Below are 243,793 nucleotides of genomic sequence, written 5' to 3' on the forward strand. Positions count from 1 at the left end.
ACCATCAGAGTAGATGATGTTCACATAATAGATTGCAATGGGTTGAATAGTAGCCTCCCAAAAAGTTATGTTCTCTAATCCTTGAAACTTGTGAATGTTAAGTCTACTTGGAAACAGGCTCTTCGCAGATGCAATTAAGTTAAAAGATCTTGAGAAGATCATCCCGGATTATCCAGGTGGACCATAAAGTCAATGACAGGTATCTTCCTAAGAGAAAGACAGAGGAAGATCTGAGACAGGAGACACAAAGAAGAAGAAGAGGTAATCTGACCATAGAAGCAGAGATTGAATTGATGCAGCCACATTCCCCTCAAATGGCAACAGCTGCTGGAGCTGGAAGAGGCAAGGAATAGATTCTCCCCTAGAGACTCCAGAGAGAATGCAACCCTGCTGATGCTTTGATTTTACATTTCTAGCTTCCAGAATTGTGAGATAATATATTTCTGTTGTTAAAAAGCCACCCTTTTGTGGTAATTTGTTACAGCAGCCACAGAAAACTAATACATAGATCAAAGGAACCAAAAATCTTTGAAGGACTAGAAAATTCAAATAACACAATTATCAAGCTTGTTTTGATGAATACGAGCAGAACATTATACCCAATAACTATAGAATAGACATTCCTTTCAAGAAAATGTGAAACGTGTACAAAAATTTAACATACTGGGTCATAAAGCAAGTCTCTCTACGTGTCTAAGGATTGGTATCATAGTAACCACATTCTCTGACCACCATGTAGTTAAGTTAGAAATCGACAAACAAAAGACAGCTAGTAGACCCCCATATTCCTACTCTTCCAATCAATTCATGCATCAGGAAATCATAATGGAAATAAAACATTTAGAACTGAAGAGATTGGTGCTACCATAATAAAATAACTTCCATCCCAGTAAGACCCTACTCCAGGGGTTTTGACCCAGCATACTGGTGAAAGCTGAACCCTTCACGTGTACACTGCCCAAATCATCAATATGAGACATTCGTTTTTCTTATAATTGGTTAAATACACTATTATACTGGAAGGGTTCCAAATGATTCACCCTAAGGTGTGCCTTTGTTATATGGTTTATTTTGAGCTAAAGGCAACAGATTCTATAGGCTCAAGAAAAACTTCTGCCTCCCTTAACTACCTAGAAGAATTTAAATTAGGGGCCTTGCCCATAATATGAGTTAATAATCCAAAATAACTTTTTATGACCTGTCTATAGGAGAGGGCAAATTAGTAATTACTGAGCATCTGCTCTTTTTATCATTCTGTGCATGACCTTCCTCCCCTCTGAAGCCCCAAGGCATCTCGGCTCATCCTTAACTTAGAATGCGACATATCTCACTTTAACTTTCTGTCCCTGAACCTCTCATGTATGTGGGGTCTCTGACTCTCTTACGCATATGTATGTAATTAAATTTGGTTATTTTCTCTTATTAATCTGCCTCATGTCTATTTAATTGTTAGACCAGCTGAAAGAACATTGAAGGATAAAGGAAAGTTTCTTCCTCCCCGACAATGGGAAAATCTAATGATGATTGGGCCAAAACAGTCACAGGGTGAGACTTGCCATAAATAAGAAGAAACATCACATACTGAAAGGAAAAGCAAATGAACATATTAATAACTGGTTGATTTTACAACATTATGAGACCGTATTATATTACACTTAAAAGCATAACATATTTTAACAGTTATTACTTAAAATCTTTGATGATTAGTTCTGGTATGTGGATATGTGGAATAACATTACCATCAATCATTGACTCAACAACACTGAACAGTTATAACACAGTTTAATAATTACTATAAACTTCCATAGTCACAGATATTAATCTGTTTGACTTTTTGGTTTGTTTTCAATTTCCCACTAGAGTGAGTTTCACTAAATCAGAATACATAGACATGTAAAACATATGTATAAGTTTGTAAACATAAGGAAAAGTCTAGTTCAAAATCTTAATAGCAGGTATCTAGGGGTAATGGGATTTTGAGTGTTTTTAATAATTCTTTTTGGTATATTTCAATGTTTTCTATGTTCTCTACAACAAGCGTGTATTAGTTTTACAATTGGAAAAAAAAACTCAAACCTTAAAATTTTAAAAATAAACACAAACAACATTAAGAAGGTATAAATTGGGATCCTAAATGTTAAAATGTTTGTCTTGGCTTCCAGAAATAAATATTTCAAGCAAAAATTGCATTGAAATCAAGGCTATTCATTGGCTAACAGACTAATAAGGTTGAAGTTCAGTCAGGGCTCCAGCTCTGTTCTCTGCCATGTTCTTTGTCCATCTCATTTGCAGACATTATCCTCTAGCTGCCCACAAAATGGCTGCCAGAGCCCTGGGCCTCGTATAGATGACAATGTCAAGATGAATAGAGGCCCATTACTTCTGGTAGCTCTTTATCATGAGCAAGTAAGTTCTTTCCCAGAAGCTCTCAGGGTGGTTTCTCTCAATGTCTCATGGGCCCATTTCTGGACCATATGGCATTGAATCCTGTGTTCCAGAGCCATTTATTAAACAGGGTTTGGATTTATCCATAGAAAATAAGGCCCACCCCTGGAATTCAGAGTGGGATCGGCTTCTGCTTAAGTACATTGGTTGAGAAGGAAAGGGGTGGACACAAGAACAAAAACTGGGGTCAAGTTGGGAAGTTTAAATGGGTGCTGGATAGGCAATAACGTCCACCATAGACCCAAGTATCTAATTCCCCAGAACCCATCCATTGCATACCCTCACCTCAACCTCTCCACTCCCTCGCTTTCATAAACCCCTCCCTAATCAATATATTCATGCAAAATTGTGTGTCGTACTGATTAAAATCAAGAGAGACATAACTTGTGTTTAATGTCACCTATCTCACAGAATATTTCATTGCAATTGTTCAGTATTTTGAATAAATACTAACTTAAATCTACTTTAAGTCTTATTTCATATCGACAGTCTTTTTTTCTTTTGTCAACTCTTAAAACATAGCCTGCACTGTGAGATATATTTTTCCCTAAGAAAAAGTGAAGTTTATTACTGCTAATTTTTCATCTTTTTACATAATTCTCACATTGTTTGTAAAGGATGAAATTGCTCAGAGGCAAGCAAGAAGAGGAAAGATAAAAAGTATATGAAAAAAATCTAAAAACTACATGCCTCTTCTAGGTAGTCAAGTAAGAACTAACTGCATCAGAGAAGATTGTGATAGACATATAGATAATTTATTTTCATTGTTATTTCATTTTAAATTTATGATTAATTTCATAAAGTTATTAGCATTGAAAACTTAAAAACATAACTTTGATATTAGAGTAAAGAAGAATGAATACTTTTTTAATCCCTAGGAGATTATAATGGTACCAATACAGCATTTGACAAAAAAAAATGGCTTGTGAATGCATAACACAATTGAAAGTCTAAACACAAAGCCATTGGAATTATCTTGATTTGAAGGTAAGTGGATTAGAGACATGTAAATAACTCAAGCCTCAATAGTTGAAAACTGAGATTACTGCTTACAGTGAAGATATGTAGCCATTTGAGGGATTATTCTCTATTTAGAATTTCTTTCCATGTTGGATTGTGTTCCTTACTTTTACATCTTAGCATCTGAATCCTAAATTCCAACCTACCAAGGGGAACAGAGATAAGGATGCAGATTTTCTCTGTAAACCTGATGAATTTAGTTGCCAATGGAGGCTGTAGAAAGACAGCTTTTCCTGCCGGCACCTTGGGGCAGGCATATCCCTTTCACTCAGTCATTTGCTGATATTTGTGTTTAAGCACTGTGCTGGGGCTATAAGAGTAAACAGATGAAAAAGGTCTTCTGACCTTCATGGAGTTTCCACTCCACTGAGGTGCCAAGTATTAAGCTAGTAACCACACGAGCCAAACCATGACAAGGACTATGGAGAAAAATACTAGGCTCTCTGTGAAGGCATAACAGAGGAAATTATTTTACTTAGATGATCAAGGAGAAACTTTCTGAAAAAGTATATTTCTGCTAAGATGAAAGGATGGGTAGAAGTTAGTCGACAAGTTAGAGAGAGAACATTCCAGGCAGAAGAAATAACATGACAAAAGACATTTGACATCATCGAGGAACTGAAAGAAAGATAATGAGACTGGAGTGGAATGAAGGAGAGGAAAAGGGATATGGCCTATGGAAGAAAGATGGGAAACAGCCAGGTTATGCATGTCCTTCTAAGACCTGCTGAGGATTTTTTGTTTCTGTTTGAACAGAAAATAAGGTAAGGAAGAGGTGATGAACATTTTATAAAGAAAGATGTGAAGTACATTTTATAAGGGCAACTAACTGCTCAAAGGGGAGTTAGGTTTAGGAAAGGAAAGAGTAAAAGAGAGACCAATAAGAGAGTTATGGCAGTATTTCAGTCGAGAGATGATGCTGGCTTGCATAGGGGGATTCTGGTAGGCATAGAATGAAGAGGCAGATGGCAAGGGTTTTGGGGTTTTTTGTTTGGTTGGTTTTGGGTTTTCTTGAGTTAGGATGAATAGAACTTGTATTAAATTATGAAGGTGAGGGAAAGAAAAGTTTAAAGGATGAGTCAGCTGCTCTGATATAGACCTGGATCACGTTCATCCAAAGCTGATGCAATGGAAGGAGAGGTGGGTAAGTGATGGAAATGGTGAATCAGCCAGGGACTCTAAGCTGGATAGGAAAATAAAGACAGATGGGACAGATGGCTATAGAGAAGGTTGAGTTGTTTATGGATGAGAAGTCTCCATGCGGTTGAAGAGCTACTGCAAGGATGGCTGTCCCTAATCAAGAAACCAGCAGAATAAGTCATAACTAAAAGGTAGAATGTTTGAATTAACAATTCAGTATTGCTTTTCTACTCCTCATGTCCTCGAAATAACAAGAAAATGCTTCTGGATGCCTTAAAGGTTTCTGGGTAGTGTCTGCCACCTACACACAAGACAGTGACATATCAGAGTGCAGGGAGAATTTAAACAAGAGAAGCACTTAACTGAAAGAGAAGACAAATTAACTTCTAAAATCCTTTCCACGGGCATTCATGCAACAGATTCGTGCATAACAAGGCCTCGTTTCCCAGTTGTGTCAAGTATCCATTTACATGCTCTAACTCATGATCTTGGAGCTACTCTTTGTGTTAAAGCAATCTGATTTAACTTAAACGAGATAGATGAAATGTACTTGAAGAGTAGTGAAACAATAGGAGACCCCCAGATATAAGTAAACTATAGTGTTTAGTGGAAAATGAAATTAGTTTTATATTTGCACTATCCACAACAACTTGGTACACTGCTGCTTACAAAAGAAAACCATATAGAGTTAAGTTTGTCTATTTCACTTTTTTAAAACATTAATTTTTTAATTTTTAAAGAAAATTTTTAAGAAAAAACATGTTTGTATGACTGAAGAAGATTCATAAAACAATTCCAAAAACTAATTTCTATGGAGACTATTTTTGGCCAGTATTGATCAAAATGTAATCTGGAGAAAGATTTAACTAATTAAAAACATGCTACTATTGTCGATTTTCTAATTATATCTCAGCATTGAAAGAATTTTAAAGGAAAATACTTTAAAATACTGTATGACATAGAAGAAAGCATAGGAATTAAACTCATGGAGTTTGGACTTAAAGAGGATTTCATGAATTTGACCTCAAAGGCAAGCAAAGTAAAAGCAAGAAATAAATGAATGGGACTATATCAAACTAAAAAGCTTCTGCACAGCAAAAGAAACCATCAGCAAGGTAGAGGGTCATCAGAATGGGAAAATATATTGACAAGCAATGCCTCCAATAAGGGCCTAATATCCAAATTATACAAAAGACTTATACAATTCAATAACAACAACAACAATAAACAATCCAATGAAAAAATGGGAAGAGGACCTGAACAGACACTTCTCCCAAGAAGCCACACAAATGACCAACAAACATATGAAAGGATGCTCAACATCACTAGCTATTAGGGAAATGCAAATCAAAACCACAATGAGATACCATCTTGCACCTGTTAGAATAGCTATTATCAAGAGGACAAGTAATAACCAGTGTTGGATACAACGTGGAGAAAAAGGAACCCTCATACACTGCTGGTGGGACTGCAAATTGGTGCAGCCACTATGGAAAACAATATAGAGGTTCCTCGAAAACCTAAGAATTGATCTATCATATGATCCAGCAATCCCTCTACTGGATTTGACCCCCAAATACTTGAAAACATATCCAAAAAGTTATTTGCACTCCGATGATGATAGCAGCATTATTCATGGTGGCCAAGACATGGAAGCAACAGAAGTGTCCTACGATAGGTAATTGGAAAAAGAAGATGCGGTACATATGTACAATGGAATATTACTCAGCCATAAGAAGAGATGAAATACTGCCATTTGCGACAACGGGGACAGACCTCGAGATAATCATGCTAAGCGAAATAAGCCAGACAGGAAAAGTTGAAAACCACATGATATCATTTATATGTGGGATATAAAACTGAAAGCGACAAACGAACATGACAAACGAACAGAGACTAATGGACATGGACAATAGACTAGTGGATACCAGAGTTTGGAGGCGAGAGGGGAGGCAGATAGGGTAAAAGGGTGACAGAAAGAAATCTAACTATGGGTGCTCGCAATATGTATATGACTTACTGTTGAATTGTACACTTGAAACTTACTGGATTTCATTAACAAATATCACCACAATAAATAAATAAATAAAATACTGTATGAATCTTGATAGTACTTTTAAGAGACAGTGAAATTCATGATATTGGTGATAGCAATTTATATAATGAAATAAAGTATACTATTTTCTATGACAATAATTGATTATATACAACCTAACCCTATCAAAATGCTATCTATTATACATGAGACATTAAACTCATGTCAGATTATGATTGCGTGAACATGATACATTAAAATCATGGTTCATTTCCAATCTATATATTGCTTTAAGAATTTAATTGGCAATATCAGTTGCTTCAACCTCAGCCAAACGTAATGTTTCTATTTTGAAATTAATTGAAAAACGTCCTAAGAACTACCATGTCCCCAGAAGTTTCTCTAATTAGTCATTACTCTCCAAAGAACACAAATTATGTGACTATCTTGATTATAACAACATAATTAGTAATATACTTAAATGGATCCAAGAACATTAACTTATGGACTAAATGTAATTTATAAATTATGTATGACTTCATTACTTATCCTAATAATAAGCTCATGGAAAGAGCACTCGGACATACACAAAAACAGTTTAATTCAGTCATCTTTTAGATTTTACCATAACTTTACATATATATATATATATATATATATTATATATATATATAGTCATCATATAAAGGTTTATTTATCAAGGGAAGAGAAGAGGATACGTGTTAATAGTTTGTTAGCTGGATGTATAATATTTAAATAATACTTGGACATACAGATGAACCTCCATTTGTACTCTTGCTGCAAATATGAGAATTGGGCCTGGTGAGGAGACTGGAGACATAAGAGTTCAGAGGACTGAAGGACCATTCATGTAGATGTTGAAGTTTCCCTCGTGTGAATAAGAGCCGGACTGACATAATGATAGATGTGATCCAGAAACTAACGTGACGGGTGGCAATGACCAGGAGATGGTCACTGTGAGACAGTGGGGTGGAAAAATCCACAGGCGTGAGCCTCAGTGGAGCCCAAGGGGGAAGGGGAGGAATGGAAATTAACCAGGAGGACACCGCCACCTTCCTGTAGGAAGTATACAGGGTATAAAAATACGTGTCTCCTTGAGGGTCACAGGGAAGCTGTGCTCAGGGGAAGAGCTAAGTCTGGGTTAAGGCGAAGACTTGAGAGGAATATTTGAAGAAAAACACATAAAAGAATGTGCTGGTCACAGAGCCCTCTGGAACACAGTGAAAAGGACTGCGAAGGAAGGAAGAAATGAAGGCTTGTGTGGGGGGAGAAGGTCACGGAGAAGCTCGACAATAAGAATTCAGTTTATTAAAAGTGATTGTTTCCACGCTGAATGACGCCACCGCACTGACAGGTCCTGGGCATCCAGTCCCAATGGAGTCTTAGGGGAAGGGGACACCTGGACCTAACACAGCTGTGGCCTGGAAATGAAGCCCTTCCTGGGAATGAAATTTAAGGCTGGCCCTCTGCCATCAGCCAGCACTGGCAGGGGCCATGGGCATATCCGTGGTTGGCAGCAGTGAGCACAAAACACCTGGTTCTTCGTGGCCAGTTAAGCCAGGCAGTTCTCACTGGCATCCCAGGAGGTGGGAGCAAGCCGCCTCCTGACCTGAGGGCAGCACTCTGGGTGGATTAGCCCTGGGCAGAGGCCGTGGCCTTTTAAAGACCATGCTGATCATCTGGTGGGAGTTGGTAGCTATCTCGCCACGTTTAAGAAGGGGCAGAAACCAGCTCCACGTTTCACACACAATTGTCATTTTCATACCAATTTTCATATCCAGAGCTGCCGCCTCTCGTGCTATAAACCTTAACATTTCCAGCTCTGGCACAGCCGGCAGGTCGATTTGGGCAGCTTCCTTTCACTGTCTGGTCAACAGTATATGTTGATGAAAATTGCATGTCTTTGCCTTATTGTTTTGTAAAAATGAGTAGAAAATGGAAAACTGGATGAACTGATACCAGTGATTGCAAAAAGTTAATCCCATTTAGACACAGATGGAAACCATTAAAGGCGCAGCAAACAGAATCTCTGATCTCTATCGGCCATTCACTGGACTTTAGCCAGTTACTTATGTGTTCAGTTGCAAAATAAAAGAACAAAATTAAGTTCAAAAGGCAGCGAAATACCATCAATGACTGTCGGAAAAAAACGATTGGGATCGAGGATTTTATAATATTTTTAGCTTTCTGAGAATGGAACAGCCCTTTATAACTATGTGGATCCATTGTTCGACTTCCACACCGTCGTCTCAGCGTTTCGAGGCGCATGTCTTACAAGGAGGTGGAGGCCGGCTGAGCAGGGATTCCAAATGGAAACCTCTCTCCTGGAGCACAATGTCTCCAAGGTGACAGGAGAGGAATCCGGCAGAGAAGGCAACTAACAGTTGCTGTGCATACACTGTGTGCTACGCCCATACCGGAGGCTTTTTTCCTCTGGACTCAAAACTACCCTCAAAACCAATCGTAAAAAGGGTCTTAGCTAGCTTTTCCAAGTGGCCAGCATACCATGAATAATAATAATAATAATAATAATAGCAATAATAAGGCTACAATAATAATGATTAAAATAGCATGCATTCATTGCATGGTAACTGTGCTCGACGCATGCTATGCATTTTCTATGGCTGACCTCATTTAATCCTCACAAGAACCCTACAAGTTAGAGTTTTACAGATGAGCCCGCTGAAGCTAAAAGAGCTTAAAAGAAATTCCCAAGGTCAGGGATAGGAAGAACTGCACTGGGAGCACAGGAAGTCCGACCCCGTGTCCACGTGTCCACACCCTATGTCCACACACTACGTCCACACATCATGGTCCAGAAGTGGGTCACACATAGCAACAAAGAAAAACAGTAGTTTAAGGTAGCTGGCCAGCAAGAGGATGGTCACTTCTGGAGGCAGCCTGGTACAGCAGAACAGTAGAGCTTGGGTCAAATACCCATCTCAGAGGACTGTTGGGAGCATTACTTGACATGCTGAGGCCCAATCACCATTCTCTCTTTCCAAGGCAGATTTCTCAATAATCTCCAGAGACAACAGGGGCGGCTTGGTCACTCCCACAGCATTTGCATTTCTCATCTTCCAGTCAGCTTGCCTCCTTCACCATGTCCTACAAGGTCCTCTCTTTTTCATTCTTTCCCCCTGCTTAACTGTGCCTTATACTCCCAACACCACCTACAATGCTAAAGCTTAGCCCTCAGGAATAGAGAGGTGGCAGATATCTGATGGAGAGTTAAGGAGCAGTTATTTGCAGCTGGATTCCTTCGGTCATGATATTGCAGCTCTGGGCTAGGTTCAGCCAGATATGCCTCAGGTGTGTCCATACTGGCTCTAGGCATAGACCATTGGTAGCCCAACCTACAGCCACTCCCTGTCCCCAAAGCCTCTACTAATTTGCTGGCAGGTTTCGGGCAACCATGGGCTTTAGGAAAGACTCTACAGGATGAACCTTGATTTCCCCAAGCCAGTGGTGATTCCTTAGGAACAGTGGTTGCCTTAGGAATGGGCCTGGTCAAGGAGTCATGAGAAGTCCACTAGCAACTCCAGGGATGCGAGGAAGAAATGTCCACTTCTGGGGACATAGGAAAGCTTGAGGTTGCAGCGACCATCATACGACCACTTAGTGACAAGCAAGAGGGCAGAGGCCGACATGCTGAAGTTGGTAGAGCAAGAAGATGAAATGAGCCTGGGTCCTCAAGAAAGTTTTAGAAGTAGATTAACCAACCTTGGAACTCCTTACCTCCATATTTCTTATTGTGCGAGACTTGAAGTCCTTTTGAGGCTCCATCTGACCTTTTTCAGTCATATCCACTGTATATCACGTGCAGCTGGAAGCACCCTGATACAACAGCCCAGGAGCATCTGGTGGTCCTGGTCCACAACGGGATTGTACCAGGTCCAAATCTGCACCACACTGGGGGTGTCCTGGGAGTCTCAGTTACTAAGGCTCCAGACCTGTGGGCAAAATGAAAGTGACTAAGAAGAAAGTTATATCATGAACTAACCCTGGGGCCAGAAAAAGTGTCAAAGCACTCTGCAATCAAACCTAATTGAAGACAACAGCTATTTAATCTAAATTTACAATATAATCAGCCTTCTGGTTAGCTAATTATAATTAAATTAGATTGGCAGTGTATTTCATAAATGCTGATTAAAAGCACCAAAAGAGAAGGCTGCATTGTGAAACTGCTGTGTCTGTTCACTCCTTGTGAGGGCCGAGGGCGAAAGGCAGCTCCCTGGACTCTAAATGTGAAGACCCAGGTTTTAGTCCTGCCTCTGCTCAAACTGGCTGTGTGACTTTAGGCAAGCCATTTAGCCCTTCTGAGTCTCTCTGCCTTTCTGTCTGTAGGAATCCAATCAAATACGAAGCAACATCATTGATTCATTTTGCCCCTTCTTGAACAACACGTAACTAAAATCATATACAATGCGTGTTTTGTGGATCTACTTAGAAAACTGCTACAATTTTAGAGTGTTTTATTGCCCCCAAAATGAGCCCTAGCTACAAAAGATTTTGACCGTTTAAGAATTAAACAACCCTTGGGGCCCTGGGATCGTACAGGCAGGAAGTTGGCTTGTGCAAGCTGTACAGCCTCTAAGTAGGTACAGCCTCTTCCCAACATTCAATTTACATGCATCCCAGGAGATGCCGCTTGACAGTCAAGGAGAAATCTCCAAGGGCGTGGAGTCAAGGCCCTAAAGAACCGTGGGCAGGGACCTCCTCCCGGAAGTCAGAGTGGGGTCTATGAAGAAACGCTCTGCCCGTGGTCCCACTGCCTCAGTGCCTGCCCAGCAGAAGCTCACAACTGCCAGGAGCCAGGGGCCGCTCTCTCTGCCATTCTTCCCCTTCCCGAATACAAGTTTCTGTTCTGCTCATGCTGTTTCTGCTCTACCTCTGCGTACTGAGTATGGAACTGGGGGGATTTAGATAACTTTTCCTTTGAGTTTATATGCCACCAAAATACGAGCGGCCATAGGCAAACTTGAGAGAGGACAGCACGTCCTCGGCTTTGAGCTGGACGCAATGACCCGAGAGGTCTTTGGGTTATCTCTGGGGGCAGAGAGGAAGAAAGGTGCACACGGATATCTGGCCTGTCACCAAGGATTCATGACCCCCTTCGGGAGTGTGGAGTCGTCACTACGGAGCAGCAGCTGCCCTACCAGGGGCCACACTTCCCAGACCACCTGCATTTTTTTAAAATTGAGGTGAAATTCACATAACACAAAATTAATGTTCTAAAGTGTACCATTCAGTGGCATTTCGTACATTCACAATGTTGTGCGGCCACCTCCTAGAACAAATCCCAAAACATATTCATTACCCTAAAGAAAATTCTGTACTTATTCATCAATTTCTCCCCATTCCCCACTTTCCCGGGCCTCTGGCAACCACCAATCTGTTTTCTGTCCCTACAGATGTACCTATGATGGATATTTCTTATGAAAGGAATCGCTCGTATGTGGCCTTTTATGCTTGGCTTCTTTCACTCAGTGTAATGTTTTCCACGTTCATTCGTGTTGTTAACCTATAACAGTTCTTCATTCCTTTTTTATGACTGAATAATATTCTGTTACATGGATATACCACAACTTGTTTATTCATTTTTCTGTTGATGACCATTGAGCCGTTTCCACTTTTTTGGCTATTGGGGATAATGTTTTGATGAACATTCGTGTGTAAGCATTTATTTGAACATATGCTTTCCATTCTTTTGGGTATATATCACTAGGAGTGGAAGTACTGGGTCATACAGTAATTCCATGTTTAACTTTTTGGGGAACCACTGCCTTGTTTTCCACAGCATCAGCCCCCGTGCATTTTAGGGATTAAAACTCATTCTCACCAACAGCAAGTGAGCGGAAGGAACCTGTGTCACTCCGGGCAGACATGCTTCCCACAATCTCTGCCCACTTGTGGCCGAGCATGGGGAATTCAGAGGTTGTATGGGAGAAGGACCCACAAGATGGTTTCTGGATGAAGGCTGCTTGACCAGGGACACCCACACACCGTGATGTGAATAAGAAATAAACTTCTGCTGTGTGAAGCCGCTAAGGTTTCAGGGCTTATCTGTCACAGCGGCTGGCAGTATCTTAACGAAAACGTCGCTCAAGTTCCGTCTTTCATTTCCAGCCTCCCGGTAGAGTTCAGCCTGCATGATGCACCCTACATCTCCACTGGCCTATATCAAAAGCCAGACTCATCCTTTCTATTCTAGACAGGTCTATGGTGACTGCGGGGATCAGAAACCACCCAAACTAACTGAAGCAAAATAAGTGTCCATTACAAGGCTACTGAGGTCTCATGGACTTTGGAGAGAGAAAACGGAGTACATCCAAGTTCGTGCAAACAGTCGGAGACGCAGCAGAAGGGGCGGGAGACGAGGGTCCCCGGTAGTGCCAGTCAATGGGGGCATCACGAAGATGCAAGCAGAGAACTCTTTCTATTTCATTTTTTCCCGAGCTACTGTTTTTAGGTATAATGGACATGAAATCTCCAGTTTTGCTACGTATTTGATACTTGTTTCGGGGCAAACTCTGGCCCCAGGCTCCATTTATCTTTCAATTTCCATGCGGAGCCAAAGCAAGTCCTATCTCCACCTCCCCATCCAGAGCCCATGGGGCGTCTGGTCTCTGCTTCTCTGCGGTGGCTGTGCCGAGCTCTGCACCACGGACCGCCGGACCGCCGTCGTCTGCTCGCCTCTCCTCTCCCGGGCTTGGCTTCCCACGGGAGATGGTGCAGCCCTCATTCCTGCATATCCAGACCTCGCTGGCTTCCTCGTTGCCTCTGAAATACGAGGTTGCACATGGTCCGCCCCCATCTGCCACCTGGAAACATCGCTTGTGTGGCTGGCTCTCGTTTTAGTGAGTGTTTACCTCATCTCTGCAGGGAGAAGGCGGGGCCCCCGTTTCATGCCTGGGTCAGAACCTGGCTCTCCCACCTACCATTCTGTCATCTCAAGCAAGTGATTTAATATCCTTGAACCTCAGCTTCCTCATCTACCAAATGGGTAGAATAATAGTATCTACCTCAGTGATTTTGCAAATGTTTAAAGATAATGCAAGCAAAGTGCCTAGTAGGGTTCCCAATATACAGTAAAAGCTCTCAATTCTCACTCTCCTAACTCCCACCTCATGCCAGCAGGTGCTTGATGAGTAGCAGATGTGATCAGTGTGTTTAGTCTCGTTCTCAGAGTTTCAGAGGCTCAGGATCAGATGAGAGGCTTTGGGAAATCTTCCTGATCCCTCCCCTATGCAACTGGATCAGAATCCCAGGATCGTGCATGGGAATCTCAGATTCTAATAATCGGTGGGCTTTGACACCCTCGGGGAGACCCCACCAAGCTGGTAGGCCACCTCCAGGAGGGAAAAAGGAGAAAATGCCAAACTAGGGCAAAAGCAGTCATCCCCCCACAGTCGCGAGAGTCCCCCCTCTCTCGCTGAAGCCCTTGTTCAGGAGCCCCTCCAGCGATCGGCAGCTGCCTCCTCCCATCTCCTTCTCGGTCCTTCGTAGCCCTCTTCACTACCAGACTCTGGAGCGTGTTCATTTGTCTCCGTCTGTCTCCCCCACTCCTTGATACCCCTGGCAGTGCCCAGCACATAGTAGGTGGTAAGTACATCTGGTGAATAAAAGTATGAACCAGCCTCTGTTGAATCTCCCTTTCCTATTTCTTAACAAGATCTTGGGCAGATTCCAGAACTTTTGGATATCTTTCCTTATTAAAACTCAGCCCAGTCCGGTTTAGAGCTCTAATCTTTCATCTGATTCCAAGGTCACCTCTTCCCCCTGACAGTCAGGCTTGCGGCTCTGGGGACTTGAGTGGGAAAGGGCAGTCTGCTTCCCACCTCCTTCTCCCACCTGCAGCTGAAAGCGAAGGGGAGCTGGGTCTGCCTTTGAGAAAACCCTTCCCTTCCCCAGCTTGTCAGTGGTTGGGGGCTGGGGGTCAGCAATTCAGAGGAGAGGGCAGAGGTCTCTGGGTGTAGCTGGTGCATGGCAGTCCTCCCTGTTTGCCTAGTTAATCCTTACTGAGGGCTACTTCCAGGCGATAGTGCCTTGTGGGTGCAGGCATGAGCTCCCCTGGCTCCACAGGGGCCTCCACTCCGTTTCCCTGAGTGTGTGATCTGGTTCTACTCTAACACACATCTAAGATGCCTCTGCTAGAAGTTCAGTTCACAGCTTCTTGCTGCTGGGGACCTTTTGCCTGGGGGCAGCTGCCTCCCACCTTGTCCCCTGGACACCTGAGAAACCCACGCACATGGGTATTCGGGGCACACGTGGGTAGATAGGTACCTGCCTTAGCCCTGCCACTTCTCCCTAGCCTTCTTCTCCCCAGCTCAGTGAGGCTCCTCTGGAGATCAGCATGTCCAGGACCTGGGCACTACCTGATCGGAATGGAGTGCCAGGCTCCCTGTCCTGCAGGCACCCCAATCCCTCTCTACAGGTTTCTTTTGCAACCTTTCCCCATCACTGGGCTGGGCGGCACAATGCGGGGAGCCGCACAAAGCAGCAGCCCCCCCACTCTCACACATCCATGTGGGGGAAGAAGAGAAATTGGCCCCTTCCAGTCCACCCTCACACGGTACAGTGACACCCTGTCCTCATCAGCCTCAGGCCCAGAGGGCAAGTTCTACATTACAGCCTGTCCAACAACCAAGCGCTTTGTGATCTTCTGATCAAAGCTTCCAGGACTGGAGGCTCTGCCAAGTGCAATGAGCCCACGGACCTTGTGAAAGCCAGGCTCCTAACAGGGCAATAAAAATAACATTATTAATTCCTCCCTCCCCAGCTTCCTTCTTTACTTCTCCAGGGGCTGGAGGAAAGAGGCCCTTGAGAAGGGGGCAGCATCTTCCCTTCTCCAGGTGGCTAGAAGGCCGACCTGATGGGCATGATGGCTGAAGTAGGCTGTACATGATAAAGATGCCAGAGCAACAGGTCAGGAGTCTGTGTTCCCGACGATCACAGAACTGCCTTTCCAACCCTGGGCTATTTGCCTCTGGTTCATTTACATGAGAGAGAAACATACCTTATCTTGTTCAACCAACCTTTTCAAGCCTTTGGCTTCTCACAGCCAAACTGTATGCTGAATAGTCTGGCTCTAAAGCTTGAGGCCTCGGCTTTTTTGGAAAAATTATTTTCTTGAGATAATCAATATTGAAAGATGAGTAGAAGGGAAAGAAATGACTTCGGCATGATGATTCGATATTCATGAAACGTGCTTGTGTACTACTTAAAGATCTCTCCAACCACGGGTGGTGCCCGTCTCATGCGTCAGAGAAACCTCAGAGGTGCCAACCTCAGTAGAACCCAGGGAAGAATTGGGTTTCTAAGATCCACGAGCTGTGCAGCCTTGAGCAAGCTACCCAACACTCCTGAACTTTAGTTTCCTGTTTTGTTAAATAAGGATAATGATGTCTGTCTTCAGAAGTTCACCTAACAAATTTTCATTGTGCTTCTTCTACTGTCTGCATGACATATGCCGGAGATGTCATGGAGAAGAAGACGGACAAGGCCTCAACCTTCGCGGGGCTTGAAGTCCAGTGATGGAGAGATGATGAAGAAAGCAAATAAACAAGCAAACAAAAGAATCACAGTAAACAGTTTACCATAACGGAGAATAACAGAGTGTGGGAGCACTGAGAACTGGGGGACCATCCCCTCTGAGTCCTGAAAGAATAACCCTATGTAAAGCTCTGAGCACACTCACCTCACCGGAAGCTGCCGTACCTGCTCCCCTCAGAAGGGAGGGAGCCTGTCATTAGTGAAGCCCAAGTGCCCCCTACGCCCCCCAAAGCAATTTGTGCACAGCTCCTACCAAGGTAATCCAATCTGCGCGCTTCCTGTCCATTTGACGATGGATGGAGGAGGATGGACAGACAGAAAGCCTCACACCAGCTGCCATCAGGGAAAGTTATTGGCTGCAGACCCTGTCTGGCACAGACCCTCCATGGAGCTGGCTTTGTCCCTTTACATAACGGGCACCACCTGGGTCCCAGGAAAGGCAATTGGCATCAATTAGTTCTCATTGAGCCCAGGCTGGCGTGGTATCCTGGCTCCCCTCCCAGGTAGTGGCGTTGAAAGCCACCAGCTCCTGAGCTGTGTGTCTTTTACTCCTAATGACCTTCATTGGTGACCTCTTCCCAGTCAGGAAGGGCCTACCAGGCCCACAGCTGCCACCATCATGAGAAACCCATTCTCAGAGCTAAGTGACCAGACCCCATCTACCACTATGTGCCTGGAGGGGCCAAATACATGCACTGAGGACAAGGCGAGCAACAGAGGGACTCTGCAAAGTCCATTTCTGGCTTATGTCTTTCAGCTTTCATTCAGTATAGAAACATAAGCAGTCTAGAATTGGCGGTATTGCATAGTACCTAAGTGGGTCTCATGAAGGCAGACATATCGAAGAGATGAAATCCCTCCTTAGCTGTTTGCAATTGCCTGGCCTTTGGCAAGATACATAACCTCCTTAAGCCTTGGCTACCCCATCTTTATGGACTCAGTAATCATGTACCTACCTCAGATTTGGGGAAAGGAGCAAATAAAATGTAAACACGTTTAGGAAATGTTCAATGTATGTTTGCTATGACTCATCTTCTTCACTCAACAAATGTCTTTGAGCATCTAATGTATGTGTGGCCCTGTTCTAGGCTCTTTAAAGGCAAAGACAAAAACAAAGCTGAAAGGACTTCCAAAAGTCATCTTATCTGGTGGCCATCCGTTTTTTCGAACTGCAACACATCTAAACTGAGCACGAGACCCTATAATCTACCTACCCCACTGTAGCCATGTAACAAACTACCCTGAAACTTAGTGACTTTTAGCGATGAACATTTCTACTTTCTCATGACTCTATATGTTGTCTGGGCAATTCTTCTCTTCTGGCCAGCCTGCCCAGAGCTGGTGGGCCAGGTTGGCCCCATGTGCAGGTCCCAGGCCTTGGCTGGATGTCTATAGCTACTCTCCATGGTCTCTCAACCTCTAAGAGGCTATAGTGGGCTTGTTCATTAGGTACCAGAAGGTCCTACAGTAAGAGAAGGCAAGTTGCAACTCACAAGCTCTTTCCAAGCCTCTGCCTGTGACACACTAGCTAGTGTTCCATTGGCCAAAGCAAGTCACAAGGCCAAGGCCAGAGTGTGAATGGGAAGGGATCACCGAAGGTCATGGAACAAGGGATGCAGGAACAAATGCCACAGTCAGCCTGCTGAGCCATTCCCACTTTCCGGAGGACAAAGAATTTGATAACAAAGAACTAGAGAAGGAATATATGTAAACCACATATGATGTACTTCGGCGGTCTCCAAATGTTTTCGATCACATAATATCCCTGTGTGAGTCAGCTCAGACTGCCATAACAGAATGTCACAGACCAGGGGGCTTAAACAACAGAAATTTATAGTCCTGGATGCAGGAAGTCCAAGATTGGGGTGCCAGCATGATTGGGTTCTAGTGAGAGCTCTCCTCCCGGCTCTCAGATGGCCACCTTCCCTGTGTGGGCTCACATGGCCTTTCCTGTGTGTGTGCACAGGGAGAGAGGGAGACAGGCAGACAGGAAGGCAGACAGAAAGACAGATGGAGAACTCACTCTCTCTCTCTCCCTAAAAGCCCTAATTCCAAATACAGTCACAGTGGGGTTAGGGCTTCAACATAAATTTGTTAGGAGGCTCTGGGCACAAATCAGTCCACTGCAATTCCTAATTTTTAAAAAATTTTGTGTTGTCAATATATGCATATATATGTATACATTATATACATGTCCCATTAAATAGAAATTTTAAGTACATGGGTTAAAAGTAATAAATATTTAAATGTTAATTTGATATTTCTTTACTAGTCATAACTAATATTCCAAGGCACAGTATACACAAAGAGTGAGTTTCATTGTTAATGACAGTGGATGTAAATCCATTTTTCAAGAGACCTTAATAATTTTAATTTGGGGGAGCAACGGGACTGACTTCTTGTCAGAGCTCATTTTTACCTCATAATGTGCCAAAACAGAGTTCACACTAGCCACGTCAGCTCAGCTCATTTCTTGTGTTTTACTGGGACTTGCACTATTAGTGTTATTATCTTTAATTCTTAATCTCCCCACTGTAATCTACTGAAACCATTTTTCCATTTTGTAAGGACTGTAAAACTACATTGTGTGATTTGTAAATCTACTAACCAAGCGCACATGGACCATACTACCTCAGATTCCCCTGAGAGTTCATGCGTAGGTGATGCTACCACCATTGGCCCTCACGCTGTAGAGCCCTTGAGGGCCCCCCTGGGCCATGAGTGACATAGGACCCTCTGACGCACCCCTGACGGAAGCCACTCGTGCCGAATCTGCCCATCCGAATCGTAAAAGACTAGGAAAGTATAATTGCTTTCTTATATTTTTGGCCCTAAAGTTCCACTATTTTCCTCACAGCCTAGTAGTCTGTTAGGCCACCCACTTAGAGAGCACTGGTTTGCTTTGTCAAAGACAAATATGAGGTTTTGCATGTGAGGTTAAAATTTTAAACAATCCTTATGTCCAACGTCAGTAACAGCTGAACAGCTCATGTGACGTGTCCGGAGAGGGGGTTTGGTCTCACATAAAATTGGGACTGCGTGGGATCGCGGGCCTTCTGCCTGTAAGGAACTAAGAAAGGCTTCATATTTGCAGCAGTGCGCGGCCCTCCAGGAGCACACGGGCCCCTCTCCACTCCCTCCCCAGACCATGCACTGGGCTTTAGGACTCCTGCTCTATGTTGTATCAGTTCCCTGCAGCTGTCATAACAGATTACCACAAACTTGGTGGCTCAAAACAACAGAAATTTATCCTCTCATAGTTCTGGAGGCTAGAAGTCCCAAATCAAGGTGTCGGCAGGACCACGCTCCCTTTGAAGGTTCTACGGGAGGATCCTTCCTCGACTAGTTTCTGGTGTTGTCTGTATTACCTGGCTTGTGTTCCTCTGCAACGTGTTTACATTGCCCTTCCCTCCACGGGTCTGTCTTCTCTGCGTGGCCTTTATCCAGACATTTGTCATTGGATTAAGGGCCTATTCAAATAACTCAGGATGATGTCCTCATTTCAAAACTCTTCTACATCTGCAAAGACCCCATTTCCAAATAAGTTCATGTTCGTAGATTTAAGGGTCACCATTCTACCCACTGCACACATCCTCTGCACAATTTTAACGGGTGAAATGGGGCCCAGAAGGAGACTCAGGGCTATGGTGTGAAGTAGCTTGTCTTTTCTTCTCGCATGGCCGTGCCGGGCTTCTCTGAACACCATGAGTCACCACAGAAGGCTTCTTCCTGCAAAGAAGCACTTCCTCATTGCCTTTCGCAATCAACTCATGTTTTCTAATGTGAAGGAAATAGGTCTAAGACTCAAAAAAGCAATTTCCTGCCTTTTAAGGACCATTAATTTTCCTCCCTCCTGTCTTTCCACTATCTTTCCATGTATTTTTTCTCCTCTAGGACTCATCCAAACATTCTCTAGATAACTAGCAGCCTGGTTTCTGATCTCAGGGGAAGGAAGAGACCATCTGGGGTTTTACCGGCAGGCACAATGGCACAAAGCAGGGCCAGCCCCACAGGTAGAGAGTTCTTGCCTAGAAGGGAAGAATGGACCGTGGAGATTTCTTCCTGGCCTCACAGCCAAACCACTTTCAAGTTTAACTGGGTATTTGCTGTCCTTTCAGGGCTGTAGTATTTAGCAAATAAGAACATAGAATGCCCAATTGAATTTGTATTTTGGAAAGAATGAGCAGTTTTTAAGTATATGTATGTCCCATGCATATCTTAAAATCTACTCGAAATGCAAAACAGTATTTGAAACATGCTCACATTTTTTAATTATTCACTGTTTATCCGAAATTCAAATTTAACCGAGTACCCTGCATTGTATCTGTGAACCCTACCTATGAGCTTCCCTCTCTTCCTTTTTCCTTCCTTCTGAAAAGCCTTTGTGATGAGCCTACTCTCTGCACAGTCCTATAATAAAAAGGTACGAATAAAACATAACGCTTCCCCTCAAGGTCGTCACAGCACGGGGGAGCGGACGACCGGGTAACAAACGCCGTTCGCACAACGCGATCCCTCCCACCCTGGGGAATGTTCATACAACTTGTCTGAGGAACACGCAGGAAGAAACCATCTTGAGCAGGGCAGAGCTGGATGGTGAAGGAAAAGGGTTTGGGGGAAGCACGGAGGTGGGGGGCTCTTGAGCGCCACCTCCATGGACGAAGCAATGGAAAGGGGTTCGGGCTGGGGACAGCGTGCAGGAAGGCAGGGCGCGAGGAAGACACGCGCTGCTTTGGGGGTGGAGAAGTTCTGCTGCGGCCAGGTTGGTGGCGCAGGAGCTGTGTGTGTCCATACGGGTGGTGGCGGCGCTGACGGCTGGAGGGAAGGCCCAAAAGCTGGTTTGGCGTCGAGTGTGAAGGGCCCTGTACACTCTGCAGAGGAGGTGGGGCTTTCTTCGATGGGTCTTGGGAGACTCAATATACAAATGGATAATGCCAGACCAAAGAGGACAGTAAAACCGCCCATAGGCTCTGGCAGCAACCTGCCCGAGAAGCCAAACCACGGCCTCTGCAGCAATCTGGCCACAAAGGTCAACGTCAGCTTCCCTATTTTCTGCCCCTGCTTCCAGTTCAGGACCAAGCACATAAAATCCACTTCTAATCACGGGCCTCCAGCTCCCCACCAAGCACCTCCAACCAGGACACACCTGGGAGTCCTCCTTTGGCTTCCTGTGAACTTCCTCACTCCTCTGCCTGCCTCTGAGTTTTGGCTCTGAAGAAATATCTTATTTGTTCTCATTCGGGTGGCCTTTATTTATTCCCTCAGTACAGACTGTATATATTGCTTTTCAAGAAAAGGAGGGGCCACTGGGGGTAGTTAGGCCCGTGGAAACTGATACCTGATTATATGGTGCTAATATAGCCACAAACGGCAGGAGCATCCTGAGTGAGAAACGACTGCTTTGTGAGACCCTTTGCAATGAGCATGCACATGCGCGCGCGCACACACACACACACGCACACACGCGCGCGCACAAGCAATTTTTAATGTTTATATTTACCCGAGCATCCCCGAATTCTTACATACTCTAAAGAAAGACTCTGAATCTTTAAAGTACAGTTTAAAAACAAGAACATTACGTCGTCGAAGTTGCCCTTATCTTTTCGGTTTAATATTTCTTTTTCCCTCGGGGCAGACTGCATCACTGACTTCAACCTGTCCCTCCCGCCTGTATCCACACCCTCAGCCATGTGACTCTGCGGCACCGCTCACCAAATGGGTGGGGCCCCTATTGTTGAATTTGGCCATGTGACCTGCTTTGGCCAATGGGATATTAGTAGATGGGACTCAAGACTTGAAACAGGCTACTCGCTGGGGCTTTAGGCTCTTGTGCATTGTGCTCTCCACACGGACATGCTCATTCTATCCTGCTCGTCACAGGAGGATGAGAGTGGGGTGCAGCTGAGCCACCCCCAGCCAAGCACAATCTAAATTAGACAACCCCCAGCTGACCCATAGACAGAGAGTTAAATAAATAGTTATTTTCTGATGCCTCTGGGATTCCATTTGTTACAGAGTACTGCAAAAGAAACTTATGAGATGATGTGTCATTTTTTTTTTATGCCAATGGACTTTTGGAACTGCCGCCATCATCTTGAGAGTCTGAGAGGAGTGATGAGGACAAACCAACCTTCTGAGACCAGAGCGAGAAGAGCTCGTGTCCCACATGTCATTGAGGAGCCATCCTACAGAGAGGCTTTGAGTTGCCTAATTCAGGGCTACTTGTGATGTGTCCTCATCATTTAGGCCAAGGGTCCCTAACCCCTGGGCTGTGGACAACGGGTACTGGTCCTTGACCTGCGAGGAACCGGGCCGCACAGTAGGAGGTGAGCGGCAGGTGAGCAAGTGAAGCTTCACCTGTATCTGCAGCTGCTCCCCGGCGCCAGCATCACCGCCTCAGCTCCACCTCAGATCATCAGGCATTAGATGCTCATAGGAGCACCGGTCCCTGGTGCCAAAGAGGTTGGAGACGGCTGGTTTAGGCCACATTTTCTCAGTTTCTGTTCCTTATAGCTACATTCTTCTTGATGCAGATACTTCCTCAGAAGAAGAAAATTCAAGTTAAGGAAACTGATATGTTGATTTCCTTTTCTTCACTCTGTTTTCATCATTGGGGCAAGGCCTCTAACAAAATAAAAACGGGCTTAAGAATGTTAGCTCCCATGGATGCCTCCCAGGTCTGATATTGGCTACAATGTGGCTTCAGTACCAGGTCTGCCTCCCTGATGTCTTGCACAGTGACGTGAGGACGCTTTGCAGACAACATCAGAACCTGGCCCGACTGGTAAATGTAGGAATAACTTCAGCAAGCATCAGGTTCCTTAGTGGTGCCCACTCCTTCCGGAGAGAGGCTCCCAGGGTCTACTACCCTGATGTGACCAGGGCCAAATGGGCCTTTTGTAGGCAGTGGCAGCTAAGTTATAAAAAGCAAGCTCAATGCACCAGAAAGATCTTTCTCCAGCAGGAGCATGTGATACATTTGCTCAGTTGATACATTTCACTTTGGTCTAGGTAGCATCTTCAGAAAACACATTAAATTGTCATTAGATTAGTTAATTTTAATTAAATGAAATAAGCTAGATTTTATTTTAAATTATTTTATTTTTTATTTTAAATTGTGCTGATAATTTAGGTAATTTGACACTTCTACCCCACCCCCTTCCTCCCTCGCTGTGCTCAGCTGAAACCAGCTCATTCATACCAACGCATCATTCACTTTGTTTAAACAAAATTTCAGGCCACTCTCTGGACTTGCCAAAATTTCTCCTGAGCCGGGGCCACTGTGTTTGTGCTCACTCTCTCGCTTTCTCTCTCTTGCTTCCTCTCTCTGTCTCTCTCTGTCTCTCTGTCTCTCCGTCTCTCTGTCTCTCTCTCTCTCTCCTGGACTCCCACTCACTGCCTGGAGGATGAGGCAAACTCCTCATCACCCAGCAAAGCAAAATCCGAGTATCCATCCCTCTCCAAAGCCTTGCCTGGGTCCCTGAGGCAACGCTGCACCAGAGGTGGCTGAAGTCAGACCCCCTGGACCAGGATCCGGCTCTGTCTCTCATCAGCTAGGTGACGTCAGCAGAGGAGCCAGCTTTCCTGAGCCAAGTCTCAGCTTTCTCGCACGGAGAATATGCATGCTCACAGTTGCCCCGGCTCAGGCTTGGGCGAGAATGAGAATCACTCACGTGAGAGGCCCTGGCACCGAGTAAGGGCTCAATGCTTTCGGGCTCTCGTTCCTGGAAACCTCCCTGCAGAATCACAACTGCTTTATAGCCAGAAAGGGCTTCTGAATGGCTCCCCTCGACCTGCATACAAACGAATCACCTGGGAACCCTGTCAAAACGCAGGTTCCTGTGACTTTCGTGTGTTTCTTCCAAGTTCTACAGTGTTGCAGATGCTGCTGGCCCCAGAAGGAAGCCTTAAACAGCAAGACTGTGCGAGACGCTGAGCTCCTGCTTGCTCTACAGATGCCGGGGAGGGGGGTGAGGGGAGCAGGCCTGGGGTCGGGGTGTTCCCAGCTCAAGGAGATTCACAGGACACGGGCCTCCGGGCAGAGTTTAAGGAGAGATTCGCTTTTTAAAGCAATCCTTGTCTGAAACCACCATGTGAAGTTTATGCATTGTGAATCCATTTTCCCGCCCAAGAGCCAATGGTTTCCTGAGTGAAGGAAGCTTTATTCCTCACTCTGATGGGGGTGGGAGTGAGATGGGCATTGTCAAGAGCAAAGGCACTGGGCTGAAGTGCGTGCTGTTCAAACGGGGGGCGGGGGGGACACAGAAACACGTTACCTCAGGGCATAAAACATGGCTCGGAAGGAACGGCCACGGGTTTTTACTCTTCTCGTTATAGCCTAAAAAAAGTCAAAGTTTTCAGGAAATGGGGAGAGGGTGCGGGAATAGTACATTGCTTTTCCAACATACGACAATTGCCAGGTTTCCAACACTGGGGAAATAAACAGGACTCACTCCTCTTGGGGCTGGTGCGACTCCACTGTGTGGCTGGCTGAGATGGATCCCGTAGCTTTCCTAAGTATAGGCCAGAGTTATTCCTTAAGGGGACGAGTCCATCGCATGCCGCCATTTACAGCGCCGCCCCAATGCCAGCGCACTGACCGCCACTGTGTGTCCTACTTCTTTTCTCTCACACCTGACCTTCTCTCCCCTTTGACTCATCCAAAGCTCAGCCCATGATCCTCGGCACAGCTAGAAAGGAACCAGCTAAAGAAGACTACAGCGCCCGTATTCACGGGAAGTGCTAGGATCTACTGTACCCTGAATGACTCAGTCCTAAGGTCTGATACTTGATCTTCCATGTTCCATGAGTCTGGCCGACAAGGGCTCTCCATCAGCTGCTGGGAGGAAGAAGAAATGGAAACAACCTGCCAGGTGTCACTTACGGCCAGAAGGCTACAAAAGCCCAGCGGTACAAGCACCTGAGAAAAACAGATCAATTCTTCGGCATTATAACAACCACTATTGCAGCAATTCTCTTCATTGTCCATCAAAGCTCAACCAGCAAACTCCCCCAGGTCTCTGTGCTCTTTGCTGGAAGTAAAGAGACAAATAAGACAGACAGCCTTTGTCCTCAGAAAGTTGATAATCTAGTAGAAGGAAAAAGAAATGATACAACGAACTAGGACACAAGGTGAAGAATGCCTCCGGCTCTACAAAGGGCAGGAAAATTGCTAAAGCAGGGACGCCCGGACTTAGAGGCAGAGGGTCGCCCTCTGGGCAATTTTTCACACTTCATTTCACGGTCTTGCATTCTCAGCTTTCCTAGGGATGTCTCACATAGGAGATAAGTCATCTAGCTTAAGCAGTAAATGCACGGGGAACACTTAATCTTCCATGTATCTAGCTAGCCCTCTGCTTTTATAATTATGAAATGTGTATAGAAGTAGAGCAAAAAAGACTTACATATCATAGGTAGTTTTCCATTCCAAACAGCACTGTACAGTCAGTCAGGGTGTGCACCATACAAGGGGGTAAGTGGAGGCTAAAATCCACCTGTGTATTCTGGTCCAGAGTTGTATATATCAAAAAAAAAAAAAAAAAAGTGAAGTCCTTTTTTCTGCTTTGTACAAGAGAGCATATTGGCTAGTTAGTGGCCCTGATCCTGAGAGGTTAAAAAATATTTTAAAATCCCAATCAAAATACTTACAGCATTCTCTTTTCCTTTACCATTGCGTCTACAGCAGACCCACTTAAATTCAATGCACATGCAACTGAGACCAAAGATTGGCCACTCTGGGCAATGAGTTTCATCTCTGAAGCACCCAAGAACTATGCTGGTGGCGATCCCTGCTGTTAGCACTATCTCTCTTATTTTTTTCCCTTTCCATTCATTTTTTTAAAAAGAACGTGGGCAAAATGCAATCAAATTTTCAAATAGTTACACATGCACTGTCGAACAAAAATGGCGACCGCTAACAATGAACTGTTTGGCTTACAGGCAGCATCCTCTTCGGGCAGCCCAAATGATTTTTTTCAGTAGTGGCACGTGACAGTCTAAATTTGTTCTAAAAGGCACATTAGGGGTGTCACTGTATACTATCCTTACCTGGTCATACAGTAAGGACTGCTTCTAATACTTGTATTAAACATCAGGTGGATAGACTCCTGCTTAACGCTAAGAATTCTTGCACCCTCCCCCACCCCCAGGTACAACCCCTAACACTTCAGCCCCTTCCCTGCCTTCTCAGGTGGCCTCCTGTGTCCAGCTCCTATACTTCCCACTTCTCCGTGCCTCTTCAACATAGTCTAGAGTTCCAAACTAGACTGGGTCATCAGTCTGACTAAATCAGTTCCAGTCCATCCATTCAATAGACTACTCTGCAGTGAGTAGAAAAAAGAAGGCAGGTCTATAAGGGCTGAGGGCAAAAGACTTCAAAGACTATAAGGCACTACACATTGTCAGCTGAGTCCAACAACCCATCCACTGAACACCTACTATGTGCTGATACTATGCCAGGCCTAAGGAAAGAGCAAATAGAAATGCAATTTTGTCCCTGCCCCTGGCCCCAAGAACAAGATAAACAAAAATATTCCAACGACTGCAGATGAGAAGGAAGTACTGAGAGAGGCGGAAGCAGCATGGTTGGGAACAAAGGGAGAGAGTCTCTGTGGCTAGAGGGACTGGGTAGGCTTCCTGGAGGAGGTGGGAATTAATCTGGGGCAGTCCAAAGGGGCCGTTCCCAACCAGGAAAACAGCTTGAGCGGAGATGGAGGAGCAAATGAAAAACAGGCTTGTGTGTGGAGAGAGGAGAAGCTGGCACCCAGAATGCCGGGGTGGAGGGGCGGGTGGAGGGAGAGGTGGACAGGAGAGCCAGGAGGCTGGAGCTGGCAGTGGAGACAGAGCTGGGCCTGAGAGGGCTGAGTGCCGGGTGGAGAAGTCCGCTCAATTCTGTGGACACTGAAAGGTTTCGAGTCAGCGTGAAAGTCTCAGAGCGTGTCTGAGACTCGTGCTGGTGACTATCTAGTTTGTAAAGGTCAGTGTCACCTCCCAAAGACATCAAAGTGCCTGTGGAGTTGGTGCTGGCATGAAAGGCGGGGAAGAGCTTGGTGACAAAGTCGTCAACGCTGGCTTTACGGAGGATGCAGCCGGACGGCAGGGCGGGACACCGGAGAATGTGGTCTGCTGGGGTCTGACGTGGCCTTTGTCTCAAAGAATCGGCTCCCTGCTCACCTTGAGCCTGGATGAGAATTTCCACCTCCCTGGCCTGGACCCTCTGTGCCTGTCCACTGGGAATTCATTGTTCTAGATGACTCGGCTCGGCTGCCCCAGAACCAACTCCAGAATTGGCCCTCTGGTCATCCTGTGACAGGTAAACGTGGAAAAGGCAGTCCAGGACCTCAGGCAGAAACGTTAAGAGGCGCGCGAAAGACCTTCGGCATCGCTCGCTTAAAAAACAACAAGAAGAAGAAGCAGACTTCCTGTTGCTTGCTGAAGAGGAAGTTTTCTGGAACTTTCATTCTTTCCGGCCCCAGTGCTGGCTCCTCTCTCCCCCAGGAACTTGCAACTTCGCTCCTGGGTGAAAGTGTCCCTGTGCACAGTTGGCACCAGCCACATCCAGCGTGTCACTAGCTGATGCCAGCCAACCTTCTCTCCCCGTTTCCAGCCCCAAGAGGAATGCAGAGATTAATTAGAGAGAAGCTGTCTGCAAGAAGGCAGCCACATTAGGAGTCTCCTGAGGGCCGAGCCCTGTCTAATTCAGCCGTTTGTCCCATAAATACTCGTTGAGTGTGCCAGAAGCTCTTCTGGGTAACAGGGCAGCGTGGATGTGGCACGGGCCCTGGGGCAGGACTGCCCGGCTTCCTCTCTCAGCTCCACGGCTTACAAGCTGTGTGACCTTGGGCCAGTTACCTAGCCTCTCTGAGTCTTAGAGATAATAATATTACCTACTTCGTAGTGGTTTGAGGATTAAACGATATATATAAGAACTGGTGCACGTGGAACCCCTTGGCAATATATATAAATTTCCAAGAACAAGGAACGAGAAGCTATGCCCACACCAAACTTGTACACAAAAGTTCATAACAGCCAAAAAGTAGAAACAACCCAAATGTTCATCAGCCGATGAGTAGATAAATAAAACGTGATACAGCCATGCAACAAAAGGTTATTCAGCAATATAAAGGAATGGAGAACTGACAAATGCCACAGTAAGGAGGAGCCTTGAGAGTGTTGTTACGTGAAAGAAGCCAGTCACGAAGAACCGCATGTTGTATAATTTCATTGATATGAAATATCCAGAACTGGGAAATCTATAGAGAGGGAAAGCAAATCAGTAGTTGGCTGGGCTGGGGAAGGGGCATGCGGGAGCGACTGCTAATGGGCACAGTACGGTTTTCCTTTCAGAGAAACGAAAATGTTCTAAAAATGTGATGATGGTCATACAAATCCGTGACTATGCTAAAATGTATTGACTTGTACACTTTGAATGGAATGGCATGTAAATCGTATCTCAATAAAGCTGTTTCTAAAATGTCAGAACAATGCCTGGTATTATTCGGTGCTGGAAAAATAGGAAGAAAGACGACGAGCAGACTCTCTGCTTCCGGGAGCTTGTGTTCGGAGACCTCGCCCTGCCTCCCACACCGCCTGGCACCGCGCCGGTACCGGCCTGACGTTCACCGTCGCCTGCTAGGCTGTACGCCTCTACGCAGCCCACCTGTGTCACTCTGTGTGAAGGGGGGGCTGGTGACGTCGGGCCGGGGCCGTCTGCCCGTCCATTCCTGTCTCTTAACACAGCTCGCCCACTCATGGCCCACGCGGCCGAACTACCGGTTTTGCTTCTGCGTTTTCTCAACTGTTGACCTGGCTTTGCCTCAGGCTCTCTGAAGTCCTGGACCCCCTCACTGTTCATCTCCGCTCTTAGACTTGACATTGCATTTGCTTCTCTGGTGTGGACCTTCGGCTCTCGGAACAGGTCCTGGGCTCCCACCCTGGAGAAGGGACAGTGCCGGTGGAATGGGGCCATCTCGTGCTCAGGTCATTGCCAAGGGGTTCCACGTGCACCAGTTCTTAGAACTCAGAATTCACCGGCGGGACTCCGAGTGCAGAGGCAAGTGAAGAAGAGACCGTATTCCCCGGGAGTCACACCCAGGTGCACATGACTGGGTGGCAAAGCTGCATTTCCAGAGAGGCTCCGGGGAGCTGGCGAGGCAGGACGATCTCCCAGGACAGCGAGGCGCTGCTTCCGGCCCCATCCAACCCGGCTTTGCATGCAGGATGACCAACGTGTCCCAGCTTGCCGGGGACATCCTCAGCTTGGAAACTCCAGGTCCCACCTCCCGGGAAGCGCATTGGTCCCAGGCAAATGGAAACGCTTTGTCACTCTGGTTCCGTGGCTCAGGGGGTGGGGAGATCTCCCACCAGTGTCCCACGGGAACCACAGGAACCACTGTCCCCTCTTCCCCCCCGGCCTCCTCCTCTGTTTACAGATGGGGCGGAAACCATCCGATTAAAGACAGAAGGCAAGAGCCGGGCCGTGGGTCACAATCACCCGGGACTGGGGGGCCGCCCCTTACAGCCATGGGGCTGCGGGACAGCCCACGGTGCCCATGCCACCAGCCCAGTAGTCCTGACAGGGAGAGGACGCTGGCTTCAGGAACGAGGTGAAGAGGGAAAGGCAAGGAGGCCGGGGTGGCAACTGCGTTCTGAGGAGGGCCTGGGCGCACGTGTCCAACCTCGCCAGGGCCCCGGCCAGCTCCCAGCCCGTCTGCAGCTGCCACCTGTGCCCTTGTGGCCCCTGGTCTGTGCCTCTACGTCACACACTTGCCTGGGTGACAGTAGCCATCTACCTCCCTGCACGGGAGGCCAGAGGCTGGAAAGAAGCTGGTAGAACGGAAGAGGCAGCCATAGCTGCGGACAGGGGCCATCGCGGCCATCACGGCCATCACTGCCGACCCCCAGCACTGTGGGTTTGGGAATCACAGACATCACACGCGGGAGCTAGACAGCAACGAGCCACCAAGGAGTGGCCTCTTCCATCTCTCCCTGTGGCTGTTGATGCGGCCAGTCTCTCCACTTGAGAGAGCCAGGTCGCAGAGTGTGAATTCACGTGGGCCAGAACCACAGGACCAGTACCCAGGAGGTGATCAGGGTTCCAGGTGCCAGGGAGCAGAGAGGCCACCTCTGGGGCTCGCGGTCTACTGCTGGGTGGGGTCTCTGTGGTCACTCGGGTCAGGCAGGAGGAAGGGGAGCCTTCCTAGCTCCTGAAGGGTCCTGCGGCCTCTGTCACTTCCCTCTCGGTCCCTCTCACCTCCCTATGGTCCAGCGGGAGAGGCTGGACACACTGGGTGCAGCTGACTGGCCCCGTGGGCCTGGGAGGGAGCCCCTCTCATTGGTGCTCCCAACATGAGGGTGGGGTGGGGCGCAAACACCAGACGTCGGGTCCAGGCAGTGTGCCAGAGACAAGAGGAGGGCCTGGTTCTCACTGCGAGTGAGAGGGAGGGAAAGGTGAAGAGACGGGGCCTCAAAACAGGGGTGACGAGAGTCGGGGACCCAGAAGATCCGAGCGCAGATGGGGGGCGGGGCACGGAGGGAGGCAGGCGGCTCTGACTAGATCGCTAGTGTGTACGGCGCCCTCAGCTTAGCCAACAGCACCGCACACACCGAGGAGGGGCTTCTTTGAGGTTCTCGGAACTTTTCTTTACTAATTAACTAGTCATCGACACTATAGTATAAAGTCTCACAATCAGGTTACCAGGTCCTTTTCCTCCGAAGCTATAGGTGTCACCAACCCTAAGTGTTTTTGGAGAGCAGGTCTTTGGGGCCTAGGGACTCTGGGTGGTATGTTAGAGACGGAGAGCTCTGGGCAGCCAGGACATGTGGTGGGAGAGATGGGGTGCTGAGGGGTGCCATCTTCACCTCCTCTCATCCGATTGTCCCTCCCTGCTCCCCAAAGCTGGGATGCCCGTGCCCACCTGCACGCCCAGCACTTCCTGGCCCTGAGACCACCCTGATGAGGATGAAGTATCTCGGCAGCCTGAGTAATGCCAGCGCCCAGGGCTGGGGTGGAGTCCTGCTGTCCACGGGCCTGCGGCTATACGGCCAGGTTACCCTAACGAGTCAGAACCCTCGTGTGGACCCCCGGTTGGCCCAGCATGGAGGACTAGGTTCCTGCCTCAGTTTCCCTGCCCAGCACTTCGCTGCTCCACAAACCCCGAGCCCAGCTCTGATTCCCATCTGCTTAGTTGGGGACCTAATACTCTGTTTGAGTTTTTCCAACCCCTTCCCTAGAGTCTGGAGCTTGCTTTCCAGGTCGCCTAGAGCTTGCTGTTGGAGCCTGGGCAGAAGGCCATTTGTTGGCACACCTGCCCCATTCCCCTGGGTCCTAGAGCCTTCTCCCTTTCTGCGAGCCTGTCAGCCAGTATGGCTATGGCTCCAGTTGGTCTCACACTTGAGCTTGTCTTTCTTTCCCTTCTCTTTCCATATTCATTCAATTGGCTGGAAGGTGTGGTCCAGTGGCTGAACACATGGTCATGGCCTTACTGAGGGCAGAGGAGCCAAAGAGAACAGAGGCAAGGCATGCCCCATGACCCTAGGGAGGCAGGCGCCGCCGCTCAGAGGCGCCAGGGCAGGAAGAGGGGGTGGGAAGGGCGACTGGGAAGAGGCTCCATGCAAATACAAACACGAATAGGAAACAAAAAGCTCTCCATGTCGGTTAAGTGTCCAAGCTACGGAGTGAGACCGTCCAAGTTCAAATAACCTGTGGGATCTTCAGATAAGGAACAGAAACAAGCATGCATTCTTCCCCTCCCTGGGGCCAGGCCCTGTACTGGACCTTGATACACCACACCTCACTCTACCCACCCAGCAGCCGAAAAAAGGGAGCATGCTTGTTAGCCCAACGAAACAATAACCCAGCCTCAGTCACTGGCCATGAGCTGTTCCTGAGCATTTGGTGTAGGGACACGCAAGGCCCAGAAGGAAAACCAGATCAGGACCGGCACAAGGACCCAGGCCCATCGGCGTGGAGAGGTGTCGTCCTTTTCTAAGGCTGAGGGGTTGTGAGCATCTGAAGAACACTGCGCTTTCTTCCTCCAGGACAGAGCGGCGAAGGGCAGCTGCTTCCGGGTACGAAGCATCCATCAATCCATCATCGTTTGCCATCAGTGGGGAGGCCAAACACTGAGCTCAGAGTCAGGTTAGAGATGCCACGTCTTTATTCTCTAAATGCAGCCCATTCACCGCTGGTCACAATAACCAGTGGGGTGGGGTTCTGGAATGATCCGCTTGGCTCTCTACAAATGGCCGTTTGCCATGGCAACGTGCACTGCAGAGACTCCGAGTCTGCTCAGACAGGAATCGGCTCTGGCTCTGCGGGGACAGTCCAGGCCTCCCTCCCCTCACTGTGTGGGAGCAGGCTACTCAGGCCACGTGTGGGGGTGGGGCAGGGCGAGTCCCAGCGCTCCCCCATTTCCCTTCTTAGTGGGAGCTCACATCTCCCTGTTTTCTTTCTCCAAGAAGTTCGGATCAAGGACCGATGGATGTGAAAAGAAAACACAGCAGAGCCTTTCTGAGAATTCGCCTGCCACAAAGAGTCTTTCTCCATCCCGCCCCCACCAGCGGTTACTACAAAGATAAAAACAGACACAGCCCTGCCCCCCAGAGCCCTGGGGAGACCCGGCTGTGATGGCAGCTCCTCTGAGTGCAGCCCCAAAGAGCAGGCGCAGGGCAGGGCGAGGTGGAGTCCTGGGAAGCTAAGGGGGTGGGTTCTTGTTTCTCCGCAGTTCTCCCCATCTCGTAAGGGCCAAGCCCATTCTTCCGATGCTTCAGGCCAAAGCTTGGACCCGCACCCTTCTCTGTCCCTCACACCTCATTTCTGTCAGTAATTCCTCTGGACTCTAACCTTCAAAATACGGTCCATCCTACCATCCCTGCTGCCTCTTAACTGACTGCCCTGTGTCCCCTCCCTTCAAACCCCTTCCTACAACCCAGACCTGTTCACGGAGCAACAAGATCAAGCCACTGAGTTTAAATGAGACTTTGTCCTCCTCTGCCCCGAACTCGCCAGAGCTCCTCCTCTTACTCGGAGGCGAAGTCACCTCCTCGGCTTCCGAGGCCCAGTGTGGTCCTGGTCCCTGCTTCCGCTAGACTCCTACCACCACCGGCTCCTCACCCCTCAGTCATCCTACCCTCTTCCTGTCCCCTCCTCAGATGTCCCCTCCTCTGACAGGTCTTCCCCAAAACACAAAGGACAGCCCTCAGCAGTCGGTGCCCTCCAGAGGTGGCTCACCTGCCTCCCCCGAGGTCACGCCTCCTCCCCCACCAAAACTGTGGGGGCATAAAGACCTGGCCCTCTCACCCCAAACTGGAACAGCCGTCGAGGGCCACCCCGCCTCAGAACGTGCCGTGGGATCCGCGAAGGCCTCTCTTGAGCCGGCGTCGCAGCTCGGGGGCTCCCTCCACCCGATGCTCCCTCCTCCCCCTGCCCCGGGCAGGCCCACAGCAAATCGCCTGACGAGCCCACGGGCAGCACTAGGCCGCGTGGAACTGCTTCAACGTCCCTCCGTGTGGGACTCTTTCACGACACTGACTCCTTCACCGGCCACATACCTTTGGGCACATTGTACAAATGGGTTTCCCCACCTGTACAATAGGGTGATGAGAGTATCTTCCTCAACATTTCTTCAAGCCCGCCCCCCGCATCCCAGCCCCAGGCCTCCCCACGCGCTGCATTCCCGACCTCGCCCCCGCTCTGATCCCCCCCCCCCGAATCTCTGTGGCTGGTTCTTTGTGCTCACATGGTCCCTGCCCAACCATAGGGGCGCAGATGCCACCCCGGCCCTGAGCGGGCAGCAGTTTGCACTGGTGTTTTGGAAACACAAAGGGTAGATGAATCCACAACACAGGTTGCAAATGAAATCTTGGATGCGCCCACTCGCGAAAGAACTCAGTCCCATCGCCAGCTCCCACCAGGCTGCACGGGTTTCTCTTTTGTTCCTGGCTGCTCCCAAACTTCAAAAAGATCTCCTCGTTTTATTGTGCGAAGCCGCTCAGCTGTCTCCAGAGCCCCTGTGCGGGGCCGCCGCGGCACGTTCTCATTAAGCACCCCGTGTGCCGTGGTTTCCCTCCTCCCTCGGTGGTGACACACGTCCGCTTCCTCCCGCAGGTGGTCTGAATGCCACGCCCTCCCCCCCAGAAAGGCGGACATCCTAGAGTCGGCTTGAAACTTTTTATAATGATATTTTTTTCCTTTAGGTGGAGCCGTGTTCAGCCCTGTTCTCTCATGTGGTCTTGTCTACCTGCTCCTCTAGCCCAGCGGGGTTGGAGGCGGGTCTGGAAGGAGGACATGCTGGCCCAGGTGGGGCCTGGACTTGTTTCTGAGCCGGCCTCTCTAGCACAGTGCTTAAGACCATCCAGGGACGATAGTCACAGCCCCGATGAGTTAGGTCAACTGTTTCACCTGAACAGCCCAGTACATGGCTTGGGGGGTACAGGATGGACCGCAGAGTTCCCAGCCGTGTGACATTCCCGATCCTTCACTCCAGGATACAGAAAGGATTGGGTCTGCACGAGGCCACACGGCAGCCACCCTCCCGGAACACCGTGGCCCAGCCCTGCGGATCACACACACCTACCGGCACCTTGCCTCGCTTTTTCCTTTGAAATAGGTTAAGTGCCCAGCTGGCAAGTCCCTGGGGAGTGACGAGGGGAGGAATGGAAGGGCGGCCGGCGAGAGGTCAGGAATAAAAGCTGACTGGCCCAAGCAAAGACAGGCCACACGTGGCAGCCTCCCCATGGCCACGGTCAGGCCGCCTTCTGTTCGGCAGGCCTCCTCCTGCTGCTCGGGGTCCTGGCTTCCCCGGGAGCTTTTCACCCTCCGTTAGCCACCATCTGGCGGTGCCATTGAGAGCCTGGAGGGTGGCCAGGAGCTGGCACAGGCTAAGCATGGAGATTTGCTGGCCTGTGTGCTAGGCCTGGCTCTGGGGACCTCAGCTCTCTCCTGATTCGATGACAGGGGAGGGTGCCAGCTGCACCGAGAGTGGCCTCCCAGGGCCCACAGATGGGCAGCCGAGGGAGGAAGCCACGTGGCAGGCCAGTGCTGTTAAACGCAGCTCATTAGGGTTTATCGGTAAGATGCTGCTTGGCTGGCAAGAACACACCTGCCCCCCACAGGAGCGGCCGCCAGAAGTACCAGTGGCCCTGGGAACACTCTTGGGGTACGGGCCTTGCTTTTGGAGCCTGGCTCCCTTTCTCAGACCTCAGAGCCCTCTCTGTGCTTGAGGGGCCTCTGGGAAAATCTAGAGGGCGTGTCGGCCACTGAACCCGAGGCCCTGCATCCCACCCTCCCCAGGGCCAAGACGCAGGTGAGGCCAAGTCATTCCACTGGCGGGCAGCTGTCCCCAAAGCTGGATTCTGAAAACAGACCGCACTAGGGGCGAACTTTGTAAAGGCCTAAAGAGTAAGTAGTTTAGGCTCCACGGGTTGAGGATATTGTGTAGGTGTTTGTATAAATACTTAAAATTTAATGACTTAAAATGTAAAATAAATAAATAAATATATATATGTGTGTGTGTGTGTGTGTATATATATATACATATATATATATATATATATTCTTAATTCACAGGCCGCACAAATTAACAGGCGGTGGGCCAGATTTGGGGGATCTCTGGACTAGAGGCCCCTAGGCAAGAAGCCAACTGAAGAGGCCGCCTACAGCTCTCCTCCAAGGCGGGGCTCTCAAATGTGGAACCCACGCAGGCCGGGAGGTGGCCAAGCCTGCATGGCCCCTGCGCACACCTTCCTCTGTCATGACACCTTTCCTAGGGTGGACTAGAGCTTCCCATGTGTGTCAATCTCGCCGCTGGCCTGCTACCTGTGACATGCTGAGATTTCTCTCCCCATTTAGACCCCATTTGGTCCCACAGACCTCCGAGCTGCAATGTGGCCATCCTGACACCTAACGGCCCTTACTTGCAATGTTGCTCCCTACTCTATAGATGGCTGAGGTCCCGAGCTCTGCTCAGGCTGACCACGGCCCTGATGCCCCCTTTTCCCGTGTCATGTGCCGGGCTGAGCTTGTCTCTCCAACACTCTCTCCCTTAGTTGATTCTCTCCCTGCAAACTCCTCAGTCCACCAGGCAAACACTCTTCGGGTGGGCACCTGTGCCAAGCCCAGCCACATCTGAATCCACAGAGGTACATGCTGAGACCCTCGCCTAGTACACTGTATCACCAACCCCACCCCATCTTACAGGAAAAACTAGCAGGCAGTAGCCTACATGGAACACCTGGCTTGGGTTAGACACCTGGCCCCAGGACCTTGGAGCCTGTCACTCAGCCTTGCTCCACCCCACCTTCCCACCTGTGAAATTCAGTGAGCACTGTACCCAGCTTGGGTGCCCGTAAAGCAGGCACTGCGCGCGGCTTGCAGCATGTACAGCACGGCACGTTTATCATCGTCCTTAGCTGCTTAGCGGATCTGCGCCTGAAACTGAAGCCTGGAAACGGGAGGATCAGCCGTGGAGACGATGGTGGAGAAACCACCACGGGAGGCAGGCTGCGGCCGCTCCGAGCTGCCGGGGACGGGCGACCAGTGAGGCTGGCGTGAGGACAACCTCACCTCTTTCCTCAGGGCAGCGCACAAAGCCGGGGGACCATCGGACCACCTGTCACGAGATGAGACATCGAGACTGAGGACCGTATCCAGTGTCCTCACGACCTCCTCCACCTCTGATGGGGACACACTTTCCTGAGGCTTCCCACCGACCTATCTTTGGCCGGGATGGCAATCGGCACTGGCTACAAGTGACACCTGAGTCGAGCTGGCTTAAATGACACAGGTTTACATTCTGCCTCCTGAGAAGCCTGGAGGTGGGATGCTCCAGCGTGCGTTCCCAGCCCCGTGATGTCGGCGGCATCCTCCGCGGGCCTGTTGTGCTGGCCTTCTCTCCCGCGCTGCAGGACGGCTGGCTCAGGCATCGCTCCCCAAACAGCTGCATCCCCTCGGTTGGGGGAAGGGGCCACTTATCTAAATCCAGTCCCCAGGAGACTTTCCTCAAGTCCCATTGGCCAGAACTGGGTCATGTGCCCAGCCCAAAGGTAGTAGTGGTTGGCAAAGGGGAGAGAGCTGGGCTGCCGGCAGACTCCCCGTTGAGTACACAGCACCCCATACCTGAGCATGGTGGGGGTTCTGCTGGAAGAAAGATGGTGGGAGTGAGCGTTCAGTTGGAAACCCACCAAGCTGCCAGGCCTCGTTGGAAGTTTTGTGTTTTTTTGGTTTTTTTTTAGCTTCTGCATTATTTTTAACTAGAAATATTATACTGTCAAAACCAGTGAGTCACCGTGCCCTTCTGACTGAAGCCTGGTGGATTATTAGCACTTCCGTCCAAATTCCCAGGAAGACACAGATGCCTGGAAAGGGGTAAGGCAAGGAAACGTTAGGCTGCCCTTGGAAGGGTGTGGTGTCCTCACGCCAGGAGCTGGGGCACTGGGTTAACGGAGAGGGGCTGGGCTGGGGGCACGTGTGTAGGGACATGGTAATTAATGGCTTCTATTCGTTTGCAATATGAAAGGCACTCCACTAACGCACGGGAGAAACAGTTCATAGAACATTAAGGGAAAAAAACAGTTTGAATTGTCCAGGTACTTCCGGGGCAGCCTCAACAGGGGAGGGGAGCCTTCTCTTGTCCCCTACTGGTTACTGAAATAGTTCAAAAAGCATGGGAACATCTGGCCAGGGACAGGTTAGTAGCATTCTAACACTAGATGAGCCAACGGCTCGGCCTTGGTATCCTCGTTTGTAAGATCGGCAGTCGGCATCGAAGGTCAAGGTCCTTGCCACTCTGATCCCGTGCGGCTTCCACCGAGAGCCACGAGTGACGAAATGATGAACAGGACCCAGAGGCCTGAAACCCGCAGCTCCCCAGACGCTGGGAATGTCCCATAATGACAGAAATGGTGCCGTGGTGGTGATGGTGGTGATGACGGTGACGTGTAGCATGCCGAGCGCTGGCTGTGAGCCCCTGCCTCGTCCTCTCGTGTCACCTCGTTTCATTTCCTCAAAAGAATCTATGGGACACGTTTATTACCCCCATGGAACAAATGAGGAAACTGAGGCTTAGGGAGTCTCCTGCCTATGTTCACCTATGATGGACAGAATTGTACCTCTAAAATGCCTGTGTTCGTGTCCTGACCCCCGGTGTGAGTACACGGGGACACAGGACCTTTAAAGAGGTAACTCAGCTTAAACGAGGTCACGAAGAGTGAGGCCCTAATCGGACATGCCCGGTGTCCCCGTAGGAAGAGGAAGAGCCATCAGGGATGCCCTTCCGCAGAGGAGAGGCCATGTGTGGACTGTGAGAAGGTGGGCGTCTGCAAGCCAAAGAGGGGAGCCTCAGGAGAAACTAAACCCGCTGACACCTCGACCTTGGATGTCCAGCCTCCAGAACTGGGAGAGAATAAATAAAACACCAAGCCTTCCAGGCTTGGTATTGTGTTATGGCCACCTGAGCTAGACAACATATCACCCAATGGCAAAGCCAACCTGGGAACCAGAGCCATGATCTTCGGGCAGGCGGCAAACACCCTGACAGCTGGGTCTGTGTGTGCAAAGCACGCAGATGGCCGGGTCCACCCGCTCCCTCCTTACACTACACGATGAAAGACAGTCCATTCGGAACTCGCCAAGACCCATATTTGGGCTGGGAATGGTCCCAGGGAAATATGGGCCAGAGTTCAGTAGGTGGCCAGAACCATCTGGGTTATATGCAGAGCGAGGTCATGCCTAAAATGGCTATGGGCACCAAAGAGATTTTGGTCAAAGATGTTAAACGGTATCACCATCTGCTTCCCAGGGAACAGTCTTGAAAGCTGCCCAAATCAAACAGACCTGGTTGTAAATCCTGCTCTCCCCAGGTATGGGTCCTTGGGCCAGTCACTTCACCCTCTGAGCCTTAGTTTCCCCACGTGTCACACGGAGATGATTATTCCGACCGCTGCAGTGCTGTGAGGATGAAGAAGTTAACGCCTGGGAAACTGCTTCACAGATGGTCTTAATTCAGTAACATCTACCCCGAGGGGCCACCTGAAATCCCCTCAGCTTCATCAAAGCAAAACCCGCTGTTACAAGTTCCCTGGCGGCAGCCGCCAGGCCTCTCGGAAAGGAGCTGGGCATAAATTATAGATCACAGCCCATCATCGGACCGGATCAGCCGCTTTTCTGGTTCTTGCCTCCCTGGGGGAGGGGTTCCAGGCTGCTCACGGCCCCGGGACCTCTGCTATCCCCACGGTGCCTACCTCTTGCCCCTAGCATTCCTTCTCCCCAAAGACTAAATGCTCCTTGGGCTGAGGTTGAGGCGACTCAGAAGGACTCCCCTAAAGCTGCCCTCCCATCACCTCTAAGTCTTGGAGCTGGCCACTGCCCAAGTCCCAACCCCAGCCCCAGTGAGCACACCCACTCCTCCTGCATCCCCCAGGAAAGGCTCCATCTCAGGGGGCCCCAGAAGAGGGGCAGCATGCCCTGGGGGAATTTCGTGTTTAAGATTGGGAGGCTACACAAAGCTGAAGTGAAAGCATCCCCGTGTCCATTGGCGGGGTCCACCTGCCTGACGGACTCAGCGAGAGTCCCCTGCTCCTGTGGCCTCCCACCCTCCCCGTCACCACTCACACACATTTCACACACTTGCGGCACTGGGCTTTTCTCTGCCTTCCCCAATCCCTCCCCAAGGAAACCCCAGGCAAGGCAGGCTGAGCAAACAGCCCACGGGTAGGTGACATCCAGGTCCAAGGGATTCTCTCCCTGGGAGATCATTCTCCTGTTGGAAGAGTACAGGCCCTGGAGCCAGACAGATGGACTCCAAACAAGCAAGCTCCGCCTGGTGACTTCGAACGAGTTACTCTCTCCCTAAGCTCCATCGTCCACGTCCCTAAGCTCCATCATCCACGTCGGTAAAAACGGAGACAGCGATAATACTCACGTCACTGGGGTTGTTGTGGGGATTAAAGGAGATAATGCATAAAACAAGGAGCACAGGGCTGGGTAGGGAGCAAGCTCGAAACGGGTTAGTGAGCAATGAAGCAAAGCAGGGGATGAAGCCAAACAAGCAAAGGCCCAAAAGGCAGGGGGCTGGGAGTGAGGGCTCCTCCAAGCCTGCGGCCTGGCACCTTGCTCCCCTCGCTGATAACACGGGCAGGAAAAACTGACACATGGAAAAAGCCCTGAACGCCCGACGCTGGCATTAGTCTTCACGAAAAGGCAGGAAGATGCAGGGTCCAGCCTGCAGAGGGCGCAGTTGCTGGTTTGGCTCCACTTCCTCGATTCATTCTCATTCTCATCTGCAATGCTCAGGCTCCCCAGTGGGTTCCTCCATGCCATCTCCATCACAGAGCTGTGCGGGGACCAGATGGGATACGGAAGAGGGAAGGCTTTGTGAATTCCGGTGGACCAGACCGCTCAAAAGATGCTGCTCACGATCAGGATGGTTATTATTAAGACCTGTGCGTCTTTCTCTACATTTCCCACCCCAGCTCACTCCTAACAAGCTGAAGACTCTCTCCAGGTATTTAAAGTCTCTATTGCACACGCTCAGTTGCCACTCGATTCTCTGGCTTCATATTTTTGTATTTGAGAAAAAAGAAAGCAAAATTATCCAAAACTTGCGTTGGTAATAAAGTACTCTGTAGCAAGACCCATTCACTTCACCTCTATTTTAATTTTTTAAACGGAGACCACAAATTACCAACCACTGCCTTCAGTGAATTCAATTGTGAGGAAAATTAGGAAACAGCTCGGATTTTAATCAATATTTGCCTTGGCCATGAGAAAAAAAAAAAGGTTCCTTCTTTGGCCTGTCTCTAATCAAGAGTGTTAATTATCTTGGTTACATGCTAGCAAATTAATTACGAACTAATGAAGTTAAGGAGGTCATTTGTTAAGGAAAACTGATTCCATATTGTTAGCTCTGGGGGATTAAATGAAAAACCACTGTCATGAAAACAGCTTTAGAAATTAGACTTGATACTTGATTTATGAGGTTGCCAGGCTAAAAGGATGAACAGCAGCATCCCACGGGGGGCCTGCAGGACTCCGGCTCGCAGACACCATCGGGCCTCACGAAGATCGGAAGGCAGGATGCTCGGGCTTGGTCAGGAGCTGGTTATCAAAGTCAGAGCAGACGAGCTCACGGGCTGAGTGACCGACTTCCGTGCCCTCCCGTCCTCAAGCCAGGCCTGCTACGCAGGAAAAAGCACCAGAACGAGCTTCTGGTGTGAAAGCGCATTCAGGGCCTTCACAGCTGCGCTAAGTGACACAGAAATTGCTAGTCGCCTACCGACGTCCATTCTCCCTTTCTTCCTTAAACACAGAACCCTTGTTTAATTCGAGGTGGCAATGTGCCCAGGTAGAGAACGGCATTTCCCAGCCTCCCCTGAGCCTGCGTGACTAAATTCTAGTCAATGAAATGAGAGCTGAGGTTGCTGAGTGTGATTTCTGAAGAGACTTCCAGCCATGCCACACTGAACATTCCTGATCTTGGGAGCTAAGCAGGGTCGGGCCTGGTTAGTACTTGGATGGGAGTCCACCTAGGAAGACCAGGTGCTGTAGGTGTTTAAAAAAAAAAAAAAAAAAAAGATTTCTGAAGAGAAAGTTGGAGAGCGCATTTTCGTCCCTTCCCTCTTCCTCTTCTCCCTGCCTGGAATGCAGATGTGACGACTGGAGCTCCCACGGTCTCGGAGCTGAGGCGAGTTTGAGGTTGGAAGCCCCTCACTGACAATGACAAAGCAGAAGAGCGGCAGGAACTGGGCCCCTGACGCCTCCCCCTGGACCTCCACGTAAGAGGGAAAACAAACACCTAGGTGACGTGCCTGCGCCACCTCAGACACTGCGGGAGGCGGTCTCTTTGCTCAGAATTTAACAGCACTTCTGACTCAGGCAGCGAGAGACATGGCTGCTTCAGCAGTAGGGTGGGTAGCCCCACAGGGTTGATTCTCCTGCAGTTTGTCAGGCTGGAAGAAGAAACAACTATTTATGAGGGGGAAACCCCCTGTGGGGGGGCAGGGCAGACATCTGGCCAAGACGACTCCTCCCAACACATTCTGGGCACACTGACCCTGCCCTCCCTCCTCTCACTGGCTTAGAACATTCTAGTTCCCCTGAGGTTCAAGCCCATTGTGCCTAGTGCTCAGACGGACAGGACCCACGAAGCCTTGAGTTTGGGTGGGAGTTTAGCTCTCTGGGCCCCCACCTCCCGTACCTATCATCCTGTCCCACTCCGCTGAGAAGGTCTCCCTCTGAGGCCACTGACCAGTGAGGTGACCTCTTTCTAAGGCCCAGAAGTCTGTCCGTCTGCCTCTTAGAGAGTCGGGCCAAGAATGGCTGCTGTCAGGACACCCTCTACCCACCATAGTGCTGGGGACCTGGGGGGCACCAAGTCCCCATCTCCCAGGTAACAGCCACGCATGACAGGGAAGGCCGAGCAGAGGCCAGAGTGGAGCCTGGGAGCTCAGGCCCGGAGCCCTTCGGGCCTCTCACCAACCCCACCGCCACGCACTCGGATTCCTAGGCAGAGTTTCTAATCCCTCGGAACCTCAGTTCGCCCTCTCTAAAACGAGAATAGCAGTGCCTTGTAACATCGTTGTGGGGCTTAAATATCCCCCTGCAGCTCCATTTCCTCTTTTCTGAAGGGGATAAGAATGTCTCTCCTCCTAGATTTGCAGCGAGGATAAAATTAGCTAACATGAGGAGGCTTGCAGCAACAGCTTACACCATCTCTCGTGGTTTAGGGAGTGGACGAGGCTCAGCAGGGCAGTTCTCTCTTGGAGTCTCATGTCCTCACAGTCAGGTATCAGCTAGAGCTGCGGCCACCTGAAGGCCTGGCTGAGCCAGGTGTTGAAATAGCCGGCCGGCTGGTGAGGGTGGGGCTGCTTTAGACAAGTGGTCAGGGAGGGCTTTTCTGAAGAGGTGACATTTTCACTGAGGTCTAAATGGTGAGGGGACAGCCATGCCAATGCCTGGGGGAAACCTGTCTCCAGGTGAGGAAACAGTGATTATGAAGGCCGTGATTCCAGAAGGATCTCTGCTGGAAGATCTACGTCCCCTGGGCAGGTAAACCAAACTGGCGAGTGAATGAGGCAGCTGACGCTCTCTGCCTTGCGAGGGAGCTCTGCAGAACGGAAAGCCAGCCTCGCACGAGGCTCGGGAAAACGGGACTTGGGCCTGGATCCCCCTGAATCGGGAAAGCCGCCTCATGGCTTAGTCCGGGCCCTCTAACTGAATGAGGCCATTTCCCCATTCTTCAAGCGTTGTTATCTCCAGCACCGACAAGTCAGTGACAGCTTACTCCAGCATAAATGGCGCCCTCCCGCAGACAGAATGCAAGGTAACAAGCCGCCTTTCGTGAAGCCAGCCCAGCAGGTGCCACAAATACCCCTCTCTTTTTGACTTGAACAGCTGCACTAATGTGAGTTTACCCATCAGATTAAAAATAATTTGCTAAATATCACGGTTAAGTTATTTCTAAGTGGCTTCAGTTACTATGATAAGATGCAGGGCTGGGTTCACAGTGAGGTGCGTCTAGATGGCAAAGCAGGTATCTGAAGCAGAACTCCAGGTAAATCAGACCTGTATTCATGTTTAAATTAGGTGGTACTGCACCCTGCGTTATTCATCTATTTGTCCACAATTCTCTGCTTTATTTCAGTATACATACATGACTGAAGATTGGAAAGGACCATCAGTCAAATTTCATTTCTTTTCAACAAAGACTGGCGATGAAGCTGTCCTGTGCTAGGCACTGAGTTGAGCTTTGCAAGGAAATCATAGTTTAAGTTAGACCCAGTCCCCGCCCTCAGGTAGCTCACAGCCTGATGAGAAGGGAAACACAGATGTATAAACAACTAAGTCTTAAGAAAAAGTAGAACACAATACGATAGAGGGAGATTTGATATAGGACAAGCACGCAGAGAAAGAATGAATTGATTCTGCTGGGAGGAGAGGGAATGTGGCTAGGCTTATAGAAGATGTACTTACGGAATTAGGTCTTCACCTGAAGGTTTGTGTTTGTTTATAATAGAAAGTCAGGAAGCCATGTGCAAAGGTATAGTGTCCCAAAGATCCAAACTTCAGAGCCAGGGCCGTGCATGTACCCAAGGAGAAATTCTGACTCAAGCATTCAGGTTGGTTCTCCACCCTGAATGCACATTAGAATCCCCTGGGGAGCTTCTGAACCACCGCCTGAGCCACACTCTGCAAAGATCCTGACCTAACTGGTTAGGGGTGGGAGGGGCGTCCAGGGTAGAGCTTGAAGAGCTGCCCAGGTACTTCCAACGTGCAGCCAGGTTGCCTCCTCTTCACTTCTGGAGAGAAACAAAGCTACACAACACCAGTGGTTCTCAAAGTGGAGTTGCCAGACCAGAGTCACCTGGGAACGTGTTAGAAATGCAAATTCTCCAGGCCCACCCCAGACCTGCTGAACCAGAAACTCCTGGGACCAAGGAGCCTGTGCTTTAACAGGCCCTCCAGGTGACACAGATGCAGTGAGAAAGATGACTTTTTCTGCCATAGGTGTATCCTGACATCTCTCTCCAATCCTGCAACAATATGCATTGCCATTGATTGTGTACTTCCTGTATACCTGGTGACTCAATCATGGATCTACACATATGGAGGAATTATGAGGAATTGGCTCCTGCGACATGGAAGCTGAGAAGTGCCCACAATCTGTAAGGAAAGCCGGTGGTGTAATTCGGTCTGAGACCAAAGCCCTAAGAACCAAGGGAGCCAGTGTTGTAAATGCCAGTCCATAGGCTGGAGAAGACCCCTGCCCCGGCTCAGCAGCCAGGCAGAAGAAAGAGGGAATTCTCATTTCTTCTGCCTTTCGCTCTATTCAGGCCCTCAGTAGATGACTGTATAATGCCCACCCGCATTGGGGAGGGCCATCTGCTTTCTGACGCTACCAATTTAAATGCTAATTTCATCCAGAAATACCCTCACAGGCGCACCCAGAAATAATGTTTAGCCAAATATCTGGGCACCTCCTGACCCAGTCAATTCACACTACAATTAATCACCACACCGGTCCATATACGAACAAACTTTATTGAAAACTTTTCGGGTAGGTCGTATGAGTACCCCATTGTCTAGATGACGATTTTGAGGCTCAAAACTTCTAAACTTGCCAAAATCAAACAGCTAATACAGTGCAGTTCCAGATCCAAAGCCAGGTCTGACTTAACATCTGTGTTAGTTCATTTTTCCCTGGCATCCAGCTGCAGTATGGCTTATAAATACTGTGCAGGTGCAGATACTGGTTGGAGGAGTCTGGGAACCCCACGCCTGGAGTTAGGAAAAAAATCCCATCTGTGCCTGGAGCTTTCTCTTTATAGAAAGAGCATAATTGCCTAGGAAGGGGTTGCTGGCCTACAACCTGGTTAAGCCTCTCCCAGCTCTTTGAACTTTAGGGTACTACCCTCTCCTGGGGCCGATCTGTGTGAGTTGCAAAGTAAGGGCCTCAAAGGAAATAAACAAGAAATAAACGGCCCCTTTAACAGCCCTGTTTTCACCATTAGGACCGTCATCTCAGAGGTCTCTGTCCTACTGACAAGGAATCTGGAAGCTTTTTGAGAAATAGTCTCCTAGAAATGCGAGGCAAAGCGTCCAAAGGTAAGTATGGAGGTGACCTGTCCAGCTGTTTCATGACCTGTCTCTGGCATGGCTGAGCTGGAGGCCCGGGGAGTGGAGCAGGCAATGCTGCAGTGCCTCCCAGCGAGGCTGAGCCAGTCCTGCAGAAAAAAAACCACAGCCAGCTCTTCTCCTCACTACTATCCACTTCCTCTTCCCTCCCCTCCCCTCCCCCAGCGGCCTTCCTGGCTCCTTCTCCCAGAGTTCAGCCCACTGGCCTCGAGCCACGCCAGCACCTGGCAGGTGAAAGAAGGCAGGATGAGTCAAGGCTTCCTGGAAAACCATGGTCTAGACAAATTCCCAGAGGGCAGAGGCCAGTCCAACTGGCTTCTCCAGGAGCCTTCTCCAGGGTGGGGTGAGCTGTACAGGCACATGAACTGCCTCTGGAAGAGAGGTGGACCTACAGGCTCACCCTGGCTATGGGAACTGGTTTTAGGCTGTGCCTCCTCTCAGTCCAGCTCAGTTCTGTGCTTCCAGGGACCAGAATTGGGCTCAGGAGATCAAGGCCCAGGAACTGGTTTCTAACTTAATGCATGTGAAGCTGTAATGCCCACAGAAAGTCAGCTGAGATCTCACTAACAATAGATTCTGACTCAGCAGCTCTAGGATGGGGCCAAGCCTCTGCATTACTAACAAGTTCCTGGTGATGCCGATGGTTCTGGCCCCTGAGTTACTACTTGTGTCCAATCAGAATATCAGAGACCAATACATCTGCATGAGTAATGATTTACAATACCACCGGACATGATGTAATAATGGACAGTGATCCTGAGACACAGAAAATAAGACCTACAAATGCCTTAGCTTGCTGCTTACAGAAAGTATCCAAACGTGGTGCAGGAAAGGGAAACCTAAGAGCAGCCCAGTGGACTTTCTGAGTTGAAGAGAAGGAGCTGAGAGCTCAGGGGAGACTCACGCGACTAGATGTTGAAGAACGGAGTGCTGGAAATGAGAGATCTGCACAGAGAAAAATCCAGGGACCTGCAGAGGATCCCCTTTGAGGATTTAGCAGAGACTGACCAGTACATGCATATGAGGAAACTACCCACGGTCATGGAGAGCCAGGCATATTCCCACCGGCCAGGCAGGAATACTTTATGTATGCACCTTGACTATTCAGAAAGGTCTTGCCTAGGAAGTGTAGCATAATTAATCCCATCCAGCACTGCTCTGGCCCTGCCTACCAAATCTTAAGAGCAAGACTAAAAAAATAATCAAACTATAATTTAACTGCATCCTAGATAAAAAGCTCAAGAATTCAGAAATATCCAGCACTCAACAAGGTAAAGTCACAATATCTGACATCCAATCAAAGATTACTAGACTTACAACAAAGCAGAAGAACATGACTATAATGAGGGGGTGGGGGGAATGAATCAACCGAAATCAATACAGAACTGCCACAAATGTTCGAATTAGCATATGGGGACAATAAAACAATTATTATAATAGTATTCTATATGTTTAAAAGTTATGTAGAAACATGGAAGATATTTTTTTAAAGACCCAAATCAAACCTCTGGAGATAAACACTACAATGTCTCATATGAAAAAAAGCAATACTAGATAGGGTTTACAGATCAGATTTTGCAAAAGAAAGGATTAGTGACCTTGAAGACATAGCAATAGAAATTATCCAAAATGAAACAAAGAGGAGAAAAAAATATTTTTTAAAAAAATTAAAAGAGCTTCAGTAAGCTCTCAGACAACTTCAGGCAGCATAATATATGTGTAATTGGAGTCCCAGAAGGAAGTGGTTCAGATGACGACTCATATCGGAAAACATTCCTCAGCCAGTTTCTGTGGCTCCTCCCAGCCATGCAAATAACTTGAAGTACACATGTGGCTTCTGACAACAGGTTCTTAGGGGCAGCCACCTTTTGAGACAGGTCATGTTATACACCCACCTCACAGATTAGGAAACTAGCCCACACGAAGACCAGCTAGTTCATCTCTTGTTTCACTTGGCCTTAGTTCCACTCAGAACCCAAATTATCTCAAACCTGTGCTTCACACCTGTGCACCCCAAACTAATCTACACATGAGCAAACTTTTTCTGTAAAGGGCTTGGTAGTGAACATCTCAGGCTCTGCGGTCCACACAGCCTGTTGCAGTGGCTTAACTCTGCCATGACAGCACAAAAGCAGCCTGAGATGTGTAAATGAGCGAGTGTGGCTGTGTTCCGATAAAGCTTTATAGACACCGAAATTTGAATTTCATGCGTTTTATGTCGCAAAATATTTTTCTTCTTTAGATTTTGTTCCAACCATTTACAAATATAAAAAACCATTCTTAGTTCACACGCTGTATAAAAACAAAGGTCATGTTAGATTTGGCCCACAGGCCATAGTTTGCACACCCCTGCACTAATCCATCCACGTATCAGACAAGCAACTCTCCATAGCAAGGAGCTGGGGCGTCTGGGCCCCGTTTGGCTGTTTTGGTCCCAGACTCATCACTTCACTCCGCCCCACCCCTGCCCCAGATTTCCTCTTTGTTTGTCCCTGGGCCAGCCCAGCCTGGTCTCTTTGACTCCCAGATTTGCACTCAGCTCTTGGATCAGAGTCAGCACTATCCATTCCACTACCCCTGCCTTAATGAGCCCACTTTCCAGAGACCAGACGTTTCAATGGCACACTACTTGGAAATTCAAGGTAGGGACACATATCTATTTTCAAAGAAAATCATATCCTCTCAGCCAGTTTGCAACCCACAGCCTTAGGTGAGGAAGCATCCCCAGCTCTGGGTAAAACTGTTGTCAGAATCAAATGGAGCAGAAGTCACATTGGTTCCATGCTTTCCGCAAACAGCCCCTTCTGCATTTTATCCTGAAGTTCTCCCTGTGACACTGAATTCTTTTTAAGCTACCAGCCCGTTCAGTAATCTCCATCCCCTGGGGTCAAGTTCAAAGAGAATTCCAATGTGATTAAGTAAACATATGCACGTTGTAGATCTATGTGCTACTGTGCTATTCTTTGTGATGTTGGCTTTGGGGGTAGGGAATGATAACAGCTCCTGTGTGCTCAGTTTATTTCCTAAGAAATTAACCCATTAGTTCTCACTGTGGATGAAAGCACTTCTTGGGACATTCGAAATTCAAAATGAACCGCATTCATGGCTCTCAGCTGAAGAAGGAGGGGGAGAATGATCAGGAGGAGATGATTTCAACAAGAAAGGACCAGTAAAGAGCCGATAAATCTCCGCTGTTTGTGGATGGATGTGGTGCGTGGAGAGGAACAGCAGTGAGTCAGGTATTTCAGTCCATCACAACTGAGAAATTGAACTGTAAACCGTACCTGGAGCGGTGGGCTGGAAATGCCCCATGCAGAGAGTTAATGGAAACGCGGAGAGCTTTTCTCTTTTAACAAAGTACTTGAGCGATTATCTCGGAACACCCACTGTGCGGGGGACCAGCGGGCTGCTGGGTTACCAAGGCAGTTAGAGGCAAAATAAATTCCTTGACAGCCTTGGCCAGCAGAGATGCTCTCATCCTGATTTGCCACCAGCAACAAACGATGTTTGGGACCCAAATCCCTTCCCAGTCACCCCTTCTGCATCCCAGGGTACAAAGGCCCTTTAGGAAAATGATTGGCAAACAGATTCAGGTCACAGCTCTATTCCTACATATGATTCTATTGATTTCTTACAGTCACCCTGCAAGGAGGTTTTAGCATCACGCCTTGTACATATGAGAATCCCATTTTACAATGGAGACCACTGAGGCTCATGGAGATTATCAAGGTAGAGCAAGGGCTGGAAATCAAGTCAGCTAACTCCAAATCCTGTGCTCTTTTCAGGATGCCATCCACAGTGATAGGACCCTGGGTATCCTGAAATACCTCATGCTTCAGCCCTCACATCAAACCCAAGCAAACTTTGAAGTCAAGTCAGGACTCAGTGGGGATGGGGAAGTGGATGGCCCTGGCCTTGAACAAGAAAAAAGAGAAAATGAGGAAGGGGGCACGTACACGAACCTGGAGCCCCGCTCAGATCTGAGAGAGAGCAGACCTGCACGGGCATTTCTGAGAAACCCGGGGGCAGGGGCGAAGGAGTATCCACTCGACCTGTATTTGCACATGGTCAAGTTGCATCTTGAGAGAGCCCGTCCCATGGGAAAGGGCACCTAGGTGGAAGCCACTGGCTCAGTAGACGGATTTGCTGGAGGAGAGAGAACCTCTGACTTCCGGTGTGGGATTTGTTGTTTGCATTGTTAATCCCTCAGCCAGCTCCATCCATTCGTGATGAAATTCGACAGAGAAGAGCTGGTAAGAGAAAAGTAAGATGTGTGTGTGTGTGTGTGTGTGTGTGTGCGCGCGCGCGCGCGCGCTCGAGTCAGGTTCTGAGGCGGCAGCCTGTGCCAAGTCCCACTGTCCTCTCTTAGTACTCAGGTGGCCTGTGTAAGTTATGTGACTTACCTGGGTGTGTTGTAAAGAAAATGAATGATTTTGATTTTCTAATTTCATCATTCTTGTATGCTTAGCATGGGAGGAAGGAAACACATACGTAAAATAGAAGAAATCTGGTAAAAATCCTGTAGTTAAATTTTAATAAGGAGTATTAATAAGTATTCATAATGCATTTTATCTTTAACAAAATAACTGGTTCCAAGATTTATTCACTGAAAAGGCCTAGAGACAACCACCAACCCAAGAGAAATAAACATCCCTCACACCCAGATAGTGCTTTTGAAATATAATTTCCTACAGAAAGGAACTAGGGCTACTTGGAGAAATGATTGGTTCCAGGACGGGTGTAGGAAACATACAAGATGAGACAAGCCAGGAGCCTATCAAAGACGCAGGGTCGTGACAAAGGACTCAGGGGCCAGAAGCTCCCATTGGCCAAAGTTCGGAAAATCTGAACGTCGATAAGGGCAATAACTGCCATGGATCGAAACACTCCGAATATACTTACATCCATGAGGTGCACAAAAGTACTAAAACCAACTGACTATCTATCATTGGAAGATGCTGCAGGACCCATTCATGACTTTGAAAACTGATCAAAGTAAAGCAAAGGAATCGAGCGTTTAACCTGTCTTTCCTGAAAGGACTGTACTATTGACGGACCGGAGCTGACAGAGGGAAGCGTCTCATTACTGAGATATGCCAGCTAATAAAGAACAATGACAGAATTAGAATCAGAATCATTTTGCATTCCTTAATACAGTAGTGGACCTAAACATTGATCCCTACGACTGCTAATATCACAGACACAAAGACAGAGAACCAGACACTATGCGCCTTCTGGTTGAAGAACACAATGCCACCTATGAAGTAGTATTAACCCCTCAAAAAGGACTTGAGTCTGATCTAGCTTCTAGATTCAACTACCAATTTATAGGAAATACAGCAGAGGGACATGTTAAAGGACACCAAGGGGATGCAATCAATAAAACCCAGACTGGGGAAGCCACGTAGGGCGAGCAGCCTGATTTCTTGCATGAATAAGTTAGAAATTACAGGATATGAGAAACTTGAGAGACAAATTGACCAATCATAGTATACAGACTTTTTGTAGATCCCAATTCAGATAAACAAAATGTTTAAAAATTACGACAATTGAAATTTTGAACACGGACTTGATATTTGATGATATTAAGGAAGCATTAATTTCTTTTAGGGGTGATAATTCTATTATGTATGTTGTTTACAAATAGAGCCATCTGACACATCCTAATCTCAGGTGCATTTTGAAATATTTATGACTCCATAGTTAAACTTTGGATAGTGTTGGCCACTGGAAGGCCTCAGGGACTGGGTTTCAGTGGGGGTGATGGTGCCTGGCCAATATTGGGGTACCCAGGAGATTCCTGGTCAAAGATGGCAGATGCCTAGTAGAACTCTGGGTAGTCCATGGCGCCACCTGGTGGAAGAGAGTTTGATCCCTAGCAGGTTCTACATACTTCACAGGAACTTCCTAAAATGCCTGGGTAGTATCTTATTTACAGCTGGGATACGACCAAGTGAATTAGGATTATTACTTGTGACATGATTCTTCTCTGCTGAGGCTGGTAAGGGCTGCAGAAAGTCAGGCGACTTACTACTTACAGAAAGATAATTTCTTGCACAAACCTGGAAGGATTTTTCCTAGATACTCAAGTTTCTTGGCAGTTTCCCAAGAGAAGAAAGAACCCAAAGGCTTCTTCTATTCAAGATCATTTAGACCCTAGTATATCTGGATTTAAATACACAGCCCCTTCCTTTTCCTTAGCAAAATTTTCTTAAACCAATAGTGCTCACGCTCTGGAAGGCATCGACTTACTTGTTAAAAATATAAGTTCTGGGATCATCCACCACCCCAGACTTTTGTGGGTGAGTCTAGGAGGAGCAGGGCCATTGATCAGAAAAGGCTGTCCTCTGCTTTAAAACAAGAAAGATAAAAGAGAGAGACCTCTCCCTCCCCTTCCCATTGTCTCCAACTCAGGTCATTCAAGGCTGCTGTGTTTCTGTCCTGTAAAGCAGATGCTCACTGTGTTTTGATGGTGCTGGAGCCTCACAGAGTGGCCCAAATGACAGGCGCATGGTCAAAGCCAGCTGACGGCCATGACCCTTTCCCACTGTCCTCACCAGCTAATTCCAGGATTTCCAAACTACCCGGCTGCTTGCTTGATCATCCTGTCGATCCAAGAAGAAGGTGGGGGATTGGGGGCTCCTGGCATAAAGGTGACTTGGGGCGGGGAGGCCTGGTCACTGAGGATGAAGCAGGCCCCTTCTGTGTGCCTCAGACCCTGTGCAGGAAACACCAGCGCTAGTGAAGACCTGGCCTCTGCCCCAAAGGGGCTCACAGCCTAACCCTCTCCACTCCATGTCCTCTTCTGCTTCCACCCTTCACTCCATCTTCACCTGGCCTGCTCTGGACCAGGCCCTCCTGTCTCCCCTAGACCATCTCAATAATCTCCATTCTGCCATCGCCCCCACTGAAGGCCAAGCCCTGAGGTCTTCCAGTGGTCAACACTATCTAGGGTTCAACTCTAGAGTCATTGTACATAATTCAGTATGCAACTGAAATAAGAATGCATCAGATAAGAACTCTCCTTGTCAAAAACATATTTGTAATAGAATTATCACCCCCTAAAAGATACTCAAATCATTAGTCATTGGAGAAATGCAAATCAAAACCACAATGAAATACCAATTCACACCTTCTGGGATGGCTATAATGAGTAAGACAAATAATAAGTGTTCATGAGATATAGAAAAATTGGAACCCTTATACATTGCTGCTGGAAATGTAAAATGATACAGCCACTTTGGCAAATAGTCTGGCAGTTCCTCAAAAAGTTAAATATAGAAATACCATATAACTCAGCAATTCCAGTCCTCGGTATATACACAAGAGAAAGGAGAACACGTTCACACAAAAATTTGTGCACATTCAGAGCAGCATTATTCCTAACTGCCAAAAAGTAGAAACAATGTAAATGTCCATCAACCGATGAATGGAAAAGTAAAATGTGGTATATCCATAAAATGAAATATTATCCAGGCATACAAAGAAACGCAGTGTTGGCTCCTGCTACAACATGGACGAAGCTAGAGAACATTATGCTAAGTAAAATAATACAAAGGGCCACACACAGAACACGACTCCATTTATATGAAATGTCCAGAACGGTCAGACCCACGGAGATAGAACAGGTCGGTGGTTGTCTGGGGTGGGGGTGGGTGACCAGAATGGGTACAGAGTTCCTTTTAGGGGCGATAAAAATGTTCTGGGATTTAATAGTGGGGATGATGGCAAAGCCTGTGAAGATAATAAAAAACACTGAACTGAGTACTTTGAAAGGGTGTAGGTGAATTACATCTCAAAAACAAAACAAAACAGAAACAGCTAACAAAAGGCCACCCAAGAGTCTAACCCAAGCAATCAGGCTCTCATGCCCTGCTCCCACACCACGCACATCCGCCCCAGCCTGAAGCAGCCAGTCTCTCACGACGGGCATGTCATCACTCACAGCTACTGCTGGGGAAGGGACACCTGTCATTTTTCTACCATGTGACTCCGGGGACGGAGTCTCGGACTAGGGAGGCCTGCGGAGCTGAGCCCTCAGAGACGTGCTGAAAGGGAGCGAGGGAGAGCTGCAGACAGAGAGTAGGAGGCATCGGGAGGACGCAGCAAGGATATAAAGGCCAAGGTGGACGGAGGAGAGTGGAAAGGCTGCTGTCCTTCCTTCTCAGTGGCTCTGCCAACTCTGCAAGCTGTACTCAAAGTCCTCCTCTCGAATCCCCATGGGTCCCCTGGGTATCTTTACAGTGACTGCCTGCCCTTCACCTGAGCTCATTGAGGTCTGTTCTTCGCACTGAAAAGAACCTGATGATGCCCAGCAGGCATCTGTAGACCAAAGTTGGGTAGACCAGCTCCCCCATTTCCTGGCCTGAGGGACTGGTTCTTTGGTAAGCATCCCTAATGAAGAAAACAGATCTCAAAAGGGCAGAGGGCATCCGCCCGAAATTCTCTGTGAACTCCTAGACCCATTTTAGATACCGGCCTCAGAAGCTCTTAGATTTGCCCAGCAAAGAGAAGGTCCTGCTCGTGTGGCAATATGCGAGGTGCAGGTTTCCACGGCACGGGCCAGTTACCATTTTGGTGCCTTTCTTTATTTCTCTTTGTCTTTTGACTTATTTGATACGATTTAGCTGCAATCCTCAAGCGAGCCCAATCTATATAGGATAAAAATTGGTGTGGGATAGTAAAGGTAATCAGATCAGATATCTTATCTGGGGTGACCTTGAACTTATCAGTATTCTTCAAAGTAAGAAAAAGACATTTCACATCTCACTTTTAATGAGGGGGAAAAAAAATCGGTTACTGGAAATATTTACCTTTCATCTACTGTGCTGAGAGATGGGGAGATTTGTCGGCTTTGATCTCCACTTGTTTAATTACTGGGAAATGTGTGATTGAGCCGGCGGGATCATGAAGTTTCACTCTTGCTGTAAAAGATGGCAGCAGGGGACCCAGCAGCCTGGCCTTTCATTTTCCCAGATCAAAGCTGAGCCAGAACCAAGATGGAAAAAGTACTGTGATGAGATGTGCCCGAAGATCCAGGTGGCAGGGTCCTGACTAAAGGTCACTGGACCAACATTTTCCATCGGGTCTCCCTTTCTTCCCTCCCAACCGAAGGGAAGGACGGGGCATAGTCCAAGGCCCCGTGTGGCCTGCCAAGTGCCTGCCCACCCTCTACTGCACGTCAGACCCACCTCAAGGCGAGTCCAGGACTCCCACACACCCACAGCCTTAGCGCTGCCCACTGTTCTCAAGGTGCTCCTTGCACCCGATTCTACGTGTTTGGACCTCCCAGCCACAACCTCAGGCTGCCCTTTTTCTGAGCCTCACCTGCACAGCCAAGTGGGTGGACACTACCCCAAGGATAGACCAGGAGTTGGAAAATGAGACAAAAACTGGCCTTCTCCAAGGACACGCTGCCTAAGACATGGAAGCTGGGATTTGGCCTCTGGACATGCAGGAGCTGATGGTAACCATGGGAACGAGGGTGGGCAACATCTGGGGGAGGGCACTGTCAGTCGTGATTGATAGCATCTATCCCTCCTTCGCGTAGGGGCAACTCCATGACGATCCTCTCTGAAATGAGGGTGTTGAATTAAACGTTCTTTAAGGGCCCTTCCCATTTTACCGTCATCTGTCTTTATCATGTTATTTATGGAGCCACTTCTGTAACCAGAAGTGCTAGCTCGTGAGGACGCATGAGATGAGGACAATCATGATGATGACGATGATGATGGCCACTAACATTTCCTGAGCGCCATGTGCCAGAGGCTGTACAAAGATCGACCCGTTTACCTTATCACAGATACTTTTGGGATCAGTACCATTATCATCCCCGTTTCACAGATGAGGAAACTGAGGCCAGAAAGATTAAGTAACTTACTAAAACTCATACAGCTATAAGGTAACAGAGCAAGATGTCCGGATAGTAAACTTCCCTTACGTCCCAATCGAGGAGATAAAACTAATCCATGTAAAACAACATGAGAGGAAAATGTGATTAGGATTAAATGCAAACATGGCCCACTGCCTGACTTTGTAGGTTGTTTTACTGGAACACGGCCACACCCATTTGGTACATATTGTTTACGTCTGCTTTCACGCTGCAGTGACATAGCTGAGTAGTTGTGACAGAGACCGCGTGGTCCACAAAGCCTGAAATGGTCACCATCTGAGCCTTTAAAACTTGCTGAATCCCTCTTTTATGGGACCAACTGGCTGGATTTGCCCGGTGCTGAGGGAGTTCCTGAGATGTGGGACTTCATTTTAAACCAGTAAAATCCTAGGCAAACTGAGACAAGTTGGTCACTCTACCTGCTTTAGAGATAGATGCTCAGAGGAAAGCAGGATCCATGGGAGTCACAAAGGTGACAGGTGTGAGCCTTGAAAAATGTGCAGGATTTGAATATAGGGCGGGTGGGACATGGGTAGGGTAGAGAGGGGAAGAACACCTGAGATCGGAATGATCAGCGGGAGCCGAGAAGACGACAGCATGAGATGTCTGTGGGAAAGTGAGGAGACAGGTGGGCTCTCTTGAGCAGAGAGTGCCTGTTGGGAAGGAGAAGTAAAGTCCATGGACCAGAATCTCCACAAAAGATATGCCCATTCATCATCGGTGGTGGAGTCAACTGGTCCCATCTGCGGACGGTTTGTAAACATGCACCGAAATGTGACATGTGCATGTGTTTTAACTGCCTATGGGAGAATGATTACATCAATGGCCCAAATCTACAGCCGCCCTATATCCAAGCCTTTTGAAACATGACTTTGTGGCTCTTCCCATCTTTACTTTTCGCTCATGCGTTCGGCCATGTGATTTGCTTTGGCTGATGGGAAGTCGGTAGACTTGAAACATGCAAAAGCCCTTGCATATCTCTGCTCTGTCTCTTGTCCTTTTGTTTGCACCCTGAGAACATGTCTGGCCCATGTGCAAAGCTGAACCACCCCGGCTATTCCAGCCAAGGCCATCTGAGCTCACGCAACCCACGGTCAGCCCATGGACGAGTGAGTGCTCCCAGCCAAGCCCAGAAGAATAGCCCGGCCAAGCGCCACCTAAACTGCCAACCCAAAGACTCACCAGCTAAAGAAATGCTTATTGTCTTAACCAGCTAAGTTTCCGGTTGTTTGTTACACAGCATCTTATGCAAATAGATAACTGACACCACCTAATAAATTTCCAGGACTTTATCCTATGGAGCTAATCAAACAAACATGCAAAGAAGTGCAAACAAGGCTACCCCTGACAGTGCTGTTTACGATTGCTTTTAAAATTACTCTTGTAGAATGATCCGAATGCTCGATAATGGGGGATTGGTTTAAAAAATAATTAAGTCCATATAATGGAATGCCATTAGCCATGAGAAAAGTAATGCATATCAATATTTAATGACATGGAAAGAGGTCTACTTCATATTAAACGAAGAAAATGGAAAAACAGCTTTTAAGGAATATTTTATTATTTTTGTCAAATCTGAGAGACAGACAGGTAGAAACAGACATGCGTCAACATCAAAATATGAAGTGATTATCTTGGAATGATTGGATATTTTACTTCTTTATCTTATTCTGTATCTTATTCTGAATTTTAAAATGTCAATGTATTATCTTTACAGACAAAAAAAAAAATGGAAATGTCACCAAGAGGAAATGTCTATATATAAAAGCATGGCCTTCCAGTCCTTAGGAGACCACCACCTTCTCCCACAGCTTTCCTGCTACCAACTTCTAAAATGGAACCCGATTCACCTTGAGGCTGCCCTCCTCACTAGCCCAGGGGCACGGAATCCACGCTGCGGCAGTTGGTGGGGTACGGGATGGGGAGGGGGCGCGGGGGTGGCAGGGACAAAGTCTCAGGGAGGCCTTCTCGGGAGATGCCAAGAAAAAGATTTCCCTTCCTAACCATTTGCAAACGGAACAAGGAAATAACCCATGAAACCAACTCCAACCATGTTTTTAAAAAATCTTTCCATCCAAGTCATAATATTTTTGAAGTAAGATTTACTTTACAATATTTTAATAACTGCAGCATTGCAAGTGGAAGTCCTTTGTAGCTGGTCTCAGGGGCCTTCCTGGGACATTGCACTTAATGAGGTTTATAATTCAATATAACTACATCTGCATCTTTAATTACGCCTAACATTTAATCTTCATTGCTCCACTTGAATTGGAGGAGCTTAAATTAGGCCTGCTGTAGTTTAATCTGATAATAAACATCCATGACATTTAGAGCAAAAATGTACTCATTTCATTAGAGTGGCCGACACATTTACCATTTGCCTGAACTGAACAAATATTCTCAACAGTCCTTCCAAGTGTAACAGAGAACACTGTTTTAAACAGTCCCCCCGTTGACTCCATGAAGAGTAGAGCTGATGAAGTCACCAGAGGTTAATAGTCCAACATCACTGTTCTTCAAGGGAGGGCACGGAGGCCAGAGAGGTTAAGTCACTCGTCCAAAGTCACACAGCTGGTCAGAAGGTAGAGGATATTGCAAGACACAAGCCCCGGATTCTTGAATTCCTGCCCAGTGGTCTATTTTTCATTCCTCTATCGCCACCAAGTAGCTAAAGTAGGACATCATTTTTTGTTAGCCGTGCATCTCTCTGGGGTACCACCATCTCTCTTTCTCTTTATTTTTTTTTATAGAATCCAGACAAGATGTCATTCAAGTCCCTATACTGAGCCCAGCTCCAAACTCAGAGCAATAACAAATAAAATATAAAAAGAAAAATTTAAAGACACACCCTCTTAGGAACAGGGTAAATATCTGCATGGACCAAGACCCGAGAAAATGAAACATTAAATGGGCTGAAGCTTGGGGCCATTTGGCTGCAGATCTGAAAGGAGGCAGGGGAGATCGTTATGGCTGAAAAATTCGGGAATAACAGAGTTAGACAATCACAGTTTGGTGAGCGTAACAGTAATAATTGACTCAGGCAAGAATCATTAATAAATGTGAAAACTTGTGCATAAACATTTGAGGATGAAGAAGATATTTACATAGTCTCAAAGAGTTACCCACAAAATGCTAAGCACTTACAAAGGAGAATATAGTAACAGGGAAAGTGCAGAAGCCCACGAGAAGCTCATCTGCAGACCACCTGCCCTCTGCTACTGCGCTCTCCTGGACCGCCACCTCCCAGGAAGCAGGGGTCGGTCTCTTTACTTATCTGGAGGGAATCGGTCGAGAGACAAACGTTCCTGACACTTCACATGTGCGTCTTAAAAGGGCTTCTGCACTCAATTTATTTGACCCTCACAATCTGAAAATTAAGTAAAATGTTTTTCCTCCCAATTTTAAAAATGCAAAAACAAAGGCTCAGAGGGGTAAAGGCATTTACCTAAAGTCACACATCTAACAAGTGGTTGAACCCAGGTCTGGTTCCAACGATAAGATGCTGTAGCAGACAGGGTGGTCGACCCACGGAAATCCATCCCTCTCCCATTGTGTGGCCACCATTCAGTTTTGGGGACTGAGCCCGCCTCCAAGGGGTCCTGCTTAGTCCATGGGAATCCTGGAATCCCATCTCCCTTCTTTAGTGGTGGGCTGGGCTGATCAGCACGGGCCACTCCCCAGGGTGTGGGCACTCGTTCTAGCCAGTGAGACAGGTAAGAAGTCTGCCAGGGGCTCCCTAGGAAACACTTCCTTACTTTTAAGAGCAAGACAAGGAAGTAAGGTCTCTCTCTTCCTAAAATAAATGAGGAAGAAAGAAGCCTCATTTGCTATTGGTAGCAAACCTACGAAGATGGAAACCGGCCCAAAACGAAGCTGACGCTGGATGGCAGGGGAGAGGGGCAGAAAGGGCGTGGCTTCTGTGGTCACCTCACGAAGGGCAGCACCGCACAACCCCGAAGCCACACTGACTTGGCTCGTCAGTTCACTGGGGTCTAAACACCCCTGTTGGATGCAGGCCTCTCGTCCCCCAAAGTGGCCAGGCAGCAGGGAGCCCAAAAGCCTGTGTGCCCCCTTGAGCTCCAAGGTAATCGTGATACATGCGCCCACCCCCTCCTCCCCGCCATCCTCAAAAAGCTGTTTGCCAACTTCATCGCATCACATCTCTTGAGCTTTATGAGCTTCACAGGGACGGCTACTCTACTGTGCTGGGTCGGCCTTCCAAGAAGCAGCCCTAGGGCCGAGGCAGGATAAAGATGAGTCTGCTCCCAGTACCCACCTCCCCTCTCCCCTCCCTCGCAAAGGGCAGCTTTCCTCGGAATCCATGCACATGCAATTTCTCTCTAACTGCACCAGCCGGTTCCAATCCTGTTGCTTGCTGTTTCTACTTATTCACTTGGAATCAGAGCCGCTGGGAAGTCAAAATTAGCCTCATTCTACCAGCATGAAAAAGAAATGCAGAAGCAGTCCTTTGGCTTCACGGAAGCAAGAATCTGGGATTTTTCTCCCCTTCCTGTGAACACCAGGGCTCAGAGTTACGCGGGTCTATTATTATACAGTCGTTTGGAAATTCTGTGAGTTGGAAGCAGCAATGTCATCGACTTCCTATGAAGAAGAGGCAGCGGGAGAAGTCTTCCCGAGGAGGGACACAGGGGCAGCCATCTGGTTGGAAGTCACCACATTTACATAAGTTGCCTCTTCACTTGAGGTGGCCAGGAGCAATCTGCAGGGGAGGGGATGCGAACAGCCCTGAGCCATGCTTGACACCAGGTATTAATCATTTCTCATTTCCTGTGTTTCGATGTTTTGACATCTTGGGATCTTGCTGATCCTAGAGAGACTGCCCCTCCCAGGGCTAGCCAATTCCTAAAGACAGCAAACAGCCTTGGAGCACGCCAATCGCATGCAAACCAACGAATCCGAAGCCCATACACACAACCACCTCCTTTATCTAACTCTCACACACCAGCCAACATCTCCCTCACCCTAAATCACCCCAGGACCAGGTCCCAGACAACTAGAGACCACCCTTACGGCCCAGAGCCCACTGACGTTATTTAAACATCCAACCCTACATTTGCTCAAACTTGCCCGCTGTGCCTCAGCCATTCCTTCCCCTGGAAACCACAATCAGGGGTCTGGCCATGCTCTCCTCTTGCTCCTTCTGACCCACTGGGAGCTCCCCCTGCGTGCCCCTCCTCTGGGGAACTGCGAGTAATAAACTTTTTTTTCAAGGCAGCTGTCTCATGTCTGTCGTCTTACCATATCTGATGAAAACAGATTAGATGGGGAAAGAAAGCCTGTGCTATCTTAGCTAATGTCTACCATACTGTTCCTGCAAAGTGGGACCTATTAGCTCCATGCTGTGCGTGAGGAAAGTGAAGGTCAGAGGGTTGAGCAACTCGAGGATGTTGGTTGACAGGGAATATTGATCACGAGCTAAGCGTGCTGCAGGAGACGTCTTTTTATAGCGTTATAAGAAATTTTAAAGATATTGTTATGTGGCGGGAGAGATGGGGAGTCATCATCGAAATTAAAATGTTTTATTTCGGGAGAGAAACGTAGTAGACTTAGTGGAAATGAAATATGTTACATGAGTCTATTCGGAGGCGATATTGGGGAAAAGTAATGAAATAGCAAAGTGGAACCAGCCAGCCGCACTGCATCAAATCTCCTGGGCTTTTCGTCCATATTCCTACACCTCGAGTGGAGGTGAGTCAAGTTGGAATTCAGCCAGTGGTGCAGAGGGCCCAACTGAGATGGAATTCATCAGCCCCTCTGTAGGGCACTCCAGTTACAAAACAGGAACCTCCCCCCACCCCAGCATGTTAGTGATATAATGAAGAAAGCCACATGTAAGAAGTAGGCAATAATTAGGGAAAGAGATACTCGTAGTCTTACTTCCTGCTACTCCAAGTCTGCTCTGTGGACCAGCGAGAACTTGTTAGAAATGCAGAGTAGAGCCCCATCCCAGACTCACTGAATCAAAATCTGCATATGAACAAGATCCCTGGATGATTCACATGCATGTCACAGTTTGGAAAGCTCTGGCCTTCATCGGTCCACACTGGGGGATGGGGGAAGCTGGGAAAATGATTAGGATGTGGGTGAAGGATGAACTCGGACGGAGATGGACTCAAGCTGTAAATTAAAGGGCTTGTATTGAGCCTGCAGGCTTGGTGCCTCTTGGATACTACGGAGCTGATATAGCTCCCATTCTTCAGTCAGAGTTAGCTTATCAGGATACTGCCAATTCGGCCTGAATAATTCTTTGTTGACTGGGGCTGTCTTGTGCAGTATAGAATGTTTAGCAGCATTCCTAACTGCTACCCACTTGATGCCAAAGTGTTCTCCAATCCCTCCCCTAATCCCGCCCCTTGTTGTGACAACCAAAATTGTCACCAGGCATTGCCAAATATTCCTGGGCAAGCAGGGGGGGGGAGTATGTAACCCTCCATTGAGAGACACTGGGTTAGATAAAGCATTTTTTTATGAATTCACGTTGCTTTATCTGTCCTACCTGGGACCATCAGTAATAACAGGAAACCCCAGGAGATAACAGAGTTTGCTTTTGCGGTCAGGAGTGAATTTGCTGCTGCAACTACATTCCCTCTCTCTGCTGCCACCAGGGAGAGGAACGCCTCCGAAGGGATGGAAGGAAAATCAACAAGAATTTGGGAAGAAGCCAGGATAAAGTCAGTCTGTCTGGCTTCTAAGCCCGTGCTATTTCATCGCATCATGCCACCTCCACTCAGGGAGGGCAGAAAGTGCTCTGGACCACGAGCTACAAGACGTAGGTCTAATGCCAGCTCAGTCCCCACTGGCTTTATGCCTCTGGATGAGTCACTTCCCCTCCATGGGCCTCAGTTTCCTCTTCTGGGTTGGCTAAAGGATTCGCCCTCCATTTCAGTCATTTAATGAAGGTTCTAGAAATGACAAAAGTCATATTCATCAACTTCATAATGATAAATTCCCATTTGGGAAATGTAGATACCAACTATTTGAGTTTGCTGTCGACCCATCGCTAGGCTGAGACGAGATAAGTCCCCAACAGGACCAAGAAGTCCAGATGGGAAGTCCCACCAGTAAATAACTTGATCCAAAGGAGAAAACAAGCAGTAAGAGCAAGTCACAATCAGGTATATGTTGCCGTCATCTGAAGACAGGAAATGTGGATGGACAGTTACCCGAGATCCTTCCAGACTGGATGTTCTGTGACTCTAAGGCTGTTGAACCACCCCTCCTTAGGGAACACTCAGTAACAAAGCCATCCCCAGTCCTAGGGTTCTCTTCGGATTATTTGCTGGAACCTAGCAAAAACTGGGTTTCTTCCAGGCCTGCTTCGGCACAGGGCCGCATTGGAAAAAAAAAAAAAAAAAAAAAGAAAAAACAAATCCAACTCCCAAAAGCTTTGAAAAGAAACATAGGTCTATACGGAAAGACTCTTAAGGAAGTAGCAGAAGGGAAATTACATCACGTGACACACAGCAAGGCTGCCTAGAAATAATTTACATTCTCTTCGGCACATCTCCTAGCCTCCCTCTGCTACAGCCGACACAGCCTTAGCGCTAGTTTTCTTTGCTTCCTGCCCCCTCCAAAACTAGCTCGTCTTCATAGAGCCTCCTGGCTTGCTCCCAGCTCTGCCGTTCCCCTCCCCCCCTGCCTGCCCCGAATCGCCTCCTGAAATCCCAGTAGCCAGTTCTGTTCTCTAGAAACAAGAGTGGCTGCACGAATCAAAATGAAAAGTATCAGTGGCTTAAACACTCAAGGTGTTAGTTTCCCATAGCAAATTTTGGCAGTCGGCCGGCCAGCGCAAGAATAGCAATTCTCTCATAACTTCCAGTCTGCCCAGTGCCGCAGCTGGGGTGGTCTCTATTGCCAGGTCTAAGACGACTTTGGTAGTACCAGTCACAATGTGTGTTCCCAGCCCCAGAAAAGAGAAAACGGAATGAGAAGGGCCCACGCCCACCCTTTAAGGACACTTTCCAGTTGTGCTGCTGTTTAGGATATAGAAGGATGTAAAAGACTTGATCCTGTAGGAACAAAAAGAAAAATTTGGGCAAAAAAAATTTAAAACCATACTTTTCTATGGGTCTAGCAAAGAGTGAAGGTTGCAAGAAAGTCGTGATGCCTGAATTACAGAAAGAAAAGAGCTTTTCATAGGTGGGCAGAGAGCCAAGGCAGTGTCCCTACCTGAGAAAGGGCGGGGAGCTGGTCTGGGTACATGTGGCATGCCCTGAGGGGAGAGATTTTCCAGGAATGAGGAGGAACCAGCCCTAGTCATCTGTGTAGCAGTCAGGCTCAATCAGAGAAACAGAACTAACTACCCTCAGTACAGAATCAGGGATTTTTCTCATGGGTTTGACCTTACACAATACGGGGAGCTGGTGGAACAGTCCCCACAAGCTGTTGCCTCAGTGACTAGCATTAAGCCCGAAATCACTGGAGGTCAGCCAGACTGGCAGTCGGAAAGGAGAACTGAATGTGGAAGAAGGCGAGGACAAACTGGAGTCACAGGATGAACTAGAGCCCATGGGGACAGACTAGAATCCACGTTTGTCACTCGCACTTTTCAAACTTAATGCTGTGGATGATCTACAGGAAAAGCTAACACCTTTCACCTCCAAGGTGCACATGAAGTTGACCAACAACTCAGAGAAACTGAAGATCTCATGAGATGGTTATTTTCAGATGACCTAGTTATTTATATTAAAACACCTAAGAAGCATTTAAAAGATACTAAAATTAACAAGTGGATTTTGCAACATCACAGGATACAAGGACAATATATAAAAATGAGTTAAATTTCTATGTACTAGCTACAAATAACTGTCAAGTAAAATTTTTAAAAAGAGTGATACAATAGCATTTTAAAAGTACTTAGGGGCAAATTTAACAAAAGACATCTGTAATTTCTACATTGAAAATTACAAACATTGCTGAGAGGAATTAAAGAAGACCTAAAAAAGTGAAATGATATACCATGTTCATGGATTATAAAGATTAGATATTGTTTGAATATCAATTCTTCCCAAAGTCAAAACAATCATGTTAAAAATTCCCCCACCCTCTTTTTTTTTTTTTTTTTGTAGAAATTGAAAACTGACTCTAAAATTTATAGAGAAATAAATACGAAGGACCTACACTAGCCAAAACAATTTGGGGGGAAAAATTTTTGGAAATTTCACACTACTTGATACCAAAACTTACCATAAAGCCACAGTAATCAAGTTAGTGTAGTATTTGCCTAAACACAAAGATATCAGTGGAACAGAACAGAGAGTCCAGAACTGGATCCAAATCCATGCTGACAACTTATTTTTAACAAGACACTACGGCAATTCAATGTGTGTGTGGCGGCGGGCGGCAGGGAATCTTTTCAACAAATTATGCTGGTACAGCTAGACATCTGTGCTGAGAGGAAAAAATTAATCCTGACCTCTACCTTATCTCGTACACAAAGTTCAATAAAGCTTCTAAGAGAAATCGTTTGATAATAGCTTCACAAAGTTGAGGTAGGCTAAGGTATTAAAGAGCACACAAAAAGTGTAGACCATTAAAAAGGATATTGATCGCTTCCATTTTATCAAAATCAAAACGTCTTCTCTTTTGAAAAACACTGTTAAGCAAGCTATAGACTGAAGAAAATAATGAAAAAAATATATATATCTGATAAAGAACTTGTATCCAGAATACATAAATAATTTTTCCAACTCGATAAAAAGAGAACCCAATAAAAAATGAAGTAGCAAAGATTTAAAGAGCCATTTCATAAAATACGATATATGGATGGCAAATAAGTCCGTGAAAATATGCTGGACATTATTAGTCACAGGAAAATGCAAATTAAAGCTACAACATGTGCAGTAAAGTTGTTCAAATTAAAATGATTGGCAATACCAAATGTTGGCAAGAACATGGAACAATAGAACTCTCACACGACAGTGGTGGTAAAATAAAATGGTACAGTCACTTTGGGAAAAAGTACAGTAGTTTCTTACAAAGTTAAGCATGTAACCTAGTAATTCAATCCTAGTTTTCGCACAAGAAATGAAAACATATATCCACATAAAGACTTATACACAAATATTCATAGACATTTTATCGAAACAGCCCAAAACTGAGAATCAACCCACCATCCTCTAACTAGTGAATGTATAAACGAATTGTGGCATGTCCATTCGATGGAATGTTACCCAGCTATAAAAAGAAAACTACATTGATGTATGCAATTACATGGATAAAACTCAAAAACAACAGACTGAGAAAAAAAAAATCAGACACAAAAGGGTAAAAATGTATGATTCCATTCATTTAAAGTTTTACAAAAGGGGAAACTAATCTACAATGGCAAAATCACACCAGTGGCTGCCCATGATGGGGAAGGCGAAGACTGGCTGCAAAGAGGCACTTAGAGAACTCGGTGAGATGGTGGAAACATTCCACCGCTTTCTTGTGGTGGCTATAGAGGTACGTGCATTTGCGAAAACTATGAACTCTACACTAGAAATGGATGCATCTTGTTATATGTAAATTATACCTCAATAAATTAGGTTTTTTAAAAAATACGAGCAGTACAATTTTTAAATAGGCAAAACACTTGAATAGATATCTCACGAAAGAATACATATGAATAGGTGATAAGCATGTGAAAAGGTGTTGAAAATCATTAGTCAACAGAGAAATGCAAATGAAAACCACAGTGAGATACCAATTAACCCCAATTAAAACGGCTAAAATTAAAAATATGGATAATATCAAATGTCAGTGAAAACATGAAGCAACTGAAACTCTCCTCCATTGTTGGTAGAAGTGTAAAATAGGATAACCATTTTGGAAAACTCCGGCGATTTCTTATAAACATACCCCTACCCACTGACACCGCAATCCTATTTCTAAGACAAATGGAAACATATGTGCACAGAAGGACTTGTACAAGAATGTTTATAACAGTCTCAATCTAATAGTTCAAAATCAGAAACCTCTCAAATGTCCATCAACAGGAGAACGGGCAGGTAAAACATGATACATCTATATGACAGAACACTACTCAGCGATAAAAGGGGATGAACAATTGATATAAGTAACAGCGTGGGTTGAATCTCAAACATTGTGTGAGTGAAGGAAGCAAGATATGAAAGGATACATTCTCTATAACTGCATTCACACGAAGTTCAAGAACAGTGGGCTCCAGATGGGGAGCTTGTCTAAGCTGAGGCATGGAGAGAGGATTAATTGGAAAAGTGGACGTAGGAATTTTCATGGGTATTAAAAATGTTCTTTATCTTGATTGGAGTGTCCGATTTCATTGAACGATATCGTTAAGATCCGTATGTAAATTATACTTCAATTTTTTTTTAACAATGAAAGAAAAAGAGAAAAGGAGGTTGAACACACCACTTCAATTTGGACCTCAATGACAAGAGTGTAGTCACATGTCCACACTTAACTGTAAGAGAGACTAGGAAAGGCAGTCTTTATCCTAAGTAGTTTTGTGCTCAGTTAAAATTGGGGGTACTTTTACTGTAGAAGAAAGCAGACCCTTGCTTTAGAGGGATAATTAATGGTCTCTGCCATTGGCCAAGCAAGCAAATACTCATTTTATTTTATTTTTTGAGGGAAATGGGCTCGTGGAAGATTTCAAATGCTTATAATTTAACAGTTCTTCTAATTTATGCTGTCATGCTAGTTTCTATGATTTTTTAATATTCCTTTTCCCTACTGTAATCAGGCAAGGCCACTCTCCCTGCAGTGACCATAACCTTGAGTACCTGCCAAGGGTACACAGCGACAAATGAAAGGGGGATGAAGGAAGGAAGGGTAGCAGGGCTGGGAGAGAAAATGAAACAGCCTTGAACGTGTGAATGAAAACCTGCACAGCGGACGTGGCATGTGTGACATTTGCCACCTCCTAGTGGGAAGAAACCACCTCCTTTGTGTTTAAAGCTTGGCTTGCCTTTCCTTCTGGGGCCGCCCGGGAGTTCACTGGTGTCAGCCTGTAATGAGAGACGCGGCCAGATTCCCAGGCCCTGAAAGTCCTCGGTCTCTTCCTGGGCAATGCTGGGGATGTCCGCCACACACACAAGGAAGATGGTCCTCTCAATAGATAGTCCAGTGTTGATGCTGCGAACGGGCTGGAATATTCCTGCTGCGAACCTCATTCCATAAACAGGAACTGGAGAACACTCCATTTCCCATGGGAACCGTGCACGACTGATTTCCTTACTGCATGTAATCTCATACCAGTGCTTTCCGTTAGATAATAAACGTTTATTGAGCTCTTACTTTGCCTGGCTCTGAGCTCAAAGCTGGGAATACAGAGAAAACACAGGACTGTGGCCTGAGCTGGGCGTCAACTACTATTCCCTGTCCACCCTCTGGATTGAGCCCCTTTGACACTGATGTCGGCCAGAACCTTGCCTAAGACACCCCATAACAAGCACTCTGAGGACGAGCCCTGCTCTATGTCCCCAGCCTCCTCTCTATCCCCTCCCCTCTTCCCCTGCCCATGCTACCAGGATTTCAGCCTGTTCCTGCCTGAGCCAGACACAACCTCTTTCCCAACATAGCAGATGAGAGATGAGCAGGGTCTGCTTGATGAAATTGGTTCATGGGCTGCCTCCAAGATCTGGCTGCAAGGAAAATGAACTGGAAATTGCATGGTCATTATCTGTGCAGACAACCCTCTCTTGCCCATCTTTTCAACATAATAAATTGCATGGAGAGCTCAGCTGTCATGAAAGCTTTTGAATTCCGGCCCTACCATCTTTCAGGACATCCTTAGAGGTTATCTCAGCAAGGCAGGTGGAAGAGAAAAGAGAAAAGCTTAACCCTATAAGAATAATTATGATGTATTATTAGCAACTGATGGCAATCTAATGCAGGATTTTCAATATAGACACTGCTGGCTGTAATTTTTCTCTGTCATATGCACATACAAAAAAAGGCTACATTCAATGACTCCAAGTTCAGGGCAGTTTCTCAAACTAAATTTAGTTCCTTAGAAGCAATGTCTTAATACAGTGTGTTTTAATAAAATAGAGACACGGTTTGAATGTTGGAAACACTTTTCAGGGTAGATGAAAATGTTATGATTAGGATGTTTATAAGATAAGACCACTAGCTGGCATTAGCGTTGAGTCTATGTGGCCGTGCTAACTGCACTGTGTGCAGGAAACAGAGTGGCTCTCAAAATGGCAGAACCTCATGTGCCGTAGGATCTAATCACACCTAGTGTAGCGAGGCAGACAGTCTAATTAGTTTCTCTATCCTCATCTGCTCGCACAATGCTGGGCGTGAGCAGAGGTTTGCTAAATGACTGCTGGCTGGCTAGCTGGCTGAAGAGATGCATGCATGGATGGATACGCAAGTCCAGTTTATTTTAATGTGTTACGATACCAGTCTTGTTACTAAGAGGATGAAAATGATGTGATTGCCTGGAACGCGTTTGACTTCATTGAAAAGTGTCAATACCGGTGTCTGTAAATTAGTCTTTTGTGCCTCTCTCTCCTAGTTAGATTTGGAACATACCGAAAAGTAATAAGAATAAACTACAATAGGTATTAATTGGCCTTGGCTTGAGCCAAAGTAGACCCTGGAGTAAGGGCTGAGGTGCAGGTGGTTTACTTGAAATGCAAGTGAGGAAGTGGGGAAAATGTACAGAATAGGGAGAAAAATAAAGGGCGCAATGAAGAGTGGGTTCCACTGAGCGTGAGTGGGGCTCGGTCTCACTGGGGACCCTCTGAGAAGCCACGTGGCACGTGCCCCGGAATCCTCCCCCAGGGACAGCGAGCTGGGCACTTGCCTGGCAAATCCCACCCCCCACTGGCTGAAAGTCTCCCAGGACGTGAACGCTCTGCACTTAGCAGAACGAATGAGGAATGGTAAAAGCCCTCAATCAGGGAACAAGGTGGGCCCAGGCACTTCAGGGGGCGGAGCTGGGAACCGTGCCTCAGCCGCATTGGGTGAGCCCAGGTGCTCTGGGGATGAAGCTTCGGCAGCGTCCCCTGTAGCATTTTACCTGGAAGGGATTTCACACCCGGAATTAGATCCTCACGTTACAGGAAGGGCTGGAGGAGCCATTCAAGGCTGGCCTCCAGGAATGACTCCCACACAAACAGAACTGACCCACCAAGGGACCTTTGCCCTGTGAGGTCACCGCTGCTGTTGCTGTTGCCTCCACCACGACCTCCCCACAACCAGGAGGCTATAGCATGGGCTTTGCAACACATCTGCAGAAATCCTCACACTTCCACGACCTCCTCATTAGAAAACAGCCTAACGGGGCAAAAAGGAGGCCTCTGCCACACTTGTCGTGGAAACGAGTTTGGGGAAGCCAGCGGGCTGTGTGTCACGTGCTCTCCAACGACTCACCCTCCCAGCCTGGGCTTTTGACACCACCTGAAGCCCGTCCCGGATGGGGAGCACACCTGCGGCCCCTGCACTGCCCACCTGTGGAAGCTGGTACCAATGAGGACACCAGGCTGCCCGCTTCGCACTGCAGCCACACAAGCCTACTCTGTTTCTCAAGGGTCAAGTTCTCCCCAGCCACAGGGCCTTTGCACATGCTCTTCCCCTTGCTAGAATGGTCTCCCCATCTCTCTCAACTCTCTCTTCTAGTTAATGTTATCCTTTGAATTGCAGCTGAAACACCACCTCCTCCAGGGAGCCTTCCCTCACTCCCAAACTAGATAAACTTCCCCAATTAGAGACTCACTTAGCACTATAGCTCTTGGGAATTATTAGCTGATGTCAGGCTCCTTTGGTCAGCCATACTCTGTGACGATGTGCCTATGAATCTCTTTTTCACCTCGGCTTGCAGGTCTAGACTGAATTTGGTCCAGGCTGACCCTCAGACTGTCTCGGCCCCATAGCCACAGCCCCAGTCCTTGTTCTCAAAGATGCACTGAAGCTGACAATGACCTTCGTGGTATTTCCTTCATCCACACGCTTAAATACCCTAACATCATAATTTTTGTTTCTGTAAAACAAGGTAGACCAAAATTCCGGTTCTGGCTCTACACCCGAAGCAAGTTACTTTCCTCTCTGAGACTCGGTTTTCTCATCTTTAAGCAGGAATAATAAATACCGACCTTGGAGAGCTGTTGTAAGAACTAAGCAAATAATGCAGGTGAGAGCGCCAGCCAGTGCCTCCTACCCAAGGGCATGTCACGGCCATCGCCATGAACCCTTTGGGAGCACTTCAGGACTCTGTTAGGTAGCCCGTAACACCAGGGTTTTTTGGTTGAAGATGTCATTTCTAACTCTTCCTCCGGAGGATGGAGATGATTTTTAAGAAGAAGGAGCTGGGGATCCTCATAGGCTGTTTTCTGCGCACGTGGCTCTAACAGGCTGCATGGCGCCCACTGGGATGGCAGAGTACACTGACTCGCCCTTTTAGAAATCAATGCAGAGATGCTTATCAAAAGCCAGAGGAACATCTTCACTGATTGGCCCAGTAATTCCACTCCTGGACTACATGCTCAGGGAGTATTAAATCAAAGCAAAAGTTTTCATCATGAAGATGTTCGTTTCAGTAGCCCAAGACTGGAACACCCCTCGATTACCAAGAAGTGGAGGTAATCAGCACACTGAGACTTTGCAGCCGTTAAACGAACCACTGTGAAGTTGCTATAGAAACGTGGCAAACGTTTCTGATAGGATGTGAAGAGAAAAGGCCATGTTTGACATGAGGTCAGCCCCATAACACACACACGCACACAAAAGGAAAGAGTTGTCTTGGAGAGAAAGTGAAGGGATTTTTTAGATGTCCTTTTATGCTGTGTTTACAGGTCTAAATGACCGGCCCTCTGCACACCTTCTGCCTAATGACTAAAGAAACCCTCATCCCAACTACCAGAAACGAAGGACCCCGTCCTCCCCAGGACGGTGTCAATGTGCTGAAGTCCACGCCTCAGGCAGGACTCTCGGGGGACAGGCAAGGCACATCATGTTGGAGAGACTAACTATTTCCTGGGGGAAATTGGTCCTCTTCCAGACTAGAATGAGAGGGGACATTTAAAGGGCCGTAAATCATGACGTGGACAAGCTAGTTCCTCCCACTCTGATGGCCCAGAAGTGAAGGAGGCCCGCTTTGGGTACCACGGAAGGAAGGCAGAAGCAGCCAGAAATGTGCCACCTGAGCATTTTAGGGGCGAGTCGCCGAGAGCTACCTGCAACTTCACACGGCATTTACCGTGGACTTACTGCGTTTGATTTGAGTTTCTCCCCCAGTTCTTGAACAAGAAGCTGACTCAGGGCTGTTTGTGCTACACAAACACCCAGAGACAAGCATCAGCCATGACATTCATAAACACAGAAACATCCTCAAACTTAGAACATGGGAACTCATGGGTGTTCAGCACCGAGGAGCTTCAATTAACCAGACTTCTAAGACTCGTCCCCTGCGCTTTTAGATTAGGAGGCGAGCACCATGAAATCTAAATGTATTCACATCCAGGGGAGGCCAGGACACGTTTACCTGCATCTCCTAACGCTTATGCCCTTAAACATACAACAAAAAATAAACGTCAACATTCGGAACAGTGCTTCGTTGGCCTTGCGACCTCCTCAGCATCGCGTCCTGGCAGCTGAATGGAAGACGGCCAGACCCGATGGCAAGAGAAAGCCTGAGTGGGCAAAGGGTCATTCTCGGGGACATCTAAGAACAAGAAGCTGGCGCACAGCAACCAGAAGGCCTGTGGTGCCGAGCGTGGGATGCTTAGTTCTGAAGCAATGGACGTGCGGGGTGGAGAGGGTCATAAGAAACAAGGCCGGGGCATCGTCTCCGGGGACACAGGCATGATGGCAGGGGGCAGACCGCAGCGGGGCAGATGCTGGGGCAGACGGGGCCCCAGTTCCAAAACCGCGAACGGTGCGGATTCAGCAGATACCAATTTAGTTCTGTCCCTCTCGGGCCTGAGAAGGCCCCTCACGATATGGGGCCTGACAGTTCTGGGCCGCGTTCTCCAGTCCCGATTTCAAATACGCCCCATTGCCAGGCCGTGCTGTCCGGAACAAACAGTCATTGTCTTCGTTGGGGCTCCCCCAGAAGCGGACCCTGAGATAAGACCACGCAGTGCATTTGGGGGGTAAAGGACAGGACGCAGGCGGAGTGAGACAGAGAAGGCAGATCCCTAACCCAGCACGCGGAGCTTTGGGAGGCCAGCTACCTCTGCAGGGAACGGGAGCTTAACCCCCCGGGCAACCTCTGGGAGCCGGTGGAGACACAAACCCCAGAGTCAGCCCGCCCAAAGGCTGAGAGAGCCGGAGTACGGACACGCCTGCCAGTCACTGGTTGAAGGCCCCACAGGCGTGTGTGTGGGGGGGGGGGCGGTGTTCCTTCCCCGGCCTTCCCAGCAAGAACGGTATGAGCCAGAGGCACGAAACGCTCTCGGGTGCCAAAGGCCGGACGTCGGGTCTTCTTGCACTAACGTGATGAGGGTGAGGGGACATGGGTGGGTCACGGTGTCACCACGGGTCGTGTGATTCAGTGATGCCAACTGATAAGCGGCCCTTCCAAAGGTTCATCCAGCCCCATCGATGGATCCCCCGTGATGGAGGACCCATTACCCACCTCCCACGGCAGCCCAGCTCTCCTGTTCCCCGGGCGCTCTCTGGGATAGGGAGGTCTCCGCTTGGGGAACTGCCATTAGGAACCCTACTGATCTTAGTATGGCCCTCTAAGTCATGTAGAGCCACGGGAAGCCTCTCCCCTTCGGGAATTCAAGCTGTCCATGACGGAATTCTTAACTCAGGCAACACAGCAAAGCAAGCAAATGCACTTCAGGAAGAATTCTATAAAGGGCTGTTCAAACCAGAGAAAGATTTTAGTTGATTAATACCGAAGTCCAAGTCATCAGTTGGGTGTCTGCTCCCAGCCCCGGTGGTGAATGAGACTTCCAGTGTGGGGGCAGTCGTCATGACCAGGTGGGCCAAGGGCTGCATGTACTCATCATACAATATGAGGCTTAAATTCAATATCAAGATGAAAGTCAAACAGAGCCTCCCTGGGAGACGAGGAGCTCAGCTTTCACAAGCCTGGAGTGGAGAATATTGCCTTTAGCAAATAGTATTTCTAATTTGATCTTGCAAAGAGGAAAGCAATGATATGTCAGGAGAATATGTGTGTGTACACTTCCAGATGTATTTTTTATCATGGCCACATTCTTTAGGATCTCGGTCATCAATTATTTGTGACAGCCAGTCAATTGTTTATCTTTCAAGAATATTACTACTTGGTCCCCTTTATATATCTTCCCTGTATTATCGTGGGGACAGGATCATCTATTTTCTCCTCCCTTCCAAGCCCTGACGTCACTTACTGCCCAGCGTCCTGGCGTAATGCCCTGGAATGACAGGCTTTCTGAGGCTGGAAACGAAGTGGCTTTGTGCTCCCCTGTCACTAAGGGGATGCACAACAGGGCACCCAAGTGGGCATTTAATTCAGCCGAATGTCAGGGCCCAGCTAGCGGAAATTCACCTGTGTGTGTTGAAACAGGTGTTCCCAGGAGATGCCCAGAGAAAGTGGAACAACGGGAAGCAAAAACATACCTCATCCCCGCTCGGAAAATAGAAGCGAGTTTCTGCCGTGAAAACCATTTTTGCTTAAAACACCAGCCTGAAATAATTGCATATTTGTTGGCAATTGACAGTTGAGTTTTTCCATGAAATTTTGCTCTCTTTTGACAGTAGCAAATAAGTACATAGAAAAATGCACTTTCTTGGGGCTTTTAAGGACAAAAAAAAAAAAAATTACAGTAGGAAAATTGCACCAAAGAGCACAGCAATATTTCCACACTTTGCTGAACTTAAGAGGAGAAAATGGTCATTAAAGGTAACAGGGTCATTAAAGGCAATAGGGTTGTTATAAAAACAGTGGTTCTATTTCCAGGTTTTTCACTTGCCAAGAGCGTGGGTACGCAGTCACAGACCGTGGGAGAATGCCAAACTTGCGTTTCTATAATGTGCCTTGCAAACAATTGCATTTATTCTTAATGGGGCCTTGCTGCATTTTTACATTATGCAGCATGTAATTAGCTATTAAAGGACTAAGGAATAAACGGCTCAGATTTGTTGGGCTCGATGCCTGATGAATGATTTCATGCTGTTCTTTTAAATCAATGTTGGGTTGACTGTAATTTAGTGGTGGATTTGAGGGGTTTTTGAGGGGGGAGGGTCTAAAGATCTCCCAGTTTTGGAACCCGAAATGACAATGCAATGATAACTTAATTATAAACCTTTTAACCAACCCACAGTCTCTAAGACAGTTCTGGGCAGCACAAGTTGAATTCAATCTCTGTAAATAGCATTTCAGACTCTCAGGTCTTCCGCTCACCAAAACAAAACAAAATAATAACAACAACAAAACTGCACACATACACAAGGCTTCCTTTTTCTGTAATTTTAGGGGATTTTTTTTTTGGCGGGGGAGCCTGACTTATCAATCAACTGGCATGAATTTATGAAACTCCTATCGTTATGTCCAGAATGCTGAATGCCGGGGTACAAAGCAATTCGTGGAAACCTTACCCTGCATTTCATTCTTGCTACACTTTTCTCACTGTCCCCGACTCCCCCCAAGCAGCAAGGTGGCCAGGGCCTGAATACACCCTCGGCTCAAAGGCAGCTTGTGTACCCAGGGCCTGAAATACAGGTTGCTTGCAGAAACTCTCTGTCCTGGCTTCTGTGGGAGCATCAGCTCATGAAGCGGCTGATCGTAGATGATGCGGGAGGTGAGGAGAGAGAGCTGAGTCTCTTTGAAGAAAGGGGACTAGAACAGCCCAAATCAGGACAGACGTCTTCACCAGCCCAGCAGGATGGGGGCATGCAGGCGTTGGGGCATTTCTTACACGCCCGAGTTTGTGGGGGTAGCAGTCACACCCACCAGTTATTGGTCCTGACTGATAGCCTGGGGGCCTTAGCCTTCTCCAGTCATCCTACTAAGGGCCAAGGCTGAAACTACAGTGACCATGACAGCGGTGACCCCAGGCCGCCAGCCAGCATGGCCTGGAATAACAACCTGCAAGCCTGCCAGAGACAGGAGCTGGGGCAGGGCCATCCCCGGGCCCCAAGTTCCCCCTTGCCCACCTCCCCTCTTCCCATGACTGCAGGTAACGCCCAGGCCTGTATGTCTACTCTAAGATCTTCCTGGTTTCCTCACTCCCTCCAAGCGAGCCCCACCCCCAACACTGAGTCTTTGACCAGGACCCCATTTTCATGCTCAGAGCCACAGACAGAGATCCTGCCCTCAACACAGATCTACTAATTCTCACTTGACTCCACCCACAGCACCACCTGCCGCCCGGGCCCCCTCTCCAAGTGCTTCGACAGCTCGGGCTGGAGTCCTGACGGGCAGCCCGCCCCAACAGTCAGGTTAGTCCCCTGCACCATCTCCTTGCCCTTGCCCTGCTTCCCGCTCACTGCCATGGGTCCCACAATGCCTTGCAACACAAAATCTGACAATGGGAGGGATCGAGCTTGGCTACCACCTTGCAGTGGGGTGGGAATGATAGCAATCACAGTGAGAACGAAACATAAGTTAACATCTCCACAAATCGTTATAGCACCAAACAATTACAGAAAAATGCAGTGCCAACCAGCATGGGGCACACTCAAGGCAAGAGGGCGCTCTCTGGGCTGGGAGCGGAGGGGAGAGCTGAGTGGGCATGGGTAGGTGGCGGATCCAGAAACCCAGAGGAGGAGGCCACCGTGGTTTTCATCTTCTGAAATCTGTGCTTTGAATACGGCACGCCCTGCGCAGGAGGCAGGGGAAGGCAGCCAACTGTTACTCGGGTGCTGCTGACGCGAGCGACGGAGGCACAATCTCTTCAAAAGCAATTTGTCAGAATATTTCGAAAGCCGTAAGAACCTTCTACCCTTTGATCCAATCGTCTTACTTCTAGAAACATATCTGTAAGGAGCGCATTCAGAAGCACAATAAAGGAAAATAAATGACAGCCGGTGAGCGCCTACGTGCTCTATGCCGGATGCTAGTCGAAGCACCGTTAGACTGTATGTGTTTTCTCGTTTAATTCTCTAACCCCATAGGATGGATGCCATTTTTATGCCCATTTCACAGATGATAAAACTGAGGCACTACGAGTTTGACAGCTTTCTATCTAGCAATAGAGCCAGGGTCCGAATCTAGAGCCAGTCTTCTTAATTACTACTCTACACCGCCTCCCAACGACCAAAAAAATCTATGCAGCATTACCTGTAATGCTGGAACAAAGGAAACACATCTCGTGCCCAGCAACACGGGACGCCAGGCAATAGACTCCTAGGCAGGTGGAGGCAAGCAGCTGGTTTTAGCGACGACTGTGTAGCAACGTGGGGGAATGTGGAAGGCGGCGGGGAGGAAAGGCTGTCTGGGCTGCGTCCAGAGGAATCGGTAAGAATGACCCAGTTTGGTTAGAGAAATACTCAGCTCCAAGCAGAGGAACTCAGGCAGAGAAAGGAGCCTGGCATAGCCTTGGAATGGCTGAGCTGTAGGGACCAAAGGGGAGCAGCTGGAGACGCAGCGGAAGCAGAGAGCAGAGGCCAGCGGCCTAAAACCACAATGAGGCAGCTGCGTCTCCAAGCAAGAGATGGTGGGAGGGACCCCAGAGCCTCTTGGGCAGTACAACCAACAGCGCTTGGTGGTGAGTTACGTGCTCAAGCCGGGGTGTCTCTGTGAGTTGATGGGCTGTTCCCAGAGAGAACTAAGATGAGAGGAGGGGAGGGGAAGCCTTGTTGAAGAACCTGAACTTCTCTGAAGACCTGGCTTGTGTGACTACAGATACGTACATTGAGAGCCCTGAGAGCTTGCATATTTTGCTTTCGCATACATTTGTATATTTGTATATGCAATAGTTAAACTTTGCCATTTGCAGTCTTTGAGACAATACTTGTTGAGAGAGCCTAGATGAGGTGTGACATCGGAAAGGTTGAAATATGGCCCAAGCAAGAGTTAAAGGAGAAAAACAGACCCTAGGATGGCCAGGGAAGGTATAAATGGCAGATCATTTGAGTCACTTGGCAATTCCAGGGACGAGCCCCTATGTTACCCCTGGAACTACCTGCCCTCCCTCCACTCTTGCAGAGCAGTTTGGGATTGACCCAGAAATTCCGAGTGGCCAAAGCCCTTCTAAGGGCCATGGTGGATACAGATCAGCCCATTAATGTCTGCTAGGATCCAGCTCCTCTCCCCAGAAGTGACCCTTGCCATAGTCCCAGCAATAATGGCATCTGAAATGGTGACTTTGCTCTGCCATGTCCCAAGGTCAGCACCATGCCCCAGCTGGAATGTCATGGGCCGCAGGGCCATCACAGTCTACCTGATGACTTGGTCCTGCCCCCACACAGAAACCCTCCTTCCTTGGGCAGCTGGGGACTGGTCCTGAGCTAATCCAGGTTCCTGTCTGAGACCCAAGCTGCTCCAGACTCTATTGCCTAGAAGTCTTTGGGAAGAAAATGGACATTGTTCCCCTTCCCCAGATCGTCAGGATGAGAAGCCAGCACCACAGCCCAAGCTCCCGGAGCCCTAGCCTTCACTGGAGTCCCCTAAGCTTCCTCAAGATGTTGGAGCTAGATGGGGCTTGGGGACCACCTGGCCCAAACCCCTCCCTTTACTTCAGGGAAAACTGAAGAGAAGAAGAGAAGGGACTTGACCATCAACACAGTGGGAACTAGAACCTGAGTTTCCTGGCACTTAAGCCAGTGCTGAAGTACATTCCTCACTCCCAGAACTTCCCCCAGCTACTCCAAATGTTCTGGTAAGGATGGCTTCCTTTAATGTCCCCAGATGACTACTGTACATCCAGGTGTGGACTCTTTGTCTCGAGAACCAGCCATCTTGTCCCCAGTTACATTGACTTATTTAATACATCTTTATTGAGCATCTATTGCATATCGGGCCTCTTCTGGGCTCTAGAAATATAGAGATGAAGACACGGCCCTGCCTTTGAAGAGCTGAGGATCTAGTTACCATTTCTTCTTAGAAACATCACTGTTGCTTCAATTCATTCTGTCAACAGACGCCTACTGGTGCCAGGCACTGTGCTTGTGCCCAAGAGCTAGTGACCAGGGGCTCGGGGAATGACAGAGGTCTTACCCACTTTCCCCACTGTGCGCTTCTGGGTCCTCCCTTCCCCTTCTGGACCCAGAGTACCGACATGTGATCTAAGAGGCTGCATCAGAATGTCGCCGAGTCTTATAGACGCCTCTCTTTTCCCACTTCTTTCTGCCCCTGGGCTTTCAACCCAGACAAACCTGACAGGTCTGCATTAAAGGGGCGCCGACCCGGTGCCCACTTACCAGGCCCGACAGAAGGGGCTGGTGACATGTGGCTTTTGCATCTGGTGGAGGAAGAAGCCCTTTCTCTTTCACTCCTTCACCACTGAGCAGCAGACATAAAGGAGTCAGAACCTAAGCAAAAAGCACATGAACGGCCCCTTCTTTCTGGCCTGAGGGGCGCCCCGAACACAGTGCCACCCACATAACTCCAGGGAGCACCGTTCACATTGGCTGGACACAAATACTGCCTCCTCCCCACCCGAGAGTGGGGCCGTGCTCGGTGGCGCGGCTGGACTGGGCCGTCCCTGCAATCGCAGGGCACGCCTTGGCGTTTCTGACTCTGGAGGAGCCCGCACAGGGACAGCCAAACGGTGCAGCAGGTGGTGCGCGTGGCAGGAGCTGGCGCTTCAGGGAGCGGAGCGCACAGTTCAGAGCCAGCCATTTGAGTCCTGTCCAGGCTGTCTCGGCCACTAATGAAGACAATGCTGGGAAGAGAGTTTGCAGAACTGGCTGAGGATGAAGGGGAAAAAATCAGTTCAGACAGCTCGCTTTTGATTTAATTGTTCCATTTCGCAAATCCATCTGGCTGCAGGGAGGTTGGACTGTGTGTCTGGGCCCAGCCCAGGCCGGGGATGCAGTGCTCCCCAGATTGAATTATCACATCCCCAGGCACTCGAGGCAGTGGCTCTGAGCTGGAGCTTAGGGTGGGGAGCAAATGACAGCTCCAGAGTCCCGCCATGTCCCCTGCGTCACCGCCTCCCAGCCCACATGGAAAATCTTCACAGTTAATTTAATGACAATCTGTAGCCCAGAGCCCCAGAGCCAGAATGAGGCTGAGTGTCTGACTCGCCACCAATTTCAATTAGCCAGAGCTGTTAAAGGGGACAGGAGGGAAGAGGGGAGAGAAGGCGATTGTGGGGAATGGGGGCCTGTCTGAGTCGCCCCTTCCTGGCGACTCACCGGGACTCCGCCGCACAAGGCCTTTCTCACCAAAACGGGGCAAAAAAGTAATGCCCCTCTGCTTTTTGCCTAGGATCGCTGTCCAAATAAATGAGGACACACGCACCCACCGCACACACCGTGCACACACACACGCACACACCCTCGGTTTGGTTGCTGTTTTATCCCGGAGAGGGGCTGTTGGCAAGAGCACTTGACCAGGAGACAGGAGGCCGGAAGTCAGCATTGGATCTGCCATTTTTAGCTATTTGTTATTGGATGAACCACCTCCCTTCTCTGGGCCTCGTTCTGAAGGGATTGGACTAAATCAGTGGTTTTCAAACATTTTCTTCAAACGCAACTTTCCATGGAACCCCGGCAGATACCAGAGACAAACACGCGGCCTCTCCTGATTGAAGGCGAACGAGCTTCAGAGCTGGCGCCTCCTCCCCAGCCCCGTGAGCCACCTCAGAGACCCAAGACTTCGCAGAGGACTCATGTGGAAAACACCGAGCCAGATCACCTACCGCTGAATAATGGCACCCCCAGAGATGCCTGTGCCCTGCTCCCCAGAACCTGTGAATCTGTTACCTTACATGGCAAAGGGACTTTGCGAATGTGATTAAGCGTCTGGAGATGGGGCGATTCATCCAGGTGGGCCCGATGCCGTCACACAGAATCGTAGAAGGAGGCAGAAGGGCGAGGAAAGAGAAGGCGACGTGATGGCGGACGCTGAGCGAGGCCTGGAAATGCCGTCCTGCCCACTTTGAAGATGGCGGCTGGGGCCCGAGCCAGGGAATGCAGCCGTGTCTAGAAGCTACAAACAGCAAGGAAACGGACTCTCCCCGAGGACCTCCGCACAGAGCGCAGCCCTGCCAACACCTGGCGTTAGGACTTCTGACCTCCGGGGCTGTACGAGAATGCGTCTGTGCTGCTTAAGCCTCTAAGTTTGTGGCAAGTCGTTCCAGCAGCCATAAGAAACTATCGCACAGTCGTCTCCCCTTAGCCACGGTTTCGCTTCCCATGGTTTTTTCGGTTACCTGCGGTCGACCGGTTTGAAAATCGTAAACAGAAAATTCCAGAAATAAACAATTCATAAGCTTTAAATGGCATGCCATTCTGAGCACCTCATTTCGTCTCACCACACAGGCACCGTCTCATCTCACATCATCACAAGAAGGATGAGTACCGTACAGTAAGATATTTTGAGAGAGAATAGCTTTCCTTACAGTATACTGTTATTGGTGTACTTTATTACTCGTTAATCTCTTACTGTGCCTAATTTATAAATTAAATTTGATCATAGTCATGCCATGTATATATAGGAAAAAACATGATATTAGAAGGTTCAGTACTATCTTTGGTTTCTGGTACCCACTGGGGTCTTGGAACAAATCCCCCAGGAATAAAGGGGGGCTACTACATTCACATTCTATAATCCTCTAGGAGAGAGAGAAACTGGAGAGAATTTCCCTCTTCCTCAGCCCGGAACCTCTCTCTCTGGCCAATCAATAGGAAATTTGCATCAGAACCATCTGATCAGGGCCACACCCCTCCACACACACACACCACACGCCACCACAGGAGCCACCACAGGAGCAGCCAGTGAGGCCGACTCCTGCTGCAAGCCAGGCCTAGGAAGAGCCCAGGGCTGCTCAGCTCCCAGCAGCAGCTTGACTCTGGGAGGAAACGTCCCCTCCCCTCACTGGTCCCTGAGACATAAGAGCTTTAACCCCCTCCCCCAGGGTTTAGTCCTCATTTACTGTTTTATGGGTTCTCTCGCTCTCTCTTCTCTTCCCTCGAATCCTTATTTGAGGGATGGTGCAGGTAGTCGGAAAGGAGAACTTTCAATCTTGTTCAGGGATTAATTCGGGGACATGAATATTCATGAGTCCATTCCCCACTTCCTGCAAATCTACTGGTCATGGGATATTTCCTGGCCAGGCAAACCTAGGCTGTCCTTTGTGCCCTTCCTGTCAGGCCCACATGGATCCCAGTGGCCATTTTGACAGCTGGAAGCCCATAGCATGCATTCAACCTCCGGGATGACATGGCAGGGGACTCCTGGGTCACACCAGGCCACCCATTGTACAGAGGGACAGCAGCACAGGCACTGGCATCCACCAACTCCAAGGAGGCAGGACAGGCCATGGAACCCAGAGGGCCTAATGACTAGAGGCCAAGGAGCTGCAGGGCCAGGGGCTGGCGGGCAGATGGCCTTGACCAGGGAAAGGACGGAGAGCGAGTGCAGGCCTGGTGGCGGTTTTAAACACACAGGGCAAGACCACCTTCGGATCATCAGGTAGGTAAACAACACACCTGTCACTCCTATTCTTTGGGCTTCTTGCAGGGGAACTGCATTTTATACATTGCTCTCCAGCCAGTGGCGCAGCAACCCGCACATGGAAGGGGGAGGGACGGGGGAGGGGGTGGGAGGAGGAAGGCGGGAGACTGGCTCGCACCCGCCCCGCCCCCTCCCCCCACCCCCCGCCCCCCAGTGTGAAGCTCTGACCTCAGCAAAGGAGGGAAGCATCCATGAGCTGACAGTGAAGCCCCGTCTCTGCTACTTAGAATATACTTTAGAATTCTGCTTAGGGACTACTCAAGAACTTGAAACTGCTGTCTAAGGCCCTACCCCATATGCCGTTGTTCAGGCCCTCACTTGTCAGCCTGCCATTTGGGGGAGGCCGTAAAACCATCTCTGCCCATGTCTGTCCCCATGAATCAGGGAGTAGGCTGGTGGCGAGTTACTGGGTGCACGATACCACCGGTACCATCGCAAACCTGACACAGAGGCCCCCGATCGCACCCAGCTGATACCCACTCTGTGCCAGCGAAAGGCATTTTACAGTGTCTCATTAAAACTGGGAGAAGGATTAAGAGGCCCCTCTCTTGATTAATGACTTTCTCCGCCTGAGAAATATAATCCTATCCTACAACCCCAAATAACTAGAAACAAAAAAATGTCTGCCGAGAGGTCACTCAGGGCACAGGCTGCACGAGGCCCCCAAGTCTTCTTTCTTTACCTATGTTATTCGGCTTAAAGGCACAAGACATCTGATCCCCAAACCAGACCTGTTCTGCTGTCGGTACCAGAGGCAACAGAAGAGAATTTCCCAGGCTTTTCTCAGACACTAAAGAGTTTATACTTTTAGAGTTGGAGAGGATGTGGAAAAAAAGGAAGCCTCATACACTGCTGGTGGGACTGCGAATTGGTACAGCCACTGTGGAAAACAGTATGGAGGTTCCTCAAGGAACTAAGAATTGATCTACCATGTGATTCAGCAATCCCTCTACTGGGTATTTACCCCCAAAAACTTGAGAACCCATTCCGAAAAGATATTTGCACACCGATGTTCACAGCAGCATTATTCACAGTGGCCAGGACGTGGAAGCAACCGAAGTACCCTACGATAGATGACTGGCTAAAGAAGCTGTGGTACATATATACAATGGAATATTACTCAGCCCTAAGAAGAGATGAAATACTGCCATTTGCAACAATATGGATGGACCTCGAGATAATCATGCTAAGCAAAATAAGCCAGACAGAAAAAGTTGAAAACCACATATCACTTATGTGTGGGATATAAACCTAAAAGCAACAAATGAACAGGACAAACAGAGACTCATGGACATGAACAAAGGATCCTTGACTATTCAAACGGCGAGCAACTTTTAGTCAAACCCTTTAACCTGGCAGGTGAAGAAAGTGATGCCCAGATAGGTGAGAGGACTTACCAAGAATTAGTGCCTGGTGAGGGCTGCCTTCCTGGTTCATGAGCACCCATCTTCTCACTGTGTCCTCACATGGCAGAAAGGGCAAGAGAGCCCCTGAGGTCTCTTTTATAAGGGCACTAATCCCATTCAGGAGGGCCCCACCCTCATGATCTAGTCACCCACCTACCAAAGGTGCCATCCCTTTGGGGGTTAGGATTTAACATATGAATTTGAAAGGACACAAGCATTCACTCTATAACGCATACTCACACACACATTTGAACCAACATTTACCGAGCATCACCTCTATGGAAGGCATTGTGGGGAATCCAAACAGAGAAGATGCTCATTCCATATCTGTTCCATCCCTCGACCCCCTTCTACTGCACAGAGGCTGAAAACTCACACACCAGCTTTCCTAAATGGCCCTGCAGCTAGGGTTCTGGGCGCGAGGCAGGTGCAGTAGTCACTCGCACTTTGCACAAGACCTGGATTGAAAACTAAGTGGATGGCGAGAGCGGCTGACTTTGATTCGGGAAGGAATAACGTGGAGAGAAAGAGGTGCCGCGTGTCCGTTTTGCTGACAGATCCTGGCAGAGATGGGACAGTTCCAGAGCCGGGAGCTGGGGCAGGCAGCGTCCTCATTCAGCGGCTTTCTAACCATGGAGAGGCAGCAGCTCCCTTAGTGGCCCGGTTTGACAGTGCGGCTTTGGCAGTCGTTCCTGGAGTGTAGCCTCCAATCTGTCTCTTCAGCCATCCCGACCATTTGGTGGGCTAGCTGGGTCTCCTAATCAGTCATTCCCACCTAAACCACCCAGGGTAAATTTTGTTTGTAGTTAGAACCCTAATCGGTAACATGGACACCTGAGTTATTTAAAATATAAATCAGGGATCAGACTGCCTTTCTGACAAGTAGTTCAAGTTAGACATGATCGACCATATACGTGGGAATTGTATGAAATGTGTACCCAGAGATTTAACACCTTCAGGAAGCAGAAGGGTGCTAGTGTGTGTTCATGTAAGACAGGTCATGTGATCACATTCGTTTCAATGATTTCTCAAAGAGAATTTCAAAATGGTTAGAGTCACACCTGAGCTTAAACAAAATAACTGAGACTTAATGAACTGGAATTAGGTCAGAGTCCACAGAGACGTCGATTCGAAGCTGAGTCACCAGGAAGAGCAGTCATTTCCTGGAGGCAGGAAGGAGTGGGCCCCAGTGCCATAGAACCAGATTGTTCATCTGATGCCCGAGCTTTCCAGTCTCCCTTCTTCTGCTATTTAAATCCACACCTAGGACTTGTGACTCATCACAACATCCCATTCCCCTGGGTATGCTGGTCCAGAGGAGGCCATGATCCCCGGGTTGGACCAATAAGTCTCCCGCTAAGACTTACCAGTTTGGAGCTGAAGGTCCTGGAGCTGGAAGAACCCAGGTGAATCTGCCGGTGGCCGCCCACCCTGAAACATGGAGAAACGGGCCTGTTTTCAGCCGGAGCGAATACGCCAAGCATGAGACGAGACAGGGACGTACAGGGGAGAGAGCAAGTTGCAGCTGTTTTCAGTATAATTTCAGCCCAGAACCTGATTGCTGTAGCTCTTACCAACTCCACAAGCTGTCACGCGGATGAGAGCCATAAACCCCTTCTCATCTAGGCTGGTTAGAGCTAAGTTTCTTCGACCCAGAGAATTCCAAAAACATCATGAAAATGAGGCGTCCAGCACCATCAAACACTATTTTCCCCAGAAGATGGAAAGAAAAGGGGTGCATTCAGCCTGCCGCGGCTCCCTTCGGAGACGAGCCCGCGCCTCTGCTTCCCCGAGAGCCACACCTGCCTCGGCGACATCCTGGCACCCCGAACCCTACTCCAAGTTTATGCATTGCCACGAAAGCGCCCGCTTTTCCACGATGCTCTTTCCCATATGCCAAAAGCCAGGCCCTGACAATGCCTTCGAAGAGGTGTCGGCACCCCACCTTGACGGACCTTTCCATCTCCTACAAAGCCTCGGTGGGGGGTGTTTCGAAGAATGTTATCTATGACCCCCTATGCTTAGTAACCACTGAGGCAAAGTGACTTGCTCTGAACAACACAAGACGAGAAATTTGAACTTCCCGGGAAACTAAGAAGGAAGGCGGGACGCTGGGTATGGGAAGGGGTGAAGTGGGAATTGCGGGGGGCGGGGAGGGGGGAGGCAAGGAGGTCTCTGTAGAGAAGAGATTATGGTTAACGAGGATTTTTTAAGTAAAGGACCATGCATTGTGCACTGTGATCCCTTCCTAGGCCCATAGATCTTCAGTAAAAAAGGCCAAAAAGTGCTTGGTTGGCTCATATTTCTCATGGAAACCAGTGAAGGGACGAATCTACATTAATGGGAGGACCCAGGCTGGGGCCGAAACAGAGTCAGGTCCCCTGGACAAGGAGACCCTGATATCAGGTTTCATTTCTACAGGATTGAATCCAATAAATCTTAATACAGCCTAGAAGGTTATGGTACTTCTACTTAATAGAATATTACAGTTACTTAAAGTGATAAAACTAAATACAGGGGGAAATGTATGAGATAGTACATTTGAAAAAAAAAGAACTTTGATTTGCATGTTCATTATGAATATAGCTCCAAAAATACAGACACAAAGACAGAAAGGTGAAGAACAAAAATAAAACGCATTGTATAGGGTACGGTTATTATGGTGGTTTTTTATTCTTTTCTAAAAATTCCTTCTAATGTCATTTTAAAATCCAGACCATCAAAAGAGACTTGAAATTTTTGATGTGGGCATTTGGGGAGCACCGAATATGCGCGAGGCTCTGTGAGGTGCGTTTTCAAGGAGTCTGCAGCGTAACGACTAGGGGAGAAAACGAGCCCCTTCGGGGGCCACAGAGGTGAAAACATAACCAACCGGCAGACTGAAGAAGGCACGGTGGAGGAACGAACTCGAAAACTTTGAACACCACTTCTGAGGACAATGGAAGTCACCGAAGGTGTAGAGAAGAGGTACTCCGTGATCGGAAATACCATGGCATCACGTGCAGAGAGAGGGCCTGGAAAGAAAAAGGCTATCACAGACCCGGATGAGGAGGCTTGGCCTAGGACAGTGCCAGCATTAAAAAGAGAAATACGCGTGAGTGTAGGTTATAGAATAGCCTGAAGGGGAGATGAACCCCAAGAGGGCAGCTTGAGCAGGGAGAGACAGAGAGCCAACGTTTGCATAAAGACGGCAGGTCTGTTAGTTTGCGCGGGCTGCCATAACAAAACACAATAGGCTAGGTGGCTCAAACAACAGAGAGTGATTTTCCCACAGTTCTAGAGGCTGAGAAAAAGGTCCGCCAGAGTTCAGTCTACGGTGAGAGCTCTTCCTGGCTAGCAGATGGCCACCTTTTTAATATGTCCTCATATAGCCTTTCCTTGGTGTGTGCATGTGGAAACAGAGGACTCTTCTTATATGGATACTAATCCCATCATGGGGTCTCACTCTCATCTAAACTTACTCACCTCCCGAAAGCCCCACCTCCAAATGCTATCCTATCGGGGGTTAGAGCTTCAATGTACGAACTGGGGAGCAGGGAGAGACACAATTCATTGCAGCCAGGCAGTCCAGCCATTCTTCGGTTGATAGGTGAGAGGGTGAAGAAGAAACATATTGTGTGTGTGTCAGATGGTATTGGTCAGAAGAGAAATTTATTGCATTAAAGGATAAAAGTCAATCAAGATTAGTGAGTAAAAATAGAATGCATTAAGTCACAGAATTCAGGGGAAAGCATCGAGGTCATCGAAACACTGTGGGAAAGGAGATTAGATAAGAAGAGGAAGATAGCAAAATGTTCTAATTCTTGAAATCACAACAGTGAGTTTAAACCAGAATGTAGGTGGAATTCGAGCATGTAAAACAGATTTGAACTTCGGCTTCCAGCCAAGGCGGAAGAAGAGAGACCAGACTTACCCTCCTGTCTGAAACAATTTAAAAAACTGGACAGAATGTTTGAAAAAAAATATTTTTTTTTTCAAGAAACTAAACACTAGGCAATGAAAGACAGAGATTCTAGAGAGTCAGGAAAGAGACCAGGTGACCCCACAGTGGCCCTGCTTGCTGCCTTTCCAAAGTGTAAGACTAAGAAGGAGAATCTGGGAAGCACTCAGGAGAAGCCCTGAGTTGGAGACAGAACTGAGCGTCCAGGGGGACACAGCAGCAATGGTTCACAGGACAAAGTGCATAAGAGGAGAGAGCGTCACAGAGAGGAGACCCCCGGATACCTGCAGGAGGTCCCCAAGGAGCATTCAGCAAAGGACTAATGAGCACAGAGTGTGAGGAAACCACCCAAGACTGAGGACTGGACAATCCTCCAGGACCAGAGGGAACAGTACACAGCTCTCAGCAGGACCAGGAATAGTGCCTGTCCCACCAGACCAGGAAACCTCACAATTCATAGGGCAAGTGCCTTCATTCGGTCATGGAAATAATTATCCCAAACCAAGCAGAGCTCTGGTCCCGCCTAACAAATCTTAAAAGCAAGACTCAAAAAGATCGACTCTTTCCAAGTAATATCACTGCAACATAGAACGATGCTCAATAATATTTATAGGAAAACAAAACATCCAGCACCTGAAAGGTAAAAGTCAAATGCCCAGAATCTAACAAAAAATTACCAGGCATGCAAAAAAGCAGAAAAATAACAGCTGTGGTGAGTGAAAAAGTCATTCAGTTATCACTTACTCAGAACTGACAATGGGTATAAGACTTATCAAACATGAACACTAAGACAGTATTAAACTATTTCATGTTTTTAGAAGTTAAGTAGAGATTTGAAAGATATAAAAAGACCCAAATCAAGAGATTAAAACTATAATTTAAACTATAATTTAAGATTAAAAATAGGATTAATGGCAAACTAAACATCACACAGAAGAAAAGATTTGTAAACTTGAAGACATAGCAATAAAAACTATCCAAAATGAAAAATAGAAAAAATAAATTTTTAAATTAAAATTAATTTTTAAAGCATTGATGAGTTGTGGGACAACTCAGAACAACCTAATATAACTGTGACTGAGTCCCCAAAGGAGAACAGAAAGGAGGGTAAGCACCACAGAAAAAAATATTTGAAAGAAGCATAGCCGAATTTTTTCCAACTTTAATGAAAACCATAAACCCACAAATCCAAGATGCTCACCTCATCTAAACACAAGACATATGAAGAAAACAATCCCAAGACACATTGTAGTCAAGTTATTCAAAATCAATTATTTAAAAAAAAAAAATCTTAAAGGTAACCAGAATTTTAAAAAGACACATTATATACACAAGAAAAAAGAGATGGATGATGACAGATATTGTCCTCAGAAACAATTTCTCCTCAGCAAGCAAGAAGAGAGTGGAATCACATCTTTAAAGTACAGTGAGAAAAATCTTCAACCTAGAACTCTGTTCCCTTTGTACTGGTTTCGTATTGCTGCAGTTTCCATGGATCAGGTTGGCTATATTCACACTGGGTAAAGTACATTTAAGACCAAAGGATATTACCAGGAATGAAAAATATCATTTCATAGTGATAAATGAATTAATTCATCAGGACAATATAACAATGCTAAATGTTTTTGCCCCCAATAACAAAGTTTTGAAATATATAAAGAAAAAAAAAAAGATCGAACTTAAAGGAGAAATAGAGAAATCTGCAAATATAGTTAGATATGTCAATACCTCCCCCCCTCAATAACTGATAGAACCAGTAGGCAGAAAATCAGTTGAATACAATCAACTAGACCTGATACTTATAGGAGACTTCACAGCAGTAGAACACACATTCTTTTTATGTTCACACAGAACATTTACCAAGATTCTGACCCATAAGACAAAACTCAATACATTTAAAATTCAGGTCACAAAAAGTATATTCTCCTTCCGCAACAGAACTTAGTTAGAAATCACTAACAGAAAGATCTCTGGAAAGTCTTCAAATGTTTGGAGACTAAATGACACGTTTCTAAATAACTCATAAGTCAAAGAAAATACCATAAGGAAACAAAGTACTTGAAGTGAATTAAAATGAAAGACGACATGTAAAAATTTGTTAGGTACCACTAAAGCAGTGCACAGGGGGGAATTTAAAGCACTAAATGCCTATATTATAAAAAAAAAAAAAAAAGTCGCAAATCAATGACCTCACCTTCCACCTTAACAAACTAGATAAATAGCAAATTAAACCTAGTAAGTAGAAGGAAAATAAGAAAGATCAGAATTCACTGAAAGAATAGAAAACCAGAAAAATTTAAAGAAATCCAAAGCGAATTGTTAAAGAACATTAATGAAATTGATAAATCTGAGTTAGACTGCTCAGGGGGGCGGAAAAGAGCAGCCACTGTAGAAGGCAAATGACATACGCATTTGACACTAACACAGCATTCATTCCGGCCCTATTTTTTGGGCTGTAGAATGGGTTCTATAATTTTCTTACAAACTTCTACACTCATCGCTGAAAATCAGAACTTCTCACATCCTGGGGAGGGATTTCTCAGGACACTAGATCTCAGTGCTAAAAGTGGGACAGTCGCAGGCAAACACACAGGGTTGGTTGGTCACCCTAAATCTGCCACCTCACCCTAGACCTAGCTGCAAGGCAGACATAGTGGTGGCCAGGCCACGTCCAGCACGGCCCCCATTCTCAAGTGGTCACCAAAAGGGCAGCAGGAAGCCTTCGTCCAGCACGCCCCAGCACGGGCTATGTAATATCTGCTTCCTTCAGAGTCTTCACTGAATTTCATCTGACCGTTTCCTGCAAAAGTATGGGAGCTGGATACCAGGCAGACCATTTGCGGCAATTTATAATTAATTTATGCTGCTCGAAACTTCCCACCAAGTCAGTATCATTCTTCACCCAGTTAAAGAAAGGATTGATTTTTAAGGACACTTTTGATCATTAAAAGTATAATTAAGACTTCCTCCCTATGACCCTTCTCAGGCACGGAGCGATGAGTCTTCCCGCGGCAGAATGCCTTGGTTTCCCCAGCAAATGCGCTTGCTGCAGTCTTGTGTCAACTTAGCGTCTCTCTTCAGATGAAATAATTGTGTCCCTGCTCTGGACTTCATTCATGAGATCGCTTACTTCACATATGGCAGGCTTTCTATTGACTCGCTCATTTATCGAGGGGCCATATGGTACACACAGAGCAAAGCACCGATGCGTTAGGCTGAAACGCAGCAGGAACAGGAGAAAAGCCAACACGGTCTGACATCAGTCAGGTCACCAGCTGACATTTAATTGGCTGTCTACTACGTGCCACCAGGCTGGGAAGTCAAGAGATGAGCAAGAGGCACAGACCCTACCCTTAAAGCAGAGTTTTTTAACCTCAGCACTATTGACCTTCAAGGCCAAATAATTCTTAAGTCGTGGGGATTGTCCTGTGCATTGTAAGATGTTTGGCAGTCTCTATGACCTCTACCCGCTAGATACCAGTAGCACTACTCCCCTACTCCCAGTGTGACAACCAAGCAAAGCTTCAGACATGGCCAAATGCCCCTGGGAGGCAGAGTTGGCCCAGGCTGAAAACCTTAAGGTGTCTGCAATCTAGAAGAGCAACTGAGACAAGTATATATTCATGATAAAGACCATCATGGGACAGTAATGGCAGGAATATGGTGGTTGTAAACTTCAGTGCCGTTGGGGGCCAGGGATGGAAATGCCAAGAAGGCGGTGAGGACCAGAGGACAACCCTGCACAAAGGCTCCAGCCAGTGCTCAGCTCCAGCCAAGTGGTACCAGATATTCTGACGTGGGTTCTGAAATCAGAACTTCCATGTGAAATCTCTCCATTTTTTGATGTTCTCAACCAGTTTGAAAATATTTTAAATACAATGTAAACTCAAAAAGGAGACAAAAAGATCAAGGGACTTATTCAGCCAGACGCCCTTCTGTGAGGAGTCCCAGCACTACCTCTAGCTCACCTCTCCCTCTTGGCGTCAGGGTCCGTTTCTGGAAAGATGGAGCCCATACCATTGTTCTTAATTCTAGATGCCCATTGAAATCACCCGGGGATATTAAAAAGCCCATCAGTGCACAGACCCCACCCAGGCCAGTTAAACCAGACTCTCAGAGGGTGGGGTCCAGGTGTCTATGTTCATAAAGCCCTCTCCAAGTGATCTAACATTCGGCTAGGCTGGAGAACCACACATGTAGAAGGAAATATACATGTGTCAAGGCCCACCTCCAGGTAGTATGTTGACTAAGGTCTGGGACTCCAGACTCCGATCATCTGGATTCAAATCCTGTTCCACCACAGCGAGCTATGGGGTCTAGGAGAAAATCAACCTGAGCCTGAGAGTCTCATCTGCTAAATGGAAATCATAACACTACTGACTTTATCAGGTTGATGTAAAAAGTCTGAATCTCTAGAGGTGAGGCCCAGGCATTAGTGTTTTTTTATTTTTCCAGATGTTTCTAAATAGCAACCAGGCTTGAGAAGCAATAATTAGGTTTTGCCAGCTCCAACATTCTGTGAATTTTCCTTCGTGTGAAATGAAGGAAATGAGTACTAGATATCACTAAGTCTGGGACTGAGATGCCCCACTGGGATCCCTTAAGAAGGATTGGAGATAAAGGGCCAGATGCTGGCTGAATGGGACATAAACTCCAAAGGAACACAATATAACCTCCTCCACATAATCATTAGCTGCTAGGAAGAAGTGCCTTGAAGATCATTCAGAAAGGATTTGGCTTGCAAGGGCTGCCTACTGCTAACATGAAGGGTCTCCCACTAAAAAACACTCAAAAGCCCCTAACACCAAACGCCAAGTATCATCGAGCATCCGATCCAGTGTCATGCTGCTAACATTTCCATTATTCCCCTGAACTTCTATAACGAGGCAGCTAACTATGGGGCTTCCATTTGGGACACACACATTTATCATTTGATTAGGAAAGATTATCTATTTTTAGATAAAACATATATCCCCTAACAGGGATAGACAGTTATAAATAACTTGGGAAACTCTAGCCGATGCCTAAAACATCGTGATTTAGGCTGAAAGAAAAAGGCTTTCTGATCATTGTCCTTTTGTGTTCCTCACCACATTTTTCATGTTTACTTGCTGTCACCCCAGATAAGCGATCACCTTGGCTATATCCCATTTCTTCACAAGCGAAGGTGGGAGGAAGGATTGTCACAATCAAATAGGAAGGATCAAGGCTCCAGGAAGGAGAGGCCGGGGTCTGGGGCCTTCGCCCTGCAATCACCTCACCTCCAATCTATGTAGGACAGCCATGGGAGGAGCCACAGAAATGGCTCCAAGTTAGGCCTCTACTCAAGCTGTCGGATAGAGGACTGGCTTGAAAGAATCCAAGCCTCTCCTTGCACACTGACAGGGAGGCCTGGTCCTTCCCTGAGGGTCCTTCCTTCCCCGACCCTTAAAGCAGCTCAGGTGGATTTCGAGACAACAGTAAAGACACTCCCAGTGACTATAGCTAGAAATTTTTGAGCAAAAAAACAAACAATGTAGTATTGGATTAGAACCTAAAGCATAAAATAAATAACCAGAAGAACTTCCACTTCCAAAAAGATAGAATAAAACTACTTTTCCCTAATTCTTCCACTGTGTACAATAAAACCCCCAAACATTATATGTGAAACACACATAAGCGAACTGAAAGGTAAAGTGAAGAAGACAGACCAGCTAGGGACCTCTGCATCCCAGAAATGGCATTATGAGTTCCCTGAGTTTTCTTTTTGCTTCATACATCTCATACATGGAGTGGAGGAAGCCAACATCCCAGAAATGCCAACATACGCAGACAAAAAAAGATAAAAATAAAAAACCCCACCTGACAACAACAAAAGCCTGCTCCATCTAGCCAAAGGGGCAGGAAGGAACCAGCCTAGCAAAGTAGAACACTTTTGGGCAATAACCACTCTACTCCAGTCGACAGCACAGTAAAAACTGTGGTCTCACCTCTACGCATGCCAGCAAAGGCCAAGTGGGAAGCCTAGATCTCCATCCTCTCGAGGCTGTAACAAGGTGTCCCGATAGCCCTACCCAAGTGGTGTCAGAGAAGACCAAGTAACGGGGACAAGCCTTGTATCCCATCCCTGCATGGTGGTAATGAGGCTCCTCCCCAACCCCTGTACTGTCAGTGGGAGCCCAAACTCCTAACTAGCAGTAACAAGGAGCCCTCAGATGTCACCTCAGATGTCAACAAATACCAACTAGGAAACCTGGACTGCTACCTCCACCTGGCAGTAACAACACAGTACTGCAACTCCCCCTACTGAAGTGGTGTCTGAGGAATCCAGCTAGAACAAAAGGTTTAAATAAAGTCTCATAACATAACATAAACATGCCTAAGTTTTAATCAAAAACCACTCATCATACCAAAGCCCAGGAAGAGTTCAAACTAAATAAAATAAAGAGAGTCAACAGATATCAACGCCAAGACAACAGGAATGTTAAAATTAAGTGACAAAGAGTTAAAAGCAGCCATGATAAAAATGCATCAACAAGCAATTACCAATGGACCTGACGCAAATGAAAAGATAGAAAGCCTCGTCAAAGAAATAGGACATATGAAGAAGAATCAGAAGTTTTGGAACTGAATAATACATTAACTGAAATAAAAGTTCAGTGGAGGCTCAATAGCCAAGTGGGAGACAGAGGAAAGAATCAGTAATCTGGATGACAGAACAATACAAATCATCCAGTCTGAATAACAAAGAAAAAAGACTTTTTTGTTGTTTTTGTTTTTAATCAATGTATTTGTTTGTTTCTCTCTGTCCATAACATAGTGCTAATAAGGTTCTGGAACAGTATTACTGCTTAAAAAAAAAAAAAGGAACAGAGTCTCAGGGACCTATATAGTGCTACATGGGAGAGCTAATGTTCATGTCATTCTTGTTCTATAGGAGAGGGCAAATGGCAAGAGATAGAAACCTATCAATTTGAGATGAATAAACACCAAATAGAACAAACCCAAAGAAATCCACATGAAAGCACATTGTAATTAATCTTCTAAAACTAAAGACATAGAAAAAAATCTTAAAAGCAGCCAGAGGAAAATGTCACCTTACCTTTAGGGGAAAACAGGATAAAAGTGAATTTCTCATCAGAAACCATGAAACAATATTTTTCAGATGGTGAAAAAGAGAACTGTTAACCTAGAATCCCATACCCAGCAAAAATAGCCTTCAGGAATGAGGCGGAAATAAGATACACTTCTAAATATGTCATAGGTAAAAGAGGGAGTTTCAAGAGAAATCAAAAAATATATTGAACTGAATGAAAATGAAAAGGAACTATATCCAGAGCTAACGCAGTTTTGAGATGGAAATTTATAGTATCAAATGCATATATGAGAAGATGAAAAGTCTCAGATCAATAATCTAAACTCTTACCTCAAGAACTTAGACAAAAACAGCAAAATAAACCCAAAACAAGCAGAAGGAAAAAAATTATGAAGATAGAGATAAATGAAACCAAAAGAAGAAAAGCAATAGCAAAAATCAACAAAATGAAGAGCAGTTTCTTTGAAAAGATCAATAAAACTGACAAACCACTAACTATATTGACAAAGAGACAAAAAGAAAAGACACAAATTATCAATATCAGAAATGACAGAGAGGATATTACTCAGACCCTGCGGACATCGAAAGGATAAAAGGGGAGTAATGCAAACAACACTACGCAAATAAATGTGACCACTTAGAAGAAGTAGGCTATTTCCTCAAAAAAAACATAGACGATCACAATTCATCAATAAGAAAGAGATCATTTGAATCAACCTCTACCTATTAAGGAAATTTAATTTATAATTTAAAACCCCCTCGAAAAGAGGAAGGAAGGAAGGAAGGAAGGAAGGAAGGAAGGAAGGAAGGAAGGAAGGAAGGAAGGAAGGAAGGAGAGAGAGAAAGGAGAGAGAGAAAGAAGAGAAGAGAAGAGAAGAGGAAAGAGAAAAGAGAAGAGAAAAAGAGCCACAGCAATTCCTAGATCCAGATGATTTCACTGGTGAATTCTACAAAATGTTTAAATTTAACACTTAATTTACACAATCTCCCCCAAGAAAATGAAGTGAACAGCTCCCAGTTTACTTTATGAAGCTATTATTACCTCAATACCAAAACCATATAAAGGCAATAGAAAAAGAAAAAACTACAGACCAATATTCCTCATGAATATAGACATGAAAATCTGTAACAAAATGAATTCAGCAATATATAAGAATTCCACTCTAAGACCAAGTGATATTTATTACATGGATGAAAAGCTGGTTCAATATTGAAAAATCACCCTATATTTCACCCTATTAACAAGCTAAAAAAGAACAATCACATGATCATCTCAACTGATGTAAAAAATCATTTTCAAAATTCAAATCATATTCATGTTAAAAGTTCTCTGCAAAATAGGATAGAAAAATTTGACAAAGAGCATCCACAAAAAGCTACAGCTAACCTTATATTTAACAGTGAAAGACTGATGTTTTTTCTCTAAAACTGGGAATGAGGAGGGTATTTACTCTTATCTCTCTTATTCAACATAGTACTAGATGTTCTAGCCGGGGCAATAAAGCAAGAAAAGAAAATTCATACAACAGGACGGTAAAAAATAAAACGGTCTCTATTTACAGATGGCATGATTATTTCCATAGAAAATATAAAGGGATCCACAAAAACTCCTAGAACTAATAACTGATTTTAACAAGGTTTTGGATATGAGATAAACACACAAAAATCAATTGTATTTCTGGATACTACCAATGAACATGCAGACACTGAAATAAAAACTACAGTATCATTTTAAATTGCTCCAAAAATGTAAAATACTTAGGGATAAATCTACTGTCATGTTCAAAACTACAATCCATAATGAACCAAGGGTAAAAAGAATATCTAATTTTTAAATGGGAAAAGACGTGAATGGACATTTCACCAAAGAGCATATACAATGGCAAATAATCACCTGAAAAAATGTTTGACATCCTTAGCCATGACAGTAATATAAACTAAAACCACAGTGAGACATCACTACAAACCTATCGAATGGCTAAAATAAAAAATAATGACAATACCGAATGCAGACAAGATCCAGAGAAACTGGATCACTCATCCTTTGCTGATGAGAATGTAAAATGGTAGAGGCACTCTGGAAAACACGTTTACAGTTTTTTAAAAATCTAAGTATGCCATTACCATATGACCCAACAATTGTACTACTGGGCATCTATCCCAGAGAAATTAAGGCTTACGTCCACACCTAAACCTATACATAAATGTTTACAGCAGCTTTGTTGATAATACCTAAGAAGTAGAAATAACCCAAGTGTCCTTTATTGTACGGTTGAACAAACTATGGTACCTGCTGTGGAATACTACTTAGTAATAAAAAGGAACAAACTATTAACAAAAACAATATGGATGAATCTTCAGAGAATTATTCTGAGTGAAAAAAAAGAAACCCAACCCCCAAAGTTTAAATACTATAATAGTTCCATTTATATAACATTCTTAAAATGACAAATATATAGAGAGAAATACAGAACAAAATAGTGGTTACTAAGGGTCAAGGAGGAGGTCGGGGTAGGAAGGTGACTGTAAAAGGGCAACGTGAGAGATCCCTGTGGTGATAGGAATATTTTGTCTTGCCTGTATCAATGTTAATATTCTGGTTCTGACGTTGTACTAGTTTGTTGTTGTTGTTGTCGTTGCAAGATGTCACCATTGGGAGAAACTGCATAAAGGGTAGGGGAGATCACTCTGGATTCGTTCTTAAAACGGCATGTGAATCTACACTTATCTCAAAATTAAAATTTTAATTAAAAAAAAAATCACAGGAGGTCTTTGAACTTTCCAAACAGGCTCAGAAAACAGGAGTCTTCATCTGATGCCGTCCTTGTACAGATGGCATGGAGTTGGCTCTGCGAAGAGGTGTCAATACCTTCACTCCACGACAAAGGGAAATGGTCATTCCTGCACTATCTGCTTCAAAATATTGCAATAGATTTTGATGATTCTGGGCTGGATGAGAACATTCGACAGCAGCAATGTTTCAGTTTTTAAATTTTCCTCTGAGGCACAAAGCAGCTGAACAATTTCTAGGGCATACGGCTTCACCAGGGCCTCTTATCCAACAATGCGGCAAGCAAGATGACCGACTCAAGGCAATACTCTTGTGGTAGGGAAAATCCAATTTGGGGAAAGTTCCAACTTTTTCCAACTGAGCCTTTACTCAGACAAAAGAGGCAGCCCACGTACTTTCAGGACATAAGGGACCACTTCAGCTTTGCTGGCTACATTCTTCCGTAGGCAAGAATTTTGCCATCGGAGATGCATTCCAACTTTTGTGTCACATCATGTTGGAGGTGACAAGTAAAATTTAAGAGATAGAAATATTGTGATATACTCTTTGCGATATTTTACAGCGTAAGCTGGCATCAAGGGATAAATATACAGATGTTCATAACCACAGTGACACCTCACGTTCTCAATTCACATCCAAGAAAACTATTTTAGATATAGCATGTGAAGGATGACAATTATAAAATACCAAATGTTCACTGCTCGACCTGCTACCTTTTACTTATTTAGTATGAAAGGGTAATTTAATAAGAATATAATTTGTATAAAAAAGACACCTCTTGTTCGTGGACCAGGTTTATTACTGTTAAGATGCCAATACCCTCCCAAAGTTATTTACAGTTTCAATACCATCTCTATCTTAGTCCCAGCTGGCTTCTTTGCAGAAATTGACAAGCTTATCCTAAAACTCATGGAATCCAGAAGAACCAAAAGAATCTTAAAAAATGAGAACAATATTGAAGGTGTCACACTTCCTGATTTTAAAAAACTTACTACAAATCTACATTAATCAAGACTGTGCTATGGCATAAGGACAGACATTTAGATCAATGGAATAGAATCGAGAGTTGAGAAAGAAAGCCTTTTGTTTACGGTCAATTGATTTTTGACAAGGTACCAAGACCATTCAATGGGGAAAGAATAGAGTCTTCAATTAATGGTGCTAGGACAACTGGATATTCACACACACAAGAGTGGAATTCGATTCCTACCTCACACCATGTCCAAAAATTAACTCAAAATGGATCAAAGAGCTAAACTTTAACATAAGAGCTAAAACTATAAAACTCTTAGAAGAAACATGGGCACAAGGCTTTATGACTTCAGATCAGTAATGATTTTGTGAGTACGATACCAAAAGCACAAGCAACAAAAGGATATATATATTAGACTTTATCAAAGTCAAAAATGATGTGCTTCAAAGCATAACATCAAGAAAAGTAGAAGACGATCCACAGAATAGAAGAAAATATTTACAAATTATATATCTGATAAGGGACTTATGTCCAGAATATATTTAAAAAAAATTTTTACAACTCAATAATAAAATGATAATTGACCTGATTAATAATTTATAAAAAGATAATCGACATTTCTCCAAAGACAAACAAATGGCCAAAAATCTCACAGAAAAAAAATGCTCAACATCATCAGACATCAGGGAAATGCGAATAATAACTACAATCCGCTTCCACTTCATACCCACCGCTCGGCAATGTGACTCCCAGTTACACATTCAAGAAAAATTAAAAACATGCGTCCACGCACAAATTTATTATTAGTGTTTATAGCAGCGTTATTCATAATAGCCCAAAAGTGGCAACTACACCAATATCCATCAACTGACGAATGGATAAAATAAAATGTGGTATGTGGTATATCCACAGAGTAGAACACACTGGCAATAAAAAAAAAAAAAAAAAAAATGAAGTACTGATGAAAGCTACATTATTGATGAAACTTGAAAACATTACGCTAAGTGAAAGAAGATTGTCCCAAAAGACCACAGAGTGGATGATTTCAATAACACGAAATGTCCAGAATAAGCACCTCTATGGAGACAGAAAGGTTAGTGGTTGCTTAAGGCTCGGGGGATTACGAGGAAATGGAGGGTGACTGCTAATGGGTAGGGGTCTCTTTTCGTGGTGACAAAAATGTTCTGAAGATGATTGTGACTATGGCTGCACAACTCAGGATAACCTAAAAACCATTGGATTACATAATTTAAATGGGTGAATTGTATGATGTGTGTCAATAAAGCTGTTATACATGTATAATTTGAACCAAATAAATCCATGAGTCCACACTAACATAAATAAATGATTAAACAGATATATAAATAGGGGAAAATATACAAATCTTTAGGGCAAAAGAATTCCAAATAATTTATGTAACTACTTTGTCCTCAGGAAGAATGTTTCCACAATCAAACGACCACTACCATCACAAAAGTAGAGGCAAGGATAATTTTTTTAAAACCTGTATTTTTTCTCAATCCTAGAGAAAGGGAGGTGAGTCAGCTTTCAGTAAAGTCTTTTGGCATTGTATATCAAGAAATTTTCAAATGTCAGCCCATGTAAACCAGTAATTTCACTTCTAGGAATCAAGCCTGAGGAAATCATCCAAAATGAGGTCAAAGCTCAGGAAATGTTCCTTATTGTAATAATGGAAAATTGCTAATAACTTCGATACCCATCAGGGGAATGACTAAGTAAATTATGGTACATATAATTACAGCCATATGATAGACTCTCATGTCAATGTTAAAAATATTCGTGAATAGTTCTTCACGACATGACGTGAGAAAAAGCAGACTATAAAATCAAAGTTAAGATATGACCTCAAAATTGGAAAGGGGAACATTTACATACAGTTCTGATAATGGTTATTTCTAGGAAGCAAGATTAGTGCTCATTGATGGACCTTCTCTTTTTGAAAATTGTCAATATGTTTTAGATTTTCATCAATGAGCACGTATGGAATTTTTAATTAAAAAAAAGAGTGTCTTGTCTGAAGTAAAGGGATGTGGCAGCAGACTGTTAGTTACCTCGCTATATCCTCCTAGCACTCTCTTCTTCCTGCTTAAGAAAGGCCTGATATTCAGGTGGGCACAAGGACACCCGGGTAAAAGAATCATTCCCCTGCCTCTCTTGCAGCTAAGGGAGTCATGTGACTGAACTGCCAAGAGATGCAAGCAGAGAAATTGCAAAATATGACTTATAGGTAAAGTCTAAGGCTTAAAGTCTGATGCATTTTGTCTGGGTCCTCGAGCCTGGGTGGGAGGGGGGTCTATTGGGTAGAGTCAGCTGATGGGGTTTAGTGGCAGAGAGATGAGAAGACTAAGTGACAGCTTGAGGACCAGTCGACCCCTCAGCCCCAGGCTCCAGGGAGCCTCATCTGTGCTCAAGCACTTCAGGAGGTGATGCTAGAAGCTACTCTGAATATTAGCTTTGGTCCTCGAAGACCTGGAAACAGAGAGAAACGAGAGCCTACTTAGGGAGGATGAACCCCTGTCCTGGCTCTCCCCAGCCCCTCCCATTCAGGCGATTGGCAGGTGGCCTGCAGGAATCTCTTACTAGTTGCCTTAAAGGTTACATCTCTCAGGTTCAATGCCTAGTGTCTTTCCTTCTATACCTAAAGCCTTTTGATCAGCTGGTCATTTCACAGCCAAAGTCATAGGACTGTGCAGCCAGACAGTTCTATGCAGGTTTAGAGCCTTCCTAAAACCTGTAAGAATATATAGCATTTGATGGGGGACCACATTCATCAAAAATCATGGTGTGTTTTCCAGAGCTGTATTTCATGCAATGCTAGTTCCAAAAAAGGGATGAGGGGGCGGGGTCAGTTTACCTATGGCAAAATATATTTGGAAAATACTTCATACTCTAACCTCATTTAGGAAATTCATACTACATGTGAACATATTAAAGGCTCTGAAAAGTCCTGCAATAATCTTTTATACTTGAGTATTTTTCCAAATTATTCAACCAGGAGTGCTTTTTTCATAGAGTGTTTCCTATTAACTTCTTTAGAACACATACAATTGGAAATGCTATACTAGATGCTCAAAAAATACGTTATTTTGCTCCCTAATTATGTAAATTTCATCTGTTGGAATGACCACTGATGTTTGTCACTATTACTACTTCTGGAATTACTACTTCATGATCTTGGCGTGAATTTCCCTTTGACTGAAAAATGCAGTTTATTGCCTTGCAGGGCCGAGAACCTATCTTAAAACATTCTTTTCCGATTTCATCAGTGTGGTTTGGAGACTATTATTTGCATCGGAACTCTTCTCCTATTTCGGCTGCAAGTGATATAAAGTTCAAACGAGTACATATACGTCATTTATTCACCATGCACTTACATCTCTACTGCAAGCCAGGACTGTGCTTGACCCTTTACACACAGTGTTCCAAGTTTTCACAACACTGAAAGCAACTGTTAGTATACCCATTTCAGTGTGAAACTGAGGCTAACACTGAGTTATTGACCCAAGATCGCATAGGGATCAGAGAGGGAGCTGCCTGGTTTGCCTGAGCTGGGAGCCTGCACGCTCCCTCACGTCCTGTGTCACAGGGCTCTCAATTATCACCTGACCTGCATTTTTGACGCTGCATGGATTTCAATTTGGTGTCCCTAATTGGAATCAAATACTTCTGACTCTGGAAATAGATACTATTAACCAATGGCTCATGCATAGAATAAATGAGCGTGTCATAAAGAGACACTGAGTAGGAGACGGGAGAGCAAAACGCAGATTCAAGCCTCACAGAGGCCTTGTGACCGCTCCCCCTGAACTGAAGCAGGGCCAGGGCAGGTAAAAAACCGAGCAGGGCGCCCAAGCGCCTGGAGAGGACACGCGCAAGAAAAGAGCCAGCTTCACCTGTACCCCGGCCTGCTGCAGGCCCGCTGGGGCCGGCTGGTTGTTCAAGAGAAGGCAGAAATCTATATTTTTGTAAATCTACCAAGTTTTAATCTTAGTGGTTGTAGTGTGTCAAATAGTGTCCTCCAAAAATTCATGCCCACCTGGAAACTCAGAAAGTCACCTTATCTGCAAATAGGGTCTTTGCTAATATTCATAACCTAAGAATTGAGATGAGCTCATACTGAGTTGGGGTAGATGCCAAATCCAGTGAGAGTACCCTTATGAGACAAATTTTTCTAGTGTTAACTAATATCATTTAATACACGGTCATTTCTAAGATCAGCTGAGAAGCCCCCTCTTCCAAGAAGGCTTCCCAGACTCCCTGGGTGAAATTCATCTCTTCTCCTCCTCACGTAACTGTGGCACTCTGTTTCTGCCTCTGCTCCAGCTCTGGGTCCCGTCTGCTCATTCTAGAGTGACATCTATACCTCACTCTCTCCCACTAGCCAAGGTCGGTCCCTAGGAAACTGACCATCATCTGGCTTTGGGTCCCCTGGAGCATCTGATCCAAGGCAAAGCATGCTGAATTCCCCCTCGTGGAAGTGAACGTGGGTGTGTCGGGATTGTGAATCTGATACAGTAGTCGAGTGATGCACCTGCTGCCAATTACCAGACTTCTGTGAGCTACGCTGAGTGGGTGGGGTTTATAACCTCCAGGGCCACAGTTCACAAATCCCACCCTTAGGGCCCAGAATGAACGCTGCCCGCCACAGAGGAGCTCAGGTTCTTCCTCTCTGGCTCAACTCCAAAAAATGACTAGGGACCAGCTCCAAAAACAACTGGGGACAACTTTCTCCTTCCCCAGGAATAGAGGTCCGAACCCTCCTTCAGTGGAAACACCCGCAGCAGCTCTACCCCCATGGAGTGGTTGTGCCGAGTGGGTGTTTGATCATTTCCAAGTGGGTGACTTTTTTGAACTTGACTTTGCTGGTGCCTCCAGCAAATTAGAGCCACAATTACACTGCGTCTTAACAGGATTAGTCATGCACACACATTCTGTGCCCTTACTCCTCATTCCCCTATTAAAGGAGGCACAGCCTGAGGCAGACAGAAGAGGTCAAAGAATTATCTCCCCGTCCTCTCAGGTTCAAAGTCACAGATTTAATACAGGAGACCCAGTTAAGTTTCTATTTCAGCATAAGTATATCTCATGCAATTCGGGGGACATACTTATGCTAAAAAAAAAAAAAACTATTTAAATGTAACTGAGCATCCTGCATTTTTATTGGTAAGTATGGCAATGCTACCCACGCAGAATCCTAAAATGCTAACGCCCAGGACCCCTGAGGTGCTTCCGGGGAGGGTCCTTATAAGTGACACAAGGAAGATCAGAGACGCCACAATATGGAATCGTTTTGGCTATTTGAGGTTTACAAACGAAAGTCCAAATATGCGGCATAAAAAGCCGGATCAGACACTCAAAGCAATTTACACGAAATATTTTTCAAGGGTATAATTGCTTGGATAAAACCCATTAGCATTAATTCTGTCCTTGGCATAATGACACATCCTCTCTCCTTACTCGCTCTTTCCAGAGGAAGTACTTGACCACTTCCGCCAAGTCACCTGCCCGAATGCCCCCGTATTCCAATTGTGTGACGGTTATTGATTTCCGATAAATGACACAGCTCTCTCTTCTGGGCTATTATCTCTTTGTTTTCAAACCTTACTTAATTGTTTGATGATTTCTGATTTTTTTTTTTTTCCTTTCCAGAGAAATAAATGCAAAGTGTTTATTCTCCGAAGGCCATAAACAGAGCTTGCGGGTCTGGTTTCTATGACAACCCCACTTGATACAGCAAACCTAGATTATCTCTAATGACAGACGTGAAGTTTAAATTGCACATTCTGAACAAACAGTGCTCTGCTGACCTTTTATTGAAAAATGGAATACCAGGTGATTAGCATAATGTGCTATATAAAAGGGGAAACCGTGTATTCGTGGGCATTACGCACCGGCAATTAGCCACGCCGCTGGTCTTTTAAAAACTGCTTGCGAGGACAGAGAGCTTGGGAAATTAAGATTTGCCATCTATCATTTTCAAATTCAGTAAAGTCTGCAGCAGTAATTGTACTAAACAGTTTTCAAATAACACACGCTACTGTTTCTCTTACTTATTCAATTGGGTCTTTTAGCAGAGGAGTAAGAGCGGAGAGGAAAATTTCACCCATTGTACCAAAAAGAAAAAAGAAAAAAATTGTTGGCCCCAACGGCTATTCTGAAACCATCTCTGCCTCTCAATCCTCTAACGTATTTCCTGGAGGAAGCCTGGGGGGTTGCGCATCCTAGTGGCAACCGCCTGCCTGGAAGCTGCTCGTCAGCAGTATGGTAACGCGGGGGTCCTGGGTCGGTTCCCCAGACGTGGGCTCTAACCGCCCATTGATAACTGGGACCAAGTTCTGCGCTTGAATCGACTGTCATATGAAGGGCTGGAGAGTCTGGGCTCCGGCTCAAACCCTGGCCTTGCCTCCTTATGACCTTGGGCAAGCTACCTAGTCTCTCCAAGACTTGGTTTCCTTTCCGCACAGTGGGAATGGTACACAAGGGGAATTGGGTCCCGGTCATAGGACCCACTTCTTAGGATCGTCGTGAGGACTGAAGAAAACAGTACGCACTAGCTGGCGTGGCCGGCCCTCGATGACCAATAGCCGCCTTCATTGCTCAGGGCTCAGGTGCTGTCTTCCAGCTCCACGGGACTGTGCTCACAACAGGACTTCTCCAGAGAGCGCTCTGGTCTCTAACGAGACACTGTGGAATAACGGAAACGAGATTCACTTATTCCGACCCCACATTGCCCATGTAGGGATACAGCGCCGAACACGGGGCAGACAGAAGCTGGCCCTGACACTCCTAGCTGTGTGACTTTGGGCTCGCCATTCCATCTCTAAGAAGAACCGATATTTGTGTCACTGGATCCCCGTAGCAACCCTGGGCGAAGGGGCTCATTCTCATCACCCCCACTTCACGAATATGAAAACTGAGGCTCAGAGGGAAGAAAAGGCGGCTCCGTGGGCATCGCTGGAGCGTGTCGTTGCCCTTTGAGCTGTCGGGGTGCTCTCACCTCACCCCCCGCCTTCCAAGATAGGTATTAAAGAGACTCACGTGTCCTCAGCCACCCCTGCAGGCGGGTGCTACCTGTGGGCCCCATGACCAGTGAGCCTGCATCTTGCCAGATTGTGGCCATCACCCTCTCGGCCTTGTTGACCCATGTTCGTGGGGCTCCCACGGGCTTAGGAAAAATCTATCGCCTCCTCTCTCCACTCTGACCTCCTCGCCGCTGCCCACAAGCCACTCGGGGGCTTTTCCTTCACCCTGCCCCTTGCACTCGTGTTCAAATGCCAACTCCCGGAGCGAGCACTCTCCGGGTGCCAGCGAGCCATGTGTCCCTAGCCCTCGCTATGTTCTGGCCTCAGATGGCACAGGGGTTCCCCCAATCAGGGCTCTCTGTCGTCCCAGGTCCCCGAGCAGCACTGCTGGAGCCCCAAGTCTCACAAGGGTTCTCCAAAGCAGCTCCTTCTGTTCCTGCTTCTGGAGGGGTTCAAGCCGGTTCTTGAGCCAAGAATGGGGAGAGACCGACACGACCCTACCTCCCCAGTGCCCCTCTCGGCTGCAGGCACGCTGCGTCCAAATCTCGTTCGCCCTCCTTGGGCCAAACAGAAATACCCTTCACACGTATATTTAATTCCCTGCCTGCCCAATGTCCTCGAGTCCAGACAGTCCCTGAGATGCAAGGCAAGATGGCTGCATGCTCTTTATCTCCATTTCTCAGGGGAGACACCAGGCTCAGGAGGCCAGGTGGCTTGCCCCAGGTCACACCAAGCTAATAAAGGGTGCAGCTGAGGCCCGAACTTCGCGGGGCTGACGCCAAACCCAAATCCAATGTCTTCCCCGCCTGTCCCTCGATGCCAGTAAGAGCTAACGTGCCCGAATTCCGTAAGAGCACAGGAATTGTACAAACCTCGAATTTTTCCAGGTCATCAACTGCAGTTATTTTTATAGGCACAGGGTCTTACTTGTTCCAACAATTGATTATCTTTCAGAACATAACTGCAAACGGGACCCGGATGAGTGAATCTGAAAAATGTTTCACTTCCAGCGAGAGCAGCGACCAGTCAGCAGAGACCCTGGCAAACGGGCTGTTGCAAATGGCTCCTTTGGTTGGGCCAGGGCCAGTCCCGCGGGCCCTGATCCCTCTCCCCACTCAGCCAGCCCCCCATTCACATCACTGGGAGAACCCCACCTCCACCTCCAAGTTTTGGTAGAGACATCCATCTCCCCACAGCAAGCAAGAGGCCGCCAGTGCAGTCCTGGGTAACTCAGTTATCTCCAGCATCTTCACGCAAACTCTCCTCCCTGCCCCGGAGAAAACCCTCTTCATCCTGAGAAAACGCCAGCTTTCTCCAGGAGGCGAGAGCAGACTGAATCTGGCTTTGGCCCGTCTTCCCGATTAGAATCCAGACAGGAGCAACTAGAGACCCTCACGGGCTGCATCTGAAACTCGGCAATTCTAGGAAACGGCGAACAAGACGGCTTTGAAATCCGGAGCCCACGAGAAGAAGCCACTGCTGACCCTCCTAGAGACTGGCGAAGGACAAAGAACCAGTGTCCTCCCCAGCATTTAGCCCCAGATGTAAGTGGAGGCCTGGCCTAGGAGGGCACAGAGGGTGTGCGCTCTCCCTTCCTGGACACGACTCGTCCTCAATGCCCGCATTCCCAGTGGAGTATGGGAAGGAGAAAATACTATCGAGAAATCTGGCAGAAAACACCTGACCCAAGTAAGTGGCCACCGGTGAACAGCAGCAGTGACAAGCCACGTTGGTCTCCTGTACCTTCTGATATAACGCACGGATACCAGACGCACTGAGAAGCCTTCGCCTCTGCGACCGCCCCAAACCCATCGTCTCGGTCCACGCGTGAGAAAACAGCAGGTAACCCCAAATGCGGGGACAATCTCTAAGACACGTGACCTGGTGCTGCCTCTCTTCAAGAGTCCAGGTAGTAAAAGACGGGGAAAGGTGCAGAAAACTGTCACGGACTGGAGGAGACACATGGTCACAAACGTACCACGACACGGGATGACTGGCTGAGAGCGATGGAGAATCCTGGATTCAGTCCCAGGACAGAAACAGACACGGGTGGGGAGAACTGCAGGAGGGCCGAATAAAGTCTGGGGGTTGGTTAACAGTGACTCGGCGACGTCAATTTCTTGGTTTCGATAAATCACCAAGGGGTATGTAAAGTGTCAACACAAAACCAAATGCGGGCATGCGGGAAAGCTGCAAATCTTAGGTAAACCTAAAATTATTTCAGAATAGAAAGTTTTAAAACAAACTCCTATTTAAAAAAAAAAAAAAAGTGCCTTCTCCTCACAGTGCCTTGGGGGGGGGGGGCACCCACCGTCCTCCCCCGCCTTCCGCCCTTGGCTCTCCGCCATCCTCTCCCTTGTTCTGTTCCCTTCTGTCCCTGTCAGTCCAACCTGCCCACCCCATCCCTTCTTCTACAGAGAACAGGACGCGTCTTCTGGGGGACAGACAGGGGCCCCCAATCTTAGGAAGCTGAGCCCATCCCCCCGGGTCGCACCTCTGCCTGGACGCAGGAATTGGTTCAGACCTCTGGTCCTTTTCCATGACAGCCCGGCCTGGGACGTCTCCTAAAATCACCAGAGGAGAGGCAGAGTCTTTCTACTGGGGTTGCTAAGCTAGCGAGATGGAAACCTGGAGCTGGGGCAAGAGGCGTGAGCACACACACGCGTGCACACACGCACACACGCCCGCGCACACTCATACACACATTTTATTTGCTGTCTTCCATGGCAAATGTTCTCTTGGTTTTTTCCAATTTTCTGCTATCCGGCAGTTGGCGATTAACCTTGCTAAATACCTTTGGTTTGGTGGGGGAATGATCTGGCTTCTTTAAAAATCAGCCAGATTTCCAAACGCTGAGTCATTCGCCCCAGAGAGCAGTGCCTGGGGAAGAAGTAGGTCAGCCTGGGGCAGAGCCTCCCCACCCCTCCCCCAGGATGACAAGCACCCACCAGATAAGGACGGCTCACCAGGGACCCGGGCGCCTCTCAGTACTCTGTGTCGGTTCGCTCATTTAAGCCCCAAGATGACCCTACGAGGATGAACCATGATTCTCTCCATCTCCCAGATAAGAAACCGAGGCACGTGGAGGAAACCCGGCGACCACACTGCTGGCCGGAAACGAGGGACCGATAATCCCGGACACTGCAGCAAGAGACCCGAGTGAACCGGCGCTCATTCATTTATTCATCAAACATTCAGGGAGCAGTTCCCGCCCTCGAGATGCTCGGATTGGTGGAGCACAGGGACAAGTTAGAGCCCCGTTTCTAACAGTGGGTGGTCAACAGTCTCCTGGGAGGAAGCCCAGGAGCACCTGGAGAGGCACCCGACCTGGACTTTGGTGGTGGTCAGGGAGAGCTTCCTGCAGGAAGTGGTCACTGAGTTAGGTCCTGAGAACAAGTAGGGGTTGGCCAGGGAGAAAGGCCTTCCAGCCCAGGGAAGCACTTGTGCTGGCAACTTAGAGGCCAGAAAACAGCAGGGCCCTTGAGGGAGCCTGGGGCGGGGTGGGGCAGCAAGAGACCAAAGCCGGCTACAACCAGGGAAGCTCCCTGACCCAGAGCCACACGTCAAGTCAAAAAGTCTAGAGCAAATCCTGACGCCACCTATTTCTAGCTGCGTGGCCTTGGGCAAGTTAAACAGCCTCTCTGGGCCTCGCTTCCATGTCTAGAACAGGCAGAAAGGACCGCATTTTCCACACAGGGCTGCTGTGGTGGTGAAATGAGGAAGCGCTAAGCGGCACCATCGCCGTATTCGGGCAGGAGTCAGGGCCGCAGAGCGAAGCACACGGCCCCACCCGGACCTGCAGACGGGGTCCAGGGAAGCTCGGACGGGCCCGGGGCTTCCACAGAGGACAGTAAGGAGCCTTCAAGCCAATGAGACCCCAGGAAAACCTACCCGACCCTCCCATCACTGATCCAAACCTCCGGGTCGCCTCCTCCTTCCCAAGATAAGGCTCTGCCAAGAAATACAACTGAAATTTTTATTTCTCCCAGTTCTCAAAAGAAACACAGGGCACAGCACAAGGGGAAACCTAGAGCTCGTTTCTTTTTCTCCCCACGATGAAACCAGCCTGGCCCGGGAAAAACGCCGCAACACCTGCCCCTTCATCAGGACGGGTCCGGCCCTGGGCAAGACGGGGGTGCACGTGAAGTCCCTCCAGCTACGGGGACATCGTCTTGCACTGAGAGTAGGCTGAGGGCAGAGGGAGCTGTGACAAGAGCCATCCTCTCCCCGAGCGTTGACATTTTGAAGGGTCGCAGGTGCTAAGGCCCACACAACTACCCAGACAGCTCGGGCCGCCTGCACCTGGACCATTTTCACGGAGGTTCACGGAAACCCTCCGTGGGGACTTTCCAGATGGACAGCAGCGAGCATCCCAGGCCGGTGCCTGGACCCTTTAGAACAGGCCCCCGGAGCTGACTGCCTGCCGCCCTGGGTCCGATGTGGGGCAACAGCGCCTTGAGCCCTGATCCCCGCGTTCTCTCGGCCTTCCACCTCAGGGAAGTGCCAGCCACCGCAGGTACCGCTCTGATTTACAGAACACTAGTGCTTCGGTTTCTGCACACCCATCCTCTGAACGGTGAGACGTGAAAGGTGAGAAACGGTCCGCGAAGGACACAAGGACCTGGCCCCCAAGCCCCCCTCGCTCTGGCCTCTGATGCCCAAACGCCGACTTGTTCCTGTCCCGAGGTTATCGCCCCATTGTGTAATCAAGCCAGGCCCCTGGATGCTTGCCTCATTTGCCCCGAGTCTCACATCTGTCCTCTCCTGTCTGCCACAGGGTCCCCTCGCTGGGGCCCCAAGCGCCCTCTCCCCTGGTCCAGCACAGCAGCCTCCTCTTCGATTGGCCGTATTGTTGAGATGGATTCCTATAAAGCGAGGGACACTTGCTGCCCCAGCTCACGCCTCACGCCGGCATACAAGGCCATCCGCGCCAGGGACCCAGCCCCGTTACTGTCACTCCCCTGTCTCCTCATGTTTACTGGCCATTGACCAGGTGCCACAAATGGTGCCAAGGCCTTTAGTTAGATGACCCAATGTTATCCTCAAAGCCACCTAATGAAGCAAATACTGCTTTATTCCCATTTTCTTGATGAGGAAATAGAGGTCAAAGGGGTCAAAACACAAGTACGAGGTTATATATCTGGTTAGGGCCGAGTGGCTACAGCCAGGAGTCCCTGTGGCCACCGAAACCCTCTGTTAACTCTAGCACTTTCTCCGAGCTAATGGAGTATTTCCTGCTCATTCTAGATTTATCCTCCCTTCCTTTTTGCCTTGTCCCATCATGATCCCCCTTCTGTCTGTCTGTCTGTCTGTCTCTAAAAATGCACTGAGGAAAGACCATGTTAGGATACGACGAGAAGTTGTCCATCTGCAAGTCAGGAAGAGAGGTCTCACCAGAAACCAACCTGACGGCACCCTGACCTTGTACTTCCAGCCCCCAGAACTGTGAGAAGATGAATGTCCGTTGTTGAAGCCATCCAGTCTGGGGTAGTCTGTCATGGCTGCCCAAGCCGACGAACACAGCACGCAAACCAGGTACCAAAGGACACCTTGATCACCTGCTTACGCTGTTCCCACCCCGGGAACGCAGAATGGCGTGCAAACCAATGAGCAATAAACAAGAGTATTCACGAACGGTAGGGCCCTGAAAACACGAAGGGCCAAAAGCTTCTTAGAAGAGTTGGCCCTTTGGAAAAAAAAAAAAAAACAGGCAGCAGAAAGGAAACTATGCCAAGGACACTCACTCTTTTAGAGAAAGTCGTCCCCTTGTTCAACTTAGTGGGCAAGAATCTGGGCCCTGGTCTCGGAAACACCTGTGTTTGATTTCCTAGCCTCCTTATGCCTCAGTTTCCTCATCTGCAAAGTGGGGATGTTAACACTGACCGCAGCAAAATTGCGATGTCAGGATTATTTGGAATAATACAGGAGAAAATTAAAAAGTGTTAAATTACACAATCGGCAGTCATCAATCTCCACACCCCATCCCCCAAAGAATCATTTCTTCACCCGACCTGGGGATGCCGATACAAGGCAACCAACCACGAAGGACACGGCAGTAGAAAGGAAATTTGCGTCTCATTTAAATGGGGCGGGGGGGCGGGAAGAGGAGTCGGCAGGTTTTCAGGGAGAACTTGGTGTTGAGAATGGAGTGCGAGGCAGAGTTTTAGGGAAAGCCACCCTGTGAAACACACTGCAGAGCAGAGTTGTGGAGAAAAGAAGTGTTTCTAAAGAAATTCGCGGTACCACACTGAGAACACTCTTCTTGCCTTTAATGCTCCTCGGGGGATGGAGTCGGTTCTGAACTACCTTTAATCACTTCTGAGATGCCACACTATATTCTTTGAAAGCATCTCCCCACAGAGACGGGGACACATGGGACCCTGTAACCACTAGCTCCACACGCAGGAGGCACCCCGAGCTCAGGGTCTGACCGAGTAAATGCTAAATCGATCATCTTTCTTCTGCCCATTTCTATTAACCGCAATCTCTCGGACTGTTTGATTGGAGGTGGGAGATCCTCAAATACCGGCCTCAAAGCCCTAGTCCCTCGCCTCCTCTCCCACGTAAAAACCCAGCTCGGCTCGTGCCTGGCACTTTCCCTTAAGTGTCCACGTACCTGGGGTTCAGCTGTCTGCTGAAAAAGACGCCTCCTGGCCACTTTTAAGATGGGAAATTGGAGGTGGAGGGAGGCCGGCTCGACGGCCCTCAGACGGCTGGGCAGGCTGACTGCGGAGACCCAACTCCTGAGCGACATGGATCTGCTGCTCCCATCGCCTGCGCTCATGTGTCCCTCGGGGGCGTCCTCTCTGCCACCCATTTGCCAGGTCCCGGGGAGAATGTGGAGCGGAATCCATCACAGGCCCGCCCTGTGTAGAGGTCAGTGGGCAAGGCAGGCGTTAATCAACCACACAGATGGCGTAAAATGCACCTGTGTAAGGGTCTGGCCGGTACAAAGCCTGTTCGATGGGGGCGGGGCTGGTCTGGGGGTCAGGGGGGGCTTCTAAGGGGCTGAGGGGAGTTAACAGGGGGCGAGGAAGCGATAGGAAGAGGAAGATCAGACCGCGTGTCGGGAGGGCGGCGGGAGTTCCAAACGCCTGGAAACACCAAAAAGAATACTTACTGGAAGATTCCATTTATACACAGTTCCAGAAAATGCAAACTGTACTGACAGTGGCCGCCCAGGCTGGGACGTGGGGCAGCGGGGAGCGGTTACCGAGGGCGACTGGTCTGCTCGCTACCTCGATACCGGTGATGGCTGCACGGGCGTGTACATATGTCAAAACTCTTCAAAAGTGTAAAGTAAAACATAGGGAAGATAGCCGGTAATGTAGTAACAAATATGTCTGATGCCGGGTGGGTGCTGGAGTCAGGGGGATCACTTTGTAACTATGTCAATGTCGAACCACTATGCTGTACGCCTGAAGCTCCTCTAAAATAACACCCAATGTGTTATTTTTGCCCCGACTATAATTGAAAAATCGAAAAGGGCGGGGGGCAGGGGGAAGGGCATAACAGGTTCAGATTTCCAGGCGTCACACCCGTCGGTCCTGGCGATGTGGTGTGAGCACAGGGCACAGTCGGCAACACTGTGACAGTGGCGTGCAGTGTCGGGTGGCTGCCGGGCGTATCACGGCGACCACTTCCTCAGGGATGTAAGTGTTGGAGAACCATAGCGTATGCCTGACACCGATACGATAGTGTATATTAGCTAGATTTTGACAAAAATCTTTTTAAAATTCATCAAACTGTACATTTTGCATGCAGCTTCTTGTGCATACATCATACCCCAATGGAGCTTTTAAGAAATGAAAATGCAGAAGGTCAGGGTGGCTGCAGCAAAGAGGGGTGGGGGGAAGGCTGGAGGCCCAGGAGGGCCAGCTCAGCCAGGCTTTATGAACCGCCGAGGACCAGGCCTCTATTTACAGACGGTGTCTTAGACTCCCAGGGCGGCCATAACCAAGCACCCCACACGAGGAGGCTTAAACAACAGAATGTGTTCTCTCTCAGACCTGGAAGCTGGAAGTCCAAGACCATGGTACCAGCAGGTTTGCTGCCTTCGGGGGCTGTGAGGGAGCACCTGCCCCACGCCTCCTCCCTGCCTCTGCTGGGCTAGCAATCCCTGGCGTTGCCTGGCTCGTGGAAGCATCACCCCAGTCTCCGCCTCCACCTCCACATGGCCTTCTCTCTGGGTGTGTGTCCATGTCCACATGTCTGCTTTTGTAAGGACCCCCCGTCGCATTACATCAGGGGCCCACCCTACTCCAGCGTGACCTCATTCCATCCACAACGAGCATATTTCCAAATTAGGACTTGAACATCTAAACTCGTGGGGGCCGCGATTTCACCCACGATAGGCAGTTTTTAGGAATAAAGAATCAGAGACGGAGAGAAGGCCTGAGAGGCAAGCCGGGAAGCCTGACTTAGAATTATGCTCTATCACTCTGCTTAAAAGCCCGGCAGCCATGACCTCTCAGAGCCTCTATTTCCTCCTCTGAAAAACAGAGTATCATCCGGGCTTCCTCTTACCACCAAGACCATCCAAGGATCAAAGGAGAGGATCAGTGGAAGTGTGCTGAGGGCAGGCCCTGTCTGCAATGGCCGAGCCTCTGCAGAGCGCTCCGTCCTACCCAAAAGCTTATGAAGTTGCTCCTGTATGCTCTCTCGTCATGCCCACACACAGGTGGCCCAGAGAGGAGGTAAAGTCACGGCCCACACTTCCCCAGTTAGGGAGGAAGACCTGCCTACGTGCACTGCCACATAAATATGACAAAGAGCACCTTGGACCATGGGACTGCAGACTTCAGAGCAGCCGCCTCTGCCTGGAATAGTCAGGGAGGGCTCCCGAGAGGAGGCATCCAACAGTACCTGAACCAGGACCCCAAAGGGAAACTGCCATGGCTCAAGCCCCAAAGAAGTCCACGGCCTACTCTCCAGAACCTATGACTATGTCACCTTATGCAGCCATAGGAGTTACAGGTATGAATAAGGTTAAGGACCTTGAGATGGGGAGACTATTCTGGGTTATCCGGATGGGCCCAATCTAATCACAAGTCCTTAAAGGCAGAAGAGGAGACAGAGTGGGTCGGAGATGTGAGAAAGAGAGAAGAGGCAGGAGAGGAACAACGTGCAAGAGACCCACCTCAGTGGCTTTGGAGATGGAGGGCACGAGGTGGCCTCAGAAGCTGGAAAAGGCAAGGAAACAGGTTCTCCCCCAGAGCTTTTAGAAGGAAAGCAGACCTGTCCGCACCCTGATGTTAGCTCACTGAAAGGCATGTCAAACTTCTGGACCCACAGCGCTGTAAGGTAACAAACGAGCGTGGTGTTAAGCCACTAGGGTTGTGGCGGTGTGTACGGCAGCACCAGAAAGCTAGCATGTGAGACTGTGCACGACGGTCCCGACAGGCGCCAGGCCCGGGCAGGGCTTAAGGCAGCGAAACGAGTGTGAGGTTTACGTCAGAGGTGCTGACCTTGGTCCCTACCCTCCAACTTAGGGGACCTTCGACAAGGCCAAAGTTCCTAGCCAAGTCTCCCCCAGGGAGGGAGGAGCTCACCATGACCACGCTGAGGTCATGAGGTCACCAGCCTGGGGCTGGAACGGGAGCTAAGGGACCCCCTGATGACAGCGAAGCTGGGCTCACACACCAGAACCTGAAGGGGAGAGGGTTATCTGCGGTCCCACAGGAAGTGAGAGGCCAGAGCCGGGATGAGAACCCGAGTCAGGGGCCCGCTGGGGGCGCTGCAGCCCCACAGGAGGGCCCACAGCTTGGCTCACAGCTTGGCTTTCTGAGCGAGGTGTCTGCCTAAGCGTGGAACTCAGACCCCACAAAGACTCCGCATCCTGTGCTCACACCCTCTGGAGGGCTGACTCAGAGGCACCTCACGACCCTGCTGGGCATCCCCCAGTGGGCCGCCCCCATCCCAAGGAAGCCTCACGCAGCTGCCGTACAGCACTGAGACAATCGCCAAGGCTGCCGGCCAAGCCGTCACCCAGGTCAGGCTCCAGAAGCTCGTTCTACACAAGGATTCGTTTCTCCCCTCTGGCCAGGAGGGAAGAAGCAGGACCAGCCGAGGACATGGACCTCGGACCTCTAGACAGGCCGCAAGCTCCAAGATGGGACCGGAGGGAAAGGACGAACATTGCTGAGAGCCCAGAGACCCAGCGTCCTACCTAAAGGAATCTGTCAGGTCTCGGCAAACTCACTGAGCGCTCCATATGCGTCCACTGGCGGGTCCTCCCCACGCCGTTGCTGACGAGGCTGCCCAGCCTCGGCTCTCAGCGTGTGTTCATTTGTCCTTGGAAGGCTGTAAAAAACAAGAGGCAGCTGTTGGCCAGTAAGGGGAGGTGGAGTTTGCACAGACAGTCAAGGGTTATTAAACGCGGCGTCGTTTCCAGCATCAGAGGGGCCACACCAGGAGGGGCGAAGGCGCCGGGGGGCGTGGCTGGGGGAGCCATCGTTTGGGCACTGGAGAACCCGAGGACGGCTCCAATGGCTTCTGCCTTCTTTTCTCCCAGGGCTGGGATATGACCATGTGAAGGCCCATTAGCGACAGTCCCAGAAAAGGGCTCTTTCAAGGTCAGGGACGTGCGAGAGCAGAGGAGCAGCCGGAGCGGTTGCTCCGGCGTGGGGCTGCTCGGGCGCTCTGCGCTAGAGAAAGGGTGAACGCCGTCAGGAATAAGGCTGCACAGCAAGCCCGGGGACGGCGCGCTTTCTGGTTAAACAGGGGCAGTGTGATGGAGCAAACGGACCTTAACGCCAATGAAAACGCAGGCTCGTGAGATCCACGAAAGCTCAGATGTCTTACTGGGCCGCCCCGCCCCGCCCCGCGGCTCAGCTTCCAGTTGGGCTCGTTCAGTGGAAGGCCCGGCAAGAGGCTGGGGTGTGGGGGGGATAGGGAGGGCGGACTGAGTCAGCCACAGGTGAGCAGGGCCTCGTTCCTTGCCCTCTGGCCAACGGTTTTATCCACTCTGGCTCCAGGCTCTGGTACCACTCCCTGCCCTTGACCCTTCCCGCAGGGGTTGTAAGCACTCCATCCCAGGGGGATTTCTTTCATCCACACCCTCCCCTTTGGGAGTAGTCCCTGAGCCCTCTCTCCTCAGGGATCCCACTTAGGGGTCCCCTCTGTCCCCTGCCAGGACCTACATGATTTCCCCATGTTCTCCAGAAATTCCCCTGGACTCCAGCCTCCTTCCCTGAGCCACCACGAGCACAGTTGTGCTCTGGACGCTGGTCCGCTTTGCCAAGCCAGGTGCAGACCACAGGGCAGGCGCTGGAGGGCACGCACCGTACACGTCCGCTTGTAGCCTGCTAAGCAGTTGTCAGGCTGAGCTGGCCACGCCTTCAGCCGAACCCCCTTATGCCTTCCAGGTTCGGGGAACCAAAGCTCAGTGATCAAGATGACAAGGGGGCCTGGAAAAGAGAATCCAAGCGTGAGTGACCAGAGGCAAGGCCAAAGGGTGGCATCCCCAAGTCCTCCTCCCCACTGTCTACCCTTTCCTGTCCCCTTTAGCCAGCAGCCTTCACGGAGGTGAGAGGTGCAGGTCTTCACAAGCTCGGGATTCTTGCTTCCCGGAAGAAAACACATCCAGTCAGCACACATCTGTCGAAAGGTTCTCTGGGCCGCACTGAAATCAGGCGTCAGAGCCGGAAACAAGTAGGACCTAGACCTCGGCCAGACTTCTGGCCTCAACCCTCCAATCCTCCACAAACCCATCACTGCGAACACGGGAGGGCATCAGAGTCGGCCCGACCTGGTCACGTCTTGGCTTTACCACTCCGTAGGTGAGGGTTTCCCCAAACCAGACCGTGATGCATGGGCTGGGTGCAAGGAGTTTGTCTGGGACGTGATCCCAGGTAGCGCAGGCTCCTGGAAGTGGAGAGGTGTGGCAGGGAAGGGAGGAAGACCGAGAAGAGGTGCGTTCATGAGCGTCGACCACCGTGGGTGGCTGGGACTCGATCCGCAGCAAGTCCCGGGGACACCGGGCAGAGCTCCCTGCAGTGGGCCCATGGAGGGCGTGGGAGCTGAGCACATATCTACCAACCTCCTTCCCCTGCTGGCCGGGGATGTGGGGAATGCTCTGGGGTGTCACTCCCTGGCACACGCCCCTCGGCCAGAGAACACACTCAGGAAGAGGGGCGGGAAGTCACCCGTGCTCAGGACCTGTCTGCAGAGGTGGGCTGAAGAGCACACCCTCAGTCACCGCTCTGCCTCCCTGAGCCTCACAGGGCACTGGGCACGACAAGACTGCCGGGAAGGCTGAGCAGCCGAGAGCGGCAGGTGCTGTCTCGGCACGGTGCCTGGCACTCAGAGGCGGCTCTGTACAGACAGCCTCGTCGGTCTAGAACAACAGCGGCGCCATATGCACAAGGTGCCAGAGGGCTCGGCGTCCAACAGAGGGATTGTGACTTAGAGCCTGGGAGACTCCCAGAGGAGGAGGGTAGTTAAAGAGCAGGTAAAGCATCCGATTCGATAACCCAACACTTCTTTCATGGAATTGCTGACACTTTACCTCTGGAGGGGACCTCAGAGGGAACCCAGAGATCAGTCCTTTCAGAGGAAGCTCGCCAGGGCCCAGGGAGGCGAGGGACTCCTGGTGTGAGGCTCATGGTCCCCCTCCGAGCCTTGAAGCCTTGCCTCCTCCAAACCACCCGCCTCCTGCAGATGGCCACTGTGGTCTGGGCACCATTAGGACACGTGCCAGTTCTTGAAGAACCAGCTGCCTGGGGCTGCCATCCAATTCTCTCAACATGCAAGAGCCTCACAAAAATACCCACTTGCAACTGTGATGAAGCCAAGTGTCAAAACCCAGGAGAGGAAATGTCATATCAATCCCGGGCTCACGGTCCCTGAAATCTGCCACCTGAGTCTCATTCTTTTGATCTAAATCCCTTTCATTCTGTAAACATTTACTGAGGCTTCTAGGAGCCAGGCATTGAGGACCTGAGTCCAGAGTGGGGACAAAGCCAAGTCGGTGATAATTCCATAGAAGTATGCCTGAGAAGAGTTCAGTGCTCTGGGATTGCAGATAAAGGAGCAATTATGTGTGCCTAGGGGATAGAAGAGTTGGGCATTAAAGGATGCTTAGGAGTTTGCCAGGCAAAAGAAAATAAGTTTGGGGACGGACACTCCAGGTGGAAAAAAAAACAGCATGAACATAGATGGGAGGCTTGAAACGCCCATGCCCAGGTGGAGGAGGATAGCCAGGGCGGGCCAGGCAGAAGTGGGCGGAAAGAGCATCCGCAGGTGTCGCCATGGCAGCGCCAGTTGTCTGCGGCCGGCATCTGTCCTGACCGGTCAGTGTCTGTGCTTGTGCCAGTCGTTGAAGAATTCGACTCTCACACCTATTTGGACAAGGGCTGGAGCAGCAAACTGTCGGGGGATTGGTAGGATCAGGTTGGCTTTTCCAGAAACATCCCACTTTGAGCAGAGGCAGGACAGGCCTGAAGGCCCCGGAGGGATGCGGGCAAGAGCCAGTCCTCAGCTCGTAGGGCCTTATCTGCTCTTCCTCTACCTGCTGGGAAGTCTGGAGATTCCGCACACACAGCTATAATAAAAACCTGACCCCCACACTGCTCAGTGAATTAGAACCTCAGAACTTGAACTCTGGAAGGTCCCTCAGAGACCACTCAGTTCACGCCCCTTGTTTCACAGACGAGCTACCAGAGACGAAATTAAAACTAATAACCCATTCGATCACTCGGCCACCACTGGAGTGCCCCTCTGTGCCAGGCACTGCACTGGGCCTTAAGGACAGAACGGAGAATAAAGCAGCCACGGCCTCGGCCCCTGTGGCATTCACATGCCAGTAAACAAAATAATTCAGGTCGTGGGAGGTTTTACGAGGGAAATAAACACAGCCGTGTGATGCCGGGGTTGGCAATCTACGGCCCACGGGCCAAACCCCGCCCTTAGACTCTTTCTGTCTACCAGCAAGCTAAGAATCATCTTACATTTGTAAAGGGTTATAAAAAAAAAAAAAAAAAAAAAGCAAAAGAATACGCAGCGGAGACCCTACAGCCCCCACAGCCCAAGACGTTTGCTATCTGGCCCTGTATAGCAAAAGTTTGCCAACGCCCACCAAGCGTTAGTGGGAGGGGGCTCTCTACACCGGCAAGGTCTGCCTCCCTGCCTTGCAACGCAGCCTCTTTCTGCTCCCCCAAGAGCCGCCTCCACTTAGGGAGGATAAAACTCTGAAATGGTTCGTGGAAAGTTCACCGGAGCTGGCAACCTGCCTGTAGCTAAGAGTCCGGATTTCCGGACACCCCCTTCCCCACCTGCCGTCTGGGGTCTTACTCAAGTAACTTGGTTCTCAGCCTGGCCACAGTTGTGCGCGGCCCCTCCCCAGCAGGCAGACAGGAGCCACTCAGACAACAGATTCTCCCATGGACCCTTGACCCCTTTGCTCACCTCCAGCTGCTGCCTGAACTACTTAGCCAAAAATAGATGCACGTGATGTCAACTGTAATTGAAAACTTTAAAAAAATTTTTTTTTTTTTTTTTTTACATAGAACCACATAGATCCCTATTTCAAGACATCTCCCTGGAGATCCAATACCCAGAAGCTTTGACTTCTTTTACTTCAGTCAAATGCATTTATCAGCGAACGGCTCAGGGTTCAACTTTACAGATCCTGGCATTTATGTCCGAAATAAAACTGAATGTATAACTCTAGCCTTCAGGGAAAGGAAGTCCCAGGACATATTCCAGAAGCAACTGTGAATGGAAACCCACCCGAAGAAGGATGACATAAATCCCTAAGCTTGCCACTCTGCACAACGGTGGTACATTCCATCGCATTTCTGTGCAGAATGGGAACCAATGAGTCAATTAAAAAAACACTTGTCCCATCAGTGTTCAGCACAGAGCCTTTCCTCTCACATGACCCACCACCCTGCTAGTTTCCAGAAGACCATTTTGTTCGCAGCAAAGTCTGTGCCTCATGGAAAAGATATTACACCGGAACAGTTAACTTTGCAATTGTTAACTAGCCAGCCGCTTACTAAAGTTGAGGTAACTCTCACGTCCATACAAAGTGATACCATAAATGTTTACTATGTCATAGGGAACACACTGATGAAAGACAATGGACTAAACACGGTCTCCCGTGATCCCTCCTTGACTCCCATTAAAACCATAGTCAAGGGATATTGTAAAGGACTCAATTCATAAGAACGAAACGAATGAAAAGCAGCAAGAACAAAATTTCAGGAGCTGGAAAGCAGATGGATAAGTTGTAACTGATGGAGTAGAACCCAGAAAGCTGAGTGGAGAAAGCCGAGACTCAACCTGATTACACTAAGGGACCTGCCACCGGGAACCAGCAGCACCAGCCCCGGCAGCTGGGCTGAAGGAGGTTTGCGGCTCGATGATTCGCTGAAGGTCTACCTAAGTTGTATTTAGACCTTGCTTACCCCCCACTCCCCACAGACGCCCAGATGCCCCTTCTGCCCCAGCAAAGACTAGAAGCTGAGTCTCTGGAAAAAGTAAAACTGGATCTCTGCACTGGGGGACACCAAGGAACTCTGGGGAGGGAGGACTGACAACGGGAAGTTAAATCAAAGCTTACGTATTAGACATGGAGACCCACAGTCCTCTTCCCCCGCTCAGATCTCAGAACGCTGGCAAAGAAGCAGGAGATTGGAAAATTCTTCATGGGGGTGTCTGACCAAGTCAAAAGAGCTCCAGGTGCCAACATATTTGTTTTGTCCTCGAAGGACAAATGACAGACAGGTAAAAATGGCTTTCCTGCTTTTCTGTCAGGAATACTTGATCTAGAATTGACATCTGTCAGAGGAAACACAATTTCCTGCTTTATTTCTCACCATTTCGGTTTTAGATGGGGAAACAGTACGCTGTGTTTGACATGCACGACTACAAGTTTACAGATGCTACTCATGTTGCTGTTGTTTCTCAAGGCGGCTGGACTAGATGGCCCTGCAGCAGGGCCCTGAACTTTACCTGCAATTAGAATCACTTGGGAAGCTTAGAAAACATACCAACCCCAGAGCCCCACCCCCCAGAGCTCCTGATGTAATTAATCGGGAAGGGGTCAGGCATGCTAGTTGTAAGAGATCCCCGGGTGATTCTAATGTGCAGCAAAAGCTGAAAAATCACTGAAATGAAAAACACTGAAAAAGCGGAGCCTGCAGTTGACAAGCCCATTCATTCCATCAGAGCAGCCAATGTAGTATCTACTTTTAAGTATGACTACATGGGCAAGAGTCACCAGATATCTGAGGAAAACGTCTAACAGGAAAGAGAGACCAAAATAATCAAGTATATAAAGGAAGTTGGAGGAAATAGACAATGTAGGAAGAGAAAATCTTTGGGAGAAGGAGAGAATCATTAATTTCTCGGATCTCAGATTATCAAAGAAATTAGCAAGAATCTTAAATCCATGAAATTAGAACAAAATTATATTTAAAAATGGAACGCCCAGAGCCAATTATAATTTTATGACAGCGGAAACAAAAACCTCAATAACGGCTTGGAAGAGAAAGATGAGGGCCTCTCCCAACCATAGAGCAAATGCAAAGAAAGAAAAACGGAAAGTTAGGGTTGGCTTCAAGAGGTCCAACATCAAAATAATAGGCATCCCAGAAAGAGAAATAATTCATCAAAGAAATAATTCAAGATGAAGGCCCCAAATTTCCCGATCGAAAGGCCTCCTAAGTAACAAAAAGTAGATGAAAACAAACCCACATGAAAGCATGTGATCAGCAAATTTCAGAGAGAAGATTCCACAAGTTTCAACAGAAAAGAGGGAAAAATGTCTACGTACAAAGGATCAAAAATTATGATGGTTTTGAGTTTCTCTCTAGTAGATGCTAGAAGACAGTGGAACAACTCAAAATTCTGAAGGAATAGCGTTTTCAATCTAGAACCCTATTACCTAGCTAAACTGTCAATTAACTAAGACTAGAATAGGCATTTTCAGACTTCAAAGAATCAAAAATGTTCTCTCACGTGCCCTTTTTCAGAACGTTAGTGGAGGAGATGTACCACCAAAATGAGTTAGAGGAAGACATGGGACCCAGGAAGCAAGGGGTCCGTCCACCACCGGCGAGGGACAAAGAAAAAACCTGGAAAGATGCTGAAGGGAGATCCGAGCATCACCATCGTGCAGCTGGTCTAGAGAGCGACGAGGCTGTGGCTAAATACCTAAGGCTGAAAAGTATGCAGAAAGGTGAACGTAGAGCTTGCCCCGTCTCCCCCGTGGCGAGGGTGTGAATGTGCGCCCTCAGCCCCAGGTGTCAATGAAAAACACCTGCTTTTCAGGGGCATGTAGAAGGGACGGCAGCAGTGGAAGAACGGCATGCTGACATCCAGCCACGTGGCCTCAGCACTGTCCTTGACCCTCCTTCTGCCTGGGGGTGCTGGAGCTAGGCAGCATCCTGTCATGAATTCCTCTCCTAGCTAGAGTATGTTCTCAGGTGTTTTTTTTGTTTTTTGTAACTAAGCATGCGATAGACTGTGACCAAATATCTAAGGCGGAATTCATAAGTATACGGAAAATTAAGCAAACAAAAGAGGCCATTATTAATTCTAAGGAAAACGACAAAATAAAATGTGTAAGAACAGAACGTAATTATGGTGCACGACATGAATTAGCTGAGAACAATATTCGTTTGACCTTAACGTAAACATTGAAGCCTCACATAAAGCTATAAATACATCAGGAGAAGGGATAGAGCGCATGTGTGTGTCAGGGTGGGAGGTGTACTTAGTTTTCTATTGCTGTTGTAACAAATTACCACCGACACAGTAGCTTAAACCAACACAAACTTATTTTTCTTACCATTCTGAAGGTCAGACGTCTGAAATGGGTCTCACTGGGCTAAAATCGAGGTGTACACAGGGCTGCATTCCTTGTGGATGCTCTAGGAGAGAATCCATTGCCTCGCTCATTCCAGATGTTGGCAGAAAGGTAGGGACAAAGTCCCGTTCCCTCGCTGGCTGTCAGCAGAAGGCTCTTCCTGCTCCTGGAGGCTGCATATTCCTTGACTCAGGCCCCTTCCTCCATCCACAAAGCCAGCAACAGAGGCCTCCTCTTTATCACGTCTCTGACCCACTCAGGTGTTGAGACGAGCCCGCTCAAATAGTCCAAGATAATCTCCCCGTTTAAGGTTCTTAATCACATCTCCAAAGTCTATTTTTCCACATAAGGTAACATATTCACAGGTTTGGGGAATTAGGGCATGGATATCTTGGGAGGGGCGAAGGATATTATTTTGCAGACCAGGGCAGGGGAGAAATTCCCAGCTTCCAGAGGAGGAAGTCGTCAGTGTCTGAAATGGAAAAATCAAGAAAGAGCAGCATAAACATCGGAATATGGAAAGAGAAACCAGAAGACAGTTCTAGAAAAGCATAAAAATCATTGCCACAGAGCAGCCAGGTGGAGGATAGGGTTCTGTAGTTTTTACATTATAAGCCGCAGAGCACCGCTTCAACTTTTAAAACCATTTACCTTTTCAGACCACGGTCATACACCGCATAACGACGTGGGGTCGATGATAGACCGCACCTACGTGGGGTGGTCCCATAAGACTATGATGGAGCGAAGAATTCCTATCACCCAGTGACAGCGTAGCCAACGTCACACGCGGCCAACGTCACACGCGGCCAGCGTCACGCACGGCCGACGTCACACGCGGCCAACGTCACACGCGGCCAGCGTCACGCACGGCCGACGTCACGCACGGCCGACGTCACACGCAGCCCACGTCACGCACGGCCAACAGCCTGGAGCAGTGGAGCACAGTGTATGACTCACGTGTGTGCTGCTGCAGGTGTATAAAGTGTAGCACGTGCAATTGTGTAAAGTACGTGATACCTAATAATGGTAAAAGGGACTGTCACTGGTTTATGCGCTCACGATACCATGCTTGTCACTGTTAGAGTGAGCTCCTTCGCCTTACAAAGGTTTGCTGTAAAGCAGGACGTGTGTCACACGGCAGCCTCTCACACCTGTCTCCCCACGTCTCCTGATCACATCATTTCCTCCTTGCTTGATTTAACCTCAGAAATGAGACTGACAAATTCAATCGTCTTATAACTTGTTTTATAAATTGAGTGTCGACTAAATGTACAGCGTTTATAAAGTCTACAGTAGTGCACAGCCATGTCCTCGGCCTTCGCACTCACTCACCCAGAGCAACATCTAGTCGTGCAAGCTCCATTCATGGTACGTGCCCTATACAGGTGCACCATTTTTAAATCTTTTATGCCATATTTACATATTTAAATACACAAATACCACTGTGTTACAGTTGCCTATGGTGTGCAGTACAGTAATATGCCGTATAGGTTTGTACCTAGGAGCACGAGGCTACACCACGCAGCCTAGGAAATTGCTTGACGATGCACTTCTCAGAACGTATCCCTCAAGCAGCAAGTGACTGTATGTGTATGTACTACCTCCAGCACAGGAAACACTCCTGTGTTCTGTCTACTCTCAAGACTCTACTCAGAGAAGACATCGCTCCAGGCACTTCTGACCAGCATGCACGGGGCATCTTCCCACACCATCAAGCGATGCTCCAGCACCAGCTGGGTGTCCTGCAGTTTAATTCAAGTCTGACACTATCGACCTGGAGTTAGTGACAGATCCCACAGGTTAAGGGCTAAACACCATGGACTGCCCCACCCCCCACACTTCAGAGCAAGGTGCAAGCCAATTGCTTCTGACTGAACAGCCAAAAATTGGAGAGTCCCATAGGGCCTCTCGAAACTCAAGAAAAGTTTAGTTCCAAGATTACAGTTTATTACAAAGGATACTCAAGGATATGAATGAACGGCCAGATAAATGACACATAGAGCGAGGTCCAGAAGGTTCCCCAGTACAGGACCTTCTGTCTCTGTGGAATTTGGGGTGTGCCTCAGGTGTCTTCTCAATCACCAACCCGACGCTCTGAGAATCCTCTCCTTTTGGGGTTTTATGGCGGCTTCATTACATAAGCACGATTGATTATAGCATTGGCCAGTGAAGATGGATTCAGCCTCCAGCCCCTCTTCTCTCCCCCAAGGTGGGCGTGGAACTGAAAGTTCCAACCCTCTCATCACTTGGTTGGTTCCCATGACAACCAGCCCCAGCCTCAGGGGCTTTCCTAAAAGCTGCCATCCACAATAAACTCAGGTGTGGCTGAAAGGGGCTTGTTATAAGTAATAAAAGACACCTTTACCCTCTGACTCCTTAGGGAAATTCCAAGGGTTTAAGGAGGGGCCAGGAACTGGAGGAAGACCAAATCCGTATTTCTCATCATCAATCACAGTATCACACCTCGCCAGCCCTACCTGATGGCCGCAGGATCTTGGTGGCTCCTGAATTCTCCCAGTTTCACCCCAGCCTTCCCTCTAGGGTTCTCCTTAGCTATTACTGACCCCTCTCCCAGCCAGTGACCCCACTCCGTGCTCCCACAGCGCCTCATACCTCCCCTGTGACAGCCATCCGCCACCACCCCAGATTGAAATTGCGCCAGTCCAACTGCTGGCAAAAGCCTATGTGTAGAATAAAAACAAGGAGAAAAGAGCCGGCCAGAGGTAGAAAGGGCAAGCGTCAATGACATAGTTGGACATTGTCACCTAAGGAATGTCCGGACCTGCAGAGGACTTTATAAGAGTTTATTTGAGCCAAACTGACAGTCACGGCCAGGGAGCAAGACCGGAAATGCTCTGGGGAATGACCATCCGCAGCTGCTTCTACGCATCTGGAATTAAGGACAGAATGCATGACAATCCACGAAGGCGTTCAGGACCCTGGACCAGGCTCCCCTGAGGGGGCGTTACACCTTCCAGGGGTCTGGGCAAGAGGATTGGTTACTTCTGGCATTTTGAAGGCGAGTTAACTTAGATGCACAAGAATAACGGGCAGGGCTGAGCTTAAAAAACCTTTTACTAAAGAAGTAATAGGGCTGGGGCGTGACTACCCTCCACGACCTGCCCAGGTAGGGATTTACGTCCAGGTCACCCTGTGAGGTCACTTTCAGTTAGGTTTAGTACAGCCCCCCCCTTCTAGGTCCACAATGTTCTTTCCAGAGGACTTGAAGCTGAGGGGATGTGGATCCTGGAGCTGCTGCAGCCATCCTGTGACTCTGAGGTTAGGGCTTAAAACAGGAGCCAGGGTGAAGGACAACATGGAGAAGGAGAGGCAGGCCATGTCCCGGGGATATCCCCAGCTACTGCTGCTCCCCTATGGCCTCTGGGATTTCTGGTCCTAATAACAACTGTTACTCTGAAGCCGTGGCTCTCAGCCCTGGCTGCCCTTTAGAATCACCTGGGACACCTGGAAAAAACAGGACAGCGCAACACCCAGGCCTGGCACCACCCCCAGAGACTCTGAGTCACTTCGACTGGGGCGGATCAGCCCTCCTGGAAGGATGGGGAGGAGAGAAGGAAAAAGACAGAAAGAGAAAAATAGCATTTCGGCCAGATCTTCTCGTTTTGATAAGATGGTCTGATAGAGCTCGCCCTGTGCTGGTCATGCAAAACAAACTACGGACGAATTTCTTTTCCCCTCCCCTCCCCATTCTCCTGAGAAAAGAGGAACTCCTTGACATTTGGGTGGAAAGCAGGAGCAGAGACTGTAACAAGAAAGACAATTCTAGAAAGCAAACATAGGGAACCTTTGGCTTTGGGGAGAAGGAGGAGCATTCCTCCGCTCACTGAGTCGGCGGAGAGTCTCGGAAGGAGAGATGCTGAACCAGCAAGGAGCCCGCAGCCTCGAGGAGGAGGTCAGCAAGTGGGTGGAAAGCGCCCGCCTGCAAGGCAGGAAGACGCGCCTGAGACCCGTGGGCCCCACGACGGACTGGCAGGAGGAATCAGCCGGCAGGAAAGGGGGTAGAAAGGGCTTGCAGGGCGGGGAGACCAGCTCCCCCAAACATTTGGAGAAGGGCATGGCACACTGGCCTCAGGGGACGGCTGCGGTGAGCTAGGAGAAGGGAGGGCCCTGAGGCCAGGACGCCAGGACCAGGCGGTGTGAGTGCCAGCCCCTGGAAGGACTCAGGCACTGCTCAGGGGAGTCGGGACTTGGCCCGCACCGGCTGGGGTAGGGGGGTCTGAGAAACCCCCGACAGGTGCCGGACAGAGGCCGCACTACCCACAGGGCCCACCCGATGTCTTGAATGCATTTAAAACTTTTGGATCAAGCCCCTGGGCAGCCCCACTGCCCGTCACCTGCACACGCTGACCAGCTGCGGACCGGAAGGTGTGAAGGAACTACAGGTTTCCTTCGGCTCGACAAAGGGCTTCTTAAAACACCCCTGTCACCTGCCATCAGTTTCCAAACACCCCCGGGGGCAAAAGGAAAGAAGCTTGCCATGTTTGGCCAGGCAGGTGCCTGGGAGGTTTGTAACTCACGGAGGAGCCCTATGGCCTGCCCCTGGCTCCGAAGGCGGCTGCGAACCCCTCAAACGGGGAAGGAGGGGCGGGTGGGGGCACCGCGCACCAAGGCCTCATTTCCAGCTGTTTGGAGGAACCCTCTTCACCGCCTAAGGGGAAGCCTGAGGGGCCGCCCTGGCCCAGGCTTGCCTGGGCTTGGGGGTGACTATTCCTGTGTCCGAGCACCTGACTCCTCTCTGCAGGCAGGAAACGCCCCCGGAACTGAATCACGGAGCCAAGGATGGAGGAAGTCAGAGAGGAATGAGAGCAAGTGATCCAAACGTGAGGCATTACTAGTCTTTTTGTTACTGAGAACCGATAACATTTATGCTCCAAACAACCCTACAGGTAGATGACATTTTTATGAACTTCGTCTTACAGTTAAGGAAACTAAGGCCCAGAGAGGTAAACCCACTTGCCCAGGGTCACACCGCTCATCGGTGGCCTGGGTTAGAATTAGGATCCTGGTCCCCTGACCCTGAGTCCACAGCTATGGCTGCTTTTGCTCTTATCCAGCCACTCCTGTGGCCCAGAGTCACAAACGCCCAGCTCTCTGGGCTCCGACAGGCAACATCTCTGCACGGTTTAGGTTCTGGCGGCAAGATGGGGCGTGGGCACGTGTCACCCCACCCCGACCCACCTCCAGGGGACCTAAAGCAGGTCACCCTCCTGGCCACAGACCAACTGCATGTTTAGCCACCATCTTAGGTGGAGTTGTGAGGGTCTCTGGCCTTGCAAAGAAAACCAGACTTTCCAGGACTGGGTGTCAGGCAGATGCACTGGTGACATGGGTGATGGCCGAGAAGTTTCAGAGGGGACGACCACGAAGGCTCAGAGGCGGTGCTTCCCATCTGCACCAGGGACTCGAGGCTTTGTGGGGAAGGTAATGGGGCTGGAACTGCTCGGTTCCCTCCTGGCTTTGAAGCGTGGGGCTGGGGCCAAAAACGCAAGGCGGTAGGCGGTATGACCCTCCCCTCAGGGGGCGTGAGTACAAGAACTCGGGACAGAAGCCACCCTGTAAGTGCTGCACGGGCCACTTCTGACATCTGCAGCCCGGCTCCCTCACCTCCTCTAAGTCTTTCTACAAACGTCACCTTAATGACACCTCTGACCATCTGCTCCGGACTCACCCCTCCCCGACACTCTCCCACCCCCTCTTCTGCTTTATTTCTCTCCTGAGCACTTTTCTCCATCTAAATACTATCAGCTTATCTCATCAGCAAGATCACACCCAGCTTGCCTCCCTGAGAGTCCTCGTGGCTCTGACGAGGCCACTCCAAGCCCCACGCCCTTTAGTAGGCCACTTTGCCTGCCTTACCCATGAGCTCCAAATCGGGGCTTCTCAAACTTGACCATGCAGAGCGATCACCGGGGGAGCTTGTTAAATGCAGAGATTAAATCGGCAGGGCCGGCCGGGCCTGAAAACCAGCATCTGGAATGAGGTCCCAGGTGATACTGATGATTCCAGCCCAGACCAGAATTCACGCTCTAGGATGCAGCCTAAAGTTAGTGTTCCCGTTCTTTCTCCCTCTCGCTCCTCTTTCTCTCTCTACCCCTCTCTCTCCCTGCTCCTTTTCTCCCTAGCTCTTCCTCTCGCTTTCTTCCCTGCACCCCTCTCTCCCTGCTCAGCCTCCCCATTCCTGTCTCTCTCCCTCTTTCTCCTCCTTACCCTCTCTCTTCCCACCTCTCTCCTTCATTCCTTCTTTCTTGATGTCCTCACCTAACTCCCTGCTCACTCTTCCTTTCCTTTTCTTCCCTGCCTTCCCGTTCGCTACCCCGGAAATTCACGAGCACCCTCAAGCTGGCCTTAAAACACCTAATTCTAGGGGGTTCCGGAGAAAGTGTCTGGCTCCCTATCTGCCGAGGAAAATCACAACATTAAACCAGGAGACCCCTGAACTTAGCCATTCAGAGCCGGGCTCATCACATTTCCTTCTTAATAACCACATGATGACTCCTATTAACAGCCCATCCAAGGCAATTAGTCCTGAAGGAACAAAGGCTCCTACAAGCTACTTTTCTCACCCTTTGTAGCAAATACTCTTCCTTCCACACCTGCATCCTGATCACTCCCCAGTCCTGAAGGCAGAACTGAGAGATTTGTCTTCCTCCTCCTGGCCTTCCTCCAGCTTCTCAGCTGACAGCCCCTCCCCAATCTATTCCGAGGAGAAGGGCAGGGAACCTGGGGAAAACCCAGTCCTCTCTTCCATTTCACTTAGTGGAGACATCTAACAGGGGCACGGGAATCACTAAGAATAGACACGCTCTGTCCTGCGAAATACTTCTAAGTGCCTGCATTTACGAGCGTATTTATGCTGTGTGGGTTGTAAGAGAGGAAAATGGAAATTACCTCCTTGACCATCACTGTCAAGCAGAACCCAGAATGGCCATAAAAACAGTTAGGTGGGTCCGGATCAATAACAAGAGCCTGTATGGAGTTTTACGCACTACCTGCCGCCCCTACTCTGAGCACTCTACTTGTATTATCGTGACAAACCCTATGACAATTATCCTCATTTCCTAGCTAAGGAAACCAACACTTAGGTGTTTTTACCTATTTTTGCCCCAAACTGGATTTCATTCCCCAGCAACCAATCTTTAAGCAAAATTTAGGTGATGTTTGTTTGTTTTTTGGGGGGGTGGGGGGGGCAGTAGTTTGTTTGTTTAAGTATAGACCATGGAAAGGAAAACAAAAGCTTCTAGAAAGGAATTAGGAGACTATTCATGACTTTGGGGTAGGCAAAGATTTCGTCAACAGGACACAAAGGGTAAGCGAGCTGCTCCGGGCTTGAGGACAAGCGAAGGTGATGGACGATCCGCGGCGATGGACAGCAGGGGGCGCCCTGCAGACAGCGCGTCCAGGCCCTCGGCCGGCAGCTCTGGCGGAGTAAACCAGGCCGTTTGTTTCCAGGGCTGTCCCCATCCCCGCTTGTCTCTGGCAGGGGGTGACAAAGGATCGGAACTCCCTGGAGAGGTCAGCACTCTGGGGAAAGGCCGCGGGGCCACGGCGCCCCCTACGACACTCCAGGGTTCTCAGGATGCCTTCGTCCACCCCCTCACTTCGTCCTCTCGCCCGCCTGCTGGGGAGCCGTGTTCCCCCATCATGGATGATGCGACTGAGGTTTGGCAGAAGTAAAACCACGTCCCTGAGGCCTCTCGGCAAGGGACCGGCCAAACCCAGCTCCTAAGGCTGGTACCAGGAGGCCCCTCTTGGCCCCTCCTGCCCGCCGGTCACTGCACCGTCACCTTCTCCAGGGCAAACTGTTCGATCCCAGCTGCCAAGACACTCTTTGGGAGCATTATTACATTGTTTACAGAAGCGGCGGCAAATCTATGGACCTGGGCGCAGCGCAGTGGGCCGGGACATGCCGCCCCAAATTATGCCACTTTGGGAACTCTTGGCATGAAACTTTGAGCTGAATGCAGTCGTGCAGCAAACACAGAGCTGTCCCCCATCTGCCTAAAAGCAGGACATAAATTTCCCTTTGTAAAGGTGTCCCCGTTCTCCATACCAGGAGGATGACCCTTATCACAGGTGACAGTCAACACTGAGATGGTTCTGCACACACCACCCTGCCGAAAATAACCCTCCTCTTCTACCGGCTCCCCCCACGTATCGGCCTCCCACAGTCCGTCACCCCTAGAAGCCCAAATGGTTCTAAATGGACTTAGATGAGGTCAGTTTCTTTGGGTCTTCACTTTTCTGTGAAGGCCTCCACGCACAGAAAACAACAACAACTTAAAATATTAATATCAAAACAACACGTGTATGCCTTCTCTCCTGTCATTTTTCAGTTTAATCTGTCATTAGTTAATTTTGGGCCTCTGATGCAGAACCTGAGAGTAAGCTTTTCTCCCTCTCCTACAGCAATGACGTACTCTAGAAAAGACATCAACAGAGCATACAGCACACCTGGCTGGGGGCCCCAGGTACTGACTGAAGAGGTGACACCTGGCTGACCAGAGTGAGGGAGGACAGAGGCTCAGCCAACATCACTGTGTAACTTTGGGGACATGTGACCAAGAAAGCCTCCTCAGGGACTTTAGGAGCCTCTTGTCTCCCCTGCAGCCGAAGCTCCTGCCTCTTTGCAGGACTATACCAAGGTCCCCAGTGAGTTCCTGAGTGGGGTGGGGGGAAGGCCAGGCCAGAGTGTGGATCTGGAGCTGCTACCCTCATCCCACAAAATATACAGCCCCGCCCCCTGGGGATGTCCCGCGTAGCGCAAGGGAAGGCACAGACTCCAGACAATGGGCAGCAGTCCGCAGCCTTGGAGGAGACAAGGGCCAGGCTCAGACACGAGGCCTCCGCACAGGGTGAGCTGAGGAAACAGCAGGGATTCCGGCATCCTCACCCCAGGGGGTTTTCAGACTCGGGTCAGTGAGGCACCGCTGTAGGCCGGGCCACCTGGCCCCCAGGATTGTCCTGGATGAACTCAGGCTCAGAGATTGGGGCCCCTCACAAATCTATCCACGAACAGAAACACCCGCGGGGCGTACTGCCCTGAACTCAGGCCGACTGGAGTTCAAATCCCAACGATCACCAGCTGAGACCTTGGGCGTGTCGCTTCCCTACTCTGAGCCTCCTAAAATCCCCTAAAATAAAAGGATGATCATCCAACCATCGATGAGACTAAATGGGATGATGCGCGCAGCGGTCAGCCGGGGCGGACGGCAGCAATGGGTCTGCTTCTCAGATCCACAACTGGACTTAATTTTTGTCAAACGTAATTCCCATTGCGAGCCCCTTTTCTACCTGATGCTAGAAACTTAATCGACTGAGGGGTCCCCACCCCCTCATTTCTCCTGGTGGGCTTCTAACTTCTGCATGGTGTTGAGGCCTGGGAGGGAGTGGGCAGAGGTGGGCCGCCAGCTGCCCTCTGTCCAGCCGACAGCTCCTGAGGGGTCCTCATTCTGCCTGGTCACCGAATCACACAGGTCTCCGCTACCTCCTTTGAGGTCCCCTCACACCGAGGCTCTTCACCTCAGTGCCCACCTTGCGCCAGGGTCTCACCTTGTCACTGACAGTGACTTTTGGGGCCAGATCATTCTTTGTTGTGGGGAGCAGTTCTGTTCACAGAGGGGTGTTTAGCAGCATTCCTGGCCCCTACCCACGAGTCACAAGGAGCATCTCCAATAGTCGTGACAATTAAAAATGTCCCCCAACATGGCCAAATGTCCCCTGTGGGATAATACTGCCCCCAACTTAGAATCACAATATTGGAGCACTTGGGACTTCCTGCCCCTTGTCACCTTCCCAGGGGTCCTGCTGCGGTCTCTCAGCACATGGGCCCTGACCCCACCCACCAGCTCTCCTGCTCAGACCAGCCCCGGGGTCTCACCCTGCTCCCTGAGCAGCCCCGAGACTCCGGTGCCCTGTGAGGACCTGGACACCAGGGCCAGGATGAAGGTGGCTGACAAATGATAGCTGGCGTCCCCAAAAGGGACATCTAAATAATGCAGCCACATGCGCCCAGGGGGAACAGGTGGCGGAGAAGGGGGCGGAGGTGGAGAAGGGACCCCGCCGGTGGGAGACGGGCTCCCCCATCCACCTCCCAGGACAGCTTTGCAGCCCAGCCGCCCCGGCAGAACTGCCCCTCCCCGCAGACCCCACGGGGCGACCTCAGCTGCCTGCGGCCTGTCCCTGCGGGGCACGCACGTTGCCCGTGCCCGGGGTTCAGGCCAGCCTCCCTCCACTGCCTGTTTCCATGGTAGTGGTCGCCGACGACATCACTGACATTCCTTTGAGTCCTTTCCTCACTGGGTCCTGGAGGGGACACGCTCACCGGAAGCCGGCCCAGCCGCTGCCCCACCATGTAAGGGTTCATCACTTGTCGTCATCGACAGGGACACCAGGTACCATGGCGTACCTGGGGGGCGGGGGCGAGACCCTTCGTACTCGTGACCCCGCGGTGACAGGGGCTGCCTGGCCTCCCTCAAAGATCTCTCCAGAGGTTATTCTCTCTGGACCAAGAATGACGGTGGCGTCACATTGAATTCCCTGAATTCAATAGGAAAGAGGAAATCCTAGGAAGTGGAGGCCAAGCGATGGTAGTCAGTCCCCAGAGACGAGTTCGGCATGGTTTCTGCGAGGAGCGACAGGCCCCTTTGGTGCTGGCTGAAGATCGCGGTGTCCCTACAACTGAAAGGGATGGGAACGTGCTAGCGACTGGACTTGAACAAACAGGAACGCACTAGGTCAGGCGAGCAGATGTCGACGTGTGCGAGGGCAGCAGAGTCCAAGGCCCTCGACCCTTCCCGGACAAGCCAGTCCAGAGGCCCAAAGCCCATACGCAGTGCTGTCTACCACACCACCCAGAACTTAGTGCTCAGAACATCATTCGTTCTGCTCACAAAGCTGCCTTTGGGGCGGAGCTCAAGGGGCCATAGCTCATCTCTGTTCCACTTGGCGTCAGTTCGGCAACTCAAAGGCTGGTGCCTGGAACCATCCGAAGGCTCGTCCAGGTGTCTGCGGTTAAAGGCCTCAAACAGCCGGTGCTGGAGCAGCTGGGGCCCCTCGATCGCCTCTCTCCATCTCTATGTGGCCTCTCTCCAGGGGAACCAGACTTATTACACGTTGGCTCAGAACTCCCAAGGCACATGGTGGAGGGAGAGAGGGAGACAGAGGGAGGGGGAGAGAGAGAGAGAGACAGAGAGAGAGAGAGAGAAGGGAGGGAGGGAGGGAGAGAGGGAGGGGGGGAGGGAGGGAGGGGGAGAGAGCTCGTGCACCAGATGGAAACTAGATCGCTTTTTATAGCCTGGCCTCAGATGCCAAGCAGCATCACTACCATTGTATTAGTCAGGGTTCTCCAAACAAACAGAACCAATGGGCTATAGATAGATAGATGTAAGAGAAGATGTATTATAGGAATTGTCTCACACAGTTATGGAGGCCAAGAAGTCCCACAATCTGCTTTCTGCAAGCAGGGGACCCAGGCAAGCCGGTGGTGTCATTAAGGCCTGAAAATGGGGGTGGGCAGAGGAGCTGATGGTCTAAGACCTGATACGAGTCCACAAGCCCAGGAACCAGGCGCGTGGATGTCTGGGAGCAGAAAATGATGGACGTGTCAGCTCGAGCAGAGAGTGAATTAGCCCTTCCTCTGCCTTGCTGTCCGGCTCAGGCCCTCAGTGGATTGGACGATGCCCACCCACAAAGGAGGGCCACCTGCTTTAGTCCACCAATTCAAATGCTGATCTCTTCCCGAGACCCGCTCACAGACACACCCAGAAACAACGTGTTACCAGCTCTCCGGGCATCCCTGAGCCCAGCCACACTGGCACATAACAGCAACCATCAGCGCACTGTCTTAGAACTAAGCCCACATTCAAGGGGGGAGATCACAGACCCTGCCGCCCAGGGGAGGATGCTCAGCATCGTACCATGAGGATGCACGAGATGGACTACATTCAGTATGGCCACAGTCAGAACCCAATCTGCCCCGTGAGAAGGAACTCTGCGACCCCAGCATCGCCTTCCAGCAGGTTACCAGGTTCCTGTGCATTGAGAGGAACTAGGCTTTTCAGGGATTATCAGACACGGGCTCTGTCTCCTGGTCTGTGGGGCCCCTCCTCCGCCTTCTCAAACCTACACCAAAGTGGCCACGGCATGCTGATGAATGGAGGTTATGCATGAGCTCAGCCGTGTGGGCTTTCTGTCCTCAAGGCTGATCTGGCCACAGGCATGTCACCATTCCCCAAGGCGACCAGCCAGTGATCCAGTGGCAAGTAAACTACATTGGGTCACTTCCATTATGGGAGGAGCAGCGCTTCTCATTGGAATAAACTCTCTAAACATGGACTTGCTCTAAACGTGGACTTGCTCCTCCACCGTCCAGGCTTCTGCTGAGGTGGTCGTGCACGGACTTAGCGAATACTTGTCACAATCATGGTGTTTACTTAAGAGCCAGGGTGAGGACGAGAGGGTGACTTCCACGTCAAAACAAAATACGGGGAACTTATAAAATTAACATTTTACCTTCGACGACTTCAGACTTATCAAGAGTCTTTTCTGGCAAGTTGAGACCAGCAGATGTGATGTTTCTGAGAAGAATTATTTAAAAGAATCCTGCCCCACCGCACCACAATCGAATTTACTGTGAAAGATTAGCCGAAGGAAAAATAAAACGCTTTCTAATTTATTGTAGGAAAACATTTCTTCAGCTGTCTGCCAAGCTTTCTACCAGTTGCAGACCTGGAAGCATGTTGATCATCTGATTCCATTTTTTTTTTTTTTTAAATCCATAACTTTTATTCTCGAAGCCACACTGAAAACAGTGCCTGTTTCCCAGGGTTGCGTCTCAGTAAATTAATCTGAACTTTTCACCAGGAGCTGAAGCTGTATATGGTCAAGACTCCTGGCAGGAAGTCAGGTTTCCGTTCATTCCAACGGACCACTGTCCCCGGCCATGGGGACCTGCCTCTGACCTCCCAGCCAGCTCCTGGTTGCCCTCTAAAGGAGCCGAGACCCACTCTCATGTCAGCTCAGTCCCTGGCAGATGCCCGAGCTGTGGCTTTGGGCTTTCTCGTTCCTCCGGAAACAGTTCTGCGCTCTCAGCCCGCGGCAGGTCAGAACCAGATCATGGACGCGCGGCCCAAGCCCAGCCTCATTCCTGAAGCAGGAATGTTGGCCGGTGGGGCTAGCTCTGTTTATTTTCTTTAAAAAAAGAAAAAAAAAAATCTTGCGAGGTAAGTTCAGACCCAGCTTGTCCCTAAGTAGAAGTGGTGGTGGCTGCAGAAAGGGTCTTGAGGCAGCCATACGCGCCCACCCCTCCCCTGGGCTCCCCATCGCCCTTCACTTATCTGAATGACCTGTGGTCTCCGAGCTTGGGGTCGAAAGAGGAGCAGGGAGGTCCTGCTGAGGGGCACAGTAGCAAGGGGCGACGACGTAGCACAGAAGTAAAAATGAGTGACAAACTCCCAAAACGTACTTGGTGGGGAACGTTTGGGGATGGGGGTCGGGGAAAGCCGTACTGGTCAGGTCTCCTTCAGGTGCAAGGGACAGAACCCCAGACCAAATCAGCTCAAACAAAAGGGAGATCTGCTGGCTCACCTAACTGGGAAGTCCAGCGGGTACCTGCTTCGGGCGCAGCTGGATGCAGAGGCTGCGCAGTGGTGTGTCATTTAGGCTCTGACTGCATCTGGTTTTCTTCTGCACGGAGCTGCTCTTCCGAGGCAGGCAAGGTGGCCACCGGCAGCTGCAAACTCGCAGCATCCCAGGTGAGCGGTGACGGTGAAAAGGGCAGTTCTCTTTTGCAACATTCTCACATCAATTTCAGAGAAGTCTGACTGGTCCTGTTTACATAACCATCCCTGAACTAACCTCTGTGGCCATGGGAGTTGGATCCTCTGATTGGTCCACCTGTGTCATATGCCCACCCCTGTGGCAGGGGCAGAGCTGTGACTGACAGCCCTGCCAGGATCACGTGGCACGAGGAAGTTCTCCAGAAGAACTTGAAGTGAGGGAAAGCACTCTGGGCGGATCAAACGCACGTGCCCGGTCCACTGCAGAAGGCGTCTCTGAGGAGGTGTACCCGACGGGCAGTGACGGCTGGGAAGGACTAAGGAGAGCGAGGAGAGCAGAGGGAAAAGGTGGGGGACAGGAGTGACCCCAGAGAATGGCCGAGGAGACCTCTATACACTATTTGTGTTCCCCCAAAAGTCACATGTTGAAACCTAACCCCCAATGTGACAGTTTTTGGAGGTAGGACTTTGGGGAGGTGATTAGGTCCTGAGCGTAGAGTCCCCATGAATGGGATCAGTGCCCTTATAAAAGAGGCCATGTGAAGACGCAGAAAGGAGGCAGAAGTCTACAAACCAGGAAGCGGTCCCCAACACAACATGAATCGGCCGGTGCTTTGACCTTGGACTTCAAGCCTCCAGAACCTCGAGAAATAAACTTCTGTCGTTTAGAAGCCGCCCAGTGTGTTGTGCCCAGCCACAGCAGCCGGGCTAAGCCAGAGAGGAAAGCAGGGGAGGCCCCACAGACATGCACTCACCTGCCTCGCCCTCCTCCAACGCTCGCCTCTCCAGGACCATCCAGTGTTTGAACCTGGGGGTGGGGGCGAGGCGTCCAGTGGTGAGAGCTGAAAAAACATACAGGACCCAGACTTCCGCTTGGGCTGTTATGAAAATGGAGTCTGGCACCACAAAATCCCAGCTGGAGGCATGCTCAGTGTGCACCTCAGAGAACCCAGCGGGAGGGGAGAGGCAGAGCGGGCAGGTGTGGCTACCAAGAGCTTTCTGGCAGACGGTCCTGGTCCCTGTGGTGAGCTGGCTGCAGTCTCTGGGGACAAGAGAGGACAGTCGCTGTTAGGCTTTAATAGCAGAGGAAGCAGCATGGATGAGCCAGAAGCATAGAGCTTGGAATCTAACATCCTGGGCCTCAATTTTTTGTAGTTTTAAAAAGTGAGTATATAACCATGTAAAGAGTCACCCATAAATCCAGCATCTGGAGATGACCGCTGTTAGCAATGTTATATAAATCCTTCTGCCCTCATACAGTAAAGCTAGAGAGGTGACCAGGTGCAAGTTGGGCCATGTGTCCAAATGGTAAATAGCCCAACCTAAGGTGGCCCCGTTCCAAGAATACCCACGTCAGCTTTTTTACGGTTTGCCGGTCTCCTCGTCAGGGTCAGGTGCTGAGTTGCTGCTTCTCACCGCTTTCGGCAGGGCTTTCTCACTCATCACCACCTCCTACACCACCACCTCACGGCTCGAAATTCCACAAGGAAGCCTGTTACAAATGCATGTAAAGCAAGGGTTCGTAGGTCTCTACAGAGGAGAGGAACGGACTCTTCCGCACAGTAAAAAATGCTTCGGTAGAACTCTCTGAGACCGTTACCCAAGGCCTTTCACTCACGTCCCATTTCTCAGCCTCATCCCGATAGCTGAGGTTTTAGGGGTCAGACCCCCAGAAACCATTACTATGCTCCTCTGCCGTGACTTCCAACATGGAGAGTGCTTCGAGATGCTTTGTTGTTTAGAAGCATGTAAAAATATCATAACATATAATATTATAAATAATATAAAACATCACTGAAATGATTGCCATCCTTTTAGTATTTTTCTAGAAAACAGATTTCAGCTGAGTTGAATTAAAGTCTCTGACGCTCTGGGTTTCTTGTTCCGGCCTGTAAAGACCACTCTGAAGATGGTTAAGGAGTGGCCTCTTTAAGACAGCCTGCATTTCCTCATCACGTGATTTCTCAGCTCCTTCTCCTCCCTGCTCATTCCTCAGTGTCTTGATTCTGTAGTCACTGAGCTTCCCACCCCCAGTGGTCATGCGCCAGGAACCAGGAAGGCACCAAGGGTCTTTGCCGCCAGAAGTCTCCGTCTGGCGAGGCGAACAGTCAGGTAGCAGTGGTCAGCCCTACTTTGTGACCAGGATGTAGCAGGTATAAATTCCCTGGGCACTCAGAGAAGGTAGTGACCAGATCTTTCTGGGTCGGAAAGGGGGAAGCTTACCAAAGAGGGGACATTTGAGCTGAGTCTTGGATGGCGAAAAGGAGGAAGGGTATTCCTAGAGAGGAAACCGCTTGTGCAAAGGCACGGTGGTGGGAACACTCACAGCTTGTTTGGAGCCGAGGGAGGGCTGGGGCAGAGGCTGAGGCCAGAGTGTTAAATGTCCTGTCAGCATCTAACCACCATCAGAGAGACAGTTCCAAGCAGGACCAGAAGGACCCAGGAATCCCCTCAGGCCCCGTACCTGTTGGCTGGAGCTGACCCCAGGAGACCCCCCAGTGCTGCCTGAAGAATCAGGAACTCAAGGTTCCGCAGGGGCTTCTGAGCCAGGGCTGCCCTAGGCCCAGGCACATCTTCAAGAGCTGTGACTGTCAGCGAAAGGCAGCACGTGTAAACAAGCCTCTGGCCCCAAGTGTGCATTTCCAAAGAGTGGCTGATCCCCTGGCCAAAAAGGCTGAAAATAATCTCGGGGAGATTTCCAAACCAGACTCTGACGCATTCAAACCAAAAAGACTCAGAGATTTGCACAGTTGATGGAAACTAAAATATCAACAGGCTCCTCCAGCTTGGGGACCACTTTGCCCAGTGATTCAGCAAAAGATATTTGTTTGCTGAGCACCTGCCAGACACCGGAGGAGAGCAGAGGGTTTGACACCATCCCTGAAATAAACCATGGTTCATCTTTATAGCAGCTGAAAAGAAGGAGATGGCTTTATATATACTGACCTGGAAAGCTCCTAAGATGTATTAGATGAAAAAAGAAAATTGCAGAATAGTACACAGCATCTCAGATGTACCGAATTAGAAAGAATGTGCGCGTGCCCATATAAATGGCGTGCCCAAAGAACTGGCACGTCTTGCGAAAGCCCACGCAGTCATATCATTAACCCCATTTTTCAGATAAAATTATAAGGTTCGGTGAGGTATTTAGGTAACTTAACCATATGGCTACTAAGCTGTGAAACTGGGGTATAATAGTAACGACCACTACGATTTAGACAGTAGACCCTGGAAGTCCGTTCATCATCGATGCACAGACGATCTGGTTCCGGGCCTTGCAGTTTCGCGTTTTTCTGCTTCCGGACGCGAGACCTCTGCCACAAGCATGCTCTGCCAGAGCCTGGGTCAGGCCAAGAGGCATCCAAGCTTGATCCCCACTCTTTGTATTTATTGGACATGGAGGTTCAGGGGCAGCGTTGTATGTATGAATAATGTGCCTGGCATTATTCAATCCAGATGTCTCTTGGGACAGAAACAAACAACCCAGAACCCTGGAACAAACCAGATCCCAATGATCGATACAAGTTCTACTCAGTGAATGTTGATCACAGCAAACTGAAGAAAGAAGGTCCTGACTTCTCGATGACATGTTTTTCACTACAAAGCTGCTTAGAATGAAGGGCTTCCAGAAGCCGCCCGCACAGTTTTCCACTTAGCCAGGAAGTATTTCCCCTCTAAATGCACAGAATCATGTTGGTGTATCACGTTGGGCTTTACACTGATTGATACATATCTGAAACTTGATATGTCTCACTATTTAATGATGAAAATCTGCTCTGAACTTTATAATTAGGCTATAGGAAATAAATACTAGAATTTAAAGGAAAAAATATTTATATAGCAAAGGTTTTACAAGAACTGGAATTATACACCCTAAACTCATTCATTCATTCAATAAACATAAACTGAATATCTACACTGTGCCTGGCATCATTCCAACCTTTGGAGGTAAATGATGAAAAATACAAATGAAGTCCCCGTCCTCAGGGCACTTATATTCAGGGGTCACCTCTGGAAAAGAAACGAAAGAGGATGGGGGTTGGGAAGATGAAGGAAAATATTCGCCTTGTCTCTATTGTTAGAATTTTTCATCATAGGAATTAACTATTTGAACAATCCACTTTTGCATATTTAAAATTTATTTGTAATATTTTCATTGAAATGGTACCTAGGGCTTTGTGGGTATTTCATTTCTAAGCCCATTGCTCAACTGCTAAGAGTTTTCTTCTAATAACTTTTGTTTTAATTGCCATTACAGTAATGTGCATTCAGGATATTAAAATACAGATAGATACCACTCAGGGGGACCTTGCTGTACACCAGCCACTATACTAAACCTTTTACACACACGATTTTACCTGATCCTCATAACTAACTACACTATGAGGTAAGAACTATACCCATTTTATAGATCAGTTTTCAGAGCCAAACTTTCCCCACAAGAAACATGTGACAAAGTCTGAAGACATTTTGGTTATCGCGTTGTGGGAAAGGGGGTGATTGCTACTGTCACCTAATGGATAGAGGCCCGGGATGCTGCTGAACATCCTGCAACGCACGGGACGGTCCCTAGAACAAAGAATTCTCTTTCTTTATGTCAGTACATATCAATAGTGCCGAGGTTAGGAAACTCTGTCAAAGGTGAAGAAACTCAAGTTCAAGAGACTCACCTGCCAAAGGTCACACAGCTCGTGTGCTGTTGGCAGAACAGTGGCCACGCAGACCTGTGAATATGTCACGTTACGTGGCAAAGGGAAACTAAAGTTGGAGATGAATTAAAGTTGCTGATCAGCTGATCTTAAAACACAGAGATTATCCTGGATTATGGGCAGAATATAACCACAAGGGTCCTTAAAAGTGGAAGAGGGAGGCAGAAAGAAGAACAAAGAGATGCCCCAAAGAAGTTAAGGAGGACTTACCCGGCTTCAAAGGAGGGGGACCATGAGCCAAAGGAATGCAGGTGGCTTCTAGAAACTGGACAAGGCAAGAAAACAGATTCTCCCCTAGGGCCTCCAGAAAGGAAGACAGTCCTGCAGACACCCGATTTTAGCCCCGTGAGACCCATTTCAGACCCCCAGAACAGTAAAAAAATAATAATAAGCGTGTATCATTTTAAGCCACTCTATCGGTGGTAATTTGTTACAGCAGCCACAGAAAACTGACAAGTCCCCACCGGAGCACAATCACCTGTCGGCTTGTCTGACTGCCCACGTAGAGTCTGGGCTCCCGGAGCTCAGGAGAATGTCAGTCTCAATCACCACGTAGTCCCAACCTTTGAGGGTGAACAAATAAACTTAAGAACTGGACAGAGCCAAGAGAACACTTAGGCCATCCGATTATTTTACTTGAGTGAACACGGAGGTCCAGAGAAGGGAAATGACTTGCTCAAGACTGCTCAATTTATGTCAGCCTAGGCCGCCACCCTGCCTTCCTTCTGGCCACTGAGCCACAGAATCCCCAGGATGGACATTACTGCCAACTCACCATCGTGCACAGGTACCACGAAGGGTACAAGAAATCCCTAGGGAACTCGAAACACCTGGAAAAATGTAAGTATAAGATAAGCCCAGAAGATACCTAAGATGACTTAAGCAATCTTAAAAATGTTCACTCCCACAGGGCAGCTGCTACACCTGTAACTAGTCGGGCAGAACAGCACCTAGCACCTGCCTGCTCCACTCAATTTAGGGAGACATATTCGCCTGAAGCTTTAGAAAAGCCCATGGGGACCCAGCTAATGGCACACTAGAGGTCTGCTGTCACACCTCTGGCCAGAGCCGACGCTTCAGGCACACTGGGAAAAGGCACTTAATCCATGGGACATCTTTTCCCATACGTCATAAAATTGTCACACTAATTCCATTAGGAAAAGACACTTTCCTCCAGATCAGCCAGAAAACTGTCACAGATTCACCCGAATATGTATTACCACCTCTATGGAGGAAAAGACTCCCCTTCAGATGGGAAGCCTCTGTGCAGTGTGCCGCCCGCAGAACTGGACACGCCAGGCCTGCCTGGCAATCTGGTCTCGTCCCCTTCGCTGACCTCTCCCCCCAACCCCCACCCCAGCTTCGGTTTATCATTTTATGTATAACTCCTCCACTAAGGGCCCCAGCTTTTACTCCTCTTCCCTTGCAGACAGCAGGGGTTGCAGATGAGCAAGGGAAGGCCGATTTACCAAAGCACCTGAGGAGGCGGGGAGGCAGGACACAGCGAATTCTAAAGGAACAAATGGCCTTGGGCCAGGAGATGGTCGAGAAAGTATGGTGGTGGCTCACAGCACAGGCCTTGGGAAATCCCACCCACCAACTACCTGGGAGGCGCTGGGTACACTTTGCCTCCCGAAACCTCACTTCCTTTTTGTGAAACGGGAGGATTTAAGAAATGGGTTCATGCTGAGTGTCTCGTAAGGGCTCTGAATCTGAGAGCTATCGTCACTGCTATTGCCATCAGCACCGCCAGCCCAGGACATCTGCCTTTCGAGCTGTAAGCTTCCAGGCACATGCAGCTTCAAACAAAATGGGGACAATCCAGACTTCTGGGGGAAGCGCAGGTGTGTTACAGAAAGGATTACTCACTGTACCGGAGTCCTCACTACTGGGTGGATAGAGCGCTGGACACGGAATTGGTTTTGTTTGGGGGGGAACGCGCCCCGGTTTTGCCACGGGCCACTCTCTGTACTCTCTCCTCCTGCCCCTGCCCCTTGGGCTCCTGCCAGCCTCGCCCAAGTGTCCCCCGAAGCCCCACAGCCAGAGGAAGACCAAGTACCTCGAGGAGGCCCAGCTTCGCAGTGAGAGGGACACAGGTTTCTCGGTGGGCACTGCAGCTCATGAGCTGTGCCGCCTGCCCCTCCCCTGTCACACGACGGCCATCACAGCACCTGCCTCACGCTGGGCTGTGTCGGCGGCTGGAAAACACCTGGCCTGACGGTGTGGAGTCACCCCTCTCAGCTGGGAGGCTTCGGCACCCCAGGCAGGCGGGTGAGGGGAGAGGGAAGAGACCCAGCACAGCCCCTGTTCTCGGGTCTCCGATCGCCTTCCTGCCCTTGCCCACCACGCACACAATTCTGACCCGGCTGTCACCTCCGTCTGGCCAGAATATCGTGTTCTGCCTTTTTAAGAGAACTACCAAGTGCCTTTTTTTTTTCATATTACTACATGTTTCCATGAGAATGCATTCAGCTGCAAGTAAAAGAATACCCAACTCACAGTGGCTGAAAAAACCAAGACGCCTAATTGTCGTGTATAACAAGTCACCAAGTCATCAACAACAAAAGTTATTCAGAAATAACTTTTCCAGTCAGCTGTCACCAGTGTGCCCGCTTTTTGTCCCTAAGACTTGCCCATAACCTGCTGGTGGCCAGAAGAGGCTCAGTTTATTATTTTTTTTTCAACAAGGAAGCAAACACCTTCTCAAAGTCCTCCTAACAGACCTCCCCTTATATTTCGGGGACCAGAACAGGGTCGCCAGCCCTCTCCTAACGCTATCTTGCCCGGGAGAAATAGGCGAAGGAAAGGACTCCTTTCACTAATCACAGGAAGGAGCTGGGGCCCAGAGGGGTTCAGTCCCCTCATCCAAGGCCACAAGTGACTCTGCGGGAGGGCGAGGAAGAAAACCGGGCCACCAGACCAGCAAGCTCCCACCGCGTCACCACGTGCCTTCTCGAGCAACTCGGGCCAACTCTAAGCCCCCAAAGGGCAGGAGGACCGTCCCCAGGACTCTGAGCTTAGCCAGAGGCATGACGTGGACAAGGTCAACAGTGTTACCGAACAGAGTCCCCAGTGTGCCCAGACACTTCTCGCCAGCCTCCAGGCCCCATGGCTGGGGAGCCAGAGCGCTTCCTGCCCCTCGAAAGAGCTTGGCAGGCCAGTCAGCGGGAACCCGGAGCCTGACAAATAGCATCTCTGTAGCTGCCTGGACACCTGCCAAGCTGCCTCATTCCCCAGGGCTGACCTCATGTTTCTGAAGAGCCTCAAGACGCCTGAGGTCTGTGTATTGCCTCTCCTAGTTCAGTTCTGCTGCCAGCAAAGGAAATGGCCCAGGCTGGGGGCCACGCGGAGAGGTGGGGACAAATGCCCAGCAGCCCTCCCCTCCACTCGCGCCTGCCTGCCAGAGTCTGGGGCATTCCAGAAGAAACTGAGCAGCACCCTCTCACCTCTGAGATGAGGCCCGTCCTGATCCGTCTCCCTGCCTCCATCAATCCCAGGGTGTCCCTTGAAGACACCTTCACACTCTGGCTATTTCTGTCTGTTTTGTTCCAGACTTCCGGAAAGGGCCCGAAAGGCACATAGAGTTCATCAGAGACACTATGAACATCTCCGAAGTCGGTTCCACCATCTCAAAGAGAGCTGGGGAGCTCTCGGCCAGCGTGAGGCCTATGCTTCGTCTCATTAACTCAGATCTGAACCAGGTACCCACTGCAGCCTGGCTGTGCTCACCCAGTCCACTGAGGCCAGAACGTGCCCCCAAACAGGAGTCTTGCACTTTTTGCTCCAACTTCCTGATATTCTTTCGGGGTCAAACACCTATTGGCATTCGACAGGGGACAAGGCCAAGAGCAGACAAGGTGAACAGCCTGGAGAAACAGCACACAGCCAGACCCCCCACCCCCAGACCCATGCGCTCCCTCCCACCTCTTCCCAGGACATCTCCTAGCAATCCTCGGCACCCACCCACCCAGCCCGCAGCTCCGAATTTGTTCTTTCTCACGTTCACTTAAAAGTTTCTATTCCCCTTGTAAAACCACACACTAACAGTCACGTAGGACAGGAGAGAGGCCTCACTTTTTTGCCATCCTCTCTCTGGCCGGACCAGGGAATCAGACACGGCAGCTGGCGATGTTAAACTTTCCTTGCAGAAGCGTTTCTCAGAACAGTGGCTCCCACTCCTCAGAGCCTGAAACGTCTGCATACCTTGAAAGTATGCAGGCTGCAGGGCTGCGCGAACAGAGTGGAATTTTCCATTTATAGAATAATAACCTTCATACCACTCTGGGGGCCTCGTTCTCGTGGTAAGAGCTCGGAGTTGTGTCAGCAAACCTGCCACGCTTCTGCAGGAGCCCCACGCCATTCGAGCTCTTTTATTTATTTTTGGTGGGAGAAGGGGAGGAAATAAAGGAATGACTTTTTCACTTGAGCGCCAACATAAATTTGAAAAAGGAACTGGATTGGCAAGTATAGAATATTGCTGCCTGGTTTCAGGACTTAAATCAACCATTAGGGAGTAGGAGGTGAGGAAGAGACTAGAAAAACATATCTTCAACCACTCGCATTGACAGGTGCCCAGAATCGGCATCGCGTTACGGCCTCAGTCCTTCCCTGCCCCTGAGGGCGGGGGCCTCAGCCAAAGGCATCTCACTTCTCTTCTTCCAGTGCCCCCTGAGTTCTACACTTGATTTCTGTGGGTGCAAACAGAGACTCTTACTCTGAAATACCTTTGGGGCCCACGGTATAGCAGGAAGGCTACCAAGCCAGACGTGATGGGGCCCAGGTCCTAGCATGGCTGGTAGATATTCACCATGTGACCTTAAAGAAGTCCTCCTCTGAGTCTCATTTTCTTCATCACATAAAGCGAGACTGGATCGACTGATCCTCGAGATCCCCTCCACTGCCGACACTCCGATTCACTCATTCACTCTGTCACCTGGCGCCAGCACTAGGTTCTGCTGCCGCTTCCTCCGGGAAGGACATGACCAACTCACATCGCACCCTCCTAATCAAAAATCTTGGGGTTTTTTCCAACCGCTTTTACAAAAACGATTGTATTCATTTCAAAGTATTAAACTGTGTCGCTGGATACACTGTCTTTCCGACAGTACATGCGCTCCAGATTCTGACAGTAGAGGGAGGGGAGCTTCGCACGCAGACACATACACACACTCCAGTCCTAGGGCCGGAAGGGTTTCTGACCCAGTCCCCATACCCACCTAAGTCATCAGTTAATGGCCACCCAGTCTCTGAACACCTGTTGGGAGCCCGCGGTGTGCTGTGTCGAAGTGCTGCGTCCCTCCACTAACTACAGCAAGAACCATAACCTCCGTGAACCTCAGAGGTTTGTGCAAGGATGGCATCCAGTTGAAATCTCTCCAAAGCACTGTGCAAACGGAAGTTACTTGACTGCCGGGCGGCTCTGACTTTAAAACATCATCCTCAGCTCACGCCCAGTCCTGCCTTCTCACAGCTTTTCTCGCTGATGCTGGTGAGAAGGCGGGAGGCAAGAAGGGGGTTCTGGCCTGGGGCATTAAAGACTGGGAGGTGGGTGCGTGAACCTTGGCTCATTTTCAATCGCCACGCCTACCCCTGTCCTTGGTGAGTCTCACCACCAGGCCAAGGGAGCCCCAGGCCTGGTCACCTGTTCAAACCCAGGGCACAGAGCTCAGGCGAAGGCGGGGCCCAGCGGCCGCCCCTCCCCGGCTCTCCACTCCCCTACTTTCCCCTCCCCTCCCGGCCGCGCCGACAGGGCACGCCCCTTACCCCTGCTTCACCAATCAGCATCCGGAGCGGCGCCCGTGGCGCAGGAGGGCTGCGGTCCGCAGCCAATTAGCGCCGGGGCCCTTGGCGGCACCTCGCCCGCCCCCTCCCAGAATGAAAGCCGCCCCGCAGCTGGCAAGGCTGGCGCAGCGCGCGAGGCGCGGGGGCCGCGCGGGCCCGAGCGGAGAGCGCGCACCGCGCGCCTGTCTGCCCCGGGCGCGCTCGCTTCCGCTCCGCCTCCGTCCCGGGCGCGGGCGAGGTGGCCGGGGCGGGGGAGCGCAGGGGGCAGGGCTGCTGCGACAAGGCCGGGGGGCGGGGAGAAGCGGGGCCCGATAAAAGGCGGCGAGGCGGCCCCACCCCGCGGCAGGCCGGCGGGCAGGCTCGGTGCGTCCCTTCCGTCCGGCCCGCGCCGGCGGCGGGGAGGCGGCGCGCGCGGCCCGCAGCCCGCCCATGGAGGCTTTTCCCTGGGCGCCCCACTCTCCCCGCCGCAGCCGCGCCCCCCCGCCCATGGCGCTCGTGCCCAGCGCCCGCTACGTGAGCGCCCAGAGCCCGGCGCACCCGCAGCCCTTCAGCTCGTGGAACGACTACCTGGGGCTCGCCACGCTCATCACCAAGGCGGTGGACGGCGAGCAGCGCTTCGGCTGCGCCCGCGGCGAAGGCGGCGACGGCGGCTCCCCGCCCTCCTCCTCCTCTTCGTCTTGCTGCTCCCCCCACGCGGGGACCGGGCCCGGGGCGCTCGGGCCGGCGCTGGGGCCACCAGACTACGACGAGGACGAAGACGACGACAGCGACGAGCCGGGGTCCCGCGCCCCCTACCTGGGGGGCGCGCTGGAGCTGCGCGCGCTGGAGCTGTGCGCGGGCCCCGCCGAAGCCGGGCTGCTGGAGGAGCGCTTCGCCGAGCTGAGCCCGTTCGCCGGTCGCGCCGCCGCCGTGCTGCTGGGCTGCGCGCCCGCTGCTGTCGCCACCGCCGAAGTGGTGCCGCGCGAGGAGAAGGCCGCGGCGTGGGCGGCCGAGCCCCGGCTGCACGCCGCCTCCGGGGCGGCCGCCACCCGGCTGCTCAAGCCCGAGCTGCAGGTGTGCGTGTTCTGCCGGAACAACAAGGAGGCGGTGGCGCTCTACACCACCCACATCTTGAAGGGACCCGACGGGCGAGTGCTGTGCCCTGTGCTGCGCCGCTACACGTGTCCCCTGTGCGGCGCCAGCGGAGACAACGCGCACACCATCAAGTACTGCCCGCTCTCCAAAGTGCCGCCGCTGCCCGCCGCCCGGCCGCCCCCGCGCAGCGCCAGAGACTGCCTGCCGGGAAAGAAGCTGCGCTGAGCCCGGCCTGCTGCCACCTGACGCCTCCGGGGTCGCCGACCGCCCGCTCGCATCTTTGGTCCGCTCACCATCTCTGCCTCGCTGTTGAGGAGACGTGCAGCTCAGCAGTTGGTTGAACTTGGGACGTCGTCCTGGTTTTTTCAAAGCGAGCGGCCGTGCGCAGTACTTTCTGGTCGAAGAGCGGTTGATACCAGACGCTAAAATCTTGATTTGTTTATCTCTACTTTCTAGTTTGTGCACATCCAGACGGTGAAGGCTGTGTGTTGTCCAGTAACTGAAATATGGCAACTTAGAGGCGCTGTTGATTTACTGTATACGTCGACCTATTTTAGATGCACATCGGTATGAAATTGTCTCAATCTAATCTTGGATGTTTAATTTTATGAAAGGAGGCACTTTACTAGGTCTAGAATATTTTTTTAAAAGCCTCTTAATTGAACTTACCTAGAGATTTTATGGAATGTCAGCAAAATATTTTATTGTTTGAAACAATATTTCTTAGTTGTCCTTGGTCAGTTATTCTAATTCCAGGTGAAGCAAGTCCCTGGTAGCATCGCTGTTTTGAGAAGTGAAGGTTTAGTAAACTCTCCAGTATTAATTTGGGTGGGTATTCCCTCCTTGTGGCTTGTTTCTGTCCTAGCTGGAGGTGTAAAAATGCACAATCTGTAGCAGGTAGAATATGGCTCCTCATCCTTTTATGTACCGGAACTTTTATTACTAAACTAGAAACTAGCATTTCCCACCTTTAAAAATTGTGCCAAGTTGTAATCATTGTGTATACACTTGGAAACGGTGCTGTTTATAATTTTGTGTATTTATACAGTAACAGTATATGAATTCATTAATCTTGCCTATAACTTCGCTACTTGGCCTTTTGTCTATACACCCACCCACCCCCACGCCCCATTTCCAGTTCTTTAAAAACACTTGTGATGTTACACTTGTGATATTAAGAGGGAGCAGTCTTGACCCTGAATTACTCAGTTTCAGGAATCCTAAATTGTGGAAAGCTCATGCCAGCTGTTGCCTCTCAAACCAAATGGAAGATGGGATCCTCCGTGCTCCAAGTTAATGTAATAACCTGTGTTCAAGAAGGTTCCAACTGGGTTCTGGCTTTAGGCGTAGACAGCCATCGAAACAGAATAAGCGCTGTTTGTGGAACCGGGGGTTGGAGATAAGGAATGCCACCTTTCATATCCTCTTCTCACTGGAAGGCCCCAGTCCATTTCTGGAACTCTACCAGTTATCCATAAATGAGTTAACCTGATCCTTAGGCAAAGGTTCTTAACCCCTACTCTACCTCCCACCCTCATTTTTAAATCCACCAGTGTCACACCATGGCTTATAGCTACCAAGACAGGAGGGGGAAATGTAAACTAAGAACTTACTGGAAACAAAGTGCATCACTATCTGAAAATACCAGCAAGAAGTTTGTCTATGTAAAGATTCCAGTAGGATTGTTTATTAGAGGTTAAACTTTTCATATTAAACAGCTAACTTCCTCTACAGCAAATTGGTTTGAACACTCCTGTGGTGAGAGGGGCCGGAATAAATAACTCTGGTTAGCCTGAGCCTTTTTGTTCAAGGAAGATGCATCAAAACAAAGGGAGGGGTTCTTAGCCAGGAAAAAACAATTCAACTCCTGTTAGCCTAACTCTAGGCCCTGGAACTTCAGATTTTACTGGGCCTGAACTCAAGTAGCTTAAATATGCCATGAAATTATTTCTTGCTACAAAACATACCAGCTTTAATTAGCTGTGCTTTTTTGGGTAGTTTTCAGGACAACATGAATTCATGTTCTCTCCCCGCTTTTCCACCTTTTCAAGGCACTATAAACAGATCAGTGCTTCAGAGGACTAGGCAGGCAACTACTTTGTATTTTTAAAAGAGCCAAATTATAGACAGTTGTTTCCAGGTCTCAGGCATGTGGCTTTAATATGTCTCCAATATGAGAATCCCTTGGTGGGATGCGCCTGAGGCCATCTTGAACATGAAGTCTTGAAGTCAAGCAACCGTTATATTAATTCATTTAAAACACCCCATATCACTCCCCTTGAATTTACCTGTTTTCCAGCTAACATTAAAATACTGGGAGTTAAAGCATGAAGAGAATATTACTATGTTTAATTTTCTAGAGATCTCATGAAAAGTATACTAACCAGACTCTACAAGCAACCTTCCAATTCAAAGTTTAAAAAATGAGTGAAATTTCCCTTAACACGCTGCGTATTTGGCTAAAATAAACGATGTCTGGAATCTTCAGAAGAGCTTCATCGACTAGAGGCACAGACTGCCCCAACCTACCTGTCTTCAGCAGACACTTCCAGTAGCTTTTAATGTTTTTGAATTTTAATTTTCTTGTGAAGTCCTTTATGGAATCTGAATTACTAATTTTGATTATAACTTTTGGCATAGTTATTTTTACATAAGCCAGAATCATGTTTTAAAATTATTCAAATATATGTGTACTTTAAGGGAAAGGTTTGGTATTAGTCCTAATTTTCTAGTCTCTTCTTAGCCATGAGAAACAGTCCTTACAGTGTCCCATATGTCAGTTAGCCTTGGGAAATTATAAATCTTTGGTTAAAAAAAAAAAATACACGTTGCTCTTGACAAAAACATCCCACACATAAGATGCCAACTTCCTCCTGGTAGTTGGCAACTAATGGGATTGCAGTCTTTTCTGGCCATTGTCTTCACAGTCTTATCTACCCACATTTAACAGCAATAGTATTCCCGTGTAAAAATGCACAAGCCACTGGAAACATGAAAGCCTTCTACACATTAGTGAGTAGGTTGGTTAGCTTTCTTTTGACACCTGTGAATGTAGGAGCACACAGATGGTATAAGCCCTGAGTAGAAACCTAAGAGCAGGATCACAAAGTGGCGGCAACTACCTCTCTCGTCCTGTGCTCTGGATTCTGACCACCAGGACAGAGGACTTGGGAGAACAGTATGTCTGGGAAAGGGTCCTGACAACAAAAGTGGGCCTGCAGACAAGCCAGGGATCAGTAAGCACGCATGCACCTGTCACTCATCTAAACAAATGTGCTATTTAAATGAATCGTGCATTGGGGCCTGTGATGTCACAGAAAGTTCTGCTCTACTGACATATGACTCAGCATGTTACTGCCCCAAGTTCTTTACTTGTTACAAAGGGAAAGGCCTGCATCCCAAAACAGACCTTTTTAAGACTTTCACTTGTTTGAAAAGAAAGCTAAATGTTTAAAAAAGTGGTTTCTATCATTGGTAACACCAAACAAAAAAGGCTGTGTCTGATATTTCAGTAGAAAAGCATCGGGACTCCCTCTTCTGGCCTTAAAAGTGTACCAACGAGAGTTCTCACCACTACTCAGGATCAGAAATAATTAAAGTGCCTGCACAGCCACTGTAAATTTGCAACTAACATTCTGCATTGACTTTTCTAATTTCAGAGGAAAATCCAAGATGGTACCACAGAGACAGACAGACACACACACACACGCATGCATACAAGCTCAGAGACAACAGCATTACACAGAAACTAAGGGGGTCCTCGTTAAATGAAGAACATCTTAGGGGAAACGTCTTAGCCACATTTGCTTTGTTATATTTAGGTTTTCTTTGGTACTAAACACTGAGACATTTAATGGTACTGGTAAAATTTAAGTCAAACTCAACTGAATATGCAAATTAACTATTAAAAAAACCCTGACTAGAAACACAAATCAACACAAACAAATTCTGTAAGTATTTTATTTATCATCAAAGAAAAAACACAGCAGCAAGTTCTGTGTTGGCTTCAATAAGACAAAGTAGTTAATCTTTAACATGGCTACTACACTCCAAAATTGAAGTCAACACAGTCATTACTACGAATTACTTGTTGAAAGAATCTATCCTGAAGAGAAAGGAAATTAAGAAAAAGAATTTAAACAATTCCTCGAAACCACACGTTTATAAATATTGTCTTATTTAAAATGCTTGAAAAGCATGAATTCTCCATTAATGGAAAAGCAGTTTGCTATTGGCAACAGAAAAAAGGTCAGCAAGTTTACCAAATGCTTTAAAATTTAAAAGCTGTAACTGTTGTGGATTCACACGTGAGCAGTATTCTTGTCATTACCACGACTGCAAATTGCTTTATACTCACCTTGCAAGTAAAACCTACAGAAATTCCCACTGTATCCAATGTTGGTAATGTCTGCTGCACTTATAGTGAACCTAAAAACTTCCTAAATTTAGTTGATACCTCAAAATCCCTAGAGGTATGTCTCAACTACTAATGATGTGAAAATTGTTTCAGCTCCCTGCTTTAAAGAGTCTTGAAATATATTTTCTATAACAGAACCTTACCTCATTCCAAATTAATATTTCAAAATCAAAATAAAAAAATCAGTTCTATACCAAGATACAGGTGTTACTCAATACCTGAAGGGTTCACATTTTAAATTTATTTTTTAGTTTTTCTTTTTTATAAACAAGTGATTGATGAAATAATGCAACACCTTAAATTCCAGAAAATGGCATGGTTTTCCAACCTTCTGTGGATACGGTGCATGATCAATCTATTTTATAGGATTAATACAAGTTCATGCTTTTTGTGTTATGTAAGACAACATTAAAGAATCCAATTTAGATTGGTTGAAGCACAAGTATAATAATCCTTGAATGTGATCAAACCTATAAGACATGAGAGTTTGAATCCATTATCTTGAGCCTTAACGTCGTACTGTAGTCCATCCATCTTCATCAGTCTCATTTTTAGTACGACGAAGAGATTCTCTATCTTTCTCAGCTCTCCATGAGGCCTTCTCTTTTTCACCTTCTCTTTCTCGGTCTCTTTCTCGATCTCTTGAAAGAGCTGGGGGAGGAACACGACGAGGGGCATCTCGCTCTTCCGCCCGGTCATCTTTCCTGTCATCAGCACGTCTCCAAGAACTTGCTATCAGTTGAATTAAAAGAAAAATATGGAGACATGAAGTACAGTATAAAAAATATATTCAATAATACTGCAGTTAACTATGTACATAGCGCCAGGTGGGTTCTAGACTAAAATGGGAAGGGATGGGATCACTGTGTAAATTATATAAATGTCTAACCACTACACTCCACTATGCTATACACCTGAAACAAATAGTGAATGTAAATTCTAACTGAAAAATAAAAAGTAAAAAATTATAGAACAGAAAAAAAGTCTATACTATATTCTATTGGCTCAGATTAAACAGAACTTCAACAAGGGAATGCCTCAAATTACTCAGAAATCCTGTATTGAAGATAATACAGAATCGCCATTAAAAAATAATCAAAATTGAATATCTTTATTCGTTTTGATACAATTTCTGAGAAAACCTTTAAAAGAACATACAGTCTTAGAGATATCAAATTGACAAAGAAATCATTGGTCTGAGAAGTGTCCTAATTGTTTTAACAAAAACAAAAACTAAGACAAAAATCTGGCTGAAGGATAAGTTTTTAAATTAAAAGGACTTTTGGTTCTTGTTGAAGAAATTTTAAACAGCTAATTAGCCATAAGAATATTTTTAATTACGGCTAAAACACAAAAAATACCCTTATAATGCAGTCGTACCAACGAAATATTTTGAAGCTTTTGAGACTACTTAAGTGCGACAATCATTTAAAACGCCAAAAGCATTTTTTCACTGAAGTTTCAATTGTTACTAATTTCAGAGAATGTTTTATACTTTGTAGTAATCGACTATGACCTTACTTTTCAATAGCCAATAAATTGTTTCACTTACGTAAAATAAATTTTCTCTCTACATATATTTTGCTTACTATCCAATTCAGTCAGTCTACTACTATACTTTGAATTAAGGCAAGCTAACTTCACAGAGCAACCACTAAGTTTATGAGAACCACGAATTCTAAATTGAATAAATATCCACCAACTATCTAAATTTTGTTGTTCATACAAACTTAGGAGGAAATTCAATAAAATCCAAAATTCCCTCGGAAATCGTGGTCCTCCAACAGTTCGGCAGCTGTGCAGACTGTCCTTACCTTCTTCACGCTCTGATCTGAGAGGAGGTCCTCTGCGGTCTCTGTCATCTCGTCTTTCTCTTAGATCACGGCGATCATCTCTCTCACGACGACGGTCATCTCTATCCCTATCGTCACGGCGACCTGAATCCCTCCAGCTTGAAGCTTCCTCAGCTGGTCCTCTTCTCCAGTCACCCTCATCCCTGCAGTGATTCAAAATGGCTCGTTCTAAGTTCTGCTGGTAGACTATGTGGGTAATTACAAATGACTATATCATACCCAAGCTGGTACTCAGTGTTTCTGGCTATAACAGGGATAAAGTTTAAACTCATAAATTGATCTCAATCTGATGCCTCAGGAGTGGCAGTCAAATAAGAATCTCTGGATCCATACTATCCGACACAGTAGCCATCACCCATATGTGGCTACTTAAATTTATTAACAAAAATAATAAATTTTTAAAAATTCTTTATTTTAATAAAGAAATAAAATTTATTTACACTGACCACATGCCAAATGGTCAACAGCCAAATGTGACTGCCGGTTACCATAAAGGACATTACAGATAGAGGACATTTTTCTCTCTACAGAAACTATATTAAACATAGATGATCTAGATCTATCAATACAAGACCACTTTGGCCAAAGAAAACAAGCTAGAACTATTACCACTAATAAAAGCAAAGGGGCTTTTAATAATTTTAGGGCAATAAAACTGACCTAAACCACAGGGGAAAAGTAGCAAACTGGTAGTGGGGACCTGCCCCACTACCAAAGAGTTACACAATCTATACACAGCCACACAGCCCACGTCTCCCATTTTCTCATTTTGTTAAGAGGGAATGTTTGATTAGATGATCTCTAAAATTAAAAAAAACATAAAACACTACATTATGATTCTAATAGATAATTTGGGACACGGGAAGAATGAGAAGTACTATTTCTCAAAAATGATTGGGAATACACAAGAGAGTACATTAAGAAAATCCTAAATGTTAACTCCACAAACGATGTGAATTAGAACATCAAACCTTGGTCGTCTGAAGCGATCCTCTCGATCCCCATCTCTCTCTCTGTCCCTTTCTCTCTCTGGGTCTTTGTCGTTCTCATCACGATCTTGACCATCTCTCTCTCTCTCTTTTTCTCTATCCCATTCACGATCTTCCGATGGTCTTGATTCTCGAGGTGGACCCCAACTCTCTTCTCTGGCTTTTTCTTTCTCTCTCCATCCACCTATTTTTTTTTTAAGCAAAAAAAATTTCCATTCAGGAAACACAGATTGGTAACTATGAATAAAGATCTTAATGTCAACATTAATCCATCATCATTCTAAATGTTAAGACATCCTAACCGCAAAAAAAAAAAAATTAAAGCCATTTACTTCACTTCACAGAATTACCAGCTATCTGACTACCTATCATGTTTTTCTGACATATAGGAATACATAAGAAATTTATATAGCCTGAGTATCACATATACAGACAGTGATTTAGGGTATAAAATCTGTTCTGTTGGTAAACAATTCATTTAAGCAGAAAACTTAAAAGAGTGTGCAACAGGAGCTCTATCTTTGAGAGACAAAGACCCAATTATGAGTTGATTTATATCTTGCAGCATTTTCAAAACCTGTGTAACCAAAAACTCTTCCTTTCATATCCCTGCCCTCCACCATTTGCCACCATGCAGTCATGGAATAAGGATATACCCTTTGACCCTGTCCAATACCTCTCACTTATCCATGGAACATCCAAATCTAGAAACATTTTATTTATGTATATGCACACAAAGAGCCCAAAAGGAACAGAAATTTCATGGAAATTTATTATAGCTATAAGGCTAATAATTATTATTGCTGTTAGCCTTTATATTACTATGTGCTACATCACTAAACTCTGCATATATTAACTTAGAATCCTATCCATAGCTGAGCTATGTACATTTCATACTTGCCTGCATGCTGAAATTTATTTTTATCTCCAAAAGTAATACTTGAAAACTTTTACAGTCACTCACGGACACATGCAAAACGGCAAAAACGGCAAAATGTTCAAGCAGCCTGACAAGCACAGTCTCAACTAAGGTCGAAAAAGCAACACTCTGTCATCTTGCTGTAGCTTTCATATTTTAAAAGTGTCCTTTGGAGGTCTAGTTAGTGCCGTGGTTTTGCATTTTTGTGCTTTTGGTTGGTTATTTCATTGTTTAAAATGCCCCACAAGCATTGTGGCGCAATGTTATCTCTAGTATTCCCAAGCACAAGGCAATGAATGAAGAAAAGATATCGTTAGATAAGCTTCATTCAGGAATGAGTAACAATGCTTCGGCCATGAGTTTGATGTTAATGAATCGGTAGTGCGTATTAAAAAAAGCATCTTTAAACAGAAATGTAAAAAACAAGGCTATGTACTGACTGGCTGACAAAAACGTTATGACAAGAAGGCTCACAAGAACCTAACTTTATATTCTCCCTAGGAGCAAACAGTTCAGTATCCAAAGACTCTATAAAACACAACTTACATGAATTATGAGAACTGACTATACTGTTATCCCCATTTTACACAAAGCACAGGAAAGTGGCTTTCCCAAAGTCACACAGCTGGACAGCAGAATGAAGTGAGACTAGAAGATACAAGTACACAAAAGAATCCACTAAGGGTAAAGGCAAGAAGCTGCTCAAACAGCTCATGCTGGTTACTGCACAAAGACTGAAATTGGGGTGGGAGAGCCAGCAGAGACCAATAACAGCAAGAGTTCAAAGAATGATGGTGGCCCAGACCCAAGTATATGCAGAGGGAATAGAGAAGTGAGTGGTTTTAGGGAACGCGGAAAAAGTAGCACTGAACTGACGGAAAAACTTAACTTAAAGGATGAAAGAGCAAAGAACTCCCAGATTTCCAACTAAACAATTAGATAAACGGTGGTGCCCCTGAAGAGAAGCAGGTGTGTAGGTGTAGGGATGGAGAGAGAGAGAGAGAGAGAGAGAGAGAGAGAGAGCGCACGCGCGCGCACGTGCACACGTGCTCAGTTTTGGTAAGTGGAGTATGAAGGGTCAGTGACACTTCCAGGTAGAGATGTGCTGTTGTAAACACCAATTCTAAAGAGAAGGAAAGAAGTCATGTGGAAAATATGGTAAAAGTCACACACTTGTATACAATTGCTCATGAATAATAAAGTATGAAAAGATGAGCAGGCCCAAGACTGACAAAGTAAGGTAATGAGCTCTTCCCATGAACATAATCCCATGGCTGGCAAGAGTACAAATGTGTAGTAAATTTTGCTCTTCATTATGTATTACAAAGAAGCTAGTCCAAGACAGAACCTGAAGAATGTGAACACTTAGGGTATGAACACAGGAAGAAAAACCCTTAAAGCAGACAATAGGCAAAAGGAAAACAAAGCACATAACACTAAAGCAGAAAAAGGGGTAAAGTCGCAATTTGTTGTGTGGGATATTGAAGGCAAGCTTTTGACATGAAAATCACTAGAGATATTCCAGGAAAGAGATAAAACACCGGTGTACCTAAAAACTAATAGTAATAGACATATGACAGAAATTGGGCTATATTAACATTTCATTTTTTCAGTTGAAAACCAATTTTATTTAAAAAGTCAAGATGTGATTAGCCACGAGACTTCCCTTGTTTGAAATAACCTGCTATGATCTATAGAATAGTGGCAACTCGCTTATGTAAAAAATTTCACTTTCTATTTGTAAGTATCTCAAATGAATTCTATAAAGCAGCCAATCTGGTTTTCTGAATTCCAGAATTTTACCTGGCTTGACGAATGGTCTCCAGAGACCAGGTCTTGTTGAGTCATCGCCCCTTCTGCTGGGAATCCGATCGTCATCAGCCCGCCGTGAGAGCCGGTCATCATCCATGTTTCTCCAAGGCCCCCTGTCATCATCCGCACTGCGCCTGGGGACTCTTTCGTCATCGGCATTCCTCCAAGGTCCCCGGTCCTCATCGGCACCTCGTCGCGGCCCCCGGTCCTCATCCATCCCACGTCTTGGTCCTCTGTCCTCATCGGTTGTCCGCCAGTTTCCTCTGTCCTCGTCCAGCCCTCGTCTAGGCGGTCTGTCATCATCCACGTGACGCCAGCTGCCCCTGTCATCATCTCCAATTCGTCGGGGAGGCCTGTCATCATCACCGATACGTCGGGGAGGCCGGTCATCATCGCCGATACGTCGGGGAGGCCGGTCATCATCGCCGATACGTCGGGGAGGCCTGTCATCATCGCCGATACGTCGGGGAGGCCGGTCATCATCTGCACTACGCCAGGAAGGCCGGTCATCATCTGCCGCGCGGCGAGAGAACCGATCTTCATCAGGACCACGTCTAGGGCCTCTGTCATCATCCATGCTGCGCCTGGGAATCCGATCATCATCAGGTCTAAGAGAAGACTCTCTCTCTTCATCTTCCCCCAAACGTCTTGGGCGATCTTCTTCTCTTCTATGAGGCCTCTCTTCATCCCGTCCTTCTCCACGCCTCCACTCCCTACAGAGCAACAAACCAAACATTTTTAAGAGTAAATTTTCTTCTTAGAAAAATAGGATCCTTTTCAAAATTATTTCACTCATTTTAAAAAATCATTTCAGTGGAAATCCATTAATCCTACTTCTAAAATATGTTCTTCTAATAAAAAAAATAACACAAAACCCAAAATAGTATATCAATAAATAAATCAATAAGCAGACAACTGCCTTAAAAAAGTATCTGCACTTGACCAGTACCTTGGCAATTTCATTTTAAAGGATGGTTTGATCTACTTAAGAAATTAAAAGGAAAAGAAAGATGTGTCATGGAACTGTTCATTCTTACTCTAACTTCAATACTACTCGATTAGGGAATTCGAAAAACTGAAGCATGTATTTCCCAAGATGTTTAAAAGTCGGTAATTACAGCAGTGTTGGAGTAAACTATAAAACACATTTTAATAGACACACATACAATTCTTCACAGCTCTTCTTTTCCCAAGCCTACAAAATTAGAAAAACACTCGTAAGGCCTTTATAGGACCTTTGATTAGTTGGTACTAATTTCCTTAACTCTACTTACTTCTCTGGTGGACCTCTTCTCCACTCAGAATCTACTTCAGGTCCTTTTCTCCACGTGCCTTCTGAATCTCTATCTCCCCAGCGAGAGTCCTACATTGACCAAAGTTAATGGGACGTAACACTCATTACAATGACCGGTATTATCATTCAAATGTTTCTGTACTTACATTAAATAATTTTAAGTCCTTAAACATAAACAAATTATAAAATTGTTTCTTTTTAACCCGAAATCAGACTGACAATACAGTGAAACTGGGATTCTCATGTGTTTTAGGTGGCTCTAAAAACTGATAAAACACCACTTGAAAGCGATCTGGCAGTATCCCACTGGAATTATTAAAATGCCTACAGACTTTCTTGACCTAGAAATTCCCATTTGAGATTAAAGCCCAATGTCACAAAATGTACATCTGTGTCTACTAAACAGAGGCAGAGCAAAGTAAATGTCAAATGAGGATGGTCAAATTAACAGTAATTCCCTCCTTCAAAATATTACGCTGCCGTTAAAAATTATGGAAAGGCTAATCAACATCCATAGGGTGAAGAAAATGTAAATCTGATAGAACCTTTCTAAGAGACAATGCATAAAATTTTAATCATGCACACCTCTGACACAGCCTGAATGCTCCTACAAATATAACTCAAGGCCACAAGAAAAGTAAGAACAATATATAACAAGGTCTATGGGTGGGGTGGAAGGGCTATAATAAAAAATCTAACAAAGCTGAAAATAACAATAATCCCTAAGAGAATCTTGTACTTAAATTTTCAAAAGTCTTGGCAACAAAAACCTCCAACAACTAGCAATAAGAAGCAGTGAAGGACAAGAATGGCCAGCTGATAAGTCATCTGCCATCAAAACTACTCACTCTGGGCTATCTCTCAAGATGGGAGTTGCTCTAAGAGACTTGTCCAAGTGAACATGGGAGGAAATATGAACTCAACTGTCAATGTAACTTATGGTCACTTCAATGGAGGAAATGTCCACACCCAGAAAACCAAGTTTCTCCCACCCTGCAAATTAAACTTAACAAAGAATTCAAGTTATGAGTTTTAGTACATTAAAAGGTTTTAATGTACTAGTTTTAGAGCCATTACACAAAGAGAAAAGGTGAAGGGATGAAGAAGTACAAATTTGTAATTACAAACAGTCACGGGGACTTAGAGTACAGCATAAGATATATAGTCAATATTACTGTAATGGCAGTGTGTAATGCCAGATGCATGCTAAAGTCATGCAGGGGGTTACTTCATGGATTCTATAAATATATTTTCAATTTAAAATAAATAAATTAAAACAAAAGCAACAAAAAGAATTCTAAAAACTTAACATATCACCCAAAATTAAGTCAACTGATAGATCGAACAGAATAGGCCCTGCTGATAAACACATAAACTAAGCAGGAATCTCAAGTACCAACTACAAAAGGATAAAGAGATGAAAAGAGTTAAGTGAAACATAAAGAGATAAAAGAATAGAACTTTGAAAAGCCAAAAGGAGAAAAAAGTCCCCAAAGTGAAGGAAAGTCAATCTTCTCTAAGTAAATTCAATCCTGGGCTGAAAGGGCACACAAGCCAAAAGGATGGACCAATGATGACCCCTCACTTGGGAGCCTGAAGATAGTCTTGTTGAAATTTTTTAACTCTCTTTACCCCAAAGATAGAGAAAATTTTTAAAGTTTCCAAGGAATGACAGCGTGTCTACAGAAGTAACACCACCAAGACTGTTATGAAGAACCACTCTCCCCATCCACTGTGTGCTAGGACACACAGGCTCCAAATATCTGAGGGAGGAGGATTTTGAACTGGCTGAACCACTGAACCAAACTCTGAAATAAAAACCTCTTTTGAAACATACACAAAGATATGTTGAAAAAAGATAAAATACAAAAAAAAAAAATGTATCTATAAAGAAGGGAAAATTATACAATGTAACCATATTTGAAACTAAATTATGTTTTCCAATATGGCTACAAAATTGTTAAATGAGTCCTTAAATAGAGATACTTGCTTTAATGCTCTGGAGGCAAAAATATTCAACTAATTCAATAAAACATAAATATAGGTATACTCAGAATTTTGTTTTGTTCTGGAGACAGAAGAGTTTTCAAAACTTTGACTGTTAAAGCTTAGACAGATTCTGGACAACACTGATAGCAACCACTAAAAGAACAGAGAAACAAAATGAAAGGAGCGAAGTTCTTAAGTGTGGCTTAAAGAAGAAATGGCCGGGATATGGGGGCAAATAAAAAGCTCCAAACTAACGTCAAGAATAAAACAAATCTGTTACACCATGCTGAATGTGAACAGGTAAAACTAAAGACTGTCCAATTGAAAGAGGGAGACGGGGCATAAAACAGAAACAAAAGGTTAAAAATGCACAAAATGAACACAGACGGATTTGCAAAAACTAAGACAAACCCACAAACATTGGTAAGTTAACCTCACTTTCTTCATAAGATAAAGCTATCATAAATTAAACAAAAACTCTGATTTCATACATACACACAACTCTGCGCTCAAGAGAAAAGGAATACTCATAAAATCTGACCATGGTTTAGGAAACAAGAGAAAAATGTATTAAATTAAAAAAATTAGAAACCATTATTCACCAATAATGAAGTAAAAATATAAATTAGCAACAAGAGTAACAAAGCTAAGTCTATCCACATATACTATAAAACAAATTGAAGATAAAATAGTTAATTAGTAGCAGCAGTTCCTTCAATAAAGATTAAGTGTTTGATACAGATAAAGCAGTGGAGAAAAGACAGGCAAGAAATACTCCAATTACTTATTACCTTTTACCTTAAAAAATAACCGATATTTTGTTTAAGAGGTAGCCTGGGCACATCCCAGGGAAAACAGAGAGCACACGGATAGCTGTCACAGATACATAAGGCATAAAACTAGCTTGGAATGGCTAGAGTATACAGGTGACTAAGAAGAAAATAGTGACATATGAAGCTAATGAAAAAAAGCAACAAACATGGAAGGTCCTGGCTGCTCAGGCATGTTTCTACCTTTGGCCCTAAGTAATGAACACCAACCCAAGAAAGGTTTGAAATCCAAGAGCAGGTGTAATGCTCGAGCATACATTATGAAAAATCAAGCAGGTCACAACATAGAGAAAGGTCTGAAGCTGTGGGAAAATTATGACCAGGAAGAATAGTAAAAAACCCAGAAAGTAACACAGACAAAAGAAAAATATGAATTAAGGTAGGAATGCAGAAACAAAAAAGGGAGGTTTAGATTCAAAACTATGATTAACAGTGCCAGCAGTCAGGAGAGGAAATCAAAGACTCAAGATAAAGGGGGAAACGTAAATGTAACCAGTTTAAAACACTAAGGCCCAACATCAACACATGCACTGACACACCAACGTCCTGTGCAAGAGGACTGGTTGATAAACACGCCACCCCACGGGAAACAATGTCTGTGCACTCACCTTTCTAGAAAGTGGATCATCACCCAGTCTTCTCTCTTCTTCTCGACGACGCTCCCTTTCTTCAATTTCCAACTCCCTCTGGCGTTTTTTCCTTTCTACTTCTTCTAACTTCTTGACCCGCTCCTGATATTCTCGAAGCTCTTCCTCACGTTTGGCCCGTTCAGCACGCTCTCGCTCCTCACGCTCTAAAGAACACATGAAGTTAAAGGTGTGCCTCCTGCCCGTACCTTTTCCCCAGTGCTAGGTCTCCTTTGTGGGTTTTAACATGCAGCACAGGGTAAAAGTAAATTATTTTAACAGATTTAAAAACAGCTTACATTTAGCTAAAAGACAGGAGATTTTTAAGAAAACAAGTATTATGTCACTCATCATTATAGCTTTGTACATACTAGGAATCCCTCCCTTCCCAACTCCGAGCATCTAGGATTTCAGATAAAGTATCATTTGACAGTTTCACCTGGCATATCTTCCTCAAAAACTGTCGATACTATATAGAATACAGTGATAAAAACTTAAAAGGCAGTATTAGTTTTTTAAAAAACACCAAAAATGTGAAAATCAGCTAGTAGGACATAACATCTTCACAGATAATGAACTGTAAACAACTAAGACCTCGGAACTTGAGAACTAGTTAGTTGCAGTTAATATGCCAATGATCCCGATTCCGCATTCCTTTACTGTCTAAACGAGCTCGCTCTACACTGACTTAACAACCACCTTGTGTTATCTATCGCACCTCCCATCTCGGGCGAGTTACCTTTTAGCATCTGTTCTTCTGCTCTCCTCTGCTCCTCCTCTTCTTTTTCTCTATAGTACGTTATTCTGCGTTCTTCTTTACGTTGCCTTTTACGTTCTTCCAAGCGATTATGCCTTTCTTCTGCTAATCGCTCTTCAAACTGTTTAAGTTTTTCCTTTAATCGGTTACCCCAAAATTTAAAAGAAAAAAGTCAGTTTTTTTGAAGAGCCACAAACAAGCATTAAGTTTACAAAAGCATTCTTGGAACCATAAAAAAAAAACTTCTAATATAAAAATCAGGATTCCAAATAACTTGAAGTTGTTCTCACTTGTCAGATTTCTAAAAATTTAAATTATTGACAATATTAAGTGTGTTTGCTACCACACTAAATCGCATAATTACATTAGAACAGAAAAGCATGACACTGATTTTTTTTCTGAATCGAACAGTAAACAAAAGCTTGTAACGGCAGCAAATTTTATGGAGTCCCCCTTCACCTTCAGAATATAGTGAATGACTACTTAGCCTAGAAAATATTTAAGAAATTTTCTATTAAAGTGTTACTGAATGATAAATGGTAACATTATAAATATTAGCTTAAGATAGAATGTGCTACTGTGTTAAAGAAACCTTAAGCCAAAAGCCAAAATATTCATCAATAAACATTCTCTGAAGTCATTAGCTCACCTCATAAACAGACTGCCGTGCTGCCTTGAGTCGCATTACAAATAAATCTCTGTCTTCAAGCATTCGTGACATTCTATTCTTATGTTCAAGAGCCTTTTCACGTTCTTGCTGCATAGTAGTAATCTGCAAATGCATAATACAAAATTAAGTTTCCAAAGCATTATCTGATTACTAATTTACCCCCAATTCCTGACAGATATTCACGAAGAATACAAGCCTTTGACGCTTCCATCTTGCCACAATAATGGAAGGTAGCTATCATTTGTGCCAACAGGTCCCTAGGAAGGCAATCAGGGACAGAAGATGGATAAGAGAGTCCTGGGATACCCGTATAAGTTTTTATTTAGAACCATGGTGCTAAAAATTGTATAAAGGAAAAAGTATAATGTATGTGATAAACAATAAATAGCTCATGGTAATAAGCACTATGGTTGAATTATTAAAGGCACTTCTTCCTTAAGAACAACTGGAGATTAAGACAGAATGAACTACTGATTTAAGGTTTTTCCTTTTGTGCTCCAAGTGAAAAAATGGAAGGCTTCAGGGCAGAGATTGCAGATCATATATATTATTTGGTTTGTAACACTTTTCCTCATTTCATACAGTAAGGGACTTATCACAAAAATTCCAACTCCTAAAAAAACTGGAAGAGCTGGCAACACTAGACTCAGGATGACAACAGTCCGATGGAATCAAGAAGGGGCTGCATTCTCTCACTGGGGTCCCCACAGACGTATACCATCTCCTGCCTGTGGTTACCTTTTTTTAACCAGAATGAGATCACTTTCTTTTTATTACCAATTTTACCACTACAAGTACTTGCAAGCCTTTACATTCGTATCATTAGGTAAACGTAATACAGACTAACAAAACTCTGAAAGAACCGTTTAGTCGCAAAATATTGCGTATTGTATGATTCCATTTATATGTAATATCAAAAATAGGCAAATAGAAAATATTAGTGGCAGCCTATAGTCACGTAGTACAAAGGAATCACAGAGTAACTGCTAATGGGTACCAAGCTTCTTTTGGGGTATGTTCTAAAATCAGACAGTTGAACAATTCTGTGAATATACTAAAAACTATCAATTGTCTACCTTATATAGATGAATTACATGGCGTGTAAATTATATCTCCATAAAATTGCTTTTAAAATCCGGACTTTTCAGTTTTTGTATAAGTTACATTTTTAAATCTCTACTATATAAATTTCTGTCCACCAATCTGTTAGTATGCAGCCATTAAAGCACTATTTCTGGCTAAAGAATGCAAAGTAAACCAATTTTGAAACCCTGGTCCCATTACTGGCTCAGTATTTAATTATAGTTTACAGTCTAAAAATATTACAATTAAAAACTTACTCTTTCTTCTTCTTGTTGTTCCCACAGATCCATGTCTTTAATTCTCTGTTCTTCGTAAGCACTCTTTATCAAAGGGATTTCTTCTAAACGCTTAGCTCTTTCAAAATAGTCGATCTGAATGTCATGAAAACAAATGTAGTTTTAAATAAAATCTTGTTTAATTTGACATGTTAAGTCTACCAGTCCTTTCCTTTACCTTCTTTTCTTGATTCTTTAGGCGTTCCTGCAGTTCCTTCTTTTCTTTCTCCAGTTGTTCAACCTGTTTAGCCATGATGAAATCTGGATCCAGTTCTTCAAGGTCCTGAAAATATAAATGCGCAAACATTAAAAAGAATACAAAAGAAATATAATTGAGCACTGCTTCTGGAATCAAATCTTAATGCAATATAAAAATGTTAATGCTTACTTCAGATTTTAATAAACTACATGTACCAAAATAACCAAATAACCCAAAATAAAATAATAAATGCTAAAGGATTATGCTAAGAGATCCAGATAAAACTAAGTTTAATAAGCAATGTGCTACATACTTCAATATCAATATCTTTGAATGCTTTGGCACCCAGTTCTGTTTTCTTGATCTGTTCCAAACGCTCACGAACAGTTTTCTTTTTGATTTGCTCGTGTTCCTGTAAGATACGCTCCTTCTCTCTCTCCTTTGCCTCCTGTCGCAGCCTCTCTTCTTCAGCCTTCCGTACTTTCTGGAGTTCAGCTTCCCTTTGCTCCAATTCTTCTTTCTCACGCTGAATATTCAGACTCTCAAGCCGCTCTTTCCTTTCCTCAATTGTCTGACGGCGAGCCAGGATGCGCTGATGCTCTTTTCGTGAATTTTTAAGGTATGCAGTAACAGCCAACTGATGCTGTTCTTCTTTCTCTTGCTTCAAAAACAAATGCGTTAAAAAATTTTTAAGTTGACATACCATATTAGACATCGAAAAAAGTACTAAACAATTCTTATGAATTACCTTTATATGTGTTTCCATTTAATAACACAAGATGACATTATTCAAGCTACTAAGTTCCCAATACCAAATGCTACAGCTCTACTACTATAATCTTTTTAAAAACTTTATATTAGTTTCAGGTATACAATACATTGGTTAGATATTTATACAGACTTTAATGGCAATGACAGCTGAAAAACCTTTATTTGCTAAGTCAACTTTTCTCTGCAACAAATCTATTTTAAAAGTGTTCAAGCTAAAGAGGAATACTAAAAACACATCACAAACAAAACATAAGGAGGAAGGAAAAGACCAGTCATGGTATGCCCTCTTTGAGGGGCCATCACATGTGGTCACGTGTTGTACCCCCAGGACTCATTTGCCCATGTGGTATATTATCTGACACCATGGAAGTCAGCTCAATGATCTTTATACCTGGTAAAGACACTTGATAAAATAACAAACCTACCAAATAGAACTGAATAGGAAATATATAAAATAAATCCCTTCTCCCAGACATCATCTCAAACCTTGTGAGAAACATAATATGAGGGCCCCTCAAAAATTCTGTAGTTCATTTCTCCCAAAGATGCGTACCAGTATGTGAGCTGGCTTAATGACTTCAAGCGCTTTTGCAAGTACTGAGGACATGGCTGTCAGCTGGTTTCTTATCTGTTCTGAAGGCATGCTTTGCAAATGAGGACCAAAGGGAGCATCTTCTCGAGTAGCGTAATTCAAATCAGATCCAAAACTAAGGGTCCGAGAAGTGTGGTCAATGCGAACCTTTGAAAATTAATTATTATCAACAGTTAAATCAATATGCATATATAAAGTCATTCAACAAACAAATGACTTTTGATAAAAAATTTCAACTGAATTTGAGAAAATAATGTCAAACACAAAAACTAAAGACTCCACTCAATAAAGCTTTAAAATGGTGCCCCTGAACTGAAAGCTGAGCAACAAAGGACATGTGTTTTTAGTCCCCACAGGCCTGCTAGCTCAGTGTCCCCTTACAGCACATACCTGCAGGTCGCAGTGCCTGGCCGCATCTACTATGGCACGTTCCAGTTGGAAAGCATCAACAAAAGGAACCAGAGAAGTCAAACGAGAAAACTCAATGCTCTGATAAATTTGTGCCACCTGCATAAAAAACACAAGGTTACTAATAGCTATCATTTATTCAGCATTTTTTAGGTGTAGTCTCATGACAAAAATGGGAAGTAGAGAAATTATGCCCATTTTTCAGAGAAAAGAAACTGAAGTTCAGAGTATCTGTTAACAGTACATTGCTAGACCTTGCATTCTAATAAGGCACTCAACCCTAAATCCTACGCGTTAAAACACAATCTTTTTAAATCCTACTTTCATAAAACAAACAAAAATAAATGGTTACATATTTGTAGATAAAGACCTGCTACTTACCTAATTCATCTGAGTGTTTTTTAAACAATTATCTGTCTGAAGGAGACTGGCAGCATTACTATTTAAGTTATACTGCTAATTAACCTTCGACCGCTTGTATAGCACATGAGAAATAACACTGCTCACATGTACAAGAGAAAGCAGGTCAATGAAATGTGCATGAATACTGACGTGAACATAATAGCTCTGCCCAAACGGAACAAATGGAAGACAACACAGGAACATTTAAGCTGTATTATAAACCATTAAAGTCAAATCTAAATAAGAAATTAGACTAAAACATGTTAAAAGACTGATAATATCTAGTGTTAGTAGGAGAAAAGGCTTTCTAATGTACAGTAATAGAATCTTTCCAGAAGCCATTAAAGGTTTAAATGTGTAAATTGACTTATTCCATGTCTTATGTCTACGGAAAAGTCACAGAAATATGGAAAGATATGTTATCAAAGATGTTCACTGCAACGTTTTTCTAAGAGCAAAAACCTAGAAATATAGATTTCCATCAATAGTCTGAATTAATAAATCATGGCAACCTTAGACAATGAAAAACCATGCAGGGATTAATGGAGTAAGGCAGACCCTTACATTACTAATAAGGGAGAACGCACCAAGACAGTGTTTCAACAAAAAAGCAGTTACAGATTATATAACATAATAAGAAGACTAATTCTGGACAGGAAGTAAATCTGGGGAGGCCCCCAGTTCCTAGGCCATTCCTAAATCTTTCAGTTTTGCAATCAAAACAAGAGGAGAAATTCCAGTTCTTACATAAAACATTCATTTTAAAATTTTTACCTGCTGCAGAAGACGGAGTATGGTGTTGTTTTGCAGCTGTGGGACATACTGCTGCAACTCGGGTTCCTTGTCAGGCTGGTCCCTAACCCAATTTAGAACCTAAAAAACCCATTAAATTTTTAAAAAATTATACTTTCTATGTAACAGATACTAAAACATCTGCAAAACTTTTTCAATTTTAACATACAAAAACATCGCAATGCAAAGAAATACAAAATATGATGTGAAGCTATTGATACTTGTCTGAAGGTGACTGACAGCAATGGCTAAAAATTAGTCGTGCTGCTAATTTACCTCCAAAGGTTTATTTAGCACATCAGAAATATCTTTTCTCTTGACGTAAAGAAAAAAGACAATGAAATGTGCCCTAAATTCAAATGTGTAGGACTTAGGAGTTTCTCTCTTAACAGAAACAATCTAAAACTGCCAACAGGGCAGGCTACATGGTGGTATCACCAAAACCTAAGCACAAAGGCTTACCTTTGTCACTCTCTCACAGAGTTTCAGCGGGTTAAATTCTACTTCGAGCCAATTGTAAAGGTCTTTCACTTCTGGAACAACATACTGTAGTACATTGAATCTGACCTACAGTAAGCAAAAGAAAAGATTTAATTGTTGATGGAAATTTTCAAACTGAGATTCTAAATTGAGTATAAATTGAAAAACTACATAGAATTTGATATCTGGAAAATGAAAAAAAAAAGATTGCCTAACCTCAACCTTCAAATTTACCAAAGAAGAATCCAGGACAATCACGTTGAGTCTCTCGCCCCAAATTATGCAGTTCCTATAGTAAAAAGCCCCACAAGAACTTAAAAGGGAAATAACCCTAAACACCGTCAATAAAATATTTACAAAGACAACTCATGTGGCCGAAATAATCTAATTTATTATCAATAACAAGAGAAATACCAGAGTTTACAAATAACTGAACCACAAAATTTATCACGGCACCACTGTTCTTAATAGCCCCAAACTAGAAAAACTCCGGACAAACAGGAACAGGTTCATGTAATACACAAAAATGGTCAAAGAACAGTAACACTGAACATAAGGAAATGTCACAAATATAACGCTCAGGAAAAGAATTTCATGATTCCATTTACATGAAATTTAAATTTCATAAAATCCATAAACAGGCAAATCTGTGATGTTATAAATCAGGAGAGTAGCTATTCTTGGGGGTTTTAGAAAGTGATGACTAGAAAAAAAACCTTTAAGAATTTACCCGATTACAATTATTGTTTGTACTTTTTAAAAACTGTCAGTTTAATAACATTTTGTTTATATTTGAATAGAACTTGACTTTCTTTCACAATAAAGATACTGCTTGCATAATCTTACTTATAAAGGAAACAAAAGAGTGGCATTATTTTATAAACCCAAAAACTGCCCATAAGAGACTCGTATCTCACCTGTGCTTTAACCTAGACTATATAATGCATGGGACCTTTGAACTGCTAACCCAAAGACAGTTCAAGCGCAGGGACACAGCAAAATCTGAAAGTACAGGAGTACGTACCACACAGACCAAGTCACAAGACTAAGGCAAATGTTGGAGGTCCCATCCCCAAAAGAGGATGATGTCCACGCACTGGAGCACGCTAGTTTAACTCCAACGCCAAACAGTACATGACATATATCCCATAACATCTGGATACTTCCCTCTTAAGTGCCTAGAATATGCTGAGGGAATGTGCTAAGACAAGCTATCCTAACCTAATAAAGTATATTTCTCACTAAAATTAATAAGTGGCTTTCTGATCTAACAATCAGTCTTTTATGAACTAAATTAATCTGAATCTGTTCTGAGATACTAGAATCGTGTTTTAGGTGCTTACAAATTCAGCACTCGAGCCCAAAGCTGAGTTCTGAACCTTGGATGTACAGTAAACTCACCAAGATTTTATACATGCCTCTTGGCAGTCAGCTAATCTATTCACCTGACACAAAACAGTACCTTCTTATATAAACATCTACACTTATCTATGGGCACAATGGGAACCCAAACCTGGATGTTCCTGCAGCTGGCTCAAGGCTCTCCAACACTAACCACTGAATCAGTACATAACAGACCAACTTTTAATAACCTGTACACAGACACAGGTTTAAGAGATATGGCTTATACATCCATTTGGCACACTTCTTCAGTATTAAAAACAAAATTTAAAGCATATTTGCTAGTAAAACCTCTTCCTAAAAACAATGCTATTGTTTTGTTACATTTAATTCTAAGTCAGTCCATAAAAACAGGCCAAAACACAAAGCTGATTTCTGTGCGCAGTGTCAGCACAATGAAACGTGGAGGCAAACAAAGACAGAAATACTGTTTTATAGATTTTTAAAATTTGACTACAAAGAAAATCTGCCATACTACTGTAACAGAAACACGTTTTAAGAGAAAACTGCTGCTATAGAGAACTTATGACAGTAGCACTTCCATCTGCAGTTTTACTTTCTGCAGTTACCTGTGGTTTACAAATATTAAATGGAAAATTCCAGAGGTAAATCGTTTGTAAATTTTAAATTTGTGTGCAACTCTAAGTAGCGTGAGAAAATCTCACATACTCTTGCTCCATCCCATTCAGGACGTTCGTTAGCCCTCTGTCCAGCGGTATCACCATCTGGGTTATATCAACAACACCATAATGCTTGTGTTGAAGTAACCCTTATTTTACTTAATAATGGCCACAGAGAGCAAGAGTAGAGATACTGACAATTTAGATATGCTAAAGAAGGAAGCTGGAAAGTGCTTCCTTTAAGTGAAAAGGTAAGTGTAATACAATACTCTGAGAAAGCACATTCACGTAACTTTTATTGCCATATACTGCTATAACTGTTCAATTTGATTTTTAGTTATTGTCAACCTCTTACTGTGCCTAATTTATAAATTAAAGTTTATCACAGGTATGTAACGTTATGTATAGGGAAAAATAGTATATATAGTGTTCAGTACTTTTGGTAGTTTCAGGCATCTACTGGCAGTGGTGTTGGGGGGGGGGGGGGTCCTTGAAATGTATCCCCCATAGATAAGGGGGAATTATTATAGTTCCTACCTAAACTGACCAATTTTGTCAGGAAAGTTAAGGCCATTCCTCAAGCACCTGTCCCTCTTTTTTCTCGTCCCAAAGTAATTTGCTGTAGGTGCACCACAATAACCACTAAGTCACACTACTGCCAATCAGAATCCCTAAAATCAAAACTCCTCTGGAATACAAATTCCATTTAAGTATCACTTGCCTGGCATATAATAGGCACTCACAGGATAAATTTCTGCTGTGTAAGATGATTCCATCAATGTAAAACACTGTAAAGATACACAAATCCTAAACTCCATATTCTGAAATTGACTTAGTGTATATAGAAGGGAAAACCTAGAAACCTGCACTTCAAAAAGTACCTCACACACAATTTTATTGCACAGCCCTGATTAAGAACCACTACTTCAGTAACAAGAGAGAAAAAAAGTTGAAAATATTTCAGTTGTCCACAATCAGACCTAATCTACTTCACATTCTTTCTTAGCCTCACTGTCATATTTCTAACATGTCAGCTTGATTATATTTCCTAAAGCTCCCTCGAATAAGCCATGAACCTTCTTGCCCAGCATTATTCTTCTGAGTGGTCCAAACGATTCCTCAGAGCTAGTCCGAGTCTCATCTGCTACATCAAATTTAACTAGAGATTAATCATCTTAACTGAACAGTGCAGTTACATCCGCGTTCTCAAACCTGTCCATGCACCAGAATCCTCAGCAACAAATCAGAATTCTCAGTATTTAATCATAAATCATAAAACCTGACCATAAAGTTTTCTGTTCAGACCTATAAGAATGCTGAAACTTATACCAACCATATCATTAATAAGTCCAATTCGTGTTGGTGGGGCTTGAAGACCTAGCAGAGTTGCAAGGCGTCGCTGTTTTTCAACTATAATGCCGTCCATATCCAGAAGTCGAGCAATATCAGTACGCTCAGGGGTTATAGGGATGGAAAGAGTGGCCAACAGGACTCTAGTAGACATTCTGGAGAACAAAATTAAAAATCTGTTAAATCTGTAAATATTATTTGATAAGCAGAAACACATTACTCTTTAATCACCTGGTATGCCAGTGACAGCCTATGCATGCCACCACCATGAAGCATGTTCACAAATGTTCACTGAAGCATGAAATTAATTTTTTTAAAAAATGGACTGTGTTAAAACAAATATCTGGACAATGAGAACTTCATCCACCCACTTACTACTGTGAATGTTTTCTAGCTACAGAAAAAGACTGGGTTAAATAGCAAGACAGACACATTTGCATACCCCATACTTCCTTACAAAAACAAGACAGCTTTAAAAACTAAGGAAAAGAAAGGGGAAAAGTATAAGGACCATAAGGGAATACGATTAAGAAGTGGGAGCAAAAGCTGTATTTCAGCTTCCTTACAACACATGAGGAAAGTTGGGGTGAATTCAGAGCACTATTGGACACTAAGGACAGTGGATTCTGCAGCCCAAGAGTCAAGGGTAGGAATCTCAGCTTTACCATTTCCAAGACTGAAACCTGAGGCAACACACTTCATTTTCAGCCACAAGGCTGCTGTGAAGATTAAGCAAAATGAAGTATATAGAGCTAAGTAGCCTAATGCTTATTATAGCCCTCTCTAAAGAGAGGGTATAGAAGCACCTTAAAGGAAAGCAATTTTCTTATCTCAGACATGGGTTACATTACATAAGGGACAGTAAATGACATGATGAACACTGTCCCCAAGAGTTTCAAAAAAATATACCAGAAAAATTCTTTTAGTTGCTTCTATGTATTGCTGTAAAGCCGAAAGGGAAAACAATTTGGTGTACGTAATTTTACTAGAGGCCAAAATAACATGGTTTACCAATAAGAAAAAAAGAATGCTATGCGAGTCGCCTAAGTCTAACTGAAATGTTTTTAAAAAAATAATTAAAAAATAACTTAAGAAAAATAGGCTACATGTTAAAAAAGGGTCTTCAATTGTTAGGCTACAGACCCTTTTTCATATTTATCTATATATGTATCCCAAATATGCTACAGTTAACATTTTATAATCAGAAAAAAGAGTAACTTGATGAGAGTATTTGCTTTTTTAGGGGTTTAATTTGTTCTAAGAAGAGATTCTAAATACCTGGGTGTGGATAAAAAGCTTATACTTTAAAACAATCTCTCCTAATATTCCATTTTTCTCAATTGGGCTTTTGGTAGAGTTGTTTATTGCACAAAAATATGGCTACTAAAGACCAAAAACACTGCCCAAGAAGAACATCCAGAGACATTTCTGGTAGACAAACTGGAGGAACTGCTAATGGAATCTGGTGGGTAAAGACTAGGGACGCTGCTAAACATCCTAAATACACAGTCCCCACAACAAAGCATTATCCAATACCAAATGTCGATAGTGCAGAGGGGGAGAAACTCTAACCTAGAACATAGTGCCATGCCATTTAAAAAAAGATATTTGTTTCATAATTTCAATTCTCTCCAACTATAACATTCTTACCTTTGCATCTCTTCTTGTGTAAGATTCTTTCTCATTTCTCGAGACAGATGGTAAAGACGATGGAGTGTAGACGCATGAAAAAGAGCATTTCCTGATTTCCAAAACACAGTTGAGACTTTGTTATAGTAATTTGCCATCAACTGAGGTTTGGGTGGTTTTTTAGACAAAGAGAATAGCCCATGAATATCTTCCACAGCTTTGAATGCTTCCTAAAATTAAGTGGTATAAATTAGTCACGTTGCATTCTAAACAAAAAGTCTAATTCAAATCTCTTTATGCAACTTAAAGCACAAACACTTAACAATAAAACTGGCAAATAAAAAGTCTACATGTGTGGTTTGCATTCATTTATAACTTAATTATCTGATGTTTCTGAAAACTGCCACAATTACAAAAATCCTTAAACTTCTTAAAGTGGACAGACTTTTTTTTTTAATGTGATTATCATACCATTTGGGGGAATATATAGAAAATCTGGAAGGGCATAAAACACAATATAAAGGTTATTTCCAAGTTATAATATATGAACATTTGCTTCCTTTTACTTATCCATTTTTTTCTAATAATAAGCGTGTTTACTTGTCTTCTATAAAACTTATATTTTCCTGTTTAATTTATCAGGTTATTATTTTTTAAGGATGTCCTTAGAGAAAAGGAAGCTATTATTAGGAGGGAGTGGGAAATCAAATCGCATTTTCATTTGGCTGAAAAACTACCAATTTTTAGTTTCTTCTTCTGTAATTTCAATTAGGCTGGGGGGGAGTGTCAAATACATAAGAGATTCAAGCTATAACTACAAAATTATGGGAAAATGTCTTTGCAGAATTCTTAAGAGTGAAAAGGCCAAGTAGAGGACCAGATCCCCAACATAACTAAGATCTACAACGTACGACACCCACTACACGTGCTTATAAAGCCGAAGCAGCGCTAAGAAAACTAGGAGATGATCTAGTCCAGTGCTTCTCCACTATCTACAGTAAAAGACAAGTTTGTGTTTTTAATTCCCGACTTGTCACCGACACTTTTATAAAATACAAAATTACTACAAAAACAAAACGGAAATACAAGTTCAGTTGTTTTTTTTTTTTTTTTAAATGAGAGTAATGAGACACAAAATTACCATGAAATTGCTATAAAGAAATGTCTTTAATCACAGACCAGTAAAGAGTTCACAGACTGGCACCAGGCACTGAACTAGACTTTGAGCAGCACTGAGAATGAGCTATTGCATATGGAAACAACCTGGTTCAAAAAGAGATTTTACATGATTTGGCCCAGATTTCACAGCAGGCAACTAGAACCAAAATAGTCTGAGATTCCCCATCCAGAACTTTCCCTATTCCATCAAATAATCTTAAATTCCTCATGTATTATTAAAATTAACCAACAGCTATCAAGATGAAGATACTCATTAAGGAAAAAAAGAAGTAACACGAGCTATTACTTCAGAAAAAAAGCTAGTAGTTCACGCCATACCTGCCACAATTCCATGCTGATAGCACTGTCCAACTGAACAAGTCTGGTTTCCAAATGCATGGACTGGCTCTCTGGATTATTGAGATTGATTGCTGTACTTTGGTTATGGTGGCGTTGAATCTGAGTCAAGTGCATTCTCAAATTGTCGCACAGCTTACGGAATTCGGCCTTACGGGTATATTGGAGGCAGAATTTGAAAGCTGTAAGCACAAAAGTAAAACATATTAGGAACTTTCCACCGTGAACTCAAGCATTTGAATAGGTTGTACTTCATATATTAAGATGAATTATTTAACAAATTTACTGAACTTATCAGTCTTCAGAAGTGATCAGAGTCCTAATAATCCACGTGCCCTGACTACCTTACCTTCTGAACATAGTCTTCAGTCCTGTCCTAGAACTAAAATACAGTTCTAAGAGTTTACATATGGAAAATTATTCAAATTTAGGTCTGGTGCGACTCACCTTTCAAACACTTCTCTCTTCAAATCCTAAAGAGCAAAAAAAATCTAGCCCGAAATACAAATGACCCTTGAATAACACAGGTTTGAACTATACAGGTCCGCTTATAATCAAATTTTTATTGATTTACTTTTCAATAAATACTACAAATTTATTTCCCCTTCCTTATAATTCTCTTAATAACATTTTCTTTGCTCTAGCTTACTTTTTTTACAAGAATACAGTAATGTAATACATATATAAAATGTGTTAATTGGCTGTTATCAGTAAGGCTTCCAGGTAACAACAGGCTATTAGTAGTTACATTTTGGAGGAGTTAAAAGTACTATGAATATTTTTAACTACATGGGGGAGGGTGTTGGTGCCCCTAAACCCCAGGCTGTTCAAGAGTCAGCTGTATGATAAACTGTTATCTTAGAAAGTAACAAACTTTTGTACTAATTAAAACTATATAATACAAATTAGGATTTATGGTAACCTAATTTCAACTCTTTACATAGATATGAATATGAACTATTTGCTGTCATTAAAATATTAATATGTTAATGGACATTTGTTAGTAATTAATTTTAAAGTATTAATTAAAATAGTAATTTTGTCACATATGCATTAGAATTCAGGGGAATTCTGCCCTTTTTAAAAATAGTATTGCTAGTTTGATAGGCCTAAAACAAAGGAATAGTTTAACTTCAAGTTAATATTTATATCAATAATTATCAAAAAGTCCAAGTTTATTTGAATAAAATAAAAATTCATACAAGCTAGCAAAATGGAACTCTTAATAAAATATTCATAATCACAGTCACTTAAAACTTGAATAAACAAATGCCAATCATCTTTATAGGAAAAAGAATCACAACACAAACTCATGTCAAGGCCAAAGTAGCAAAAAGCCAAGAGCCACTCTCAAGTCACACATATCCCAGTCACAGATGGTTAAAAGGCTGCACTGACAATAAGAGACAAAGTTGGGAAAACAATAGTTCTTCAGATTAAAAGTATATGTAATATATCAAATGGATGCTTTTTATGATGATCGAAAGTCATCAAGAAGGCTTAGTTCCATACTTAATAATACTGTTTAAGAAAGGGAAAACATATATTTTTCATGAAATTCTAAGTCCAGAGCTTTAAAAGACCTTAGAAAACCAGTGCAGTTAGGTAGCTTGCCCAAAATATGCAGAACTCAAATTTATCATAAAGTGATCAAAAAATTAAGTTTATTTTCCCTGCAAAACTGCAAAATGACTTACAAGGTCTTTCAGACATCAATGAAGTACATTTCATATAGAATTACCTTAACTAGTAAAACAAGTTTCTTACACTCACTTATTTAATATTCAAATGAAAAACAACCATCTTTCGGCAAGGATAAAAACCATATAAAGTAAGTACTATGGAGAAAAAGAGGTTAACAACAATAGTTAATCTTTTGCAAAATCTATTAAGTCAGCTTTTCAAATCAGTTCTTGTTTTACCTTGTTGGGCAATATCATGGTAGAGACGCTCTACTCTAGAATTGTTTCGAAGAAGGTCCAAACACTGTCTGTATGATTCCCACAGGAATTTAACCCATGGAGTTAAAAGTAATCTGTCAGTACGATCCTGTGTGTCTTCACCACTTACAGCACTCAGGAGAACACTACAAAAACATTAAAAATGTTGAAAACACTTTTAGACACGGTTTCCTACTTGGCCATACGACTAAAAAACCAAAACTAACAATGAGCATTATAAAATAGTGGAACTTCTTACAACTTTGGACACACTGTTAAGCTGTCACTTAGTGTCCAAGTATTTGGATTCCCAACCAATATTACAACCATTTAAATTAGTACACATCTACCTGAGGGCTCTAATAACCTACCTTCCACTGAACATTGAACAGTACATGATTTTTTTGGTTACCATATATTTAAAATTTCAAATGTAAGCGGTCTTTCTAATAAACATCTACTTCAAATAACGATGATGGAGACACACGTAAAAAACACTGAGAAAAATTTATTAGCAGTGCAATCCACATACCTCTCAGGAGTTTGAATATTATCCAGATCTTCTATGTCTAAGACCATCTGCTGGGATTCTTCTTTAGCAGCTTCAGTTTTTTCCTCTGCCAATTTCAAATATGCCCTTACAACATCCTCTAAAGATTTGATGTTCACCTAACAACAACAACAAAATCTTAAAAAAACCTTTTTCTCAATAAACCATAAACTATTTTAAAAGCAAAGTTCATAATATAACGTATTAACTTTGAAAGGTAAACTCCACTGAAAATTACTAAAAGCACTTATCAAAAACATAAAACCTAAATATGTTCATACCTGTTGACAGATGTTCTTATACTGGTATAATCCTTCTTTAGCCAAATGGCTCTTGCGAAGATCCACACAAAGTTCCAAGTATTTCAGCATGATTGGCTCGTGTATTTTTTGCCATGTTCTATGTTTCTTACTTTTCATAACATCATAAAGAACATCCAAAGCAGGTTGCTTTTTGCCAACCTCAAGAAATTCTGGAAAAGTAATTCAGGAGAATTAAGATCAGTTACATACACTACACAAAAGTCTTAAATCTTGCTTTTTAAATTGGTTATTTTAATTTCTGAACTCAATAATCATCTTTTTAGGTCACTTTTTTTTTTTTACTTCTAAAGCTATGCCAAAATTATCCAAGGTAAAAACAATGAAAACCTGGTACAACCTCAAAATATAGTCTACAGGTAAAGCTGGATTTCACTTAATTACACTGTACCAAACTTATCTAAGTGATTTTAAAGTTCCAGAAACTGAAGTCATGAGGGAAAAAACGATCTTGCCCCACAAACACACAGAAGTATGACTTTAGTCACAAAAACCTAGCTGATGAAATTTTTGCTAGTTCATGCTGACCTAAGGCAGAAAAACACATTAAATTGACATTGTTCATTTAAGACCAACTATTTACGCAGGTCTATTTCTGGGCTCTCTATTCTGATCATTCTCTATTGATCTATCTACGTGTCTAGTCTTTTGCCAATACCTCACTGTCTCGATTCCTGTAAAGGAATGTATGGTAAAGTCTTGAAACCAGGTAGTGAATGCTCCAATGCTGTTCTTCAGTGTTCTGCTGGCTAAACTAGGTCTTTTGCCTTTCCATATACTTTTATTTACCCCAGTCAAAACATGAGAAAAGTATTAAGACAAATCCCAACATTCTATAAAATGCCAGACCAGTACTCCCCGAAACTACCAATGTTATTAACAAAGAAAGTCTAAGAAACTGTCACAACCAAGGAACCTTAGGATAAGACAACTAAATGTAACGTGGTACCTTGAATGAGATCCTGATGTACAAAAAAAGCACGAGGGAAAGCTGTGGAAATCCGAATGAAGTTATCGCCTAAAGTTTTAGTATTTGTCATGAGTTGTGACAAATGTACCATTACACTAAAGTGTTTTACATGAGAATTTTCTGTACCAGCTTTGCAATAATTCTGTAAATCTCAAGCTACTAAAATTAAGTTTATTTTTTTAAATCTGGAAAAAATCTTAGAATGTGGAGCTTACATTCTTACAAACTTACATTCTTGAATTTACTACCACCTAACCCTGAAGGCATTCTGTATGTAGCAGTATTTTGAATCCAGTTCCAATATTAGGTTTCATGTATACTGCTCATTTTGAAATCCAGCCAAAAGCAAAGGCTGCTCTATCACATTACTTTTGACTAAATTTAAAATTTGCCTAATTTTTTCTCACTTTTTACTCTCTTTGCACACTTAATAGAAAGAGAGAAATGGTTATTAAATATAAGTTATTTGGTTATATTCGACTTAAAATTCAATAACTGCCACATTTCACACACACAAAAACCTTTCCACTGAACATTAGAAAAATAATTTGGGAGACCTAAAATACCAGCTTGCACTATTAAAAAAGTCTTCAAATACTACGTCTCCATTTCTTTTAACCTAACAATGGCATTACCTAACGAGCAACTCTGTGCTGGGCAAAGGATAGGCAAAAAAGTCCCTTATTTGTGGGGTTTACTAGCTCTACAGATTTAGCAATTCTCTATTATTTAGTCTTCCAAATATCACATCTTTCACAAATGCTGCTTGTGAACATTCCTTCCCCCAACTCTCTAGTAAAAAGCTTGCAATAGGATAAATGGCAAAACATACTAAAATAAGTATCTTTACACAATATCCTACTTCATCCCATATATCAAATCATATTCCTCACATGCAAATGACTGCAAACCCCTCTTTCAATAGTTCAAGTTAATAAATCCAATATTGATCTTGTCATCTTAGAAGTCCATTTTCAGTAGTCAGTTTTATTATTCCTGCCCACCCCCTCAAAAAAATTCTATGAAATGAAACAAAGATGTAATACAACCAGATACTTTGCTGGAATAAGCCTTCCTTTTTAAAGGGGAGGACCTACCTATCTTTACTGGAGCATGCACAGCATAGTTATTTTCTAAAATCCAACAGTACCTTAGGTGTTTTTCACAACTACTTAACAAAAACAGTCTATCAGCTAAAAAATTGGGAGAATGTGTTTTTAAATTCATCCTTTACATTAAGAATATCACAGCAGCAACACCAAAATGACATATCTAGTTCCCAACCTTAAAGTGAAGATTTAAATCTTATACTTCGGCATGTTAAGTACTGTCCATATCCTTGTAACATAGAACAGGCACAAAGAGAATTAAAGTTGAGAGCTGGCCCAAGCGTGGTGTGATGACAAAATACTAAACTGTCTAAAAATAATTCACTTTCCAAACATCTTATTTTTAAATTGGAGTGTGGTTTCTTAATCTCATAAGTCTTTTTTAGGGGAAAAAAATTGAAAGTATTTTTCACTTCCTAAACAGCCAATCAAAATTTATGATTCCAAATCCCATACTTTCAACTCTGAAATAGGTTAAAACAAGCCAAAGCAAATGCATGAAAAAAATTATTTTTAATAGGACATCTTCCCCTCGCCCTCGTAACTGTCACAAAGAGAAAAAGAAAACATGAATCCCAGTTAAGGATAATTTTAAAAGAAAAAACTGGAATGGAAACAGATTTATCAAGATAATCCATGATGGTGTGTTCCTGTCTTTACTGTAACCTGTAAAAGAAGGACTTACTCTGAATTATCTAATTTGGAAAAAAAAAAAATTGTCTTTTGAAGCTGGAAAGAACTATCGCATACTAAGAGCTCTACTGTAAGGTTTAAAGATGTTCATTTCCAAATTGATATTCTTGAAATAAAAATAAAAATCTGGAATTATGAACTAGTAGTAGGAATGGGCATTATGAGCTTACTTTTCAAAACACAGCGTCTGAAACTATGTATCTACAAGAAAAAGTTTAGGCCAGCCCTTCAATTTTACTAATTTATTTTTGCAACAGACCAAGTAGCCAAGCTATAATGTTACACAATTTGTGGGTTTAATAACAACTTTATTTTTAAGTCACTGATGTAAAGTGTAAATTAAAAAGCTGTTACAAGGTCAGGAGCAACTAATTGGGCACTAACAATATAATCTGGGGAAAAAAGGGGGCTTTTTTCCAAGGTGATTCTGGGACATGAATTTTTTGCCTGTAACTGCTGCACCAGGTTCTAATCTTCCTGAATGATTACTGGAATTGTTTCCAAAAATAATGTTCTGATACACAGACTCAGGGTGACTTAAAGGACTATTGTACATAAAATTACTTGCATTTTATGAAGATAATGCAACAGATTAGGTCTAAATGTGTTTGAAGTTACTAATGTTATAAAGCATTTAGATGAGACTATTTCCATTGAATAAAATGTGCTTGTATCCATCCTATTTAGTTTTGTAAGTAGTGCCACATGCTACCCACAATCTGCTCACCTTGACGCTTTATGAAGAACTCACTCATAAGATCAAAGGTACAGAAATTATTACATGAACGGTAAGCCGTTTCATCTTTACCACAGAAAACACCCATCCTACAGCTTAAAAGGGCTGCACTAGGTAGGAGTCAACATAGCCTTTTTGAGAACTACACAAAGTTCAAGCCCCGTACCCAGCAGTATCCCCTTCTCATCCCGCCTACTTTAATTTCAGATGCTTTCCCCAAACTGCTCTTCATGAATCAAGTCAATTTCAACTTCAAAAATATTTAAGATGTTACACATCTACATCCCTTCTCATTTTAAAAAGTTACTGAAATACTAAGTTCATATGAAGAATCAGAAGGGAGGAGCGATGAAGGAAATAAGGCCTGAATAAAGTAAATGCGTAATATTTAGGCCATTAAGATTACAGTGCTTTAGACTATTAGAATAGAAAAAAAAACGCCTGTTGATAAAGCATCCAAATGACTGTTAAAACAGATCTACAATAACAATTAGAGTAATAATTTTATTCAGGTCACTTACTATAATTCTAAGTTTCAAAACTTAAAAAAAAATCCCTAATTTTGCTACAAATTTGTAGCTATAAATTTCCATTTCAACCTACTTCCTTTCCATAAATTAATGTCCTTAAACTTTTCCCGTTCTAATCATTAGACAAATGGCTGATTAGAATTAGTGATCGATCAGATCTGAGCTGCAGTTTTAACTGTTTTTAAAACAATTACTCTATTCCACAGAATGTACCCTGTTCTACATACTATGTTACCCCCTCCAAATTGTTACTTTAGTTGAAATAAACATGGGACAAACACATCTCTGGCCCTGAAAGATTACCTGTAGTATCGATTTTATGTAATGACTGACTTTGACCTTTTCACAAGAGAAATTTTCAAACAAAATAAACATAATACTGCAGCACACGCAGCATATCCACCTACAACATGGATCAGACTCAAAACTTGTTTGAGTGGAGGAAAGGTAAAAATAAAGAGCTACGGACGCTCTAACACAAATTGCTAAGCAAAACAAACAAAACAAAAAAAAACCCTAAACGAGTTTTTAAAAGACCAGGGGCACATTACATTTGCATTCCCATAATGCCAACGTAATAAATGCCTACTGAATACACGCAGACACGCACAAGTCTTCCCGAAAGGGCCCGTGGCTTAAATACACATGTGCAACTAGAAATCGGAGGCAGCAAAGCTGTGGCGAAAAGAATCATCTGGAAGTGAAGAGATCTCCGTTTTAGTCTCCTGGCTCAACAACTAACTCCCGGAGTGACCTTGGGCAAACCACTCCCTCTCCCTCTAGGCCTGTTTGGCTGTCTCTTAAAAAAAAAACGTAAAGTCTCTATCTTATAGTATTAACTCTGTTCCAACTTCCTGTGATTCGGAATAGGCTTTTGGACTGCCAATAATCAATGCCAGAAAGAAAAAGGAGAAAACAGGTTAAATGGGTGAGAGTTCCCAAAGTAGAGAGACAGTGGCTGGAGAAGAGTAAATGGACCCTGACCCAGCAGAGCTCGGCGCTAGATTTGAGGGGCCCGAGGGCTCTGCGGGGAGGCCGGAGGTGGAACTGCTCGTCTCCCGGCCCTGGCGGGAGGTGGAGTCGAGGTTCTCGCGTGCATTGTCCCCGGGAGGGAGCCATGTTTCTTCCTCCCCGGCACTCCCAGATGGCAGCCAGGGGCGCGGGGCCTAAGCGGACGAATGACCCATGGCCCGAAGAACAAGGCGGTGCGGTACAGGGTGGAGGAGCTCCAGCCCGGGTAGGCCCGCCTCCTAGGCCGCGACCCCGGACACGCACCAGGGGGCGACCGGGGGAAGGAAGGGCCCCCAGAGCGACGGTTCCCGGCTCCGCGCCTCCCAACCCCTGGTCGGTTGGAGCGAGACGAGAAATCATGCCCAGCTACGGGCTGGGTCGGCGGCGGGCAGGCCGCGTCGGCCTCCTCTCCAGCCGCAGTGTGACGGCGGAGCAGCGAGAAGCAGACTCGGGCCCCTCGACCTCCGAGGCCTCGGGCCGCCCCAGCCTGGTGCGCCCCGATCCCCTCTACTCACCGTTGGCACGTTTGAGGGCATTTTCCGGCCTCTGGAAATAGGCCGGCATCTTGGCAGCAGGCTCAGCTCACCCGGCGTCAGCGAACTCCTGAGTGGCCCGGACCGGGAGCGGAGACGAAGGGGAACCAGCGTGAGGTTCCACGCGCCTCGCCAGCAGTCGCCCGCGCCCAGCCGGCCAGAGACGGAAAGGAGGGAGCCACGTGACCCCCGCGCGGCGGCGCCGCCGCCGCCCAGGCCCCGGATGTAGGAGCCGGCCTCCGCGTGCGCGCCGCACCGCCCCTCTCACGCGCGCAGGCGCGCTGGCGTCACTCGCGCCGGCTGACGTGGCGCCGGCGTGCATGGTCTCCCTGCTTCCGTGCCGCCTTGGGTCTGCGCGGGGAAACTTTAGGGAGGTGATTGTCAGACCCTTCTTTCCTCAAGCGAGAATTGGGGTGAGAAAAGTGAGGTTTGGGTGACAGTTCCTGGCTAGAAGGCAAGCGCCTGCACAGATTCATTTTTACTGTGATTTGTGCGGAGTCACGCAGGTACAATCAAGTCCCATCCGCCTAGGGAGAGGCCCATTTTGGCAGAGTGAAAATGCAGAATTTATCCGTTTAGCTGAAATATATTGAGCAGGTAGGTATCTTTGGGTCCGCACTGCTCGCCACTGGGAAATGGTGGTGACCTGTCACGTCACGGACTAGTATGGTAAGGAGGGGCGCAGTGAATAACTAAACAAATAAGCTTATTTCATATCTAAATAAAATTAAAAAGTTTTTGCCCCAGAGATTCCCTGAAGAGTGTTGAGCTGAGACTAGTGACAGAGCAGTATGGCACAGGGCAAAAGCCCTGCAGCAGAACAGACTTGTATAGTGTTTGAAAATACGTAGAATATTGTCGCTTCTACATTCAGCACACATCACGAGCAAGAAAAAGGAGCTTTAGAGAAAAGAAAATCAGTTTATAACAGGCTTTTTGCTACAGTCTTTATTATCCATTAACGCTCTTAATGTTCAAACATTATTATACCTAGAATTTGAAAGCCATTTAAACTAAATCTAATTACTCAAGCCCTTGGTATGGAATTAAGATGAGTTCAGAAGAAAAATTCAGAAAGCAGCAGTGGAATAAATTGTTGCAAATTAATTACACATTTTGTAATAATGGAGGGGATGCGTGAATTAATGAGAGTACTACATTAATGAACGAGGAAATCACAGTACATACACTCAAAAAGCATTTCCCCTTAATCCCTCTGCCTCAGCTAAGGGGTTTTTCTGTTTAAATTTATCCTGTAAAGAAAAAATTTGGGAAATGCAGACATAAAAAATAAATCACAAATTCTAAAAAAGGTTATTTTAAAATTAATTTCAGAGAGTTCTTCCTCCAAAACACTTAGGCCACTCCCAATTTCTGAGCTTACTCCCAAAAACTAAAAAAAAAGCCAGACAGGGTTAAGCATCAAGTATTAAGAAGCTGTAGCAACTGTTTTATGAGGCAGGATAAAGAGACTCATTCGTGTATATAATAATTAAGTCAAAATTAAAGAGCTAAACATAAGAGCAAATACAGCTCTTAAATGCTGTAGATTGAAAACTAGTAGGCTATAGAGAAACGTAACAATAAAAAGGAAAACCTTTCCAACATTCTTAACATTTCCACTATAGCTCATTGATTAATACTCATTATTTGATAGACCCAAAACAAGACAAACACTAGAAAATTGGGAGGTAAATGAAATTTAGTATCTCTACATCTTTTTCTCTTTCAAGTTATTTAAAATATATGAAGTATTTGGTAATATAATAGCTGCTGGTCATTTAAGTGCATTAAGTAAAATTGTATATTTGTGAATAAAGGATATGATGTCAATTTCCAGGATAAACTTACCAATTCTACCAACAGGTATTTCAGTACCAACTAATAGCTGTGATGTTATATGGGAATAAAAAGATGCAAGATGCCTGCTTTCAAGGAGTTGATGATTCACTGGTAAAGTGAGTGATAGATGAGTACACACGAAGGGACAAAATAGGATCTTCTCTGGGCCAGGAGAAAAGCATAATTACCTGCTGTTGATTAATGCTCACCTAGTAAAAAACAAGCAACCTAAATATACTAGAAGCCACTTTAGGAAGTGATAAAAGGAAGTGATCAGGCTGATTGATGAAGGTTTTTCCCAAATGAAGCTACTTTTGTATTACATATTACTGGATAATTTCTCTAATACAACGTTTTGGAGTTTTTTCTGATTTGATTGGAATAAATAAGATTTTCAAAAAAAACCAGGTATTAAGGGCACAACAGAGGTCCTACTTTATACATTTTGCAACATAATATCTTACAGCTTTAAAACAAGTATCATGTTTTACAGTTCACAAAATGTTTTTAGTTCATGGTTTTGTTTATAAGAATCTGTAATGAAAGTATGAACACAACAAATTTCAAAAAAAAAATTTCATAGAGGTGAAGTGAGGTTCAGCAAATGGAGTGCTTATCATGTGCCAGGCACAGGAAGTAAGCCCCTGACAGGTGCACAACAGAGAACAAGACTGAAGTGGGTCCTGCCTTTTGGGACTTTGCAGTCTAGAGTGAGAAAGACTTCGAATACTTCCCAGAAGCTTCCTGAAGACAGAGACACCACTCCCTTCCAGGTGACCATTGTCTCTCCAGGCCCATCTCTCACCACGCTCAACATCTTTCACTGCCTTAAAGAGCTTCCCTCTCGCCTCCAGCCTGATTCATGCCATCGCTTCACTTGGAACGTTCTTCACCACCACCATTCCTTGCTCTGACAACAGCCCCCTTTTTCTCCTTCAGGTTAAATGTCGCTTCCTCCAGGATTCTTTCCCGATCCACTGCTCGCTGGTGTCTACTATGACACTGGAAGTGCCTTGAACGTAATGACTAGAACAGTTCATCTTTGTGTATGGACAGCACCTGGCACATGATCGACCCCCAGAAAGTGTTTGTTCAGTGTGTTTTAGAGCATATTAATGGCCCCAACTTCATAATAACAAACAAGGTCCCAAACCTCACAGCCTTGCATTCTTCACCATGAAAGTTTTCGACTGGCGTCAAAAATCTTTTCAGCGGTGGCAAACCAAGGGCAGGTGTGGGGTGCACTATGCCTGTGCCAGACAACTCATGGAAGCTCTGGATTCTGCTCATTCAAAGCAGGAGAGAGGAATGCAGGTTCAGCTGAGTATATTTTTAGGAGAAACATGTCCTGGCAGTATTTGTAACTTAATGGGAGAAACACATCTTACACTCATGAGTCTTTACCCATCAATATTCTGCCAGACTCCAGGAGAAGGCTGAGGGGAGGGAGGAGCACGTTTGTGGGAACTGGAGTACCTGCCCACTCATGCCATGGTTGGCATGCATGAAGCCCAGCTGCTGCTTGGGAATTTAGGAATTTAGGCCCAAAGTTTCATAAACCAACTAGAGCCGAGAAAACAATGAGTAAGACACTGCATAGTGGCTTTGGGTGTGGTTTGAAAACAGGCTTCTGTGTTGAATGTGTTAAACATGATTAGAAAGAACCCTGGAACCACAGGGTGTGAGCTTTCATCTCGGCTTTGGGGGTATTAGACAATCCTTACCCAGACCTTTTCATTGTGTTACCTTCTCATGGAGCAACGAAAATGGTACCTCCCTGGAGATCGCCTCCCCTTTCCTGGCCACTCGACCCAAATCTAAAGGCCACCCTATTTTAAATCTCAGCGGAACATTCCACACTAACTGATAGCTTGCTTTGTTTCCTCGGTTGCTGTCTGTCCCACTGAGCTAGATGGTGAGGTTTAAGGGACCAAGTTTTGTCTTGTCTGCCATTGTACATAGAACTAAGCCTAGCACAAGTCAGGCACTCTGTAAGTGTGTGTGTATGATATGTGAATAAAGGAATGGAGACTGATAGGCGAATTCTAAGATGCCCCCCACCCCAAGACTCCCACTCCCTGATGTATACACCCTGCATAATGATCTGGGATTAGGTTATGTTATATGTCACAGTTGACTTAAGAAGGGGAGGTTATCTGAATGGGCCTAACTAATCACAGGAGCCATTTAAGTCTGGGTCTAGAGGTCATGAAAAGAGAAAGAGATTAGGAGCATGAAAGGGGATTTGGAGGGAGCTACATGGCAAGGAACTGCAGGTGGCCTCTTGGAGCTGAAAGCAGCCCCTGGCCAACAGTGAGCGGAGCCAGTGAACAGAGACCCTGTCCTACAACTGCAAGGAACAGAATTCCATCAACAACTTGGGTGAGCTGAGAGGCAAACTCTCCCCCAGAACCTCCAGAAAGAAATGCAGCCTCACCAAGATTAGACCATCCTGGCCGGACTGAGCAGAGAACCCAGTCATGCTGTACCTGGACTTCTGATCCACAAAACTAAGCTGATAAATGAATGTTATTTTAAATTACCACTAAATTTATGATAATTTGTTACACATCGATACAAAACTACTGCAAAGACATTAACCAGTTTCTCCATATTATAGAGAAAAAAGAATAAAGCACTAATGGAGTCTAAAATTCTAAAGCGACTTTGCCTTGCATGAAATGAAAATGAAGGTACAGCTCAGTGGAGGAAAAATACAAAACTGTAAGATTTAACTGTGAAAACTTAAGCTGCTGGAGCAAAAGCCCCAAGAGGGAATCAGAGACTACTCTGCATTGGTGTTGCACAACTAGGGGGTATGTTTCCTAACCTAGAGAACGAGGATTATAAATACATCTCAGTTCATCCTGTAAGCATGCCAGATTTGGAGTCCAACATGGCTTCAACCCCCAGCTTTGCCATTTACTGACACAGCGACGTTAGGGGAGTAATCTCTCAGCTTCAGTTCTATCATCTGTGAAATGCGCATGATGTTTGTGCGAGGTTTAAATGAGACACTACATGTAGCACTCAGCACGATCCTTGCCACAAGCTCTGCAGAAATCATTCTCATGTATCTGCATAGAAGAGGGACAAAATGCATGGGATATTCACAGCCTCTTTCTGCCCCCTCAGCTGCTACAATATTCTGATACTGACTAATGAGCATTTTCCTCCTTACTCGGCCCTTTTTCGCACTTCTACTTTATAGGTACATGGGGTAATCGGGAGAACAACTGGACAAGTGGGGTAGGAGAGCCAGGCAAGAAAGTGTTGAGATAAGACTAGGGGGTGGGGAAAAGGCTAGTGGAGAAGAACAGGAAAGAGAGGAGAAGATGGCAACAGGGAGAGCTGTGCGTAAGGAGAGTGGGGAGAGTTCAGAGCCTGCGCCAAATGAGAGATGGTTTACAAAAATTTGGAGAGAGTGCATACTGATACGCATAAAGATTATATAAGTAAATAAATGGGAAAGAACAGATAAATTTCCCATGGAGACGAGCTGCAATTTATGTAGATGCTTTGCCCTCAAAGAGGTGGCACATAACCCCCCCTCCACTCCTTAACTGTGGGCGGGGCGAGGTGGCTTTCCTCCAAAGAGCACAGTATAGAAGGGGGTGGGGAATAACTTTACAGGAGAGAAACCCAACAAACACTACCTCAGAGAGGTGATCAAGGGTAACTAACACCTCGATGGCCCCTTGAGATGACGTGATAGGAGTGGCACTTGACCACTGTGGTCTTTTCCCCCAAAATACATAACCCAATCTCATCATAAGAAAAATACTAGACGAATCCTAATTGAAGCACAGTCTACAAAATACATGACTAGTGCTCTCAAAAACTGCCACTGTCATCAAAAACAAGGACAGTCTGAGGAACTCTTACAGCTAAGAGGACCCTAAAGAGACATGTTGACTAAAATATATGTTATCCTAAATGGGATCTTGGAACAGAAAAAAAGATATTAGGTAAAGACTAAGGTAATCAAAATAAAGGATGGATTCTAGTTACTAATATATCAAATATTGGTTTATTAGTTGTGACAAACGTACCATTCTGATGAGATGTTAATAACAGGAAACAGGGTTGTATGGGAACTCTTAGCAACTTTGCTGTACATCTAAAACTATTCTAACAGAAAAAAAGTTTATCCCAGGTTTTATCACCAAAAAAAAAAGTAATAAAGAAAAATAAAATATAAAGTTTATTTTAAAATTATGAGAAGAAAGGGATTTTAAGACATATCACTGTGGGTAGTGAATTCTGTTCTCTTGTGCTTTGAAAAATGCAGGTAAGGATCTTAATTATATTTTTCTTGCTGAGTTTTTGTTTTTGTTTTTGTTTTTGTTTGTTTGTTTGTTTGTTTTTGACTCAAAGGAAAGTTTGTTAGAAAAGAGACAACACTCCACAGACAAGAGCGTGGTCTCCTCTCAGAGGCAGAGAGTGACAAGGACCCCTGAGCTATTTCTTTTAATGCAGCACAGCTCCAAAGCTGGGCTTCTTAGGCATGGGATCTCTGCAGATTACAATATCAGCACCCTTGAACTTCGGAGAACACGAGGAGGATGACTTCCTTTGGGGAATATCCTAGAAGCCTGACATAGGCCGGCAGCCAGTTAACCATCAGGACACAGTGCGGGGCAGTTGTCTGACGTTCCTTCCAGAGGTGACTTCCTGGTTCCCAGGAGGGCCTGGAATCTCTTAAAAGGGCTGCTACCCCAGTGGCTCTCTTAGCTGGCACATGCCTAACTTCTCATTACATCTGGTTATGGAAAAAAAGATGAAAAGAAGAGCCCCTTTGGCTCCCTGGACCCTGGGAATTAGAACATCTGTGGAAAATATTGGGGTCTCGTTCACATGCCCAGCAATTTGGGTGTTTTCCAAATCCACATCAGTGCCAACCTACTTAGTCTTTTACCGGGGAAAGGAGCAAGCAGGCTGCACAAATGGGACACAGCAGGCCAGACTGGCATCCTTAGAAAAACCTGCTAGTAAGTAGGCCCTTGGCTGGTGTCTGGGAACTTGGATTGAGGGGGTGTTCCCGCCAGTCCCAGAATCGATAAGAGTGACTGACTTGCCTAAACGACATGTACAAACTACACGTGTTCATTCTCATTTATTTTCTGAGTGTTCATGCTGAACACTTGTTTCCTTCTGAGAGTCTGGGGGTTTTGATGTGTACAAGGCAGAAGGTGCCTACGTGACTGGCCCCCAATAAAAACCTGAGTCTCTAATGAGCACTGGGTCTTTAATTAGCTTCCCTGGTCAACAGTATTTTAACGTGTGTTGTCACGACTTGCTGCTGGAGGAACGAAGTACATGCACCCTGTGTGACAGCACTAGGAGAGGACTCCTGGACGCTTGGGCCTCCTTTCCTCTGGACATCGACCTATGTGCCTTTCCTCTTTGCTGATTTGACTTCGTATCCTCTGGCAGAAACAAATCATACACAGCCATGAGGACAGCTATATGCTGAATCCTGTGAGTCCCCCACCAAATCGTCAAATTTGGGGGTTGTCTTGGGGACTCCCTGCACAAAACTATCCTTACCTATAAAAATGGCATAAAGGTTTTTCTTGATGTAAACCCTCCCCGGGGGAGGCACAGAGGGAAGTACGATTAGCTCCATTTGCTCACTGAGAAAACAAGCACAGAGAAGAGACAGGGCATGAGTGAGGGTTCGCAGCTAAGATGGCAGAGCCGCATCCACACCCCAACTCCTTCCGCTGGCGGCAGTGCAGCAGACAGTCTTATTGCTAAAGGTCGGAAATGCGTCCCTTTTCTCCACCCTCCATTTCTTTCCTCTTAACTCCAGTAAACCTGTCTGGCAGGTCTGACTGCAGTGCAGAGCAGGGAAATCAGAGGGACAGAGGCAGCAATTCCAGGCGTGGCTCCCTTCCCACAGATAACCTCTCCACCCCTCACCCTGTGTCCCATTTCACCTGAGTCTTCATTATCTTTCCCTCCCTGCACCCAACACCATCTCCCTTAACTCCTTTTTTTAGAATCTGTTGTCTTCATCCCCATTTATTTTCTGGGTACCATAGACAAAGGTGGCACCTATGGACCTTGGCCACATGGGGCTGCTGTCTAACTCACTCTTGAGGATATACTTAGGGTCAGGGACTGCAGGAGGCTCAGCATGAGCAACCCCACCAGGAGCAAGGAGAGGCAATACACCTAATGTGCTTTCATCCTGCTCTACCTTGGAGACTTGTCGCCTTATTCCCTTTCATCAAGTTTGGATCTCTAGGTCTGGAATTTCAGAAGCAATAGGTCTGGTCATGCCTACCCTCCCCCTTTCTGTTTTCCCGCCTTATTGTAAGGTGGCCACAGGCAAGAACTCTGCTGTAGTTATATCTACATCTGTCTCTCCAGGTTTGAGCATGTGTCACACAGCCTGTTGTCCAAATGTTTGCGCACTGAGCAAATAGAGTTTTACTGATCCTGCACTCCTGCTAACTTAATGGAAAGTGATTCCCCCAGCCTAAATACCACAGAAAATTCTATTATGTATTTTGGGCTAAATATCTCTCTCAGATTCAGCAAATGACCTTGGTAAAGTAAAGACGGGAGATCTGGGTCTAAGAATTTAACTTATTATTTTTTTTCAGTTTGTGATCTTTCTTCAAATCTAAAAGTGCCATTAATGATTGAGCAGGCCATTTTTCCTTAATAAAGGAAAGAACACTCCCAATTATAACTGTGGGGTGCATCCCGATTTCAGAGATTTTAAAATTTGAACTATCGTGATCACGGTATTTTTTTCCCCTCTTCAATTAGTACTCCCCACCCCACCACCACTTCCACCCCTGACCTATGGAGGTTGCCATTTCCCCGTAAGAACTGGATCTCTGAAGGCTGGACGTCTCCTCCCACATGCTCCTGGCGTGCACCTCGGGCCTGGCGCACCCGGGGCCTGACACACCCATCACGGCATTTTTTAAATTGTAAAGTAAAAATAAAAAGAGGAGGAAAAATTGCCAAAGCCATTTTAAGCCTTCAATTTTTTTTTTTTTTGGGTGGGGCGGTGGAGCATGGATGGATGGATGGACGGATGAATGAATGAATGAATAAATGAGACTCTTTCTCCATCCTCAGGATGCCTCTTTTTAGCCTAACTGTAGGGCAGAGGAAGGATGAAGAACGCCTGAGGAAGGCAGAAAAGATTGGAGGGGGTTGAGGAGAAGGAGGGTGAAGATCTGGATTAGAGAAACAGAGGGACGCTTTCTTCCCCTAGGGCGGTTTCTGCGGGTGAAGAGCCAAGGCCTAAAGGTGAGTGGAAGAGCAGGGAGGAAGTCCCGGCGAGTAGGGCGGGGCCTGAAGGAGGGAGGCGTGACCGCAGCCTGGGGGTGGGGCCTGCAGGTGGGCGTGCCCTGGCGGGAGGGGCGTGCCCTGGCGGAGGGGCGTGCCCTGGCGGAGGGGCGGGCCCTGAGAGCAGGGAGTGGGCAGTGGCGCGCTGCTGCGGCGGCCTCGGAGGAAGATGGCTGCGGAAGAGGCGGCGGATACTCAGCTGATGCTCGGAGTCGGGCTGATCGGTGAGGACGCAAGCGCGCTTCCCCGCAGGCCCGCACAGCAGTTCCGCCTCCATCTCCGCCTGGGCCCGGGGCGGCCCCTGCTCCTGGCGTCCTCGGCGCTGCCCGCGGGGTGGAGGGCGCGGCCCCCTCCATGTTGGGCCTGGGCTGGGGAGTCGCTGGACCCAGCTTCCTCCGCGCGTCCGCCTGCGGCCCCGCTTGGGGCCCGCCCGGGCCGGGCGGCGGGGCGGAGGGACCTCCCAGGGCCTCCCAGGGCCTCCCAGGGCCCGGAGAGGAGTTCCTCCCAAACCGCTTAGGCTGCAGACGAACCCAGACGTGGAGGGTGACCGAGCTCTCACGACTGGGAGGGGGCCGATGCGCAGGGAACCGGGCTGGGCCGAGAGCCGCTCGGGGGCCTCACTCACGGCGGGGAGGCGGCAGGGCCGAGGTCCCTCAGAGGGTGGGGGAGACCGGCCGGACTGCCCTCGCAGCCCCCTGCTGCGCAGATGTTGTGATCAAGTGGTTCTAGACATGGTGGCTATCTGTGTGCTTGCAGGTGCAGCGCATTGTGCATGTATTATCCCTATTTAACGCTCACCTCGGCTCCGGGGGGTGTGGGTAATGTGTGATGCCCACTTTTTGGAGGAGCAGACGGAGGCCCAGAGTGTTATTTGTGCACAGACGCATGCTGGGAAGTGGCGGAGCCCGGATTGGGACCCTTACATTCTAGACCCAGAGCCCCAACTCGTTGAAGGGTTCCTGCGTTATATGGTAGAGTGCGTGCACATAGCAAGGCTGTCTGCATAATCACATTGGGATCCCGGTTAGTTTTGAGGGGTTAATAGATGAGGAAGTGCTTTGGGATTTTTGAGCGGCCCAGAATGTGTGCCTGAGCCGTGTGCAATGTTTCAGGCAGGGTTGAGTGTTTCAAGAAACCATTCATTGGATAGGCGACAGCGGGCACGGGTACTTAAATGAACTGTCTCGTCTGTTCCCTGCGTTGCCACTACCCTTTCAAAAAGTGTTAGTATTCTATTGAGATTTTTACCCCTAAACGCTCTATTTCCCTAGTATACAAGAACATTGGTTTTAGGAAAACTGGCGAAATGTGCTGATTGCTTTTCAGTGTCTGAAAGGAGTACGTTTATCTGGAAACGGCCTCTCGTACAAATTTCTAATGTGATTTTTAAACCGCTTCAAAGCAAAATCTAAAATCAAAACCTCAGGCATATGAGTCCTGTTCAAAGGTACTTCTAAATTAAGACTGAGTTAAACTCTGACTTTATCTGGTAGCAGTGGAACAAAAAAATGACTTGTAATCATATTTTCAATTCAGCAGGATTCTTGCTTTTTTATATTGACATGCATTTTGAAGGAATTTGCTTGCAAATGGGGGCCCCTCCGCCTTATGCTACTAGGAGGGCCAGGTGTTGATAATTGCTGAAATGAGTAATGGAGGAGGGAGAATTTTATTATTTTCTCTGCCTTTTTTATACACTTGATTTTTTCCATAATAAAAGTTCGTTTTTAAGTCTATAAGTCAAAATCTAGATTCTTACTGCTATATGTACAGAAACTGTTTCTCTAAAGTTTAGGCTATTTTTTGCCTGGAGTTTTTATTAGTCAATTGCTTGTTTTGTTATCGAGGTGTTCACTTTGACGATGAAACTACATACATGACTGAATAACTTTTATTATTATTGTTGACATTTTAAATACAGAATTTGTGCAATCCATATGTAACATGATTTACTAAAAAACAAGGTCAGGAGAGCTACATAATTTGACAAGTAGAGGTAGGTGGGAATTAGGGGTCTCACATGCCCCGGGTTGCTTTGTAAAATGGGATGTTAAAAGTGATTCCATTAAGTGCTTCTGAGTAACCAATCAATTCACTTCCTTGCTGCTGTTTGACATTCTCACAGTGACCATCTTTCCACCGTAGAAAAGGACACAAATGGAGAAGTTCTGTGGGTGTGGTGTTATCCTTCCACAACAGCTACGTTAAGGAATCTACTGCTGAGAAAATGCTGCCTTACGGATGAAAACCAACTTCTCCATCCCTTTGTCTTTGGTCAGTACAGAAGAACATGGTTTTATATCACAACAGTTGAAGTTCCAGATTCTTCAGTTTTGAAAAAGGTATGAAAACATAAAGGTCAAAACAAAAATATTTAAAGTGATGTAAGGTTATTGCAGTAACTCTTAGCTTTAGACTTTATCAAGCACCATACACTTTTGAAAGACATTAAATATGATTTTCATTGAGAATGTTTTCTTTCATGTTTCACTCTTATTTGTCCTGTAAATTTGTGTTGGTATAATATGGCTGACTCCGTGGTTGGTACAGTGAAGCCTTTTCCAGGTCATACTCTGATGGAGTAGAGATGTCAGAGTAGTTTCAAAGTCATGGCTGATTAAAAGTGGGAAAAAGTATTTTTTCCATAATTAAAAGCTATTTTAGAGGGTATAATTATCCTTGATATAGTTAAGAAAACTTTTTAAAATTTGCCTGGTAAGGCTATACTAAGAGGAGAAAGGATAATTAAGAAAACTCATGTGTTCAGTAGGTTTTTTGTGGGTGTCATTTGAAATGAACAATATCAATGTGACGTGTTGAAAACCAATATGTGGCCATTGTGGACTTTAACCCCAAACAACCAGCAGGTTTTTTAAAGGAAAAACTATTGGAGAGAACAATTTAGAAACTGTTACAGGTTTAAGACACAAAAAGAGATTCATAATTAGAAAATATAAATTTGCAAAATGATAGTTTTCAATGTGTTATAAAACCTTTGGTTTATGTTCATTAAGTTCTTGCCGAAAAGTGTTAATATATCCTTAGGTAGATTTATCTACCTTTTATACTACAAACTGCCAAATTATAGCAACATCGATTTCAGATCTGTTTTTCAGATTTGAAAAATAACAAAATTTAGAGAACTTATACTTCAAAATATGATTTTTCAAAATATATTTCTTAAATGCTTTCCTTTTATAAAATGTTGAAACTTGTCTCATTAATAGGAATAATAGGTAGATGATTATCGGAAATTCGCGTTTACAATAATAAAGGCATATACATTAGCGAAGCTTATTATAACAGTGCCCTTTAGATTACATAGCATCCTACAGAGAATTGACTATTTCTGTAAAATCGACTGTTTCTATAACTGTAAAATTTTAATGTTATTTTACTAAGATATATTTTTGTTGTTTTCCATCCTCCTGTTTAAGGAAAAATAGTTACTAAATTGGTAGATCTGATACAGTATTCCTAGCTCAGCTTCGATGAGGTTAAGGGATTTTAAATAAAAATTCATATTTTTGATATTTGAACTATTTTTGTTTTTGAAAAAAATTCTAACTAAAAGCATTCTTATAGGAAATTAAATATATGTATAATGTTTTACATGTGTGTATATACACATAAAAGTATAAATAAGCAAGTGAGGACTTCATTATATTTTGGTCTTTTCTTTAATGCTCCTGTGTCTTGTATAAGAAATTTGTTAGAATATAGCAATAAAAATTATTATACTAAAGTGTATTTAAAAAGTGTACCTTTTTGTTTCTTTTGGACAGGTGACTCATTTTTCTATTGTTCTGACCGCCAAAGATTTTAATCCAGAGAAATATGCCGCCTTCACTAGGATATTGTGTAGGTCTGTATGAAAAGTGTATTAAATGCTAATATACAAAAATGAAGATCTTACTCACAGTAACAGAGCAGATTTCTATACTAAGGAAGCAAATTTCAGTCTTCCGTCTTCCCAGCTTCATCTTCACTGGCCCTTAGGAGACTGTTTCATAAAGAGGAACCTTGTCTTCTGCTTCAGAGATACTGCTCCTCTTATTAGGGCAGATGGTTGAGGGGAGGAGAGAAAGCAATTTGCACATCGTAGTTCTTGGGTGTTTTGAGTCACTTGCCGTTGTTGGTCTGTTAGTTCTACTCACTTTCAATCTAGAACTCCTTAGCAGGATAGGATGGCTACGTGCTTTATGAAGTGGTGAGTTGGTTCATGTGTGTCAGGGTCTGTGTGTGAGAGCCATTTTGGAGAAAGTTAATGGGCATTTTGAATTACGCTAAAGTGCAGGGAGAACATTTCTTAGCTGGAATGCCAAGGAGCTGAAAAACAGATTAATTGGTTAATCATGATTCAAGTAGACTCCTTTAGTTTAATCCTAGCTGTTGAAAAAATTCATCCGAAATATAGTGGTCTACTTTCTTGCCTGTGTAAGTATATCAGTTGCCTTCATGAAATCTTTCTTACCTGTTAGGGACATTGGCTTTTTCTATAATGAAGATTTTTTCAGGGTTTTAGTTTAGTTTTGTTTTTAAAAAATATCACTAGATAAATGGTTGCCTTTTTTGCCATTTATATGTGTACATACACAACATAGTCTAAGAATACCTTCTCATTTACCTAAGAGTTTCAATTAGGTTGTATTTTGACGAATGAAGTTTTACTGTTTTCGCAGCAGCTATGATAAGAAACACTTCTTGCTGTCATAAGATAAATTCCAGGTATATGGCTCACTGTAGAATATAAACAGTTGTCTGCTAATATGGCTCTGACACAAAAGGAGATCATTATTGCTACAATTGTGATTGCTTAATCTGCAATAAATATCATTTTTAAGTGATCTGTCTTAAAAAGTTATTTTATTTTTTCTCAGTTGTTTATTCCTTAAGCTACTGAAAGGCCCAAGTAGACCCAGTCCTGCTTTACAAGCAAAATTTATTCACAGGAAGAGATTTCAGGGGAAGGGAAGGGATTAATTTCACATGTGAGCTATAAATGGAGCCAGTTTCCTGTCAGCACTTTCTGGAAGTTTTAACTTGATGAATATGTCTAATGTGCATTTATCACCAGAAACTTACAGAAGTTTGATTTCTTAATGATATAAATATAGTTATCTCTGGGAACTCTGATAATAAATATAGGTTCTACAACTAATTACTGCTTTCCGAACAATGCATGAAACTGCTTGTCAAAGGAGATTGCAGCAATAAAACAGAGTTATTATGACTAGAACACCAGCTGTGAATGCGAGACATAAAAAGATATGAGTGCACAGTGTTCTTGAGAATAACGGGGCCTCAGACAGCCCGCAGTTCATTCTCCTGCCTGAGTGGACTCTCACAGGCTTCCCCAGATGTACGGAGAGAGATGACCTCAAATAACCGAGGGTCTCCCAAGTGGTTTATAAATCTTTTAAAATACATTTCAAATTAAATTATAGAATAATCATATCACAGAAAGATTCAAGCATTCACAAGTGTATTCGCAAGTTCGCTTTGATTCTTTAGAAAGTACCCATGCCTGGCCTTGGTGCATTTCTCCATGTGGTCCATGCGAAGTACAAGTACGATTGCTTTTTGTCCTTTCTTACAGAATGTACCTGAAATATGGGAGCCCAGTTAAAATGATGGAGAGTTATATTGCAGTTCTCACAAAGGGGATATGCCAGAGTGAAGAAAATGGCTCTTTCCTTAGCAAGGACTTTGATGCCCGAAAGGCATACCTTGCAGGCTCCATCAAAGGTAAAAACAAAACAAAACAAAATGAAAGAAGAAATAAAAACCCATCCCAGAGGATTCCATCCCTACAACAACAAAATCCCCAAGTCCAGGACAGTCTCTCAGACTGTTTTTCCAACTTTTTACATATTTCCATCTATGTAATATTTTTTTACTATACAGGAGGGTACTTGAGCTTCTGCACTTCCTTATTTGATTTGAATTCTGTCATGGGAAAGCACACTTATGGTATTCCTTTCCATATGATTCTGACTGTTAATGTAGAATTGTTCTTTCACCATTTAAGGTAGAATTGTTCTTTCATGGGTAAGCTGAATTTCGTGGCTCCAGCTCTCCACTGGCTTCCATAGTTTTCTTAGATCTTAACACTTAACGTCTTCCATCTGGAGAGCTCAAGTCCCTGGCCCAGATTCCTAGTCCAACTCCCTGCCTTTCTCTAATAGAGAAACTACTGGAACATCCAAAAGGTCAGACAGCCCAGAGCCAAGCCATGGACTTTGGGGTTCTTAAAAAAGGGAGGAGAGGGGGTGGCTCCATAGTGTAGTGGTTAGCATGTCTGCTTTACATGCAGAAGGTCCTGGGTGCTCACTGCAAGCAGGTGGGAGGAAACGCTCTGCCTTCAGAGATCCAGTTCTTAAGGGGAGATGGCGAGGTCTGTGAGTCAGGGGTGGAAGAAGGGGGTGGTGATTAAAAAGGAGAAACAAAAAAAGAAGAAGTTCAAGGGGAATGCTGGCCTTCGTTCTTGTCCTCCCACAGCACCTGTCTGTCTTCACTGTCACCCTACTGTTCTGCATGGTTTCTAAGTATCCCCGTGGAGGTGTTGTCCAACTGTCTCAAAAGGACTTAAGTAAGGACATGTGGGACAGGGTGATCAGTGGACATTTTTTAAAACTTAAGGAGTTTTCATGGCACAGAAAGGTTCTGACCCCTTCATACCATTTTTTCTACTTTCTTTGAATCTGGCTTCATCCGTGCATCCACCATAGAGTCCCTTGTGTGACAGGTGTAGGCAGCTGTGACACCTGTCCTAGGAGCACATGTATGGATTGATAAACCCATCCGCCAGAGAAGGTGCTTCTGTACCTACACCACTTACCTAAATTTGCATTCATTTGATAGGAATTCTTTATAATAAAAACTTTATTTCCTTATATAATTTTAATGCAGTAACATTATGATTTCATTTGTTTTAAGACATTGTATCTCAGTTTGGAATGGAAACTGTTATCTTACACACAGCACTGATGCTAAAGAAAAGAATCGTCGTCTATCACCCCAAAATAGAAGCTGTCCAGGAGTTTACCAGGTATCGACTCTAATCATTAAAAAGTGTAAACTTTGTTGGCAGCCAGTTTGGAGCATTTGGTGTTAATGTGTGCTCTGTTTTTTTGCACATTTGCTAAAAATAGAATGTGTTAGGCTGGGGGTGGATTATCTTTTTGGTCTAATGATCCAGTTTACATTTAGTAGTTCAAAGTTACTGAATTTGGACAGATTCTTCTTTAAATTTAGAAATACAAATGTGTTAGAGCAAAGAGTTTGCAAACTTTTCCTTGCTGAGAGTAAATATTTAGGTTTGTAGCCCGCGTGGTCTGTGTTCCAACTACTCAATTGTCACAGTAGCATAAAAGCAGCCATAGACAGTACCAGTACCCATGTGAGTGAGTGAGCGTGGCTGTGTTCCAATAAAACTTTATGTGCAAAGACAGGTAGCAACTCATGGGCCATAGTTTCCTGACCCTTGTTTTAGCTAAGTTGTTTCTTCTGTTCAATTTTACTATGGACTCTTTTCTTATTCTTATAATAAATTGTTTGTTTTTAGTTAGTTTTTTTTTTTTTTTTTTGCCTAATCTAACTTATTCTTAGATTCTTTTTTAAAAGCATGGCGAACTAGCTTTAGTGCTGTGTTTACTTATGGCAGGCATCATGTAAGATACATTATTAAATTTACACATGACAAGAACCTTGCAAGTATTATCGCCTTGTTTTATGGATGAGGAAATCAAGGCTCAGAGAGACTAAATGGTTAGATAATGGAAAGAAGAAAGGCTTGGCAGTTGGAAAGACCTGGATTAAATCCTGGGAGGGCAATTTATTCGCTCTGTGACCACATAAAGTGTGCTAATGTTGCTGAGCTTCAGTCCCCTTAACTGTAAAGTGAAGCTAATACCTCAGAAGCTTGTTTTTGGAATTGGAAATAATTTACGTCGGATGCTTAGCAGGTATCTTGCCTGTAGTGCGTGCTTTGGAAATGTTACTGTTGTGATCATGGGTGCCTCAGACCTGGGGAGAGGGCCAGACTTCATTGTGCTCGCTCTGACTTCAAAACCCTGAACTTTTCTACCTCATTACCCTTTTCCTCGACATTTATGCTACTGAAACTGGGGTGTCCAGAGCTTCTGACATAGATAATGGCATCAGGGGGTTCAGAAAACCACAGATCAATTCAGCACGTCTTCCCGCAGTAGTTGTTTTACTGGAAGGTTTTTTTTTTTAAGGAAACGTATTTGCGATAAAAATAAACACAAAGTAGTTTGCAAATTTGACTGGAATTTTAAATTGAAATGAGAGATGTTAAAAAGTTTCCTGCCTAAATGGCCCTGTGACAGTCTGCAGGGTGGGGCGTCGGGAGGAAAACCTTAGAAGTGTCACTCTTTGACACCATGGAGATCTTTTGAAACTTCCCTTTGAGCTTTTCGTTGCTAATCTGACCCAGAATGCAGAGTTTAAAACATGGCATCACGTTCATTTGAAGCCTGGCGGTGTTGGCACGTGTAGGGTTGGGTCTCCCCACTGCCATTCAGCACCCTCTGCCAGAAGGAGGAGGGGCAGGCTGAGTCCCTCGGGTCCCGGCCAGCAGCCATTCGAGTTCTCACTTTGATTCCTTAGGACTCTGCCTGCCCTGGTGTGGCATCGACAGGACTGGACCATCCTGCACTCGTATGTGCACCTCAACGCCGAAGAGCTGGAAGCCCTGCAGGTGTGCACAGGTAGACCACAGGACCCCGGGGCGGCGGGAGACTGGCCTTTAACCAGGGGTGCCGTTTGGTTCCTAGTTTTTCGTTTTGCATGCATTCCTAAGGAGAGTACTGATCAGTTATTTCTTTGGTAAATGGAACCAGTTATTTTCCCTTTTAAAACTTTAAAGAAAAATCGAGAGATACACAACATAAAATTGGCCATCTCAGTCGTTTTTAAGTGTATAGTTCACTGGCATTAAGTACATTCACATTGCTACGCAACCATGACCAAAATACAACTTATTTTTAGCTTGTGAAATTCTCATCTTAAAAGTTTTCCTATCAGTGATGTGATTTAGACTTCATTCTGAGCCTTTTCGTATTTGTTCTCAAAAGAAAAAATAAAATTATCTTTAAATGATGTTATACTTGTATAATAATTTTTAATAATAAGATTCCGGGACTAATTTAATAATACGGTATTATTATGTCTATAGTAATCCTAACTTTGTAGTGCCATAGTTTTTTGTTTTAGTTTCTTTAAAGGTTAAAATGCTCTTTTTATTTTTATAGTCTTAAAAGGTCTTTTCATTGAACAATGATGGTAGATAGTAGGGGCTTTTGTTGTTGGTTTTTTAATTATGAAATATTTGTTACATATAAAATAATACGAAATATTTATGCAAGTTATAAAAAAAGGAACACTCGCGGACTCCCCAGAGCTGACAGAATGCCGTCAGTACTGTGAAGCACCGCATGGACCTTCCTATCTCATTCTGCCGCCTCTGGCCACTTAAACATGAACACATCTCTCTAAACAACATACTGTTAGGTTTACCAGAATAACTACCTGTACTTATGGACTCATGATAGATGATGGATGAGTTCTTCGTTCTTTTACTTTTTTTATAGTTTGAGCCAAAATTGACGATTGCTGGAAACATGATCCCAAATGCTCCCAGATGAGTTTTTCTGTAGCCTGTTTTTGTTTTGCTTTGTTTTTTCTTAACATTTAATATTTTTGTGGGATTCATCCTGTCCGTATGGTTATCTGTAATCCCATTCATTTTCACTGCCATATAGGATCGCATTAAGCAATATACCATGGTTTACTCATTTTGACTTTTCTAGTTATTCACTTTTAAAACAGTGCTGCGGTGAGCATGCTTGTCATGGGTCTTGCTGCACATATGGAAGACTTTCTAGGCCACGCACTGGGGAGTAGAATTTCTGGGTTATAGGGTATACAAATCCTCAAGCTGCCGGATAATGCCAGATGTTTTCCTCGGGGATTCTGACAGTTCACCCTCCCAGTAGCAGTGTGGGAGAGGTCCTATGACTTCATGTCTCAGTAGCACTTGGTCATTGTTACACTTTAAAATGTTTGCCCACTCGGTAGATGTGTTTTTCATTCACAAATTCCATTGTGTTTTCCTGATTCCTGATGAGGTTAAACATATTTCTATGTTTTTTGCGCTTTATGTTTTCTCTTATCTTGTACTCATTTTTCCATTGGATTGTTTTTCTTATTGATTTATAAAAGTTCTTTACATACTCAAGATATGAACTCATTGTTGGTTATATATGCTCCACAAATCTCTGAGTTTGAATTTTTAAAAAATTTTCATGTTATCTCCTTAACAACTAGAAATCTTAATGTGTTAGAATGTATTAGACTTTTATTTTAGTTTTTATATTTTAAGAAAATCTCTATCCCAAGGGTAGAAAGATATTCTCCTTTTTTTTTTTTTTTTTTTTAATAAATATTTAAGTTTTCTTCCTCCCCATTTAAATCTTTTTTCTACCTGGAATGACTTTTTTGGTAATGTGTGAGTTTGGGAGCTGATTTCATTTTTTTCCTTTTAAATGGCCATTTGGCCCAGGAACACTTACTGAGTAGTGTTCTCTCTCTAGTAATCAGCAGTATCATTTCTGTCTTATATCACATTTTCTCTTATGTGAGTGAGTCTGTGTCGGGATGATTTGTGGTGAATTTTTGGTTTTGTTGCTGTTTTTAAAATGACCTCGCCTGGTAAAGTAAAACTTGAGGATACATTGATCCTCAAACACATTTTTTTAAATCCATTTCCCCTTTGCCCCACAAATACTCGTAAGCAGCGCTTGCCCATAACATCCCTAACCCCACCCCCAAATCCAAAGTTTGCCACGAAATTCTCGCTTTTATTATTATTTTCGCATCACTCAAGTATAGTAATAATCTTTGGAAACAAATGACGTCATCCTATTTATAGCATCCCGTTTTTAGTAGTGGTATTTCCATTTACAAAATATAGTAATTCTCGATTGCTACAAATGTCAAATCCTAGAAAAGTTAACATTCCTACGCGTGATGTTAAATTCACACGGGCAGCAAGCTGCACTTTTTCTTTCTGATTGGGAAAAGGGTTAAATTGTACTGCTCTGTGAAATCCGAAGAAGCCCGGAACCGCTGTCTTAACACCAGTTCCGAAGGTCTGCTAGTTCTGGAGTTGCCTGGTTCCTTTAGCACTTGCTCTGTCAGCTCTGAAACTGGTGAACAATGATGCTGTTTCCGCTATGCTCTCCCTGGGAAACTTGGGTATTTGGCTATGATTTCTTGGAGACAAAGACCTAAAGGGGGAACACTGGTCAAGAGCATCCTTGCTACCTTCTGCCTCGTCTCATTTCCGACCCCAGAAGCAACAACTGAAAAGTAAACGCTTTCCTTCAGCCTCCTTCCTTGGCACTGAAGTCTAGATTTGGAACATTTTGAGTTGTGTGAGTTTCTTCAGGCAACTGACGATAATGTAGACTTAATGAATGCCACAGGGCACAGCTAATGTGCCCTGAATAAACAGAGCAGTAAAGAAAACCAGCTGATGAACGTATGGACTCAGTTGTTTTGATATCTTCACAATATGATTTCTTTCCCATTCCAGTAATGTCGTTCGTCTTTGTAATGCAGGTTACATCGCCGGATTTGTAGACTCAGAGGTGAGCAATAGAACAGAGCTCTACGACGTGTTCGTGAATCTGGCAGACAGTGAGATTACCATTGCTCCCCTTGCAAAAGGTTAGTGCTCTGTTCTCTTCTGTTGTTCACACAAAGTGCAAGGCAAGCAGTTGTGTTTTTTAAGCTGATTCTCTAAAACCAGTATTTGAGGGCTACTTCACCTGCTGTGCTGAACTGAAGCTCGAGGGCTTCTTCTGTGGCTAGAGCACAGCATTTCTTCTTCTGGCCCAGCCATGTTAGTAACGCACCCTGGGTGCTTGTGCTGCGTAGTGTATGTTGATAAGAGTCATTTTCTCTTGTTTCTCCACTTTCTGTTTAAACCAGGTATATTAGTTACCTATTGCTGCATCACTTCTCAATTTAGTGATTCAATAGATATTATTTCACAGTTTTGGTGGGTCAGGAATTCAGGACTGATTTAGCTGGGAATTTTTGGCTCAGGGTCTCATGAAGTATCAATCAAGATAGTGCCAGGCTTGCAGTCATCTGAAGCCTCGACTGGGTCTCGAGGCTCTACTTCCAAGGTAACTCACATGGCAAGAGCCCTCAACACATGGGCCTCTCCATAGGGCAGCAAGTGTTCTCATGGCATGACAGTTGGCTTCCCCAAAAGTGAGTGATCCAAGAGACAGAGACGGAAACCACAGTGCTTCTGTGACCTTGTCTTGGAAGTCATACACCGTCACTTCCTCCATATTCTCTTTGTTAAAAGCAAGTCGTTAAGTTTAGTCCACGCTTAAGGGGGCGGAATTAGACTCCACTTCTTGAAGGAAGGGGTGTCAAAGAGCATGTAGGCATTTATCACTGTATAGGGACTATGACTCCAGCATGAAAAATCTGTTTGAAAAATGTCTCAGTAAACCCAAGGGAATGAAAGTATTCTCGGAACTAATGATCGGGACAGAGTGTTCTAGTGTCAGAGTGTTGTCTGGAAACTTTAAATTGCCCTAAATTACAGCTACATGGTAAGGATTGGGTCAAATGTGTGTTGAGCCCAGGGCACTTTTGTGGTACTGCTTTTAGGTGGGAATTACCGATAACAGCTTTTGTGTTGGCATTTGTCCTAAATATGGGGCAGTGAATGCTGGCTAGTTAGGAATTTTTGTAAGATGCTAACTGCAAATTAACAGAACCAGAACTAGTTTTGTTTTGTTTTAAAATTACAAACATAATGCATGTTCATGGTGACAGATTCAAAACAGACCATCAGATCATTAGGAGATACTGCCTTTTATAAAGCCAAAGTGATAGAAAACTGGCCAGGGCCACTTAAATTGCCGAAGCATTAGGACCACAAAGGATGGCCATCTTCCTGCGGCCCTCTGCTGCTCTGAGTCTGTAAAACGGGCTCATTTGCAGTCAGCCCCATTCAAATCGAGTTTGCCCCTTGGAGTTACAAACAAATTTCTGTTTATTTCCTGCTGCAGAAAGTAGCAGTGGATATGATTAGTGTAACTTAGGTTTCCAACGGCCTTAAACACTGAACGCGCAGCTGGCTCTGCGGAACTGACAGGAAGCGCTTCTTTCACAACACTCCTGCCAGAAAAATCAGCTCGGATTCTTAACTGTAGACCTCGACAGGAAAGTCGGGCTCTTGGCTTAAACTCACAACTTATTTGTAGTCAGAAGCTTCCTTAGATTTTTTTGGAAAGGAAAAGAATTCTTATCAGGTAGGTATGGAGGAGGAATTTGGCTCGATACTGGTGTGTCTTTATTTCGGACATGAAGTATATGAATGATGATTATGCCTTACCTCGTAGCATGTCAACGTACTCATGTTGAGCAATAAGATGGAGATGTGGGAGGTTTTCAGTTGCTTTTTGAAAATTTCCTCTTTCACATTTTCAGATGGCATGATTTATTTTATTATGTAAACTTCTAAATATTCATACAACGTATTCTTAATCTCACCAGAGGCCATGACAATGGGCAAACTGCACAAAGAAATGGGTCAGCTAATTGTTCAGTCTGCAGAAGATCCAGAGAAGTCAGACAGCCAAGTTATACAGGTAACTCCTTACTCTGCCGACTTACTGGGAGTCCTGAAATGGTGCAGCTGGGTGGTGTGCACAGGGCTGCATGTCCTCTGTTCACACGAACAGTAGTGACTGGAAGAGGCCAGCAGGCAGATGAGCAGTCTTCAGGCTCTGGGGACAGATATATACGGGGGTGCTGGCGCCGAAGCCAAGCACTTACGGTGAGAAATGTGACTGCTGCGTGGTCTGGAATGCTTTTCTGGACTGGTCAGTGCATCCTCCCCTAGCGACATTTTCAGAGAAAAAAATTCTCAAGAGAAGGTTGGTGCTGAGCGTGGGGCACTAGATGGAGCATCGTCACCTAGCTCTCATGTGTTGTCTCCAGGACACTGGTAAGCACACAGACCCCTGCCAGACTGAGCCAGCTCTGGCGTCACAATGTGCAGGTAGCGTCAATTCCTCTGCGGGGCCTACCTTTCATATTGACCAGTGTCCATGTGGACCCCCTTCTCTCCCCTTGCCAGGTTGGGATGGAAATGGGTTTTATTTCTGCCTCTTCGTCTGGTGATGAAGCCTCCTCCCCTTCTGTCCACTGCCAGTTTGCAGCAACTTGCTCCTCTCCTGCAAGTTAGACTTCCAGCCCAGCCTCTCCCAGGCCCCGCCTCATTTGTACACTGGGGGCCTGGGGCCTGGACAGATCATCTCCCACTGTCTGCACGTGTGCTACCTGGGAGGCACCTCTGATGGGCAGGCGCTGCTCATGCTCACCTGGTTGCACCTAGCTCTTTTCTTCATTTATATTTATTTACTTAGATGATATTTATTGGGCACTGACCACATGTCAGGCATTGCATGGGCAGTGGGATGGATGACAGTGGTGAGCACAGTCCTTGCCCTTATGGCCTGTATTTTAGCAGAGTAGATGAATAGAAAATAAGTGACAAGATCATTGTGAACTATCATAAATGAACGCTGTGACAGAAACGAGGGATTGAGGTAGAGAATGTTAGACAAGTGGTCAGACAGCTCTCTGAGAAAGTGACGTGTGAGGCGCAGGGTGCCGAAGGGTGAGAAGGGCCACAGGTTTTGACAGGGACCCACCAGCAGCGCTGTCCTTTCTGTTCAGTGCTGGTGGCCTGTCAGCTGTGGCCAGGAAGAGTGGGTGGGTCTTATCTCGAGGACCCGAACACTGAGACTTTCCTTTGTCATACCACCCTGAACAAGTCTGATCCCATCTGATCTCAGAAGCTAAGCGGGGTTGGGCCTGGTTAGTACTTGGATGGGAGACCACCTAGGAAGACCAGGTGCTGTAGGCGTTAAACAAACAAACAAAAATGTAGAGTTACCGTAGGTCCAGCAATTCTACTTCTGGGTATTTATCAAAAGAATTGAGAGTAGAGACTCAAATAGACATTAGTACTCCCTTGTTCATAGCAGCACTATTAGCAATAGCCAAGGTGAAAGTAACCCAAATGTCCATCAGTGTCTGAATGGATAAAAAATGTGTTCATGTGCTGTGGAATGTTATTGAGCCTTAAAAAGAAATTAAATTCTAACATGTGCTACAACATGGATGAACCTTGGAAACACTATATGCTAAGTGAAATAAGCAAGACTCAAAAGGACAAATAACGTATGATTCCACCTATATGAGGTACCTAAAACAGGCAAATTCATAAAGACACATGATAGAATGGTGGTTCCCAAGGGGCTGGGAAAGAGGGGGATGGGGAGTTATTGTTTAAAGGATATAGAATTTCAATTTGGGATAATGAAAAAGTTCTGGAAGTGGATAGCAGTGGTCATTACACAATGCTCTAAACATACTTAATGCCACTGAATTGTGCACTTGAAAATGACAAAAAATAAAGTTAGTGGTGACATTGATTTTTCTAAGTTATTTTAAGGTTGCTTCACTTTCCCTAATTTATAAAAGTAGTCTGAAAAACTTTAAAAAATAGAATAATTCTGTTCAGATGCAACAACTATTCAAATTTTTTGATGCTAACATACTGCATATTTTCTTCTTCTTTTAAAGGATATTTCTATAAAAACAAAAGAAATCTTCACCAACCTGGCACCATTTTCAGAAGTTTCAGGTGATGGAGAAAAGCTAGTTCTCAACTTTGAGGCACTAAAGCAAAGACGGTTTCCACCAGCGACAGAAAACTTCCTTTACCATCTAGCAGCAGCTGAACAAATGCTGAAAATCTGACCATGTGACTGTATCACTGATGACTGATCTAAAGCCGATTGACCATGATTATCCATTAACTATGTAAAATACTGCAAATAACAAAATGTTGTTTTAATGATTCATTTGAAAGTATTGAGATTTGACCTGAAAAGCACTGAAACACATAGGAAAACACTTCTGCTTTTCTCCTGTCTGATTAGTTTCACGCCTACTGTCGATGTCGGACAAAGTGCTGTAACTTCCATAGATAATGTTGTAAATGGCTCGATGTTCTGGAATAAGAGACAAAACTCTGTCAAGTTCTCGTGCACATCACAGCAAACCCGAAAGCCTTCATTGTTATGAGTTTAGTTAGTCTCATTGTGTTGCTACAAACTGATGGTTTATTTTCAGAAAGCTGCCTGAAATTTTGCTTTGTATTCTTCCAGGAAGAACTTTAATTCCTCATGAGGAACTCTCTGAGCCAGACTACTAAGTTTTCTGCAGAACTGTCTAGAAGATCATTCAAAAGACCCTGCAGTTGCACTTTCTTGTAAAAGAAAAAATTTTTTTCTTGGCCTTTGAACTTTTTGCCTATGAGGGTTTTACATAAATTTTATACTTGAGTAGACAACGTTAACAATCCATATTTATACTGTTGCAGAGGTAAGCGCTTGGCAGACTTAGGCCACTGATTACTCTTCAGTTAACCCTGTTGCTAGCAATGTTATTTTGTAAAAGAAGCCAGTCCTTATGTGGCAGAGTAAAATAAGTAGTTCATTTTGAATTTAAATGTCTGCCTGACAAACAGCGACTTTATATAATTGGTAAGGGAGTGCGAGAATTAGTTTCTTGCAAGGCCAAAACCAGAGAACATCTTCAAACAACTTCAGTGGAAGTAGCTTGGCCACGTATGAAGGTGACTGTTCTGTTCAGCTATGTACCTTTCTCATAATTGGAGACCTAAAAATTATAAAATAAGCATGAGGTCTAAATTATATACTTGTTATTATATGTATTCATATCAATTATGAAAGGTTATTTTACACTCAACTGTTGTCCTTAGAAATTTTACCCAGAAAAATGTTTGCAAAAAAAAAAAATCTTGTCTTTATTGGATCTTTCATTTATTCTTGTAAAAATTAAAAATAGCCTTTTCCTTTCCTTCGGGTAGAGGAGGATCTGAAATAAGAGGACGTTTACTAAAAGCAAACAATTTAAATTAAATCTGCACTTTATGAAAATGAATACTAACATCTTTCTCTCCCTTATTTTTGTATTACTATATTAGCTAATGATCAAAGTTGTTAAAATTACAAATTTATGATGCCAAAATAAAATGGAAATATTTTGATACTCAACAGAGTTTTAGGTAGATGAAGACTTGTGCCCTCTTTCTCCAATTCTCCTATTCCAAACAAACCAACAAAACCTCTTTTTGTCAACTGTCAGTGTGCTGGGGAATGAAAAGACCTATTCGAAAGTGAAGGGGTCTGGCTTCTCCACACCTGGCTCGGCCCCTTCCCTGCTCTCGCCCTCCGCCATCACCCATTCCCAGAGCTGACTGCGCAGTGTCTTTGAAGAGATGCCCCTCGCATTCCTACTCCGTCATCTGTTAGTGGGCAACCTCCACCTGGAGCCTTCGAACGTTTTGTTCTTTAGTCAGTCGGGCTATACTGAGCTATCTGGTGGGTCAGTTTTTACTAATTCTGCCCTTCTGGCTGTTAACTGAACTCTTTTAACCACATTTGGAGATAACTGCCATTCTGGCCCAGGGAAAACTGAAAGCCACAGAGTTGATTTGGAGCAGGGTGTGTCGGAAACATGCCCCCAGGACGCACTATTTGGGTACCTACTCTGCACCATGTACTAGACAGTTCCTGCTCTCAAGACTCATAGTCTACAGGGCAGAGAAGAGGCACCTGATTCAGCATGGCGAATCCTGCAAGGCTCCCTGGAGGGAGTGACCGAAGTGCAGTCAGACCTTAGCAGAAGCAGGAGTTGGCCCAGAGCAGAGGAAAGCGGGGGGTGAAGGCCCAGAGCAGAGACCACAGCCCGTTTGAAGAACCGGATGTTGGTCCGGCGTGAGGGACTGGCGAGAAATTAAGTAAGGCACAGGCTCTTTCTAGCATGGCTGGGACTTTATACTTGACTGATGTACTGGGAAGCCATTTAAAGCTTTTAAGCAGGTATGGTTTAGAAGAGCAGGTTGGAATATGGATTAGAGGGAGCCAGACAGACGAGTAATACCAGCAGAGGGTGCTGTCGGACCGAGTGGGCAGTGGCAGTGGACATGGAGTGAGTCCTAGAGGACTGCTGGGCGTGGTCTACTGAATGGGGGTGGGGAGGGAGGGGTGAGGGTGTTGCCAGTGATCCTATGTGATGCGAATGCGTAAGCAGTGGTGCCATTTCTCGAGACTGGGAGACCTCAAGCGGACAGCTGGATGTGGGCTTGCAGCTTGACGGGGCGAGCACCGCGCTGTCTGAGCAGCCAGCAGAGCGCTGGGACGGTGTCGGGGTCACGGCTGAGAGCAGTCTGAGAGTGGAAGGTGGGGGGCAGACAATCTCCGGAAAAGTTCGGCTGCGAACCTGGTGGTGTAGCCGAGGGGTGGGGGGATTGCTTTTTTAATGAGGCAGGTGACTCAGGCAGCTTAAATGCTCCTGGGAGGGAAGAGACAGAGAAGCCCGGAGCCTAGCGCCCAGCTGACCTTGCATGGTGGAGGGAAGGTTGGGGGTGGTGGAGGGAGGTCTGCGGATTTGGTGCCAGGAGGCTCCGAGGCTGGACAATAGCCTCAGTTTGCACTGTGGAAGAGGAGGCAGGGTCGTTTGCCAGTGAGGAGACAGAAGGAGCTCAGTGGTGGGCGGCAAAGATTTTCTGTAGTTTTCAAAAATGGGAGTAAGCTGAGTACAGACCCAGGATTGCTTTGGGGTTGGAGGCCTTCTGCAGCTCACCAGAGATGGGGTTTCTGTGCCCTGGGCTTGGTGGACCCTTCTTCATTTTTCAAATACTCAACTTTAGACAAGTTTATTAGCAGTTTCACAGTACCCTCTCACGGGCTGATGAAGAACCAGGAAACTGAATCCTACCTTGCCCACCCCTCAGCAACCCATGGGGGAGGGTCAGACACGGCAGCCTCCTATTCCTCTTCTCCCATCCAGGCTTAAAAACCCCAGGCGTGACCGGCCTCGACCAGGTCTTGGCATGCGTGACTGTGAGCCACCTTATCTGCGCAGACACCTCTGGGGTTTCCAGGAGACCTCTGGCAAAGTTCTCGAAAATGAAACCTTGACAGGAAGGTTTGTAAGCAGGAACCGAACAAATTCACCTAAAACTCACCCCTACACCCCTCTGTTATAGAAGAGTTCTGTTTCTTCTGTTGCAGACTGAATTTCCTTTTCGAGCTTACTGTACTGTATCTGAAAAACAAAAGTAAATTCTTACTATATGCATTAAGAACTTTCCTTGCTTTAGAAGCCAAGTTAAAAAAATTTTTTCGGACAACATTGATTTCACAGTCCAACTTTTTTCAGCGATGTCTAATCTAGAGGAAAAAAGCCAACTTCTTAAAAACATTCTTACGGAAAATTTCAAATATAAGCAGATGAAGAAAGAAGATGAAGAACCTTCCTTCAAGTACTCTTCACTCAGCTTTAACTATTAACAATCTGCCAATCCCATGAGATTCAGACTTCTGTAAATGACCCAACCTGCAGATAAGTCATCTGGTTCCACTCCGAGTACGTTGCAATCAGAAGTAATTATTTGTAAAAAGGTTCGGTTTTATTTTAATCTTATTGTTACATACTGTGTTCTATAGGGGAGACCTCTGAGGATGAAAAATATTTTTTTTCTTCTAAAAGTTTAATGAGCAGCTACTCCCCTCTGCTCTTCACCACCCCCAAAGTGAGTATAGCAAGTATCTTAAATAATTTAAAACTTGTATGTTATGTGCTGGCAAAGTTGCCTGAATTAACAATTCTATAATCCTAAACTTAGAGAATTTGGGTTTTCAACAAGATCATTCCATAAACATAAATGCTTTGAGGACATGACTAATTTTTAACTTGTGATAGAAATAAACATTTGGAATTTTCAGCCAAGAAACGCCATAAATAGCTAATGTCTACTAGTATCCATAATGTCTTTGGCACCAGGAACAACCCTTTGCAGAGATACTATTATCTTTCATCTCCCTTTAACAGATACAGATACGAAAACTGAGTCTCAGAGGGTTTAAGCAAATTTGACTAAGGTCATTGAGGAGCTGGGAATTTGAGTCCAGGCAGTCTGACTCATTGTGAATTATAACATATGCCAGTCTATAGAAATGCAATACAAGAGCCGCATGGGAGTTCTAAAAACCAGTTCCTCATTCCCACTGGCTGCATTTCAAGTGCTAAAACAGCCACATGTGGCTAGTGGCTACTGTATTTGAAACCAGATATAGGATGTTTTCGTCATTGCGAAAGATCCACTAGGTGGGCATTGCTATAGAAGATTATGGAATATTTCAAAATCTCAAAGTTTTTTTTTTTTTTTTTTAAATGTCCCAGAAAAATGCTTTCGACGTACATTGAGAAAAATAGCATCGAAAACTGCACAAGTGATCTGGGGGATGAAATTATGCGTAAATAACATTATTTATCTTGTAAACTTTGCAGATGTTTTAGAAGAAGTTACACTTACCCGTCCAATTTGCGGGAACAGACTGAAAGAGACTGGCACCATCAGCCCCATCACAAAGATGGTACAAGACAGCTTTAAAGTCCACAGTGAGTTTGGATATCGCAGAAAGAACTGGGTCCTGGAAGAGACGAGGTTACAGGGCGCTGTTTTAGGGGCTGGCCCTCTGCTCGAATGGCGGCCAGTCGTTTTGCTCACTAGCGTTGGGCCCAGGGTCAAGCACTTCCTGTGCATCTGCTCATTTGATACCATCATTACAGAAGTGAGGAGACGTGCCTCGGCAGGTGTTGGGACACGCCCAGGAACACAGAGCTAACCGAGGATAGGGCCTGGCTAGATTCCAGGTTTGCTGGCATCTGCATGTCCACACCTGTCACAAATCAATCCTGCTGTCTTAACTGTGAGGAAGAGTGTTTGGTAGGGGGGCCACTGAAGCTACTTCTTCCTGTCCCTCCTACCAGGTTTGGTATTTGACAAGTCATACAAGAATTTTGACTGTTGTTAAAAGGTTTATTCTGACCTGGGGCGATGAGCGCATGTTTTACCTTTTATAATAATATGAGAAGACTTCAGGAATCAAAGCGGATGTCCCAAACAGCACGACTCTGGATGTTGCTGTATCTTTAACGGCCTAGTAGGAAGAGGAAGGAAGCAGCTCAGTACAGAGCGAGACGATGTCCAGGGGTCCTGTAGCTCATGACAGAGACAAGCAAACAGCAGCTCTCCGTTCCCACTTAAAAAAATAATGCACTTGGAAAGAGCTGGAGGCTGCGCTGGACGTGCAAATGTACGCAGGACGGCTGGGGTCAGTGCCAGGAGTAACTGGAGATGGGATTTGCCTCCCCTGACTTCATAATGGTCTCCATTGGTCTGCCAACCACTCCGAACAAAATACTAAGTATAAGCAAAGGCAGCTTACAGACAAATCCTCGCTTAGAACCAAATGGCCATTTCCTTGGTAGAAATGCTGGGTTTTGCCACTAAGGATCAATCCATGCTTTCCTTTCAATCCAGATTCTGCCACTGGCCTCCCTTTCCTGAATGGCTCCCCAGTTATTCCCACCCCTTCCAATGAAAGAATCCTCCAGAAGCCAAGCTCAAAATGTACCAGCATGGCATCGTACCCACACGTCACGGCGCAAGTCCACCCGTATGCACCCATCTTTTGCCTGTGTAATTAAAAGTGTGCTATAAATTTTTATTTTGTACAAGCATGTATAGTTTATAACATCTCGTCATCTTTTCTATTATGTACATTATACAGTGAACATGTAAACGTGACTGACTGTATGGGTTACATGCACAAAAGCATGTGTCCCCAAGGGCTCGGTGGGAGACTTTCAAGGGGAATTCTGACTACAGATGACACTCGCATGTTATCTCCACAACCCAACCCCTGCGTAGGACACACCTCCACACACAGCACTGCTCTCTTTACACAAGATCAATAGGCACACGCATGCCACGCTTCTCTTCCCCCACTCCCCTCCTTCCATGCCCAGCTGCCCAGGACTTGGCCACTGCCTGCCCTCTGGGTTCCCCTCCTAGGCACCTGCTCTCTGACTACTACACTCATGCCCAGTGCATCCGATCCCTCTGCAGGGAATGCCTTTCCCCCACGAGGACACAAGGAGGATGGCTTTTAAAATAAACTTTCAAGAATATAAAATAAAATCGCTCGACTTCAGGAAGAGAAAAGTGGCTGCTGAGTGTGGTGTGTTTCGACGTCAGTGGGGTGAGGCGGCCACTCTCCATCTGTCTCACGTGGAAAGACACTCCGAACAAGACAGCCGTCATTAGGAGGCACTGGGAGACGCGTTACAGTTTGCAACTGAGTGGCTTACAAGGCCAGTCAAGGGAATAACATGGACTAGGCTCCTGAAATCTGATCAAAGGTGCTCCATTACAATCAGATATTGCTGGTTACGTAGTTTCTGAAATTTTAGCCAAAGAAAATAAACCTTTCGGTGATAAAAGAATGCTTATGCTTACGCACAGCTGCAGACTTTTATTCTTAAGCAGGGCCGGAGGCCGTCTCCCCTCTGGGAGGCCCCGCACTCTGGGCTCCTGGTGATGGTTTGGGTGTCGAGAGCCTAGCTCAGTGCCTGGCAGCCGGAGGTGCAAATGAACAGCTTGTGGATTCGACACCTGCTCTCACTCTCACTCTTTAGCTGCATGAGAACAGCTCACGCCACCACCAGCGTCTTGCAGTTAAAACTGGGTCGAAAAGAAGCGCAAACATATGTCCACACGGAGAGCTGCACGTGAATGTGCAGAGCGGCATTACTCATCACAGCTCGGAACTGGACACAACCCAGACGCCCAACGCCTGGGGACTGCAAAAGCAAAACCGTGCTACATCCACACCGTGGGATAAAGTGCTCAGACAGAAAAAGCAATGGACTATCGATACATGTGAAGAGACAGAGGGACCTCAAAAGTCAAAGAAGCCGGACACACAAAAAACTATCATACAACTCATTTACATGAAATTTCTAGAAAAGGGCCTACTATGAAGACATGGCGCAGATCTGTGTTTTCCTGAGGCTGGGCATGGGCAGGGACAGTGACTGTCAGTGGGCGCAAGGGAAATGTTTAGGGTGACGGCAATGTTCTAAAATTGGACTGTGGTGATGGCTGCGTAACTTTAAATTTACTAAAATTCATCAAACTACTCTCGCGATGAATTTTATAGTATGTGACACCTCATTAAAGCTGTTAGAAAATGTCTCTTTAGGATGGTTTCTTAGGCATAGAACCTTCATTTCGGAAACAAGGTATTTTATTTCTGGCAGCAATTTCCTTCCTTGTTACTGGCAATGATCTTGCCCCTCCTGTAAATCGTTTAGAAAGGTGGCCATTATTTTCAGACATACCATTGGAAGGACTTCGGTAGAAACACCACAGCATGGATCTGACGGTTTATAGTTCAGCTTTGTAAATCTTTTCAGGGTTTAGAGTCACATGTTTCATGAGCCGAATGACGAGGCAGCCATCTTTTCTGAGCTCCTCTCCCAGACACGCTGGGCAGAAGGCTGCCCAGCTGGCTAAGGGGGCAGCCTGGACGCTCACACTACAAGATGCCCAGTCATTCTCTCTGTTTCGTATAGGGACTATACCATGCTGCTCTTTATACTATCTGCCGACAACTGCCTCACATTACGATTCTTCAGCTAGTCACTTCACAGAAACCAAAAACAAAAAACAAAAAAAAAACTCACTTGCTAAAAAAAATCTTTCTTAAAAAATCCATACCCAAAATGAAACGACCATAGGCTATTGGAGGTTCTTACAGCTAAATGCATAGTCACTGAGCTGAATTGAGCAAAAGAATAAACTATTTAAATAGTAAAAATATTAAAAGTATTAGAAGAGTTTTAGGTCAAAGCACTGGATTTTCTTAGGCCATGCCATCCTTGACAGCAAATTGGTTCTTAAGGATGAAGAAAAATCTGCTATGAGGTAGAGAGGGAGGGTTTCTCTTAAACACAGAGAGGATGCCCACTGACTTCCACAAGCACAGTGCAGGCTGGGAGAGTGGATGCTGAGCCCGAAGAACAAGATGCCACATCCAGAGAGAGGCCTCGCGTTTGGCAGACGCCCATCTGTGACAGTCTTACGGGTCAACCGATTGGACAAGGCCCACCCAGTTGAAGGATTTAATAGCAAAATCTGAGGTTTCCCAAAAAAAGATTCAGCTTCCAGATTGCAGCATCAGCTCCTGAGTTTCTAGGGTGCAGGCCTGCCCTACACATTCCCAGCCCTGCAACTGCATAGCCGATTATTTAAAGTAAATCTCTCTTGCTATATATGTATGTAGATAGATATCCTATCGGTCCTATTTCTCGGGGGGACCCGGATTGATGCACCATCTTTTAAACATCAGGGTGCACGATGTAAAATCAGCATAACGAGGAGAGACAGGATAAGAAAAGGTTAAAGCGAGACGCGAATTCGTTACTGGGTCTCAAACAGAAACTTCAATTCTTTGCCCCCAGAGCAAGCAGCTACAGCTCCATCGTGTTCCCCTACCTTTGTCCCAGCTTTTCTGGAATAGCCTATGACATTGCCTTCCTTGTCCATGACCTCGATCCCTCGCACAGGCTCAAAACTCCGGGATGCGACGGCATTTATCCCACCGACTTGGGCTGCGGATGTGAAGAAGGGAGCACATAGAGACGGGTTCAGGCCAGTGAAGGAAAACCTTTTCTGGTGCCAAGACGGTCTCGGATGGCTGTGCTTCTCCGACCCTCAGTGGTCACCTGACACATGCCGGGCCAACCGCGTTCTTTCCTGGGGCTGGGGAGCTGGGCTGGAACTGCCAGCCTCTCAGCTTTGGATCTTGGCGATGACCCAGCACCAGGTTCTAGCACCCCTGGAAGTCTAGCCTGGCTCCCTGACGGGCTTCCAAGAGGAATCCCGGGGGTCCCTGAAACATGTCCCCACTTCTTTGCTTAAGCTGGTTTGACCAGGTTTCTGTAATATAATTTCCCAAATGTTATCACTGATATTGACATTCTGCCAACTCTTCAAAGTGCCATGATTCCCAAACCCAAATTTGGAACGTGAACTCACAGGCTGGAAAACTTAAAACAGTTGGTTAATATCTCTGTCACTCCCTTGGGGTCAGACCACCAGGATGGAAGCCCCTACACCACTACTCCTTTCTGTGCAACCCTAGGAAAGTTACTTAACCACCCCCACCCCCACCCCCTTAAATGGGAATAATAACATTACTTATCCATAAATGGTCAGGATTAAGTGAAACAATATATGTAGGAGGCTTGTACGGATCATCTTTAACGTATAATTTATGTCTCTGGGTTTGTGTTCACCCTTTGACAACCAAAGGGGTATCTACAGAGAGAGAGTCACCTCTCAAACCACAGCCCTCATTTGGGTCTGGAACCACTGGTCAGCGGAATGTGGTGGCTATCATCAGCCACAATGTGGCCAAAGGATCTGGGTGTCCTCAAAGATGCGAGACAGGCTCAAACCACAAAGACCGCGTGCTCCCTGCTTACCAAGAACGACGACAGGCAAGGTTTTTCTTATCACGATGTTTGTCAAGCCAAACTTGATTTGGAGTAAACGAGGGACTAACTAGAGAAGAAAACAGAAAAATCATTATTATTGCATGGGGCCAGAAAGTCGGCTGAACGTACTCAACAGCCGAGAACCAGCACCAATCTAGTTCCTACGACAGGCCGACAGGCCGCGGCCAGAGCTTGCTGTGTGTTTTTTGTTTGTTTGTTTTGTTTTGTTTTTGTGTAGCTTTGAGGTGTTCTGATCATCAGGGGAAATACATGGAGGCTTCAAGAAGTGACATAACTTGCCCTGAGTCACTAAGCTGTTAAGGAATTGAGCCAGGTGACAAACCCGAGCTTACCATCACAATGTCCTGACATCCAGAGCAATATACAATTTGTATAACATGTTTATGGAGCACAAATTAATTCTTCAAAAAGATAACAGTACGGAGCAAATGCCTAGAAACCTGGAACATCCATCTAATTATATGGGGGCGATAGGATTACAGGTGACTCATTTTCTTCTTTACGTCTTAGTCAAACTTTCTAAATTGTTTACGTTGGAACAGAGATTTGTAATCAGAATAAAGATGTTTTTTTTTGTTGTTGTTGTTGTTTTTAATTTTGGAGAACAACAAAGGATTGACAAATTTAAAATACCTACGCCAAAAAACATTGTAGAAGCAATTGCTCCGGCCCCTACTAACACAGTCTCATACGGGCGACGATTCTAGGGAAAATCAAAAGCACATAGTTAGTAAATCCCATAGTTTTACTGAGTAAGGATCATCAAAACAAAGAATAGCTCCTAAGGAAATAACAAAACTGCAGCTCTCTGGGCCTTGTAAAACTCACATAGCTCGCGTTTCCGTTGATGATGTTGAAAGCGGTGTTGTAGGTACAGAAGGACAACTGTGGGAGGACAGAGGCAAATGGATCGGATTTTGGTTTCGAGAACAGAATTCAGCACCCGTGAAATAGAAATAATTCCTACCTGAGGCAAAATCATTGACTTTAGACTTTTTACTGACACCAGTGACAAAAATACCTTAAAAGAAAGAAAAAAAAAAAAAGCAAAGTTATAGTGTTAGTGGGGCAGGCAGGCTAGTAGGAGCAAGAACTGTCATCGTTCCCAGGGGAAACGTGGAACTGAGCTGGGACAAGGAGAGGAAGGTGCCGATGCGGGCGGCTACGGGTCAGCGGACAAGGAATGCTGCGTGGGCACCCACTGGGCCCTGAAGACACCCCGGAGTCTCACGGCGGTCCTCGTCTCTGAGACTCACGACTGTGCAGGGCAGATGAGGAGGCCGTACTTGCAAGGGGACGCGGACCAGGGCAGGTGCGGAAGCGAGGAAGGGCTCGGCTGGGACCCCTCACAGCGTCCCTGATTGCACCTTTCCTCGCCCTACAGCTTATCAATAGATCGTCCCCTGCGACTTGACCCAGAGCTTGGATCGTCCGCTGACATAGAAAGTTGCCCTGACACTTAGGATGAATGCCCTCATGCGCAGTGTTTATGGTCTCACATTCTTTCCAGACTACTCCCATCTTTGTCCCTGGGTTGCGAACGCCACCAGAGAGGACCAGGCTACCAGAGCAATGGCTCCATGAAGCACAGCAGATGCCCCGGAACCATCATGTAACCCCTGGAATAATGCCCTGATTTCCCCTTACGTATCCTAACCCAGACCAAGAAAGACAGGCAGTTTTTGCAGGTGTTAACCTGCTGCCTTCTCAGATCACCGGTGCTCTGACAATAAACGCTTATTCTAAATCTGTGTGGGTCTGTTGGCTGAGCAGCACACGGCTGACCTCCAGTTACAGAAGTGACAGAGGAGATGTTGTCACTTTGTGTGCACACCTCCTGAGAGGCAAGGCAGGCGGCAATTCCAGGTCTCAGTGAGGGCTTGCACCAGGGTGAGGGCTTGGGGAGAGAAGGTCAAGGACCATCATGTGGGCCTGTGGCAGGAAGCACATCTTAACCTCTCCTTCCATAGGGCTTTGCGCACACGAGGTCAAAGAAAGGATTGCCTTGTGACACTAAGGATGCTGACTGGATAAGTGGGCGTGGGGTGGGGCTATATGAACAGATAAGGGCCAGAGGTAGGGGATCCAAAACCACCTATCAGGCAGTCCCGGGACAGGGGTCCAGCACTGGAGGACACGAGCCCCCCAAGGTCAGGAGATGGGTGGACATCTTCCTCAGCCCCTGCTCACACAGTGACAAGGGGCAGCTTACTCACCATGGGCGCCGTGAAAGGCAGGAGAGCTGGTAAAGGAGAGAAGGTGGTCAGCGACTGCAAAGAGGCCAGATGAAGGCCCGGCCCGCCCGACAACCCGCTTCCCCGCCTCCTCAAGGCTCAGATGTCAATGATGGTTTTCACTCATTTTTATTTTCCTAATACAGATAATAACAATGTGCCTATGACAAAAATTTAAATCCGCACAGTACTGAGAGATCGAACCATGCTCCCTAGTTCCTCTCGCTGAAGGCAGTGTTAACTGGACCCTGTTCATCCGGCCACAAGGATTTAAAACGTCTGGATACCACGAGTTATAATAAGAAATGTGTATTTGCTCTCATTTCCTCTTCCAAACACAAAGAAACTAAAACCCTTAGAGTTTCCTAAGTGAGATTGCAATAAGGGTAAAAGGAGTGTCTTTTGTAATTCGTAACATGCCCTTCAACCACACCTGAGCTTATTATGTTAACGAGGTGACTTTTAGAAAGCCCCTAAGGCTGGGGTTGGTTTCCAGGGCAACTAACCAGGTGAACTACCCACCTTTCAGCTCCACTTCCCCAACCTCCACTTCTAGGGAGAAAAGAGGGGCTGGAGGTTGGGCTTATCGCCAATGGCTAATGATTTAACCAACCAGGCCAACTTAATGAAGCCTCCATTTAAAATGCTGACTGAGCAGGTGCGGGGAGCTTCATGGTTGGTGAGCACCGAGGTTGCTGGTAGGGTGGCGTATGACAGCTCCTCGCCTTTCCCCCCATACCTTGCCCTAGTGCGTCCCTCTGGCTGTTCCCGAGTTATACACTTCTATAATAAACTCGTAGTCTAGTAAATAAGCTGTCTTCCTGAGTTTTGTAAGCTACTCTCACGATTTTGAACCTAAGGACGAGGTCGTGCGGACTTCTGATTTCTAGCAGGTTGGTCAGAAGCACAGGTGACAACCTGGACTTTGAATGGGCATCTGACGGGCAGGGGCGGTCCTGTGGGACTGAGCCCTTAACGTGTGGGATCTGACACTAACACCAGTGTCGGAATAGAGTTAAGATTGTAGGACACCCAGCTGGTGTGAGGATTGATGGATGTGGGAGAAGCTCGCACACATCTGGTGTCAGAAGCGAAGTACTGAGAGTGTTGGGAAATGAGTGTTTTCCCTTCCCAAGATGTACCGGGAACAATGCAAATTCTCACACTTTTAAACCCACAGCACTTATCTACACAAATGAGTTCACTATACACTGTTTCATACTTTGCTTTTTTCTCCTTAATACTAGTTTCTGGAGATCTGTTCGTCCATATTCACATGTAGGATTTACCTCATTCTTTTTAACGAATTATTTAACTACAGTCTGAATTGTTGGATATCAATGTTGTTTCCCGTTTCCTGTGGATGATATAGGTACGATATAGAAAGAACTGTAGAATTGGAATGACCCTATACAATTACAGATTTTATTCCCCTCACTGTAGTTATGAAAGAGAGAACGCCAAATGGGATCCCTAATACTGGCACTTATAGAACCATGGGTGATAATCTGGTTATGCACTTTAGGGCATGATGGAGCAGGCCTGTCCTCTCTCTCCCAAAGCCCAGGTCTTTCCACAGGACTGGACACAGCTCTGGGGCCCAGACCTGCTCTTCTCCACTATCAACCCCAGACTCTTCAAACGTTCTTTTTAAGCTATGGTTCCCAGACTCACTGTCAGAAATCCTTCTAGGGGAAAAAAAACAATTAAAATAAGGCAGGCAGAGTTTTCTCTTACAAACCACATCTTCCCAAACCACCTCTGAAAATTAGAATCAGCTTACCTGCAGGTCGGAAAAGAACGGGGATCAGCTTGCTGTTGTCAGGGTGCACTGTTGACTTCAAAAGCATAAGCACAAAGGTTAGTTTGATGTTTGGTTTCCTTAGTTTAGGAGGCTAAAAATTAGGAAGGGGCTGAAACTTACGAGACTTCTCTTCCAAGCTTCTTGTATCTAAAAAGAGGAAAAACAAGCAACAGTTTTTAAAGGTGGCTCGGCAGCAAACAAATCTCTCCTGCCTCATTGCTAATGCTGCCTTTGCTCTACCTTTCAGAGAGTAGAGGGCAGAACTGTTTAATACCACACGGACAGAGCACATCAAAGTAAATGAATCAAACAAATGACGGAATAAAAGAACTAACAGGCAAAGAGATGATTCATATAAAGAAAAAGACCAACACATCAAAAGGCTCTCAGTATCTGACCTTGGAAGAGACTCAAGGCCAACACCTAACTTATCCCTCTGGTGAGTCACTGTGTCCAGCCTGGCTTAGGGCAGAGCAGGCTGTGTGCAGAGAACACACCACGCCATTAGCCAAGTCGCCTGCAACAGAGCCAGGTTGTGAGCCCATAGGCCTCAACAGGTTCTTAGAAAAACCAAGTTAAATCTGTGAGCTTTCCACAGGTGGCCTCATGACACTGATGTTTGTGGGCTCTGGAAAGCCCCATACACTGCGAGGTAGGTAAAAATTACTTGGTTTGCGTCTTTGGACAGGAATGGAACCCTGCCCTGGGACACTGTCTCTAATGAGAAAGATTCCGACTGCCGAAGCCTGCCTGAATTCGGAGTTCGTCATGAGTTCCCCACTAATGTCTGTTACCTATGAATCATAGGAACCCTGTGATTGTCCCCTTAATTCTAGTTCCTACTACTAGTACCTAATACTAATCTGGTTCACGAGAAGGAATTCTAGCTACACTTAAAACAATCCAGTTTGAAAATCTGGTCCCTTGGGCAGTGTTTTCAATGATAAGGTTCCACCTGATGTCAGACTATGCAGTGGAATCACCTGAAGGCAACCACACCCAGGCTTGACAGGCACACCCAAGCCACAGGCAGGCACAAGAGACTTACACTTTGGTCCTCCAAGTCATGAATAGATGCATTTTCATTTGTTAACAGTAGTTGCCTTGATTTTTCTATTTTTTCCTACAATCAGATAAAAAGAAATTAAGCCATGAGCTCATCACTGCTCAGATTTATCCGCAGATTTAGGAATCACACGCTTGTCACATCTGACTTCGATGTGACGTGTAGCCGAGGCCCTCTACTCCCTGGGAATTTCCTTTGGGATCCATCAGGATGGTCCCATGCGGCATTCCAATTCGGACCTCCCGGCCTCCAGCCGGCTCCAACGGCTGACTCCACTAGTGCCGCCGTCACACCCGCCCATCTCCGCACCCCGTTCTTCTCTGATGTCAACTGTCTCAGGGAACAGCACCGCCATCCGCCTGGCTGTGCGAGCCGGAAACCTGGAAGTCCCTCCTCTCACTCACCCCTCATCTAATAGATCCAGTTTTACTTCCTCTCTTTTTCACTTAATTTGAAGGGGAAAAATTAAATACAGAAAATACAAAGAATAATTGCATACTCGTCATCCCCTCATCTAGAGTAACTGTAAACGTTCCATTATATTTACTCATAATGTTTTTTTTTTCCAAAAGGGCCATCACCCCCAGTCTCATTTCCTTCCCCATTCTATCAGAACTTGAACTATTACCAAGTTCAAGGTCTAAACTTCCAGTCCATTTTTTTTTATACTATACGAAGATAAATACATCCATCTGATACGGGACATGACTTGTAAAATTATCTTTTAGCAGGAAATGACACAGGACATCTTTGCAGAGTTCTTAATCTTTTTAGTAAACCTAGTTAAAGCTTTTCTTTCCTCCCTTTTTTAGGAAAAAGACCCCCTCCCTCAAATTCTGATAATTGCCCCAAAACTGGTGACTCAAATCCTCTGGCTGTTGATAAGGATCATCAGCCCATGGTTAGCAGAAATAGTATAGGCCAGACAGGGCCTTAGCCTCTGAGAGGGGAGGAGACTTTAGGCCAAAGGTCTTTTTCTTCTCTTTAAGAAATATATTAACCAAGGCTGTTTCCCTTTATTTGCTTAATAGCCAAATCAATAATAGAAATTAATAGATGTATGATTTAAATAACGAGTTTGTATCTTCTTTTCCTTGTCTAGGAACTGAGGTGGCACTTCTGTCAAGACTAAGGCAGAGTGAAAGAGCTCCATGAAACCACAATAGGCAGGGAATAGGACCCTTCTCGGCAGGAAGCAGATAGAGAAGAAGAGACCTCCTGTCCCTCCATATCCATACTAATAAAAAGGGGTTCATGGCTCTTAGAAGTTAGGCAAGAAGTTAGGGGGTTTCAGGTCTGCCTGCAAAGACACTGAAGTCATCCTAGCCTAGAAAGGGTATGCCCTAATTCACCCACAATTAAGCAAGCCAGAAGGCATTTTTAGGCTAAATGTAACTTCCACAAAGAAACAAGCAAGAGAATTAGGTACCAGTTTAAGCCAGTCACTCGCACCAGGGTAATGAAGACCCCAATGACCTTCGATTCACCTGAGCCTCATTATATCATTATAACACACATGTGCCCCAAAGTTCATTAATATCATAACACAGAATTCTGGGAACGAACATGTGCAGAAAGCAAATGACGAATCACTGAGTCCGGTCAATCTTAGCTGTCAATCAAGGAAGCCCACCCCTTTAAGAAAGGTAACCACCAAGAGCAAACAGGGATAAACACTCTGAAGTCTTTGTCACCAGGCCTTTGAGTCACGCTTCTCTTGTTCAGGTCTGCTTCCATGTCTGGAAGTGTACTCTCCCTTCTAATAAAGCTTTTCTTTCTTGCTGTATTTCGGTGTCTTGCTCAATTCTTTGTTTAAGACATCAAGAGCCTGGACAACGTGCCGGGAGGCGATCCCCGCTCCCCGGTAACATATCCATAAACAAATACGCAGTATTGCTTTTTTCAGGTTATAATTTGCATAAATATTGTATGCATCTTGCTTTTCCACTAAATATCACAGATTCTATGTTCTTTCATTTAACATCATATATATTATGTTTCTACTTAATAGCATTTGTTGGTAACTAGATCATCACTTAAGAGCTAATCAATATTCCACAGTATGAATATACCATATTATATTTTTCTACCATGGAGTAGTTTCTTGTTTCTCCATTATAAACAAGGCTGAATGAAACATCTTGAGCACAAGGATAGGAGTGTCCCTTTGGGTCTGGCCCTGAAGGGTCATCCTGGTGACAGAACATCTCCTTTACATCCCTCAGCCACACCTGGTTCAAGCCCTCATCTTTCGCTTAGAAGTTGAGCCCTCCCCTGAACAGACTGCCTTGTCTACAGTCTCGTCCCCTGTGGTTACTCACCATACTGACCGAAGAGACCCTCAGAAACACAAACCTTGCCCTGTAGGCTAAGTGCGAACTCCTCTCATCTGAATGACACACAAGGCCCTTCATGAACTGCCTGGTTCCCCTGCATAAAAAGCCCCAGTGACTGGGTGACCTGCTCTCCTCCCCTGGGTTTGCTTACAGTCCCCTCTCCCGCTCAGCCTTCCCTCAACACCCTCCCTCAACTCCCAGCTACACTGCGCCCTCGGATCGCTAGACGAAGGTCTGTCACTAGCATTGCCAGTCTGTCCTCCAACACCAGGGAGATTTGTTTTAATCCCCTCTGAACCGCCGGCACCTGGCCCAGGGCTTGGTATTACCTGTTAAACGGATGTCTGCTTTTAGGTATTATCCTTCCAATCTAACAAGCTCGTTGAGAAGCAATAAAAACATGAAAATATTTGTGGATGGTTATTTCGACTGCTTTCAAAAGGGACACAATCTTCACGTTTCAGAATAAAATGTGAAATTCATTATCTCGGAAAATGATTAAATACTTACAATCGAAATGACCAAATTTGTAGGATCCAATAATTCTGTCCACTGAAGAAATCTCTGAATAAAGGACTTAAGAGGGGAAAAGCACCAGAGAAGTTAATGGCAGCAAAAGAACAAAGATAACATGGTAACAACGGTTAACATTATTTTTGAGAACCTGATAGCGCCATCTACCTGCAGCACTTCCTGGATTGCTTACAACATCCCCATCCTACAGGTGAGGCAGCTGAGGCTTAAAAGGGCTCATGAACACACTCAAGGGGGAACCCAGCCAGTAAGACAGTAGCCCGTGCTCGTAAACACTCCAATATCAAATTGCTCTTGAGGATTAAAGCCCCAGACTTTGGGTCAAATGGACCTACGTTCATATCCCATAGATGACCTTGAACCAACTACCTAGAAAGGTCTCAGAATCTGGTTCTTCACCCTGTTAGAGTTGTCGTAAGGCTTAACTTGAGTCAAAAAAAAACCTATGCCCCAGGAAGGCCTCAATAAAGGCAGCTCGGGTGACATGTTGGAGAAAGGAGGCATGGTTTGCTCCAAAAAGCCACCGAAATTTGTAGTGGTTCCAGCATTGAGTCCTGGCTCTGCCGGGACAACTTGGGCTCCCTGTGCCTTCTCTACTTCCCTACCTAATAAAACCCACCTGGGCTCTACTTTAGCTAAGGACTGAAAGAGAACAGCCTACAATTGTGCTCTCCAATTAGTCACATGTAGCTATGGAGTCCTTGATATATGGCCAGACCATATGAAGATGTGCTGTATGTGTAAAACATACACTGGATTTCTAAGGCTTAATACAAAAAATAATGTAAAATATCTTACTAATAATGTTAATGCTTATTACATGTTGAAATGTTAATATTTTGTATCTACTGGGATAAATACAATGTATTATTCAAATTAATTTTACCTTTTTCTTTTTGCCATTTTTTTTTTTAGGCGAGGTAACCCTTGGTTGACCTCACAGATTGCAAGGACCTTGTCAGTTTACAATCCCTTATTTTATTTTTTTACACCTACAGAACCTGTTCTTCCTAGGTGGTCTAAGTACTAACCAGGCCCGACCTTGCTTAGCTTCCGAGATCAGACGGGATCCGGCTGGTTCACCGTAGCATGGCCTTGGACTCTTTTTGCCTTTTTTAATGTGGTTACTAAAAACTTTTAAATGCTCTATATGGCTCCCATCATATTTCTATTGGACAGCACCGCCCCAGACGGGGTGGAGGCGGAGCCTGTTACGCGTGCCAGGCGCTGCACAATCTCACTGTCCTGAGTGGCCGAGCCTACCGAGGTTGGGAGGCTGGGGACTCCCGGGAGGACCTGTTCCTCTCCAATCTGATGCAACCTGATGCTCAGCAACAGCTTGGGCAGCAGCAGGCCTGTGAGGGGAGACTACTGCTCATTTAGGGCGATCTTTAGGGGACTTCGTGGCGACCCTCCCTAGCCAGGCCTGGAGTAGAAGTGACGCACGGGTTACAGCCGTGGCCATCGGCATCCGGCAAACATGGGTGTTCCCTCGGTCTCCTCCAGGGGTCTGAGGTCGGAAGGTGGATGGTGCGACCACGTGGCCTGTCCAAGGTCACCCGGGCCAGCCGGCGACTCTAGGTATCGCGCCTCTCGCCCTCCCCACTGCCCCCAGCCGAGCGGGTCGCGAGCCGTACTTGGCGTTCGGTGATCCAGAAGCGCACGTTGGGCTCCATGCGGGCGGCAGCGCCACTGCGCCCTGGGAGCCGCGCGGCCCCGGCGTTTCCTCTTCCTCCTGCTCCTCTTCCTGGGACTTACGTGATGGCTGGAGAGGCCGCCGCCGCCAGGCCGGGCGCGGAGGAGGGGCCGGCGGCGTGCCCCGCCCCCGGCGCGCGCGCGTCCTGTGCCGGGTCCCCAAGCCCGCGCGCTCGCTGCTCTGTGTCACCACGCGCCAGCCCCGGGGACCCCGTCTCCCCCGGGTTCCCGCATGTTACTATCTGCCAGCTCCTGGGTTCCCGAGCACCTGCTGCTCGGCGTCACCACCTTCCAAGCCCCCAAATCCCACACCTCTACCCGCACTGGTCCTGTGAGCCCTGCTCTCCCACAGAGTCGTGTTAGAACCATGCTCCGCCCCTTAGGGTAGCGAGGTAGCTCCCAGGCCCGGAGGAGTCACCTAGGGAACCCCCGTATCATAGCACCTACCTAAGCTTTTGGACATTACCCATGAAGGTCCCTTCAGTCGCCGCTTAAGTCCAGTGTACAGGTATTGAAGATAGGCCCCGCTGCATAATTTTTGTGGCCCAAATGAAAATCGAAAACGGGGAGCCCATTTTTAAAAATTGAGAAAGTGGACATCAGAGCGTTACACCGAGCCCGGGGCTCTGCCACCAGCCGACTGTGAAGCCCACCCTGGTACGGATGACTCTTTGCTATCAGCCCAACAGTTTTCTGCAGGGCTGGGGCAAATCCAGTTCCTTAGGTTGAATACCAGATCAAGTAGGGACCATTTGTAGAGAAAAAAATGCACCTTCTTCCTGTGCCCCTGGCCCCCTATCCTTCCCCCCTTATTAGGATGGGCAGAGGCTGTATGTGTTGGTGGAAGCCAATGTGGCTGTTTAGGGTGTTCAGGGGGTCCTCAGGAGTCCTGGGTTGGGGACTCAGCACCACCCATTTGTTGTGGGACCCTAGTCAAGTCAATCTCTCCAGGTCTATTTACTCATCTATAACACGAGAATAATAATTGTATTTACCTCAGAGTTTAGTTGATAATCAAAATACATGAAACACGTAAAGGCCCTAAAACAGCACTGGGTCCATTGGAAGTGGTCAGTTTAGGCCGTTAGCACCCAGCTGGCCTATTCCCACTATTGCCCTCCCTACAGGAACGTGAAAGGTGCTCCTGGTTTCTTCAGGCCCATGGGACTTCTCAGCTCCTTTTGCTCAGCTCATCTGCTCAATTTGCCAGTCTTCAAGAGTTCATCTCCTCTTCCAGGAAGCCTTCCCTGATGCCCATAGCTGAGTAAGGTACCCTTCTTCACCTCAGCAACCCCTTTATACATCTACTGTATCATATATTTAGCACACCTGTACTATTATTATGTTGGCCCTACCGGCAAGCATGTCACAAATCCAGCCCAGATGACCTCTGTGTGCCCCTCTCGGGACCCTTACAGACTGGTCTTAACAAAAAAGCTAGTGATCCTCCTAGAACGAATGACACAGCTCTTCTCAAAACTGTCCTGATGTTTCTCTTACCAGAACGGACCCCAAAGTCCTTGGCTTCCCCTACGTGCTCTGGGCTCATCACTATTCTCCCCCAATCCTGTGGCCCTTCCATTCTTCACCTCCCAAACACACTCTTGCTCAGGCCTTTGCCCAGAACCTTCTTACGCCTCTAACTCCTCTCACTTTATACACGTTTTCTCTCACTTGATCCTCATCAAAACCCTGAGACAGGTACAATTATTGCCCTCATCTTACAGGTGAGAAACAGACCTGGAGAAACTGCCACTCTCCCAAGGCCTTCCCTGACAACCTGCCTAGAACACCCGCAATTCTCTGCTCCGCTCTGTTGTCCTTCCACATGCTCTCTGCATTTTTCTTTTATTTTGTTTCCCCCTCTAGAACGTAAGTGGATGAAAAAAAAAGGCTTGTTTTCTTTTGTTCACTCCTCGCATTGATAGGCGCTCAAGGATTTACTGAAACAATGAATAAATGCTTCTATTTCTCTCCTGCCCCCTAAACAGTTCTTTGGGCCAGCACCTTACTCATCTTTGTGGACCATGAGTTAAATGCTCAAGAAATGTGTCTTGATATAATTAGAAAACTAGAGCCTCACAACATAAGCTGAACCAACAAATTAATGGTGTTAAAAATGCAAATATCTTAAAATGTTTTTATTATATACTTTACATCAAGCACTTCAGAAAAAAATTTAATTACAATGATTTCAAAATTTAATCCTTGCATTCAATAAATATCCTTTATAATTACACTCAATCAGTATGCAGAAATGCATGAAGACAAGTCAGCTAACAAAATAAGTAAAATAACTATATAAACTGTAAATCTCAGGGATGAGGAACATGCATGATCAGTTAAGTCACTTTGCCACTGTATTTTTTTTTAAAACATGATTCACATTTATTTCAATCACATTTTCATCCACTCCAAGAGTTAAATTGGATGGCTGATGCTAACGAAACTATGAACTTTATTACCTTCAAAGAAAATTCAGTTTAATACAAAGAAATTGAAGAGGAAAATTTAGGACCCTTGATCAGAGGCTTTGGCTACTTGTGGTACTATTCTGGTGTACACGAAGGTTCAAGTTAGCCTAAGAAAAGCGTTTCCCTTTGAAGACATGATCAAAGAAAAAGGTGAACCAGGCATTCTATAAACTAGCTAGCCATCAAGAAAGAACTCATATTAGTAACTTGCCATGTTTGAAATGCCTTAGCCGTTGTTATAAAAATGAAACATCTAGAGTAATATTTATGAATGTAAGCATAATTGGTTCTTTGCCTTCTATACATAATCACCCTTGAAATGCTAAATAGTTCCAAGTGTGGCTCTTGTAAGACGCTGCAGGTGCGCATGGAATGATCTACTGATTTACCTTCTCAAAGTACTCTTTGGAAGCAGTTGGATGGGGCTTGATCTGAAAATATGAAAACATTTCATTAGGTAACTGACTTTGAGATATAGTCTAAAAAGTGAGTTGAAAACTCCGAGTTTTTAACTTAAAGTTCTTTAACTTTTTAAAGACTGGTATGTTTCCTTTACAATACCGGGATGAAAGTTACAGTGATGGAATGCCTAATCCCGGGTCCCGTCCCCCGCCCATCAGCAGTGTCAACCATCTGTGGATATTCCAGGCCAACAGCCCGTGAGGCAGTGAGGACCGGGGACCCTCTGCTGGGGTCCTACTGCTTTCGGAAAAGAAACCTACCGTCGGAGAATCCGGTGTCCAGTTCGCAGGGCAGACTTCTCCATGGACTTCCACAAACTGGAATGCCTTCACCAGGCGGAGGGTCTCTTCCACGCTTCGGCCCACGGGGAGATCATTGACGCTCAAATGCTTGATGATGCCATTGGGGTCAATGATGAAGAGACCTCTGTATCAGAACTTATCCTCATTAGTACAACAGTACCAGAATCAGAGTCCAACTTCTACCCTGTTGTCTTTGCCGCCCCTTACTAGAGCATTTATTAAGTCTATCGTATGGTTAAAAATGGGGTTCTGTTATACAAAAAGCTTATCATCTCTTATTGACAGATACTTTACAAATATGACCTGAATGTCACACAGTATCTCAGTCACAGAGAGCAGAACTGTCTTTACTCATTAGTAATTCAGCAGGCATTCTCTAGGCTGCTGTATCAACTTTTGGCAAGTAACCACAGGCAACTGGGAAGGGACAGAGATGTAGTTTATCTACATTCAGTAAATACTTATGAAATGAGTGATTTCTTGGGCAAATGGGGGAAAATCCCACAGGGAAGTTTTTGCAGAAAGGATTCAGTCTATGCAGAGCAGAAATGTCAAGGAAAAACCCAACCTGTCACTCATCATCACTTGGCAGCGATGTAATCAGATGACCCACCTGTGCTCACCTGCTGCACAAGTGCTGGTGTCACTATGACATACGCAGGTATGTTTAACACACAGGTTTTAACAGTCTGTCTTAAAGGGTGTGGCATTCCAAGTGTTAACCACTCGGGGGAAAAGGCAAGTTAGAGAAAACTCGCAAGGTATGAAGGTGCTTTTCCTTCCTGGACCTGGCCCTTGGGGGTCTAGCTTTCAGGCCTAACGGGTCTTGGTGCATGTTCTTGGGAAGTAGAGCCAAACTGGATGGAGTCCACGGTGCAGATGCAGACACAGCACTAGGATGGGGGAGGGCCCACTGACTCCAGAAAGAAGTCTTTATCTTACAAGCCAGACCCAGCACCTACCCCTTGTCAACCTTAATAGTGAAACCAGTAGGGAGTTATCTGCAGAGTTAGCAAGACCCAAGACCCGACAGGGAACGATCCTGGGAGGAAAAAGCTAGCACTCTTTTTCTCCTCCCCTTGCCGACGCCATTAAGTGTAGGCTTTAATTCATTACAGGCAGTCCGTAATCCCCTTGGAGCGAAAAGGTCCAAGCTCTAGGTGGCTCCCAGAGCTAAAATTCCAGGTGTAATGCAAGAGGAAAACAGACCAGAGGTCCGCCACCAGACGGCAAGTGAGTGGGTTCAAGGCAGCCTCCAGCAAGACTGAGTGATACATCCAACCGGGGTCCTTGCCTGCTTTCTGAAGGTCAAGTTCCACCCGCCTTCACTCAGTGGCCATCACGATGCCACCTCTAAGGCCTAAGTACTCATCCCTCCCAGGAAGGCTGTGTTTGAATGTGGGACTGTTAAAGACAGAAAGAAAGCTTTGCGCTCAAAGGACTAAAGGTCTAACCACAGAATGAAGGACAGAAATGACATTCTGGGAGAAGGGTCGTAACAGCTACCAGGCCCTGTGCTAAAAGCATTAGCTACATCTTATTTCGTCTTCTCAACCAACCATGAGGTACATTCTCATACTGGTTGTAAAAAAATTGTGACTCAAAGAAGTTAAGCATCTTACTCAAAGCCATACAGTTATTAAGTAGAGGAGTTAAAAATATTAAACTCCAAGAGTTTTTATTCCAGGCTCTGAGACGTTATCCATCCCAGGATACCGACTCGTCCTGCTAGTCCTCCCTTCTCCAAACATGCCGGGACTGTTACCCGCCCGGGAAAGTGGCTCCCGGCCAGGAAGAGTAAAGTAGCATGACCATCCAGACACGACATCCTTCTTCAGAAAGACACACAGGGCGGTGCAGGGGGCAAATGTGTCTCGGCCATTTCTGAAAGTGCCAGCTCTCAGAGGGGCATTCGTCAGGGCGTCTTAAAAGGTTAAAATGAAGGATTTTTGGTTTTCAGATTGCTTTCCCAAGTCTCTCTAAATCCCCTAAGAAGTGGGATGATGCTAAACATGAAAAACAATTTTCACTTCATGAGGAACAGGATCTTACCTTAGTGCAAGACCAGGACCTTCTAACAGCACGTCGTAGTCTCGGGAAATCTGCTTGGTCAGATCTGACAAGAGCGCGATGTTCATGTGGCCCAAACCGCCATTCTAATAAAAATGCAAACATGACCGGCTGTTATCTGTGCGCTCTTCTCACAACGTTCCTGGCCAGGTGACACGATGTCTGAGACCAACAGTAACGGCAATGGGTAGCAGCAATGGAGCACCGGGTAGCAGCAAGGGAGCACCGACCAAGCCAAGCATTGCCCTAAGCTATACTAACTTTCTCTTCCTAACCATCCTGAGCAGATACAATTATCATCCCTATTTTACAGATGAGGAAACAGGCACACAAAGGTTAAGTAATTTGCTCCAGGTCACAGCTAGAAAGAGACACAGGCAGGATTTAAACCCAGCTAATACTACAGATATTTCTTTTCCTAATTCTTTTAGTTGAAAATTAATTTCTGAAGCATAAAAATGGAAAAGTATTAAAAAAAAAATACTCTGAATAATTTGATGTCGACAGTCGAGCAGCACAGCTAGAAATTTTGATTTTCTCAAGCAAGTTTTTAGGCAAGAATACTAATCATGCAGAACACTGACATCGGAGAACCTAATCACCTTCCCACAAGCCACGCAAGACGGTTCGTGAGATCTACAGGGTACTGGTCAGAGGGGAGGCAACGGGCCCCAGCTGCTCCCCGACTCTGCTAGCCTGCTCTCCCTTACTGTTTGCATCGTGCAAAATACAAATGTAGTGGGGAATAAATATGCATGCATTGCCAAGGGAGATATGGACAGAGTTTAGCAGAATTTGCCGGTAGGTCAGGACCTGCAAATAGCCCCTATCAGACGAGTCATGTTTTAGTGACTTCTAGGTTAGTCTTTATGGGATCTTTTGACTTTTTAAGGTCGCCAGTGCCAAGACAGGGCAAACGATGTTTATTATACCTTCCTCGGCGTGTTTATCCAGGCAAGATGGCTAAAGTGGGAATCCACTGACACCGCGACAACTTCACAGTTCACGTCATGAAATTCATTGGCTTTGTCACTAAAAGCAATAATTTCTGTAGGACACACAAAGGTGCTAGAAAAAAAGGGCAGAAATTCTCATCAGAGAATTGGAAAAAAAAAAAAAGGATTCAAAATTGGAACAACAGGTAGTCGAAATATGAGTTCAATTTGCTTAAGGGTGAAAAAGGCAAGATGGCTAACCATCTTCATCTTTCTATTTAAGAATCATATCCCAACATGGAAGAGGTGGGCATAGCCCAAGAATTGAAAAAATTTTCTTTAAATGAAGTAGCTCTATGAGAAAATCCATTTTACTATCTTTACTTTTCTCATTTTCTTCTAGACCAGTGAAAAATGTCACTCCATCCTCTCAATCTGTTACTTGTAAATGAGCTACAGATGCAAGCCGTACCAACAAGGCCATCAGTGATAAAGGCTCAGAAAGAACCCTTCCTTTGACAAGAAGCCTAACTAGAGACAGGCAATGTCACCCTGGAAGAAGGGATCTTTGCTTGCTTTCAGAATGACATTAAAGCAGAAATTACACTTACAAATCCAAAGGATAGAAGAAGAGCACCAAATATTTCCCCTTAAAGTCATCAAGGCTTAGTTCTTTGAACTCTCCATTGACGACGGCTGTACCCTTAAAATAGGGTGCATGCTGGGTGACGGCAGGAGAATGGTATGACGAACCTGAAAAAAAAAAAAAACTACGTGCAGAGTTCATTGAATGATGTTAAAGCGCCTATTTGATTTTATTTAAACCTTTCGTGATAATTAATGAGCAGTATAAATTAAAAGGTTCGGTTCAACTATACATCTTAGGTAAATTTATTTTCCTTCCATAGCTCTAGATTGTACACAGATTCAATTGAAAGTGCTATGGAAATGAAAAAGATGACAGAGTATGGTCGAGATGGAATTAAGCAAGACAGACTGGATATGGATTCCAGACATGGTGCAGATTTCACCAAGTCCAGATGGGACAGGGCAATGGCGTGGAGGAAGGAAGAGGGCAAGTGTGGGGAACAGCCCGTGGCGCAGTTGTGGGTCAGGACAGACAGGGTAGGTACATGTGGGCAGAAGAGTGGAAGACGAAGCAAGAAGGGTTGAAGGTCATGCTGTGAGGGCCCTTAAATATCAGGCTGATGAGTTTGTTCTTAGAAGGAGAGATAGAGGAGTCACTGGGGGTTTTCATGCAGGAGATGGAAGATGAGTCGGCTGTTCTTTGGAAGATTAGTCTGGCAGGGGAGGGTTGGGGAGCAGGAGGAGGAGAGACTGAAGTTATGGGGTGATATCAGTTATCTAAGTGAGAGGTATGTGGCAGAGAAAACACAAGAAAGGCAAAAATGCAAGAGATGTGTCGGAACTGGAGAAGGACGTGCTTCTATTTGGGTCCGAGGGACAAAGGCGATCAGGTGTCCGAATGCCTGGGGCTCAGAAACAATGGAGCTGTTCGGAATGGGGGTTTGAAACAGGTGACAAGCAAAGTTTTCATTCAATCTGTGGCATCAAATCACTACTAGAAATTTTTTAAAGGTCCAGGGTGATAAAACTGTGAAACAGTTTAGAGCATTTCACCAATAAACAAAGGCTTTGCTAAAGCATATCACCCAAACCATTACATGCTAAAAATACGCTTTATAAAAGGTGGGACAAATCCAAAGGAGGCATTTTCAAGTACCTACAATCGTTATATGAGGCTGATCTCAGCAAAGCCCACATTCTAGAAAATGGGAGTGCAAATCTCAAGAAAGAGCTATGCTTCATTCAGATCACGGAGGAGTCTATGGTCTAACGTGGCCAACTGGAGCCAGGACACAGGTTTGAACCCAAAAGCCTCAGCCCTGACAGGCTGCTGCACTCCCACTTACCTCACACGGAAGGCACCTGAGCCGTGGCCCCCACCCATATTTCCCAACACAGGATTAACGTCTCTGGTAACCCACTAGAAAATGTGACACGAGGGCAGTTTACTTCAGTGAGTCTCGACCGTGGCCACACATTAAAATCTCCTGGTGAGCTATGAAAAAAAACACTGATGTCTTGGTCTTGGTCTCACCCCTGGGATTGACATAATTTGTCTGGGGTCGGACTGGGGCAGTGGTACGCTTTTGAAAGCTCCCCAGAGGAGTCTAACGTACAGCCAGAGTTCAGGGCCCCCGTTCAGAGATGATGATTCATGTTTCCAGTACTTGGGTCAAAACAAGGCATAATACTTACTGGTGCTAAAGGCAAATTTTGCTTGACTGGAACCAGACCACGAGACATTTGTCAAACATGTCCTTCCAGAAGCAGCAGGCCTAAGGGCTGCAGAGGCAGAGATGCCCCAAGAAATACCACTCCTATGTCGGGCAACCTGGTAAGAGAAAGACTTTATATTAGGAAGTAGTCCAGAACAGAGGCTAAAGGCTAGCCCTGCTGAAAGGGCATAAGCCGACTGTGGCCTCAGCTCTCTCTGTTCCCGTGAACCAAATAGCAAACCCAAAACTCTTAAGAGTACATATTGGGTCTCCATGTTCTAAATATTCCCTTTCGCTTCCCTCTCCTTCAAGACTGCAAGGTGGGGATGGGGAGAAGTTGGTCAAAGGATACAGAGTTGCAGTTATGTAGGATGAATAAGTCTAGAGATCTAAAGTACAGCATGATGACCGCACTGAATAATAATACTGTACCGAATACTGGGAATATGCTGAAGAGAGCAGTTTGCAAGTACAACTCATTACACACAACAAGGTTAACCTTGTGAAGAGATTAGTTGGACTCTACTAATCATTTCATTAAGTGTATGTATATCAAATCATTATGTTGTGCATCTTATATATAAAATTTTCATTTAAAAACTTATTTTTTTAAAAAAGACTGCGGGGAGGAGGGGACTTATAAGACCAGAAGAACTCCCTACTCTTAAGAGCAACACAGAGGGTTCGAAAACCAAGAGGACTTGGCCAGGACAAGTATTTTAAGCCTTTTATCGGGAAAGTCTGCTGAGCGGTATACCATGTCAAGGTTTTCCCTTAGAAAAGACAAGGCCCTTCCAGCCCCACAGACAAGCAAACAAGTAGAGCAAAGTTCAGCCTCTAGTAAAGTTCTGAAAATGGCTCAAGGGAAACGTTTGCTCAACTTCGGTGTCCAGCATGACTCAGAAAGAAGAGCCTGCGTTGGACTCCGCCGCGAGAAAGGGGAGGGTGGGTAGCGAGGAAGCACTAGGCTTTTGCCCAGAGAAAAGCGCGGGGACAGACCTGGGGGTGGTGGGAGGAGGAAAGTGCCTTTTGCATTTTGACACTTTGGTCTCTTTTAGCACTTTGGTTTCCATCCAGCATTTCGTGGGTGCTCACGGCCACGCCTCGATGTAGGTAGGCATCATTCTACCTTGACACGAGCAAAGCGAACCGAGATTCGGAAAGGCAAAAGGCACTTTCCAAGGTCACAGAGTCTGGGACAGGGGGACAGATCGCCCGTCTCCAGGGGCAGGACCAGGCGCTCAGATGCAAAGAGGACTGCGGACCTGCGACTCCCTCCGATCGAAGAGGGATAAAGGGAGGGAGGGGACTGCATGCAAGGGGTATGGGAAGGGCACTTCTGAGCAGGCGCAGGGAGCCTTCTCCAGCGGAGGCCTCTGGGTCCGTAGCTAGCTGACACCCTCCGGGGAGGGCGAAAGTCCCCCAGACGGTTAGGGAGTGGGATCCTGTCTGGGAGGCACTTCTTGGAGCCACCATAGTGTCTCCACGCCTGTTCCCAACCGGCAGCCACTCACCGAAGCCCGCAGAAACCTGCCCACCGCTGCCGCCATCTTCAGCGCACGCGGGATCCGCGGAGAGGACAGGCGGTGGCGGGGCGGGGCGGGGCGCGCTGGGGGCGGGGCCGGAAAGGCGGGGCCTCGCGGGGCGGGGCGGGGCCTCGCGGGGCGGGGCGGGGCCTCGCGGGGCGGGGCGGGGCCTCGCCGCGCCGGGCCGCGCCGAGCCACAGCAGCTCCTCCTTTCAGCTACCGTCGGCCCCTGTTGTAAGGGGGCGCAGCTTGCGTTATGGCTTCTGAGTAGCTGAGTACCTGGGAAAGCAATATTTTGTCTCTAATTGTTGCCCCAACCTAAAAAGAACTAATCCCGATGGGGAGCAAAATATTTATTTCCATATTTGCTACCGATTTTTTGTTGTTGTTAACCTGTGCGGATTTGTTTCGGCCGGTTCTTGAATAGGATTTCAACTATTTCGGCCTCAAGTAGAGCCTTCTGACTTCTGAAATAGAATTAACTGTAATGCAATTTTAGTCTGTTTAATAAGCTAAGTGGGTCAGACACATCAAGGTTTTTGGTGTCCTGAAAACCTTTGGAATTCCATTTTGGCGTCTCTTTCCAAAACTAGAAGAACAGAGACAAAGTTAAATTGTGTTTTCTGTCGATCAGTGAAACCAAGTGCTCACGGGTGAGTGTGGTGCTTTGGAGCAAGATCACTGAACAGATAAAAATCACACAGTAAATGTGCCAGATGCAGACTCTACGTGGGTATTTTCCAAACACCAGTCATTCCATTTGCAACTTAGTTTGTTGAGTCTGCATATCACCTGCGTGTTATTTATTATTTTCTTTAAGTTAACTAACTTTTTTAGGAACTTAATTCATTTGAAAGAAAATGTTAAATAATGTAAATGTAAAAACCTTATAGCTTGCTGTAAATAGTCATTAAAATAAATACATTAAAATAAGATGTTATTAAGTATCAACTAGATACAGTTGCTTGCTGAAAGTCTGAGACTGTTAAAAGGAGAATGAAGGGGTATTCGGTAGGAAAGGGGGAAAGGAGGGAGAGTGAGAAATGGTTAGCAACATTCAAGGATCACATGAAACTCATCTTTTACTTTGTGAACACTTGTTATATACTTCAATTAAAAAAATGTGTTTTAAAAAAAGCAGAGGTCACAGTGTTTCTTGACCATTTCCCCTCAGCTCCTGCCTTGTGTTTAATTGGTGCTTATTGTGTACTTATCGAAAAGACTTTTGAAAAAGGGGATCATAATGTTGGAACTCAGAACCATACTGTAGTTTATAATGGGATATTACTCAACCATAAAAAGGATTAAAGGATTGATATATGTTCTAAGATGAAACTGGAAAAAAAAATTATGCTAAGTGAAAGAAACCAGACCTCAAAGGCTACATGTTGTATGATTCCTTTCATATGAAATACATAGAATAAGGTAAATCCAAAGAAACAGAAAGCAAATCGACAATTGCCAAGTGCTAGGGGGAGCGGGACAGGGGGCTGACTGCTTCATGGGTACAGGGTTTTCTTTTGGGGTGATGGAAATGGCAAAGAAATAGAGACCAATAACAACAAAAATCCCTGTTGTATCCTAGCCCACTGATTTTGTAGAGAACAAAACAGACTTCTAGAGATGGAGAGGCCTCCCAAAGTCACAGAGATAGCTGGAAGCAGAGGCAGGGCTAGAACCTGGGACTCCCTCACACCTGCCCAGCCAGTTCTTATGGCTGGCCTGGAGTTCAGCCTCAGCACCATTTCACCAGCCCTTTTGTGATCTGACATTATCTACACTCTCGTCTTCTCACCTTTTCTCTCACGCTGCGGTTTTCAAATACTGAGCTGCCATAGCTTGAGCCAAGAAAAGCTGAGGGTAGCTTTCTCTTTTCATGTTCCTTCGGCCCCTAGTCCTTGCTGGCCACCTCTCGTTTTCTTCCAGCATTTTGAAGGGGATTTCTCTCCTGTTTTATACACATGTAGTTTAGTCTCCACATGTAGGCCGTTTGGTTCGTAACTAAACTTCACTATAATGTAAGGCCCAGTATAAAACAAAGCAACAGAACAGGTGGAGTTCCCTTGTCATTAACCTTACTCATCCTCGCCTCAGTTTTAAAGCTGAGATGCTTTCATTAGTCCTATCTTACTAGCTTAAAGGTAGCATTACTTTCTGCCTTCCACTTAGCCCACCCGTCTACCATTGCCTTTCAGGTTAGAGTGCAGTTCCTGCATCTCTCCCACCCCAGCCCACTTTGCCTCTGGAGTAATGCATCTTCTTTCCTATTTGGGTCCCAAGTAGAGCCTTCTGGTGTTGGAGGAATTCACATTAATTAACAATGTGATTTTAATCAGTTAATAAGCACATATTGAATGGATCACACAGGCCCTGCTCCCAAGGAACTCCATGTGCAGCCAGGAAAAAATGCGTAAAGATTATTTATTAAAAAATCTAAGATCCATCATTTTAAGGGACATGAAAAGAGGCTTAATGGTTCAATGTGGACAGCCCAGGTTCAAACACCAGCTCTGCCACTTAGTACTTAACTCTCTTGGGCGAGTTACTTGACTCTTTGCCTGTTTTTCCATCTGTAAAATGGTAATGATATTAATGCCTCCCCCAGGGGTTGTTGTGAGGAATAAGTGAGTTAATATGTTAAAAGCACTTAGCACAGTCTGCTTTCTTTTGGTGCATTCATATCCTCTGCTCCTTTGAGCATTTCTAGTGGGTTCTGCCCCTGAAGTTGATGTTCACCATCTTGGAGACTTGCCAGGTGTTACCTACTCTACCTTTGTGCCCCCCCCCCCGCCCCATATTCTGTTTTTTCCTGTCCTGGCAGGCTTGTGAGAGGAAGACACCCACTTAGATGTGACAACCAAAATGTCTTCGAACATTGCTAAGGGTCTCCTTGTGGATAAAATCACTCCTGGTTGAAAAATCATTGCTCTAATGGTTAATGGCATTGGCTCTGGAGCCACCAGGACGTGGGACCAAGTTTCTGGTCTGTCACTTATGGTCTTGGAGTGTAGAGTATGTGTCATAGGCATCACAAATCTCTTGCATCTGGAGCAGTTGCTTAACTTTTCTATACCTCAGTGTCCACATCCATAAGTAAGATGAGAATAGTCAATCATAGCATCTAGCTGTGAGAAGGGAGGTAATGCCTTACTTTTTTTCTTTTAAAACTATGAAGAAACAAACAGAGACTCATGGACATGGACAATAGACTAGTGGTTACCAGATGGCAGTGGGGAAGAGGGGAGAAAGATGGAGTAAAAGGGCTCAAATAATGTGGTGACGAAGAAATCTTAACTATGGGCGGTGAATACACAATGCCTTACTATTGAACTGTACACATGAAACTTACTGGATTTTGTCAACCAATGTCACAGTAATAATAAAATAATAATATAATAATTAATAATAATAATAAAAAGACACTTATCAGATCTTCATCCACCTAAAATGAGTTTTAGCTATGATTACAAGGAAATCTTGATCACTTCTAAGATTGATGCAGATTTAGTTTTTTACTGTTGAGTGCCCAATAGCTTGGTACAATTTTGAAAAAGTTCTCTTTGATGGAAAGAATTAACTTCTATATTAACCTGTGTCTACATGTTTTATGTTTTCTTTTTAATATATGGTTTAATTTTCATCTTTAAAACATATTGCCTTGTAGGTATCTTTTTGCCTTTCCCCTCAGTGTAGATTATGCTAGGACATTTTGTAATTTGCAGCTCCATAACTCTCAGTCATTCTAGTTGTTCTTCACATGGGCATTTCAGGCATGCACGACAATGCACTACAGTTCCCATCACATCAAGCAGAGGCCCAGCACAGAAGCCCAATTCCCAAGTCTTTTGGCTACTGGAGAGGAAGTCTCACTGCTTACTTATTGCTTCTTTCCCATACAGGAAGTTGAGGCAGTTGCCTGTGGTTAGAGCTTTCCTCAAAGCACACAGGTTTATTGGCTCGGGGACATTAGAACTGAGAACTCTCCAGTGGACACGTGAGTCTCCTCGTCTGCTGATCTCTTTCTAAAAGCTGATCTCCTTTGTCCTATAGGGAATGAAATACCCTAGAATCTCAGGCCAAGAGGCCCAGAAGGAATTTCATACCTGAGCCTCCCAGTGGCCTGTTCAGAATTGCAAGGTGAATGAATGGCCTTCAGCTAATCTCAGGCTGCAGCCAAAACTTCTTCTGGAAGGACATGCAGAGTTCCCCATTTGTTCATTTCGAGAAAGATAACCATGATTGATCTTTGATCACCAATATCAGCACTGTTCCGCCAAGCCATCCCTGACCACTCCCCAATCTATCTGGGTTAGGGAACCTTCTCAGGTGCGTAAGAAGCGCTGTGCACCTGCCTTTCTCATTCTTGTCGCTCTTGTCATATCACAGTGCAATTTTCTTTTGCCTTGTCTACATCTTAAACATGACTGGGAACTTCATGAGGGTAGAGCTCGTGTCTTATGCAATCTGTGGCCCCAATGGCGAGGCTAGTACCTAGCTCATGGCGACTGCCCAGAAAAAGTTTGTCAAATGAGTGAATAAACAGTGGC

At 45.9% G+C, this 243,793-nt stretch overlaps 5 protein-coding genes, 1 long non-coding RNA gene, 2 other non-coding genes and 2 pseudogenes across 12 annotated transcripts; 4 read left to right on the forward strand and 6 right to left on the reverse strand.

Annotated features, from left to right (window-relative positions):
* Window positions 1–83,525: 83,525 nt before the first annotated feature.
* On the reverse strand, window positions 83,526–138,260 carry LOC107509753. Its single transcript, XR_004951487.1, has 7 exons — window positions 136,940–138,260; window positions 123,317–123,806; window positions 116,661–116,927; window positions 115,688–115,821; window positions 114,659–114,815; window positions 112,136–112,385; window positions 83,526–85,128 (listed from the first exon to the last, which is right to left on the reverse strand). It is a non-coding gene; the product is annotated as an uncharacterized LOC107509753 (long non-coding RNA).
* Window positions 138,261–140,455: 2,195 nt separating this feature from the next.
* Window positions 140,456–144,057, forward strand: LOC118603914 (annotated as a pseudogene).
* A 3,861-nt stretch (window positions 144,058–147,918) lies between these two features.
* NANOS1 (nanos C2HC-type zinc finger 1) lies at window positions 147,919–150,484 on the forward strand. Its single transcript, XM_016142523.2, has one exon. The coding sequence runs from the start codon at window positions 148,050–148,052 to the stop codon at window positions 148,917–148,919; it is 870 nt and encodes a 289-aa protein (XP_015998009.2). The 5' UTR covers window positions 147,919–148,049; the 3' UTR covers window positions 148,920–150,484.
* A 2,154-nt stretch (window positions 150,485–152,638) lies between these two features.
* Window positions 152,639–184,937, reverse strand: EIF3A (eukaryotic translation initiation factor 3 subunit A). 2 transcript variants are annotated; one of them, XM_036223409.1, is made up of 23 exons: window positions 184,742–184,937; window positions 179,139–179,329; window positions 178,840–178,976; window positions 178,290–178,453; window positions 176,350–176,549; window positions 174,874–175,082; window positions 173,207–173,378; window positions 169,835–169,939; window positions 169,355–169,453; window positions 168,161–168,277; window positions 167,732–167,917; window positions 166,721–167,068; window positions 166,387–166,491; window positions 166,191–166,304; window positions 164,830–164,952; window positions 164,163–164,316; window positions 163,406–163,590; window positions 159,959–160,047; window positions 159,158–159,397; window positions 158,676–159,127; window positions 155,936–156,137; window positions 154,926–155,107; window positions 152,639–153,843 (listed from the first exon to the last, which is right to left on the reverse strand). In XM_036223409.1, the coding sequence occupies exons 1-23, from the start codon at window positions 184,788–184,790 to the stop codon at window positions 153,620–153,622; spliced, it is 4,047 nt and encodes a 1,348-aa protein (XP_036079302.1). In that variant the 5' UTR covers window positions 184,791–184,937; the 3' UTR covers window positions 152,639–153,619. The 2 variants fall into 2 exon arrangements, with proteins under 2 accessions (XP_036079302.1, XP_015998007.2); XM_016142521.2 differs by having other exon boundaries at window positions 158,676–159,397.
* On the reverse strand, window positions 168,590–168,720 carry LOC118604448. The gene has a single exon (XR_004951753.1). It is a non-coding gene; the product is annotated as a small nucleolar RNA SNORA19 (small nucleolar RNA).
* Window positions 169,592–169,722, reverse strand: LOC118604450. Its single transcript, XR_004951754.1, has one exon. It is a non-coding gene; the product is annotated as a small nucleolar RNA SNORA19 (small nucleolar RNA).
* A 9,087-nt stretch (window positions 184,938–194,024) lies between the features above and the next one.
* Window positions 194,025–211,125, forward strand: DENND10 (DENN domain containing 10). Of its 2 annotated transcripts, XM_016142524.2 has the most exons (9): window positions 194,025–194,139; window positions 196,061–196,257; window positions 197,701–197,780; window positions 199,515–199,663; window positions 200,855–200,966; window positions 202,550–202,650; window positions 205,565–205,672; window positions 207,527–207,621; window positions 209,627–211,125. In XM_016142524.2, exons 1-9 carry the CDS (start codon window positions 194,085–194,087, stop codon window positions 209,801–209,803), a joined length of 1,074 nt encoding a protein of 357 aa, XP_015998010.1. In that variant the 5' UTR covers window positions 194,025–194,084; the 3' UTR covers window positions 209,804–211,125. The 2 variants fall into 2 exon arrangements, with proteins under 2 accessions (XP_015998010.1, XP_015998011.1); XM_016142525.2 differs by lacking the exons at window positions 194,025–194,139; window positions 197,701–197,780 and having other exon boundaries at window positions 196,126–196,257.
* On the forward strand, window positions 208,786–208,904 carry LOC118604480 (annotated as a pseudogene).
* Window positions 209,882–229,269, reverse strand: SFXN4 (sideroflexin 4). Of its 3 annotated transcripts, none has more exons than XM_016142527.2 (15): window positions 229,117–229,269; window positions 227,456–227,521; window positions 224,592–224,666; window positions 223,664–223,690; window positions 223,523–223,577; window positions 221,722–221,747; window positions 220,473–220,526; window positions 220,334–220,390; window positions 220,143–220,208; window positions 219,473–219,551; window positions 218,481–218,596; window positions 214,994–215,079; window positions 214,452–214,569; window positions 213,102–213,181; window positions 209,882–210,727 (listed from the first exon to the last, which is right to left on the reverse strand). In XM_016142527.2, the coding sequence occupies exons 1-14, from the start codon at window positions 229,153–229,155 to the stop codon at window positions 213,104–213,106; spliced, it is 942 nt and encodes a 313-aa protein (XP_015998013.2). In that variant the 5' UTR covers window positions 229,156–229,269; the 3' UTR covers window positions 209,882–210,727; window positions 213,102–213,103. The 3 variants fall into 3 exon arrangements, with proteins under 3 accessions (XP_015998013.2, XP_036078337.1, XP_015998012.2); XM_036222444.1 differs by having other exon boundaries at window positions 209,892–212,353; XM_016142526.2 differs by lacking the exon at window positions 209,882–210,727 and having other exon boundaries at window positions 212,774–213,181.
* A 2,083-nt stretch (window positions 229,270–231,352) lies between these two features.
* Window positions 231,353–239,316, reverse strand: PRDX3 (peroxiredoxin 3). The gene is made up of 7 exons (XM_016142529.2): window positions 239,235–239,316; window positions 237,701–237,836; window positions 236,029–236,170; window positions 235,415–235,550; window positions 234,465–234,568; window positions 232,371–232,536; window positions 231,353–232,079 (listed from the first exon to the last, which is right to left on the reverse strand). Exons 1-7 carry the CDS (start codon window positions 239,268–239,270, stop codon window positions 232,026–232,028), a joined length of 774 nt encoding a protein of 257 aa, XP_015998015.2. The 5' UTR covers window positions 239,271–239,316; the 3' UTR covers window positions 231,353–232,025.
* Window positions 239,317–243,793: the final 4,477 nt, after the last annotated feature.

This window comes from Rousettus aegyptiacus, unplaced genomic scaffold (genome assembly GCF_014176215.1).
Source record: "Rousettus aegyptiacus isolate mRouAeg1 unplaced genomic scaffold, mRouAeg1.p scaffold_m13_p_6, whole genome shotgun sequence".
NCBI lineage: Eukaryota > Metazoa > Chordata > Mammalia > Chiroptera > Pteropodidae > Rousettus > Rousettus aegyptiacus.

Bases quoted from the DNA above. Each gene is read 5' to 3' on its own strand.
- NANOS1 (XM_016142523.2), top strand. From the start codon at position 148,050: ATGGAGGCTTTTCCCTGGGCGCCCCACTCTCCCCGCCGCAGCCGCGCC.
- EIF3A (XM_016142521.2), bottom strand. From the start codon at position 184,790: ATGCCGGCCTATTTCCAGAGGCCGGAAAATGCCCTCAAACGTGCCAAC. The intron at 179,330-184,741 runs GTGAGTAGAGGG...TTACTTTTCCAG, and splicing joins TGCCCTCAAACGTGCCAACG to AATTTCTTGAGGTTGGCAAA. The intron at 164,953-166,190 runs GTAAGTTTTTAA...ATGCATTTGCAG, and splicing joins AACAACAAGAAGAAGAAAGA to ATTACTACTATGCAGCAAGA.
- DENND10 (XM_016142524.2), top strand. From the start codon at position 194,085: ATGGCTGCGGAAGAGGCGGCGGATACTCAGCTGATGCTCGGAGTCGGG. The intron at 200,967-202,549 runs GTATCGACTCTA...TTGATTCCTTAG, and splicing joins GCTGTCCAGGAGTTTACCAG to GACTCTGCCTGCCCTGGTGT. The intron at 207,622-209,626 runs GTAACTCCTTAC...CTTCTTTTAAAG, and splicing joins CAGACAGCCAAGTTATACAG to GATATTTCTATAAAAACAAA.
- SFXN4 (XM_016142527.2), bottom strand. From the start codon at position 229,155: ATGGAGCCCAACGTGCGCTTCTGGATCACCGAACGCCAA. The intron at 221,748-223,522 runs GTAAGCTGATTC...CTCCTTTACCAG, and splicing joins CGTTCTTTTCCGACCTGCAG to CTCTCCTGCCTTTCACGGCG. The intron at 215,080-218,480 runs GTAGGGGAACAC...TCTTCCTACTAG, and splicing joins CCAGAAAAGCTGGGACAAAG to GCCGTTAAAGATACAGCAAC.
- PRDX3 (XM_016142529.2), bottom strand. From the start codon at position 239,270: ATGGCGGCAGCGGTGGGCAGGTTTCTGCGGGCTTCG. The intron at 237,837-239,234 runs GTGAGTGGCTGC...TTCTCTTACCAG, and splicing joins GCAGGTTTCTGCGGGCTTCG to GTTGCCCGACATAGGAGTGG. The intron at 234,569-235,414 runs GTATAATAAACA...CATTTTTATTAG, and splicing joins GGATAAACACGCCGAGGAAG to AATGGCGGTTTGGGCCACAT.